Below are 223,736 nucleotides of genomic sequence, written 5' to 3' on the forward strand. Positions count from 1 at the left end.
CGTTGGTGTGGAACGGAGTCAAAACCTTTTTGAAAGCCTTGAGTAAAGGAAGTTGTATGCTTTATTTTGTCAGTTATTCTGTTTGTATGAAAAAATGTAAAATATTGGTTTGGCAGGAATTTCCTTTCTCAAATCCATGCTGGGTGTTCTTTAGAATATTATTTCCATTTATATCATTTTTTAATGTACTTCTTATTATAGTTTCCATAATTTGTGTGGCACAGAAGTATGACTGACTGGTCTATAATTCCTAGGTCCTATTTTGTCTAACTTCTTAAAAGATTGGAGTCACATGTGCAACTTTTCACTCCTGGAGTACTTCTCCTGTCAGAAGTGACTGGACTGCTGCAAAGGGCCTAATAAGGGATTAGAGTGGACAGTACAGCTGGTAAGATCTCACCAGGTCAACAACATTTATTTAAATAGCACATTTTCATACAAAAAAAAAATGTAGCTCAAAGTGCTATACAAAATGGAGAATAGAAAACACAGTAAAAAATAAGTCAACATTAATTAACAATTGAATAAGTAAGGTCCGATGGCCAGGGTGGAGAGAAAAAACAAACAAAAAAAAAATAAAATCTGTAGGGATTCCAGACCCTTAGACCGCCCAGTCCCCTCTGAAATGAAACGGGCCTCTTTGGATTTAGGGTTCTCACGGAAGGACTTGATGATGATGGTCACATAGACTTCTGGCTTTCAGTCCATCAATGTTGGAGTAAAAGTAAAAATAAAATGTCAGGGGAGTCTTAGTAGTCTTCAATGTATTGAGGAGAACTTCTGCAGGAGGCATTCCACTTGTTTCATCCTTTTATAAATACTTGTGTGAGGCTTTTGTTCAGTTCATTTGCGATTTCCTTCTCGTTTTCAGTGATTTCTTCATTCTTGTTCCTAAGGTTTCTTACATTCTGTTTTCTCGTCTTTTTGCTGGAGTAGTACTGAAAAAGTTGCTTACTGTTTGTTTTTTTTTTTTTTTTGCTTCTCAAGCGCTCTTTATTTTGGCTTCTTTCTTGATGAGACGGATGATTTTTTTTTTATATATATATATCTTTTGCTGTACATCAGAATTATCTGCCTTTTTAAGTTTTCATGTACAATGATCTTTTCAGTTTTACTTTTTAAATAATACTTCTATTTATCCATTCTCGACAATTTTTTAGTCTTTTTGTTTTTATTGCTTTTTGGAATAAACTTATTTTTATAAGTTCGTATAAAAATAAGTTTATGTTTTTATAAATTTTTATAACTTCAGAAGATCGCTGAAGTGACACCAACTGGCATTTATAATTGCTGCAGTTTTGCTTTCCCATTTGATATTTTATATACTTCCTCATCCCCACCAACTCTACTTTCCACAAGTTCTAAGTCTTCATTTTGGTGGACATTTGTGTTTTCAAAGATTATCTCATTTAACCGTGTTGTGAGCACTGTTGCTTAAAGTATGTCTTTATTCTTACAAAAGGTAAGATCTAGACAGGTGCCACCAAGTGTTGAGCTTGAGACAAACTGGGTGGGGAAAAAATGCAGGTATTGTAACGACGGAGGTGCACACCAAATGGGAGTCGAGCAATGACCACAGCCGTACTTTCAGAAGAAGGCCTCGGGTAAGATGTCGTAAAGCTGTAACACTGTCACATGGTGTTTTGCTCTGGTAACGTTTGATGTGTTAGTGTAAAGAATTGCAGGCAAGGAAAAACATAAAGGACCCTTTCTCGTGATGTCCTTGCCTCCAGGTTACGTTATCGGAGATGCATTGACAGCTGATCATGAAACAGGAAATGAAGGAGTTGAAGGGAACGAGCAGGAAAATCAAAACCAGAATCTCTCTTCCGAATGCGCACAGCTACTAAACACAACTCTAATCTGACAAAATCATGATCGGCCGCTCACTGTGACCACCATGAAGGCAACACAGAAGCGCTCATATCTGACCGCATTCAGACCGTTCCAGACAGGTGCGAATTAAGTCCTGTCCCCCTCCTTCCCCCATATATGCTGGAAAAGAAGGGCTACGCTGAACCCAGGGCATAGGAGCAAGCCGGCGGCTGATCTTATTGGCTGTAGTATAAAGGAGGCTATGTCACTGCAAATGAGAGTTGTATGCACTTAACTTTAAAATACACTAGAAGAATGAAGCTGCCAAGCAAGACCGGAACTTCATTATTCTAGCCAATGGGAATAGTCCGTGCTCACCAGCCACTCGCGAGCCACACCTCCTTACCCCTCTTCTGAACTGGAACGCGCGTAATTCACTACAATGATTCGAAACTTAATAAAAACATTTTTTTGTTGCATCAAACTCAGAGGAAAAAACGTCAATCAAACCTCCACATTAGTGACGTTTCACGATCAAGACTGACACGGGAATCGATACTAAAGCACGCCCGTCTCTACACATCATTGCAAGGCCAAACACCTCCATTCTCTTAAAAAGATAATATACTCATCCTAGGTAAACTCTGGTATTACACATTTGTTGAGCAAACTGAAAACGATGAAAAAAGGTGATATATATATAATTATGAAAAACAAGAATAATAAAAATTTGTGTTAACTGAAACATTAAATTGTAGGGAGACCAAATCTGATGACGTATCCATTAGTTTGGGTTGTTCTACTCACTAATGAAGGTGCTGGAGAGTGGTGGTGACATGCTGCCCGTTGATTAGTTGATGCAAGTGTTCTCTGTACGTGTGACATTAATGGCCCTATAAACTTATACAGTGGAACCTCGGTTAGAAAGCATAATTCGTTCCGGAAACGTGCTCGCAGTCCAAAGCATTCGTATATCAAAGGGAATATCCTCATAAGAAATAATGGAAACTCCGATGATTCATTCCACAACCCAAAACTATTCATATAAAAATGATTAATACAAAATATAAAGTAAAAATACATAAAACAAATTAACCTGCGCTTTACCTTTGAAAAGAATCATGGCTGGTGTGAGTTTCTAAACTCTTGTGGGATTCCACCCAATGGGACGACACGTGGAAGAGCATCCCAAAGCAATCGCCGTCTCCCTGCGCTTTAGCAGTTTGCTGTAAAAGTGAATCCGAAAAGATCGTGGGCATTATATAAGCACCTGCCGTCGATGGGTGATACAAGGAACATTATAAATGCGCAGGGCAGAGTACTACTTGGCAACGACCTCGCCTGACTGCTGCGTCTGTGTATAGGAGAGTGGCAGATCCCGCTACAATAAATGACCGCGCTTTTGATGTTTCAAGCTGAATAAAGCTGGTGTTGTTAAAGTACTGAGACTTGGCTTCATATTTTGGGGTGCAAGACGGGGACTCGCACATCACAGCACACACACACACAGTAGTAAACAGTATACGCTCGTACGGATGTTGACTATATGAGTGAGGCACGCCAACTTAGATGGAGAATAGGAGACGATTGCCCACGAGAGAGAGAGAGAACCACCATCAGATCAGTTGTGATCACATGACACGCAGCAGACAAAGCGTATCCATACTACTCGTATTGCAAGACCACGCTCGTTTATCAAGCCAAAATTTATTAAAAAGTTTAGCTCGTCTTGCAAAACACTCGTAAACCATGTTACTCGCAAACTGAGGTTCCACTGTATAGCAGTATTCATTTACCCCTCAACCTTCTTAAACGTTCCCAGGCCTGCTACAGAGAAGTATCTCCACACCATGATGCTGCTGCCACCAAGCTTCACCGTGCGGATGGATGGTGTGTTTTTGATAATCTCCAACAGCCAAAACTACTCAATTTCAGTCTCATCCGACTATGGAATCATCTTCCACTTTATCTAGAGTCTCCTATGTGCATTCTGGAAAACTCGGGCTGAGATGTCATGTGTTGTGATTGCTTTGAGCAGTGGCTTTCTCTTTGCTATTCTCCCAGGACGCTGTGGCTGCTGAAGCTCTCCGTAAACAGCTGGTATATACAGAGTCTCTTCAACTTCGGCCGTGAACACTCACAACCGCTTTAGAGTTATCGCAGGTCCCCTGGTGGCCTCTATCACTCATCTCCTCCTTGCACATTAAGTTTCTGAAGACCGCTTGCTCTAAGCCACACTTTCTTAAACTCTGGGTCTCAATGCCAAATCGGTCACAGGTTGCTGTTGGTGGATAGTTTGTGAAATACATGGCTGAGGATTGACTAAGCAAACAACATCTCTCCGCTGAACATTCTCGACCAAATTCCCCCCACAATTGTCCAAAGGGGACACCAACCCCTGAGAGCGCCATGGATCAACCTCAATTCTCCCTGCGTTGGATGATCAGGCAGTTCACAAGGAATGGGGTCTCGCAGACGCTAAAGAGGGCGAGAATGGGCCACGACAGGTAAAAAGTTTAAAAGCCCTGCTCTAAGCAGATTTGTGCCATTTGTTTTCCTTTTTTTAAAATTGCAAATCTTGGAAAAATGGAAAGAATTTCAATTTTCTCAAAATAAAAGACAACAAACATGACCTAGCAAAGTTGTGTATAAAATATAAAAGCCTGAAGCGCACAGCACTGTTACTACACCAAAATGTACATCAAACCACATTACCCGGCTATTGTAAATTAGAATGAAACAGCAAATTAAGCCCAAAAAAAGAATAACTTTATTTCCCATAAATACATATTTGCACTACATTATTAGAGTGTAAATTTACATAATTGTGAAACAAAATATTTACAAAGCCTTTTTATCAGAAAACAGTAAGTTACTCTTTTTTTTTTTTTGTTTGTTTAAAGAAGTCAAACAATTCAAACATTCCTGCAGTAACGTAGTACGGTTGTGGTTCCTAAAGATGGTGCACAACGGCCCACAAGCACGTGATGAATGAAGGGTTTGTCAATTTGAACACAAATGTCATGAGAGTAAAAGGTGGTGGCAACAAAGCAAGGCTGTGTGGTCCGTTAAGTGACGGTCAGCCTTCCGTGTATGAAATGCGAGTGATGGGAAGGAGACAAGTGTGTCCATTTAAGGCTAATAAGCTGAGCAGGGCTGACACCATTTGCTAGCAGAGTTCTTCTGCATCAAACAATCGTGCACTCACATACACACATTATTGTCTATTTTAATGTTGTATATAACATTAAAAGGAAGAGTCTAAACTCTCCCTTTAAATAAATATTCCAAAATGAAACAAAAATACAACAGGCACATTCGGCATTTAAGTATAAGATGGTTCTGTTTCAATTACTAGACTTCTAAAACACAGGCATACAGGCAATTTCTTCCATGTTAGGCTAAGTGGAAGCAACCGAGGTTGGTGGCTTTTGTTTCAAACCCTGCATTTTGTTTGTGATGTTCCTATCTGTAAGTTTAGTTCACCTTGAACTGCCATATCTCCTAATGATTTAGGACCCCCCCCACCCGACCAAATGTGACAAGTTCAGTAAGAAAGAAGACACTCGCCTTGGCTGCCAGGGCTGGCCAACTGAATGCTCCCCTCCTTCACATAATGAGCCAAAAAGCTTTAGTGTTGTCTTTCCAGCACAAAAAGAAACACACAAGGAAACAAGTCAGTTAGTAAAGGATTGTTTGAATGGTGATATACATTAGCATTGGTTCTTGCTTTTAAAAGCAAAATAAAAAAGATTTGTGCTATTTAATATCTTTTACCCAACTGCATAAACCATCAGTGAATCCTCTTGTGATTTGTCTTTGCGATCTTTGGAAGACACCTTCAGATTTGCGCAGCAGACCCAAATCTCACTTCCACAGTGCTGAGCTGAGCTGTCTATTGCTAAGTTGTGATTAACGTTAAATACTGCACATCCAGAATGTTAAGAGCTCTTAGTTCAATAGAAAGAGAAAAAAAAGTCACAATTCAGCAAGACATTTGGAAGTTTATGCATTTCATTTTGGGATGTAACTTAAGGTTACAGGCCCACCTTGCTGCATATGGAATGGCACGCCTTGTCAAGTATCAAAGCAGTACTTTGAATATTTTGATGCCCTATCTTTGAAGTAATATAAAAAAAAAAAAAAACTCATGATAAGTGAACAACGCAGATTCCCATGCTAACCCAAAAACGTACTTCGGCGCCCCTTCCAATTCAACACTGCACACGTACTTGGACTGTTTTTATTGCTGCCAGCAATTTAAGGAGGTAAATGAAAATGGCCAGGATAGAGAAGTCAAGCTGGCTGCACAAAATGAGAAGACGTAATAAAGAACTAAGCAATCCAATGTAAGGCAGTAAAGAGCTACAAAGTTTTTTGGGCTGTTCAGATGCTGACTTTCTCGGCCTAAGAACGCAAAGTTGCTGTTATGGTGAATCAGTGCAATCATTTCTCCTTTTCTGCACTACTCTACAATAGCTCAGAAATAGACTGAAAACCTGCTGTTCATTCAGTCTGTCCAAGTTTACCCAGTAGTCGATCCTTTAGTGTCTTGAAGATTCTGTCTGCAATGTGTTTGAACCTACATATGACAATACATAAAGACATATGCAACAAACTAGCAGAGCTCCGCAGTGCAGTTTTGTCATGGACAGTATTTAGCATCACAGTAAAATTCAAGGACTTAATACGTGAAGTGGGCTACATCCTTCTGAGGTGGAATGGTTTGCTTCATAACAAATCAAAGCCACAGTGCCTTAAGAAGCAACACTTTACCCTAATAAATACTGGAAATCCCATGGGACATTTCCTACATAGCTGGCAACAATTCAGCATAGTAAATTAAAAAATCTTGAATTTTAGTAGTCATTCAAAGGAGGTTGTGTGTGACTTACCACAAACTGAAGACAAAAATAAAAGAAGAAATAAAAACAAAGATATAAAGTTTGTTTCAGAGGTGGGAAGTCTTTTTCTCGTTTTTTTCCCCCCTTAAACTTGGATACACATCAGTTGAGAGTGTTGCTACCACGTCACTTATGGCAAATTTTAGTGATAACTGAAGAGCCAGTTGACTGCTGCAACAAATTGTGGTGCTGGCACAGGAAAATCATTCTCTTTTAAAGGCAACCCCAGGATTCAGGGGTAGGAAATTGGTCCACATCACCCATCTCATCATATGTTTCATCACCCATTGTGAATGTCAGCTTGTATCTTAATCGCACTTTCTCCTAACATAAAGGAAAAAAAAATGAAAACATGTTAAAGATTAAAGAGGACAGGCAAAAAATAGAATGAAAAAAGTTTTCTTCCTTAACATGTCAGAAATACAGGTATTTAATTATAAAAATGAGTTTCATTCCTTGCACAATACTTTCTTTTGTAACAATAGTACAAGTCTCCTCTAAAATTAAATTAACCATAAAAGTATTTATCAACAGCTTCTTGATGCTACTTTTGAGGTCTAGATTAACACATCCAATGCAAATGTCGATACCATGGGGAAGGAGGACGAAAAAACCATGACGTGATGATATATTATAATAATAATAATAATATATATATTGTCACAGATGAGCGGGGACACTGCCCGGCCGGGACGCCTGGACAGTCCCCGATGTGGGCAATATTACTCCTCGGCCACGAGAGGGCAGCCGCCCGGGCCTATTTGGGACACTCGTGAGAGGACGTGGCCACCGCCAGGGGGCGCCCGGACAGTGAGGGAATCCTGGATGGCAGCACTTCCGCCACACCTGGAAGTGCTGCCGGAAATAATTCCAAGACCACCCGGAGTGCTTCCAGGTGCTTTCCTGAGACTTCCGCCACACCAGGAAGTGACGTCAAGGGGAGCACCTGGGGCTCATCCGGGTCAGGATAAAAGGGGCCGCCTCCTTCTAGTAGACGAGCCAGAGTTGGAAGGAAGGAGACGAAGCTTGTGAGGAGGAGGAAGGAGGTCAAAGAGAGAGAAAGAAAGAGAGAAAGAAGAAGAGAAAGAAGGAGAAAGAGGAAGAAAGGAAGAGAGTTGGTGAGAGAAGGCATTGTGGTGCTCAAAAATAAAATAAAGGAGTGTGCTTTGGACATCCTGGTGTCAGTCTGTCTGTGTTTGGGGGTATGTTTTCCACTATATATATATATATATATATATAAATAAACACACACACACACACATATAAACATATATATAAGATTAAGAAGAAAATTAAACCTTTTTAAACTGAGGGAAAATATACCAATAATTATTTGTTAAGGGTCTCTTTGTATACCACATTGTGAGTTCGGCCCTCCGGTTGTAATATGACCAAGCTGTGAGTTGAGCTTACTCTTGAGCATGCAACGTACAGTTGGCCATGTGAACAGTAATCTTGTTTCAAATCTCACAACTTGGATTGCTGCTGTCGGTTTGAGTTTCATGGTTTGTTTCAATTACGACAGTATTTGTAGGACTTGTGTTGAAGAGACATTCGGCATCTGTCAAGCGTTGTAAGTATACAACCGTTTTCATCGATAACATCACATCCAGCTTTTGAGAGTTTAGACATTCATAAACATCAAAGTGTCCATTACTGAAATCGTCACCTGTCAATCTTAGATGTTTAAGAGGCATTGGCGTATGTCGAAAGGTGTAAAATATTTGGCCATTTCGGTACACTTGAAAGCAACAACCGAACAATTCACCGGCAGCCATCAACTCACATGCAGATGCATAGGCGAAGGGCTTAAGCATTTCACTCTTCTAGTGCTCCTGTGTAGAATAATTATCTCTTGTATCGTCATCAGTCCACACCTTGAACCTGTCCCAGTCATTTAATACATAAGACACAATGTTCCTCCGGATATCAAAAGTGAGCCTGATATGGCCATGCAATATGTAACAAAGAGAATGGAAAAGGTAGGTGCCATCTCCGGGCATGGAAACCACTCGGTAAGTGTCAGTTCTTTGATCGATGGTGATCACCTCAATAGACATGTTAATGGGGGTACAGTTGGAATGATAAAGGAAATGGGTACCTGAACAATGTAAAGTAAGTCTAAAATACCTACACAATAACTATAATCGTAATAAATGAACAATAAAACAGTGGAGAAGCCGTGGATTGAATAAAAGGACTGTAGTTATCAGCAGGGAGATGTGAATCCCATGGCGAAGCAAGGAAGGGAATGTAGAGACTGGAGCGACGGACAGCCTTATATAGGCAGGCAGCCAACAACATGGGAGGCGTTGGGATGGGGGACCCAACGCCGCCTCACACGGTGACCGAGCTGCAGGCTATGGACGTATATATGCACGTAAGTAGGACTCAGTTAGCGTTGGGAACCTGCGTACCAAATTTCTTGAAGATGGGCCCATAAGTAACAAAAACCGTTGAAAAGTTCAATATGGCGGCTGACAGTAGCGTCATACCACCGAAATAAGTACGTACATCGGTTTTGGTTAGCGCAGGGAAGCCGCCTACCAAATTTCGTGAAGATGGGGCCATGAATAAGAAAGTTCAACATGGCGGATGTTGTTGACCGTTATGACTGTTACGCGTAGAATTTCAAAATGAAACCTGCTTAACTTCTGTAAGTAAGCTGTAAGGAATGAGCCTGCCAAATTTCAGCCTTCTACCTACACGGGAAGTTGGAGAATTAGTGACGTTGGAAAGTTCAATATGGCGGCCGACAGTGGCGTCATACCATCGAAATAAGTATGTACATTGGTTTTGGTTAGCGCAGGGAAGCCGCCTACCAAATTTCGTGAAGATGGGGCCATCAATAAGAAAGTTTAACGTGGCGGACATTGTTGATCATTATGACCGCTACACATAGAATTTCGAAATGAAACCTGCTTATCTTTTGTAAGTAAGCTGTAAGGAACGAGCCTGCCAAATTTCAGCCTTCTACCTACACGGGAAGTTGGAGAATTAGTGACGTTGGAAAGTTCAATATGGCGGACGTTGTCGATGGGGCCATAAATAAGAAAGTTCAACATGGCGGACGTTGTCGACCGTTATCGACCGTTACGTGTAGAATTTCGAAATGAAACCTGCTTAACTTTTGTAAGTAAGCTGTAAGGAATAAGCCTGCCAAATTTCAGCCTTCTACTTACACGTGAAGCTGGAGAATTATTGATGAGTGAGTGAGTGAGTCAGTGAGGGCTTTGCCTTTTATTAGTATAGATAAACTTATATAGTATGACAGCAGCAAACATCATCAGACCTATCATTCTTCTAAAACTTAAGTCTATATATTGTATGATAAGGAGAATAGGAAGCTATCAATCACAACTTGTAAGCAGGTGAATTTTGTGGGTGTTTTCGAAATAGTGCATTTACGGTTCTTCTTTGAACTTTTCAAAACCGTTTTGTAAAGAAGTCTAAAAGCTATAAAAAACATGTTTACCAAACAACCCTCTAGTCTGTTCACCTAACGGTGCTCTGATTCATCATTGCAGGGTAAACGAATATGTAATGCTCAATTTCAAGCTCTGATAAAGGACATCTAAATTATATACAGTTAGATGTGTATACATGTGCATGTAGAAGTTGGGAATCAGAACAAATGGACTGTATAAACATACTGTAAAAACAACAAAAACATTTTCCAATGTTTTCTTCAGTTAGATTTACAGGACACCTCTTTTTACAATAGAAGACTCTGCCATTAAATATGGGCAGATGTCATTTTCTTGCTTTATTTAAGACAAAATGTTAATGCTACAAACTTAGAAAACAGCTTTAAATCAATTCCATGCTAAAACACAAAAAGAAATTTGGAAACCTAACATTAGCCTGCTAAGTTTACGTCATACTTTCTCACCATATAAGGGATGTACAATCCAAATGTTTTTCAAACTGTCATTGTACTTTCATACCTTTTCTTACAATTGTGATTTAAACTGTAGTGTCTGGATTACCAGTAATATTTGTTAAATTAAATCAGGCTGTAGAGGTTGTAAGCCTACATGGATGATTCTCCAGACACTATTAAATCCATTTTTCCTTCCACATTCCAGAGCTATTTGTGTTACGGTAACTGGTGATTCTAAACTGGCACCATATGAGTGGGAGGGAGTGTGGGTGTAGTGTTGGCTCTAAAGTTTCTTCCTGGCATGAGTCTGATGGTTTTTAGCTATAGGTTCCATCTCCCCTGTGCCCCGAAGTTTGAAAACGGAACAACTTTTTTATTTTGCCATGGGAAATCATTACTAAGAGGCAAGTATAGTATGTCATCTTATAGACTCAAATGTATTAAATACAGTATATACCTTATGTGGATTTGCTAGAAGGAGGACCTGTGTTATTGCTGTAGGAGGTATGATTGGATTAAATGCTGGAAGTTCTGTTCCCGAGGGAGGTTGCAGCTTTACCTTCATCGTCTAAAGAAAGAAATAAAATTAATACAATCATTAAAAGAATCTGTCTTAATGAGAAAACATAGTGACACAAATAACTGCATGGTTAAAAACAAGTAAAACCAGACACCAGAAAACAAAATCCTTATATTTAAGATACTTTAAAGAACAGCATTACCTTGGGTACGGCTGACTGAAAGACAATATTGTGCATAGGAAGGGGGGCAGTGCTAATCATAGAAATGACCACCACCAAGACATCTGGCCGGCCAGGAGGAGGATCTTGAGCAAAATGAAACAGAACTCGAAAGCTGTTACTGTCAAACACTGTCACGGGCAGGATGCTACCTGTCATGAAAAGGTGCATAAATAAAAAAAAATACAATTATTAAGTCAAGTCCAATTATAACAGATTTTAGTTGGCAAAGTGATTTACAACAATAAAAGCCATGTGCTGGATCAACTAAAGACATCAGAAAATAATACATAAAAATAATAATAAACAAACCATATAGGATGATGGCAAAACAAAAGAAGGATAAAATATGCACATGTATAAAATGAAGAATATAGTTACAGACTAAAACAACAAAGGTTCAGAATTAATCCTTTAACATAATCTAAAAATAAAGCAAGTAAAATAATTTTTTTAAATAAGATTTTAAATACTGAAACTTGAGGTCATACAATGGCGCTGACCCATTAAAGGTTTAAAAACAAACTGTAAACTAAACAATAAAATCCACCCTACGTCTTATAGGGAGTCAAATCAATAGTAGCCAACACTAGTGAAACGTAACATCATTTTTTGGTGCCAGTGAGCACTCAGCATTTTGAGGACTGAGTTGAGTGTTAGTGATGGCTCTTAGCTGAATAAACAACTTTGAACCAATAAATTTATCTGTTTATCAAATTTAACTCAGAATAAAAAATAACACCAATACAGTATTTCAAACACAAGACTTAATATGCATGGTAAGCAGATCCACGTTACTGACAATGTTATTAATGGAGGTGGGAGGGCCAAAAAGGATAATCTAGGGCTTATTAGTCATTTAAATGAAGAAAATTGAATGCCAACCCACAGTTAACTAATTACGCAATTAAAAGTGTTATTGGGGTTAAGGGTTAACTTTATCTTCTGGTTTCAAAAAAGGTAACTTTGAGAATTGTCTGCATAATATTTATGGTGGTAACATATACAAAGAAAAAAAAACATTAGGTTTCAGAACAGACCCCTGACGCACCTTACAGGAGAAAATGAGTCACTAAAATTAACAGTGGGGAAAAAACTATTAATTAAATATGAGGTAGGGGTGCGCGATATTGGCAAAAAATTGTATCTCAATATTTTCTGGGACTTTGACGATAACTATAATTAGATAATATATGCATCCTTTAAAAACATGCTTGTAAAAGTCATTGATCTAGCTTGGTCTTGTTAACGGGATATTAACTGCAGCTTACTGATGAAATTAATGGAAACAATAGTTAAGGAAAGCAGGTCTTATTTAGTTACTTGAAGCTGAAATAAAATAACACGAAAACATTAAAATCACCAGTCAAAGTATTACTGAAATCAGACAGTGCAAGTATGTGTAAACGATTTCAAATCACCCCACAGGATTTACATAAAACATTGCACTAAGACCAACAAAACTGTTATAATGACAGCATTTTAAACAGACACGTAACCTTAACATATACAATATATGAATGCAAAGGGAATAAAATACTAATCACAATTGGACTACAGGGCATGAACATTACAGTCTGGATAAACATGAACCGCTCTGCTGTTAAGTCAATTGTGCAGCATATAAGCAAAAACAAAAATCTAACATACTGTACTACCTGTATAGTGTAAAAATCCAAAGTTTTGTCAAATACTGCACAGGAAAAAAACTATAGCATTTGTTATAACATACTGTCATATAATGCGCAAAGATTTTATGAAAAAAAATTACTAACTTCAAGTTCTGTCCAATATCGCAGAAAGAAATCAGAAAAAAATAAAACAATTATAAAATTCCACTGAGGAAATATAAAGGTGTGTGACAGGAATACCAGTCTGTCCACAGCATCTGGCTTCACAGCAGCACAGTTACACGTTACAACATTTCCTCTGGTGTTCAAAGCCCTCTAAGAAGGGCTGTTTGAGGTGGTGATGCAGGTTACTTTTTTTTTTTTTTTAAAGTTTCCCCAATTTGAGGAAAATGTACTTCTTGTGGTTTCCACCACTCAAGTGGATTTACATCACTGTCCACCTCAGATATTATTAAGTAGCTCTTGATCTCTTTTTCAATGCCAGTGTGCAGAGACTCTCCTTTCCTGAATTCCTGTGTTTCTTTGAAATAGCTACCAAGACATGTTGCAAAATAAAATATAGGCATATGTTTCTTACAGAAATAAAAATAATCCTCTCTAACTAATTACATAATTCGTTCAAATGGATTAATAATCTGTCCAAACATATATATATTTTTTTTGTACCTTATTCCTAGGGGGCTCTATACCAGATCAATTTCACTTAAATTGAATTTTATAGAGGTGCCCAAATTACTCACCAATTGCAATATGAAGCCTATGTCCAAAACAAGGAAGCCTTTTGGAGTTAATTCATAGTGCACTGACAACATTAGCCCTTCTGTCTGTGGTCTTCTCGCAGTGACCATGATGGTTTCATCAATGAAATGCACAATCAAGGAGAGGTATAGCTCGGATGTTTGGCTTGATCACAAATACATTGTTGTGGAAAAATGTGAAACCTTCTACAGTTTATGCATCAGAGTTTGGCAACAAGAATCATACAATTTAAACAGAGCTGTTTGATTAAAATATTTTCGGCCAGGCAGTGTGCATCTTGGGTCTAAAGTATTCAAACGTTGTTGGAAACCACCCCTTTCAAACACTTGAACTGGCACCATATCTTTTGTGATATAAGGATTAATCTTTTATGTATTCTTCATATTCTGTGTGGTGGATAGTTTGTAGATGGTGAAACAAGTTAGTTGTCTGTAATGGTAACCGATTTCCAACACAGTTTGCAGACTGATGTCTTTTGAGCATCATCAGTCTTTTCAAAGCCAAACCACTACACTCTGCATGAGTGATGATGGTCTGCATCTTGCAATTAAACCTAACAATGTAGATTATGAGGCTGTTTTATCCCCTGGTGCTGTTTACTCTCTAATTTTTAGGCAGCTATGCTAGCTTAACTTGTGGTTCGCTGACTGTGCACGCCAATGCCCTCGTTTTTTTTTTCACACGCAGTAGTCTATGCAGTTAGGTTACAATGAGACATTGAATGTGTGGACTCTTAAGGCATATTTCTGAGTGTTTTTTTTATTTTTATTTTTTTGCAAAGTGAGTGACATGCTTGATAATTTCAGCTTGCTCATCATTAAAACAACAATTAAGATATTATCTTAGACGATACATATTGGACACTCCTAATATGAGGTTACATATCAAAATGATTATGATAATGTACAGTACTAAAAGTACAAAATATGTTAAAATTGACTCATATGCAAAATAAAGTGGGTATAAAAAGTGATTTTATTGCTACTTTATTTTTTCGCAATATATATTCTTCATACAGGGAGTGCAGAATTATTAGGCAAGTTGTATTTTTGAGGATTAATTTTAATATGGAACAAACACAGTGCTATCAGTCAATCCAAAATGTTAATAAACCTGAAACCTGAATGTTTCACAACGGAAATGTGAGTGTGAACATCATCAGGGGAATACATATGTGCACAATTATTAGGCAACTATTAGTGTGCAGATTTATTATGCAACTAAAGTAAAAATGAAAATTTTCCCATCTCACTTGTTTATTTTCATCTGTTATAGTGAGAATAATAAACAAACACCTCAAAATTTACAAATAAACATCTCTGACATTTCAAAAAAAATAAATCAATCAATCAATGACCAATATAGCCACCCTTCTTTCCAATAACAGTCATAAGCCTTTCCATTCATGGAGTCTGTCAGTTTCTTGATCTGTTGACGATCAGCTTTTTGTGGAGCAGTGACTACAGCCTCCCAGACACTCTTCAGAGAGGTGTATTGTTTTTCTCCCCCGTAAATCTAGCGTTTAAGAAGTGCCCACAAGTTCTCGATAGGGTTTAGGTCAGATGAGGAAGGGGGGCCATGTCATTATTCCTTCATCTTTAAGGCCTTTACTGGCTGGCCACACAGTGGAGAAGTTTGATGCAAGTGATGGAGCATTGGCCTGCATAAAAATCATGGTCTTTTTCCTGTATCACTGTTTGAAGAAAGTGTCTTCGAAAAACTGGCAGTAGGTTTGGGAGTTGATTTTGAGTTCATCTTCAATGCAAAAAGGTCCAACTAGCTCATCTTTAAAAATACCAGCTCATACCAGTACCCCACCTCCACGTTGGAGTGGAGCTCTGTGCCAATTACTTACTGATCCACAGGTCCATCCATCTGGTCCATCAAGAGTCACTCTCATCTCATCGGTCCATAAAACCTTTGAAAAAATCTGTCTTCAGATATTTCTTGGCCCAGTTTTGACGTTTCAACTTATGTTTCTTGTTCAGTGGTGGTTGGGTTTCAGCCCTCCTTACCTTGGCCATGTCTTTGAGCACTGAACACCTTGTACTTCTGGGCACTCCAGGTAGGTTGCAGCTCTGGAATATGAAAGTACTGGAGGATAATGGGTTCCTGGTAGCTTCACGTTTGATTCTTCTCAAATCTTTGGCAGCTAATTTGCATCTTTTGTTCTCAACACGTTTCTTGCAACCCTGTTGACTATTTGCAACAAAATGTTTGATGGTTCTGTGATCACACACCAATATCTTAGCAATTCCAAAAGTGCTGCATCCCTCTGAAAGACTTTTTACAATTTTTGACTTTTCAGAGTCAGTTAAATCTCTTTTTTGGCCCATTTTGCCTGAGGAAAACTAGCTGCCTAATAATTCTGCACACCTTAATATAGGGTGTTGATCTCCTTAGGCCACACCCTCCCTCATTACACAAATACACATCACCTGACGCTTAAATCCAATAAGCATTCAAGTTAATACAGCTTGGAGTTGGAATATACGCATTAAAAATGATGATATGGTCAAAATACTCACTTGCCTAATAATTGTGCACACAGTGTATATTGAAATTGGATTTTATTTTTTTTTTTACATTGATCAGCACACCATATTACAATATGCTAAGAGATGTCTATAGTTCATCTAATTCATCTTAATGATTAAAAAACAATATAATTAGATCCACTAGTATTTAATGCATATTATGATGTCAGCTAGAAAGACTTATGGCATGAACTCCTAAGTTTTTGCCACCTTTTCAAACTGGTAGACATTAATTTCTGTCCTTCCAGTTTCACAAAACTTCGAAGTCTTGATGCTGTAGCATGCAACTACCACAATCTACAGTACATCATCATACAGAATTAAGTGTAATGCTTCACTTGGGCAAATGAAAACATTTAGCGATAAAAGTCAGTTTTTGTTGGCTGTTACATCTTTGGAAATACCACAGCTACCCTGACATATTCCCTGACTAGTAGCCATCATGTCTAAATACTCTAATATTAAGAATCCTCTGTTCTAGGCAGATTGGCCATTAAGACATATCTTTTAAGCTTCTGGTACTTTTAAAGTAACTTTATTCCAGATTTGTTTTGGGTGTTCATTTGTTTCTTAATTATGAAACAATTGTTAAGAGTTTTACTACCAACCTAAGCAATTTCACCTAGATGTATCAATCAATCAATCAATCAACATTTATTTATATAGCACATATTCATACAAAAAAAATGTAGCTCAAAGTGCTTTACAAAATGAATAGAGAAATAGAAGACACAATAAAAGATAAACATAAGTCAACATTAATTAACATAGAATAAGAGTAAGGTCCGATGGCCAGGGTGGACAGAAAAACAAAAACTCCAAAGGCTGGAGAAAAAATAAAATCTGTAGGGGTTCCAGACCAAGAGACCGCCCAGTCCCCTCTGGGCATTCTACCTAACATAAATCATCATATTTTCATGGAAGGACCTGATGATGATGGTCACGTAGACTTCTGGCTTTCAGTCCATCAATGTTGTATGAAGATGTATCAAACCTGATCCCATTTTAAATACTGAAATTGTACAGAGGGTAGCTGAAACTAACTATATGACAACTGTTTGCATCCAAATCTGTTTGAGTGCGTCATACAAAAGGGCATGAACATGAATGATCTTAACAATTCTCCTTTTTTTAATTATAATTAGTTTAGCAAAATCTGTACAATTTTTATATACTTTAACATATCTCATGTTTGTGGGGCTATATGACAAATAAATCAAAATTAAACACATTAGAATTCTTAATCCAAAACAAACTGTAAAAAGGTTTCAGTAAGTGTATCCTTTTTAAACCTACTGTAATACTAAGAATTCAATCTCTCATTGAAAAAACAACTATTAAAAGATTTCATATAAAAAAATTATGGCGACTCTGTTTATGGAAATGACTGAATAATTCAGAGAAACAAAGTAGAGGAAATTAGTTTTATAGAACAAAAGTCACTCACTAGGTTTGATGGACTCGAGTGGGACATTGACATTAGCGAGGCTGAGTTCTTCTTGCTGTGCAGCAGATGCTAGGGAGCCGAGCTGAGAAACAGTCTGCTCTACTGTGCTGGACGTCATACCAGAAAAGGAAGGTTTAGATGGGCTAGTTGAGACTGGAGCGGAGCTATTAGAAACAGCAGGGCCAGCTACAGTACCAAGTGGGTTTGATTTATGCTGCAGGTCCCGAAGGGTTGGCTTTGCATGTTGCTGTTGTTTATCCCTTGAAAACATAACAATAATGAAGAAAATTTTAAAAATAGAAAATACTGCAGTCATTTTTAAAACTAAATGCTTAAAAGATAAAACAAAAAAATGTCAGAAAAAAAGACAGCTACAGAATAAAAAGTCAGCAATTTTGGGACGATGTAGCCTAAAAGGAAAGATTTCTTTAAATGTGTGGTTAGTTATGCACTAAAATAATCTTGTCATATACTACTAAGGACAAGACTGTGTCTACCAAACATAATAAGTGAGAATGCTTTCAGTAATGTTAGAATTTCTTTATTGATGAGGTTACTGTTAATTGTCAAATCAAGTTGCTGCTGATAACACATTTTTGCAGCTATAATGGAAGGATTTCTAGAAACCAGTTTCCCTTTTATATATAGGGAGCTTTTAAGATTTTGCATCTCCTGTATGTGACAGAATGTGGTTATAAATGATCCAAATAACTTGTTTGGTCCACTTCAAAATTGCAGAAAACATATGTTGGTATTATTGTCAAACATAAAAAAATTACTGCACTCCCTTCATTAAAATTCTGTAGTGAAGAAACTATGCTTTATTAAGTCAAAGATTCAGTTGAAAAACAAAACGAGTAAGCACATTTTTTCCACCTAAACTAAAATAAATGACTTGATTAATTGTTAATACTTAAGAGAATAGGGTCACTCTTTCTGAACCTCATACACAATTTTGACAGAATGTTAAATGTTCTATAAAATGTAGAACAAACAACAGTCAGGTACAAAAATAAGCATGAAGGAAATAAAAAATACATTGTAGAAAATGTCCTCTTTTCTAAATCACTACGAAAAAGCATCACCAGACAAAAGCGGTTCTTTTTTATGTTGCCATACAGTAGCCAAGATAAATTCAGTACATTTTATTTTATGTTGTACATAACTTTTGAGATTACCATGCAATGACTGTATGTAACCCAATATTGTCTACATGCCTAATCCAATTCAGGGTCATGGGCAGACTGTTATGGAAGTAGCAAATGAAAGCTAGAAGCTAGCTCTGAACAGACCACCAGTCCATCACAAGGCTCAATCACATGCAAACACATAGTCTTGCATTCAAACGGGGCCAATTTAAAGCTGCCAATTAAAGTAGCATTAAGGGCATAAGGGAGGAAAAGGGACTAATGGAGAATGTGTAAACTATACACAGACAATAACTAGACATATAACTCATGACACTTCATCTATAAATAAGCAACATCATCCAATGCATCACAATATCATCCTTATTTATTGCATATAATTATTTATTTTTGTATATACATATCTTAAACACATGCATACTGCCTTGCAAAAGAATTATGAGCATAGTTGCTTCCTGCCTTGTGACTAATATTGGTATAAGCAAGTACAGAAAATTATGCAATGATCTATTTTAAAATATAATTGTGTGTCACGTTGCTCTGTTAAAGGTGAATCTAACTGCCAGAGATGGTATGATAAAGAAAAAGTAAGGACACTGTAGCAGTCCTGCCTTAAATGACTCCAGTTTTTACACATTATCAACATTAATCAACAAACATACTGTATTATATCTAGGTAATAAAACAGTTTAATGACTTGCAACTATTAAAACATATTGGGTGTCTTCAAAGGCAATCACACTATGGAGGTAATCTCTGAAGTACTTATTAGAGGACTATCACGCACACACTTTAGGAAGAGACTGGAAAAGTAATGTGTGAATGACCATTTATATACTATAGGTATAGTGCACAAACCCCAAACACACAGTGTCCTGGCCACAATATGCCTTCTCTTCGGGCCGACTCCACACTCTCCTCGTGCCTCGTCCTGCTTCCCCCCGACTCCAGCGTTGAATGAATGGAGACGCCCCCTTTTAAACAGTCCCCGGATGAGCCCCAGGTGTTCCCGGCATTCCTCCTCTGGCCACGCCCCAGCGTGGCGGAAGTGCCGACTGTCCACCCGGAAGCTCTCCGGGTGCCGTCCTAAATCTTCCCCCCAGCACTTCCGCCCTTCCGCCTCCTAGCGGTGACCACAGGCCCCTACAGGGTGGAGTTTCCATGCCCTGTACCCGTGGCCTCCAGAGCAATCAGGAAGGCAGCCCCCCACGTGATCCAGGGTGGGTTCTGACCCTCTTCCGGTCCCTCATGGCGTCCCGGTCGGGTCGTTGCCCCTGGCATCTCCGACAATATATTAATATATATATATATATATATATATATATATATATATATATATATATTAATATATATATATACACACACACACGCATACATACACACACAGTGTATGGCTACAATCTCTAATGAACTGGATACAATCACTTCCTCAAGGCTTCCGAAAGCCCCATCTCTTCCATTATTTAAGAAGGTCGACAACTAGAAGCTTACATTCATTCTGGATCCTGCTCTTGAAGAGGACAGATATTGTGTGGAGGAAATTTAATTTTCTGATAGAAAAGAACCGTTTCAATGTGGAATCAATAATATTTCATTATTTTCTTGTTTTTATTGATTGGGTCACGCCCCTTGTGGCACAGAACTGGGTTACACAAGTTTGAGAAGATTGCTGTATATATAAGTGCCGATAAAAAGTATTTACCCCTTGGAAGTTTTCACATTTTATAATTATACAACACTGAGTTACAGTGGATTTTTTTTTTTTTTACTTTAATCAACAGAAAAAAAGAGTCTTTAATGTCAAGGTGCAAAGTTATTCAAATTAATTACAAGAGCAAAACACAAAATAATTGACCACACAGTACTCATTCTCTTCAAATCCGTATTTAGTAGCTGCACCTTTACTGGCAATTCCAGCCTTGAGCCTGTGCGCACAGGTCTTTATCAGCTTTGCACATCTGGACACTACAATTTTCCTTGGAAAACTTCTCAGGCTCAGCTAGGTTGCATAGTGATCATGAGTGAACAGCCTTTTTCAAGCAAAGTGATACATTCTCAGTTGGATAGGCATCTGGATTCTTACTCAGCCACTCCAGGATATCAACATTGTTATTTTGAAGCCATTCCCATGTAGCTTGACTTTGTCTGAAGTCCTTGACTTGATGGAAACAAATCTTCTCCTGAGGTTCAGGATTCTTGTAGACTTTATCAGGTTTTTCCCCCAGGATGTCCCTGTATTTTCATGTATGGCATATTGTCTGATGGGGAAATTTTTTTGCATCCATTCCCAAGACTGTGCTTTTCAGTCACCTTTCTAAAGAGTTATTTAGATTATTCTTTTGTCTTCGTGGTGTAGGTTAGCCATGATACTGACTCATCACAATTTGGACCTTGCAGACACCACAGTTAAAACGTCCAAAGGGTTAAATTACTTTTTATAGGCACTGTATTCATATAGAGAAAGAAGATGTTATGCCATACTGCAAGGGATTTCCAGGTTTGTTCAGGATACTGTAGGCATTAACTGTCCTGTTATTTGCCTGTGGGGTTTAAACTGGGAAACTGGGGTGCAAAGTTGCCACTTTGTTTACTATGTGGCTAGAGAACAGCTTTGAAAAGGCTCCATTTTAAGCAGAGATAAGTGATCAACTTATATATAGCATTGTTTAGAAATTAACTGGGTTTTCTGAATCTTAAAAGTATTATAATATCAATGCAAAATGACAATACTGTCACACCATGCTTGGAAATTCTGTTAATATGGTTTAAAGTAAATTTTGATAAATACCATTTAACCTGCATCGCTTCTGGAGGCAAAGACTGCTGAAGTAATGTCTTCCCTAGAAGATCTAGATCATCAAGGGCCTTGCTGCTTACTGAAGGTCCTTGCGTGGATGGAGGATTACTTGGCACAGCTGGTTTAAGTACCACAGCCGGTGCTGCTGGAGTAGTTGGATCCATACCATCAGAAGACTAAAACAAAGAAAAGACATGAATGATTAAAGATCTTATACAGACTTGGTAGATCTCACTACAATTTCTATTTTTTTTTTAAAAACACAAAAACCTAACATAGAGATTGCAAAGGTAGTCTGTGATATAATCGAGTAGCACCAAAATAAAATGATTTAGAAATGTGTCAAAATCTACGGTTTACATATTGTTGTAATTTCAGAGATTGAAGTAGCATTAATCTGTACCTGCCCATAAATGGACCAAAGAAAATGACTTTGAAATCCTATACCTCAATGAAGAAAGACATTTTGTGCTCCGAGTAAAAAAATAAAATAAGTAGAAAGACTTTGAGAAAGTTTGTAAGATATAATATGTCCAAACATCATCAAAGTCATCAACATTAACAATTAATTGGTGGTCAAACTGTGAGCAGATAGAAGGCAGCACATTTGTAGGGGGGCAAAATTCTTTGTAATCGACAAATTCAAATAACCTTAAATTATGACAAATGGAAACAAACTCACAGCAAGTGACAGTAGTATAATTCAACACAGGTTTGGATTTACCCAGAGTCTATACCGATTTCAGAACTGATCACTACCAAGGTAAATAGTACTTTGTAGAGCCTTGCTTCACATACCAATTGGGCCATTGCTCTAGAAAGAATATACAAAATAAGAAACTGAAAAAAAATACATAAAGGCGTTTTTCTTGTAAGAGTTAAGGTGTTTGTGATCACCAATTCTATTCTTGGCGCCACTCTTTGATTGACTGTGAAAAGCATACTGTACTTTTGTAAATATGTCTCTACATAAATGAAAGAGCATTTCAGAACTGTTTAAAAATAGACTCATACCAAGAGGTTTAAAGAAGCCGAAAAGGAATAAATCCTGCATGTCCTAGTTAAAAAAAATTATGTTCATGATTTAGATTCTCAGTGTGTCTTCCAAGTTGTTGTTATTACTGCTTATTTAATGTACTGTTTGTGCAATATACTGTTATCAGGAGCTTCCAGCTCTGGATAAAGCAGTATGGATTTTCATTTTAAACAAAATAATACAGAACATTTATTAGGTCGAAGTCTTTCTCTTTTTTTTCCCTCAAACATTAACTCTCTACTTATCAGTCATGAGACCTTCCTTTTAACATCATCACCCAACATAAGTTCACTGTCACATATTTGTGGGAACACATGTGCCCCTCCACGTCAGACTGACCACCCAGCTTCAGAAAATATCAGGCCTTATAAAACTGACTCAGCTCTGTGTATGATGAATGATTAGTTCAGGAACTCTGTGCCGCAGTTACTGTGCATAATATAACTCAAGTCTAGATGTTAACATTACTCAAATTATTGTTGTTAAAACATTTTTATGGTGAGCTCAATATGCGGTCTTCTAGTTATGCATAACATTTGCTTAGTTGGCCTCAATGATTTCCCAGCTTTCATGCCAATAGGACACCGCCTGAGAGAATGTGTTTACTAAATGTTACAAAGAAAGAATGAAAACCTTACACATCCTTACATGTGAAAAATTTCACTTTTCATTAGTCATTTTTAACTATATATTTAATATCCAAATAGTTAGCAAAATTAAAACATCTGGAAGACATAAAAAAGATGCCTTAGAAATTAACTGCAGAACTAGCAGGCAGAGAAACGGTTTCAAAAAAGGACATACAATCTCAACCCCCAAGATGCTGAATCCATAAAACACATTGTGCCACTGTGCTGCCATAGTTAGAAAAAGAATTATTGGAAATATTTTAATTTATTAATCCCTTTTTGCACAGCTACTGTATGTATGTATGTATACAGGTTGAATAGTGCCATAGTTTTATTTTATAGTTATGAATCTGTGCATGTACTGAGAATGTTTTCCGAAAATAAAGCTATACAATTGGGCAAATATGTGCAACTGAAGATTGTATGCAGTGTGTACATTTTATGGAGCATCTTGTGAATAGGAGAACTGGTAGTACTTGTATTATATTATTTTAAGTTAGCTGGAAATGGTGAACACAGCTCAGTGATGTGTCACACACTGAAGATACAGCAACTCAGGCAAACAATTTTTAACTACTATTAAGTATATATTCAGAAAAGAAATTTGCAGTTTGCATTTTTGCAATTTAGGTGGTGAAGAAGACTGCTATTCAAGAATAAATTCTGGTCACACCTTACAGTGTATACTATTTACTTGTATAACAGTAAGATGAAGTATATTGACCAGTAAGCACTTATTGCTGTCTTTTGTCCATCATCAAAAAGTCTCCAAATTAATATATGGCATAAACAAATAAACAACCTGTACCTGAAAGGAGTGCCACCCACTGGAGTCTAAGGTTTGGGTAGTTATGCTTGGAGTTGGATTTGTCTCATTAAGCCCTAAAAAAAAAAAAAAAATTATGTAGTCAGAAAAAAAAGCATAAACACAAAAATATATGTAACTACTGAAACCTAGAACATAATAGTAAAAATGTAGTCAGTGGTCTAGAGTCTAAATAACACTCCAAAGCCTTCAAACCTAACTGCAGACAAACCAAATTTTTTTTTTTTATTTTAGGTCCAAGTCAAAAAATGTGCTAAATAAAATAACAGTATATTTGGATAAATTAAAAGTTTTAAATGATATTCATTCATATTTAGGTCTGCATTTCACTGTTAGGAAGGGGGGAAAAAAATCAGACAATAACTTAGTACTTAAAAGGGAAAAAGAAAGACACATGTACAATCTAGCATAGCCAAAAATATCTGCAACCCATGGTGCTACAAAGTGCAACAGACAAATAAGAGTTTAACATCTACTATTTTAGCATTTACTGCAAGTTTAATTTCTTGGAAGAAGATCAACATTGTGTTGTTAATGGCTATACACTTTAGCTAAAAAACTGTAGTTGGACTATCACTCAGAACAACAGTCTGGATTTTACCCAAGTTTAAAACTAACTGTAACTATAATACATGCTTTGTATTTTGAGGAGATCCAGAAACAAAAATGACTAAAGCACTACAGTCCACAAGCAGTAATAGGTATGTAGGGGTTTCAGAAGAGAAAACTTGATTTTGAATTTCACAGCACAGCTCCCTAAATCTAAAAAAAAAACAAAAAAAAAACACACAAATAATGTTTCTCTGGTGAATGGAAATGCTCAGCGACAAAATAATTTGAGCAAACGATAGAATTTAGTTCATAATGATTTAGATCATATTAGTTACCTGCATGGATTGTCATTCTGCCATTCAGCAAGAGATGCAATTCACAGAAGTGTTTCTACAATGAATATAAGGAGTAAAGATTCCGGGGGCAACTCCCCCAATCGGTCTAAATGAATCCCTTCACCAAATTAAACTACAGATTACACTAGAAATTGATGACTATCTGAAAAATAAATTGTTTACTCCAAATAATACAAGACATGTAAATATTAAAGGGCAATATACAATGTTTAAATGGAGCAGTAGACAGACCTTCAGACGCTGTCTGTTTAAATAAGTTATCAATTTTCAGCTATTTACAATAATTCATCTACACATATCAAATATTTACATGCAGTTGATCTGAATTAGTCACTTAAGCAATGTGAAAATATCTTAAAGAAACGTTTCCAGCACTTTGTAGGAATAATGCATCACCTCACCTCATACTATTGAAGCTTTCAATTCAATGTCTTGCAAAACACTGTCAATAAGGCATTCCTCCACCATTAATAGCTTTTTCTGAAATCTTTATTTAGCACTAGGTAACAGAGAACTGAACCTTATTCTGGCAGTATTCATTCCTCCATTTTCTAAACCCACTTATTCAGACCAGGTAAAGTTGGAGTCTATACCAGCAAGCGTTAGGCACAAGGTAGTAACAATTCTTACAAAATATCTTTCACGGAGCACATTACATGGCCCTTTACAATGCATATGATTATACATGACAAAGCAATGGTTTATTTTATTGTTTTTGCCACTAAAAAGATCAAAGTTTTGAAAATGCCTATAAATACAGCCCCTACATAAATAAAATGCTTTTAAAATTTCAAACAAATAAAGTATACTATTCCTCAACTGGATACCTTTTCCGAATATAGTTGATGTTAGCAGTGATTTATATTAAATCGATAAAATTATGTAATGTCATATTATAGCATACATGTAAATCTAAACATTAATACATTTCAGAAGATTAAAGGAAATTTTACACACCTCCTATTGCTCCAATTGTGTTTTTAAAGCAGAGATAACTTTAATGTATTTGTGAAGCACATTATTGGCTTATTTGTTAGTATCATTTCACTTTTCACTATTGTTAGTCTTTTATTAATCAAATATAATGTGATCCTTCAGAGTACTAACCTGTAAATACATTAAATTACAGATATCTAAAACAAATATAAGTGTAAAAGCAATCTGCATTGCAGGAACACTACATTTATTGAATCTCAGTAAAACTGGTCTTTCCTAAAATATAAAGAAATGCAATTTCTGGCTGTTGAACAAAATGCTCTTTGGTTGGAATCATTTTATTTATCTAGGCCTGAGTGATAAGAAATGCTGCTGTGATTAAATAATCCTGTAAAGTGACAGAATGTGTAGACAGCCTGCCCAGGATATAAATACACTGTTGAATCTTACACTAAAACTGAGCATAGGTCTGTAGTTCTGTTCCTCAAATGAGTCCTCCCTCAGTCACCACATTTTTAAGCATATTCTCATCAAAAGAGATAAAGGAACTATTTAAAAGAAATTAAACATGTACTTATTTATTGTGACAAATATTTTCTGAGATTCTTCAGGTTGGGAAAACATGGCTTTCGGGATAAGGTAGGTAGACCAACTAGTGATGGTGCCAGAAGACTAGATATATGTGGGACGTTGCTTAGCAAGTATGAATTTCTTTGAACTCTGTACATGTGACAGTAATGTCCCTAAAAACCTATAAGGAGATGATCCTCCATTTAACAGGCGCTGGGACATTCTGCAGCAAAATTCTATTTTACTGTAAAGCTTAAAATAGACAATCTCAAACGTCTTGACTACAATTCATGCAGTTCTCATTTAGTTCAGCAACATTACATTCATATCAGGAGCTTCCACTTTAGAGAACGAAAAGCAGTGAGTCTTTGCTCTTAGTATGGGGAGTTTCACTACCTTCTAAAACTATTAACCACCTGGCCTTTTATGTGTTTGCAGGAGAGGGATACAATCCTAGCTAGGACATACCATGCAGTACTATTTTGAGATCAAGATAAATGATTAATTTAGTCAAAATTATGAACCCTTTACTTTACATTTGTTCCCAATGGAGCAAATCTCTATCTTATTATACTTTACACACAAATATACCTAGTGAATGAACACTGAAATTAATGTTCAATATCTGTTCATTTATAGTAACAAAACACTATTCACAATGAGCTCAAAAGGTGTTTCAATAGAATTATATGGGGGAATAAAATCAGTAAAAAAAGGATGAAGAATGTTGACATATTAGTAATTTTATTGATACATACTTTTACACTTTAAGGTTCTATTTGTAAAAAAACTGATGTTTTTGTGATGTTAGTTTTCAAGAGAAGATAATACTAATTTCAGAAACATAGACATGTAAACTGTATAAAGAATGTATTACCTAGTGACATGAGCTCATCATCAAGAAAAGACAGACTCATCTCAGTAGGAGGAGCAATATGACCTTGTGAAAGCGTAGGAACTGCTGGGTAAAATGGTGTAGCTGAAGAAACAGATGTGTCAAGCCCAGTCAAATCTAGCAGTGCTGAATTGCTTCCTGTCAGAAAAAAAGAAAAACTGACAATCAAAAAGCACTGCAGCAATATTAAAATATATACAGTAGACACTGAGACACTGTCATGCATTCTTGCATTACTCAGCATTTAGAGAGCAGTAAATGTAATTTATCTGAAGCTTGTCATACTTTTTGATGTGTATAGTAATAAAAAAAGAGAGCCTAGGGGGTTGGGGAATTGGGTGGATTAAAAACACACAAAAGTATTGTGCTTTTTTTTTTTTTTAACTGGGTTGGTGTGTAAGGAAGTCAAACACATAATTTCCAGGTATGATGATAAAATAATTAGGACTAGTTTTCTGAATAATGTGATTAAAATTACAGCCTGATTAGCTTAGAACTGCCTGATAGGAATCAGGTTAACTTTGACCTTTACCTTCAAAGAGAATTTATCTGTTGACAACTTCTAAAAGCACATCATGCCTCAATCATTTCCCAAAAAATAAACACTGTGGACATGTTTCATTCTGGAATAAGCTACAAAGCCATTGCTAAGGATGTGAAGCTCAAAAAACAACAGCCAGAGCCATGCTGCCCAAATGTAAAAAACTTTGGCTGATATTCTATCTTCTCAATAGTGGCTATCACGTCGTACTTTCTCCAAGAACAATGCATAGTATATCATATTCTATTAAATAAAAAAGAACCCTGGGAAAACAATAAGGGTTCTGCTGGCTTCTCTCCCCTTATTTAAAGTTACTGACCATGACTAATGCTCCATCAGAAACTTACTGAACAAAAATGTGTTCTACAACAAAGAAACACAGTGGAAACTTCTGGTGACTATTAAGAGCACCCATGTTAGATATGTATGGAAATAAAAAACAAAGATAAAGTATGATGTGAAATACTGTCACACTGATGTAATGCAAATTTACTTGTACATCAAAAGCCTGTTGCAAAAAAGTATTAATTAGTACAAAAGTCTGTGTGGTTTTTGTAAAATTTTGAAAATACTTTTCAGTCTTTGAAAGATAAGGACATAGATCAATCAACTGACTGAAACTAGTGCAGAATGCAGCTGCCAGAATCTTAACAAGGAAAAAAAAAATCTGAGCACATCTCTCCACTGTTTTGATGTCATTACACTGGTCACCTGTGCCATTTAGAATGGACTTTAAAATACTGCTTATGGTTTACAAAGCCTTCATTTAAATAATCTCGCTCCAGCCTATATTTTGGAATGCCTCTCACCTTACACTCCAAATCGTAACCCTAGATCTTTAAATGTCTGCTTATATTTCCCGGAGCTAAACTTACAAGAAGTGGTGAGGCAGCCTTCTGCTGTTATGCCCCTAAAATATAGAATAGTTTACTGATAGAAATTCACCAGGCTAATATGGTGGAGCATTTAAAAAAACTGCTAAAACACATTATTTTAATAGGGCTTTCTTATAACTTCATTTTAGTTAACTCTGATATTCTTTATATGCATTTAATTATCATTTTTATCATGGCTCCGTGATCCATACTAACCCCTACTTTCTCTGCTGTTCTTTTTCTGGTTGTCTGTGGTGGAGATCTGCACCACCACCATGCAGTCCCTACATTGATGGATGGAAGCCACATGCCTACATGACCATCAACTACTAATTGTTCCATGTGAAGCTGTGAACCAGTGGGGAATGGGTGGTCTTGTGGCCTAGGAACCCCTGCAGATTTTGTTTTTTTTTTTCTCCAGCCCTCTAGAGTTTTGTTATTTCTGTCCTTTCTGGCCACCGTACTTACTTTTTTCTTTTTTACTTTGTATTGCCTAATCTTATTTTTATATTTTTTTCTTTCTTCATCTTGTAAATCACTTTGAGCTACATAATTTGTATGAAAATGTGTTATATAAATAAATGTTGTTATTGGATATGTTTGATAAAATAATAAATGCTTCGACCTCAATATTGTCAAAAAATGTCCTGAATTAAGAGTTTAATCGCACAAGGCAAGCTCCAAAAACACAAGGATTGATGTCTTACACTACTGCTGAATGCACAATCATGAGCAAGCATTTACAATGCTTCATTAACAATGGTGTTATGAATTCAAAGGTTGTAAACCAAATCATGACAGAAGTTTATTGTGCCATCCTTAACCAATATTCGCCTTAAATTTTAAAAATCTGCTTGGATGATCCTAAAATATTTAGGAAAAAATACTGACAGAATGGTCTAAAGTGGAAATATGTTGCATGACACTGATCTTGATGCATTTGGATAAAAACCAATACTGCTTTAGAAGAGTGTTAGACTCCTTTTGACCAGAGGACTAAAGTGGAAATGGGTCATGCAGCAAGAGAATAATCAGAAACATACAAGATACAAGCAGTTGTATATAGGACGTTGAAATACAGTTTGGACTGCTCATGTCAAAGTGTAGTCCTAAAATCCATTGAGATGTCAAAGCGGAACCTGAAACGAGATATTCAGGCTTAAAAATAAAATTAATTACAACTAGGCAGGCAGTGTGATGTAGTAGGTAAAACAATGATCTTTAAACCACATGCCTTATAAAAGGGAAATATACAAAATTAAGGTTGCTTATTGGATTAATTGATAACTATAAAAAGTCTGTTTTTTGCAACGCATTATATGACCTTGTACTGAGGCCAAGGGAACAATTTGCTCTCTCACAGAAATTAAACAGGTTTCCATATTTTTGTTATTGGTTGACACATTTGTTTTACCCAATATTAGACTTTACTTGAAAATCCAAAACCATTCTCAATGAAACAACAAGTAATTAAGCCAAAAATCTGACAGTGGACAAGTACTTGTTCACAGCCTTTTAGCGACTGGCAATCATTAACAATCAAGATCTTCAATTTACAACTTAACTGCTATTCCTTACACTGTAAGCACTTTGAAATAAAAAAAAAAAACAATGAACAGAACAACATAAATGTAAAAAAATGGATTATTTGAGTAATTATAGCAACTATAACTACTAATATTGGGAATTTATATAAAAGAATTACATGTAAAGCATGCCTACCTGACATTCTAGGTGTAGTTGAACTTTCTCCATTCACTTCTTCTCCTTTTACTACTTGTTTGTACATATTAATCACTTGTGTTAAGTTGTCATTTGCTTGCAGAATTTCAGCTAATGAAATAAAAAAAAAGAAATATTTTTTTCACAATCTGAAATAATTTAATTTTGACAGTTACCCATATTATCCCAGCCCCTTTCTGCACTACAGATAATAAAACTGTTTAAAAATGACAACCTATTCAAGCAGCCATGAAAATGTAAAAAAAAAAAAAACTGTAGGTTTTGAAAGATATGTTCCCAAGCCAAAAATCACCCAAGGGCAAAGGTGAAAATACAATTTACAAAAAATTACAGAAATTGAACAAACACAATATAAAGAGGAGGATATAATTAAACATAAACAAGAAATGACAATATGCAATGTATATTTTATTTACAAAAGAGGACTATCAGCTGCCTACATATAAAGATGGAAAAAATCTACAATAAAGACTACAGTTAATATTAATCCATCCATCCATCATCCAACCCGCTATATCCTAACTACAGGGTCATGGGAGTATCCAGTTTTGATGTCACTACACTGGTTACCTGTGTCATTCAGAATTTACTTTAAAATACTGCTTATGGTTTACAAAGCCTTAAACAATCTCGCTCCATCTTATATATCGGACACCTTATATTCCAAATTGTAACCTTAGATCCTCAAATGAGTGTCTGCTTAGAATTCCAAGAGCAAAACTTAAAAGAAGTGGTGAGATGTCCTTCTGCTGTTATGCATGTTATAAAATCTGGAATAGCCTGCCAATAGGAATTCACCAGACTAATACAGTGGAGCACTTTAAAAAACTGCTGAAAACACATTACTTTAACATGGCTTTCTCATAACTTCACCTTACTTTAATCCTGATACTCTGTATATTCAATTCATTATAATAACTATTCATGGTGGCTCTAAAATCCATACTAATCCCTACTCCCTCTTCTGTTTCTTTTCCTGGTTTTCTGTGGTGGCGATCTGCACCACCACCACCTAATCAAAGCACCATGATGTTCCTACATTGATGGATTAAAAGCCAGAAGTCTGCATAACCATCATCCTTCCATGAGAACCCTAAATACAAAGATGACTCTTTCATTTATGTTAGGTAGAATGCCCAGAGGGGGCTGGGCGGTCTTATGGTCTGGAACCCCTGCAGATTTTATTTTTTCTCTCCAGCCGTCTGGAGTATTTTTCTTTGTTTTTTCTGTCCTCCCTGGCCATCGGACCTTACTCTTATTCTATGTTAATTAGTGTTGTCTTATTTTAATTCTTACTTTGTCTTTTATTTATCTTTTCTTCATCATATAAAACACTTTGAGCTACATTATTTGTATGAAAATGTGCTATATAAATAAATGTTGTTGTTGTTGCTGGAACCAAACCCAGCCAACACAGGGCACAAGGCAGGAAACAAACCCCGGGTAGGGTGCCAGTCCTCTGCAGGTTAATATTAATAAGGTAGTCATATTCAAATATAAGTAATTTTGTTTTAATTTTTTCTGGATCAATGACAAAAAACAAATCTGTATTTTAGATGTACAGTCATTCCTTTGCAACCTTTGCTTCAGTATTTAATAAAGTTAACTATATATGTTCAGATCACAGTATTAATAATACTACATGTCTACAAGGATTCTTTTTTGATTAAAACTTTGTATTTTGCTTATTTAAATGTGTAATCCGACAAATATCAACCTCCAAGCACACATTCAAAGAGAGCTCATTAATTAAATTTCCTCATGTTAAACCAACACATTTTTTAAAGCTGCAATGCCCATACCTAAAGCTTCATCATTGTCTTCAGTATCACTGGCTAAACGAAACAGAGTAGGCCTCATCTTATCACAACGTTGATACAGCTCCTGTAAATTAATAACAAAATAGGTCACATTAAAAAAAAGTTCATAGTTCTTTGCCTATAAGACCAAGTCACCATAGGTCTGAAATGATGCTTTTTCAACTATCTAGCACAGAATAAGCATTTCCAAAATGCTCAAAACACAAATAGCACATATCATTTGAATACATTAATTTATTAAAACCAACCAAAGATAATTCTAAAGAAAGCATGGACAAAACAACAACAATAAATGTTTTATTGTCACAAACATGAAAAAAAATCTTAAATAAAATTTGTTTTGATCATACGTTTTGGATGATGACAGAACTTCATGGCTTATTAATGGTATGACACACATACTACTGTAAAATATCAATTAAAATATTAAAAAGTATTTACTAGATTGGTGGAAATTATGTGATGGTGCTGATCTAAACATGTAAAGTGATTCTGCAGAAGCTGACTAGTGTATGTTAGGGTATATATTTCCTCATCCAGAATATTTTCAATACTAATAAAGCATGTACTGTACATATAAGTATATTCCTTATTTTTTGAAACAATGACGACAAATTTGTTGAGTTTGCATATTGAAAATTAAGTGGTGTTTATTACAGACTGAGTTTAAAACAGAATTGCATCTTTTATTTCAAATTTGCTTTAACATTTTAGAAAGTACATTTTTTTCCTTCCATTTCTTGTGAACACTATAGTGTTTGAACAATCTGATTTATTAATAATCCAAATTTACAAAATAGTCTTTGATTTTAAATCATTTACATATGCTAATTACAACAAATCTCAGACCCAGTAATTTCAGAAGAGGAAGTGAAGATTTTGTTGAATTGCTGTTCAGCAAGTCTATATTGCAGCCATTTTCAGAGGACAATTGTTTATAGGGGTTTTTGACCTTAGTCTGGGTTTTTAGCAAATGTAGGGCTTGTTGGACTGGATTTAAATCCACAGGAAGAATTGGCTATTCAAAGATCAACTAAGCCTTCATCCCCACAACCTCCTTTGATCTGTACAGTGTTATTGGGCCACTGCTTTGATACATGATCAAACACCAATAGACTCTGGGGGTACTTTTTTCTTATACATAGACAGAAAAGATGTTTCTGTAGACTTCTAAAATAAATTTACTTCCAACTCTTTCTTTAACTTTTAGAACAGCATCATCAAACTTGCAGAACATAACATCACATTTTATTTAATACTTTCTTTAAGGTTTTAAAATACCAGATTTTGCATTCCTTGTTGTTAAAAACTGAATGTTGTTGTTTACATTATATTCATACCTTTATGACTTCTTCATTGCTCTCTGTTGAAGTCTCCTTATTGTAATTGTTTAACATTTCAGTTAATATCTTAACATTATTATTAACCTCCTTGATAGCAGCAACACGCTTTGATATCTTTTCCATTCTTTTCTGATCCTAAAAAGAGAAAATATACACTTAAAAAACAAACACTTCATTTGAAGTTCCTGAAAAAGTCACACTGAATTCATATCGGAGTGTAGATCATATGTACCTGGAACACCACTAAACTTAACATTTTGCTGAACTACTATTCTTTATCTAGCAAAAAACAACTGAAATGTTGCCAAATCTTAATACTGTTAAATTTTATTTAATACAGTAATTACTCCTAAACTTTCTTTTCCAATAAATAGCAGAATGGTGCAAGTTTGTCACCACAAAGAAGGAAAATCAAAAATCATACCCTTTACATCATACATATATGCAGTATTTTTGTTCAACTTTCAGCCAATGATAGTTCAGAAGTGCGTCAAGAAACACTACCATGACTACTTTACACCTACGACAATAGGTCTTTATAATGCCTCACTGTAACTGTTATTTTTATCTTTAGCCAAGTTTTTCTTTTTTCCCCCATTTAGACATTCTAATTCGCTGTATATTGGGTTTGGGCGTTTGTTATATATATGTCACACACATGCAACTAGGAGTGAGCTGAGTGGACCAAGTGGAGATAATTACCGCAGGGGTCAGGGGGTGGCAAGGTGCACTAAAACTACCTCTTATTTCTACAGGCCAAAAATGGGAAAACCTACCTGATTCAACAACACTTCCAGTTCCGGACCATAGACTGAAGTCACTTCCGGTTCCGCCCCCAGACTGACGTCACTTCCGGCTCCGGCCAGATGACACCACTTCCACCTTTCGGCTTATAAAGCCGCCATCTTTCCTCCACCAGTTAGTTCAGTGGAGAACTCAAAAAGGTGCACATGAGTGCTGTAACAAAACCCTTTTGCAGCCAGGGACAATATATAGGTGGGTGCCCCACATCTTTTTGTGTGTGTGAAGGCTATTCATTTTACAGTGGTGTAGTCGACAGGATGATGGCCTCCATATGGAACCGGAAGTCAGACCAGAAAAAAGCCTTGACACACCCTTGAAATCACCAAGCCAAGAAGCGTCAGGTAGAAGAGTACCATTCCTGCGTCTCTGAGCAAGGGCCGGTCGGTGCATATAGGAGGAAGATGGAGTGGGTTCCGACCCAGAAACCTGTGAAGGGAACCTGGGCTAGTGGACAAGGGACCTACAGAAGAGAGCCAGGTTCAGAAGGGAACACATTGGGGACTTGTTTTGGGCTCTTGAGTAAGGGGACTGCTCAATTATGTTCCACAAAGGTAAAAACCTTTGATAAAGGTGGGAGTGCCTCAGGCTGGCAGGTGAAAAATGTATTGGACTGGGAATTCGACCCAAATGAGTCCATTAAGAGCAGGCATACACGCTTTGGGTGAAAGTCTGGAATTGGCTGAGGCCAAATCAAAGGAATGCCCGACATGTAGTAGAGCAGGTAGCCTGTGCCTTGCTCATAAACGTCCTCCCTATGGAGATCGCCCAGCTAGCCTGGGGACAGATGTGCAAAAATATGGTCTCTTTAATCAGGATCATAGATCATCCGAGAGCGGAAACCTACTTGGGGGACCCAGAACAGAACCCTTGTGGACTCTGACGAATTTGCGTCCCTGCCTCGAAATCCCAGTCTCACATTGCTAGCTAGTTTTGGAAAAACCTGGTGCACAGCAGCGGGCTCCGTGAGGAGATATGGGGGTCTGCGGAGAGACAAGGAGGAGGGCACAGTGTGCTTTTACTAACCCTCTGGCCATTTTACATATAGGAGAAGCGATAGTTAATGGTCACAAGGTTACCTGTTTATTTGACTCTGGCAATAACATTTCCATCGCTGCTCACCATCTAGTGTTGTTGTGACAATGCCTTAAATTTAAGACCCATCTAACCTGCGTTCATGGGGATGTCCGCCAACTGCTACATCTGCTAGAACGGAGTTTTAACAAAAATGGTGGTGGCGGTCCTCGAGGATCCTCCCTTCCCCGTGATCTTAGGTAGAGACTGGGCCGACAAAAACCGCGGTACAACACTCGCTGATCCCCCAAAAAACACTAGGTCTTGTCATGTACGCCGACACTGCACCTTCCGCTACCTCCACACCATGTTCACAGCTGGAGGAGGGTCTGACTTTGATCGCGGACAGTGACATAGAAACGGCCGAGCCGTCGCAGTGTGACACGTTATCTTCAAGCACTGCGCTGGCTCGGGTCAAAACTGATCCTCTCAGCCATGTGCAGTTTCAATTTAGGCAGACCCCAGCTTCATTTAAAAGGGAGCATTGGAACAATGACTCCCTTAAAATTGCAAAAAATGCAGTGGTCTTAATAGATGGATAACACATAGTAAATCCCATGTCTCAAGGTCCCCACTTCGTGTTAAATTTTTTTTGTGTTAAACCTTTTATATCGGGTGGCAAACCATGAGGGAGACCTGCTGTTAGTTCCAAGGACTTACCGGTGACAAGTCTGTGAACTGGCTCATACCCATTTCCTGGGAGCCCACCTTGGCCTCGTAAAAGCTTTAGAGCGGATCAAGCTCCTATTTTTTTGGCCTGGGATTAATGAGGAGGTCCGCCGCTTTTGCATGTCCTGCCCGGAATGTAAATTGCAGCAGATTCCTAGGATGGACCGTGCTCCTTTAATCCCTTTACCCTTAGTAGATGTCCCCTTTGAGCGAATTGGGGCTGACCTGGTGGGACCCCTAGAACCCTCAGCCAGAGGTCATAAATACATAATGGTCCTGGTTGATTACCTCACACTCCAAATTACTGGCACATTGGCAAGGCCTATATGAAGTTAAGGAGAGGAAGGGTCTGGTCGATTATTTGGTTATCCAACTTAATCGTTGACCAGATTTATCATATCAATTTGCTGAAACCGTGGAAGGAAAGGGATGCCGATCCTTTCTCCGGACAGCCCTGCTCCCTCTTTGCTCATAAACTGAATCTTAACTTCCGTGATAATTCTATCCTGTCTGTTCCAGAGGTAATGCACGAAAAGCTCGGACGAACTTCCCTGGTTGTGCATGACATCGTGACGAAACCCGAGGTTATAGTCAGAGAACACCCATATCGGATTCCCAAAGAAAAAAATGCAGAAGTGGAGTTGGAGATCAAACAAATGCTGGATCTAGGTGTAATAGAGGAGAGTTATAGTCCCTGGTCCAGTCCCATCGTGTTGGTCAAAAAGCCAGACAGATGTTGGAGGTTTAGCAATGACTTCCGTCGGCTTAACCAAGTCTCCCAATTCGATGCCTATCAAATGCCAAGAGTGGACGACCTCTTCGAGCGGCTAGGAAATGCCAAATTTATGACTACTCTTGATATGACAAAGGGATACTTGCAGGTTCCTTTAACGGACTCCGCAAAGGAAAAGACAGCGTTCAGCACCCCTAGCGGACATTGGCAGTATTGTGTACTCCTATTCGGATTACATGGTGCTCCCGCTACCTTCTAACGTCTGGTGGACAAAGTGCTCCGACCCCATAGTTTGTATAGTGCTGCCTACTTGGATGACGTTGTCATCTATTCCAGCACCTGGGAGGAACACCTACAACAGGTTGAGGCTGTATTAATCTTCGTCTTCGTATTAATCCAAAGAAATGTTATTTTGGATTGGTGAAAGCCAAATATTTAGGTTACCTAGTGGGCTGGAATATAGTTAAAACACAATGTTCCAAAATAGATGCCATAGTGAATTGGCCCCATCCGATAACCAAGAGGAAGGTACAGGCATTTCTCGAGCTACTATTGCTGGTTTCTACCCCGGTTTTCTGAGAGAGCCATGCCCTTAACAAATCTTACAAGGAAGGGGAAACCTAATCACGTGGTATGGATTGATGTTACAGATGCTGCATTTTGTGACCTTAAGCAGGCCCTTATGTCAGCTCCTATTTTGAAAGCACCTGATTTTTCTTTTCTTTTCATTCTCCAGACGGACGCTTCAGACACAGATCTTGGTACCGTGCTGAGCCAGAGCGTCGATGGAGTAGAACACCCTGCAATGTACCTGAGCCGGAAACTGTTGGACTGGGAGACCAGGTATGCAGAAGTGGAGCGGGAAGCTTTGGCGATTAAATGGGCGATTACTCAGCTGAGGTACTACCTCTTGGAACGTGAGTTCACCCTGGTGACTGACCATGCACCGTTACAGTGGACGGTGTTACACAGGGATTTGAATCCGCGAGTCACAAGGTGGTTTTTAGACCTACAGCCTTACAAGTTTTCAGTTATTTATTGTAGTGGTGTACTGCAGGCCAATGGTGATGCCCTTTCCCAAAGCCACAACCTCACGACCAGGTACGCACAACCCAATGAATCTGTGCCCTTGCGTGGGGCCGTCACACATGTGCAACTAGGAGTGAGCCGAGTGGACCAAGTGGAGGTGATCAGTCAGGTCAGGGGGTGGCGGGGTGCACTAAACCTACCTCTGTTATCTCTACAAATATTTAATAGGGTTCTGTAAAAAGCTAAATTTTCCCCTGACAACAAATAAAGTTCTATCGAATTTACTCAAGTTTAATTGCAATTGTAACATTAAAATATAACACAAAATTACATGACATTTTTGAACACTAATAACAGTTTCTTAAAAGTCCACTATGTAGAGTAAACTTATTCTGCAATCAAACATGGCATCGGCAAACAATTACAGCAGAATTCAAAGGCATTATCACTGGTACACCATTATAAAACATCTATACCAAGGTTCACCATAAGAAATCAGGAGGAGAACGGACCGGCGAGTTCTGAAAAATTTTAATTTTAAAAAGCAATATGAAAATGTAATAGGATCATCTCAATTGTGGGTCAAACAACACAAAAATAATACACATTCATGCTTAATATAAAAGCTGAAACCAAAGGGACCTTCTTAATATTGGTAGGTAGATCATTAAGATTTGAGGACCCAATAGATAAAATGGGGTGGTGGTAATTTAAACAGCATAAAATGTTACTAAAACTTAGGTAGAAGACAGTGTAATGATTTAATAACTGGAGTTGCACAAGCATTCCACTTAGTTCTTGTTACAATCCTACCTAGAATTAAGTATAGTAAGCAAACAATCTGAAAAGCCTGAAAGTAAAGCATTACAGTTATCAATTTGGCTTGATACAAATTAAATTTCAAAGATTCTGCAAATTAAGAACAGATCTGAGTTTCACAAGATCTCCAAGATTGGGAAGACAAGTTTTAGTGCTGAAATGCCCTGACTAAAAGTTGAATCCATATGAAAGATTAATTACTTAATTGCAGATCGGAACTTTTGTCTTCAGCAAATAAAAATGGACCTTGAAGTTCCTCTAAATTCTCAAGATTCCTGTAACAGATGTCTATACTCAATAATATCAAAAGCTTTGGTTTAATTTCTCTTTCCGCACTGGAGGAAAAAAAATGTCACTTACAACATGTAAGTATATGTACAACAGGGGAAAGAGTAAGACTGAAAGTTCATATAGAAATTGTGTTGTTTTAAGATAAGATTAGCACAATGGTGGCACTGCTACTTCACAATAATGAGACTAAGCTTTTGTTCTGTGTGTTCCCTGCTTGGAGTTTTTATGCCCCAACCTCAGCTCACCCCCCATGTCCACAGGAGAGTTCCTACCACAGTCAAAAATGAATGCAGATGAGGTTGACTAGTGTTGCTAAAGAGGCACTAGTGTGTTTGCATGTGAGTGTATGTGTGCTGCCTTGTGCCTGATGCTTGCTGGGACAGACTTCACTTGCTCCACAACTCTCTTCTCCAGTGCAGGTTTAAGAAAATGGTTAGATAATTAGAATTTTCCCTAAAACTTTATAATGAAAATGCATATTTGTTTTTGCTCCATGTTTCCTAAGAGTTTTAAATTTAAACTAAGTACAAGGCATACTGTAGAGGTCAGATGTATTCATTATGAACTACAAGTAAGTTCTTCAATAATTTATTTGTTGTAATTGCAACTAAAAGGTTTCTAATATTTCCCTCATTTAATCCATAGTAGTATTCAGAACGTGAACAAATATAAAGAGCTGTCTTATACTGCTAAACAGTTTCAGTCTGTGCACACCAGTAAACAGGCAACTTTGTTCAAAGATGCATCTTCAGACAAAAAAGAAATAAAGACCATTACCAATACCACTATGTGAATTTCCAGCAAGTATTCAAGCCACACCTTAAAGGATGTATAAAGCAGCTCAGCAGAGGCCGTTCTGCAAGATCTTTCTGTAAAAACTGTCTAATTATTTTATATCACACTTATCCAGGGTCACAGTGAGCCACTGTCTCTGTTACATGCTTCTGTAAAACAAATCAAAGTACTCGGAGACCCGGACACTATGACTAATGAATAGTGTGGCAGCTTCACTAAAGTCCTAAAACCTAGAGCTAACATAACAGTGGTCTTCAGGTATTTGCGGTCCCATTTTCAGAGTCTTTTTAAAGTTATGTGTGTCAGCTCAATATAAGCCACATGGCTGCCCTGTCGACCACCACTACGTGTTTTGTTTCTTATTATTTTTATTTATAGCATTAACAAAACGCGTTTTTATGGCCAAAGAAAGTTTTACCTTATTGGTACTGGGGGAAAAACTTGGACTTCTCACAAATGCGAATATCATGACCGTTGGAGTACAAGGAGTAGTCTAATCATTACTTCCCTATGCTTCTCAAACAACTAGTGCTAAAAGAATGCTTTAACTTTCAACTGCTACTGGAGTCTGCTGTGCAAACTTTGTTTTGTTAGTTTAAAAAGGCAGAATTACCACTTTCGAGAATATGGGAAAAGGCTGTTTTTTCCCCATATTGTTTTTTCTCTGTTAGTTTTTTTTTTTTTTAAGGCTCATAGAATAAACGCACATATCTCTAACTAATGCTAACAAAAATTGCAGGTACACCTCCAGACCGAGGATTCAGTACAGATCCATTCAAACCACATAGGCTACATCTTATACAGTCTAACACTGACAGCAAAATAAAGCAAGCTATGCTTTGCTTGCCAACTACAAACATTCTAGGATGCCTTGGGATCTGTCTCTTAAAATCGTGTAAATATATTATTATTATTTCATTATATTTTGTTTTTTTAAAATCAGAAATATTGTGTGCCTTTCTGAAAAAGCAAGTTTGTATTTAAGACTTTATCCAATACAGTACCTGCAGTACAAATACAAATTTGTGATCCACTCAGAAAAGAATAAAAAGCAGCCATCAAGTTATCTTCAGTAGACTCCTACATCGCCAACCAAATTTTTATTGTTCTCATGGTTAAGACAGTGCTAGGTGCATACAACAGTTTTCAGATAATTTTCTCTGAACATAAGGTAAAAATCAATCAATATAAAAAGTTCAAACTTAATGATCTTAATAACACAATTGTAAATAAATGTAGTCATCCCTTTCTGGTCTGGGATGATCCACAAGTTGTGCTCCTGATTTATACAGAGAAATACCAATAAAACCAAGCAAGTTTTCTTTTTCCTTCCAATATTATCCTCATGAAAATTAACACTTTTGTTATAACATTCCAAAAGCTTTTCTATGAGACTCAAGTAAAACATTTTGTCTTGTTGTGCAACCAATTTTCTATGTACGCTCTGCTGCTGTAGCCCTTTGCACTGGTGAACAGATGGTAGTTGCACTGAGCCACAACTGAAGAACAAGGTGTATGTGAAACATATTTGAATCCACACTTTGTCAAACAGCCTTTGCAACCTGTGCAGTGTGGGCTTCTTCTTGAACTAGAATGGGGGGGATGGGGGTCACTGATGTTTTTCCTTTCCACTTTTCCCTGATTGACTAGAAACATCAAAGCAAATCAGCAAAACTCTGACTGGCTACTTGGGCCTTTTAAAGCACATAATCAATAGAGACGTTGCCCTCAACACCATAAAAATTATACATTAGATCTTGCCCACTTGGACATTGAATTTTTTTGGTGTTGGACAATCACAATGCTTCCATTCTATCAAAATGCTGTTTTGATCCTGGGTCATAGAGATATATTCAAGCTTCAACTGGTATGAAATACCAAATGAAGGTCTCTCGTTCTAAATTCATAAGCTCAATTTGCTTTGGAGGATTGGATGTGGACATGCTTAATTTCAGGAGTTAATATTCTAGAGACTCAATAAGTACAGACCTTGCACATGCTTAAATGATCATAGATTTCATTAAAATAGACTCAGCTGACTAATGACTAATCCCTATACTGTTTGATACCTAACACACCATTACTATTTAATTCTTCATTACAATACACTCAACAGTGGCCATATTTTTTTTCTGGCATCAAGGTGAAAACCATCCAAACCATTACTCATCTTTAAGAGAGGTCCTGCTACTCTGCAGCTCATCCCTTGACTTTGGCTTATGAAAGGGGCTGGTCCTAATACACTTTGCCTAGACCAGAATGAATGTCCAGAGGTGTACTGTTCTCTAGTGTTACATAGTCAATTGCAGTACAATATTCAATTTTGCAGCTTTTGGCATTCATATTTATGGTGCTTGATCAAGAAACATACACTAAAAACCACAAACACCAGAAACTTGCAATTCATGAATTTTAGCAAAAAGAAGCTCATCTTTGATGACTTGCAAAATCAAGACCTTAGTACATTACTTGCAGGTTCAGGCTCAAATAATTTTGACCACACCTCAAACATCAGCTGAACAAAAGTCTGTACAACCAAAGTAGTAATAAAGAGGGGAATAATAAATCTGTCAAAACTTTTTTTCTGTTACCTCCTGCACCATCTCCTTGATTAATCTGTTGGCAGCTCGCAAGTCTTCAGGATGAGTACTGTTCAGAAGACGGGACAGCATCTACAGAGACACAATATCAAATGAGCATTTGATTTGATTTAATAACTGTGTAAAACATTCACAACCAGTATATCAAGAAGTAAGAGAAGAGCCACAGTATTTATACATATAAATTTTCATTGCAGGAAGATATATATGGAGTCTAAAATTAGACTAAGCAGAGAATTAAGGGGAGCCAAGACTCTACAGTACATATATTGTATTAACTTTCATGGAGTCTAATTGAAAGACTGCTCTGGATGTTAGTACGTACATTTGCTGCCTTATGAGGTATGGAGTCACTGCAAATACCTTAAATTACTGCATCATTTTTTCAGCTTAATGTCAGATTTTAGTTTTGCTATGTACTTTGGTTTTAAATACGAGGATAGTCAATAAAAAACTTTACTCAGTTCTTCACCTTGGATTTTTCCTCATCTTCAAAAATTGCATTTTTGGGTCTTGGGGGAGGTGGTGGAAGAGGTTTATCATCTGGCAAGATGGGGTCTTGTTTTACAATACCTTAACAGAAAAAAGAAAAATGGAGAACTTTTTAAATAAATATCAGGAACCAACATAAACTGAACCGAGCTAAAACCTTGGAATAAGGATATTTTTCCACTACAAGCAAGAATACTAAAGGAATGCATTATATCAAATGAAAGCAATGGATATTTGTGTACTCCCACATTTAGAATATGCAGAAAATGACTGTAATGGTATCTTAATTTTCTTCTTTCATTCGCGATCCTAAACTGTCCCTAGTGTGTGCTTGGTGTGTGTGTGTGTGTGTGCGCCCTGTGGTGGGCTGGTGCCCTGCCCAGGGTTTGTTTCCTTCCTTGCGCCCTGTGTTGGCTGGGATTGGCTCCGGTAGACCCCCGTGACCCTGTAGTTAGGATATAGTGGGTTGGATAATGGATGGATGGATGGATTTAACTTTTGATTTTTTTTTTCTCTGCACAAAATAACCACTTCTCTTAAGATTTTATATTCACCTATGCAATTATTTGTTCTATAAAACATTTAACAAATTAATTGTAATTCTATAAATCAACCCAAATCACCATAAATGCTTTTCCTTGTCTGTGGTTCAGCGATTTTGTCATTCAATTTTCTACAAAAAAGAGAGGTATTGGACAAAGCAAAACAAAGACAAATACAGTAGACAATAATTTAAATAAATTCAAGTTATATAAAAGGACAACAATGACTAAAACCAATGCTGAATGGGTTTCCATCTGTACAGAAACCAAATGCAAAACAAAAAATTTAATTTTATGAGTGGGCCCATGAAACCAAAAACAAGTCACTGGAAATAAAACAGCAGTCTGGCTTATCCTGGTTCTGCCTAGCTCTTGGTGTTGATGGAAAATTTGTATTAATGCACCTTTAATATTCTCAACATTCACCCATAATTAAGAATACATGCATTAAAGAGTTATAGTTACCCTGTTTTTTTAGCATCTGATATGCATCAGCAATTTTTGTTTCATCAGGTAACCCAACTGTCCAACTATACATCAGCTCCAAAATTTTCAACTTCACTTTCTCAGGGGCTCGTGTACCCAGGTACTGAAAAGTAAAAAATAATATAATATAATATAATATAAATATATATATATATATATATATATATATATATATATATATATATATATATATATATATATATATATGTATATTTATATATAGATATATATATATTTATATATAGATATATATATATACAAACACACACACACATACACACACAAGTCTAAGTGTAATAATAACATAATATTTGTAAAATTCAACACACACTATATATATATATATATATATATATGTATAGTATGTTATGAAGAAACGAAGCACTGTAGTGCTGTCATTAGCAATTGTCACAGCTGCTAAGTCCTATATTCAAATACCAATATAGGTATTTCCACTGCACAGTTTACATGATCTAAATGTGTCTGCACAGGGTCTTCTCCCGTTTTTCTAGTTTCCTCTTGAACTTCACGTTATGCTGAGGGTCTGAACTAATCTTGCTTGAAACATTATGGGTGTGTGCGTAAGACTGACTTGGTAATAATAAACTTGTACTTCATACAAGGGTGATTCCTGCCTTGCATTGTTGTTTCCAGGACTGGCATCCTATGTGGATTTTAAAAACACACAAAGTTATGTCATAAATAAACTACAGGAAGCAAATATCCTTTCCATTTGCAACAAGACTATTTTTCAGGTGTTCCGAACATTAGTGGTATAGTCGTTACACTAGATTTGTAGCAAAAGACCTAACTTTCAAACATGGGCTGAGATGAAAAAGGATGAACATTTCAAAATATTTGGATTTTATAATAATTTAAAGAGTACTAGAGGTATAGCTGATGTGAGCTGAATGACTTTCAACTTGCTAAAAGACAAATGCAGCCCCTGCTTAACTCAAACTTGACAGGAGAAAAGGCAAAGAAGATCCTATGTTTAATCAATTAATTAATATTGAGATACTTTATCACCTTCTTCAGGCTTTGGGAAAATGTAAGCATTACCTGGCATCTCATAACAAACAGCTATTTGGCACTTGTGTGAAAGGTAACTAGACGCTACAGAAAAAACACTATAAACAGTGCAAACATATCAAACTTCCCTTCCCATATTTTGGTGATGTTCAGACACTGTGTCAAAAACAACTGCAGTTTCACAGTAATGCATTTAAGCTTCAAATGTCATTCAGTATGAGACAGCAGATCATAAAAAAGCTTGCACAAAAAATGAATCATTGTTCATGAAAACAATTTTACTCTTGATAAAAGTCAAAGATAAAAAGCATTATACACCATTTAAAAAAGCCAATTTTGGTTACAAATTTCCTTTAATAGATTTGAAATACCAGCATGTATTGAATGCCAATTTTTAACTGACACTGCAGGAATTACTATAGTTGAGTCAGCAAATGTATCCTGTGATGGACTACTGCACTGTCCTGGGTTGATATCTGTCTTGTGCACAGTAGGCCAGGATAGTTCATTCATTTTTTCCTGTGGAGTTTACACCCTGAATTGTATCTAAATGCTGACAACTGCTGATGAGCATTGTGAACACAGATACACTAATCAAAAAATTTAATAATTTAGAAATAAGACTGAACCATTTATTTGTGAAACTGATTGGACTGAAAACCCGTAGCTACAGCAGTATTTCAGGGCTGAATTTGGGAACCTCTGTTCTAGATGGATTACTGAACCATTGCAATTCAAAATACTATTGATGATTTAGGTGGTGGGCTGTCACCTGGAACCCTGTCTTGGAATAAGTGGGTTCAGAAAATAAATTGCTTTGCTTTGCAAGGATCTGCATTATCATTTAGGTCACTTTGTCATATGGTAGTTTCTCTTCATTCTCAAATTGCAGTACCTTTTTGACAGCATATAGTAAACAATAAACAGTTACTTTACACCTTGAAAGCAAACTAATAGCTTTGTAGTTTCTAGTTTTTCGAAAAAAAGAATAAAAGTTGCAAAATATGATACACAGTTTCAATGAGATTCTATAACTTCACTAGAAAATACAAGACTACTGACAATGTCATTAGATATTCCACACTCTAGAAACAATAGTGAAATACAACTAAAACTATTACTTAACACCTCTTTATTTTGCAAATCATGTATTACCTGTAAGAAATGTCATATCTTACCTTGGGTGAAACTACTTTTATTAGCTCATTAAGAAATCTAAACTTTCCAACTTCATTATGAAATCTCTTTCCACAGTTTTTCATGCAGGTCTCTAAAACCTGGAAATTATAATAATTACAATTAAGAATTGCTGGTGCAACAATTATAAGCAAGTTAAGAGCAGAACATTTTGCAGCAAGGGGCTTCTGATTTTCTAAAAATTATCTTTAATCAACTGTAAAGCTTACTGTTAAAGCTTGCAAAGCTTCCCATTCTTGTGGAGACTGTATCTTGTGAGCAAGGAGTCTAGTTGCAAGCTGAGGACTAATGAGAGAACCAGAAAAAGAAAAATAATTAAGCATGTAGAGTTTTGCTTCGTTCTCAGCTTTTGCTCTGTAAGGACAAAGCAAATGTCTGTAGAGCAGAACTATGACAAACCTGTATGTATTTACATAAAGTTAGCCTGGAATAATAATAGTAATTAGTTGTTGCCAACAAAATTACACATATGGTAACATGTCAATTATGGGTATGTCAAACTGAATTTATAAATTACTTTTAAAAGACAACTGGCTGTTTTGTGCAATGATGGTCATTACAGAACAGTGGATTTTTTTTACCTCAGATTTTTTTCCACTCAAAATTTCAATCTATATATTTTCTCATAAAGGTTTAATTTTTACAAGTAGGAAGCATTATTATAAACATAATCACCCTTCCAGTTCCTTGTTGAGCTGTTCACAAAATACACGAATGCTGTCCCAATCCAGTTCTTTATTAAGTGGATTTGTAGCTCGATCTGTCCATGGACCAAATATATAAGAAAAAAAGAACAATCTTGTGTATTATATAAAATGTTCCACATATCATAAATATGATGTCCAATGCATCTGCTGATAAGATACTGATCCTCAACTATTTATCACTAAACATTAAGGGACAAAAAAAGACAGATGCCTTAAACTACTGGTACATAAAATTATTATTAACATTTTTATTCATCCTTACAATGCATTTTCTAAACTGGATTTGTCTGTTTCAGAGTTTGAGGTCCAATTCAAATAGCAACAGCATCATTAAATGGCACACACTTGCATGTACTCAGAACTCACCGCACATGGGCCAGCAGGTAGTTTAACACGCATGTCTTTGAGACTAGACAGAAAATATAATTATCCATCAAAAGACATGGAGAAAAGGTATAAACATCACATGGACAAGAATCAACTGCACTGTAATCCTTGGAACCATGAGGCTGCACAGTAGCACTAGAAATAGAGCAGCTCTTACAAACATACTATCCATGCTTTGGCTTAGCGTGATGAGTCTAAAATAACACAAGGTGAACGAGAACCTAACCAGGGACTCTAGATGGGACAACAGTGAGCTGCATCGCACACTCTTTCACAGAGGGCCAGCTTTGAAACACTAATTAACCTAGAATTAACATCTTTAGAATGCAAATCAAAGCCACTGTACAATGGACAACATAACAGCAATTTGATAGAACTGAAGTTGGGACTCTGAACCTGTGATATAGCGAAATTTTGATATTCCGTATATTGAATTAATACAGACCAACACCTTTACTAAAAATGATGAAAAATGCTTGTTTAAAAATATGTCCTTTGAAGACTAAAAAAAGTATTTTTAACACTTATCTCAATACAGCCAGAAATGGTCAAATGTAATTTGTCAGGGTAGGGGCAACCTCTGATGTAACCAGTTGATAATACTAGGAAAACTGCAGCAGACAAAAATGAGTATGAAATTAAACACATGGCAGGTTTACTTAAGTAATCCTGTACATGTGATCAATTTAACAAACATGACAAAGTCTATCAAGATGTATTTTTTCCTGGTTGCATTTAATAATGTACATGTTGTGTACATGTAACTACAGAACATCAGTTTTGTTTTGTTTTTTTTAAGCATGAGCAACATCTACACTAATACAACTGTTAGAGGTATCCATGTTAAGTTGTATTTAAACTTACAAAAATAACTGCACCATGAACATAGGTATTGCACTGAAGGAAGGTAGACTGATGTTCACCACACTGAATCAGAATACACTCCAATTCAAAGCATAATGGAGATGAAGAGGAAACAGGTTATAAGAGAAAAATACCAAGTATGAAAATTAATATGGGGGTCAAACAGCACAGAAACAATAGCAGCCATGCTTTGCCTGACAATACAGATCTAGTATTGTGAAAATAATACAGTAAATGATGCTGAAACACTTGACCAAGCAAAGGATAGCATGAAAATGTCTCTATTGCAAAGGCTTTCAAAGATATTACATTCCAAGAGTATAACTGTTATAGGAAAAATGCAGAGCAGGTAAGCTCATATTTTTACATATGTTTGTGATAAATAGGAAAAATAGTTATTTATTTAATTTCTTACTTTAAATACTATTACATCCTTAGGCACTAAAGACAACAATTTAGAAACAGGTGTGAGACAAGATTTCTAAAAACACAGTTTAATATATAAATGGTCCTTTAATGCGTCAGTAAAATTATTTATAATTTATCAAATTCAGTGGCAAACACATATATATTTATATTATATATATATTACAAAATATATAATTAAACAATTTTATAAATATTACTACTAATATGTACTTTTGGGCGGCACAGTGGGTAGCACTGCCGCCTTGCAGTTACGAGACCTGGGTTCACTTCCTGGGTCCTCCCTGCGTGGAGTTTGCATGTTCTCCCCGTGTCTGCGTGGGTTTCCTCTGGGTGCCCTGGTTTCCTCCCACAGTCCACAAGACATGCATAGGTGCATTGGCGATTCTAAATTGTCCCTAGTGTGTGCTTGGTGTGTGTGTGTGTGTCCTGCGGTGGGCTGGCTGCCCTGCCCGGGTTTGTTTCCTGCCTTGCGCCCTGTGTTGGCTGGGATTGGCTCCAGCAGACCCCCGTGACCCTGTAGTTAGGATATAGCAGGTTGGATAATGGATGGATGTACTTTTTTTGAAATGTTTAACTTTGCATCAGTTTAAATATATTTTACTGGCTTTATAAACGAAATTACAATAAATGAATTACAAGTCCATCAGGCATATAATGCTACATTGTATTCAAATCAAATCAGATATTGCTTTTCCTACCATTCTACAGAGCAAGAATTCACACAATTTAATATGAAGTAATCGCACAATGCTATTGGGTATCCCTAAAGATTATCACAGGATCAGCAAACCTAATTAAAACATAAATAAAAGTTTTAAAATGTCTAATGCCTTTTTGGACACTCCTTTAAACGTGAATTTCATTTTTTAAAATATTAAGTAAATAGGGCCTACTTTGCCCACTGTGATATGGTAGGTGGGTGAGGATTCTTCCAGGTGAGTAAAACAAGAAGCTGTACTAGCAATTTATTACCACAACATTTTTATTAAGCATAAAAGTCCATAGAGAGTTATTCCAATGCTCTAGAGCTGACACAGAGCTATGGATTATTTTGATACCAAGACTATATGATAGATATATGAAAATTTTATTGCAATAAAGTATGAACATGGTGTCCTGCAACAGTATTCTGGGTTAAGCTTTTGCACGATGTGCAAATTTAAGCTGAACTAAGTTGCAGCATCCAGTGTCACATGCTGGCCAGCTTCTAGAAAAGCTCAAGAAGGCAAGTCACATCAGCACTGTAGATAAGGCAGCGCTGAATAAAACTGGAGGTATCACACGATAATTTTATCCACTAAACCTTGGCTGTATAAGGGAGTAAGACGACTATTTATACAGTTATCAAATCATCCGAAACCACTATTCTCAAGTTTTGAATGCAATAAATAGTCTCATCTATCATTAATAATGCCAGCCACAGAGACTTTATTTCAAGAGTTTCTTTATCGCTTCTTCCGCTATAACACTGAAGCACAGGCTGAACACTAGTTTTTAGACAATGACACTTGTTTAAATATGTACCTGTAGTTACTCATTCTTGTGCATTTTTCATAGCTTTATGAAATACTGCACAACTGATGTTTGCTGTTACTGTTTTTTATTGCCATATGTACATTAGTTTATTAAATTACATTATTAACACTGCAATATTAATTGTACTGAAATGTTTTATAATAATGCACACTTTCATAGGAGGTATATAATAAAGAATATTTTATTAACGAAGTTAAACTACTAATGAAGAATGAACAAACATGAAAAGTGAGTACAATGTATACATACAGTATTATGAATCCCTGCAGCAGTGCAAGTGCTCAAGGTGTGCCACTTGTTTACAAGAAGGGGCCTTACAAACAGTATTGTCTCCTATAATAAATGTTCTGTCCACATTTTATCTAAGCATTTGAGTTAATTTTGGTCTTCACAGTATTACAATAAAGAAGGGGTTTAATATTAAAATGTGTTTTGCAAGCATTTTACACTAAAATTAGGTACTCTTTCACATTACAAATTAGGAATCTCTCGCCAACTATAGCTGACAAAACCACTTGAGGTTGATTAATGCTGAATTTAAAACTAAACAGATGTAACGGGAAAGAAAGCAGAGAAGCAAGAAGCCCCAAGAATCAATCACTTGTCACATTCCGCTGAACTTTCCACAAGTTGCTCTGATGCTTTGTGCACTCCCATCATGACTGAATAAAACTCATCCCCTTCATTATGTATTAATGGGTCGTAAACTGCAATAAAGCCCCAGGATTTTTTTCATGCCAATTGTAACACGAAAATTAACACTTTTAACAGTTAACATTTGATTTTTAAAATACTCCAAATGTATCTAATGTGTCACTTGAAACCATTGTTAGAAGAGAAAGTCAAGAAAAGTTTTTAATCCCATGTTTTCATGGAGGAAATGTTTCACACAAATTCTGACTTAAGTGGACCCAATAGTGACCAACTCTGGATGAAAGCAAATGATGTGGCAAATGTCCATGGGAAAAAGGAAAGTTCTTACCTATCTCATGTGGCATAATCAATGTCTGCTGTTCATATACTCAAAATCAGCAAAGTGCATGTAGTTTTTACAAAAATATTATGAACACATACTTCTGGAAAACTCAGCACACAAAATTAACAGGAAAAATGTTTTCCCATAATAGTGTGACGGCAGGCCTTCAGTATAAAAGCCATATAAAGTACAGTACACCATTTACTATACACTTTATCTTATTGCTATGTATATTCTGTTAAAACTTTCCAATGCACAGTATGCATTTTTTAAGATATTTTCTAATGTATACTAATTCATTTTCTAAAGTAAATAAACTGCAGTTTTACTTGAGTAATTTCCTCCAAGTCTACATTATCCATGTCACTTTTACTTCAGTTAATTATTATCTATGTAATCATACTTCTATTTGAGTAGATTTCTATTTCTAGTATTTCAGTACTTCTTTCTTTCTTTGATCACTCCAAACTACATACCGTAACATATAAAAAGGGGTTGAGTATTCTTTAAAACATAATTTTTTTTTTAAAAAAAAAAAAACACCCCTGCTGTATTATTTTTTGTTACTTGTACTTTTTTTGAAAAGCCTAACACAATGCAATGGAGATAGGCTTGCAGTTCCTAAAAATGATTTTAAAGTATGATTCAAGTTATTACAATGATAGTGATTAACAATTAAATCTTCAAGACTAATTAAGATTTTGGACAATACTAATGTTTCAAATCCCACACCAAAATTATTTGTTATAGAATAAGTATATGAATAACTAAAATGTGATTTACTCCAAATTACCTGTAATGGAAGCCTTTTTTGTCACTATTTTGAGGATCAGCAACTACTAAACCTGACAATAAGAGCGCAATGAACCATTTGGGGTTCCTTCGCTGACAGTAACTAATTTCCTTACTGAAATCAAGATAAATGACTCGTAGGAGGTGGAATGAATGCCAGTAATACACGGTATAGCATGTTGATGTAATACTTTAGCAGCTTTTTAGAAAGAAATGTATGATTTCCTTGAAGTTAACGCCCCTCTCCAATGATAACCTTTCTATGGATGCCCACACCTGACAGGTTTTGCATTGGAAGGCCATAACACGTGTAAGAAAGTAAAGGTCAAGCCAGAAACATATTATTGTACAGGCAATAAGCGATAACAATTGTTTAAAACGGTAGTCATGAATTATTAGTGCAGAAAAACATTTTGCGTAAAGATAAACACTAAGACGCAAAGCTGTCAAATCACAGGTGAAGCAGGATCATCAACTATCCGATCTTGGTATTAAACTTATGGTTCCGCACGTTTAATACAACAGCATCAGAAATAAAAAACACAAAAGCATACAGAACACTGCAAGGTTTAATATTACAGCTGGAGCGCCGAAATGCACCACGTCTCTTTCTTTTACTCTGCCACCTCCCCCCGTCTTGATCCAATGAATTCCATAATAGCCAAACTAGAAATGCGCCTCTTGTCGCCACTCCCCCACACGTTAGCTGTAGTACCCTTCAAGTACAGCCGGCAACCCCAGAAAGCTATCCTGCCTCCAAACCCCAGGTCGCACTCACTGATACGCGACTCCAAACTCTCATCTTCCGGGGGCGCCGCCATCTTGCGGGAATATGTCACATACGCAGACACACAAACGCACGCGCGCGCACACACACATACACCAGCGATTCCACCGAACTCTCGCGAGAGACGTCACGTCATGGGTGGAGCCTTGTGTACGCTGTTGTTGGAAACTGGTCGGAGAGGCGTCTCCGTCGTGTTCATACATAAAATCGGTCTTACATTAAGGTGCGAAATACAGCGTTGTGACACGTTATGTGAAGAAATCGTTTGCTTTGTGTATAGCTCAAAATATGTACTTTAACCTCATTAAAAAATACATGCAAATTTGAGTGAGGATGATCAATATGACCGCAAATGCCCCCCTTTTTCTTCTTCCTACATCTCATCTCACGTGCGATCCTGCAGTGACCGATTGGTGGAGTTAGTTCTAGGTTGGGAGCAGTTAGTTCCAGGTTTGCACATAATATTGAAGGGTTAACCTCCGGCATCCTACCATGACTGTGAACTCAACTGAACGGGTCTAAAAATCTCAAAAAGTAAAAGAGTTCGTCTGTCCACTAGATGGCACTCATCGTGCGCCTAAAATCGTAGACATACAGTATATAGGTAGACGCCGCATTCGCTGTGTTGCCCAGTCGACACGATACGTCAGTGCGTCCGCCCTATTGCGAGTGGCAAAAGCGCCATTTAAACTAATACAGGTAGACGTGGAAATCGGGTTTTCTGATGAAAAAACAATAACATTTAAAACAGTATCGTTTACATACAACATATTTTGGCGAATCGTTTAGTGCAACATTTGACAGTCAGACATGACATTCTACTGTCCAGAATGGAGAACATGCTGGGTATCTCTGGCACTGCCCTCCAGTGGTTCAAGTCCTATCTGACTGATAGGCAAGAGTTTGTTAGTCTTGACAACAGCAGATCCTGCTCGGCGCCAGTCACACAAGGAGTTCCTCAGGGCTCTGTCCTCGGCCCTCTTCTCTATTTATATGCTTCCCCTTGGCCATATTATTTGTAGCTATGGACTGGGCTATTATTTTTATGCAGATGATACTCAACTCTACTTCAATGTTAAAAGTGGAACTTCATCAGAGCTTTCTCAGCTCACAACCTGCCTTAGTGAAATTAAAACCTGGATGGAGTAGAACTCTTTAAAATTAAATTGCAGCAAAACTGAACTCCTGCAAATTGGGACTAAAATGCAACTTAATAAAATGAGCTCTTTCCCAGTCCATCTTGGTGGTGATCTCATCAGACCTGCCTCTACTGCAAAGAATCTTGGTGTAATTTTTGATTCCTCTCTCTCTTATTCTGCCCACATAAATCAAATTAAGAAACTTTCTTACTTTCACCTCCGTAACATATCCCGTGTTGTCTCCTTCCTCTCCTTTTCTAATGCTGAAAAACTTGTCCATGCTTTTATCACATCCCGCATCGATTATTGTAACTCGCTGCTAGCAGGTGCCCCTTCTAATCTTATATCACAGCTCCAGCTTATTCAAAACTCAGCTGCAACAGTCCTTACTCAAACCAGCAGCAGTGAGCACATCACACCCATCCTGCTCCGTCTTCACTGGCTCCCTGTGTCTTACAGAATCGAATATAAAATCCTACTAATAACTTACAAAGCCTTAAATAACCTCACGCCAAACTACATCAGTGACCTTATCCATCAATATGTGACTTCCCACCCACTAAGGTCCTCTGATTCTGGCAATCTTGTTGTGCTCCACACTAATCTACACTCCATGGGTGACAGGGCCTTCAACTGTATAGCATCCAGACTCTGGAATGGCCTACCGAAATTAATCAGATCAGCTGACTCCATGAATTATTTTAAAAAACAACTCAAAACTCAGGAAGGCTTTTAGCTCTACTTGACTTTATTACCCTTCTCTCAGTTTACCTCTCTGTCAAGATGCTCATGTAACCTGTATGTGTGTGTGCCAGACCATCAATTATGTTGTCTGTTAGGCTTTTTTCTCTGAATTCACTGTCGTAATCTTCTTTATTTATTTATTTGGTTTGTACAATGCTATATACTGTATACCCTGCCATTCTTTCTTATATTCTGTAAGTGCCTTGAGCATGGGAAAGGCACTATATGAATAAAATGTATTATTATTATTAAATGCAATTATTTATATCCATTTATACACTAATAATGGCAATTATTAAATAATAATAATAATTATTATTATTATTAAATAATTCCTCCCATAGAAGTAACATTTCTCGGACTTCCTTCTTCCATCTCCAAAACATTTCTAGGCTTTGTCCTGTTCTTATGCAGCACACTACTAAGGTATTGGTTAATGCCCTAGTCACCTCACATATAGATTACTGTAATGCTAATCTATCTGGCATCCCACAAAAACATATCCATCGCTTACAACTTCTTCAAATTTCTACTGCCAGGAAAATAACCTGTTCTAAATCCACTGAACATATTACACCTATTCTCTCTCAACTTCACTGGTTCCCTGTTAACTACAGAATACAATACAAAATACCGCTCTTAACATTTAAAGCTCTCCACAACCTCACTGATCTCCTCCAGACTGACACTCCTCTCACTCACTCAGATCCTCATCTGCAGCTCTACTTTCTGTACCACACATCAAACTCTGTTCTATGGGAGCTCAAGCATTCTCTCAAAGTGCTCTTCAACTCAGGAATTCTCTTCCCTCTCATATACATCAGCCCGATTCAATAACACATTTTAAAACTGCCCTCAAAACTTATCTTTTCAAACTGGCATGCTAATTGTGAATTTTGCACTGTTACTGCCAGTTATCTTTGTTTGTTTGCTAATTATTGCTTTATCATTCTCTCGTTTTAATTTTACTAATGTTTAATTTTACTGTAAGGTGACCTTTAGTGCTAAGATTATAAAACGGAATTTTCTAATGGCCAAATCTAACCAAAACAATTGTTCAGCCTTACCTATGAAATGTAATCCCCCGGGATCTGGTTTGGAGCATACAGCGTTTGCACAATCCCAAGCAGCACAGGTGTGAGGTATCTTTATCCATTACTTCACTCCAAAGCAGTGCCACTCGCAATATGGCGACGACGTTGACGTACGATGCTGCTGGTCATGCAGCGTCTAGTAATTCTATGTCTCTGCCTAAAATTACCGAAGTTATTTAAGTACTAGGAGTATTAGGCATCTGTTTTACTAACCCACTTTTCTAGGGAAACGTCGCAGAGCAGAATACAAATAACAGTGACTAGCAATTGTTAAATTTACAAAATACTGTGCTACATGCACTACAAATGCATTCACCTTTTCCACTGTTTGCTTGCTGTTGGTACCTTAATGGGAAAAAAGTTAATGGGATCAAGGTGTATTTCCTAACATTATGTGTTTTGCAAAGCACTGGGTTTCCATCACTGTTTCTTGAACTGGCCAATTAAATGCACTGAATGGAGGTGGTGTTAGATATTCTGTGTTTCCATTTTTTTCATATAATGCTTAAATATGCTAATGTGGAACTGTTTCATTACCAACCAACCTGTTAAAAATCATGTTAAAAAATGGTTAAAGGTTATTTTCAAACTGAAAATGAAAGAAGATTAAAGACAACATATCAGCATATAGTCTTCATTATGTGTGCATCTGAAAAGGAAAGAGCAAATAATATATGGAAGAGAAGAGGAAACAAAGCCAGGGTTAATGAAATGAGAAGCTGCCATTGGAAAAGATGAAGGAAAAAGTGAAAAGTTGGTCATTAAGACCTGGAGAAATATCTGAGACTGCACTTAGCTTCTTCTTTTTTTCTTTGAAAAGCATTTTTGAAACCCTTTGAAAGATCAAAAACAGAGAATATCAATATGGCTATGATCAAAGGATGTGGAGTTTTCTATAATAAACTTTGTAAGGCATTTAATTAAAAAGGCTTGAACATGTTCCTTGAAATAGTCTGCTAGTCATCTCTCTCTGTTTCACCTACGTAGATAAATGAACACTTCCTACGAGGAATGCTGTAATTAAGATTTTTTAACATCTATACTGACACTATTTAATGTTCAAGTTACCAGAGGATCTACATAGAAGGGTATTGTTGGTAATATATTTGCAACTGACATAGTGGCTCCAGTTACAGTTCAAAGTGCCTGGTGAGTTAAATGGCTGTCCTCAATGAAGTGAGCTGTGGATGAGAAGTTTGTGTACTGTTAGGTGGTCAGCAACCCCTCCTTGAACCGTCATTTATCGTGGTGGAGGGGTTTGTGTGTCCCAATGATCCTAGGAGCTATGTTGTCCAGGGCTTTATGCCCCTGGTAGGGCCACCCAAGGCAAACTGGTCCTAGGTGAGGGATGAGACAAAGAGTGGTTCAACAAACCTCCAATGATGAGCAAAAACTCTGGACAACATTTTCCCTTGCCCAGACGCGGGTCATTGGGTCCCCCTCTGAAGCCAGGCCTGGAGGTGGGGCTCGATGGCGAGCGCCTGGTGGCCGGGCCTGCACCCATGGGGCTCGGCCGGGCACAGCCCTAAGAGGCAACGTGGGTCCTCCTTCTCATGGGCTCACCACCTATGGGAGGGGCCAAGGAGGTCAGGTGCAGTGTGAGTTGGGTGGTGGCGGAAGGCGGGGACCTTGGCGGTCTGATCCTCGTTCTACAGAAACTGGCTCTTGGGACGTGGAATATCACCTCTCTGAAGGGGAAGGAGCCTGAGCTAGTGCGCAGGTTGAGAGGTTCCAGCTAGATATAGTCGGACTCACCTCGACGCACAGCTTGGACTCTGGAACCAATCTCCTTGAGAGGGGCTGGACTCTCTACCACTCTGGAGTTGCCCCCGGTGAGAGGCGCCGAGCAGGTGTGGGCATACTTATTGCCCCCCGACTTGGAGCCTGTGCATTGAGGTTTACCCCAGTGGACGAGAGGGTGGCCTCCCTCCACCTTCGGGTGGGGTGAAGGGTCCTGACTGTTTTTTGTGCGTATCGCGAACAGCAGTTTGGAGTATCCACCCTTTTTGGAGTCTCTGGAGGGGTTGCTAGAGGGCATACCTTCTGGGATTCCCTCGTTTTGCTGGGAGACTTCAATGCTCATGTGGGCAATGACAGTGAGACCTGGAAGGGGCATGATTGGAAGGAATGGCCCCCCTGATCTCAACCCGAGCAGTGTTTTGTTATTGGACTTCTGTGCTCTTCACGGATTGTCCATAATTAACACCATGTTCAAGCATAAGGGTGTTCATATGTGCACTTGGCACCAGGACACCCTAGGCCTCAGTTCGATGATCGACTTTGTGGTCGTCGTCGGACTTGCGCCATATGTCTTGGACACTCGGGTGAAGAGAGGGGCGGAGCTGTCAACTGATCACCACCTGGTGGTGAGTTGGCTTCGATGGTGGGGGAAGATGCCGGTCAGACCTGGTAGGCCCAAACGTGTTGTGAGGGTCTGCTGGGAACGGCTGGCAGAGTCCCCTGTCAGAAGTAGCTTCAACTCCCACCTCCGCAGAACTTCAACCACGCCCCGAGGGAGGTGGGGACATTGAGTCCGAATGGGCCATGTTCCGTGCCTCTATTATTGAGGCGGCTGACCGGAGTTGTGGCTGTAAGGTGGTCGGTGCCTGACGTGGCAGCAATCCCGAACCCGTTGGTGGATGCTGTCAAGCTGAAGAAGGAGTCCTATAGGACTTTTTTGTCCTGTGGGTCTCTGGAGGCAGCTGATAGGTACAGGCAGGCCAAGCGGAACGCGGCTAAGGTTGTTGCTGAGGCAAAAACTCGGGCATGGGAGGAGTTTGGAGAGGCCATGGAGAACACTTTGGACGGCTTCAAGGAGATTCTGGTCTACCGTCCAGCCTCTCAGGAGGGGGAAGCAGTGCAGTGTCAACACCGTATATGGTGGGGATGGTGCGCTGCTGACCTCGACTGGGCGCTAGGGTCGGTGGGGAGTACTTCGAAGACCTCCTCAATCCCACTAACATGCCTTCCAATGAGGAAGCAGAGCCTGGGGACTCTGAGGTGGGCTCTCCCATCTCTGGGACTGAAGTCACCGAGGTGGTCAAAAACTCCTTGGTGGCAGGGCCCCGGGTGGATGAGATACCGAGTTCCTTAAGGCTCTGGATGTTGTAGGACTGTCTTGGTTGACACGCCTCTGCAACATCGCATGGACATCGGGACAGTGCCTCTGGATTGAGACCGGGTGGTGGTCCCCTCTTTAAAAGGGGACCGGAGGGTGTGTTCCAACTATAGAGGGATCACACTCCTCAGCCTCCCTGGAAAAGTCTATTCGGGGTTCTGGAGAGGAGGGTCCGTCGGATAGTGAACCTCGGATTCAGGAGGAACAGTGTGGTTTTGTCCTGGTCGGAACAGTGGACCAGCTCTTCACCCTTAGCAGAGTCCTGGAGGGTGCATGGGAGTTTGCCCAACCAGTCTACATGTGTTTTGTGGACTTGGAAAAGGCATTCGACCGTGTCCCTCGGGAATCCTGTGGGGGGTGCTCCGGGAGTATGGGGTACCGGACCCCCTGATAAGAGCTGTTCGGTCCCTGTACAACCGGTATCAGAGCTTGGTCCGCATTACAGGCAGTAAGTCAAGCCTATTTCCAGTGAGTGTTGGACTCCGCCAGGGCTGCCCTTTGTCACCGATTCTGTTCATAACTTTTATGGACAGAATTTCTAGGCGCAGCCAGGGCGTTGAAAGGGTCCGGTTTGGTGGACTCAGGATTGGGTCACTGCTTTTTGCAGATGATGTTGTCCTGTTTGCTTAATCAGGCCGTAATCTTCAGCTCTCTCTGGAACGGTTCACAGCTGAGTGTGAAGTGGCTGGGATGAGAATCAGCACCTCCAAATCCGAGACCATGGTCCTCAGCCGGAAAAGGGTGGAGTGCCCTCTCAGGGTTGGGGGAGAGATCCTGCCCCAAGTGGAGGAGTTCAAGTATCTCGGGGTTTTGTTCACGAGTGAGGGAAAAATGGACCATGAGATCGACAGGCGGATCGGAGCGGCATCCGCAGTGATGCGGGCTCTGCATCGGTCTGTCGTGGTGAAAAAAGAGCTGAGCTATAAGGCAAAGCTCTCAATTTACCAGTCGATCTATGTTCCTACCCTCACTTATGGTCATGAGCTATGGGTAGTGACCGAAAGAACGAGATTGCGAATATAAGCGGCTGAAATGAGTTTCCTCCGCAGGGTGTCTGGGCTTTCCCATAAAGATAGGGTGAGAAGCTCAGTCATCCCAGAGGGGCTCAGAGTAGAGCCACTACTCCTCCGCATCGAGAGGAGTCAGATGAGGTGACTCGGGCATCTGATCAGGATGCCTCCTGGACGCCTCCCTGATGAGGTGTTCCGGCACGCCCAACCGGGAGGAGGCCCGGGAAGACCCAGGACACGCTGGAGGGACTATGTCTCCAGGCTGGCCTGGGAACGCCTTGGGATTCTCCCGGAAGAGCTGGAAGAAGTGGCCGGGGAAAGGGAAGTCTTGGCCTCTCTGCTTAAGCTGCTGTCCCCGCGACCCAACCCCAGATAAGCAGAAGAGGATGGATGGATGGATGGAGTTGGTCAGCAGAGTTCAGGGTCAAGAGAGGGTTAGGAAAAAAAAGGATCACGTGACACAATCAGTCTGCAAAATTGAATGCTTTATTTGATGATCTGTAGGTTTAGGGTAGTTTTAGGGTGGAATGAAAGGATGTGGGTTTTATTACTTTGGTTTAATATTGAAACATGACTGAAAAATGTGATAAATAAATAAAAACAGTGTTTCTATCTTAAAATTACTGTTGGGGTAGTTTCTTGTACTGTATATTGTAACATTTTAGTATTGTAACACCAGAGGAAATTCCTAGGAACTACATTGCCTGGCAGTAAATTCAAATCCATTCAGATGTTAGTATCTGATAAATTCTACTGAGTTTAAGGTAGCACGATAGGGTTCTTGTTTATTAATAGGAGGATGGAGGACTATTTTGGTTTTGCTAGTGCTTGAAAATACATGGATGACAGTGGCATTTTAAATGTTTTGTTAATATTCCTCTTGATATTAAGCACACAATTTTAAATATCTCCTTTCTACATTCTACTGAACAAATTAGGTTTTTTTTTTTAATCAAGTTTCATTACTTTCTGTTTTATATTCTGAGGTTTTGGGGTTTTTTTCTATCTCTCTTTTTATTTTGAACTGTTGAATGCTTTTAGATGCCGCATGGTGGCATACCATTTCTGTGCCATTGATCATGTGTGTGTGTTTACCTAGTAAAACACTACATTTGTTATTGCAACATTTTAATTAGCTAAACAGAGTGAAAAATGGCTTCATGATATATTGCAACAATAAAAAGAAAAAACAGGCTATCTATCTATCTATCTATCTATCTATCTATCTATCTATCTATCTATCTATCTATCTATCTATCTATCTATCTATCTATCTATCTTACACTCACTCATAACAATAAAGAGAAAGCACTGTATTTAAAAGTAGTTGACACATCTTTCATTAAGTTAAAAGGACATGACAAGACTTTTCACTTCTAATGGTTATTTCCACTATGTTAGTCTTTATGAAATGTGTGGTGAGAGATAGCATAATAAAAGGTAAATAGTCTTAAACAAGGGTACCCACATAGCTGTTCCTTCCTGATGTTTGTACTGTGATTAAAGTTAGGCTTAATTCTTTGCTACTTAATCATCTTTGTAACGTGTAGAAACCCAGTGGCTGTAGCTTGAGCAATACATGTGTGCTCAGTCATACTTTCATACTTAAGAGCATTTACATTAGGAAGAAAGCCCAGAGGGGGCTGTGCGGTCTTTTGGCATGGAACCCCTACAGATTTTTTTTCCTCCAGCTTAACTGGACTTTTCTAGTTTTTTTTCTTTTTTGGCCAATGTACTTTGTCACTGGACCATCATTTAGAGACTTTAAAAAACATATATTTATGGACTTTTATGGATCTTCATTTTTATATCTATCTTTATGTAAGTGTGCATTATTTATTTTTGTATGTTATGTATGCATTATTTTTCTTATCTAATTTTAATTTGTTATTCTTTGCATGTAATTACTTCTTTGATATCTTGTAAAGCACTTAGAGCTACATCATTTGTAAGAAAATGTGCTATAGAAATAAATGCTGTTGTTCGTGTTTATTTAGTTTGAGTTCTAATAAGGAAAGTTTTAAACTGCATGCCCATGGGAATTTGTAATTGTTAATTTGGTGGAAATATGTATATTTATTAACTATTCCTCAAGAATAATTTGTGATTTGAGAGTGTTAGTATAGGGAATCCTCCTTTTTCTTGTTTCTGTCTAAGGATAGGCTGTGAGTTGCTGATTCTTAAACAACTTGTTTTGTTTTTATAGGCTGCTTTATTTGCCTACATTAATATGTCTCCAAATGTACTGTACTGGATAGGAAAATTAAAAAAATATTTATATAATTTTCCGGCCCTGTCATCTCTAAAAGAAAGAGGTTTCAGTGTTGAAGCAATGTGTAATTTGGCATATGCTCTGTTTAGATCCTGGACTAATCAGTGGTAAACCTACATTATGGGGCCCTGAAACTTGAACTATTATGGGGGCCTATAAGAATACATACTACATGAAGAATGTTTTACAAAAAAACTCTTTTTTCTGTTTTTCCTGACAACACATTCATATATATATATATATATATATATATATATATATATATATATATATATATATATATATATATATATATATATATATATATATATATATATATACAGTTTTGTCAGAGAGCTTCATTGCAATGTCATTTCCTAGAGACATAAAGAATTTAAACACTCTTTAGTCATGATAGACCGAAGTTTGTTCTTTATAAATGATAGCTTTGAAAAATTCCTTTCTGTTTCACAGCTTGTGATAGGCATAAAAGCTTTAATACTTTTCATTTCTGTCATAAATGTTAATAGTGTTTTAAATTATTTATAATTATTTTATACTAAATATATTTAGAAGGAAACATCTTTAATTTGAATATTTCTTTTGGTTTACAGCTAGCCTGCTTGATACTTTAATAACCTTTTTTATTGTAACTGCTTTTTACCTAATTACACTATATTAGTAATACAAATATTTTTGAAAACCTATTCTCATACAGTAGATGCCTACAATTTTTAAGCAACATGGACTAAAGTTGCTTAAGCCTTATTCATTTCATAGTTGATCTGACCCTGAGAATAATTCCAAGTAGAGGAGTCATTCTCTCTCACCTTAAAATTGCTACCTTTATCTGTTACTAGACATGCCTCATCTATCTGTCTGTAGATCATCTAATCCAGGAGTTCTCAAACTCAATCCTGAGTAACACTATGGCTGCAGGTTTTTGTTCCAACCAGCTTCTATTTTTAATTATACTCCTGTGGTAATATAATAATGGAATGAATAAAAGAATGTTTTGCATTTAAACCTATAGCAAAAACTGAAATATTTCTGAATGTCTTATAAATGTAAAAATCATGTTGTTGTGCTTTTCTGAATGTAGAATAAGAGAAAAAAAAACAGCTAATTAAATAAGATTAATGTTATCAGTTGTTGCCACTGATTATGAATCTGGATGAAAGAAATACATGAAGCCACAATGGGCCGGCCTCCAGGACCGAATCCCTGATAATCACATTGATTGTCACCGGGTCCATAAATTTATCAATTATTTATGTTAGACTCTTAACTGTTGAAAATGGAGCTTTGCAGACATGTGAATATTAAATTCAAAAGTAGTATTTGCAAGCCATTAACAACGCTAGTAATGTCTTGGCTGTATTTTAAAATCAGTTTAATGGTAGCATAATTTAAAAAAGTTATCAATCTCTATCAAAAATGAGAAAATCTCTAGGTACGCCCAAAGTTTTAACTGTTGTAACTGTATGTAAAATGTACGTATATGATTAGATTTTGTATTTTTTTAACTCTTTTGCACTGCATATTACAAATCAATTTTGAATAACATTAAAATTATAATATAAACAACATAATAAAATATGAAAATAAACTTAAACTTTAGTATAAACATACACACATGCTGTAAATGTATTACACTTTTTGTTTTATTGATATTAAAGTTATGTAACTATTTTCATGCAATCCGCTGATTCAAGGCAGGATTTTATTTTATTTTTGTTTTGGGAAGGCAAGTTCAAACCTTATTCCTCACCTCCTTTTTGTTTTGACACCCATATTTGGAAACAACGCGACACATGGAGGAATGACAAACCATTTTAAAGGATTTTTTTTCCTTATTATTATTCAGGTCGATACTAAAAATACCCAGCCGCCTCTGCTCCTGTCTGAACCAGTAAGCGTCTGTCTTCAGAGGATTCCAGCCGACAGCTGCGCTGTGATGCGATGTGTGTGTGTTGCGGTCGACGAGGGCACGAAGGAAGGAGCGACAGCACCAGCGGTGAAGGTTTAAAGTGGACATGTATTGTTTTTTGCAGTAACTTTTAAAGGAAGATTTATCATCTTAAGGACTAACACGACTTAAGTGAACACTGAAAAGAAATTCACTTGTCCCTCTTGTGGTGGAAAACTTTGAGTGCGGCGCCCTGCTCTACCTTTTGAGGTGTTACCAACTGAGAAGAGGAGACTGTTTGATTTCACCCCTGCATTCAGTCGATTAAATAAACAAGCGATCTTTTGCATTGTTGCTAATAACAAACAACCGGATATCCAAACAATACACCTCTTGTGTTTTAAGTGTGGTACGAGAAAAGCATAGCTTTGTTTCTCGTTAGTAACTTGGTATCTTTTCCACACCCCGGGTGGTCAGTTGCTTTGGAACATCTGGGTTGCTTTGCAATGCTTATTTTTATTTCGTTGATATTTTGAGAGGCTTTATCCATTGGATAGTTGGCATACATGTTTTCAACAGCGTTCATTTTTAACTTTTTGGCGAGTAGGTGACACACCTCACTACACCAGGACATGTTGTTATAGACGGGTGTGGAGATTTTTCTTTTCTTTTTTTTTATACTTTTTCAATCAGAGAACATTCTTCATAAAAGGATTATTCCTTTTAAAATTCATTCCGGTGTAAAATGGGCTCACTTAAGGCTCTTCAAGACTGGTGTCGGATCCAATGTGAAAATTATCCGGACGTCGAAATTAAAAATATGACCTCTTCATTCAGAGACGGAATGGCTTTCTGTGCTATCATACACAAGCACAGACCGGATTTAATGTGAGTATTACATATTTTGTATGGATGTTTAATACATTTGCCATTCATTGCGTGAATAAATAGTAGAGATTTCTAAATGACTGGCATGTGCAACGTAGGCCGTGCAGCAACGATATTGGAGTTGAAATTTTAGCCGGTAAAACGACACAGTGGAGCGGGCAGGAGGAAGCTCCAAACTACTGGTGTCAAACTGAATAGGTTTACTTTAATCTTTTGACAAGCGTAGTTGATTTAAGCAACTGGTGGATTACACTAAGAAGAGAAAGTTTAACGCAGAGTTTTTTTATTTACTAATATTGAAAAATCTCACCTTCAGCGAGCAAATCGCGTAATTGAAAAATGGCACATTTATTCAAGTTCTTTGGTGACTACAGTCAAGAACCCTTATTTAATCTGTGCAATCGCAAAAGAGTTTGCTACAAATTATTAATGTCGGTTGACAGAAATGTAAATCAGTTTATGCTTCTGCCCTATCACTATAAGCAGGACGCGATTGTTCTTTTAAACTCCTTGCTTCACATTAATTTGTAGGCTCTACGCAAGTTGTCATTTGTATTTCGATCAATTGATCAATAGTGCTAACATAAAAATTACAGGATAGTGTATCTCGGTTTTACTGAGGTTTATTAAAGTTTAACAGCATGTTAATAAAACTGCATCTGTTAGGAATTCTCAAAGTGCCAGTTCATGACAGGGCACCATCTTACATACACCCACACCCACTCATACTGGACTAATGTACAGACAAGTATTCTGAAGTTGACCTTTTCCAGTACACAATAGTATTAGATTTCCATTTTAGTTTCCATTGAAGTTTTTTTCCTTTTTTTATACAGTATAAGTAATGGTGTGTTTACTTATGTATTCCAGTATAATGCTGATTTTTACCCCTTACTTGCATTTACTGTACATTACATACTACAGATTTCATTCAGTTAGAGCAGAATTGTGAACATGCATGATACAGATTAAATGACATTTTTCTAATTTAGAACCGATTCAGACTTATCTCATTTGATTCATTTTAGTGTTGTGAGTGATATACTGTGAGTGCAACTACTGAACAAGTAAGTAATTTAAAACATGCCGTTATTTTGCCCTGTCATCCTTTTTAAAACTTATAACAAGTCCATGGAAAAAAAAAAAAAAACTGTGTACTGATGTAAGCTGCTGAAGTATGTTGGGAATTTGCTGGTCATGCTTGCTTATAGACAAATGCCGTTTTACTGGTATACTGGTTTTAATACAGTAGCATTTGGCATGGATCCTGGTACACAGAAAAAATGTATACATCATGGTGCTGCTGTCTCCTTGCAGTGTAGCTTGTGCTTTCGTAAGAAAAAAAAAATAGGCCTGTTTTAAAATGAACCAACCCTATCAGGTTTGTTATGTTGCATTTACCCTACCTGGTTTCGATCCCCGATGTCTGTACTTTTTGTATTACATGGTCTAGATGTGGCTGGAATATTGACTTACACTTCCTGCTTATGTGAAATGTTTACCCAGCCCATACGCTGTAACATAGTGATGCAGATAAGCCATAAACTTTGATCTCCATATTCATTTTCGTTCTTTTCTATTGGATGATCTTCAGTTTTCTACCTTTTTTGAAGCAGAGTTCATTTAAATATGTTGATTAGCTGCAGGAGGTCAATGGCAATATATGTCTCAGCATTTTCTACCAATTTCTGTACCGTTTTATTAAGAGAAGAATATGGAAACAAAACGGGAGTCGAGCAGTGGAAGTGCATCATTTTCATTACTTCTATGAGTTCAAATTTGTCTTTGTAATATCTGTGCAGTTCAATCTTTCCATGCCTCTCTTTTGCTTTAACCTGTTGCATATTGCACAAATGTGACATATGCATTGTAGAACCACTTTCGCTTTGCAGTTCAGTGTATACTTAGTCTGCAAAAAATTTGAGACAATTCATGTTTACAATTTCACTATACAAAAGCTGCCTGTTTCTGATCACAGAAAATTGGGTACATGTTTAGACCAAATCTAGTCTATGTCGGTATATGAAAAATGGAATCAAGTCACATCAGAGTGATAGGATAGACATGGTATGCACATCCGAAAAGCAAACAGCTGGAAATTAAAGAGGTCTTGGTCACCTCTATTCCAGAACATGATGTATACTTGTGTTTTGAAGGAAGAACAATGCCTACCCACCTAGACCAAAGAAAAGTCTTTTTGCTCAATTAACTATTTGGGACTTTGATGTTGAGTCAGTGCTTTTCTTGCAACAGACTCACTTCACTTTAACTCAGGTTACAACTGGATTATTTTATACATGGCTCGTCACTGTGGAGAGATATAACAATATTTTTTCTTTTTGCATTTGTAGCTATTCTTTCTGTAAATAGGGATTTTTCCAGCCACTGATCATTGACAATACCTATTAATTCTGTCACTAATTGCACAATGCCTACAGAACTCCTTAATGATTCATCACCTCTGTTGTTTTCAGCTCTTTATATTGCATGTAACTGCACCATGTCCTTGGCTTGTTTAAGCAGAATATTAAATAATTAGGGACAGTCTCATCATGCACAAGCTCAAGAAAGAAGTGGATAAAATCTATAATGGACAAATTAAATATAAATGTGAATAATAATTCATGGAGAAAATTAAATAACTCCATAGATGTAATTGGTTCAAAGGGTGTATTTGGCTGTTAAGGGTGAAACAGTATGGGTGTCTAATATTTACATTTTTTTCTTTACTAGCCTGGTGTATTAGGTGACTATTTTTGTACTTTTCGTTAGATTTCATTACCAGTGATTATCATAAAAAAGATCAATTAATTGCATAATATGAGTGCTAAGCCATAAGTTTCAATATTGCAATATGAGTTTGTTTTGAGTTACGTGTAGCTAACAAATTAATGCATACTGCGGAGCCAATTGTGTAAGTCAAGTAGAACAGGTACTGAAATAGAATGGTGCCACTTCTCTTTGTGAAAAGTCTTCAGAAGTGATATTGGACTTTGGTAAACAGAAATATTTTTGGTCACTGCGCTTGGTTATGAAGACAATATTGAAATAATAATAGTTCTGCCTCAAATCATTATTTTGTAAATGATTATTGAACAATTTGTCTCAATAATTCAGACATATGAATGTGTACTGTTTTTGAGTATTTATTGAATACAATGATATAGAATTTGAAAACATCAGTATATGAAAAAACGCAACTAGAATAACTCCAACCAGCAAACAAACGAGAAAACACTGTAAGCACAATAAAATTAAGTCAAAAATGCCTAAAAGTAAAACATTTTTAATTTAATGATGGACTTAACACAACTTGTTGTTAGCAGTCCAACCTGAAACAATACTAGATATGAGTATTTAGGATTATGGGTTCTTTTAGACTTCAGTGTTACAATAGTTCTACTCTGACTCATTTCACAAGTATTTTCAAAAGAATCCATCTGAAATTGAGATATGTTATTCGTAGACATCATGAATTTAGTTGTTAGGCATATTTAGCATAAAGCATCTTTAATCATGTTTTTAAAGTATAAATGATACCAGCTGAAATCATGTTGCAAGAAATTGGGCAACTCGTATCTCTTGAATAAAAGAAGACTGAGGTAAATACCAAAATTACATACTTCTTGTAACTGTAGTTTATAAATTGAATATTTTGTTCTGAAGGGGCAATGACTTCTTTTTTTTTTTTTTGTTTTTTTGTTTAAGAATTCCCTTTGCTTGTTATTGCCATCATCACTCTAAACACTTATTATTTATAAAAACGGTAATGAAGAGGGCTAAAAAAAACTCCTGAATCTAAATTTTTAAATGCTTGGAGCATAGAAAAGGTGCTATATAAATAAAATGCATTATGTTCGTCAGTAATTTTTCACTTTTTCAATGGCAGTCTATTAGATTTCTTAATCAGTAGATTACCATGTAAGTGCATGTTAATAGTCTGTCAAAATCCTGTGCACAGGGTTCTGTGCAGCACATAATTGAATTCACTTCATTTCTGCTTAAAAAAAAAAAAAGTGATTCTGTTTCAAACACAGAATGTCAAGAGAAGAAATGGCAGAAAACCTTTGAACTGTGCAACACTTCATAGACGGCAATCAGTTTAATTCATAAGTTGCACTTCCAGGGCAGTCCTTTCCAACAATTTAAACGTATTAAAAGCCCTGAACCAATTTAGCTAAGACCTGCTTATTTTTATACCTTTTTTGAACATTAAAACCAGGGGTTTGCAAAGCTGATACTCTGCACGTTCGTACGCTACACTGCTTAGAAGCTCTCTTCAAAAAAGCCAACTTCCCAGCAGTAGCTGTCCAAGAGTGGACAGAAGCTGCTAAGCCGCAAACTCTCCTTCAGTTTGAATAAACTGTGCCGAGTTTTTTTTTTAAAAAAATGCATCTTTCTGAATCAGCCTTTTCACTTATTAAACATGATTTATTTGCAATTTAATGATTGGAGAAAATACCTAAACATAACTTTATAAAGTTGACTTATGTTTATACAGTGCCCTCCATAAAGTTTGGGACAAACTACATTTGTCTTTGATCTACTCCTATGGTCCACAGTTTAAATTTACAAATCAAGCTATTCAGATGTGATTAAAGTGCACATTGCAGGCTTTCATATAAAGAGATTTGCATATATTTTGGTCAGACCATGTAGAAATTACAACAATATTTATCCATGGTCCCCCAATTTCAGGGAACCATAGTGTTTGGGACATAGCAATGTTAATTATATTAATGTTGCATATCTCGTGGATGCAATTCATAGACATCACCGGATCTTCTTTGCTCATGCTTTGCCAAGCCTCTAATGCACCCATCTTCTTCTCCTTATTGTTTTGGGTGCTTGTCCCCTTAAGTTTTCTCTTAAACATATAGAAGGCATGCTCAATTTGATTTAAATCCGGTGACTGGCTTGGGCATTCAAGAATTGTCCATTTGTTAGCTCTGAAAAACTGTGTTACTTTTAGCAGATTGTTGGAGATCATTATCTTGTTCACTGGTACTTGAACATATAAGATGTTTCTACAGTGTACACCTCAGAATTTATTGTGCAACTCCATCAGAAGTTCCATCGTCACTGAAGATACGTTTGCCAGTACTTGTAGCATTCATACATACCCAAGACATTACATCCCCAGCCACCATGTTTAATGGATGAGGTGGTATGTTTTTGATCTTGTTTAGTTCCTTTTCATCTGTATACTTTGCTCTTGCCATTACTCTCATACAGGTTCAACTTTATCTCATCTGTCCACAAAACCTTCTTCCATAATTCTGCCGGCTCTATTAAGTACTTTTTCACATACTGTAATATGGCCATCCTAACTTTGTGGCTAACTAGTGGTTTACATCTAGCCATGTGGCCTCTGTATTTCTGTTCATGAAGTCTTCTGCAAATAGTCTTCAGGAGGCAGATGTGCATAAGTCAGAGACTGTTTCTGATTGTCTCACAGGTGTTTGGGGCTTTTTCTTTACCATAGTGGGGATTCTTCTATCGTCAGCAGTATAGATATTCCTTGGGCCTAACAGTGCCTTTGTGATTACCAAACTCGCCCGTACAGTCTTTCTTCTTAATGATATTCCAGACAGTTGATTTAAGTAATTCTAAGGCTTGCTTCTAATGGTTTTGTTCTTGGTTTTCAGCGTCATAAAAGCTTCTTTGACTCTCATTGGCACAGTTCTTGTCCTCGTGTTGACCAATCGCAAACTCCAAAGGTAGTCCGTAGGTAGAAGCAAGCCTATATATCATATTCCTGCACTAATGAATCAGTGAAGCATATCTGAGTAATCACAAATTCCTGTGACGCTAATTGTCCCAAACGTTGTAGTGCCCTGAAATGGGGAAATGTAGAAAAAAAAATTCAAATTTCTACATGGTGAGACATAAATGCATGCAAATACCCTTAAATGAAAGTTTGGAATGTACACTATAATCATGTCTGAATTGTTTGATTTGTAATTATAAATTGTGGTGCAGAGGGGTAAATCAAGGACTAATGTGTCTTTGATCCAAACATTATGGAGGGCACTGTATGGGATGTTATTGCTGTTCAGTTTTGACAACCGCTGATAAGTAGTTTTCTTTCAGATCCATGAAATGTCAGTTAAACAGTTACAAGTTGCCAGATATTTATGCCAGGGCCAGCAAAGGGTGAAAATTAAACTTAATTTAACAGACTACTGTATTGTATGTAGCTAGTCTTTGTTCTGAAATATTACAGTCAATTCCAGTTAATTGGACCACCGGTTAATCAGACCAGCCGCTTATTCGGACCGAATCCTAAAGAACTGAAACAGATCATATTACATAAGCCTAATATTGTTCGTTTAATCGGACCAAAGAACGTGACAGAGAATAAGAAAAAGAAGCCACAAGTCACCCACGGAAAGCGGATGTAAAGTGGGTCAGCAACATCGGGAGGATCCCTGGGCTCCCCAGGAGAATTTATGCTTTTATCAAAGGTCAGGAAGTCGGAAAATTTGTACCAAGTGCAAACCAGTGGGGGTGAACATGCCTGCCCTTTCTTTGCTAAAACGGACCGTCCAGTATTCGGCGACATGAAGTGGAGCCTAAACAAGTGCAGTGCGTAAACAGAATGCGTCAGATCACACTAGACAAGTTCTTCAAACGTTGACTGGAATTTGGTAATGTAACCTTTTTTATTGTGCTTTGCATGCTGAGTGTCGTGTAGATCGTTTCGCAGAATCTGTAGATTTCTTTTTCAATAAACAAAGTTGTAAGCAACCGTACATGTACGTAGTTCTTGTTTTACGTTTGCCATACGAATGTGCAGCACAATGAAAGTCATAATGACATTTTAATATGTTACTTATAGCACGTACTGTCTTGGTTGCACATGTATAGGGTATGTTCGTGTAATCGGACCAGCCGGTTATTAGGACCAAAATGATTGCGTCCCGATGTGGTCCGATTAACAGGAATCAACTGTATTTTTCTTTAGTGCACTCAAGTAGTAGTGGTAACTGACAAGTGCATTTAGCAGGTAATTTATCTGTTCAGTTCAAATAAATACAGTGGGTATAATTTTCATCCTAATGCTGGCCTCTAGCATGAATTTATTAAGATACTCACTTTCACAACACTTAAAGAACTACTGTATTGTCAAAGAGCTAAGTAAGTGTAAGTGGGATACTTGTGTCATTGTTGTCTTATGCTGTATTGTACTCCCAGCCAGCATATTTCCCGTTCAGGTGTTCATGCACTGAGCTAGTGCTATTGTGGAACACTACACAATGAACAACCACTTTCTCAGATTTTATGGGTGAAATACTCCCACACAGAGGATAAATTTACCTGATATTTGGGAGAACCTTCTTCCCCAAAATGGGGTGCAGCTGTATCCATGATTAATGTAATCAGAAAACGTACAGAGCATCATAGCATGCTGATTCACAATGTGGTAGAGGGGCAGGGAGAACTGTTCAGTTAAGAAAATACAATTTTAGAATATTCGATTAAGAAAATACACACATTTTTAGTCAATTTATATTGAATAATTGCAGTCCCAAATAATTCCAGAATTCAAATATCTGGGAGTCCTCATCGATTTAAATTCTCTATCAACTGTTTTCAGGGGACAATATATCGAGAAGTTCTCATTTTCAGTGTCATTGTCTGTTGCATTGACCAGTCTAATCCAAATCGGAAGACACTTAGATGATAGCTGATCCATAAAAGGGGTGTCAATGTATGTGACATATAAAACATAAAAAAATTATCTAGGAATTATCTCAGCTACTACCAGCGTTTACTTTTAGCAGTGATATTTTCACATAGAATTGAGTACCATTATCATTGCAGTGGAGTATCAATTACTTTAATGTAGGCCAGCAGCATCAGCATTTGTGTGCTAAAAAGAAGAGAGACAACGGGTAAAGAGACAAAATGATAGAGCAGTTGTAAGTAGAATCATCCCCAGTTGGTTTTATGATGCAAATATTGATTTGGATTGGATCAGTCAGTCAGTGGAAACCTGGTGATCGTTTGCTGCAAAGGGTGTGTCTATGAAATGGTCCAGTTCTAGATCAGTCTCAGTTGCATTTTGATCTGTTTTGGATTATAATGTAACCATGCAATAAAATGTCCTTCAGATAAACAGCACTCCTTTCAATTCATTCCCTCAGTTTAACTGAACAACAGCTTATGAGGCGCCTTTAATGTGCATCTACTTTTTAAACCTACTAAAATAATATCTGTCAACTTTAGTGAACCATCTGCCGATAGTTGTTGTCTTTACTGTATGTTTTAGTTAACTTTTTAACTGGGCTATCTTGGGTTGTGTTACTGTACACAGCTCACCTTTAGTGATTTCTCTTTGAGAGTCTATACTTAACATGAAATTGCAGGTCAGGACTTTGTTTACATACTTTGTACTAACATGCCCATTGCATCACATTGAAGACCTGTTGCAGATGTGGGTAAATACAGTACATGCATGTTAATTGTAGCCACAAGTAAATTGTTTTAAGGTAAGTTCATGATTCTGTTGTGTGTGTGGGGGAGGTGGGATTGTTAGGCAAACAATTAAATAGAAATATAATACAATAATCATGTAAATTTCAATAAAATGTAACGGTTTCCACTTCACTTCTGTAGTATATTTCAGTACAGTACTAAATTTTCATTTGGATGGGATTAAAATTAAAATTATATCTTTATAGGCAAAAATGTGGCATTATGTTTTATACCTAATAAGAAACTATTTACTTGGTTCATCGTATTTAAATCCATTTGCACAATTAAAATACTTAAATTGTTTTGGCAGTCTCTAAAATAAGACTAGTTGATTATCATACATAGCTTTATCTAAACTTAACACTGCATAAGTACTTATGAGATGAGCTGTACAGTATATAGTAGAGTAGGTAATAAGTAATTGAGATTTAAATGTTTAATATTTGCGGTGGGTTGGCACCCTGCCCAGGATTGGTTCCTGCCTTGAGCCCTGTGTTGGCTGGGATTGGTTCCAGCAGACCCCAGTAACCCTGTGTTCGGATTCAGCGGGTTGGAAAATGGATGGATGGATGTTTAATATTTAAAATGTAGCTTGAGAATATACATATGTGCATATAAAGTTCTTAGTGCTGCATAAATGTACTTTGCCATGAGGTACATGCTGACCATAAATATGCTGTTTTCACAGTAAAACTTTCTACCACATGCAAAATATGTTTGTCACTATTTAGTTCTTAAATACCGTTCAATATTATTACCATGTTAAGTAACCATTAAGAAAAATGTACTTCCTCTGATGGTTCATGACTTCTTTTATTTTTATTTTGGAGCTTTATTACAGCTCAGGCCAGTTTTATATTTGAAGGTGAACTTTGGTCATTTGGAATGATGATAGACAAATTGCTGTCAGAAAATTGCAAACACCACAGCCAAATGTGACACATTTTCAGCTGTGGTTTATTGCTCATCTACTTTCTTTTTGATTACATCACTTTATAGCAAATTTAAAATTTACAAATTAGTCTTCAAGCACCGCTCTTAGCTGAAGTAAGAGAAACTAGTTCTTGATTTTAATTTGACTATGCTTTCAAATTGTGTTTTAAGCTCTTTCTTTGGTGTAACTATATGAAAACCACATGTTTAAAATAAATATGGACAGAGAATTTTATCAGTGCTAACATGCATGTTTTGCTCTTATAAGAATCTTTACATCAATGCTAAAAAAAGTTTGTGGTGTGTCATGTGTTAAAACATAGAAGCAATATGTTTTCTTTGGCAAGTGCTAGTAAAGTACATTGTTTCGGTGTTCTGATATAATGCATCACAAACATTAGCAATACAACATAGATTTTTTTATTGGTGCATATATGAGGCAGAAAGTATACAACAAAAATTGACTGGTACAGATTTTATTATCACAGTAGATGTTTGCTGTTGCATAATGCATGTGACACACTTTGTAAACCTAGGACTTATGGTCTAACAATATGTAACTAAAAATGTTACCTTCAAGTTTATCCAGTCTATTGATCTCATTTGGTTTAACCACATGCAAGTTTTGATATTAATCAGTTGAAGTGTGAAAGTAACACTTTAAATGCAGTAAAATCTGGTCTAGATTTAACCATTTTGTTTAAACACGTAAAAGTAAATGACCCACTAACAAAGAAACAACTTGATTAATACTAGGTGTATGTATTTAACTCTAACTACTTTAACATTTAAATGCTGTAAAGTTAGAATAAATTTCATTTTCACAATTGAAGTATCATAAAACTACTTAAACCGGAAGAATGATATTCTTAACCTTTCTTTTAGTTAATTTTTGGTATTACTGTGTAAACCAGCTTTAAATGTCTTTGCTTCAGTGTAATACCTGATAGTTTTAACAGCTGAAGTGTTTGTTTCAATTTATTTTTGCCCTTCTTTAACTGTCATTGTCTGTTTCCCACTCCAATAATTCAGATTAGCAGCTTTAAAGTTATTTAGAAAATTAAAATCTCCAACCACTGGGACTTTTCAGTGTTAGAAAACCTAGTTCTGTTTACAGTTTCTAATATAGAATTATCAAGCACATGATCAAAATTATACAGCTTGAATGTGCTTGAAGCCTCCATGATAATAACTAGAATTGGTTTATTCATTTCTAACTTAATCAACTAAAATTGTTTTAGTCATTTTCAAAATCAAATGAGCCTAGCTACATTTTGGAATTGTATTAAAACTGTAGGATATAAGCCCCTAATGAAAGTCAATCACATCCAGGCTCTGACGCCAAAAAAGTGAATTAAGTAATAGACACATGGCTAAAACCACCAAAATAAATAAAAAGGATAATTTTATAATTGTTTCAGGCGGTTTTTCCATAGCACTCTATGGCTTTGGGTCCTGTGACCCTGAATTGGACAAGGTCTGTATAGATAATAAAAGAGCGGATGGATGACATCATTGCATACTTGTGAAAGATGTTTGTTTTCTGTTATATCAGGGTTACTTTGATTTTTGTATTTCTTTTGTTCATTTTTTGTTGTGTTGTAGAAGGATTTGAAGTCCTTCAGTAGATATTAAGGAACCTGGTTGGCAAAGAATATAAATGTGTATTCTAAAACTTTATTTTTAAGCATATTTTGTATACTTCTGAAATACACATGTATTTCAAGAATTCATATTTTTTTCAAGTGTTTTAAAATTATTGTTCAATGTATGTTTGTTTATTAAAAAATATTCAAATATATGCAAAATTCCCTCTTAGGACAAAAGTATCTGCCTCTCCCTCTGTATGTCCTTGTCCCTCATCCCCAAGGAACAGGAGGCTATTCTAGTAGAATTTGACAGCTCTGACCTAGGTGCTAGTCGAACTCTGAGCACATTACCCATGTCTACACCCTTGTCATTTACGTATGGTCAGTCTAGAGAGCCAGGCAGACCAACCAGATCAAATTTGCTTTGGTGTTCTAGGAGCACTATGGTTCCTTCCCACATTCTATGCCATGAGCAGTGCTATTTGTCACTGTACTGTCGACAACTAACATTGAAAACTGATTTTTTTTTTTTAATGTATGTAGCAATTCAATTTTCTTATGGAATTCATTTGGTTTTTTGAATTAATGTGGAAGCTTTATTGACAGGCAACAAAATCTTGTTTACTGAGAAATAGTTTATTTAACATCAGGGGGTTCAACGAGATGGACATATGTATTTAAATTGCATGATATGGGATCATTGAAACAGTACACCTTTTGACATGAATAAATTTCTGGTAATTTATCTTACTTTTCCATCAAGTGGATAATGGTAATCATTGAACCTACTATAGATAGATTCTTATTGTTTGTAGTGTGCTAAAACTTAATTTATTAAGCTTTGCTTAAGCCAACCATGTATGTGATGTTATTGTGGACTCAATATGAATTAAGTGTTGACACAATATCATGGGAGTAAACATTGAAAGGTGTCATGAGCAAAATACCTGAGGTCGTGGGTGGATGGCCCTAAAAGGTGACATGAAGCAAGTAGAGGCAGTATTGATGAACTCAAAATTGAACAAGTCTTCAATGAATCACTTCTGAGTGTCTATCCTAGTTATGAAACTCTCCATGAATTATAAATTAGTGAATCCATGAACTGCTCACCCCAGCATCTACATGTATATAAGGCAGCATGATTTTATCGTCAGCTTTGTTTTCGTACAGAGAAAACATTTTTTGGAAATTGTGTTTGTTGCAGCATTTGCCCTTGTTGGTTGTGAGGATTCATTGGGAGTTGATGGTAGAATTGGGATGAAACTCGTCATTGTTTGATTAAACAATTGAACCATAAATGGTCTGTGAATAGTAACTTTTCAATAAATGAAACCAAATGACTTTAAACACTTTTAAATATCAGAATGCACTTCATTGATCAGAAATAACAGATGGGAACACAAAATGCATCTCTGTTTTTTTTTTTAGTAATTTATCATGGAAAGGTACAACCCTGACTAGATGCATTTCCAACACCCCTTATCTTTCTACTTAATCTCTGTAATCTTTAATAGCAAAAAGTGGGACCACATATTTTTTGAAGCAATGACAGATTTGCTGCTATTGCTGGTTGTTCATAGAATTTATACAATCATAAATCATTTCCATTGGTCATTCTTTACCGTATTTATGTTTGGTGGATGTTTGATACCACATTATTTTTAAAGCTTGTAATTCCCATATAATATCTGTATGTATCATTTTAATTTATTAGATCATTTTACAGTACCTCATGAGTATTTCTGATTGTGTGATTTTCCAATTAGACACCATGAGAAAGGAGGTAAGGCATGCAAAAGAGGAAGGATAGCAGCAATCAAGGTAGTGTGTTCTAAATCCAAAATTAGAAAATTTTAAAGATGAAGTTTCCTATATGCAAAATTTTATGTGTTAATGGTATGAAGTTGCCAAGTTGGTTCCCTAAAACTCCTCATATTTATAGACATTGTTACAGGAAGCCCTTGTTATATGTGAGCACACCTTCTATGCAGTGTCCTACATTAAGACATTTTCTGGGCACATCTAAAGGACTGGTCTTCTGACTATAAAGAACTAACCTCCTCTAGACAGCATCAAACTTTGTTCAGTGCTTATCTTTATGAGTGTTTTTGTAAAGACTTTACCTCAAACAATTATCAATCATATGTTGATGTCATTACTAGGTAAACATAGTCCATCAGGTCCTAGATTGAATGCATTTGCATGCACTTTAATAAATAATAATAAAATAATTTAGAGAAATCAGTTTTCTTAAATTTCATATATAACTTTACTCTGTTTAGAGAATCTGGGATATTGGTCTCTGAGAAACTGGGCTAACGCACAGATTTTTCTGTGCAAGTAACCTGGTTATGTGACCATCTAAACACTTAACTGGGTTGCAGTTAAGGATTTCATAGTCTGTGCATGTCCATTTCACTCTGTTAGACTGTGCACTTTGTCTTTGTCTGTAAACTCTTTCAAAACATCTCTATCCCACCAGCCTTTGCCTCTCACATGCATCCCCACAGTCATGGGTAGAAAACACTGGAAGCATCAACAAAGATAAATTTCCTGAGGCAAGTGCTTGAGCTATCACATTATACCTTCTCCAGGTTGAAATAATCTGTCTCAATTTTAATGATTTCTGAAATGTTGAGCTGAACATACATTGCTTAATTTAGTAACGCGAGGTGAAAACAAGACTAGCTGCAATCAGTTAAACTTGGGACTGATCTTTTTCTGCTGTTCAGTGAAAGAGCACTTAGACCTAAAGATTATATCTATTTTAATACCATAATACGTCGTCTGGTCCTGATTCACAGCTAGTGCGGTAACTAATGCACTGGCTTGATTTTTATTTTCTTAGCAGTGCTTAATTATGTCAGAGCGTTTTGCATAAAGAGAACTCTATAAATAAATCCGGCATGTAAACAATTGTTTTTAAGAAACCAGGTTTCTGTCTTAACTTTGCATGTAAACACACTCCTGTAGTGACATGTTCAAGGAAACATTGATTACTTATTGTGCAACCCACTTGCTTTTTTACAATCTTCCATTTTTAGATTTTGGTTTTTTTTGTTTTTTTTAAGTTGAGAACCAGTCCTCTAGTAAAGTGATTTTTGCAGGACATTACGAGTTAAACATAGACTTTATACTGTGTCTGCATGATACTTGCTGTATGTACTTACTTACTGATACTCTGTTTTTCATCTCATTTCCTTTAGGTGTATGTTAGATTAATTGGGGATCCCAAATAGGGCCAGTGTGACTGGACCTTGCAATGGATTGGTGCCAAGTTCAGGGCTGCTTATTGCCTTTGCTATGAGCCCCAATAAATTGGTTTAAAATGTTGTTAACTTAAAAATGTGAATCCTTATATTTAAAGTAAAAACGGAGCTAAATAAATCTTACCAGTCTCTGCACTCAAATACATTAATAAGCTTCCACTAAGGAGTGATTGACAAATTTTGCTACCAAGCAGGATTCCAATTGATTTGCAACAGTTTGTATTTTGTGGGCATCATCTCTCTCTTTTTTTTTTTTTGTCTTGTTAAAGTACAGGCAGTGCTTAGCTGCCTGATTCTTTACAAATTGTGAATGGAAAGGTCATACCCAATGTTGAAAAAAGAAAAGCAAATTATGCACACATTTTCTTCAGAAATCCCTGCACAAAGACACATTGACAATTTATAATGTAGTGAACCTAAAGTCATAATACACATCATATTGTCAAGTGTGTGCAATCTTCACTATTAAATGCCATGTTCAAAATTTGAGGGTATACTTACGTAAGATAATGCTTTTTTTAAAGCCTTTGGCATAATTTAACAAATCTTTAATAAAAATGAAAAGATTATATGTACTAACAGTACTTTTATAACATTTTGACAAATTCTTGCCTTGCAAATTATAGGTGTACAGTATGAATAGGCTCACTTTGCCTTTAACCGGTTAAAGTATGTGAAGGTGCCAAGTGAACAGCATGCGATAACCTTTTTAATCTGGATCAGGACTTTTGACAATATTTGTTCAAAACAAGGTCAAGCCTGTTATTTATTTATTTATTTTTGCGAACTCAGTGGCCTAGAATTTTGGGTGGGTGTCCTGATGATTGTTAAAATAACATTCAAAGTATTCTTTATCAGGCAGAACCTTAAATGCAGTTATCCTAACCACTGTCTCCATGTGTCTCTGAGCTGAATACATTGGTTAAGAAATTAGTGGATCAACATTATTTACTAATGACTCTACATAAGTGTTTCTCATAGTCATGTAGCCAAAGTGAATGGCAACTCTAAAATGATCCCATACGGGTACATTCCTGACCATACTTCGAAACAGTGCAGCCTTCTGACTTAGGCCCATTACTGGCACAATAGTTTTTTTTTTGCTTCTTACGGCCGTCCAGTATATAAAGCAAGTTTTAGTAAATGGAAGATGTTGACTACTGCCAGAAAGTTTGTATTTCATCTGAGAAACAACAAGAGACAAGTCAGAAGGGGAACGGAAAAATGGTCTTGAGTGCTGACTCGGCTATTAAGGTCACGCGCAAGTTTGACTTAATGAAGAGTAACTTTTACTGAGGTAATGACATAATTGGTTGTTTTTCATAAGGTCTGCTTAATTTATGTTTTTTTTCATATTGCTCCATGTTTGACCGACATAATGACACCATTTGAATGTGTAAACATATTTTTAAGAAACATAGCAGTTAGTGTGTGGCTTGGTTTTATTTGCATTGGGGTTTTGGTGAGAAGTCAGTAGTGTGCAAGCCAGACAAAATATTGCTTTACAGAGGAGAAAGCTTTGAATGGTGCTTTTACTCTGATGAATTAGTTAGTTGTAACTAAAATATAACTTAATTTTTATGTGTTAAGTTAAGGATTGTGAGGCAAACATGTAACAATCTGTTTCAGAGGGGAAACTTTATAAAGTACCAGATTATAACCAACATCTGCAATAATTTATATGAAATTTAGGCTATACATTTTGCTTTCTAATTCTTAAATATTTACTCCATGTTGTGCCTAACTTACTAAAAAATTGTAATGAAGTAGAGTTAAGAAATGGCTACAAATCTTTGATTGTAAATGAACCTGTACAGGCTTTTTGTGTTATGTGAGTATGGAAGAACAGTGCATTATCTTCCGTCTCCCCATGATGCACTGCACCACAATAATTATAATCTTTCGCTTCAGCGCTATTACTCCCCAAAGCCTAGTTCTGCCTGATTTGCATTTGTTTTAATCACTTGGCACATCTGAACTTGATTACACTTGATTAAGCTTTAAGACAGTAGCTGAAAACAGGCAACATAACTATGGTTCCTTCTTTTATATATGGCTGGATATTAACCCTTTGACTTCCAAATTTGTTGCTTTGCTATATTTATTTTCTAACTTTTATCAACAATGTTGTGGTTCTTTGCAGAAGACCTGTCAAGGTAATGTTATTAATGGTTAAAGTTCTATATTTTTTTAAAGCTTACTTTTTAAAACAATTTTATATATAATTATATTAACACTTTCAGGGCTGATGTTGACTTTTGTCAAAAGGAGCAGTTGATGATGGTAATCGACTGTAAACTGTGACAAATTCAACCGTTATGTTTTAGTTGGACTCTCGTTGCTAGAAGGAAAGTTAGATACATTGGTTTGATCAAGATTTCCTGCGTTCATGTGAGAAGCAAGGCACAAACAACTGCAAAAATGGCACTGACATCTGGTGAGATGTCAAAGTGAATCCATAAAGCAAAACGCTCCGTGGATGACGTTTTGCGTATCATCTCTGAACTAGACTATGACTTGGCTGAATCAGATTTTGATACAAGTTATTGAAAATTAATGTGAGGTTCCAGCTGATTGGTCCCCAGCTAATCGTTGTACTGACAATGTTCGCCAGGGAGGACTGCCACTTAACAATGATAAGAGGTAGAAACCAGATTGCAATGCACCGCAACGCAAAGACAGCCTGGCAGCAAGCCTGCCTCTCATTCTTGGCAAACTGGCAGCCACATCATGCAGCAACAGATGTTTTATGTTGATTTCTGTGTGAAACCATTGTTTTTCAGAAACAGTTTTTTGGAAAAAATATTCAGCCCTCAAAGAGTTAAGTGTCTTTGAGTCTGATTTTATTTTTAAGGTTTTAATTTGATACAATTGCAGGAGATTCTTTAATATGTACATGTTCTAATCATAACTTTCAGCAAATCTCTTAAAATCTTGTAATATTAAAAGCTTTTTCTCCATATTTCTATAGGCAGACACATGGAAAGATATTTTAGGAAAGGTGTCCTGTTGATAAAGTAAATGTATGTTCTCATCATATATTTTCAATTGTGGCTATATTTTGTAGAAGAATACTTGAGCATTATCTGCATTAATTATGTGTCACACTGAATGCACACAGTATACTTAACAGGAGTAGAACATTAATCCACCGTGTCAAGACACAGAATATGGTGAAAACTTAAGTCTACTACAAGCTCATGTACTGTGCTGTGTAGAGAAATAACTTGATTTTTTTTTTTAATATGTTATGGACTACAGAATTCCATTGTAGCAAAGTTTCTCAAAGAAGATGACCCAAGGTCTGGCCTGCCTTGACATTGAGAGGAGAAAATGACAAACAAGGAGAGAATCACAATTGAGAATGAAAGAGTGATAGCTCTATAGAGATTAGTTGTTGGTCAGCTGAACCCACTATTCATAGTAAATCTGAACAAGATCTGCCAATGTTGATTCCTTGAAATGAAACATCACCATATCCAGTATTTTAAAGAGAGTTTCTACCTAATTATTTTGGACTGGGGAGACTTAAAAATCGGTGCATAACTGGGATTAAGCTTGGATGTATCACTGTGACCAAGAGTCCAAATAACAATCAATATTTGAGATATTCTTGAGCATTAAATTATTTTCATTTCAAAACTAGTGCCATTAAGGTTCATGTGCACAATTGCTTTTCATGTTGAGTGTGTAGTCCATGTTACTTATATACGTCGACAGGCTCGCATAACAGGTCAGGATTACACTGATATTTTGCATTAGTGTTTTTAGCAATCATTTGCAGAAAGGTGGTGAGGAATGCTTTCAACTATCCCCCTTTAACTTCATAACAATGCCTTCCGCACAAACTTCAATGATTACAAAGATGTCCCCGTGAAACTGGATTCATAGTGAATTTTAAGAGCTACATGTGCAGGACTTGTTTTGCTGGCAATGAAAAAAAGATGATTTTAGTTTTACTATTACTTTCCTTAATTGTTAATGCTTAAAATTTTTTAATCTCCATTTGTATAAATTTATCTAGGACTATTTAGAAAAGGGTATGACATTTCCAGTGTAGCTGTTGTCCTATTAAATGGCAGTTTCAGGTAGTGGCTTACATTGTTCTTTTTTGTTCTTCTAGTAGAATTTACTACTGTCCACTGCTTAGAACTGGCTACCAAAGCCTACTTAAAATATTTAATTTCTCCTTTTCAGGAACCCCGAGAAGTGATTTTGCAGACATAGATATTTCTTGTACCTATTGTTCTTTACCATTCAACTAATCATCAAAGCAGATTTTTTTTAGAACTGTGCTCCCCCAAACCCCCCAGATTTGGTGTCATTCAGAAGTTGTATGAACTAGTAACATCTACTGTATGTTTTATGGTATTTTTTTTTGTATTTTCTCCTTTTTTAGAAGTAACAGCTACAATCCAATTATTTCACTGTTGCAAACTGGTCTGTCATCTCTGAGTTTTATCTTATTTATCTTATTTATTTTGCAACCTAATGCTTTACTTTGATTTTGCCAGGACATATTCAGGTTTATTTCTTTAATATCTGTGAAATTGTGTAACTGTATTCATTTTATCTTTTAAGGAGAGCCTTTGGCTTGAGAGAGATAATCAAATGGATATTGTTTAATTGATTTGTTTTATATGTTTCATTTGCAGAGACATTAATTCACTGTCTAAAGAAAATGTGTATGAAAACAACAAACTGGTAAGTGTTTATTAAAGCAACACTTGGGCAATTACTGTTCATGAATGTGAAGAAGAATCCACCCGTTTTTACTTTCATTGGTCATGCCTCTCTTAAAAAGATTTAAAAAAAAAAAAGAATTTTTTCATACTGGTTAATGGCTTAACAGATGTGGCCAATTTCTAATATGCATCCTAAGACTACTGTAACACTGTGTGTTGTTAGGTAGATTTTAAATTTGCCTTTGATTAGTATTATTTATTTGTAAGTGCATTTCCAAACTAAATACATAGTGTGACCATAAGGCAATCCTCAGATTAGATCACGGTTAAACAAGAAAGAACATTCACTCAAACACATCTCCACTCTTTATTATCAAATATTTTTTTATTCTGGGAACATTAAAATCACATCATAACTTATTGAATGACAGGTACTGGGTGGAGTACAAATTACTGTTGTGTCTTACTCTGGTTCTTACCAAACCAGAAAAACCTTTACTTTTTCACTTTGGGTGTGGTAGTATATCCTTTAGGCGTGAATACTGCTACTGTTCAGATCATCTGCTTTTTTTATAATAAATATATGATAGCTAAGTATATGTGTTTATTTATATATTTTTATTTATATTTATATATTATTTACAAACTAGAGAGATTTTTTTATTTTCCTCTGAAGGACTGTGTAACTAGTTAAAGGTGATAAGGAGTAGTTTGTTGTCAAGCTTCAGTCAAAATATCTTTCTCAAGTAGTCATCTTATTTGAACATGAATTGAGAAGTTTTATTTAAGACTAGTTACAGTTTCAGTGGATGACAGGTAAAATGGCAAGTCAAGTTTGAAAGGAGAATTTAAAAACCTTCCTTGACTACACTCTAACCACTTTCTAATTGTATATGATCAGCTTTATAAGTTGGAACATTGCTTTCTTCAAGACATTTACTGAAACCAGTGTATCCTTCTGCGGGTGAGGAGTTAATGTTAGCTTTAATATCAGTAACAATATCTTCACATACTACACCCTGCTTTAGCTTTTGAGTTTAACTTGCTAATCATGTTTTTAGAAGATAGATGAATGATATTATCATGATTAAACCCACAATTTTTTTTTTTATTTCTGCTGAAAGCATTATATGGGTAAGCTCAGGACTAAAAATGAAATTCCAGTTTTTCATTGACTTCACACAGATTAATTGATAATGGTGGCTTAACCTAGAATGATAAGGCATGTGCGCCCTGACCTGGATTATTACCTTGCATTGAGTTTGTTTCTGCCTCTAGGGATAAACACTGGATCCGTATGACTATAGATGGATGAAATAACACTGAAGTGGAATTTAGATCCATATACCAAAGATTCTATTTGGACTGGCAGGAAATATGCAATCTGTGTATATACAAAAAAACATGAAATTTGTTTTGAGCAAACTGATGATGTAAAGCTTTGGGAAGGGCTTGAACAAAAAATATCTGTTTATGCTGATAATAAAAAGGAGTTCTGTGTTTCACACCCAATCTCATCACTACCATTGGTACTGTATCATTTAGGCTACTTTTAAAGCATTATGTTCCCAGTCGCACTTCAGACTAAACTTGATTACTTTTCTCTGATTATGTTAGAATAATTTAAATATTTAGGAGTAAATGTTACAAAGACACTTAAAGATGTTTTTTAAAGTTAATTTTGCAATATGATAGAAAGTACTAAACAAGATGTTAATAAATCATCATCCTTCAATCTCACACTAGCTGAGAAAATTAACATTGTCAAAGCTCCGGTGTGGGTGGGTGGGTGTTTGTGTGTGTGTATATATATATATATATATACAGTATATACACACACGTATACGGTCCTCTTTAATGCTAAAAACAAGAAATCAACAGCAGAAACACGAAACGCAGTGTACATATATTTTATTTATATATATATATATATATATATACACATATATACACATACACAACCGGATTCCAAAAAAGTTGGGACACTATACAAATCGTGAATAAAAACTGAATGCAATGATGTGGAGGTGCCAACTTCTAATATTTTATTCAGAATAGAACGTAAGTCACGGAACAAAAGTTTAAACTGAGAAAATGTATCATTTTAAGGGAAAAATATGTTGATTCAGAATTTCATGGTGTCAACAAATCCCAAAAAAGTTGGGACAAGGCCATTTTCACCACTGTGTGGTATCTCCCCTTCTTACAACACTCAACAGACGTCTGGGGACCGAGGAGACCAGTTTCTCAAGTTTAGAAATAGGAATGCTCTCCCATTCTTGTCTAATACAGGCCTCTAACTGTTCAGTCGTCTTGGGCCTTCTTTGTCCTCTTTATGATGCGCCAAATGTTTTCTATAGGTGAAAGATCTGGACTGCAGACTGGCCATTTCACTACCTGGATCCTTCTCCTACGCAGCCATGATGTTGTGATTGATGCAGAATGTGGACTGGCATTATCTTGTTGAAAAATGCAGGGTCTTCCCTGTAAGAGATGACGTCTGGATGGGAGCATATGTTGTTCTAGAACCTGAATATATTTTTCTGCATTGATGGTGCCTTTCCAGACATGCAAGCTGCCCATGCCACACTCACTCATGCAACCCCATACCATCAGAGATGCAGGCTTCTGAACTGAGCATTGATAACAACTTAGGTTGTCCTTGTCCCCTTTGGTCCGGATGACGTGGCGTCCCAGATTTCCAAAAAGAACTTCGAATCGTGACTCGTCTGACCACAGAACAGTCTTCCATTTTGCCACACTCCATTTTAAATGATCCCTGGCCCAGTGACAATGCCTGAGCTTGTGGATCTTGCTTAGAAATGGCTGCTTCTTTGCACTGTAGAGTTTCAGCTGGCAACGGCGGATGGCACGGTGGATTGTGTTCACTGACAATGGTTTCTGGAAGTATTTCTGAGCCCATTCTGTGATTTCCTTTACAGTAGCATTCCTGGTTGTGGTGCAGTGTCGTTTAAGGGCCCGGAGATCACGGGCATCCAGTATGGTTTTACAGCCTTGACCCTTACGCACAGAGATTGTTCCAGATTCTCTGAATCTTCGGATGATGTTATGCACAGTTGATGATGATATATATACATACATATATATATATATATATATATATATATATATACATATACATACATATATATATATACATATACATACATATATATATATATATATATATATACATACATATATATATATATATATATATATATATATATATATGTATATATATATGTATATATATGTATATATATGTATATTTGTATATATATGTATATATGTATATATATATGTGTATATATATGTATATATATATGTATATATATATATGTATGTATATATATGTACAGTGGTGTGAAAAACTATTTGCCCCCTTCCTGATTTCTTATTCTTTTGCATGTTTGTCACACAAAATGTTTCTGATCATCAAACACATTTAACCATATAACCATATAACACAAGTAAACACAAAATACAGTTTTTAAATGATGGTTTTTATTATTTAGGGATAAAAAAAATCCAAACCTACATGGCCCTGTGTGAAAAAGTAATTGCCCCCTTGTTCAAAAATCACCTAACTGTGGTGTATCACACCTGAGTTCAATTTCCGTAGCCACCCCAGGCCTGATTACTGCCACCCTGTTTCAATCAAGAAATCACTTAAATAGGAGCTGCCTGACACAGAGAAGTAGACCAAAAGCACCTCAAAAGCTAGACATCATGCCAAGATCCAAAGAAATTCAGGAACAAATGAGAACAGAAGTAATTGAGATCTATCAGTCTGGTAAAGGTTATAAAGCCATTTCTAAAGCTTTGGGACTCCAGCGAACCACAGTGAGAGCCATTATCCACAAATGGCAAAAACATGGAACAGTGGTGAACCTTCCCAGGAGTGGCCGGCCGACCAAAATTACCCCCAGAGCGCAGAGGCGACTCATCCGAGAGGTCACAAAGACCCCAGGACAACGTCTAAAGAACTGCAGGCCTCACTTGCCTCAATTAAGGTCAGTGTTCACGACTCCACCATAAGAAAGAGACTGGGCAAAACGGCCTGCATGGCAGATTTCCAAAACGCAAACCACTGTTAAGCAAAAAGAACATTAGGGCTCGTCTCAATTTTGCTAAGAAACATCTCAATGATTGCCAAGACTTTGGGAAAATACCTTGTGGACTGATGAGACAAAAGTTGAACTTTTTGGAAGGCAAATGTCCCGTTACATCTGGTGAAAAGGAACACAGCATTTCAGAAAAAGAACATCATACCAACAGTAAGATATGGTGGTGGTAGTGTGATGGTCTGGGGTTGTTTTGCTGCTTCAGGACCTGGAAAGCTTGCTGTGATAGATGGAACCATGAATTCTACTGTCTACCAAAAACTCCTGAAGGAGAATGTCCGGCCATCTGTTTGTCAACTCAAGCTGAAGCGATCTTGGTGCTGCAACAGGACAATGACCCAAAACACACCAGCAAATCCACCTCTGAATGGCTGAAGAAAAACAAAATGAAGACTTTGGAGTGGCCTAGTCAAAGTCCTGACCTGAATCCAATTGAGATGCTATGGCATGACCTTAAAAAGGCGGTTCATGCTAGAAAACCCTCAAATAAAGCTGAATTACAACAATTCTGCAAAGATGAGTGGGCCAAAATTCCTCCAGAGCGCTGTAAAAGACTCATTGCAAGTTATCGCAAACGCTTGAGTGCAGTTATTGCTGCTAAGGGTGGCCCAACCAGTTATTAGGTTCAGGGGGAATTACTTTTTCACACAGGGCCATGTAGGTTTGAATTTTTTCTCCTAAATAATAAAACCATCATTTAAAACTGCATTTTGTGTTTACTTGTGTTATATTTGACTAATGGTTAAATGTGTTTGATGATCAGAAATATTTTGTGTGACAAACATGCAAAAGAATAAGAAATCAGGAAGGGGGCAAATAGTTTTTCACACCACTATATGTATGTATATATATGTATGTATATATATGTATGTATATATATATATGTATATATATGTATATATATATATATGTATATATGTATATATATATGTATATATGTATATATATATGTATATATGTATATATATGTATATATGTATGTATGTATGTATATATATATGTATATATATGTATGTATATGTATATATATGTATGTATATATGTTCCCTTTTCTTTTTCTAGCTTTATTAACACACCACTTCTCCGCTGCGATACGCGGGTATATATATATATATATATGTATATATATATATATCCCGATCCAAATACTCGAATAATGGATACTTTATTCGCCATCAATGATTGTTTTGGTAAAGCCATACTCAGTGTATTCATTAGATGAACGGTAAAAAAGTAAGAGCGAGGGGAGGATGACTTATTGAGGCATGCAGGCTGTAGTGCGTCAACTCTATCTGAATTGCGCGATCACATTTGAAAAAATATACCTTTTCAAGTTCTATTTAGTCCATATGTGTCAAACTCAAGGGCCGCTGGCCACATCCGGCCCGGCATGTAATTATATCCGCCCCGAGATCATTTTATATACTGTATTATTGTTCTTAAAGCCCGGGTATATGAAGCGCTGGTAACACAGATCCCATAATGCAGCGCTTCAGCTGCCTTGCCGAACACTTACCGCGTTAATCAAGTCTACCTTATGATGCTGCAAGTTATTGCGAAGCTAGCTCACACGATGCTGAAGAGAAAAGTTGATTCTGAAAATAGAGCCTTTAAAACCGATGGGAGGCTGAGTATATGTTTACTGAACCCGTGTGTCTCATTTGTGGAGCTAATGTGGCTGTAATTACAGAATTTAATCTAAGACGGCACTATGAGACAAAACATCAGGGTAACCTGAATGCAATTCAGAAGATACAGAAAACAGCATAATTAAATAAGAATCTGACACTTCAGCGGACGTTTTAACCCGTGCACAATCACAAAGTGATTTCAAGTGAAGCTGCTTTTATGGAAGACACAAATGCACCAGTTCACCTTGCCCCACTTTCCCTGTTGCCAAGTAATGTTAAACCAAGTCGTCACTACGGTGTTCCCAAATACGCACTTTGCTGATAAACTGAGCGCACTGCGCACTGAGTTTGCACGGCGCTTTGGTGACTTTGAAGAACAAAAAAAGTCTGTCTACATGCGGTTCGAACCTTGTGCATGTTTGGTAGCACATATCTGTGTGAGAAGCTCTTCTCAGTGATAAAGACTAACAAAACAGCACACAGGAGTCGCCTCACTGATGAGCACCTGCAATCCATCCTGAGAATCTCCACAACACAGAACCTCACAGCAAACAGAAACGAACCTGTGGCCAAAAAGATGCCAGGCGTCCAGCTCTAAAATGACATATGAGCAAAGACAACTGAATGATTTGATTTGTTATTGCTGAAAGGAACACATTTTATTTATATTTCCAGGTTTTGTTATGCAGCATGTTCATATTTGAATTTGTATAATTTTGACAGGATATATTTTTATGGAGAGCAAAATCTTTTGGGATATTTAAAATCTAAGTTTATTTTTTATATAAAATTACATAAGAGTAAAGAAATTTGAGTGTTTGTTCTTTTAACGTTTACTTTATTTCTAACTTGTATAATTTAGACAGGATATATTTTTATGGAGAGCAAAATATTATAAGTTGTTTAAGGTTTGAGTTGATTTATTCAGGAATAATATTCCTGTCTGTTTTTACCATTCCTACCAAAGATATTTCTGTCGACTAAATAAAAATTCCTTCTATTTAAAATTTAAATAGAACTTGAACAAATACGATAGTTCATAATATCCACGCAGACTTGCACGTAAGAGCGGGAGTCATCCGTTTTAACAAGCAGCGTATTGCACTGATACGAAATAGCTGTGTGTGTATATATGTAGATATGTATGTATATGTATATATATATGTTTATGTATTTATGTGTGTGTATATGTATGTGTATATATGTAGATATATATATGTATGTATATATGTGTATATGTATAGATATGTATATATATATGTGTTTATGTGTGTGTGTGTAAATATATATATATATATATATATATATATATATATACTGTATATATGACAACAACACTCATCACTCACAACAGTGACAAAACAATTACATTGACAATCATGTTACGTTATTTTCAAAATGTTTCCTTTTCTTTTTCATTGCTTCTTCTCCGCTGCGAAGCGCGGGTATTTTGCTAGTCTAATATATAATCGAGTGAATTCTCTGCATTGCTACCTTCCACTCTTTTTCTGATATGTTGAGTAAGAGATCCTTTTCCCACTGTCTTCTTGGATCTTTGAAAGGGAGGAACTGTAAAATAATTTTATATATTACAGAAATTGTGTCTAAGTCCTCAAAAATGAGCAATAATTTTTTCCCAGCATAGTGGGAGGTGCAAGATGAGGGAAAAAATCAAATTCTCAGTTAGAGGATCTGTACAGAACATTTTCAAAACCTGGCAGGATCTAATCAATAATATTTTAGAATACGCTCTTAAAGCACAGAGGAAGTAATTCTCTCCGTATTTCTTTTTCTTCTCCATTCATCTCTATTGCCCTATTAAACTCATCAATTTAGCTTTGTTTACAAGCTATAAGTTTTACTTTGTTGGCCATGCTCTCTTTCTCAGGAGTGGGGGTCGATTTGTTTTCAATCCTATTTTTTGTAAAAATTGATCTTTTTGTATGGAATGATTACAATAAAATTAAAACAAAAAGACTTATGCTTAACTGAACGAATTCTAATCCATGTTTTATAACTCAATGTTAATGTAATGCCTTATGTTAAATTGGAAAAAGTGAAATTCTTTTGCAAATGAATGGTTCAAGAATTTTTTTAGAATGCGGCAAGAATGAATTTGTGTGTTATAAGTTTCTGGATCTCAGTTGCTTTTTTAATGTATCTGAAGGTAAATCTTTAAGAGTAAGTGCTTTAATTACTCTATTGAATTTTGTAAATTAATTTGAAAATGGTGGAGGAGGTTGTACTTTAAATCCTGCTGCTCTTGCCTAAAATATGTATGTGATCTATAGTTACCTGTTCCCAGCTTATTTCCTGCTCAGCTTTTTTCACAAAACAATGTTCATCAGTTCATTTTAGAGGCAGACACCAGAACAGAGTCAACTTAAGCAAATGTTTAGGAGGATTTGGGAACTGCCTTTTTGCTCATTATGGATATTTAGTTTGTTGGTGACCAGTAGGAGAGAGATGAAATATAAATGGGGCATTGTGGTAAAGTTGTTAAGGCTTTGGAGTTTGGACTTCAGACCTATAGTTTGTAAGCTGAAATCCAGCTACTGACACTGTTTTACCATGAGCATGAATGAGCCTGTGCTCCAGTTGTATCTCAAATATTGTAAATCATCTTGGATAAAGGGATCAGCTAAATAAGTAAATGTATCAAAAGGAAAAAAATCAGAATACACCTTGCATAGTACCTTGATGACCATCTAATAAATTCTAAGCACTTAAAATTAATTACATCACTACTGTTAACATCATTTTTTCACTGTTAATAAATATTTAAACATCTTAATTGATTTATTTTATTTATTAGAAACATATTTAACAGTGATGGTTCTGGAGGTGTTTATTAAACCTTGACTATAAGGGCTTTTACTTGCCTGATTTCCATCCATCCATTATCCAACCCACTATATCCTAACTACGGAGTCATGGAGGGTCTGCTGGAGCCAATCCCAGCCAACACAGGGTGCAAGGCAGGAAACAAACCCTGGGCAGGGCACACCCACACACCAAGCACACACTAGGGACAACTTAGAATCACCAGTGCACCTAATCTGCATGCCTTTGGACTGTGGGAGGAAACCCACGCAGACATGGGGAGAACACGCAAACTCCACGTAGGGAGGACCCGGGAAGCAAACCCAGGTCTCCTAACTGCGAGGTGGCAGCGCTGCCCACTGCACTTGCCTGATTTTTTTTTTTTTTAAAATACTTGATTGTAAGTTTGTGTGCATTTGTATAGTTTCTATGTTATATTAGCACTAAGATGTATTGTCATGGCATCTGACATTGCATTTTTATTTTCTGTTCTGTAAATGGTCATTATAAACTGACCCCTTCTGGCTAAAATTCCAATGAAAAGCTTTGTCTCAAACATTGAAGAAAGAACACAGCTCAGCACTAATGGGAATTATTAGGCATCTGCACAAGTATTTACTTGACAAGTGATAATTTTGTTACTTGCCAAGACAGAAAATCAGGAAGGTTAGCTAAATATGGAAGTTGCATTCTGACAACAGACAGTGATCAAATCTCTGGTTGCTGTGATTCCACAGAAGTAAGATGAACCCCTGGTTTAGAAAAAATAGAACATAATACGATAAATGGAACATAGGCAAAATCATTTACATTAAACTGGGTATTCTTTTTAAAATGATTGAAATACACTTCTACCACTTAAAAAAATAATTTTTAGTTCCTCAGATAATTTTTATTATTATTTCTTTATAGTTATTCCTTTTGATAATGGACAGTAACTGAGGCTGCAGAGTTGCTGCAACTCCACAGAAATAAGAGCAAATTCTTTAGGTGGAACATAATCCAAAATCTTTACGTTAAATATATTTTTAATACATTTCAAATGCACATGTCACACAAAAAGAATATACAATCCCCCGATCAACTTGGCGAATTAAATTAGAAGAGTCAGTGTTTGTAGTGTGCCATGTGTAAGAATTTAGAAGCAGTATATTTTGTTAATCATGTAACTATAAAATACTTGCCTTACTTGATGTGAGCAGTGCTACAGTAGTTCCTGTCGTATCTTCCTATGAATAAAGTGGTGAGGTTTTATCATAGTTTTTACATATATCATGAAAGAAGTTTAATATAAAAACATGCAATTAGCAAGATTGACATACAGTATTTAAAATAAGCATTCTGGGACACTACAAACTATGAGTGTCACTACCACCTCAGCTGACAGAAGTGTGTAGCATTCATAAGCTCACAGTATTCCTTCCCCCTCATTTAATTAACATGACGTTTTTATCAGTATTTGAGAAATGAATAGTGTTCAACATATTTTAAAATGTTTTAATGTTTATAAAAGTGTAATAATTCTTGTGAAAAAAGCATATGATTTATATGTACGTCATGCATGAGTATTATTTTTATTGCAACACCATTTTGGAATTTAAAACGGTTGCTAGAGCGGGAGCACTTTTTTTTTCTGATATTGGAATAAATTACAAACCGTCTCTTGGTTCAATTTTGCTGTCTCCCTTGACTTTATTGCTCTAGACTCCTGTAAAGTGTTTATCTCCTGATCTTTTCCTTTGAGCTGTTATTTAAAGGTATGAATTTCTCACCTGTCCTTTTTAAAGACACTGCTTTTAATATCCTCTTTAGCTCAAGTTTGTTTTTCTTTTTAAGGGCATTACACATATATGTAGCCCCAAGAATTTTTAAAATATATTTGTATATGTTCAAATTACCACACAAGGACACTTCTAGAGCTAAATTTAAACACTGCATCTATGGCCTAAATGGTTGGCAACTGCTCCAAACAAGGAAACAACACACACCTCATCCTGTATTATGTTGCTGCTCACAAAACATCCTGAGCCTCAACGTCATGTATTAGATAGTGCAAAGCTACACTCTTATTATTCATTGGTGAGACATCACCCAGGACGGCTTTGTATAGACTGTATTCAGAGGCATCCCTTTGTTTAGTCCTCTACAGATGGCAAAAAAAGAGCCAGCGATTCTCTCAACCCAAGGTAGAAACTACAGTGCAACCAAACACTTTTTATCCTCACATTGTAGAGAAAGATAAATACTAAAAGGCAGAAGCAAACATGCAAAAGTTTAAGTAGAATTCAGCATTGACAACAGGCGGGGACATAGGTGATTCATAAGTCAATTCTAAGACAGATGTTACTTGTCCAGGTGGCTCAGAGCCTTTGTTATGTTAGAGTCTTGATTGTATGTGAAATGGTGTGACAAAGTTTTAAGTACAAAAGCTAGCAGAGAAAATGAGTTCTATGTGACTCACTCTGAGTAAAGCCCACAAGCATGTCACATGAAATGAGATCATGCCTGTTAATATCTGGTTTCAGTATGCTTGGGGGAAAAATGCAAGAGCTACATTATATTTATAAATTTCTGTCAGCATTGTTGCCCTTAATTTATTGGTCTGTGATGAAAGTTCATCAGTTTCTTCATTTGTTGCACTTATTTTAGTTTTTTAGGCAAACATTGTTTTAATATGATACAGAATTTCAAAAAATGTGAGTAGTTGGTAGTAGATATCTGACTTTTAGCATGACTTATTTTAGATAAATATTTAATTATTTTTATTGTGCACTTTAATCCTTCCACTTGAAAGTAATAGTTGCTTTTGTAATTTTGCAAAGGTTTTTTAATTCTTATTATTGTTTAGTTATTTTGCTTGACTTGGTAGTTTTAGGGAACATGGGGTTTAACGCTATTTACAGTGTATTTGTATGTTTCAAAGGAAGCTGGTGACTAATCTGTTTCTCTGTAATCAGCAGTGTTTAACTGAAATATTTCTTTTTGCATTTGCAAATGATGCCATACATTTTTACAAGCTGTTTTATAGATCTATGTGAAGATCCCTTTTTTAATCCACTCAGACCAATTAATTATTTAATCAAATTTTGGAATGAATGTTTAAGGTGGTTGGGGAAAGGGGGCACACAATGGTGCAGTGGTAGCGCTGCTGCTTCAGAGAAAGGAGACCAGGGTGTGTATCCTGTTTCCTTCTTATGTGCATCTTACATTTTCTCCCTGTGTTTTTGTGGGTTTCCTGTTTATTGCTCCGGCTTCCTCCCACCATCCAAAGACATGCAGGTTAGGTGAATTGTCCATGGTAAATTGGTCCTAGTATTTGTTTGGGGTGTGTGTGTTCACCCTTCAGTGGATCTGCATCATGTCCAGGGTTTGTTTCTGCCTTGAGCCTATATATTAGATAGGATAGGCTCCAACAACCCCCTGTATTTGCTGAAGGACGTTACAGAACAATGTATTTTTTTTGTTTGTTTTTAAGGCTTTTGAAGTTGCAGAATCAGAGTTGGGTATCCCGGCTTTACTGGACCCTGAAGATATGGTAGCCATGCGAGTACCTGACAGGCTGAGCATCATTACGTATGTGTCACAGTATTACAACTACTTCTCCAATAAAGCTTATGGTAAGAGGACTTGGAAAATGTTTCCCCAAATATCCCTTATTTTCACTTGCATTTCGGGGGAAAATAATCCCTGTGATATAATTCTAATGTCTCAAAACAACTGCACTGGTCAAGCCATAGGTTATTAAATCTTTTGATTTACATTTTATTCATTAAAGGATGACACAGATACACACAAGGTAGTTTTTTAGATTTTTGTTTTGATTTAGGCAGACCTGGAATGATTTTAGTGTATTTGCATATTGTAAAAAAATGGAATCTGGCTCTTATTGAATTTGAGTAGATTTTTTGGACTTATCTCATTTTAAATCTTTGTTAATAATTTACTTCTGTATTAAGTCAATAACACAGTGAATTGACAGCTTCCTCTGTTATAAGTGATTGGAGCTCATTTCATAATCTTCTTATCAGTGTTTGACCATAATTGACAGCTTCCTCTGTTATAAGTGATTGGAGCTCATTTCATAATCTTCTTCTCAGTGTTTGACCTTTTATGCTCCTTTGATAAAACACAGCTTTTTTAAAAGTTAAGATAAAGTCTGCTGTAATAAAGATATGAAATTTCATTGTTCTTGCGTCTTACAGTTGAGAGTTGATGCATTCATTCAGATCTAAATGAAACCAGAACACAATATGAATTTTAGTTGTTGATGTTTTCTAACAGTAAACCATTTAATTGTTTAAAAAGCATACTTCTTAAATTGGTTTATTGTGCAATGCAGTATTATATTGTTTATCACTGTGCTAAAATGAAATGTATGGAGGATTTGTAGGATTATTAAGGATTTTAACTTTTGTTTTTTTTGGCATGTTTTGTAAATACCTATTCCTACTTACTTTGCTTTCCCATTTATATAGGCAATGCACTCACAACTGCAAAGTTCACTTGTCAAAACGTATGTAAAATACAGCAACTGGCACTGAAGATGTTCAGATTCTTATAAGAAAGTTATACTGGCCATCACTCACTCAAACCATTCCCCATGGCTGCCATATTAGTTTCTTTAAATGTATCTGAACAAGTTACCAGAATCACTGTGATTTGTTATTGTGGAATCTGTATTCTACACAACCAAAATATCCACAACCTATTACTCAAGTTATTTCAAGAAGAAGGGACAAAAACATTTATTTGGCCACACTGAATTTGGCGCTACTCTGTGTGTGTGCACTGTGTGCCTTAATGTGTTCACCATACAATGGACAGGCACCCTGTCCAGGGGATTGTTCCTACCTTGTGCCCTTTGCTTTCCTGGATAGGCTCCAGCCCCCCATGACCCTGCTCAGAACTGATTATGCTTGAAAATGGTATGGATTCGTGGTTGGGTTCCTGCACTGTACCTTATTCTGCATTTGACCTTGCAATGGAATAATGGATTGTCTAGTGGTTAGCACTGTTTCCTCTCTCGCCTCTACAAACACCTGATTTGATTCTTGGCCCATTGAATGATGAAAATTTAAGTAATTGTTTATGAAGTTATTGAGTACATTGATGCAGTGTGTATTTTTATTGGAAAAATAATTTGAAACTATAGATTTGGTAAACGTTGATCCCCTGCATTCACATCATTAATTTCAAAAAAATGTTGCCTAACGTTTGACCAAACAAATGCATGAAAGTCTGTTGATTAGCTGGATTGAAGTTCTTAGGGTCCAATTAAATTCAGTCATTAAGAAATAGGCAATGGCACTGCTGTAAATCTGATTAGACCAGGCTGTCCACAAAAAATGAGTAATTGTGCAAGAAGTCTGGTGATGGAGGCCACCAAAAGACCTGTGAGAACTCTCTAAATATCTTGCAAGCTATAGGCAGAGATTGGAAAGACTGTGCAGACAACCACTGTAACAAGGGTGCTTCACCAGCTGCTCTTTTATGGGAGAGTGCTAAAGAGAAAATCACTGTGAGGTTTTTTTTTTAAAAGACATCCCATCCCAGCAAGAGTTTGCCTTAAGGTGAATGGGAGAACCTGAAGTCAGCTTGAAGAAGGGCCCTATGGTCTAATGAGAGCAAAATTAACATTTGATATTATTATAGATTATACACTGCTTGGTGTAAGCCGAGTAACAAAGCACGCTGGATGGCTTGTGTGGGTAGAGGGTAAAATTAATGCAAGACCATGCTGAGTAGTCCTGGAGGGTAACTTGATACTAACTGCAAAGACCTGTGCCATGGGAGAAGATTTATTTTCCATCATGATGGTAACCCAAAGCTGCACAGGATTGGTTTAGAACAACTGTGTTGATGTTCTAGAGTGGCAGGTCAGACTCCTGATCTCAAATGATTTGAGACTCTGTGACAGAATGTGAAAAATACTGTTCATTTAGGATCACAATGCAAACTGACAGAGCCTGAGTAGATTTTCAAGAACAATGGCGAAACGTTGCAGTGTCCAGATGTCCAAAGCTGATACACACCTGATCACACAGGCTTAATAATTTGATTACTGTAAAAGGAGCTCCCACTAAAAAGGAGCTCCCACTAAATACTGACTTAAAGGGGGGTAAATACTTATGCAATCAATAGTTTTATATTTTAGATTTGTAACCAGTATAGACCACTTTGCAGAGATCTGTTTTCATTTTGACAATTGAGTTTATTTTTTGTTGATCAAAGTCAAAAAGCCAAATTAATATCAGTTATTCAGTACTGTATAACAATAAAATGTGAAAACCTCTAAGAATGATTATATATTTTATATGCAGTGTAATGTGTAGAGAGAGTCCCTTTAATGCAGTGCTTTTTTCCTCTCTCTCTCTCGACAAAATCGTGTGTAATCAACAATTTACATTTGCTTGCATCATAATAAACATTTGTATGGGAAACAATGGCAGTACAGTGTTGTAAGGCTTTGTTTCCCATCCTCCATAGGCAAGTCAGTTGGTATTGTACTCAAAGCTGATTAACATTTTGTTAGGTATCAGTGATTCTTTTTAACCAGAGCCATACTACTTTAGACTTTGTATTTCATATACTAGCAATGCACTCAGAGGAAACATATACAAACATGTGGAGAGCATGCAAACTCCATATAGGGAGCTACTGGACATGAAACCTGATCTCCTTGCTGCAAGGCAGCAGAACTGCCACTGGGCACCTTAATCAGAGAAATCCTTTAGCACTTAATTCTGTCAATTGGTCATGCATTGAAGATGGCTGATAAAACATTTTTAGTACAACACTACACATTAATGTACATCAGCATTGGGTCAATTTTTGCAAAGTGGTCTATTTCATTCTTGCTGTCTTATATCTCTGAAAATAAGTTAAATTTCTGTTTATAGTATTTTAAAGCAATTCTCCTATCCTGCAAATTTTCCTTGCTACTTACAAGAGGTAGCCTGTGTATTTTTGGTTTTATGATTTTTTTTTTTTTAACTACAGTTTTATTTAATTTAGTACTTGATCTCTAGTAATTGACATCTGTGGCCTGGCTGTAATATTTATTTCAACCTGTTTTTGCTAAAATGCTGTTAAAACCATGTTTTTATTTGGTTTCCATGAAAATAGCCTGAAAGGAAGTAGCTTGTGCAAGTTTAGTTCCTTAAAATATTCATAGTAACTGACAAATAAGTCACATTCCTCTACTCATAACAAAACTAGAAGCACTGTCCTAGAATAGGCAGTTTATTACAGTTGTGACAATCGTTCCTCATTGCCTATACAAAATGTTAAGTCACTTTATTTCATATGTTGTGGAGAGGCAGGCCAGTTATCTAATTAAACCTCAGTATTGCTTTTAATGTGCATAGTGTTTAGAAAGAACACAAAATTAAATCCCAGTCTGTGGTAGTTTTGTTAATGTTCTGAATGAGAAAAACTGTATTATTTTAAAATAGTTATTTTGTCAATTCTGTAATTTTACTGCTTTCTTGAAGCAGGGCCGACCTCAATGAAGAGGCCAGGAAGTACAACACACAATGAACCTGCACTGAAGAAGCCAACCTCTGCCTCTAGTGAAAGAAGAGATGAGACAAGGGTAACATACTTATGAAGATTTCTATTTTTTTATATGTATGTGTGTGTATATCAGATTATATTATATATATGTGTATATATATATCCCTACAGCGACTCCTGGTGGTCCCCAAGATATCCAGCAGGGCTGTGTAAAAACACTACATAGTCCATAAGGCCCTGCTGGAACTCGGGGCACGATCCTGCTGTCGGGAGAGCTCCTCCTGGCGGTGCGGACCGGCATGGGAAGCCGGCAGTATATATATACATATATATGTGTATATATATATATATATATATATATGTATATATGTGTGTGTATATATGTGTGTGTATATATGTGTATATATATATATGTATATATGTGTGTGTGTGTATGTGTATATATATATATATTTATATACACACATATATACACACACATATATACATATAATATACTGCTCACAAAAATTAAAGGAAGATTTTTTTTATTGGGCCTGGCATGAAATCAATTAAATCTGTCTGATAATTTTCTGGTTGGTTAAGCAGCTGAGGTGATTGTTAATCACTTTCAGCTGTATTGGTGTTCATGGACTTAACGACAGGTGCACTAAAGTGGCAACAATTAGAAAACCCTCAAAACAGGACTGGTTTTACATGTGGAGGTCATTTCAAGTTTCTCCCTCTTGATCTGTTTTGGCTGGTTTTCCACTCGTGCTAGTTTTGGCTTGAGTAATTATCTCTACTGGCAGTATGAGGCGATTCCTTAACCCTACAGAAGTTGCACAGGTTGTCCAACTTCTTCAGGATGGCACATCCACACGTGCTGCAGCAAGAAGGTTTAATGTGTCTCCCAGCACAATCTCCAGAACATGGAGGAGATTTCAGGAGACTGGCTGTTATTCTCGGAGATTTGGACAGGGCCCGTATAAGGTCCTCAACCCATCAGCAGGACTGATACCTGCTCCTTTGTGCAAGGTGGAACAGGCTGAGCACTGCTCGTGCCCTACAGAATGACCTTCAGAGGGCCACTGGTGTGAATGTCTCTACCAAAAAAATCAGGAACAGACTTCATGAAGATGGCCTGAGGGCCCGACGTCCTGTAGTGGGCCCTGTGCTCACTGCCCAGCACCGTGGAGCTCGACTAATTTGCTCAAGAACACCAGAATTGGCAAGTCCGCCACTGGCCCTGTACTTTTACAGGCGAGCAGGTTCACCCTGAGCAGCTGTGATAGGCGTGAAAGAGTCTGGAGAAGACAAGGAGAACGATATGCTGCCTGCAACGTCGTTCAACATGACAGGTTTGGTGGTGGGTCAGTGATGGTCTGGGGAGGCATATCCATGGAGGGACGCACAGACATCTACTGCGTTGGAAATGGTGCTCTGACTGCCATAAGGTATCGAGATGAAATCCTTGGTTTCCTCCTAATGCACGACAATGCCCGGCCTCATGTGGCAAGAGTATGCAGGCAGTACCTGGAGGATGAAGGAATTGAAACAATTGAATGGCCTTCACGATTCCCTGACTTAAACCCAATAGAACATCTGTGGGACATTATGTTTCGGTCCATTAGGCGCCGCCAGGTTGCTCCTCAGACTGTACAACAGCTCAGGGATGCCCTCATACAGATCTGGGAGGAAATGCCACAAGACACCATCCGTCATCTCATTAGGAGCATGCCCCGACGTTGTCAAGCATGCATACAAGCTCGTAGGGGCCACACAAGATACTGAAAAGCATTTTGAGTAGCAGAAATTAAGTTTTTGAAAAAAAGGACTAGCCTGCCACATCTTCATTTCACTCTGATTTTAGGGTGTCTACATAATTGAGCCCTCTGTAGGAAGAAAACTTTTATTTCCATTAAAAGACTTGGCATCCTTTTGTTCCTAAGACCTGTCTTTATTTGTATAGATATCCAACTTCATATTGAGATCTGATGTATCTAATGTGTTTCTTTAAAGTGTTCCTTTAATTTTTGTGAGCAGTGTATGTGTGTGTGTATATATATATATATATATATATATATATATATATATATGAGAATGTCAGAGAGATATATATAGAGATTGATTGTTTGCTTTTCACACTCTCTCTCTCTCTCTCTGACATTCTCTGCTCCTGACATGCAGGAAGATATGAAGAGGAAGATATGTTTGCATTCTTTAAATTGTGAGAAAGAACTGTCATCTCTGTCTTGTCATGGAGCACAGTTTAAACTTTTGACTAAAGGGTGTTATTTCATGTCTAGAGGGCTCTAATAATGTTAACAGTGTGGGAGAGTTTATAAGGGCTTAAAATATATAAAAATAACCATACAAACATATGGTCTCTACTTGCTGGATTTTCATCTATCGGGGGTTTTGGAGCAAACCCCACGATTGAGGAGGATTACTATATATATATATATATATATAATATATATATATATGTATGTGTGTGTGTGTGTGTGTATATATATATATATATATATATATATATATATATATATATATATATAAAATATATATGTGTGTATATATACTGTATATGTATATGTGTGTGCATATATATATATATATATATATATATCTCAGATTATAATTATTTAAAAAGTTGTTTCTATAGACATGTTTTATCTTTTTCTTAGACATCTGTAATATCCGATAATGAGACACCCAAACGTGAAACACTAAGCAGCACTTGTACAACCTGCAAAAAACATGTTCATCTAGTACAGAGATACCTGGTTGATGGTAAATTGTACCATCGTAACTGTTTCAGGTAAGAAAAGTATTAAACTGTGTTTTACACAATTAACATTGTTCTTCTCAGAATGCTCTGAATACTGTCCACTCTCCTGAATAGTAGTTTTGGCAACTTTATATTAGCTTATAATGTAGCTTATGTTAAATTATTTTAAATGTTTATTTATGAAACACATGAAAAAAAAAATCATAAATTCCCATACTGACAGCTATCAAACTAAATTTGGGAAATACCAGTTATGGAATAAAAATGAACAGTGAAGAAAAGATGTTATTTGTTACTTTTGTTTTTCCAATTTAATTGAATTTGGAAGCTTAGAAGATAAGTTAAATTAACCATGTTGAAAACAATATTTTATTCCTTTAGTTTATGGGTATAGGTAAAAAAACACAGAGATCCCATTAATATAAATTGGCCTATATGTATTACTTTTATATGTAAAAAGTAATTCATAGGTATTTTTTTTGAATGTGAGTACAGTACAGATTCTTATTTTAAAAAAAAATGGTAACTGTTAGTCCAAATATAAGATTTCTTATTTATTACTGACACATTGATGACAATTTTAGCTGTTATAACTTATTTTGATTTAGAGATAGGTATGAAAATTGATTATCAAATTGAAATGAGTGATGTGGAAAGATTGATCAATTTCATTATCAAAATGTTCTTGAATTGAATTACAATTTAACAAAAGTATGCCACAAAAGTTAATTATAAAGAAAAGCTAATAAAGGAGAAAGTAGGGTGAAATGACACCTTTTATTTGCTAACTAAATAGATTACAAATGCAAGCTTTTGAGGCAGCTAAGGCAAAAGAAAAGCTAACTCAGAATACCTTGGTAGAAAGCTACAAGAGTCTCTTAACATACCAAATTGATATGCATAATTGGTTTGAAATCTCATCCTTTTTTTCTTCTTCAAGAAATTGAGTTTCCCTTTAAATTACTTCATTGGGACATTATAATTTATAAATTTTTCAAATAGCCTGTCCTGGTAGATCTAGGAGCAAGAGTAGATGTGTCTATGGCACATTCTTACACATACCTACATCTTTTCACAGCTGGCCAGTTTTTGTTGCCAATAAACCTAAATTGCATGTGTTTGGGAAATAGGAGCAAACCTTGGTGTTTTGATAAAAACCCACTTGAAAATTAACACATTTGTAGTCTCCACATAGCCATCATCCAGACCAGGATTTGAATCCAAGCCTCTGAAGCTATGGCACTAACCAGTACACCAACATCCCACCCTATAAAAAAAAGTTTTGTTTTTTTTTTTCTTTTCAGATGTAAAGAATGCAGCAGTACATTACTTCCAGGTTCGTACAAAGCAGGATCAGAGCTGGGTACATTTCTTTGCACACATCACTTTTTAAAGACAGGAATAAATCAGAATGGGCGGCCTGACCTCAGCAACAGTTTAGGATTAACCAGAGATGCCTCACCCTCCGCTGCGGGAGAAATGGTACCAGAAACTCCCCCATCTGGCAGGGAGACATCTCAGCCATTTTCAGCACGTAGACTTGCTGAACGATTTTCAGTCCCAAGAGATGGTGCACAGTTGGATAGAGTAAAAACAGAAATACATGTTCCTGGAACAGCTGAGGAGGAAAAGCAAGAGAGTGCTAAAACTGAGGTTTCTTCCAACCCCTTTGAAGATGAAGAAGGTGAAGAGAAAGAAAAGCCACAGTTGGGTATAGCCAACGGGGAGACTTTTTTGCCAGAAAAGACTGATGTATCGGAAACCAGACCGGTACCTGCACCTCGAAAGGTCCTTGAACCTAATATGCCGTCTCCAACAGCACGGCCAGTACCAAGACCCAGACAGAGTGGTGTTACAGGAGTAGAAACAAGTTCTAGAGGGGGTCGTCCCCAGGAAATGAATGGTAAGTTAACCCAAAATGACTTGTATGTATGTTAAAATAAATATTTAAAATGTGATTCAAGTTTGATCCTACACTTCTGAGTACTAAATTATAAACAGTACTAGTTCATGGACATATCTTGGATAAAAAGTTAATTTGTGTTCGATTCCTTCTATCTCACAAATAGGAGCCCTTGTAGATCCCAGTAGAGATATTCCTTTACCCCGTGAACGATCCCTGTCTCCCCTCAGGTAAGCTTCTGATAGGTAACCATCATATATAGCAATGGATTCTTGAGCCTAATGATTGTTTTAAAAGTGTGTTATTAAGAAGTTTGTTTTGCTTTATATTGAGGCTTAATTTGTTAATGTTAAAATATTTAAGTAAATACAGTATGTAATAACATTTACAGCATATGAAATATTGTCAAATGGTAATGTTTGTGCTCTTTGCTCTGTTAATGATCTGGTATTTTGTCTTACAGAAATAAGATAGGAATTGAAGGTCATTGCAAGGATCCACCATGGATGGCCTTGGTTCAGTCAGAGAAGAAAAAGCCAGCTCCTCCGCCCCCTCCTCCTGCTGGAGGAAAAGCTGCATGTCCACCTACTGGCCCTGCTTCTAAAGAAAATGTGCAAGTCCCTGAAGTATCTTCCCATTCCCTAAACCCATTTGAAGATGAGGAAGCTGATGATGATTCTGAAAAGGGTGGTGAGGAAGATTTGGGCAAGGCTAAGCCAGTACCAGCTGGGGGATCACTAAAACCATCTCACCCATGGTATGGTATTACTCCCACTAGTAGCCCAAAAATAAAAAAGCGACTTGCACCACAGGTACCACCTACACCATTCTCGGGTGAGTTCTGTCTGAGCAAACACCTATATGATCAATTTCCAGAAACTGTGCCACCTCTCCTACAGCAGGATCCAGTGTATTCTGTATGAGGCATTTGTGATTTACAATTAGGGTTTTTAATTTTGTGAAGAACACAAAATGCCATTTAGCAAGGTTTGTTTTTTTTAAGTTAGCTTGGTTACCTAATTATTTATTTAACAGTTGGTTTCGTACTGCACCTGTAACCTGTATGGAAATCGATTTTAAAGCTTTTTTTAAATTTGTACATTTTGGTGTAAGTTTACTATTTGGCTGTACATGTAATGCTTACAGTATGTATTTTTCTTTATGTCAATGTTTCATTAGTCATTCATTTTTTCAGTTACTATGAAATACATCATATAATCAAGATTTTATTAATACTCTTGTTTAAAAGCTCTGTTAAATCACCACTGAAACTATCATTTTTCCTATATTTTAAGTTTGACTTAAAATTAATATTATTGTTTACAGCTCAATCCCATTCAGAACCACCATCATCCACACCATCTCCTGCTCGAAGTATAGAAAATGTTTCTTCTGAAATGCTGGCAAAGTCTCCACTTGACGGTAGTGGTTCGCCTTCAGCACCTGAATCTCCTGTCACAAAAAGTATCTCTGAACCAACCATTAGTGGGCCAGATATCCAGCATTCAGCAAAAGTTATTTCTGAAGCTGGTGCTCATCAAGTAACCGGAAACAAATCTCCTGCCCAAGCTAATGTTACTGTTCCTTCAATGAATACCAGCTCAGCTCCAGCCACACCACAAGCTACTCGTAGCACAAGTATGAGAGCAGCACGTCCACCTCCACCACGACCTCCCACAACACCTAGCCCAATTTCAGTTTTGTTTCCAGTGGATAATACAGCATCTTCAAAATCAAGCACACTATCATCACAGGCACCCAAACTTGTGCATCAGAAGGTATATTAAAACACATTGAAATTGGTACAATGTATCTCCCTGCTTGATTTTTTTTTTTTTTTACTTTTAAATTTCATAGTTCAGATGGTGTCAGAAGATGTAGAAATGAATTATTGTGTATCTCTCTATGATTTTTAGAGCTCTTGTAAAGAAAACCCTTTTAACAGAAAATCTTCTCCTGTGGTGTCTCCCCAACGCAACACTCCAAAAGGCCCAAAACCGGCCCGGCCACCTGCCCCAGGACATGGATTTCCTCTTATCAAGAGAAAGGTTGGTCTTTTTAATAGAGGAGTAGAAACTGGGTAACATTGAGAACTGAGACTTTAAATATGCACACAGATTTTTAAGGAACCACAGTAAAAAGATACTCCAAGAAATTGAAAGAGTGGGTGAAAAGAACAAGTAAAAAGTCTGAATTTGTACCACAAATGATGTATGTCTTCAAAAGCAGATTATGTCATCAGTCTGTCATTTGGTTAAAATAATGTCTGCATTGTTTTGATATTGGTAGACAATTCCATTGTTCTTGCCTTAAGTACTGCATATGTCTATTCTCTTTACTATTTGTGTTAAGATGTTTTTCTGTGGTATGATGAATGGTAATGGTTTTGACGGTCTAACTTTGCATCACATTCTTATCACTAGCAGAAATACTTTGAGATGTTATATTTTTATATGTTAGCTGAACTTGAGTTTGAATCATGATACATACCTCTCAGAATTATGTGTACGATGTGATTGGCTGCCTGATAGGCAGTGGAATGCCTAGGGAGAAAAGGATTGCACAGGGTAAGGATGGTGCTTAGAAAGGCCCAGGAGACAGATAATTTTTTAAGAAATTAGATTCAATTATAACTTTATTTGTTTGAAATTAAAAATATCCATGCGTCTAAATGGTGACTCTACAACAACCTAAATCAGAAGGTGGCATGACTCTACCCAATTTTCAGTTTTATTACTGGGCAGCAAATATATACAGTACAAGCTATAAAAACCTAGACATTGATATAAATAGATAAAAAAACTCACTAGCTTGCTGCAATGAAATCCTGAAGTACTGCTATATATTCCTTGCTTAGTATACCAAATACAAGGTATCGTCAATATACTAACAAACCAATTGTCCTTCATTCACTCAGAAAATGGAATCAATCTTCGAAGCACCTCAAGTGTGAGAATGTTTTATCTGTGGCATCTCTACATGATAACCACCTTTTTCCACCCTCTGAAACCTTTGCAGTTTTTAATGTTTGGAAAAAGTATGGGATTAAATCATTTAGAGATTTGTATATAAATAATATATGCATCCTACGAGCAATTACACTCCAAATTTAGTTTCCCATTAACAACAGTTTTTCCACTATCTCCAAATTAGAAACTTTGATAATCAAAATCTGTCCAATTTTTCTCACTTCCCACCTATTTCTATTCCAGAAGAAATATTGATCAGTCTTGAAGACTCGGACAGAATTTCTATAATATATAAAACCATTTTAAAATCCCTTCCTTTTAAAGATCCCAGAGTAGAGTGGGAAAAGGATCTCTTACAGAAAAGAGTGGAAGGCAGCTATGTACAGAATTCCCTTGAGCTGTATGTTATACATATATATATATTATTATATTATCTAATATATATATATATACCTGTAGCTATATATACAGTATATTTATTTATTAAAGTTCAATTGTTCAGCTTAAAATCTTTTATCGAGCACACCTGTCTCATTTAAAATTGTCCAAAATGTTTCCAAAGCGAGATCCAACTTGCGGACGTTGAAGTCGAGCTCCTGCCTCACTAGGCCACATGTTTTGGGCATGTACCAAATTAACATCCATCCATCCATTATCCAATCCGCTATATCTTAACTACAGGGTCACGGGGGGTCTGCTGGAGCCAATGCCAGCCAACACAGAGTGCAAGGCAGGAAACAAACCCCGGGCAGGGCGCGCACACACACACCCACACACAAAGCACACACTAGGTACAAATTTTAGAATCACCAATGCACCTAACCTGCATGTCCGTGGACTGTGGAAGGAAACTGGAGCACCCGGAGGAAACCCACGCAGACACGGGGAGAACATGCAAACTCCACGCAGGGAGGCCATCGTGCCGCCCCCAAATTAACATTCTGAACAAAAGTTTTAAATGCTTATCAGACAGCCTTGGTGTCACAATCACTCCTTATTCCATTAATAGTTGTGTTTCGTGTACTCCCAGATGGGCTTAAAGGGAAGGACAAACAAACTGTAATTGCCTTTATTTCACTATTAGCACATAGACATATCTTGCACAACTGGAAGAATCTTAGCCCATCTCTTATAAGTCAGCGGGTAAATGATGGTGTATAGTGTTTGAAATTGGAAAAGATCAAATTCTCACTTAGAGGATATGTTCAAAGCTTTTTTTTTTAAACCTGGCAGGATCCAATCAATAACATTTTAGAATAAGCATTTATATTGGGGCGATGGACTCCTTTTTGTCTTTACTACAGAATTTCAAAAGTTTTACTCTGGCTGTTGGCTTCCCTCTCTTTCTCATGGGTGGAGGCTGAATTGAATTTAGTTTTGTTAAGTTTGACTTGATTGTATACAGTGTTACATGCTTTTAATAAATTTAATAAAAGATTTAAAAAAAAATAAAAGGCCCAGGAGAAAGAAAAGACCCTCAATTGCAGTAGATATTCAAAACGACATGATAGAGTGAAAATAAAGACACTTCCGGCATGCATTAAATCTTATAATTATACTAGGTGCCATAGCAGACTGTCAGGCAGGGATTTTAATATCAGAGAGAAGTGCAACCTAGAAGAAGAAAGCAATTGTTCTTCTTGTCCTTCATGCTGGAAAACAGACCCTCCAATAGGTGCTAGAAGTGCATGACACTCAAAGAAGAGTGAGAGAAAGGACACAGTGTGTTGACTAGAAGTGCCAAATTGCCTCCTAGCTGATAGGGAGCAGCACTTGGTACCAGGTTTAAAGAATTTGAGCTGTGTTGACCTTTTAAAGTGGTGTCCTTTCTGCCAGTTAAATGACATTGCATGTTCCCGAGAAGGATGGAGAAGACTCGCATCACTATTCTAACAGAGCCTGTTTAATTTGGAATAACATTCACGTGCAAAATGTTTTTTTTTTCTATAATTGAAAAAAATAACAATTAGTACATTACCTACATTTATATCTTGGTATCAATGCCAAATGAGCATACTGATGTTGAGATTTTTCAGAATATAAAATAATTTCATTTATAAAATCTTATTTCTAACCATACTTTAAAGCTGGCTAATCAGACTTATCAAACCAGCTTTGTTAACAAAACACATTTTCAGCTATTTGTGATTTGTATGTGTACATTCAGGAAAAAATAGCTGAATAATAACACCTAATTGAAAGTAATATAAAATGAAAATTGTCTTGGGATTCCTAATTTATTATTATAGATTACCTGTAAAAAGAGTGTTTGTTTTGTTTTGTGAGCATCTCACATAGGTGAACAGAAGTGTGCTACCCTTTGTCTGTGGAAACATCCATAATTAGCCCTGTAGCAAGACTAACTTTAATTGCATTGGTTACATCACTCATTGGTTTAACTAAAATTGCAGACTGCATCTTAGTCATTTCTATGCAATATATAAATAAGTGTGTTCCCATCTTTCACGCTTTTTTAGTTTTTCAATTGATGAACACTGCGTCTTTAAAAACCCCAGTGAATACCACATAATTACTATTTGCCATACCGTTTTTAACAATGAACTAGTTTTTAGCAGCCCTTTTAACTCGGCAAACATTTTAGACCCAGCTGCTACCTACACGTTAGATATTGCCTCATTATACCAATCTGTCTCATGTTTCTGTTTCATAGCAGCATCACGAGCTAAGCCAAAGTGTTTGGCTAGTACTAAATATTTGAAACACAGACTTGTTCGCTCCAAAATAAAAAATGTATATGGCATATAGTCTAGCACGGCGCTCTCCAACTCCAGTCCTGGAAAGCTACTGTGGCTGCAGGTTTTCATTCTAACCCTTTTCTTAATTAGTGACCAGATTTTGCTGCTTATTAACTCTTTGTCTTAATTTTAATTAATTTAATTTAAAATTTTAAGAAAAAAAAAAAGTTAAGGCAGTTTAGTAATCCCAAATCAAATTTTAATAATGAGGCCAGTGCAATGCAAGTCCTGTTGGATGTTGGACTTTTTAGATGATGGTTTGGAAGAGCCAGTTGTCTATGAGGGCTACATCTGCAAGAGATGCCAGCTGATCCAGCACCTCGAGCTCAGGGTCGCTGAACTGGAGGAGGAGTTGGCTGACCTGCATTGTAATAGATAATTGGCAGTCTTGGCCCAGGTGTCCTTTAGAGAGAGAGTGTGCACCCCCAAGGTGGCGCAGGAGGAGATTCCAGACCAGATGGGTAGCAATAGGTGGGTCATGGTCACAAGGCGTAAGGTAAAGGGTGCACACTGTCCAGGGGCATCAACCCCAGAATTAGAAGTGTCTAACGTTATCATGTCCTCGGAGCTGGACGGTGACTCTGATAATTCTGAGGTGGTAGGCAGGGATTGAGGAGCCCCAACGGACCACCTCAAAACCAGTTCCCAAAAAGAGAGGTAGTGATAGTTGGGGACTCAATCATTAGGGGGATTGAAGCACAGGTGTGCTCCAGAGAGAGAGAGTCTCGCATGGTGTGTTGCCTTCCGGGAGCACAGGTGGGAGACCTCCCTGGAAGGGTGGATAGGCTCTTGGCCAGAGCGGGGGTGGATCCAGTTGTCATTGTCCACGTTGGAACAAATGACATACATAAGGGTAGTCTGTCAGTTCTGCAATCCAAATTCAAAGAGTTAGGTACCAAGCTGAGGAGCAGAACTGACAAGGTAGTCTTCTCCGGTTCTGCCTGTGCCGCGCCAGTCCAGGTAAGATTGAGGAGATTAGAAGGCTTAACGTGGCTCAAATCTTGGTGCAGGGTAGAAGGGTATAGGTTTATGGGGCATTGGGACTCCTTTTGGAACAGATGGGACCTGTTCCGCCGTGACGGGTTACATCTGAACCGGAGGGGCACCAATGTATTGGGGAGGCGTATGTGTAGGCTAGTCGAGGATTGTTTAAACTAGGGAATGGGGGGGAGTTTAGGACAGGCCAGATTTAGATCTATACATGGAAGAACAAACAATGGTGTAGAAATAAAAATGCATAGTAATGTAAATTTAAGCAAACATAAATGTAGAAGGATTAACACATTAAAAATAGCTTGCCTTAATGCTAGAAGTATCAAAAATAAGGTAAGTGAGTTGGAGTTGTATGTAGCAGAGCATAATTATGATATTATAGCAATAACGGAAACCTGGCTAAATAACAAAGATGGGGATGAGTGTAACATAGAGGGGCATTTTTTAGGAAGGATAGACAGAACAGAAAAGGAGGTGGGGTTGCTGTTTATGCCAAACAGGATTTAAATGTAAGTCATCTTCAGTTGGATGATGAGCCCCATCTTAGTGAGGACATGTGGCTTCGCTTGGAAAATATTAGGGAAAAGGTCTTATTTTAGGAGTGTGTTATAGACCACCCAATTCAGACAGTAATTTCAACACACATCTTTTAGTAATATCAAAAGGCAAGTTTACAGGGGATATTATAGTCATGGGGACTTTAATTATCCAAATATTAACTGGGATAACCTTACAGATGGAGGAGCACAAGAGCAGGAGTTTTAGAAGTAATCAGTGACTGTTTTTAACACAGCATGTTAAAGCACCAACAGGGGTGAAGCCTGTCTGGATTTAGTATTCTGTAATAATCAGGATAGAATTGAGGGTGTAGAGGTGATTGAACCACTAGGGTCAAGTGACCATAATGTAATACAATTCTCAGTATTTTGTAAGAGTACAGATGCAAAGACTAAAATTGTTAAGTTGAACTTTAGTAGGGCTAATTTTGAGCAGATGCGACAAAGTCTAAGTAGGATAGACTGGGATAAGCTTTTAAATGTGGAGACAGTCGAGGAGCAGTGGAACAGGTTTAAAAATGTTTTACATGTAATGCAGGACAGATACATACCTAAATTTGGAAGTAATAGGAAACTAAAAAACTCCGATGGATTAATAAAGATTTAAAAAAGAAGTTGCAAAGGAAAAAACTGCTGTATAAGGCATATAAGACTGATGACTGCAAAGTTAATCGTAGAGCATATGAGAACATGAGGACAACCATTAAGAAGGATATCAGAGAGGCTAAAAGACAGTTGGAGAGGAATATAGCACATAAGGCAAAAAAAGACCCCAAGAGATTCTTTCAGTATTTTAGTAGTAAAAGAACAGTTAAGGAGGAGGTCAAGTGCATCAGGAATAGTAAAGGGAATTAAAAGATACAGACAATGAAATAGCAGATGCCCTAAACTTACATTTTTCTGAGGTGTTTACAAGTGAGCAAGTGGATAACCTCCCAGAGGTAAACGCAACTACTAAGGAGGTACTGAGGGATTTGGAAATTGTAGAGGGAGAAGTGCTGCTCAGATTAAATAAGATGAAATCAAACAAATCACCAGGACCAGATAATATTTATCCTTGTGTTCTTAAGAAGGCTAGTGGGTTTCCAGATAATATTTATCCTTGTGTTCTTAAGGAGGCTAGTGAGTACATATATAAACCCTTGACACACATTTTTAGGAAGTCACTGTGCACTGGATAGATTCTGAAGGACTGGAAAATGGCAAATATCATCCCATTATATAAAAAGGATGACAGGGCAGATCCAAGCAACTATAGGCCAGTAAGCTTAACATGCATCACAGGAAAATTAATGGAAGGAATTATTAAGGATAAGATTGAGCAACACATAGCAAGGACAGGAGTTATTCTGAACAGTTGGCATGAGTTCAGAAGAGGGAGGTCGTGTTTTACTAACATGCTGGAATTCTATGAGGAGGCAACAAAAGGATACGATCAAAGTGGAGCTTATATTTATCTGGACTTTCAGAAAGCATTTAAAAAGGTGCCACATGAGAGGTTGGGCATCAAATTAAAAGAAGTGCGGAGTTCTCGGTGATGATTTTAGATGGGTGCAGAATTGGCTCAGGAAGCAGAGGGTAATGGTGCAAGGGACCTCATCAGAACTGGCCAATGTTAAGAGTGGTGTTCCACAGGGGTCACATCTTAAGACTCAGGCCCCTTATATAAATATAAAAATAAATAAATATATAAATAAATGATAGGAATATTAGTAACAAGCTGGTTAAGATTGCAGATGATACCAAGATAGATGGATTAGCAGATAATTTGGAATCTGTTATATCATTACAGAAGGACTTGGATAGCATACAGAATTGGGCAGATTTGTGGCAGGTGAAATTTAATGTCAGTAAATGTAAAGTATTACACATAGGAAGTAAAAATGTTATGTTTGAATACACAATGGGTGGTTGGAAAATCGAGAGCACACCTTATGAGAAGGATTTAGGAGTCATAGTGGACTCTAAGCTATCGACTTCCCGACAGTGTTCAGAAGCCATTAAGAAGGCTAACAGAATGTTAGGTTATATAGCACGATGTGTGGAATAAAAGTCCAAGGAGGTTATGGTCAGCCTTTATAATGCACTGGTGAGGCCTCATCTGGAGTACTGTGTGCAGTTTTGGTCTCCAGGCTACAAAAAGGACATAGCAGTGCTAGAAAAGGTTCAGAGAAGAGCGACTAGGCTGATTACAGGGCTACAGGGGATGAGTTATGAGGAAAGATTAAAAGAGCTGAGCCTTTACAGTTTAAGCAAAAGAAGATTAAGAGGTGACCTGATTGAAATGTTTAAAGTTATGAAGGGAATTACTACAGTGGATCGAGACTGTTATTTTAAAATGAGTTCATAAAGAACATAGGGACACAGTTGGAAACTTGTTAAGAATAAATTTCGCACAAACATTAGGAAGTTTTTCTTTACACAAAGAACGATAGACACTTGGAATAAGCTACCAAGTAGTGTGGTAGACAGTAAGACGTTAGGGACTTTCAAAACTCGAATTGATGTTTTCTTGGAAGAAATAAGTGGATAGGACTGGCGAGCTTTGTTGGGCAGAATGGCCTGTTCTCGTCTAGAGTGTTCTAATGTTCTAATTATTGCACATCTTAAGACTCAGGCCCCTTAATTATTTATTTTTTAATTAATTAGCAACCAAACAATATTAATACACAAAATGTACCAACACGTAAAAAACAACCTGCATCCATCACACAATAAAGTGAAAATAAAGAAAGATGAAGGCCTCAGTAATGTTGATCTGCTCAGGTCCACATAACATTTTGACAGTGCTCTTAAAAAAGAAAATCAACAGTTTTGGAAATGTCTGCCATGGCAGAATGAACACCATGGAATTAAATAATGGGTTTGATTAACAAGGAGAATTGGCTTCAAATTAAGAATGTGAGTGAAGTGAAGTTGGTTGGAGTTTGAGGCCCCATCTTAGTTGGTCATCTGTTGGCTCACTTCACATGAAATTTATGTTTAGGTGCCTTTTAATGAAAAAAGAATCAATTCATCAGTCAGAGGCTCAAGAAAATTCAATTAAAATAAAGGGAAACGGTTAATTAGCAGCAAAACCTGGTCACTAATTAAGAAAAGAGTTAGAATGAAAACTTGCAGCCACTGTAGCTCTCCAGGACTGGAAATGGAGACCCTGGTCTAACACATTTCATTCACAAAACAAGACTCACTCCAGCACGTTGTTTGAACATTGTTCACCTTATTCTTTCTCTACTTGTGTTGTATGCTTCCTTTGTTTCCATGAAGAACTTACTCCTAAAAAGCAATTACAGTAAGTGTCCAAAATAATCCCTTAAAAGCTAAGAGAGAACTTAAAATGCTATTACAGCAACAGACAAAAAGGTGGATCTTTTGGAAATTGGTAAGTCACTTGCCAAACTGTGCCATACAGTCCGTAAGAATCAATCAAGCATTCACATAATAAGGCATAAATGGCTGAAATTCATGGGAGTGTAGTGTTGCCTGTACAATGACAAAAATGGTCTCTCTAGTTTGTGATGAAATGTTTACAAAGACTGTGTAAAGCATTAAGTGTATGGCTATGGGTGAAAAGCATTTAGCCTTTATAAGCATTAGTTGGATTAGGGAGGAGCTTAAGGCTAGTAACGGATAGCTGGCTAGTTATGAAAATTGCTACAGTCTTAAGAACTTAAAGATCACAGGAGAATCAGAATCGACTGATGTATTATAACTAATCAATGTGTCTGTGTCTGTGTAGTCACTAGCTGAACTAACTGCAGTTAGACTCTCAACTGATCTACATAGGCTACACATCAAATTATGGTGTACAGCATTACATAATTTGTGAAAATGTTGATTTTTGATATATAACAAAATAATTTCAGGTGCAGTCTGACCAATATATTCCTGTGGAAGATATTCATTTCGAAATGGATCAAATAGAGCATCAGCTGGATGAATTAGAGCACAGAGGAGTTGAACTGGAGCAGAAACTGAGATGCTGTGACAATGGTAAGTCTGCATTTAAAACAAGTTTGTTCTTGTGTTTAATGATAAGAATCAAGCTAGATTTAAACTCCCACTACTGTTCAGGTACAGTATATCATTAATGAAACTAGGTTTATGACCATAAAGCAATGGCAACACTTATATATAAGTTCTTGTATAGTAGGCTGCTGTTAATGGCGGACTTTGCTGAATGTTAAATCTGAAAAGTGCAGAGGTACGTTTCATATTGTCAAATGCATTGTAGTAGAAACTATGTATGAAGATAGTAGAGTTTTGCAAAAAAAAAAAAAGGTTTTCATAACTCACTGTGATACTAACCAAATGCTGGTTTTGTTTTTCATTTTAAACACGTAAACCATGAAAAGCTCATATTTCTACTTAGGTTGAGATCTGCATGATTGAAATAATCATAATGCTGTACAGTAACCACATTGTATAAATATTTTTAGCAACAACTGGATATTGCTTGAGGTGAAATCACTACCCATTTCCAGAGACATTTATACAAATTCTGTAAACTTATGCAGATACATTCAAAGCTGTAATGTTGTGTGGAGGAAGAATACACAACAATTATTTCAGTAAACTAAGTTTATATGCAACAAAACATATAAATACTACTTATATGATGTCTTAATGCATTTGGTTTTCCCAGTTTTGAATAGGAATGAGTTGGAGTGATAGATAACTCTAATTTAATGTCTGTCCATTTTTGAATCTGTTTAATCCACTTTCAGCTTGTGAATGCTGAAGCCTATCACAGCAACATCACATAAACACTCACTCATTCAGGATAAACTTAAAGTTAAATTAACCTAGCCATCAGGTTTTGGAGGAAACCTAGAGTAACAGAAAGAAAATTCATTTAAGTACAAGGAGACTGTACAAACTCTGCATAAATGATGTCTAGGCCAAGATTCAAACTTGGGTTACTGGAGTTGTATGGCTACAGTATAACAACTGTGCCCCATTCTAAATTAAAACAGGGCTTTAATTTTTCCAGTAACATACCAGGTGGGGTGTCCAGTGTATGCCTTTCTGGATACATACAGTATAAATATTCACTACCCATTATGCCATTTTAGATACATTTTAACCTGTCATGAGTATTCTAACTTCTAACAATGGTTAAGCAGAGTAGAATGTTAGCTGGTCATCAGAAAGCTAGTTTCCCTCTGTGAGTGTACTGTGTGCACCATGATTCAAAGTATCTGCATGAGATAGCTGGGGGAATGAACAAGTACATTAAAGATAGGTGTTAAAAGTAAATCGAGATGGACTTTGTTGAAGGAAAGTCAGTTGAATGATAGTGACTTGGCAGATATTGTCACAAATTGAATGATGCTGGTGCTTTTTCCTGTTCTATGTGTCCAAATAGCTACAAAGTTAAGGTATGTTTAAGGATCAAATGCACAGAGGTAGCTATTCATGTTTGGAAGTTCACAATAACCTTGCCAGACCGTGTGTGCAATCAAAAAAAATTTTCTTCAGTAACAAGTAGCAGCATCCTACCTTTACAATATCTGTTCAGAAGAAAGAAAAAAAAAATAAATAAATAATTTGAAAAAGACTGGCTTAGGTCAACTGCAGCCCCACTTGGTTACAGGTATAAACAGTGCCTTACTTTGCTGTTGTTTGAATTACTTAATTTAATTATTCTAGATCCGTCTGCTTTTCATGAACATTTCTTCATTTACGCTGCTGCCCTCTCGATTATTTATTTTTGTAGCTGTGAAAGAAAGTAAGCACTTCAAAGCTGTTGATTGATTGTTTATAGATTTATTTAACATGAACATTTTCAGATGAATCACTCACTTATTTTGATCATACAGAATGATACCAATAATTATGAAGCGAGGTTAAGGATATTTTTGGTCTTTCTGAAATAATATTATTGTTCTGACCTCAGGTGAATTGCAGTGAATTCTTAAACATGGACTGGCATTTTTTTCTTCTAAATTAAGCTTATTATGAGTATAGTGTGCAGTATGACTTTATGTGAAGAAACACATACTTTGATTTTACTGTTATGATCATGATTGGTGTGATTTTTTTTAACGTGCTTATTAACTGTAATGTATTTTTATTGATTAATAGAAGAGGAAGAAGAGAGTTTGCTAGTTGACTGGTTTAAACTTATTCATGAAAAGCACTTGCTGGTGAGAAGAGAATCTGAGCTTGTTTACACGTAAGTACAAGTCTTATCTATTAGCTTACTTGTATACGAGGAAAAAGAGCAGTACTGTTGGCTCTCTTGCTAATTTGCTTCTCTGAAGCAGAATCTTATATAATCATAATACTGTAGACTGAGAGTGATATGTATTAAGCAAACATTATGAGATAGAGCCTTAACTGATTTGTATATTTACCACACAAGAACATTAATGGCTGAAAAGAAAACATTGCCAGTTGTAAGCAGGTTTTTGCACTAATGATTAAATGTAAAACGCACATGTTTGTCAAGACTTTTATGAATGCTATTTCTAGATATATTTGTGAATTTATTGACTCTGCTGAGATTGCATTAGATGAGGACTTAATTGTCTCTGGTGCCCCTTCTGTTTTGTTGAATATGTGCGCTCATACTGATTGCAGTTGAAAAATGTACAACTTTTCTGAACAGCGGAAGAACAATGTGGTAAATCAGTTCACTTTTCCTAGTCTGATGCCAGTCACAGTAATGTTGTTTATCTAGCAGTTGAAGTTGATAGTGGGCTGCATTAAGTAACTCTTTCACTCTAACCCTCTTGGTTCTATTAGCAATATGTCTTAGATTACTGTTCTAATGAGTGACAAAAGCACCAGCCAGAGGGTTTGAGGTCATCTTCTTTTGCATACATAACTATACCAAATATTTCTAAACATTGCTGAAAGTATTCTGTTGCTGTAGTCATTATTTACTTTAGTAAGTAGTAACACATTCAAAGATGGTCTTGCATGCCTGCATGCCTTAACTTTGACATTTTCTCAACCCTTATGTCACAGAAGAAGTGCTTTGCTTTAATTTCTTTTGTAACATTTTGTTGTTACCTACTGGCTCATATCAGGGGTTTGGTCCGTTTTTTTTTTGTTTTTTTTTTGTTTTTGTTACTTAAGTCTTCTTTTATTCATCAGCACCCAATTTTTTACTACTGTATTTCCTTCATTAACAATTTTCCAGCCTTTACATAGTTACAGGCATACTCCGAGGTAGACAGCAAAGGTATTAGTTCAGACTAAAGCCAACGGCTCATTTTTGTGTGTGATCAATGAATGCAAAAGAAATCGCCTGGCAAATAGTTTTCCTAGTACATATTCTTACCTGAAACAGGGGAGTGTAGCACAAATGTACTGTATCATTTTTAAATAATACAAATACAATGTTACCTGTTGTTTCAGAGTATTTCTGTATTTAAAAAGATGTTATCTACAGTGCTAAAAACTAAAATATTTTTATCTTAATTTACTTGTTAGTTTAATAAATTGCAAATTTTAATTTTTAAATCAACACTGTTTGTTTTAAGCTTGATAATGCGGTAAAATACAGTAGCAGCTAAATGTAATGGTATTGTTTATAAGTTATTTAATCCCAGGGTTAAAAGAGTACTGTCCCATAATGGTTAATGTACTTTGTTATTTTCTACACAGAGCAAAACAACAGAACTTAGAGGAAAGGCAGGCAGATGTAGAATATGAACTAAGATGTCTCTTGAACAAACCAGGTGAGTCCAGGTAGAAATACAATTAACAAACGCTCAGATCATATCAAGTAATGTTAACTATTTATCATTTGTGCCTTAGGCATCCGAGACTTTGTTCTGCTGTCTTACTGCATTAAATCTAATGGTTTTCAATATGACAGTCTTTCTAAATGATTACTTTATAATACACAAGCTTGCTGATTTGTTTACTAGTAGGTTTATGAAGTACATACATAAATGAACTCTTGTTTAACATCTCATTTTTGTGAACTATTTGTGCTTATACAGCTTTCACTTACCAAATCATTCTTTAATGGTACTCATTCTGCTCTGCCACAGTTAATCAATATAGTGCAGAAGGTTGGAACCAGTTGCTCTTAAAAGTGATAATGCTATATTGAATACATTGTGAGAATTGTGTATGCATTCAGGAACCCAAAAAAACAGACCTACAGTTTTAAATAATATTATAGTGAAGTCCATCACTAGACAAAGTGTATTTCTTTAACGTTGGTAGAGAAAGTACAAGGACAGATTAACTGCTTTCTGTGGCATGGTAGCTCACAATGCAGTGTTCAACATCTATAAAGTTTACAGTTGTTTGTGAAACAATGATTATGTCCATTTGTGTCTGTACAGCTGATGTCATTCAAATTAAACTCTTGAAGTCACACCCCATGGCTTTTCAAGTGTAAATGAATCATTAATATAAATGTAGGCAGACTGTAGGCTAAAAACCAAAAACAAGGAAAAGATTAAATCCCAGATTAAAGCAGGGACTTGGGTGGAGCCATGCTCAGATAACTATCATAAATGAAGACTAATGGCTAAGTTTATGAAAGAATTGTAATTTATGTTTGTTTTGTAACTTGTAGGGCGTGTCCAAAAATTAATAATAGTCCTTAGAGTTAGGTGGAAAAGGAATGAAGATGAAGAAGTTTTAGGTTTCTATCAATCCGAATAAATCAAATTTAAAGAAGTGATTTAATTCATGTACAGCATATTTAGCAAGGAATTACTGCTGAGATATGAAAAATAGGAGTTTTAAAAATTCAGAGCACAATATAGTTAAACAAATTCCTGCAAAAAAAATCAGGATCTTGAGATTAGGGAGTGTATGAAGGAAGGAATTACTTAATCATGTCAAGTAAGGTAACAGTTTTTGTTTTACCCTACAGAGTAGCAGAAACAACACATTTATTAAAGTGAAAACAAAGACTGTGAGTAAATTCTTGGCTCTATTTTCTCTAGAGATGAAACATTTTCTCCTAAATTCCACTGTCCCATTTTCTAACTCACTAGTTTATGGTAACAGTACGCCAGGGGTGATCTCATAAACATTTGACAAAAATCAGCAAAAACCCCTAAACAAGCTACCGGTCCATTATATGGCACACATTTTCACACACACACTCACTGTCTTTAATAATGGGCTGATTTAGAGCCCTCAATAAACATTAAATTAACATCACGGTGATATGAGAATATTACATGTGGCAAAAAAAGCATGTAAACCTGTTTTGCTTTTTCGACTGTGAAAGCTGCTTCATTTTTAGCTGCTGTCCAAACAGTAAAGTCATATCAATATTCAATACACCTACAAGAGGCCCTGTGAACAACCAAAAGAACCTATTTCCTTTTTTTTAAGCCTACAGCTATGTGCCACATAGTCTTTTCGGGCAACATCCGACCGCATATACATCTGTGGTTTTATAAGGACATAGTAGAGTTCAGAAATCCCAATCAAAAACTGGTATGCAATGGACATAACCGGACATAGCGAATGCCACAGCTTCCCACACATAACACATTTATATCATGTCTCTTGTATAATGTACAAAGTAATTGTGCTGCCAGTACTGTGTTGTACTTTCTATCGTCATTGTAATGTGAACTTTTATTTACTTACAAATAAAGAGTTTATCATATAACAGTGTATGCTTTGACTCATAGGCAGCATCACCCAATTGCACATCTCTGGGGTGTCGTAGCGTTATCTTTCTCTATTTAGTCAAAAGGGTACACTACAGTGTCCCATATAGCTTTGTTAAACACTGTAAATAATATGGCGTTCACACAACCCCCAAATCGCATAATGTACTTTTTCACAGAATGTATTGTGGCTGTTAAGTGGTGCTAAGTTAAGTTGCAGCTTCTGCTTACTGGTGCTTCTTCTAATACTCTGTGCCAAGGTTCTGGTGGTGGATGATATTCACCCTGAGATCCTAAAGGCTTTGGATGTTGCTGAGCCATCCTGGCTGACACACATCTTTAGCACTGCATGGAGGTTGGAGACAGTCCCTCTGGATTGGTAAACTTTTGTGGTGGTCCACATCTTTAAGAAAGGCATCTAAAGTGTGTGCTCCAACTTTAGGGTTATCACAGTCCTCGGCCTTCCTGGGATAGCTTATGCCAGTGTTCTGGAAAGGAGAATCCAGCTGTTGTCTTAGCCTTGAATTCATGAGGAACAATTCGAACACTGGACAACCTTTTTTTTTTTTTTTTTCACCCTTACAAGGATTCTGGGAGGTTCATGGGAGTATGCACGAGTAAGTCTACATGTGCTTTGTGGACTTGGAAAGGGCATACGTTGGCACACTTGGGAGAGTGCTTGGGGAGTATGGTGGTTTCAGGCTTGCTATTGAAGGCTTTTCGGTCACTGTATAACTGGAATGACAGCTTAGTTCCCATTGCTGGCAGTAAGTCAGACTCATTCCTGGTCAGGGTGGGACTGTACCAGGGTTTGCCTTTTTTCTTCAATTCTGTTCATAATTTTAACAGACAGCTTTTCTAGGCACATCAAGGAGTGAAGTGGAGGGTGTCCAATTTGGCAACTTCAGGATCACATCTTTGCTGTTTGCGGATGATGATGTCATGCTGGCTTTATCGGGCTGTGACCTTAGACAGTGCTAAGTGAAGTAAATTGAGTAGGCTCCGAGGTGAGGATCAGGTTTTGATTTATCAGTCGATCTACATTCCTACCCTCATCTATGGTCATGAGCTGTGGGTAGTGACCAGAAGAACTAAACTAAATTAGTTTCCTTCGCAGTGTGCCTGGGCCTAGCCTTAGAGATAGGATGAGGAGCATAGACATTCAGAAGGAGCTCAGAGTAGAGCTACTGCTCATTCGCATGAAAAAGAGCAAGTTCAGAAGTGGCTCGAGTATTTGATTAGGATGCCTCCCTGGAGAGGTGTTTTGGGCATATCCAACTGTGTGGAGACCTTGGGGTAGAACCAGGTACACGCTGAAGAGATCATGTCTTGCCTGGCCTGGGAACACTTCAGTTTTCCTCATGGAGGTGTTGGAATAGTTGGTGCGGAAACGATATATTTGAGCATCTTTGCTTAGACTACAACCAACAGCAGAAGCAGCGGATGATGGATGGATGAAAGGGAATTCCATAAATGTGTTGCCTAGCACAAATAGCATTTGTTTTCCTTGTTTCTTAGTGCTGTATAAAGAGGTATTTGAGAGAGAGAGAGGAAAACGTGTTCATGCTGCACTTTGGCATGAAATATAGGATGTAAGATCTCAGGAGATGTGCATTAGAAAAAAGTATTCTATCCTGTGACAAAGCATGCATTTGGTTTGTCTCTTGTTGAAAGAACATTTTGCTTTTGTGTGTGTCAAATTCGTAAATGTACTACTATGGCTCTGAGGCTAGGGATCTGTGCTGGCAATTGGAAGGTTGTCGGTTCGAATCCCATAAACACCAGAAGTGACTCTACTCCGTCGTGCCCTTAAGCAAGGCCCTTAACCTACAATTTTCTCGTCCTGGGTATGATGTTAATCTGCATCCAGCCCTGCAAGCAGGCCTTTTAACTTAACTGGGAAAACTTGGGGGTTGTTGGCAGAATTGGTAGTCCAGCCACCATAAAAAAAACGCACTCTGTTCCAGTGTGGTGCAGAGGTGTCACCCGCTGCATTCAAGTCCCAATCCAGGTGGTTCATCGTGTGGTGGGTGCGGCAATGTGCTAGTCAGTGCATGCTCCCAACCTCTTTGTTTCCAAAGTATATTTATTTTTTGATATGATTTTTGTTTGCTGTGCATGTTTATGTTAATCTTTACTTTTCAGAAGAAGAAGCATTATTTTAATGCGTTTTTGTTGCCTGTACGTTTCTGTATTATTTGCAGTTTAGCTTTATATTTAGTTAAGAAGTATAAGATAAGCCTGTCTAGGAACAAATGTATTTATTGTGATTGATTTTTTTCCCCTTATTAATTAGTTTTCTTTTTGTTGAAACTCTTTCTATAAGCTTGACAGATGTTGGGACTAATATACTAGGAACCTGCTTTCATTTGTTCTGAAAAGGGGTTTTGAGCAATTTGTAGAACCCCCAAAGGAGGGAACCGCATTCAGTAATATTTTAAGTTGATTAAAAGTAATTCAGTAGTGATATAAAAGTAACATCCTTTGATATTGATGAGGGAAGTACAGTTCTTTTAAATAATTATCTGAGATAATATATACCATTGAATAAGAGCTTTGGCATAACAGTGTGAAAATAGTATTGCTGCATCACATACTGCACATGACAAAGAAGATTGTGCTTATACTGGTTGATTTACAAATAATTTTCTGTTTGTGAAACCATTGTTGAACTAACTCAATTTAAGGACCTCAAGTGTCTAATATTTTTCAAGCATCGGGTATAAAACAGTAGTCTACCTTTGTAACAAACAATGTTATTTCTCAAAGGATGACAAAAAAAGTCACAGTGTCAATGCACATATCAAGAGGTTAGCCGCCTTCTAAGGAAACTGACAAACCAAGCATCATGATGTCATTTAAGTTGGAAAATGTGCAGGTAGCATGTCTGTAGCTATCTGGATCCATTTCAAGTTACACATCAGTTTCACTTAATTTTTTACAGCTGCAAAGAATATTATTGCATAATAAATGTCAGACTGTGCAACTTTTTGAATGAGTAATATTTCTCAATCTTATTTTTTATATATACAGGCAGTCCCCAGGTTATGTACGAGATAGGGACTGTAGGTTTGTACTTAAGTTGAATTTGTATGTAAGTCAGAACAGGTACATTATTTTAATAAGTGCTATTGGTGACCGACTGTAACGAAGTGCTCTGCCAATGAATGATGGAGTTTCACCTCTCTCTGACCTTTTTATTATTTCTACTTTATTTTCAATGGTGATGGTTTTTCTCTTCTTTACTATATCACCAGCACTTGCATCAGATTTGTGTTTCAGAGACATTGTTGAAGGGTGAAGACAAAAGATTAGGATGAGGTGTTGAGGCACAGCACTATACACGCTATCACAGAAGGAAGGCACCCATCGTCAACATGTCTGATGTACTGACAAGAGACAACTTCCTGCTATGTGTGTAACAGTACAAGCAGGCTTGCTATTGAGAATGAATGGGACGGCGAGGGGCGGTTCATCACCAGCCCCACCTTACAGTCACCTCCACTACAGTATGCTGCCTGCAGCGTCCGCACACCGAGAACAAACATGGTGCGGTCGAAGGCTGGTAGTGAATTGCCCACCACCACCCCCATTCAACAGGCAGCCATCCGAGGCACACTACAATGCTATCCCCTGCCGCCCCATTCAGCCACAACTGGGTCACCACTTGCAGCATTACCAGCCGCCCACCGAGAACGAATGGGGCAGCCGTGTGTGGTGGGCGGGCAGTGAAACTTCTAGCCGCCCGAGGGACACTACACTGTGTGAGCAGCGAAATTGTCCCCCTCCAGCCTCCGTCCAGCCATCGCTTGCAGCGTTCCCAGGCCAAAGATGACGGAGCAGCAGTTACTGAGGCGCATGCGTCGCAGCTGCGACCCCGTTCGTAAGTCGTAGATCGGATGTCCGTAACCTGGGGACTACCTGTATTTTGGATTCTTCTGTAATATATTTTAATTGAGTTAAGCAATCTAACACAATTCTGGTATATATGCTGGAAAAGTACAAAGTGTTTTTACATTGTTCTTTGTAAAGTCATTCTTAATGTACACATTGTCTGAAAGTTAAGATTGCTACTAGACTCCATACAGGAGCAGGTACCAATGAAAAAGGCTTACATTAAATGTTACTGTTTTGTCTATGGTGCATATATTGTTTGTTTTCTGAAAGCTCCATACTCTGTTTACAGTTGTCTATGCCAGGTTATCTTGATATTGCAAGTCAATGTATTTTGCATGTACAAAAACACTTTTTTTCCTTTTCTTAAAACAGAAAAAGACTGGACAGATGATGACAGAACAAGAGAACAGGAACTTATGCAGGAGCTTGTAACTATAATTGAACAACGCAATGCAATTGTTAATTGCCTTGATGAAGATAGGCAGAGGTAAATACATTGTCTTTTTTTGTCCTCTTCCATACCATTACAAAGCAAATTTGTAATATTTTGTTTATATTTAAATTTTTATTGTTAATTTCACTTTAGATGATAATACTTATATCTGCTTATAAAACAATATAGGAAAACAATGTGGCATGGTGGTTTGCGTAACAATTCCAGAGTGCAATACACATCCTGATCATTTATCTGTACCGAGTTTGCATATTCTCTCTATGCCATTGTGATATTAAGGGAGCCTGTCAATTAGCCCATGCCCTATGCAGAGTTGGTTCCAACCTTACACAAACAACTCAAGGTAGTCTTTAGTAGAGTAATTAAAACAATTTTGATCATCAATAACTCAATTTAAAATACATATTTCTAATTTCTAAATTTATTTAGTAATAAGCATGGTACCTTATTTTGTCTGCAAAGTAATCTAAACTGCTGGTGACCATTAGTATAATTTACAAATTATGTGAAAAAGTCTGAAATGTTTAGAGGTTTCTTCTGCTTCATCCATTCTGTTGCAGATTTCCTTCTTGTTTGGAATTGTTGTCTTGCAGCATGGTTTAATTTCTCTTAAGCTTCATCTCAAGTGATACCCTAACAATTCTTTTTTTTTTTTTTGGTAAATAAAGATTTTTCTGTTGTAGTTCAGAGCTCATTGCTGTCTCACTTATTATCTGTCTGGCCCTGAGGCTAGAAAGCAGCTGCAAACCATTATACTTCCAATGTCATGCTTGACGTTTAGGATAATGCTTTTTGGTCCTTTTTTTTTTTTGTTTGTTTTTCTTCTGTCCTTGTAAATATTGAATGTGTGATATAAGAGACTGTTGACCCTGATAAAAGGAATCTCAATTGTTGTGACTCAAAGGCATTTCCTTCTAATAAAGCTTGCTTTCAAGAACATCATAAGCAGTGTGGTGTTCCTTAATAACATAAAGGGTCTAATGTCATACAATAAATTCCTGGACAAATTTTTGCAAAGCATCTTTATTAATGCAAAAAAATAAAGAGAACATTGAATTAAATTTATGTTTGATGAAAGTAACATATTTGCCATTCAAGCCAGAGTTAAATTTTCTATGAACGGAAATTTGTAGGGTTTTTTTTTTTCCTTTTTTAAATAAACAAATCAAATGTGAAATTGTTTAGCATTCTGTACTTTCTGGGGTTGAATTTCCTCTATTTTTACACTGGGTTCTGGACTATGAACTCATGTAAGACACAGACTTTATAAATATTGCTGTAACCCTTTCTAGTCTCATCAAAATAGGTAAACGATCTTAGGTAAATTCTCAGAAACCTTTCTTCATAGGTACATGATTCTTTCAGAAATATCATGAGATGCCTCAAAATAAGCAGAAAAACAAAACATGCACCAGCAACCCAACTGTTGTGAAAACAGCAGTTATAATAAAAGAGAGACCTATCTTATCCCATATTGCATCTGTATAAATTTATCATGATCAACACTTGTGGATACTGTGGAATTGTGTAAAAAATTAGAGAAAAGTGCTTTTTTTTTCCATTACCACAGTTCCTGTTAAGTTGACACCTGTTATAAAGAACACAGTATGCTTTTGTTTAATCTCTGCACTTTTATTGGAAAAAAGTTTTTTTTTTCTTTTCTTAGGGAAGAAGAAGAGGACAAAATGCTAGAAGACCTTATTAAAAAGAAAGGCAAGTGTTTCATAATCTTTTTTGTTTGTTTGTTTTAATTTTTTTATTGAGACATAGTCAACCCAAATTTAAAACTTCACAGTTAGTTTTCTTGTCATGAACAACAATGTATATTCAAGAAGAGACCATGCTTTTCAATCTGGTTATTTTGTTTATTTTATACATTAGACTAGAAATATAAATGCAGTTCAGTATTGTGTAATTGAATACTGGAATTTTTAGGCTAACTATTCCTTTGGTATTGGTCCACATATGTGTCAATATATGACATTTTTAGACAAAACAAATAATAAAATGCTGAGAAAAATAATCACACACCAGTAGAGCATATGCATAGGGCATTCAAATAATTCTCCTTAATCAAATTTAAATAATGCATGTAACAGGCTTTGGTTAATAACAGAGTTTTCAAATATATTGCTGTGAATATGTTGTTAATAACATCTTCACAGTGAATTGTTAGATATATACTGTATAGTAAATCATAGAATTATACAAAATCGGAGCCCACACATTCAAAGGGGCTGGAAGTAATGGGGCATTTTGCCCCTGTGCAACTGTGTACCAAATTGGGATTGGATTTATGAACTGATTGTGGTGTGGTACATTGTTAAAGGCAGGACAAGGAGTCCTCTTTTTGTGCCAATACAATAGCTGCAGTAAACTCAGCCAAACAGCTGCCTATCGGATCTGCACCATATTTAAGTAATTTTGGCTCATTTCTCTTTATTTTTTATTTTATTTGTATTCCTAGGAAGCCTTTTATGAATGACTTGCTGTAGTCCATGCCATTACATTTGTTTAGGATAGGGAATATGTTTCTGACCTGGCCATTTTGAAATACAAGAATTCTATTCCTGAAGCCATTCTGTTTTTGATTTACTGTACTTTTGGGGTAATTTTTGTGTTGTATGTACCCTCCATTATTCTTTGCAGTCAGGATAAAGCTGTGATGTTGGTCAGTAATGTTTATTTTTCTCCCCAAATATAATGCTGTATGGTATTATCAAACTTGACATGAGCAGTTTTATTTTTATTTGAGAGCGGTAGTTTACGTTTTGGTAATTCTGTAAACACCAACTTTGTATGTTTTTTATCATAGATTTCATGGCCATAAAAGTGAAGTCTTAAGAGATTCCAGCAGATACTTAATTAATCTTTGTTATAGAAAGCAGCAGTCATACTGAATTCTTGCTGTTTGTGTACTGTCTACTTGACTGTGAACTAATGCAGACCCAAGCATTTAAAGTACTGTTCTGTATCAAAATCAGTGTATGTTAATTAATTTACATTTCCATATATTGTACAAATGAAAGGCAGATAAAACACAACTCTTTTCATCTTTGATGTGAAAATTACAATACAGTCTGTGTTTTTAAATCGGCAGACTGAAGAGGGGTTTTGTTAAACTTGCACAACAATTTCCAAGTAAATACTGTTAAATTAAATATAATGTCGTAGTGTGGATTGCACAGGGCTGCATCTACTGAACAGTAGTATCTGTATAGCTACAAATGTATTTTAATATCAGTGTAATTACATAAAGTTTTAAACATTGCAGATTTACTGGCATATTTGTGTTTTGAACTTTCTAACAATGGCTTCAGCTTCTCTGTACATTTTTTGCAAAATTATACCATGATTTTAAGAGTTTTTTTTAATATAATTATTTAGTAATGCTGAAATGTATTTGATGGAGGTTCAATGTACTTGTTGTCTGGTGGTGTACATAATACACTTATCTATATAAACTGTTGTAAAGAGCACATAACATGCTTACATATGTGTGTGTGTGTGTGTGTGTGTGTGTATATATATATATATATATATATATATATATATATATATATATATATATATATATATATATATATATACACACACATACAGTACAGTACAGTACAGTACAGGCCAAAAGTTTGGACTCGCCTCCTAATTCAATATGTTTTCTTTATTTTCATGACCATTTTCATTGGTAGATTCTCACTGAAGGCATCAAAACTATGAATGAACACATGCGGAGTTATGTACTTAACAAAAAAAGGTGAAATAACTGAAAACATGTTTTATATTCTAGTTTCTTCAAAATAGCCACCCTTTGCTTTGATTACTGCTTTGCACACTCACTTTGACATTCTCTCGATGAGCTTCAACAGGTAGTCACCTTTTTTTGTTAAGTACATAACCGCATGTGTTCATTCATAGTTTTGATGCCTTCAGTGAGAATCTACCAATGTAAATGGTCATGAAAATAAAGAAAACACATTGAATGAGGAGGTGTGTCCAAACTTTTGGCCTGTACTGTGTGTGTGTGTATGTATGTGTGTGTGTGTGTGTGTGTGTGTATATATATATATATATATATATATATATATATATATATATATATATATATATATATATATATATATATATATATATATAGTTATATATATATATATATAGTGTTATTAAGAGAAATAAAGAAATGAAGCAGATACAATTAGAGAATTGCATTGCATCAAAATTAAAGGTTGATTTATTTAAACAGTTTATGTAAGATATGAAATGTGCTGAAGATTTGTTTGCATGTCAGCTTCTCCAGCTTTACACACGCTCCTAAACTAGGAAGTTCAATTTTTCCTTCCCTTTTTATTTCATTCTCCTTTTTAATTACATAATAATTATTCTGCTGTTCCATTTTTTTTTTTTGCTTTCTTATATGGCTTGCCTTATTTATATGATGCCTGTAAAACCAAAAACTTTTTAAGAGATGCATTACTTTGGGCTGTAGATTCTAAAAATATGGTATATTGTACAGTTATTCTTAAGTCTAATATGTTTTTTCTTTTATGTTTAAAGACTTCCACAAAGACTCTGACAGTGATCCTAAAAAGAAAGGGAAATTTAAACCCATGAAAGTCTTAAAACTTCTGAGCAGTGGAAACAAGACAGAAAGCAAAATGAAACCACAGAGAGAAAAAAGCAAATCCATGAAAAGCCTATCCCCAGAATGACTTAAGCAATAGTTAAGAAAACAGGAAATCACCATGGCAAAGATGTATTGAGTTTGTGGTGCCTCATGAATTGAAGCTGTCCTTCCTTTTTTGAGTGTCGGAAGGTCACTCTTATCTTACACACACAAAAAAATCCTATTATACTGTATACTAGAAATATGCAATAGGTGTTACCTTTCATTTGCTTGCTGCTGTTTAGAAAACAACACTGAAACATACTGACCATTATTTAGTACTGTGCACAGCACCATATCATTTTTTCAGTTGCTGGCCCTTCACAAGTTGTGAACTTCACGATTTTCTTTGGAGGACTTTTGAAGAAAAGTTTCTAATCAAATATGTGCCTACTCCCATAAACAGTCATCAGTGTAATTGTTTTATGTGTTAACTTGTTGTGATCCATTTTAGAAATGCAGTTACACTTATAAAGTGATAGCCTTTCTAAGACAATGCATTTTTAATTTAAACACATTTCTGTTTGTCTTTTTCATGTAGGTTTTAATATGAAGGCAAATTGGTGTGCAACATTAAAGTACTGGGATAGTATTTAAGCAATAGTTTAAAGGAATTTGTAACAGTGAGGTACGGAAGTTTAACACCAGTGGTGCTTGTTTTGTTTTACACACGGTTAACCCTTGGACAAATAGTAAAGCAATTTAAGGTTTTCTTTGACAACAAGATAATGAATTTAAAAGATATCAAGCTGCGAAATGAAGATATTGATTCAATGTTCTTAAAACTGCAAAGTTCAGAAAGCCAAGCCTTTTTTGTTTTTTGTTTATAAATCATTTCTCATTTTTAATACCAAGAAGCTAATTCTGTGTAAAGTAGACACATTTGGCTTACAAACAGTTTATATATTCTCAAATGTAAATAGCAATACTTTATAAAGAGAAAAGTGAGGAAAACATATTTATATGTTATGTACAGAAAGTTTGAATGTTGGCATTAGTTCATTTTTTGAACTGTTTGGGGAGAACATGCACTTTGTACCTGCTTTATATGCATTTTAAATAATTAATAATAAATCCTATACTGACCTTAAGTGGTCTTGCCTGGAAATTAAATCAAAATGCTGTAACTGAGGTTTGGGTGAGCTTTTCAGTTTTAGAACCACAGATATCAAAGCATACTGTTTGATGCATTTTTTTTTTTAAATTGTGTCTTTAGTTTCCTTGTGCCAAACTATCTCATATTACAGTTGTGTGGGTTGTATTTAGCAGTTGTTACAAATAGGTTTTCAAATAGTGTTATACTCGTAATAGCAGTTGTAACTATACACGTGTAGCACAAGCTAAAGTAATTGTATTCTTTGTAGATTTCAAATAAGCATCTCAAACAGATTCACGAGTCATGATAAAATTTTATTAAAAATCTGAATACAGCTTGTCCAAATGAAAACTTGTAGTTACATTTGTAAATATATACTATTAGAACAAGCTTTTTTTTTTTTTTATACAATTTATATTCTGCCCCAGTTTGGATCAGCATAGTTTTGTTACGAAGAAGAGCATTACTGTACTTACACATGTGAATGTGAATTCATGTGGTAGTTTTTATTTATGTTACACGAGGCTGCTGATCATAGTTATGGGGGCAGAAGTTATTCCTTAAATATTCTGCCTCTTTTTCACTTAATTAGGTAGTGTGTGCCTTCATGGTTATTGAAATATCTTTAGTGACAAATCTGCAGTGTCAACTAAAATCATTTAATGTTAATGACTAATGCCAGTTTGTGTTTCAGGTAAACACTTAAGCATTTCATATTTCTTAACTATCAATCCTACTGTTTAGATACTGAAATATTAGTTACACTGGGATATTTTTATGAGGTCATTGCTGCCCAAACATCTGCAACAATTATATAGAACAAGCCATTCAGCCTTGTGTAATTGAAGTAAGACTTTAAAATCTCAATTAGGACAAAAGAACATTTTTTTTTGTTTGTTTGTTTTTTTGTTTTTTTTTTAATAAATAAGGCAGCATATTGTCTTTGTCATTTGTTTAGAAAGTAGTCCTGACAACATGAAATTAAAAAAATGGAATCTCTATCTCTGCTAGAGCATTTTCTTTTTATGTGCAATGTAAAGTCTGTATATTTTAAAATGATTTCAGGAAAAGGCATGAATCTCCATCTGTCTGATCTATAATAACTAAACAGAAATATCAAGGAACAACTGACATTGCAGGTTTAAAGATGAGATGGAAATACTAAAAAAGGCAGGGATACTTATTTATTTCCTCTGTGATGGAATTACTCTGTGGGGTTATAAGAAAAGCAACAAAGCCACACATGGTGGAATCCTATAAGACTGAATAGTTATTTTAAATGAATTAAATGGTGTTTCTTTTTTGACCTTTACTCTTTTTGTTTATAATAACAAACATTGCCTTAAAATATTTCTGTTACTGTATTACTTTAAAGAACTGTTAAATATGTTTTTTTTTTTAATCATTGACCCAATATTTATTTATGTCTCCAGTGAATGCTAAAACAGTAGATGATGTAACAGTTCTCTAAATGCTTTTTCCTCTCCTGCTGCCTTTTAAATACACATGGGCTTTCTAAGGATGTGTTGATAATATAACAAATGTAAAGTTTTTATAGAGAGAAAGTAAAATAAATGAATAAAACAAAAATGTCCCACTTGTTTTGTTCCTTTTTTGATATTCTGCTAAAGATACAGGGATTTTCCTTTGGCCTCATTTCTAAATTCAAATCCCTACACTACCAAAGAAGGAAACCAAAAATGAATATTTGAACATGCACTTTGAAACCTGATTTCCTTAAGTGTTGCAAACAGTAAAAACAGCTAAATTGTATTGTTTATGTGCTTTAAAAAGCTTGAGATGACACTTACTTGGGCAGTGGAATTTGGTGCTAGGAAAGCATAGCATGAAAACTTTAAAAATAAATGCAGGCTGTATTGATATTTAATCAAATTACTCCACATAGTAGGAAGTTGGAGAATTCAGTATTTTCATATGTAATACAATACTGCGTATAAGATGAATAAACACAAATACAAAGACAGACAAATAATATTGGTGTAATCAATCCCCAACATAGAAAATAATTTGTAGGTTCTATGATAGAAGATTGTGAAGAGATTAATTTTTTTTTATTTATTTATTTTAAAAAAAGGTCCAGACCTATGATTCAGCAACAGATTATTATTTAATTGGCAGTGTGAAACAAAATAAAATATAACAACATTGTTTGGGAAAAAAATGCAAACAAAAGAAGTTATGTCAATACATCAAGAAATGCTTTCTCAGTGGACATGTCTATATTATAGTCAGAATTTTTTAAGAGGTCTATTCAACACAAACCAAGATTTTTCTTAAATGCTTTTCAACAGTTGCTCGCCATCATCCATTGTTAAAAGTTCTGAACTCCGTACTTTGTCAATAACCTCCAATTCTCTGATTTTCTAGAAATATAAATTAAAAAAACAATTGTTATTACAGTATGTATGATTTATTGTAAAATTAAAAACTATGTTACTGTTTTCAACAGTTTGAAGAAGGACACAGTTAAGTTGTTTGTCATGGTGTTTTTACTCTTAGCATATAGTTAGCAGTTGGTAGAAAAAGAACAATGCATTTTTATTGTTATTTTTAAAGTAACTTGTGTCACCCACCATTACTGGGATTAAAAAGCAAACAAACTGATGTTCTGTAGATAATTGTATTTGTCAGGGGCTGGTAATCCTAGAGCATCTGTGGCAGCAGGATTCTATTCAAGTCTTTTTTTTTTTATTATTTAATGTCGGTCTTCTTCTAACCTGAAATCCTCAGTAGCAGTATTGTTCACTCTAGCTGTCTGTCTGAAGTTACCAGAAATAAATAAGCACACAACTTCTTGGTATTCAGAAAAACACTTACTACGGCCATGATGTTAAGTACACAGTAGTCTCTATATGTCCTACCATTATATGCTTCATTTTAATATACTTGTTTGTCAAGAATTTTAAGTGGTTTATTATTCCTTTTTATTAACCAGAAGGCAATTGACTATAAGGCACTAATAAGAAAGTAATCTGCTAAACTGGTGCCATTTTATTTGTTTGTGTTCGTCTTCAAGTATTGGCTTTAATAAAATATTTTGTAGGAAAAAGAGAAAGTAAAATAAAAAGTTAAAGGACTGACAGTTTGTACACCTTCCCAGTCTACTTTGTTTGTTATCTCATGAAAGAAAAAAAAAAGCAGTACAAACAATAGAGTATCTAATTATACAATGTTCTATAAATACAAAATATTTATAATTTTAAAATTGTTTGGGGAAAAATGCCCGCAGCCACTACTGCCCTTCAGGACCCTTTCTCGCCTGTTCAAAATAATGTTTAGTATTTGCACAGGAGCTTGCATTGTGATTTCTAAAAGTATTCTTTCCTTGTGCTTTCACTGAAAACTCTGAAACACAGGCATTCGCCTGCACCAACTGGTCATGTTGATTTAACCTTATCAGCTGGTGAAGTGAAGTTAGCTTTTTCACAGACGGGCAACTGATATTTGTCTCTATAGCTGTACTTTGAGTGCATAACAAAATGCGAAGTGTTACACAAGCTGTACCAAAAGTGTCTTTGAATGAGCTCATTTTAATGAGTGCTGCAGAACATGCATTGGTAATAACCATGAATTTCAAGGACATTTCTAGTTTTGACTATAGTGTAAGTCAAAACAGTGATTAAAAAATGTCTTTTCTGGAATAGAGTTTTGTTTTTTTTTATTAATATGCATGTTTTACTTTTGCAACATCCCAACAAGCAAATGCTCCAGCCTAAAATTAGAAATGGGACACAAGGCTTGTGATGTGATAGTACTGGCTGTTAGCATTTTATATAGCTTGTAATAAGTACTGAAGTCATGTGCATGTATAGTGCAATATACATGTTGATGCGACATTCTACATTGGGTTTCTGCTTACAGTAACCAAATGCTGCCTGTCTAGGAGAGAAGCATTATGTTTTTTTGTTTTTTTTTTAAATTTGAGAGATAAAGAAATTATATTCTGAATACCTTTTACATCTTGAGCAGAGATGCTACACAGACATTCCAAGACCTTCATCTAGATGTCTACTAACTTCACATCATAACAGTGGATTAGTTACATTAAAACTGGGCCCCCAGAGAATACTTGTAAGAAAACATCTTTCTATGTGCTTCATACTCCCAAGACAAACATTGACATAGGTGAGTATGCAATAAAATGCAACATTACTGCTCATCTCAAGAGCTTTTCCTAAATGTTCCCATGCATTTGTCTCTATAAACAATTGTAGAGTGACCAAAAACATACACTCACTGAGACAATTCTTAGGAACACTTGTACACCCGCTTATCCATGCAATTATCTAATCTGTTAAACCCGTGGAAGCAGCACAATGTATACAATTATGTAGACGCAGGTCAAGCACTTCACATAAAACACCAGCATGTGGAAAAAATGTAATTTTGACTGTGGCGTGATTGTTGATGCCAAATGGTCTAGTCTGAGTATTTCTATACATGCTAATCTCGTGGGATTTTCAAACATAACAGTCTCTATAGAGTTTGTTTATAATGGTGTGAAAAGCAGAAAAACGTCAATGAGTGGCAGTTCTGTGAATGGAAATACCTTGTTAATTAGAGAGGTCAGTGGAGAATGCTCAGACTGGTTTGAAGTGACAGAAAGTCTACAGTAACCATTCTGTATAACTGTGGTGAGCATATAAGCATCTCAGAATGCACAAAATGTGGAACATTGAGGTGGCTAGGTTACAACAGCAAAAGATGACGTTGGGTTCCACTCCTGTCAGCCAAAAACAGAAAGGTGAGGCTGCAGCAGGCAAAGGCTCACCAAAACTGGAAAGTAGAAGACCGGAAACATATAACCTGGTCTGATGAATCTTGATTTCTGCTGAGGCACACGGACAGAAGGGTCAGGATTGGGTTCCAACAGCATAAATCCATGCACCCAACCTGCCTTGCGTTAACAGTCCAGTCTGGTGGAAGTGGTGTAATTGTGTGGGGAATGTTTTCTTGGCACACTTTTTTGGCTTGTTGATACCAATTAGTTATCATTTGCATGCCATAGCCTATTTCTGCATTGCTGCTGACCATGTGCATCCCTTCATGGCCAACATTTAACCATCTTATAATGGCTACTTCCAACATGGTAATGCACCATGTCACAAATTAAAAGTCTCAAACTGGCTTCGTGAACATGCCAATGAGTTCTGTGTTGTTCAGTGGTCTTCCCAGTCACAGGATCTGAATCTAGTAAAACGCCGTTAGGATTTGATATTCACAGCATGAATCTGTAACTGACAAATCTGCAGAAACTGTGATTCAATCATGTCAGCATGGACCAGAATCTCAAAGGAAAAATCTTGCGGAATTCATGCCACAAAGAATTAAGGCTGTTTTCAGCGCAAAGGTATTAGCATAGTGTTCCTAACAATGTGCTCAGTGAGTATAATTTATAGGAGACACAATTCACATTTTCTTTTTGGTGCAAACTCAACATACCTGTGAAATCTCGGTAGCAATTATAGCTTGGTACTGTTTCCCCTGACCCAGAAGCTCCATCTCTTTCAAGAATGCGTGACGCTCTCTAATTTCTTCAAGCACTGAGGAAAGAATAAGCTATAGGTAATAAAGACAGCCTACGCATAATCTGGAAATGTTTAAATTGTTATTTTCATAAATATAAGAATTCAGCTACTGCATACGTAAAAAAAATTCTCAAAAGCTAAATGCATGGCGTCATTTTTCGCTCACCTTCATCGAACCGATCCCTCTCGGGTTCACTGTCGAACTCCCTCGAGTCTCTGCATTTTCTGTGTTCAATCTCCGAAGTCTCTTTTCCTGTTGCAAGAATGCTTTGAAGTCTCTGCTTCTCTTTCTCTCTGTCTCCTAGAGGAATACATTTGAGCATTCATTTTCATGTTTGATGGAGAAGTAAAATTATCTCAAACCAGAGGTAAATATTACATCATAAAAACAAGAATGTGCCAAGCATGATATTAAAACTTTAATAGTGACTTTAATGTGACTGAGTCAGCTTGTAACTGCAAGGACACCCTGAGTAGAACAGAATGATGAAAACTATTTTCTTACTCTTTAAGTATAAATCTATGCGTTGTCACTATAGTTTGTGCTGATACCTCACAAATCCAACTCCTACCGTATGAAGTCTGCATGTTCTTCCAGTTTTTTTGTGGATTTTCTTCTGCTACTCTAACTTTCAGTCCCATCCCAATAGTGTGTTGAGCTAATAGTTGGCCCAATGTGAATGTGTGTGTCCAGCAATGAACTGGTCCCCAGCCTCATGTTTGATGCTGCCAGGAGTAGCCATTCCCATCTGGTAACAACTGGGTTCATGAATGAATGCATTAAAACCAAGATTATCTGATGAATACTTAACGTACGATCAAAAAGTCATCTTGATGATTCATCTAGCAAGAGATATTTTTTACTGTCAAATCTGAATCGCCATCTTTTTCAGTGTCTTAACGTTTTTGCTATTTAAATTGAAGGTCTAACTATGTGAAATCCAATTGAAATATGACACATTATTTCAGGGATCCCAGGTATGACCATTGGACGAGACACTATAAAACTATTGTAACCCCTATTAAATATTGTTCTATTTCCCTTATATTGGAAATCTTCAAATGCAGGGTTAACAACTCTGCTAAATATTTGCTTGATGTCTCTCCTGGTTTGGTTCGTTTATTGGAACCTCAGCTTTTTCATACAAATACAACTCTATAAACTGTTTAAGGCACATGATTAGTGATGGTCCTTGAGGCGCTGGGTTTGAATCCTAGCCTGGTAAATATCTTTGTGAGTCTTCTGTTCTCCTTCTGTTTATGTGGGCTTCCCCACACGATACTACAGTTTTCCTGCCACATCCTTAAAGACATTTAAAGTTGACAGATGATTCTGAATCACCATGTGTCAGTGTGTCTGCATGAGTGGGCTCAGAGATGGGCTGACATCCACCCAGTACTGCCAATACAGGCACCCATTTCCCTTGATCTTGAATCACATTATACACATTTGAAAGTGAATGGACAGATGCAGTGTATTCTATTGCAAAATATGGGATCATTTTTAGCTGTTTAAGCCATTTGTAATATTACACTGCATTCAGGAAGTATTCAGACCCCTTTGCTTTTTGCACATTTTGTTACATTGCAGCTTTGTGCTAAAATCATTTACATTAATTTTACCCCTCATCAAGCCACACTCAATACCCCAAAATGACAAAGCGAAAACAAGATTTTAGCAAATTTATTACAAATAAAAAAAATTGTCACAAGTAATCAGACCCTTTACTATGTTCCTTTGGCTGTGGGTCTTCTTGGGTATGAGTAAGACACAGGAGATTGGAGATTTTCTACAGAACTGTCTTTCTCTTTCCTTCTCTCAGGTTGTGTCAGGTTGGATGGAAACCACCAGTGGGCAGCCATTTTTAGGTCACTCCTGAGATGTTTGTTTGGGTTCATGTCTGGGCTCTGGGAGGCCTGTTTGCCCTAAGCTACTCCTGTGTTAACTTTGCTTTGTGCTTAGGGTGATTGTCATGTTGGAAGGTGAACGAACCATTGGCCCAGTCTTAAGTCCAGAGCGCACTAGAGCAGGTTTTCATTAAGGATATCTCTGTTTCACATAGGTGCCTTTTTTGAAAACTCTAAGTGAGCTTTCATGTGTTGTCTGGCCACTCTGCCGTAAAGCCCGGATTGGTGGATTTTTGCAGTGATTATCATCCTTTTGGAAATTTCTTTTATCTCCAAACAGATTCTCTGGAGCTCAGCTAAAGCAACCATTGAGTTCTTGCTCACTTGGCAGGGTGACCAGATCTAGGAATAGTTGCGGTTGCTACAATTTTTTTCCATTTAAGAATTATGGAGACCACGGTGCTCTTGAGAACCTTTAATTCTGCAGAAATTGTTACATAACCTTCTCCCGATCTATGTCTCGACATAATCCCATCTCAAAGCTCTTGGGCAATTCCTTCAACAACATGGCTTAGTTTTTTCTCTGACACATATTGTCAATTGTGGGACCTTATATAGACAAATGTGTACCTTTCGTAATCATGGCCAATCAATTGGATTGACAACAGATGGACTCCAAACAAGGGGCAGAAACATCTCAATGATGACCAAGAGAATAGTCTGCACCAGAACCACATTTCCAGTGTTACAGCAAAGGGTCTAAATGCTTGTGTCAATGGGATATTTCAGTGTTTTATTTTTAATACATCTGCAGACAATCCTAAAATTCTGTTTATGCTTTGTTGTTTTGGGTATTGGATGTTGATTGAAAAAAAGAAAAATAAATTTAAATAATTATAGTGTAAGACTGCAATGTAACAGAACGTGAAAAAAGTAAAGGGGTCTGCATACTTTCTGAAGGCACTGCATACTCATTCATTGTTGATTCCTGAGAATTAATTATGGGATAGAAAAGTACAATTTCTTTAAGAGTGAAATAGAAAGTTTTCTTTAGTCTTGTTAAAGCACCATAGATTCCACCCAATTCTAATCAAGGACCACATTGCGGTCTGGGTTCAAATCCTGCATTTGGTCACAGTCTGGGTTTTTTTCCCTACTTCTGCTCGGTGTCAGGCTTAATGGGGACTCTAAACTGAGTGAGTGTGAGTGTCGGTGTATGTATGAGAGGGCCCTGTCTTGGAATGGCACCCCATCCAGGACTGACTCCTCATGCTAGATGCTACCTTAATAGTCCCAGAGTATCCCTGAACTGGATTAAGTGGGGGGTCAAAAAAATAAATTACACTTTTCTCATAATTATTCAATATTGGACATATATGCTTTAATTCTTCTTTTCTTACAACACATCTCTTAATACACTCAAGTTTGAAAAAATAATTTCAAAATCCATTGAACAATGATTTTCTTTCTCAGGATATTATAGATAAAATAAATTGTAAAGCTTTTCAAGCATTTACTTTTCTACTTACTGGTAGGCTTTGGGTAGAACTTCTCTCTCTCGTAAGCATTTCCCTCCTGGCACCTTTCAGCACTACGTCTCGAGGGTTTTCCATTTAGACTGCCTACTGAATGGGATTTAGAAGATGTGGGAGGTGTAGACTTCTGGAAGGTGCTAGAAGTAGGGTTACATTTAAGTGGAAGAGCTCCCCCTGCTGTGAGACAAAGCAAAAAATGAGGACTTTGCAACGTTTTGTAGGAGTCCAAGCTACATAAGACTTTCTCACTTTTAAAACACAGCCATAACACTGCCAGTCAAAGACGGAAACTTTAATGAAGAAGCCTCAATCCATAATTGGTGTGGTTATGTCAGTACACATTTCCATGATACCTGACAAAGCAATAAATCTTGAGCCCACCAACCCCATCCTTAAAAGATTAATTTTCTACTGCTGGCTAATGTTTGACCACTGACTTCTTTATGTTTTGTTATGACACTATAGTATATTATTTCTTATTTTATTTGTGTAAAGTGTTAACTTGCTCGTCAACATCTGTTTATGAACAGGAGCAGTACATCAGATTTGTAACCAAAATATGGAGGTCTTGTTATAATCAAACAGTTTCCTAGGTGGACTTCTACTTATAGCACATGGCGTTACAGTATGGGTGAGTAAGCCATGGTCCTGGAAGTGGAGCTGCTCACTGTTGTCATACAGTAATGTATACTCGACTGGACAAACTTATTTGTTCTTTCTCGGTGTATCAAGTTAGAACTGGGCAGTCAGCTTTTGTGATTCTTCTGAACAGCCATTTTTATGCATAGATTTAAAAGCCCCCTGCCTCTGTGCTGGGCTGAATTTGTTTTTCTCTGTATGCTGTATAATTGTATGCGTGTGTACATTCTGACATTTACTGATTGATAAATTATACTTTACATTTAGCGGAGACATCAGCACTTTCAGAAGTGCACAAAAAGTGTTATTTTTAAGAGATTTTTGGCAGTACATTACAATTTATTTTCATTGTAGTTCATTTAAATGATTCGTGGAAAAATTTGATGAGGCTTATCAGCCACGATATTCTGTTTCTACCTTATTATTTTTCTCTTTGGACTTTACTGAACTGGACTAAGTATACACAATTATAAATACATAGAACAAAGATTTAATGGATTTGACTACCCTTATGTTTTTTTCTTTTGAAAGCATATGCCAGTCCATTTTTTTCTCTGTTGACTTTCATATGAAGTAATTGTGCTTAAATCCAAGTTTAGTTTAGTGTTCTAAAGCAGACTAAGCTATAAAGAATAGAAAGGTATCTATTGAATACTTACCTTTAAGCTTTTCACCAAGCTGTCGCTGTTGGAAATTGGTAAGCCTTGACTCTTGCATCATAACTAAAATGCAAAAGATAAATTTAGGGTTCAGTCAGAAAGAAACCAGCTAAACAAATAAATGAAGACATTATTTACAAGTTAACTTTCTACATTCAGACAATGGTACACAATTAAACTGGTAAAAAACTGTTCAAGCAGTTCATTAAAATGAGCAAAAATGCGAAACTGTGCCTAAACATGGAATCAAGTATCCGTCATTTCATTTTGTACCTGGGTTATCCAGTTCAGTGTTTCAGGGAGCAGGCGTCTTATTACAGTGCTCAGGACAGGACAGGAAGACAGTGGTACACCTACATTTTTGGGCCCCTAAAGCTTGAACTGTTATGTGAGCCCCTTCACAACCAGCAACGAGGTCTGAGTAACCACTGTTATCTTCTTCAATGGGATCGCTTCATGATAGATCACCACAGGCTTTTCTTAAAATGTAACCACTACATCTCAGATTTTGAATAAAATAGCTCTACTGGATTGATTCATATTCCAAAGGCACTGGTCTGAGATGAGGTTCGATTGGGTTCATGTCTGGGCTCTGGCAGGGCTGTCCAAAAACATTTACAGAGTTGGCCCTAAGCCACTCCGATGTTACCTTGACTTTGTGCTTAGGGTGATTGTCATGTTGGAAGGTGAACCATTGGCCCAGTCTTAAGTCCAAAGCACTCTAGAGCAGGTTTTCATTAAGGATATCTCTGTTTCACATAGGTACCTTTTTTGAAAACTCCAAGTGAGCTTTCATGTGTCGTCTGGCCACTCTGTCATAAACCCCAGATTGGTGGATTTTGCAGTGACTATCATCCTTCTGGAAGTTTCTCCTATCTCTGCACAGGCTCTCTGGAGCTCAGCTGAAGCAACCATTGAGTTCTTGGTCACTTCTCTTGCCAAGATTGCTCAGCTTGGCCAGGTGGCCAGATCTAGGAAGAGTTGTGGTTGGTCCAATTTTCTTCCATTTTGGAATTTTGGAGGCTACTGTGCTCTTGAGAACCTTTAATGCTGCAGAATTTTTTCTGTAACTTTCTCTAGATCTATGTCTTAACATATTCCCATCTCTAAGCTCTTGGGCAATTCATTCAACAACATTGTTTGGTTTTTGCTCTGATACATATTGTCAGCTGTGGGACATTATATAGACCTTATACAGACAAGTGTGTGCCTTTCCTAATCATGGCCAGTCAATTAGACTGACAACAGGTGGACTCCAAATGAGGTGTAGAAACATCTCAATGATATCATAGAGAATGGTTTGCACCTGCACCACATGTCAAGTGTGATAGCAAAGGGTCCAAATGCTTATGTTTTATTTTTAATACATTTGAAGACAATCCTAAAATTATGTTAATGAGTTGTCTTTGTGGATATTGGGTGTTGATCAATGATTCATTTAAATGCACAAAATATAAAACTAAGTGTTGTGCCTATACCTGGACTTAAGTATCCCTTATCCATTTTGCACCTGAGTTATCCAGTTCAGTGTTGCAGGGAGAAGGCGTCAGTGCAGTGCAGTGCCGAGGCCAGGACAGGACAGCAAGGCAGTGGCACACCTATATGTTTGGGCCCCTTCACAACCAGCAATGATGTGTGGGTAACCACTGTTATCTTCTTCAGTGGGATCGCTCCATGACAGATCACCACAGAGGTTTTTAAATATAACCACTACATCTTAGATTTTGATTAAAATAGCTGTAATGGATCATTTCATATGTCAAAGGCACTGGTCTAAATAATGTTTTTCTATGCCTTATACTTTTCGACTTATGGGATGGGGAGGGTTTGGAAATTAGGGAAATGTTATATACATGCACTATGCATCATAGAATAATGAAATAAAACATAGAAAAGGCCACAGACAGTATAATCGTTTATTTTAGATAACTATGTGCATGCTATATTAAGCATTTTGCATAATTATTCTGTCTTTTCTAGGAGCACATTCATGTATAGTCTTGTTAAACCAAGCAAATTTTAATTGTAACTATTATTTTGTATTGATTTACACTGTATTATTAATATTATTTAAAAAAAAAAAACATTCTCATACAGTAGACACCCAAAAGTTTTAAGAAATGTGGATTAAAATTGCTTCTGGAACCACTGTGAGATGAGGGGCCCTGAAGAATAAGCTTCATTGGTTTCATAGTAGATCACCCCTGCAGGAACCAGCTCCTGAGTGGATCCATTCCCTCACTAGACACAACTGTTCAAACACCCACATTCACTCGAACTGGGTCAGTTTAGAATTGACAGTCAAAAGAAAACGTGATAAACAAGCAAACTACACATGGGTAGTGCCAGGGCGAAGACGTGAGCCCAGGACGTTGGAGCTATGTGGTAGAAGTGCTAACCACTGTGCTGCCCTTAACCATTCATTCACTTTCAAAACCTGCTCATTTCTTTACACAATTTCAGGAAGTCAAATTCAGAGCTTTGGCAACAAAGCAGGAACCAGCAGTGAATAACACAGCAATCCAGCTATTAATGCACCAATGTACAGCACTTAATAATAAAGCAATTTAGAGCTGTCAATAAAGCTAAAATATACAGTACATGTTTGCAATGTGGAAGAATACTGGACAACCATGAAAAAGCAACATGAGCATGGGGAGAATGTGTACTAGAAAGGCAAGCAATTAGGCCATGTCTTAAATTTTCCCTCAGTAGAACCAGCATTCTAACCATCCACCTGTGATCAAAGCTGAGTTCAAGAAAATAAAACACATTACAAACTAAGTAAAAAAGTCTAGTCTATTAATCAAGTCTATTGATTTCCTAATCTTCCTATTTTTTTGCTAAAAGGTTAAGGGCTCCTGGCATCTAACCCTGACTGAGATGCCAGTCAGTTACAGGACACATTCCTGCACAACGTCACTTACTCATTCTTGGTCATGCTGGGCCAGTCTGGAGTTGCAAGTTTTCCTTAGACTATGTCTTTGGACTATAGAAGGAAAACAATACAGATGGCACACTGTACATGCTGTACATATCAAATAAACAATGTGTATCCATTATCAAATCCACATAATAAACAAGATAAATACACATAATTACCTTTCAACAGGTCCACTGTTTCTTTGCTGTATGATTGAGGCCGCGCACTATTCCACAGCCCAGTCCTTGCCTCCGGCATCTTCTCATTTTTTTTCTTGTCGGACATCATCTCTCTGTAAATGTATTTCAAAAACACTCATATTGACATTGAATGAAAAAAGACTAAAAATTATTTTGAGGAATAGGGTTGATGCAGTGTACTCATTATTTATTACTGTATTTGTTAAAGATTTTCCTTTTTTTTTAGAAATTGGCTTCTAGCACAGGATTTAAATTCATTTTTAAATTATGGTGAGATACTTAGATATACGTAAAAAATATATATAAATATTGTAAAAAAAAACAAACAAACAAACAAAAAAACATACACACACAAAAGAACTTCTGGCTTGGACAATAGAGAGCTGATCTTATCAATAACAGGCTTGTAGGTGGCAGTAAGATGTCATCAAATCTGCCCAGATGTGCCGCGGGTTTACACTTAAAGGCATTAACATATCAAGATAGCAGGTCCACCATGTTGGGTCTACTAGTGGAACATCCTAACTGAAGTTTATTTGTTCCAATGTTCCGCTAGTTGAAGTCAGCAACATTCTAGTGTCAGACTGATTTATGATTAGACTGTTGATCACAGAATAAATTATTTCTTTTGCTGGGTTAATCAACATTAACCAGGGTGATGTAACTTATCTCACTAGATAGTAACGAGGACGAAGTCAGAATTTCAATGTTTGAATAACACATTTTAGTATTAATTATAACATGCTCACTTTTTTACCATTACTTATCAACATAAATCTCAAGTCCTTCTCCTACTTTATTCCATTCTGTCTGATCGCATCACATGAAACTCGTCCAGCATTAAAATAATGATAAATAAAACGTATGGAAAGTTTAACGTACTTGCTTTTCATCACAAGATGTCTCTATCTATTCATACAGAACAATTAAAAATGCATATATATTTCTTCCTGCTATTGATTTCCCTTGAACGTATTAAATAATAATTGATTTGAGACTATCCTAAAATGAAAACAAAAAAAAATAATAATATGAAAAGTGTAAAAAAGCAGTTCCATGTAAAATTCCCACCTGCACACAAGGGACGCAGACTCTGTTGCCATGACGACGAAACAGGAAACGCATAGGGAGGTGAGCTCGGGTAACAAGAGTATTGCTTCTCAGATAAGCTATATTTATTAATTTCAAGTAATATACTTCAAGTTCTCTGCCAGTGATTTCATATCTTACTGTTATAACAGATCAAATGTTTACATAACTTACAAAGCTGCTGTTTGACCTGCGACGGAACTGTCTCTCCTACGACCGGAAGTAAAAACGTTAGACGGACATATTTTGTTTGGTTCCGGAAGGAAAAGTACGCCACTCTCAAACGTGTCTGTTTGTAGTGGTGTAATTAATCGTGAAGACTATCTCTTCACTTAAAGTTCAGCATGTCTGATAACGAAGACAAGTGAGTAAACCGTTATTCTATTTTTTAAGAAGGGTACGACATTGATTTTCTAAGAACAGTTGTTGTTTGGCGCACTTTGGCCGCCGCTTTCAAAGGAAGGTAATGTGTGTGCGTTTGTTTTCGTTGTTTTGTAACATTTGAAATGATCGATTATCAGTTATGCTGGTCAGGAGAAATGCGTTAGAGTATTTTTAAACTTTAAAGAAAGTGAATAGCATTTTCACGGAGTGCTAGAACACAATTTATTTTAAAACGCTTTAATTTAGAATTTTCAGTTTTCAAATACCATTAGTGCAGGTGTTGGATTCATAAAAGAATCACAATTTCTAAAACGAAAGGTTAAATATAACGAAACCCCCAAGACATCATGTTTAGTGGTGAAGTGTTCACTTATTTATTATTCACTTGTAAAGTAGTAACATAGGGTTGAGTTACTGTTCTACAAATCTGCAAAAAAAGTATATTTTGCATTTTTGTACATATTCTTATTTTACATTGCGTGTGAGTGAAATTTTTAGTCATCTCTACATAATTACTAAAGTTTTGTTGCCCTTTAATTTAGGAATATAAATAAATCGTATTCTATGTGAAATATATATTAGTGTTGCATAACCGATATGTACATACTACTCTTGTTTGCTGTTTTAGGTTTTGTAAACAACGTCAGAACTTTGAGTTTTAAGACTTTTAAGAATCAAACTTTAATTGTATAAAGTTTTAGGCGTTATTATGGTCGACTTGCGTGACAGTGAAATTTCCTATGATTAAATGACTCTCTCTTGTGTTAAAGCTTTGATGATGGGGATTTTGATGATGTCGAAGAAGATGAAGGATTAGATGATTTGGAAAATCCAGAAGATGTAAGTCTACTGCTTGTACTGCTACTGCTGCCCTAAAGATAACTGTCGCTTTTGTTTCATGTGGTTTCATTACATCTATTTTAATGACTTGGCTTTTTTTTCCAAGTGCTTTTTCCACAGCGTTGTCCGTTTTTGAATTTTCATATAGTAACCCTGTGATTCTTAGCATAAAGTTGATTATTAAATGCTGTATGAGTAGTTATAAAACAAAGGGGTGTATACACGGTAAACCCCTTTAAAAAAAATAAATAAATAAATGAAGAATTAATAATGAATTTGCATTTTACTGCCATGTAAATTAAAGTTTGGTGATGGGATCAAAAAATTGCTATTGAGGTTCAGGTTCTTATTGTACAATGTTAAAAATGGCAAGAAAAGTTTATTTTTGCATGGTGTCTGTGCAGGTGTTTTGAGTGTGTGTTTGCGTCTCTGTGTAAAATAAAAAATACGTTTTCACATCTTAAAATTAAACTTGTTTTTTTTGTGTAGTGCACAGTTCCTGGATGACTCCATTCTAGGACAGAGGTTCCCAATCAGGCTGATTGCAAGATGACTAATAATAATTGTTAAATTACAAATAGTAAAATACTCGAATCACTAAAATCAAGCTACATTGGAGTGTCAAATTTATATTTTTAAAGTGGACCTCTTTATTTTTATCCAAATTGTTACATTTGGTGAGCAGTAACTGTCAGTTTTCTCAAAGACCCTCTATAGCATTTATTTCATAGATTGTATCTGTACATAATTGAGCTGGAATTCATTTTAATGACGTGTGAATGTGTCGTCAATGTCCGCTCGCATTAACATACACAGCAAAGTTCACCACAGCTACCAGCCTGTAGTTAGAACGGGAAAGGGTTGCACCTGTGATCCAACAAATAAAAAGTTCTAGCATGTCACAGTGCCATAAAGAAATGTAGTGTTTTCGAATGATACCAAGGATGTGACGGTCTCATGAAGAATATGATTGGTCAACTTTGCACGTGTCACTAATATCACTCTGCTCACTTTTTATTGTTGCAAAGATGCCATAGCTGATCACTAGTCTTCCTGCGGCTTACCTGACTACTGCAACAACCCTACGTAATGCCTTTTTTTATTTTATTTTTTTCTGACATGATTGCTGTTTGCATTTGCATTTCCCCTTGGTAGTTCTGAATCCAGAGGATAATGAAGTAGGTTCTGGAATTAAGTCACAAAATGAAAAAGTCTGTATTTTAAAAGTGACTTTTGATTTTTTCATTTTCAGAAATTTTTAATCATTTTATTTATAATTTGAAAAGTAATGAAGCCAAGGAGCAGCTTTTGTTAGCACAAATATCTGCAGAGAAATTCTGTATTCTGTTAATTACTAGATATTTATCCTTAAAGCCAACTCATTTTAAGTGATGTAGGTAGGCGCTACTCTAAGTTTTTAGTGTTTTTTTTATGCTTAAAAACACAGGTGGTGTACTATAACTAGCTGCAAATATGCTTTTGTTAAAAAATGCCTTTGTTTTAAAAAAAATATTCTTTGTTAATAAATGTAAAAAAAAAAAAACCTTTGTGAAGACTGCAGCAAAGGTACAAGAAGGGAAATATCATGGCTTGTTTAGGGGGCCCTCACTTTTTCTTGCTGTTCTCTGGGGAACCTTGGAGGACTAAAAATTGAGATCAACTGTTTTAGCAAAGAGAGCACTTTTAGAATAAGCAGTTTCCGAGATCCACCCTTCACCCTGCCTGTATAATGACAACTTGTAAATGTTCCTGTCTTGAGAGAAATTGCATCATATTTGCATTGTTACAGGCTTGAATCCTATTGTTTTTAGTTCAGTCCTTATCCCTATATAATTTAAAAAAACTTTCAGCCTATGTTTCAATAATAACTGCCTTAGAAATTAATTAATTTAACCGGGATTATTGCAGTCAATGGATTATAAAAGTTTTGCACAGTTTCTGAGATACATATTTTATTTAAATATACATGTATGTGTACCCATAATCACACATAAACCAGAGCTTATGCTTGATGTTAACGTGAAAGAAATTGACAAACACACGCACACATCAGACCTGTAAAGGTCAATGTGAACAGAGACATTAAGGCACATTTTATCCATGCAGCTTCTTCACTTCATTTGAATTAATGTGTTTAGTTTCAAATTAAATATTAGATTTTTAAATTGATTCACTTGATTTATTGCTCATTTTGCTCTACATTTGTGTTTCTAGTAAATAATATGGAAGTTAATGTACTTGATTCAGTAATATTGTACTGTACATTCAGTTTTATTGTAAACTCTTCTGTTGAGTCATTTCCTAGAGTGTCAGTAAAGTTTAATTTATATGGAAGTACTGTATGATCCATCTCATAGTGTGTTTTTTTTTCCTTTTCACAGTGTTGTTTTATACTGGTTGTTCTTCGTTTGTTGTGTCAAATGTCAAAAGTGGTTTTGGAATAGTTTAATTCATAATAAGCTTTACTTTTTTTTTTTTTGCCTGTGTGATTCATAGGTAATCAATATATTGGTAATAACTTTGCTGTGTGCCATCTGTAGGAGTGTAGAAACAATGCATTTTATTGGTCCTTGCAAAACAAAATATATTACAGCTATTTTCTGACGGATTGCATATAATAAGCAGTGTTGGGATAACACTGAAAAATGCACTGTCCACATTTAAGCGCAGAATTTGTATTTTTTTTTCTTTAGCTTTTTATATAAGTATGCAGTTTGCAAGCATTGTTATAGCAAAAATTGAGTTCTCTGGTACACCACACAGAGCTCTTGCACAAGCTGGCAGGAATTCTTGAATGATGATTATTGCTAAGTCAGTAATTCACAAACTAATTTAAGTGGAGAAACAAGAAGCTATAATCCATAAATGATGATGCAGCAAAACAAAAAATTTTTGTACAAATGAATTGATTAAGGAATAGTTTTCTTTGCTAAATTATTATTGCTCATTTTGGACATTCTGTAAATCCATGTTTTAGGCCATTAAACATATGAACAGAGTTTACCTATTGTCTTTTGCTCAGTTATTTTTTATTTTAAGGTCCACGTCATGTGTTTTATCTTTACTTTAGGATGATCAAGAAAACGTACAGATTCTGCCTGCAGGAGAAGGGCAACAGCCCAACCAGAAACGTATTACTACCTCTTATATGACCAAATATGAAAGAGCCAGAGTGCTAGGGACAAGGGCACTTCAGATAGCGTAAGTTATTCCATCCATTTTTGATTTGACTTTTATAGATATATATTTGCTAGAAATATTTGGTTGATTTCAGGCATTGAGGTTTCATTTTTTTTAATTTTTAGTATGTGTGCTCCAGTGATGGTGGAATTGGAAGGAGAAACTGATCCTCTCCAGATTGCCATGAAGGAGCTCAAGTAAGTAGATATAACATTTATAGTTAAGTGTTTTTTTTCTTTTTTTTGTGACATCTAATCACACTTGAAGGAGCTGCTTAATGCTGGTTAATCTTTCAGGTGATTATGCACGAGCAGCTTACTGATTGCATTTTTTGTTTTATTTGTTAAGTTCTCCCTCTTAATTAGTTGCATTAACAGGACAGTAAAATATAGAATATACATCAACATCACCACTTCAGTGGGAGTGTGTTTGAAGGAGATGATGCATGTGGATGAGTATCTAGTATCCTTCAGCACATTCTCCTTGTAGGGAGAAAAAAAACGCACGTCTTCTGTTATTGAATTGCTTAATTTGCTTGGATATTTCCTCATTTACGTGATTATTGGTGCTTTCATTGCCTCTGTTTTTTTTCTTTTTTTCTCAATAAAAGTCTTAAACTTTTTTTGAGTACAAGATGAATTCTGAGCACTATTACAGTATTGAAAGCATTAGCTAAAGGGTAAAATGAAAGACACTACAGTAATTGCCCTATACATGTCTCCATATCTCCCTCTCGCACATTGTCTGTGCCACAAGGGTTGCCTGCATTTAGTTTGCATTACTCAGTTCTGCTTCTAAATGAATACATAGGTTCTCAAGTCACAAACTCATAGATCAACTTATAGTTTATGGCATTATGCGTGTGTAACATTTTGCAAAGGATATGAGGTTGCACCTTTTCATATACTGTATAAGAGTATTGTTTTATATTCATCTGGATTATCATGTAATAATATTCAGTTTATTTTCTACATTTTATAATTCTGTGCCTTTGGTAGCCAGAGCCTTTCCAGACAGTCACTAGTGATTTGTGGTTCTATATTCTGCTTTAGGGCACATAAAAACACACTGTGGCAGTTTTGAGTGCATGGTGCGTTTGAAGACACACAGGACATCAAGACACATTAGGACAACAGTTTCACTCTAGGTAACCAACCAGAAGAACAGCACCCACATTACACTAAAATTAGATTTAGATAAACTTTATTAATCCCATGGGGAAATTCAAACTAATACAGCAGCAGTAACATAAGACAAGAATACAAACTAACAGGACAGATAATACATCCAGCCAGTCAGTTGACAGATAAATAAAAAAGCATTGTATTGACTGATGATGAACTAAGACCATAGTCTCCTCAGGATTCCAGAGATGGGATGCAGCATCTGGAGGCATTACTCAGGGGTGTTTTCACTGTGTTCATCTTGTCAGAACTCCAAACAGCCAATTATGTGGGTGAATTTTTATAATTAATATATTTTATAAAATATATACACATACATACGCATATATAAATATTTGTAATTCTTGTGTGTGTATAAAGGGGCTGGTCGTTGTTGGTTTTAATTCTGTATTTCCCGAGTTTCTTTAAAAGCTGAATTTCCCCTTGGGATAAATAAAGCACTATCATTCCATGACAGACATGACCAAAGAAGCTTAGCTTTTTTTTCAGTCAAATAGTAGAATGAGAGAGGTACCTAATTCAAGCAGTTTCGTTTGTTTGCACAAGTATCTCGGATATGGCTGTCCTCCAAACATTTCCATGCCCTACAGTCTCCGGAGTTTACAGAGAATGGTGTAATCAATCACAAATACCTACTCAGTGGCAGGTCTGTGGGTGAAAATTTCTTGTCTGAGTAGAATGGCCAAACTAATTTAATTTAACAGAAAAATCAGAAACACCAAATTGACATCTCTTTAAGAATGTGTTATTCAAAGCACTGTATTCAGAAGGTTAACTGCAGAAAATGTCTGTCATTGGAGTGGATATAATAAAGCACCAGAAGACCATGGCGTGTTCTCCAGCTGTCATGTCAAGCTAATGGGCATGTGATCAATAGAATGATGAATAATGTAAGTTAGGAAAAAATTAGATCCATATAAAATATGGCTTGACTTGACCAGTTTACTTAAACTGTTTTACACTGGCTAGCTTCTTACAACCCCAAATCAGAAAAAGTTGGGGCAGTGTGGAAAATGTGAATAAAAAAATAAAAGCAGTAATTTACAAATTTCCCTTAACTTTTATTTAATTGCAGACAGTATGAACACAAGATAATTCATGTTTTTTTTGTTCAATATCATTTGATTTGTCAATAAACATCCATTCTTGCCATTCAGGCTTGCAACACATTCCAAAAAAAGTTGGGATGGGGGCAATTCAGGGGTAGTAATGAGGTATAATAACTAAATAATGATGTGATTTGAAACTGGTGATGTTAACAGGTGATTGCAATCATAATTCGGTACAAAAGCAGCATCGAGGAAAGGCCTACTCCTTTAGGAGCAACGATGAGCAGGGGATCGCCAGTTTGCCACCAAGTGCGGGCAAAAATCTTTGAAATGATGAAGAAAAACGTTTCTCAAAGACAGATAGGAAGAAATTTGGGCATTTCTCCCTCTACAGTGCATACCATAGTGAAAATAATCAGGGAATCTGGAGAAATTACCGTGCGCAAAGGCCAAGGACACAAGCCTAAACTGAATGGCCGTGATCTCCGAGCCCTCAGACGGCACTACATTAAAAACCGTCATTCATCAGTAAATGATATAACTGCGTGGGCTCAGGACTACATCAGGAAGTCACTCTCGAGCACTACAGTACGTAGTTACATTAGGAAATGCCAGCTAAAACTGTACTGTGCCAAAAGGAAGCCCTACATAAATAGTGTCCAGAAGCGCCGTCGACTTCTCTGGGCTCGGAGGCATCTGGGATGGTCCATTGTGCAGTGGAAACGTGTATTGTAGTCAGACGAATCGGTTTTTCACATCTTTTTTGGAAGAAATGGACGCCGTGTGCTGCGGACCAAAGAGGAAAAGGACCATCCAGACTGTTACCAGATACAAGTCCAAAAGCCAGGGTCTGTCATGGTATGGGGTTGTGTCAGTGCCTTTGGCAAAGGTAACTTGCACTTCTGCGATGGCACCATCAATGCTGAGAAGTATATCTCAGTGTTGGAGGAACAAATGCTGCCTTCAAGATGACGTCTTTTCCAGGGACGCCCATGCTTATTTCAGCAAGACAATGCCAAACCACATCCTGCGCGCATAACAAAGGCATGGCTGCGTAAGAAGAGGGTGCGGATGCTTGACTGGCCTGCCTGCAGCCCTGATTTGTCTCCTATAGGGAATGTTTGACACATTTTGAAATGAAAAATGTGTCAACGAAGACCCCGTACTGTTGCGCACCTAAAACGTTGTTTGCAGGAAGAATGGGACAAACTAACACCTGCAACACTTAGTCACTTGATTTCTTCAATGCCTAAACGTCTTTTAAGTGTTGTTAAAAGACAGGGGAACTGTACAAAGTGGTAAATGCTGTACTGTCGTAACTTTTTTTGAAATGTGTTGCAAGCCTGAATGGCAAGAATGGATGTTTATTGACAAATCAAATGATATTGACCAAAAAAAACATGAATTATTTTGTGTTCACACTGTCTGCAATGAAATAAAATTTGTGGAGAATTTATAACTTGCTTTTTTCTTTTTTTTTATTCACATTTTCCACACTGTCCCAACTTTTTCTGATTTGGGGTTGTAGTTTTGTCAGAATTAATCTGTTACAGTAAAAACCACAGAGAATAAACATTAAAAATGAGTCATAATAAGTAACCGTAAACACAAGTAGAAAGAAACCTCGTTAAATGCTTTAGTTGTTGTTCTTCAGTAATCCGAGTTCAAATTCTGTCCTGGTCCTTGTGCAGGTGGCACATTTTCACCTTGTCCATATGAGTTTGCTCAAGTTTTAGGTTAATTGGTGAATCTGAACTGGCCTCTAATGAATAAGTATACATTTTCTTATGCTGGTGTGTATGAATGTGATTGTGAAACTTTTTGGCGGGTGGGTGTTAAGGTGTTTAGCACTGATGCTGCAATCCTTGGTTCAAATTAAAGCCAGGCGTATACATTCTGTTCATGTCTATTTCAGTTTTATGTGGGCATTGTAATTTCTGCTGCCCACAGATCTGTGCAGATTGGATTGATCGTTGGCTCTAATTTGTTCTTATTTCAGCAAGTAAAGGTGAACATTTCTGTGTGCTTTGCTGTGGATTGGCATTTCATCTAAGTTTGGTTTGTGTCTTTCATGCCTTTTACCTCTGGGAAAGTTCTTTCTTTTGTCACTCTTTATTACACTGAATGAGTTTGTAAAATTATAAATATAATATTGTATTTTATGTGTTTTTTTTTTTCCCATCCCAAAAAATGAGGCTATTGCGTCTTCTAATACCAATCGCTTGTATGATGTAATTAATGTATAAAACAGTGCATAACTTTTTTTTCTTTAAACCAGGTCCAGAAAGATTCCAATTATTATAAGACGCTACCTTCCAGATGGAAGCTACGAGGACTGGGGCTGTGATGAGTTGATAATTACGGACTGAACATCAGAAAAACTGTTCCTCCTTAATAATTTTAGTGCTGTTATGTGTTGTATTCTTTTATATTTCGGTGGGATGTTTTCTCCACTAGAGGGAGATCTAATGCCACAAGCACTGAATCTGACAAAGCTCAACGGACATTCAGCTCTCGCTAGCCTTCTCTTTTTGTGTTTGTTTTTTTGTCAAACGAATCTGGTAGCATATAATGCGTATGACTTTTTGTGTTAATATTCTAAGATGACAGTGAAACTAATAAATATTTTAAAAGCTGACAGCAATGATTGCAGTGTATAATTTGAATAGTGACAGTTATCAGTGCTTTTTCTGTGAGGTTTACCGATAACTAAGTGGGATGGTTTCAGTAACGTACATGACCGTGCAAATGTTGAATGGAATGATCTTGGTTGTTTTGTTATTTTATGTTGTTTTTACAGCATGTTAAAAGCTGACATAGGAAAATGTTGGATTTCTTTTGTAAAAGTTTGTGTTAGACATGTAGTGTAAACAATTTAAGGAAAGATTTTTCAGTACAGGTAATGTCACACAGCTTCTTTTCAGTGCTTCAGCACTTTCATTGAATAACTATTTTTAATTGCCAATTTGGGAGATGTCATTAACAGTATCTTAAGTTATACTGTCACCTTTTCAGTTTAAGCATTGACAAAGTTATATGATCTATGTTGTGAGTTGGAATTTACATGTGCTGTAGTTGGGCTACATAAATACTTTTACAAATACCTCCTCTATATAAAATCGGCAATGCTTAATGAGGCACTTGCTCTTTTATGCTTGGTACTGGTCTTATGGATTTAGTTAAAGTAATTGGTGCATACTGAAAAGCAGCAAGTCCATTTTTAATCCTTTTTGTTGAGTATTACCTTTATAACTTGTTTTTGTGTTTCACAGAGAAACAGATTGATTCTGCTTTGAAGAAAATGAGAAATAATGCCTATGGAGTGAATGCAGCTTTATATAAGTGTGGATGCTAAAATGTGTGTGAATAAAAAATTATAAACTAATCACTTCAAGTAGTAATAGCCATTTGCAACATTAGCGATGTCATGGCTGTGTTGTTAATCAGTTTAATAGTACCTTGATTTAAAAAAAAAAAATCAATTTCTTTGAAAAATGGGAATGTTTCTGGGTTATTCCAAACTTTTGTTTGAACGCGAGTGTGTGTGTGTTTGTGTACGTACTTGTGTTTTGTGTAAATTTTTATGTGTATAAAAAAATTCAAATGTCCTGTCAATCTGTTTTCTGAGTGTTCCTGTGTTTAGTCACGTTCAGAGTTGCGGTGGAGCTTGTCCTGACAATGTTGAGCACAACCTGGTGACCAGCAGTGGATGATGGAATTCTAGTTCATAGCAGGGTACACTTGTGATCGTGACAGGACTAGAATTTTAATAAAGACTCCCTGGAGGTGTAAGAAAGCAGTACTAACCACTGGGTCACCATGCCACCTATTGTGTATAAAGCTGGAGAATAAAAATAGCCTCCTGTCGTCTTGTAGGAATTGCCATGTAGCAATGGATATAAAGTCTTGAGACTTGAAATTTCAGATTATTCCATCAGCTGATTTCAGTGTCTTGGTTGCATAAGTGCTCCCTGTTTATAATTGGGTTTGTAGTTTGTTGGTTTATAAACGATCCCATTCCAGATGATTATGCCTTTACCTAACATCAGCTGAAGTTATTCTAATTAGCTCTAAATAAATCCACTGTTTACACATGGTTTCCCTGTAGATGTGATCCTTCATAGTGCACAAATAATGATGGGCCACAAAGGAGCTAACACGGGACAGATAGGCTTTTATTGTTGAAAAGCACAAATCAAGAGAGAGCAGCTCTTGCACAATATTAAAAACTTTTTCTGTTGACTTCTTTGAAGATTGTGTCTTTTGAGCTTTGAATGGTGAAATTCTATGCACTAAAGAGAAACTCTTGTAATATGTTGTATAAAGGTGTATGATTTAAATCTTATTCCAATATTTTTGGTTCTCTATGCTACCTTGGCAGGAGTTCAGTATTAACATGATGAATTTAAGTCATGTGAATGTCTGCATAAACATGTCATGTGGTAGACTTTATAAACTACTTTCAGTGATTTGAATTTGCAATGACAAAGTTAAAACTACAAACCTGCCCCACTTATGAGTGCTGATTGTGGTAGGTATTGTTTTGAATTGCCACAAGTTTTTATGCTTTTAGTTAACATAAATGCACACACACTTGAGCAGCAGTTCTCTGCAGTCACAGGAGGAATAAAAAGCCATGATAATGTACTCCAAGGGAACTTTACGAAATTTTCTTTGGCAGGTGCTACCATATGGTAAGTGGTGCACTGTAACTTGTAATGGAATAAATTACACTCAGAAATTATGATTAAATAACTATTGATCCATGTACTCATCCATTTTTATACCCTCTTAATCCAGTTGTGGTTTGCAAAGGCTGAAGAGTCTCCCAGAAGGATATGGTGAAAAGGGAAAGTACCGAGTGAATAAGATATTTCAATTCCAGAAATTGGATGGATGAATCATTCCTTTATAGTTGGTTTTTAATTCCTATCATCCATTTGTTAAATATTTGTGAGGATAGTAAAATACATTCTTTCCAAAACATAGTAGCCTGGCCTTCAGATTTAGACATCTGGATAACGAACAGTACAATTGTTTCAATCTAGTCATTGAAACATTCTGTAACTCACTTTATGAGTCATCTTTGGTATGGGAAGAACTGCTACTTTTTTCTTTTTTTTTTTTCGTTATAAATTTGAAAATTTCAGTTACACATTTTCTAAGATGTTGCTTAAAGTGTGTGAAACTTCTGTGGATTTAAAACCACACAGGACCATTGTAACCTCCAAAATTATCATCATTAGTAAGTTTTGAAAATTCTGTTTCATGTTTCTTCTGGTACCTTGTTGACCACAATAGTAAAGTGCTGGGGTAGATGTGCTTTTTTATTTTTGTGTTTTAATTGGGTTTATATATTGATAAATGGTTTCATTTAGCAACACAACATGTATGTCATAACTATGTTCAAATACATGTCAAGATCAAAAATGTCAGACTTTAAGCTCCTGGTGATACAGAGGTTACTAGTTTCAATGAGTAAAGTGAGAGCGTTCTGAATAAGCCACTTCATCACACTTAATAAACATGTTTCCTTTCGTAAAGATGGTACACCATTAAGTTATCTAATGCTTATTTTGATTCACCACTTACATGGACCGCATCATCACAGCACTTTCAAGTTTATTAAAAGCTTGAATTCTAACAGTCAAATAAAGTTGGGGACCGTGCACTGGTGCAGCACGTCGCCGCACCCACTACACGGCAAAACAACTCGGGATCCCAGTTGGCAACCCCCCAGACAGACACTCGGTCCAGTCCTACCTTCCAGATATGACCCTCCATCTGCCGCAGTCAGGTGTTATGTGGGTGACCCCTTGGCCTGGTCCAGCCACTTGGGTCCCCAACAATGAGGATCTTATGAGCAGGATCACCCTCGGGGGAAACATGACACATGGCCGTAGTGCCGTAACTGACGCTCCCTCACAAAGCAGGTAATGTGCCTCATTTGGGACTCCATGAGCAACTGCTAATTTGACACAAAGTCAAACCAACAGTACCAAAGGAGTCCAGTGTGTCTCAGGTCACTGAATAGCGTCCATGTATCACAACCATATAGCAAGACAGTAAGCACCAGGACTCCAAAGACTTGGATCTTCATCCTTTTGCATAGATATCGGGAGCGCAACACACTCCTTTCCAGCGACCTCATGACCCCCCCCATGCTTTCCCAATCCGTCTACTGACTTCACAGGAAGAGTCACCAGAGACATGAATGTCACTGCCAACGTAAGTAAACCTCTCGACGAGGTCGACACTCTCACACACAGACACACTGCTGATGGCCGTGCCCAAGAGGTCATTAAAGGCCTGGATCTTGGTTTTTATCCAGGACACTCGCAAGCACAGACACTTAGACTCCTCACTCAGTCTCTCGAGCGCCCCTAATTCTAACAGGATATAATTTATAAGTGTGGTGTACCGTAGTAGTAGTGCACACTATTAAACAGTAATTTGAGGATGTCCTCTAGCAAACTACTTCCTGCATACAGTAGATCTCCATGCAGTGTGTTTTGCTGCCCTATTAGCAATTGATCCTTAATCCTGATGTATGAGGAGTCTGTCCTTTCACAATTGTAGAGGATGCTACGTACCTAGGGCGGCTTTTTGGGGTGGCAAGTAGGGTGACCGCCCCAGGCCCCACACCTAAGGGGGCCCCCACTTTTGAGGTCCACGTGTCCCGTTCAAGTGGACTTGTCAAGTTCTATTCTCCAGTATACTGTATATATATTTGAGATGCTTCTAAGAGGAACCCTTTTAAAATCCCTCTTCAAGGTCAAATTCCATACATGTACATCTTTAAAAAGATTGCACAGTCCACCTTCATCGCCCGAAAAGGGTCGCCAGTATAATCCCTTCCTAAAATAGGTATAGCCCATTAGTCGTTGGGTTGGCTTCTGTTTTGACTTGGGAACAACTGATGGCTCTTCGCTTATGACTCATTTGTGTCCGGAGAGCCTACCATGATTTCTTTGTCGAGTCTTTGGTTCAGTTTGCTACATTAGGCCTAGTTGAAGCAGTGCGGGAAGTGTTTGGTAGAGGAATGTGCAGCAGCGTTTTATTACTGGTTTAGCCATATCACTGTCAATGCCACGAGCGGACGAGATCGTGGTGCACTTTTTTAATAGATTATATCATTATAATTTGATAAGGTCCGCGTGTTCTCTTGCAAAAATTTAGCTGAATACTTTAATGAGAAAATCTGGTGTATGTTAACATTATTTTTATTAAATTTGCACACACGTTATAACAGCGTTTGACGTAACTGGCCCTGCGTGGGGTTGGTCATCCCTAGGCCCCACTCACCCCTAAGGCTGTCTCTGGTACGTTCTGTATGTGCTGAATGCAGAAAAACATATTTGCCTCAGTCTGTCCTATGGAATGGGCCTAATTGTGGTAATAATAATAATAAAGTGTAAAGTCTGGCATGTGAGAGAACTGTCTTTCTACAGACCCTTATCAGATATTGTCTCTGTCTGCATTACACAGAAGTTTCATTCCGTGTTGAATTGTGTCTTACTGCAATTTAATGAAATGCGTGCAAAGCCCATCCTGTGAGAACTCCATCTCTTCAGGACCGTTCAGATTGCTATGTTTGTCTTGAATTTAAAATGAGAGAATACCTCCACCTTTTCCATGACATTTCTCATTGGAACGCACCAAGCCACACCCTTAGTAGTAGTGTGTAGGCATTAGTTCTCAACTTTGTAAAAATGGAGTCATGGATTGACCTAATGCCAATGAAGCTAGATGTGTGGATGCACTTGGTGTCATCTGTTCCAAGATTTTTATGAGCGACTTGAGGTTGCTGATATATTCATTTAAATTTAAATTAAACAAAAAGTGAGCTCCAAAATGACAATTTAACAAATGATAAGAATCTGCGGAGCTACTTCAGATACTCCCACTGGATGTACAAGTCTCTGTCTCCTTCATTCTTGCTGTCAAGGAGGTTTTACTTAATTATACTCTTTGGCTTACTAGCGTTTCTTTCAACATGGATGGATATCTTCTAACTTAGTGTACTAATTGAAGCATTGTCTTCAATGTTTTATATATTTCGTGCTGGTGCTCATTTGATTCTCCTATTGAAAGTGTTATTTTTACTGTCTTTGTCTTATCGTGACCACAGAGTCCGCTTTTTCCTTTGTGTTCTTTTCAATTAACCTCACAAGTACACAGAAAGGAGGAGAAGTGCAGTCTTTTCATCACAAATGTAATACTGAAGTGCCCTAACTCCTTTTCTGTTAAAAGTTTGATATTTTATACACTTACACACTATTCCTAACATTGGTTCCTCATTCTTTTGGGATTTTGTAGTGGAAAATAACGAATGGAGTTTCATGTGTTGTGAAGCCTGGCATGTGAGAAGATTGTGTCCCCACAGGACCATAAGCAATGCTGCATATTCCTCCACTGCAAAACAACAAATTGTGCCTCACCCTGCCCTGCGGGATGAGCTACTCTGTGAATAAATGTGCACAAAGCCTGGCATGTGAGAAGATTGTGTTCCTACAGGACCATTCAAAATGGTGCGTATACCCTGAGTGCAGAGTGTGAGATGTTCTGGGCCTGTTCTGTGACATTCTTTCTTGCAATGATTCTAGCCACAGTATTAATAACAGTTTAAAACCTATTATGTGAGAAGACTGTCTCGGCAGGACCAATCGAAATGGTGTATAATCCTCAAGTGCAGAGTAAGGGATTGCCCTCCACTTGCCATGTCGCAGCTCACAAACACCCGATCCCAAATAATACGTCTATGATTACAGTCTTTCAGGAATTGCCTTAATGTTCTTTGTTCTTCTGTTCTCTCCACCAAGTGATCCTATTGCATGTCTCCACTTCCTCTCTGCCCACGGTCATGGAAATCACTGACTCCTCATTTGCCTAGCGAAGCGGCACAGTCCTTGTCATCCTTATTTCAACATCCGCCTGGTTAGAATGTCCAAAGACTTTCATGTTTTGGACTCTGAAAAGCTGCTTCTCCAGTTTTCCCGGTAGTGGCAGAGCAGAGTAGGCTGCCTTTGCCTCATACACTCCACGCTTGTGAGTAAGATACAGTTACAAATGCAGGCTTTCCGTGACACAGTAGACATATTGTGCAACAAGCACCGCAAAGCTAATTGCTGCGTTTCCTCTTTCTGGCTGCCGTGGTGTCGAAGTGCTATACTTAGGTTAGTGTGTCTATTAATAAGGCGAGTTTGGAATTTCAACTGTTTCTGTATGGAAATGTAAGACTAGCATTGTCATCAAAAAATGCCACGTTTACCTGCCCTGTAGCTAGAGAACCGGAACCACTTACCTTGTTTTTCTTGTCTGTTTTTTTTATTTTTAATCCCTCTCTCTGTAATCAAAGCAGCTCCTTTTTCTGGAGACTTCTTAACATTTAATGCTTGGGCCCACATCTCTAAATCTGTAGTTTCTAGTGGCCAGACACATCCTCCTGCTTTAAAGAGGGCACAACATGTCTTTGTGGAAAAAAGGAATCTGATCAGTCCATCTGCTTGTTATCAGTTTGTTACAATGGATTCCGAGAGTAGGATCACTCGATTACCATTAAGTTCACGTGTTGCTCCCATTTCTGGTTTTGCAATCAAGTCAAAAATGACTTTTCAGTTCCTGTTTCCAAAATCGTGTAAGGCCACGATTAAAATTTTATAATCGCGATTAATTGTAGACACATCGTTATGTGCAAAATTCAATAATGAACTCAAAAGTAGTTTATTGTGTGTATTTGGTTTGCAAACACTTTAAACAAATCAAACACATTTTTAACAGCAGTATTACCTTTACATAGTAGCAGTTAAAATATTTCTTGTAAATCTCAATTTAAACATTAATGTAATCAAATCAAATATAAAACCAAAGCTATGTTCCACTGCCAGAGCATTAATGTTTTCTCTAGTTTGTTACAGAAAAACAAGTTACTTTCAGAGTCCAGAGCCACGATCACAACATAACAGGCTCCTTCCGAGTAACAGCAAGTTAACATTTCTAAATCTGTTTCCTTTTTTATCTGAACAGATACCAGCAGAAACATTTTCTTTTATCAGGGAGCAGCACAAACAGTCGATGTTCAGTAGTGTAATGGACTTGTTTTTTAAGATTTGTTTCTTCATTGTTTCTCTGAATTTCTTCATTTCTTTCCTTAAACGGCACCCAAACAGAAATGAAATGTGAAATGAGGGAGCCAATAGAAGACCAACTAAGTCAAAGCCTCAGACCCCAACCAATTTCACTCCAAACAGTGGCTTAATTAGGCACCGATTCTTGTTGTTAATTAAACTCGTTCTTTAATTCCATGGCTTGTTGCTGCTCTCATTGTGCAATAGCAGACATTTCTGAAATTGTTGATTTTCTCTTTCCTAAGAGCACTGATAAAATGTTTTGGGAACCTGAGCAGACCACCATTCCTGAGACGTTCATCTTTCTGTATTTTCAGATATAGTGTCTGATGGACACAGTTTGCTGGTCATGTTTTGGCTCATTTTGTATCTCATTTTTGTTTGGCAGCTAATTATAGAAAAAGAAACAATTAAGGGGTCTGATTCTTCAAGAGAGAGTCTATTAAAATTAATTCAAAAGTACTTAATTAGCAGAAAAAAATGGGACACTAATTAAGAAAAGGGTTAGAATGAAAATCACAGCCAATAGGGCACTCCAGGACTGGAGTTGGGGAACACTGGTTTAGGTACTATTTTCCTTTTAAAGACTGTCATGCACACGGAAGACCTGGATTCTGATATCATAAGACCAGCACACCAGAATTCACTTTGAGCATGGCACATCTTAATCCTCACAACATCTCTGAGTACTGACTCAATGCTATGTCTTTCTGGTCCTTTTGACACAATTCTTGCACCCTCTTTTAAGTGTCAGATCTTTCACCCCAAACTTATTTTATATGGATTGACCATCTTAACCTATAGTACCAATGGTCTTGGGTTTTAGAACGTTTGGCCGTTAGAAAAAGTTTGACTAGAAAAGGCCATTCAACCAAACAAAGTTCATCAATCCTATCCACTTAATACCTCCAAAGTAAGATCAAGTTTAGATTTGGAGATTCTTGAAGTCTTACTGTCTGCTACCCTACTTCAATGGAAGAAGTCTGGAACAACAATGACCCTTCCTAGAGCTGACCACCTTTCTAAACTTAGCAACCATGGGAGAAGGACCTTAGTAAGAAAGATGACTGAGAACCTGCTGCTACCTCTGGCTGAGCTGTAGAGAACCTGTGTGGAGATGGGAGAAACATTTGAAGGCCAACCATCGTTGCAACGCTCCACTAATCTGAGCATTACAACAAAGTGGCCTCTCTTCAGTTAAAGACCTGCTTGGAGTTTGCAAAAGTACACCTAACAGACTCTCAGAATTTGAGTAAGCAAAATTGTCATGACACATTAGTGTCATGTCTTGAAGGAAACCAGACACTGCTCATCACCTGTGCAGTACCAGTCCACTGGTGAAACATGCTGGTGGCAGCATCATGCTGTGAGGATGGGGATTTGGAGACTAGACAGGCCTTTACGACACAATTCTTGTATCCTTTTTTAGGTGTTCTGGATATCACATTTTTACCCTAATCCTATTTTGTATTGATTGACCATCCTAAACTATAGTACTAATGGTTTGAAGTTTTAGAACGTTAGACCATATGAAAAATTTGGATGAGAAAAAGCCATTCAGACCAACACATTTCACTAATCCTATCCATGAAATTCCTCCAAAGTAACATCAAGTTGAGAGCTGGAAGTTCCTAAAGTTTTAACTGCCTAACAAACTTCTTTAAAACTAATCCAGTGTATCTGTGAAGTAAAGCTTCTTAATTCTTGTGCGAAATTTACTCTTAGCAAGTTTCCATGCCCCATGTTCTTGCAGTCTTGATCCACTGTAGATAGATAGATAGATAGATACTTTATTCATCCCAAGGGGAAATTCACTATACTAATTTCTTTAAAAACCTCAATCATATCACTTCTTAATCTCCGTTTGCTTAAATTGAAAAGGTTCAGCTCCTTCAGTCTTTCCTCATAGCTCATACTTGTCAGTCTTAGAATCAGTCGCTCTTCTCTAGACTTTCTCTAGTGCTGTTATGTAGACTGGAGACCAAAACTGTACACAGTACTCCAGATGAGGCCTCACCAGTGTGATATAAAGCTTGAGCATGACCTCCTTGGACTTGTACTCTACACGTCAGGGCACTATATAACCTAACATTTTGTTAGCCTTCTTAATGACCTTCTGAACACTGTCTGGAAGTTGATATTGACGAGACCATTATGACTGCTAAATCCCTGTTATAAGCAGTTCTTTCAACTTTCAGACCTCCCGTTGTGTACACAGTGCTGTGAAAAAGTGTTTGCTCCATTCATGATAAGGAATCAGAGTCAACATATAGCACTTTTTCTAGATTAGATTAGATTCAGATAAACTTTATTAATCACAAAGGGAAATGTAGATGCATACGGCTGTAGCAACATAAAAAACAACTCAAGGGACAAATAATACCAGTCAATAAACAAATGTTTCAAAATGAACTTTATGAGTATATAAGGTAGAGTCATTGAATTGCCTGACAGCAGTGGGAAGAAAAGACCCCCAGAGACACTTCTTAGCAAAGTGTGGTGGAATGAGCCTGTAGCTAAATGTGCTTAACCTCCTATAAGGGATGGGGTGATTTTTTCATAATGGCATCCAATTTTCTCATCATCCTCTTTCTCAAGGCAGTTTTCAGTGTGTCCAGGGTCTGCCCTGTGATGGAGCAGGCTGTCCTGATAAGTTTGTTCAGGCATTGTGCTTCCCCAGGAGTCTGCACCACACTGGCTACTATGGACTGGACATTTCCAGCAACTTGTTGCACACATCAAAAGATCTGACTCTCTTTAGCAAGTCCAGTCTGCTCAGGTCCTTCTTGTACAGCACCGCTATATTTTCAGACCAGTCCAGTTTGTTTTTTATGTGATCTCCCAGGTACTTGTAGTTCTGCACCACTTCTACCCCCTGCATGTTGACTGGTCTCAGAGGTTCCTTAGCATGCTGGAAGTTCACCACCATCAATTCAATCTTGCTGATGTTGAGTTACAGGTGCTTCTGCCTGCAAAACAAGACACAGTCCTCCACAACCTTCCTGTACTCTGACTTGTCTTCATTATTAATGCAGCCTATGATGGAGGACTCATCTGAGAATTTCTGTAGATGGTAAGTGCTGGTATTGTGCTGGAAGTTGGTTGTGTAGAAGGTAAACAGGAAAGGAGACAGGACAATTCCCTGAGATGCTCTAGCATTACACACCACCATCTCTAACACAAGGTCACTCAGCCTCACACACTGCTCTCTCTTGGTTAGGTAATCCATAGTCCAGGAGGTTGTGGAGGTGTCAAGATGGAAAGCCTAGAACTTTTTCTCCAGTTGACGAGGCAGAATGGTGGTAAAGGAGCTGGAAAAATCAAAGAATAATATCCTGACTCTGATACCAGCTCTGTCCAAGTTGAAGTAGGCTCGGTGGACCATGGAGATCACAAAATCCTTCAGACCTATCTGTGTCTAATAGGCAAACTGCCTAGGATGCAGATGTTCTGAAACCAGGGATTGTAACCTGTTTCAGGAGCAGCCTCTCAGAGGTCTTTATAATGTATGAAGTAAGAGCAAGTGTTCTGAAGTTCTTGGGATCACTAGAATGCCCTATTCTTTGGCACTGGGACCATACAGAATGTTTTCTACACCTGTACAACCTTGAGCAAATTTAGATAAAGGGAGAACAGGTACTGAAGGATTTCTATTTCTTGCCACCTAATACATTTAAGTAAAAAGTTATCAAGCATCTGCAATACCCATGTGAAACGGTGACCAAATTTAACTGACTCAGATGACTGAACAAAGGCAGATCTAATGGCTGCCAGCCCAGTGAAATCTAAACCTCATCATACATTGACCTTGATAAAAGTGAAGTTATCACCACCAGGCTTCTAGAAGTACTCTATGCCTTAATCAAAGTAAATTTCAGAAGAGATGAGGGGAAAAGTTGTTGAAATTTACAAGTCAGGGAAACATTACAAAACCATTTCTATGACACTGGAAATCCACCGCACCTCGGTGAGTGCCATTATCTCCACAAAGAGAACATTTGGAACAGTGGGGTACCTCCCCAGGCACTTTAGCCTACCAAACGTATCCCAAGAGCACTACATCATCTTATTCAAGAAGTCACTGAGGATCCTAAATTAACGATACAAAGAGCTGTAAGTTTCTGTAGCTCAGCTATGCTCAATATTCTTGACTCCATGATATGAAAGAGATGGACTAAAATGTGATTCATGAGAGAGCAGCAAGGCAGATACATGCTATCCAAGAGTAACATCGGTTCTCTTCACACATTTACAAAGAAACACATTAATGACCCCCAAAACTGTTTGGAAAATGTTCTATGGACAGAAAAGTCAAAATTAGAACTTTCTGGACTTTGTCTGGCATAAATCTAGCATAGCGTTCAACGCTAAGAACATCATAACTTCAATAAAGCGTGGGGAAGGTAGAGTGATGGTGTTAAGCTGCTTGGCTGCTTCAAGACCTCAAAGCTTTGTCAGTTTTGAGGGAGACATGAATTCTTCACTTTAGCAGAATTTTCTGAAGGAGAATGTTCAATCATCTGTCTTTGACCTGACGATGAAGCGTCATTGGGATATGCAAGAGGACAACGACCCAAAGCACAAAAGAAAATCTATAACTCAGTGGCTCAGGAGCCATAAGATTAAAGTTTTGAAGTGGCCTCGTTAGAGTCCTGACTTGAACCCAGCAGAGATCCTGAAAGGAACATTTCGTGTTCACAAACCTACCAAAGCGTCTGAAATAAACCTGGGCTAAAATTCCTCAACTGCAATGTGAAAGACCGACATAAAATTATAGGAAATGTTTAGCAGAAATAGTCACAGCTAAAGGTGCTGTAACAAAGAAATAAAATTATGGGGACAATTACATTTTCTCATGGGTGACAGAGGTTATTTGATAACTTTGTTCCCTAAAAAGGTGAAAGTAATAATTTAAAAACGGTATTGCTTGTTCGCTCAGATTCCTTTTATCTAAATTTGCATTTTGTCTAAAGTCCTTTCATTGTGTAAAATACCGTATATACTCGTGTATAAATTGGGTTTTGAAACCCGAAAAATCAATCATAAAATCTGACCCTGACTTATCTGCCCGTTCAAAAATATGACACCTAATTTTTTTTTTACATCTTCTTGCTTCCTCCAATCTCACATCAGTTTCTCAGGCGCATTGAATTTTGTTGCAGCAACGCAGTTACCAATTTCTTTCGCCACTTCAAAGACGTTTAATTTAAAACCAGCTTCATATTTTCTTCTGATCGAATGCTCTATCGTAGATAAGGGATGCTCTTACGATAAAGGTGTATGAAGGGTGTGAGATACAAAAAACACAAATCAGTGCAAACGTCGCTTTGGAATATTTCGGGTATTACCGTGTGGTCATGTAAGCACAATACACAGAAAAAAAAGGCAGTGTGCTCCGTGGTTACTCTCTCAGGTGGGCGTTAGGATATCATAATCTCTTGGATTAATAACATTCAATTTATATGACCGACATTATAAAATACCGGTAATCAAGCCCCGAATTATACACGGGAGAACTTAAACGTGAGTATATATACGGTAAGTAAAAACAGGATATTAGGAAGGGGTCAAATATTTTTTTCATAGCACTTTAGAACAGATGACATTTAGGGTTTTATTTGTTTGTTATCGGATGTGAACAAACCAGGAAAGTAAAATATGATGGGTCAGAATTGACCCAAAGGGCATGGCAGTGTTCAAATTGCAAAGCAGCTGCAAAAAAATCTGAGATTTGGAAAATTTTTTTGGTTCTTTTTAAAAGTTAGGGAATTTTACTAAAAGCTTACATATTTCTGTGCTGAAAAGGTAGCATTTAGGATGGTTTTAAGGATTTTGAACAAATATACTAACCTAAATGCAATGGAAAATCTATTAAGGTCAATGATGGGTCGAAAGTGAAAATGTTAGGTAAAATTTTTAAAAGCTGTATAAATTATATTATGTTTAAGTTATTGTATTGTTTGTTAATTAGAGAAATGAAAGAAAAGTCACAAGGTTTCATTCTGAACAGGTGAAGGTGTTCCTACTGATTTCAAATACACAACCGGGTCAAAATTGACCCATAAATGATGTATGGGTTGTTATTTGTGTTGAATATAGGTTTCCACTCAGTATCTTTGGGAGTTTCCCCCTGATGAAAATAGTTTTTTTTTTCCTTTAACCCAATAATATAGACGCTCTGAAATGGTTGTGTGCGGCCTTCCATCCACATTTGGTTCTAGCCATTCAGAAAATGCACAGAAAGGTAGAATAGACACCTGCATTAGGGTCATTTCAGATTCTTGCTGCTATCATTTCTTCATTCCGCTTCATGCTATCAGCTCTCACCACTGGCATACACTTTCTTACTCATTCAAAAGAGTATTTCAGTTTCATGTCTCTGTGTGTGCTTTGCATGCCTGTGTGTCTCTGTGGGCATCATTCCACATTGCTAGCCAGAAGTTCACGTCTGCTGGCAGGCAGTCAGGTAGCTGGACAGACAGGTAAGCAGGTAGGCAGTCGGAGAGATACGCCTTTGGGAAACAGACAAGCCTTTGTGTCAGACGCAAAGCTCTCCCTGGTAACCCGTTGCCTTAGCAACCCCAGCCTAGGGGCCTTCCCAGGACTATCAGAGAGCAGGTCCCATCAACAGCGCCTTTGTGTGGTTGTCAGTGATACCCCAGGCCCTGGATTTTATCGAAGCCTGATCACGTTCCACCTGGGAACTCTGTGCTACACAAAGTGGGAAGAACAAGAGGAATGGAGACATTTGTAGAGTTCTCCCTCAGAATCAGAATGGATTTTTGTTTTTAAGGGATTACCCTTTTTGCAGGTACACGGCACTGAATGGTATTGAAAATGAGACCGGAAAGAAAGTCGAGATTACCAGGCAAGGTGAGACAATACTTCTCAAATGGGGCTGAGGTCACCATGTGGCTCCATGCCACCCTTGATGTACTTAGGTGGGCATAATCAATTTCACTGCGATCCTGCTGGTGAAACATCTCTGGAGCCGACACAACCAATAGTGGAAAATGGCTGGGGACAGCAGCAGCATCCTGATTCCTCCAATCGATAGCAACCTTGGAAGGATGGGCAACTGCCTCTGGCAATTTGAGAGACAAGAGTAGGAGGGAGAGGGCGGAATGTATTTAGAAGGGTTAATATCAGGAGGCAACCCCCCACCCATCAAATACTGTGGAATCTCTTAATCACGTTACTGCTGTGAAATTTCAGAAATGAAGCTGTCCTTTGTCTTGCTAAGCTCAAGCTGCAGCTTCAACCCTGCCCTGGGTAATTTTCCCTGCTTGTGGCTGAATGCGCTCTTTGTTGCTACTTGTGTATCAGATACGATTAGAGGAATTAGGAGCCCAGTACCCTCCACAGATGGGAAGGAATTTAACTACTTCATTCTTGCACATTGATTAATGCAGAAGCCCTGAGCTCTCGGGTGTTGTGCTCCAGAGCCACAGGGCTGCATTGGTTATCCTCTGTAATGAAAGACTGGCAGTGGCATCCAGCTCCTCTGAACAAGGGAACATCTCCTCCTTTTTGGTATGAGCCTTTCAGCTCGAGGAACTGTGACAGGTTGCATTATAGTCAGATACTGCATAAACAATTGCCTATAACCAGGCAATAATCTGTCCCATATCCGATTATGATATGTACAATATCATATGAAGAATCGAGTCTGCTATATTACAGTTAATAATGACTGGTGTTGACATCAAGGCAGCAGACAAATTCCTATCATGTGACAGGCCACTGCCTCACTTACTCAGCCACTCACTCACTCACTCATTTTATTATCATTGTGTGCCCGCCATGAAACATCCTGCAGCATTTTATAAGAGCCTATGAATGAAACTGAACACAATCTAGGCAGGCAGTGTGGCACAGTGGCTAAGCCAATGGAAATTAAACAAGGAGGCTACTGATTCAAGTCCTGCCTCTGCATCTCCATGAGACTCACTTACCCTGCCTGGGCTCCAAGTGTAAAATAATATCTGTGAACAGTTATAATGGTCAAAGTCTGATGCTGTACGTACAGTAAGTCAGCTTGGAAATAGGCCTCTGCCAAATACATGATGCCTGTAAGTATTTACCCCTTAATGTTTTCACATTTTATTGTTAAGCAACATTGACTCGCTGTGGATTTATTTTTTTGACACTGATCAACAGATAAAGACTCTTTAATATCAAAGTGGAAATGAATCGTTTCAAAGTGGTCTAAACAAATTACAAATATTAAAAACAAAATAAATAATGTAACACCCCTAAATCATAACTGACACAGCCCATTAATTATAATAATAATAATAATGCATTTATATAGCACTTTTTTCACTACTCAAAGCATTTCAGTGAGTGGGTAGCCACTAGTTGCACCAGGATGATGCAGCGGTAGCCATTTTCCACCAGTGCGCTTGGCACACATTAACTATTAGGTTTTGAAGTGATGAGAGAGAGACAGACAATTAGAGACAGAGGATGATTAGGGGGCCAGAATGTCCAGGCCATAGTGGGCAAATTAGCCTGGACATCAGATCACATCCTATTCTTTACAAAGGATGCCCAGGGAGCTTTTATGACCACAGAGAGTCAGGACCTCAATTTCACGTCTCATCCAAAGGACAGCACCATTTTTACAACACAGTGTCCCCATCACTGCGCTGGGGAATTGGGACTCACAGTCAGACCACAGGGTATGCGTCCCCTCTGGCCTCACCAACACCTCCTCCAGCAGCGACCCAAGCTTTTCCTAGATGGTCTCCCATCCAAGGACTGGCTGGGGTGGAACCTGCTTAGCTTCAAGCGGATGGCCTCTTCTGAAGTGCAGGTGGTATGGCTGATGGTTATGGTTTTAGAAGTCCCATAACACCAGTCTGCAAAATTACATTCATAAAGTGTTTTAGTTGTGATTATTTTTATTTACATTCATAAACACAGCAAAAAGTATAATTAGAATATTTCTATCACGTCAAATTTAAGTGCAAAATTTGAAAGATACTGGATTCAAATTAAACAAATTATCCAGTTTATTTAGTTCTGAAGTATTGTTTTAAATCAATGTAACATGAAAATATTATGTCAGGCTAACATTTTTAAGCATATATGTAAAGAAAACAACAATACATATTCATTAATTTCTAAATAAATTCTCTCATTTTTGTCATTTTTTAGTTTTTTCATTCCAGAACATTTTTTTGGTGGGCTATTGTCTATCCTTTTTCTGGTGCGTTCCTATGACTCATCCAGCAGTAGTCCGCCATCATACTAACATCCCAACATCCATCCCTGGTTCCTTCTTTCCATGCCTTTGATATCCTGATGGAATCTTTGCCCTGCTACTTGCTCACCGCTCTTTGATTTTCAGGGAAAACTTCCAAATGCGAATCCAAAAAGTGAACTTTGAGACTCATGTTGCAAACCCAATTTTTAAACTTAACTAAAATTCTTTGCCATTTTTTTTTTAAATTTGGATTTTTATTGTTACCTAAAAACTTACTCCTAAATTTCTTTTAGATGAATATAATAATAGCATAAAACAAGATGTAGACACGAAAAAGGGTTTGGGGCCCGTAAAATAAATTAAGTCAAAAAAGAAAATAATCTTTTTACAAAGATTGATGTCTTTTCAGACGGGAGTCCAATATTGAACTGACTCAGAAATGGCAGAATTGCTGGTCAAATGGGTTATGGGCAGGAAGGGGCGGGTCCAAGAGGGCAGACAATGGAAGGGGCATCATAGGTGCCATCAATCTCGCGTTCTGAAGAGAGAGGAAGAGACGAAGCAGTTGCACACAGTGCCAGTCCCTGGTCCCTTAAGCTGACTCCCAAGCGCATCCACGTGACAATAGTCTCCATCCTTCTGCATTGTGAATCTCTGCCGAATTTCTGCACTAGGCCACTTACATCAGTGCAGTAAATCAAGGATCCATTTTTCTTGAAAATGTTGCAAACTCTTATTCTCTTTTTCGGTACCAAGAGAAAGTTATGTCTGGGTGTAATTTGTTTTTATCTTTTATTCAGGACCACAGGAGCTCTGCTGCATCTTTGATCTCTTACTACATCATTAAGTTCATCCTAAGTGAATGGCTGTGGCTCATTGCTTGAATATTCTTCATCATCATTGATAATCAATTAATTATAGTGTGAAAACATTTATGAAAACAACTGTAATTGACAGATGAAAATGCATTTTATAAAAAATGTTAGGTAGTTTTCACTTTTGAATTCAATATCCAAAAACATATAAAGAATCACATGAAATAAAACAATTTATTTCAATCTATACCTGTTATTTTTGCAACAATTAAAGAAAGTAATTACATGTGTCTGTGGTGGGCTGGCGCCCTGCCCAGGGTTTGTTTCCTGCCTTGCACCCTGTGTTAGCTGGGATTGGCTCCAGCAGACCCCCGTGACCCTGTGTCTGCAACCAGGGGGGCCGTCCTCTAATGTTCCGGGGGAGGTAATGCTCTGGCCACACTTGCTCCCCCAGTGGCATCCAGGCTGGGCAAGGGTCCCAGCTGTCAACCACAGCACATATTGATATATTTATATACACATATTTATATTCACCTGCGGTGGGCTGGCACCCTGCCCAGGGTTTGTTTCCTGCCTTGCACCCTGTGTCGGCTGGGATTGGCTCCAGCAGACCCCGTGACCCTGTAGTTAAGACATAGCGGGTTGGATAATGGATGGATGGATGAATTACATGTGTTTGTAGACTGTACACCCTTTTTACAATGTCGTATCGTTAAAAACGGAGCCCAAATCGGCTTATGCTGGCTCAATATGCTACGGTACAGCCAGGCTTCTGTGTCTTTTCCTTTGTATTGTTCTTTATGTCATTTCTACAGTAATTTTGCTTTTTGCCCTCCCCCGCCATAACCTATCATCTATGGGGGAGGAGCCAAAGCTTTAGATTTGTCAAAAATTTTGATCTCCAGTTTTTGACAGATTTCGATATTTTAGGCTCCCTGATACCGAAAACATCTACATCTCGATGACGAGTGTGTGTTTGTGTGTGTCTGTGTGTCACAGTTTCTTGAGGATGGTCTGGAGCTAAAACAGTAGGATGGAAAAATAGCAAACTCGAAACTTAAGCCTGTTATGAGATGACAATGTGTTGATTAGTTTTTGAGCCAAATCATGCAAGGGAAAGAGGCACTCTTAAGGAACCCTCAAATACCGTAATTCTGCAATTAATTATGAATTGCTCTTGTCAATTGCTATCGTAATGGCTTATTTTATAATCAGGAATATCAGATCAGAGTGGTAAATAATTACTGAAATGCTGTCGAATAGCTCGGGTAACTTGGTTCCTAGGGTGCAAAGCCTACTGACTGCTCACATCCAAAGTTTTTTCATTTGTTTATTGTAATTATGTCATTTTTGTTTATAATATGTTTGCTTCTTATTTATTTTTTATATATTATTTATTACCAGTAACGGCATACTGCACGCAGTGCAGTGAATACACTTGACTTGAGCATTCATAGTTTCTTTTGTCTCTGTTTAGCATTCGTTTACTCATTCGTTTACTTACTGCGCTTGCTGCTTCCTGAGCAGCTCTTCTTTTCTTCACCTTAGTGGCCTGCTGCTTCTCTTCTTTCGTCTGCATTTTTTTGTGTTAAAACTGATTAAGTTAGTTTTTGTGTTGCGATTACTTAGTACGTGGGCGGCACGGTGGTGCAGTGGTAGCGCTGCTGCCTCGCAGTTAGGAGACCCGGGTTCGCTTCCCGGGTCCTCCCTGCGTGGAGTTTGCATGTTCTCCCCGTGTCTATGTGGGTTTCCTCCGGGCGCTCCGGTTTCCTCCCACAATCCAAAGACATGCAGGTTAGGTGGATTTGCGATTCTAAGTTGGCCCTAGTGTGTGTTTGTGTGTGACCTGCGGTGGGTTGGCTCCCTGCCCAGGATTGGTTCCTGCCTTGTGCCCTGTGTTGGCTGGGATTGGCTCCAGCAGACCCTCGTGACCCTGTATTCGGATTCAGCGGGTTAGAAAATGGATGGATTACTTAGTACGTTTTCTTTTATTTTTTAAAGGAAGCTGGCACTCTTCAATCTGCCTCAAGAATGATTAGTGAAGGTGATAGGGAATGAGAACGGTGCCCATACGCATACGCCACACGGACGCCCTGCTGTGCGTTGTCGAGAGTTGATTCTACAATAAAATAAAATAAAAATAAAAAGAATAATCAAAATCATCACCCCAAAAGTGGATAGTAGACATCATGTAGTATATTTGTACCAAATATCAGGTGAATAGGTCAAACGGTTTGCGAGCTACAGGTGATTTAAAATCCTGGACAGACAAACGAACAGCCACGGTAGCGTATTATATAGAAAGATTCTATGTATATATGTTTGTATTTAGCATTGAAGGTATGTTTTTAGCATTTATGCATTGTATTGTCTGTGCTAACATTCCTTGTACTTGTGGGTAGAACCCTAAGAGGCGGGGCCCCTTAATGATATTAATTAGTTTTGAAAATGTTGTGTATGTTATGTCTAATGCTACTTATAGTAGTTTAGAGCTGTGCTGAGGTGCTAGTGATTGTCAAAATATCTTTTCCATTTTTATATATGATTCTATAGCAATAGGCCAATAGAAGGCACTCATTTTTCCGTCTCTCTCTCCATATCTTAAATTCTTTCTAGTGGCCTATCAGGGTACAATGCGGAGAACATTTCCTTACCCGATTGGTATTTTTTTCATCTTCTGATCTTCTTATGCTCTTCACGTCTTCACAAATGTTGCTCGTTGCCTGCTTGTCTTTGGTAATCGTTGCTCTGCTTTGCCCTTCTCTTTCCAGCTTTCCCAAGAAACTTGAAAACACTCATCCCATTGTTACTCTGTTATGCTTTAATTTAATTTTGCACACAAGTCTGTGGTTATCATAAATCTTAAATCTTGCCCCTGGCTTAAAGGCACTATATGTATTTAGAGAGAGAGATGAACCCAGTGTCAGCTTGAGAGAACATTTCTTTTTCAATCACAAGACCTTTTCTAAAATAAGATTAATGATATGTGACTGCAATTTTACATTATCCAAATAAGATGGTAACCTAGCTGATTTAACTTGATGTTTTTAAAGACTTGCAAACAGAGTTACAGTGGATTCAGAAAGTATTCAGCCCCCTCACTTTCTGCACACTTTATTGTGTTGAAGACTTCATTTTTAAATGGACAGATTTACCATTTTTACCCATCAATGTACACTCAGTAAATCCTCATAATGACAAAGCGAAAACATTTTTTTCAGAAAGATGTGCAAATTTATTAAAAATCCAAAACTGTAATCTCAGACCTTTAATTCAGTTCTTTGTAGAAGCCCCTTTGACAGCAATTTGAGTCTTCTCAGGTACAGTGGTGTGAAAAACTATTTGCCCCCTTCCTGATTTCTTATTCTTTTGCATGTTTGTCACACAAAATCTTTCTGATCATCAAACACATTTAACCATTAGTCAAATATAACACAAGTAAACACAAAATGCAGTTTTTAAATGATGGTTTTTATTATTTAGGGAGAAAAAAAAATCCAAACCTACATGGCCTTGTGTGAAAAAGTAATTGCCCCCTTGTTAAAAAATAACCTAATTGTGGTGTATCACACCTGAGTTCAATTTCCGTAGCCACCCCCAGGCCTGATTACTGCCACACCTGTTTCAATCAAGAAATCCCTTAAATAGGAGCTCCCTGACACAGAGAAGTAGACCAAAAGCACCTCAAAAGCTAGACATCATGCCAAGATCCAAAGAAATTCAGGAACAAATGAGAACAGAAGTAATTGAGATCTATCAGTCTGATAAAGGTTATAAAGCCATTTCTAAAGCTTTGGGACTCCAGCGAACCACAGTGAGGGCCATTATCCACAAAAGGCAAAAACATGGAACAGTGGTGAACCTTCCCAGGAGTGGCCGGCCGACCAAAATTACCCCAAGAGCGCAGAGACGACTCATCCGAGAGGTCACAAAAGACCCCAGGACAACGTCTAAAGAACTGCAGGCCTCACTTGCCTCAATTAAGGTCAGTGTTCACAACTCCACCTTAAGAAAGAGACTGGGCAAAAACGGCCTGCATGGCAGATTTCCAAGACGCAAACCACTGTTAAACAAAAAGAACATCAGGACTCGTCTCAATTTTGCTAAGAAACATCTCAATAATTGCGAAGACTTTTGGGAAAATACCTTGTGGACTGATGAGACAAAAGTTGAACTTTTTGAAAGGCAAATGTCCCGTTACATCTGGCGTAAAAGGAACACAGCATTTCAGAAAAAAAACATCATACCAGCAGTAAAATATGGTGGTGGTAGTGTGATGGTCTGGGGTTGTTTTGCTGCTTCAGGACCTGGAAGGCTTGCTGTGATAGATGGAACCATGAATTCTACTGTCTACCAAAAAATCCTGAAGGAGAATGTCCGGCTATCTGTTCGTCAACTCAAGCTGAAGCGATCTTGGGTGCTGCAAAAGGACAATGACCCAAAACACACCAGCAAATCCACCTCTGAATGGCTGAAGAAAAACAAAATGAAGACTTTGGAGTGGCCTAGTCAAAGTCCTGACCTGAATCCAATTGAGATGCTATGGCATGACCTTAAAAAGGCGGTTCATGCTAGAAAACCCTCAAATAAAGCTGAATTACAACAATTCTGCAAAGATGAGTGGGCCAAAATTCCTCCAGAGCGCTGTAAAAGACTCATTGCAATTTATCGCAAACGCTTGATTGCAGTTATTGCTGCTAAGGGTGGCCCAACCAGTTGTTAGGTTCAGGGGGTAATTACTTTTTCACACAGGGCCATGTAGGTTTGGATTTTCTTTCTCCCTAAATAATAAAAACCATCATTTAAAAACTGCATTTTGTGTTTACTTGTGTTATATTTGACTAATGGTTAAATGTGTTTGATGATCAGAAACATTTTGTGTGACAAACATGAAAAAGAATAAGAAATCAGGAAGGGGGCAAATAGTTTTTCACACCACTGTAAGTCCGTACAAGTTTTGCACACCTGGATTAGTGCGGTTTATCCCATTCTTCCTGACAGACCCTCTCAAGCTCCATTAGATTGGATGGGAAGCATCTGTAAACTGCCACATATTGTCTATGGGGTTAAAGTCTGGGCTTTGGCTGGACAACTCAAGGACATTCAGAGTGTTGCCCTGAAGCCACCCCAGTGTTGTCTTAGCTGTATGCTGCAGGTCATTGTCGTGTTAGAAGGTGAACCATCACCCCAGTCTGAGGTCACACGCACTTTGGATCGGGTTTTCTTCAATGACCCCTCTGTATTCATCTGCATTCATCCTTTCCTAAGTTCTGAGCAGACATCCTGTCCCTGCCACTGAAAAGTGCCCTAATAGCACGATGATGCAGCCACCAGGCTTCACTGTAATGATGGTATTAGGCAGTTGATGAGCAGTGTTCCTGTATGTTGAGCCAAAGCATGCTGGGACACTTGATGAGGTGCCTGCCCAGGCTAGTACTGAACTGGAGCTTCTGCATTGCTTTTGATTCCTGTTTGTTTTCTTGCTTCATTAAAAGTTCTGTCTCTAGATTGTGATTCCTGGATTTGTTCACCTTAAGCCAATCACCCGTTACATGACTTCTACTCAGAGGGGATGTCAACCTTGATGACTGGCGTTACTCATCTCATTACCTGAGGATGTCATATTACTTGACTAGTTATTGCAGGGCATGACAAATTAGATGACTCCATGACGACTTTCCAACACATTTCACGTTATCATTTGATCACCTCTCTATGCGACAGCTAATAACGTGCCTGACGCTGTTATGAAGGCTGTATAGGTATGGCGAGTTCATCTGCAATCTTTGTCCTTTCTTTTCTTTTATACATCCAGCTGTGGCATTTTAAATCTGAGACATCAGGCGGATGAGCCTCAAGGTTCAAAACATCCTTATTCCTTATTCCTCATTATTGCATTTTATGAATTGTAATTCTTTCTGGGTAAACCCTCATTGGTTCTCAACTCTTGAACATACAGAGCCCTTACAACTTAAGACACAATCAAACCTGTTCTGAGCTGGACATTTCAAACTACACCGCCTGTGGTCATGGGAGTGAGTCGCGGATGCCGCTGACTTCATCTGATGTGCTGAGATTATGTCTTAATAAAGTCTGAAAATGACAACTGAAATATCACTGGAAGAGTCATTTATCCCTCATCCATGAATGACATTTTTATAACGTTTCCATGAATGGGGGGTCTTGCAGACCATTTTAAACTGCTTAAATCTGCCTAAAAAGCAATACAATAACTTCAGAAAATTTTATTACCTCTGAAATGAAGGAAATATGATGTAAATTTTCAATAGTTTACATGTTACTTTTGTAATAGTAATGCGTGTTCAGTGTTCACCAAATCATATAAAATACAGTCATAGCAGCACTAAAACAAGACGTCAGTTACTCATCTGATTCGCTTACAGAACAGTCACTCAGAATCTGCCTCAACTTCAACTTGTTTGCAGGCCAGACAAACCAAGGAACGCTCTGAACGTTCCTGGCAAACCGGAAGTTTGCACTGGGAGCAAGCGGCCTTCATCTTTCTCTCCTTTGCCCTTAGGCACATGTGACAGCGTTGCTTCTTAGCTACATTTGCTGCATCTCCAAAGGACTTCAAAGAGCCTGCAGGATTCTGGAAAAAAGTCTTGTGGGCAGGTAAGACAAAGATGAACCTGCATGAGAGTGATGGTGAGAGCAGAGTGTGGAGATGAATAGGAACTGCGCAAAATCCAAAGTAGAGCACACTCCTCATCTGTTAATCATGGTGCTGGAGGTGTTATGGCTTGGGCATGTATGGCTGCCACAGGTCCTGGCACACTTCTCTTCATTGATGATGGAATTGCTGATGGCATGAATTCTGCGGTCTAGAGAAACATCTCATCTGTTCAAGTTCCAGTAAATGGCTCCAAACTCAAGGATGACACTTAATCCTTCAGCAAGCTAATGATCCCAAACATACTGCTAAGGCACCAAAGCTAAAAAATGGAATGGCCAGTCATTCGATTTAAATCCAATTGAGCAGGCCTTCCATATACCGATGAGAAAACTTAAGGGGACAAGCCCCCGAAACAAACAGGAGCTGAAGATGGCTGTATTAGAGGCTTGGTAGAGCATCACCAGAGAAGATCCTCAGCACCTGGTGATGTCTACGAATTGCAGACTTCAAGTAGTCATTGCTTTACAGACTGTCTGCTTTTATAGACCTGCCATTGCTATGTCCAAAACATTTTGGTGCCTTGAAATGGGGGGACCATGTAGAAAAAGTGTTGTCATTTCTGCATGCTCTGACCGAAATGTATGCAAATACCCTTAAATGAAAGTCTGCAATGTGAACTTTAATCACATCTGAATTGTTTAATTTATAATTTTAAATTTTGGAGCAAAGGAGTAAATCAAGGAGAAATATATTTTAGTTCCAAACATTATGGAGGGCACAATATTGCCCAAAAATAGTTTTAAACACAATGTGCTCCGGAAAGTCATATTATTTTATGGATGACTCTTCTTTTTTATGTCCAATTTAGCTTGATTTAGAAAGAAAAATTGCAAAAAAAAAAATCACATAAAATAAGAATAAAAAAGTGAGAAAGAAAAAACTCAAAGATGCAAAGAAAATCTCAAAAACCACTGCAAGACAGCAACAATGCATGACAAAATAGGCATGATGAGTGGCACAGAGGATCACGCTGTTCCATTTAAGAAGAAAGGATACATACTGCGCCAATATGAACTTTTGTCATTTTCTTTTCTTTTTTAAGCTCATCCACCATCAGTCTACATAAAGCTGAAGTTGGGTAAGATGTATTGTATGGATTTTGAAGTTTACAAATTGCTTTGGGAAAAGGCTTCTGATAAATACTGAATCATAATAATATAACAGGTGCCAGCACATTCTGTCATTTCTGCCTTCTTTGCAATAACTGCTGCATTAGCATAGCTCTGATATTAAAAGAGTTTTATTTTAATAATGAATTTAATTTAAAAAGCAGAATGTGTATACAATTGCTGCAGACCTTTCAAAATCATGCTTTGGCACCACACCCACCACTTTCTGTCTAATGTTCTTATAATGGCCTACACTACAAACCAAATAATACTGACTGAAGCGTAATGGTGAATATGAGGTATGATGGAAAGCAGGGTGTCAGCGAGACCCAAACCCCAACATGAACACACTAAGAGTCCTGGGTTCAGATAACAGTGCGTTTATTACACACGCTCCTCAAGAAAATCAACAAAAATGGAACTCAAGCACAGGTTTATCTCTCTTTTCACAATAATCTGTCCTCCTTCCAACTCTTCTCACCACCGCACTGCCTTCCTCCAGCTGAGTGTTGCTCTCTGTCCTCCCAGCTCAGACTCACCTGAACAAGGGAGTGCAGTCTCTTTTATTGACGACCCAGGAGTGCTTCCGGTGCCAGGGTGACTGCCTGATGGAAGTACTTCCAGGTTATATGGAAGCCCTATTGTAGGGAGCACATCTCCCTGCAGCACCCCTTGCAGCACCCATAGAATCCAGCAGGGCTGTGTTGTGGGACTACACTTCCCAGCATGCCCTACTGGTTCCATACTGGGCACTGATATCCAGGGCAGCTGCCATCTAGAGTCCTGGGGGAATAAAGAGTCCCCAGTGACGTCTTCTTCTGGTGGGCTGTCTGTCCATCTTCTCTGGCCAACACTTCTGGGTTTGGCTCCTTCCTCTCTCCTGGTTGGGATGTCCATTTGTCTGTTTGGACTGTCCCATCCGGGTAAGGAGCCATCCCCTTATCTGGTCAGGATGCCCTCCAACCCCTGTGGCATTTACAGTGGACTTGTGGCTGTTCCACAAAATATGGATGACTGAGGAGATGCTGAAAGATTGGAAATGTGGTAACATCCATCATCAAACTGCCTTTGAAAGGAAACTTGAGAAATTGTAAGAACTGGAGGGGCATCTCTCTAATATCAATTCCTGGAAAGCTATTTAACAGAATCCTGCTTGGGAAAATGAAGGTAGAATTTGATAGACATCTTAGAGATGAACAAACAAGATTTAGAAGAGGGAGATTGTGTGCAGACCATATAGCAGCACTACGAATGATCGTTGAATAATCATTGGAAAAGAACTTGCAATTCCAATGTACCTGTACTTGTACCTAGGTTTTATTATAGATGGAAAAAGCATTTAACAATATAGATATACCATCACTCTAGAAATTATTATAACATCTTTGAATTGCAGAGTAAATCATTAAATTAATACAATAAGCAGCCCTCAACATATCTAGCAATCCATAACAGTACTGTCACAGAATCCTTAAGCATACAGATGGGGGTAAGATGGGGATGTTCGGTATCACCATTTCTATTTCTTATTGCAATAGACATGACAAGAGCAAGAGTAAGCCACGAAACAGGTGTTCAATGGTCGCTCATTCACCCGTTACAAGGCATTGACTTTGCTGATGACATTGACCTCTTATCGCATGGAAAAAAATATGGAGACACTAGACCAGTTAGCAGAAAAACTTTGACATATCAATACTGACAATATTAAACTGAGAGGAGATGATCTAGAAGATGTTCAACAGTTAACACTCTTAGTCAACAAAGTCAACAACCAGGGAGGTATAGACCAAGATATTAGCACCATAACTTGAAAGGGCCGCAGCAGTTTTTTAAATTATTCAACCACTATGGAGATCACAGGCGGCCTCACTGAAGACCAAACTATGAATATTTAACACCAAAGTGAAATTTGTTCTGTAGTTTGCCAACAAGACCTGCCGCACCGCCAAGACGTCTGCACACAAACTGCTTGTGTTTATGGAACCGGTGTCTGTGGTAGATGCTCAACATCAAATGGTGTGATAAAACAAAAAATGATAAAATATGGAGAAAAAACAGACAAGAAACAGTTGACAACCAGATCAAGAGGTGAAGGTGGAGATAGGTCGGCCATGCTATGTGAAAATCGATAAGAAACATCACATGCCAAGCTCTGAGATTGGAAGCTTCAGGTAAAATGGAAAAGGAGTCAATCAAGAACCACAGGGAAACGAGAAACACTTGCAACAAGCAGGGTACACATACAACCAGCTAGAAGTGTGTCCCGGGACAAGGACAAGTGTCAATCCTTTATTGCCAACCTATTCTTCGTATGAGGTGTAAAGGAATAAGAACAAGCTAATGAGCTGGGGGCCTCATATATCACAGCTTGTAGGGATGTGAGCTTGAGAATAAGCATCCACCAGAAATAAAGAAAAATATGTACACCAACAAAAAAATTAGAATTATAAAACATGGCGTAAGCAACATTTCTCTGCAATTTACCCTTTATAAATCGCAATCACCTTTTAAACATGTGTATGTGAATGCGCCTCGAACATTGCCCTGAAACATCCAATATAGAGCATCATAATATGAATGCAGTTGCACTGCTGGTGATCTTCATTGGCTGGAAGAGCAGCCTCGTTCCTGATGCATAAAGACCCCGCCACCTGCATTCAGGAGTGTCTGGCTGTATTCTGCAACCGAGGGTGCAAGATCATGCTGGCCATTATACTTCCTCTCATCTGTGTTATGCAGGGTCCGGGAAAGGCGTATGATGTTAACATCTGAGCAGGTAGCTGCTATCACCTGGCACATGTAGTGACATGATTGTTGTTAAAATGAATAGTACAGGCCATAAGAAGCACTGAGGGTTCAGCTAGTTACCTTACCAAAAAGTCATTCACCACGTACAGCACTGTCACATCTGCCAAAGCTACTTTGTCTCAAAATAGATGAATCACACGTTGACGAAGATCACTGAGACAGCCACATTACAGATGACTTGTGCGTTATGGAATGTCACTACTTACAGCTAATAAAAGCAGCTTCATTCTTGAAGAATGCCCTTATTACAATATGAGCGCAGTAAATTGCTCCGATTACACTGGGAGAACAGGACTCTGCTGCAAATTGCCTTTTTATTTTGGCAAAAATATGCTTTGTTTTATGTATACCAGCACCATACAAAAATGGGATGTAGTGCCTCTCTGGTCTTTCCATGGCTTCCAGCATAGCGACATTATGGAGTGAAGCTTGACTGAGATATTTCTGACCTGTCAGCCAGTTCCCTGAGAAGTGACACCAAGTAGTCGATATAAACTGACAAAAAAATCAAAAACCGCTCTTCTGCACAAATGTACAACATTGGCCCTCTTAAAAGAGAACTGAAATACGGTCTGTACATCATACTCATCACTTCTGGTGTGAAATACCAGTACAGTACGTCTGTCACATCATCATAATAATGGCACAGTGATAAGAAGTATTATGCATGTGAGGCAGCATTTAGTTGGTTTAGTGGCACTTCTCTGCTTGATCAAGAGCGTCATCATTTCCCAGCTTCTCTGAAATGTTGCACACTCAAGAGTCAGAGTTGTAGTAATTATATCCGCACATCTTCTTGTTTAAATCCTGACATTGGACGGGAAGTGCAAATTTTGAGCTTCTTTTTGTGCATACGCAAGCTGTATAAATGAGGCGCCAGGACAGGAAACATTAAAGGTACAGAACCCAACACCACTACTGATTTGGTGTATGAGCCTCACTAACACTGTCACTCAGATAGCTGCAATGAAACTTTCAAATGTGCATTTTTATAATTTAGCAAATAATGTAAAGCACTATAGAATATTGTTCATCAAACAAGGTACTAAATAGAGCAAGATACCGACATATTTATGAATTGATTAAAAAAAAACAATCCCTATGGAGTGCAAAAAAAAAAAATGGACAGGCAAGCCTTATTTGGAGATGCCATGAAGTGTGGTTAGGTTTAGGTTTAGGTTTAGGCAGACATTATTATCTCTGAGGTAAAGCACTTTTATTGTGTTATATCACTGAGTTGTTTTCAGGTCCAAAGCTTGCATTTTTATTTCACATGTTACACAATATATTAAACAGGCACATTTATCTGTAAAAAAGAATATAACTTTTTATTTAGTGTCAGAAGAGTTAATAGAGTATGCTACAGTTCTATTTTTTTCAGTAAGACTAATATTTACAGATGTCAAAGTCATAGAAGAAATAAGTTTGAAAAGGCTAAGAAATTAACAAAACAGTTCCCAATTTTTTTTTTTTTTTTAAGATACAAGCTGGTTGATAAGCAGAACTTGTTAAAAGTAATATTGTTTTTTCTTTCCAAGAAAAATATAAATAATATTTCTTCAATATATTTATAATTATCATAACAATAATAGTCATAAAAGCAGGGTGTTGACAACTTGTAAGACAAGTAAAAGAACAAAGAGAGAGACAGCATTCAATGTATTTACTGGAGTATCCCAGAAAACAGATTGTGCTGTGTGTACTTGTTGATTTTAGCCTCCAGGTGGTGCTACACAATGACTTACGTGTTAAAAAACATGATGCTCAAAACAGATTAGGAATAACAGCAATAAAAGAAGAAAATCACATTTTTGGTAATATTTCTTTTGTTCAGAGTTGAAGAGTCTACAGCTCTTCGAACCAATTCCATTAAATAATCAATGTATTGTTTGCTTTTTATAGATTTTTTGATCCCTATAATTCAGGCAATTTAAAAATAATTCTGTCTGTTTCATATAATAAATGTCTGAATATTCAAAGAAAAACCTTCTGACCCCACTAAAGCAGATCCCATACAAGCCTCTTCCTTAAATGCCTTGTTAACTGGACCATAATGCTACGTACAATTAATGAGATGCTAATCACATTGTCATAGCACATTAAAATTAGACTTCTGCGCTCTTTTGTTATTTTGAATTTTACTTTGTTGTACTCATAGTAGGATTTTTTTTTTAAATCTTCTTTATTTTTACAGTGGAAAAAAGTATACTTGCCTTTCCTCATAGAAGTGTTCTAAAGGATTGCAGCTTAGCAGTACAATATATGTATATGATAATTATATACAGTATATATATATATATATATATATATATATATATATATATATAAAAAGAAGGATCAAAGTTTTGATGCTTAACCTGAAAGGATTATTCCACAGAGCCAATTTTATAAGTGCACAAAGATGACCTCCTTCATAATAAAATATGTGCGACTACACAATTAAAATTTCTACTATCATTCAGTCATTCAGTTCATGACTCCATTCATTCATTGCTTTGTTAATTTGTACCAGGACCAGTTCCCTTTACATGCCATAATCAAGAGGTTTCAGAAGGTCTCTCAAGAAGGTCTCTGGCCTGGGTCTGGCCATGGCTTTCATATGGATGACTGTTGAGAATGTTGGCTCTATTGAGCTGAATTGCAATTGAGAAATGATGGTGCTTGAGATAGCAGGCACTACAGGGATTAGTTATGGATCAAGTAAATTTACTCTTCATGAATAATTCAACTTCAGAATGGTCTGTATACCTTGGTGACCCAGAATGTTGACTGCTTCCTATATGTTAAGGAGACTCTAAAGCTAATGAAAGTGGGCTGGAGGAAATTTAAGTAAGAGTTTCACAAATGTGAATGAAACGCTGTGTCTATGAGACTAAATTAGATCTGAGCAAATAACGACCGTGAAATCAACCCATCTGGAATGCTTCCACATAGGCACCAATGCGATCAGAAAGCACGTTGGTTGCTCTCAGAAAAAGGAACAATCTCACTATATTTTGGAAATATGAAAAAGTGTTGGAAAGTCATCATGGAGTTTATTCATTTGTCATGCCCTGCGATGTCCAGTTATGTAATCTGACATATTCAGATGAGAAAATCAGCACCTGTACTCATCAAGTTTGTCTTTCAATCTGACTAGAAGTTGTGTAATGTGCCACCAGCTTTAAGAAACCATAAATTCATAGAGATGTCGCACCCACTGTTCCTGGTCCTGGGTCTGTGCTACCTCCCTGCGATGAGACGTCAAGTTAATTAGTGAAGAACGGTTGCATAAGCAAGACAAAATATTTTATGTGAGTGGATAAAACATCTTTGTGAACGTTACAACAAATGTATTAGTTGTCGCAGGGATTAAATTGAATAAAATGTAAGCTTTTTTGGTTTTACAGGTATTTTTCTACATAGGTCTGGCTCAAAAGTAATTGATCACATCTCATGTATATAGACGAGCATACATACACAAATATATATATATATATATACTGTATATGCGTTCATGTACAGAATATATACAAAATAATATATATGTAGTTATGTGTGCATGTGTGTCTATATATATACTGTATATATATATATATATATATACATATACTGTATATATATATATATATATATATATATATACACAGACACACATATAATTACATATGTAACCTAAATATGTGTAAATATAGCATTTACAGTCACCGTGGTAAACTTGTTAAATCTAATTATCTTTTGTAATCTTGATATCAAAATTTACAGCATATTTGTGGGTCTAAAATATGTTTAGACAAGTAGTACTTTGAACTTGTTTTTTAAGCAATTTTTTTAATATACTGTATATTCTTTTTAATTAAAAAAACCATTGTTGCCACCTGCAGCTGTTTTATAGCGCTGTGCGTGAATTCCAGCTTCCGCACCTGTCTGTTCATGGAATCTTGCTTAGACTTCATAACTGTAGACTGGGATGAGTGTCTAAACTATTACTCTATATAAATATTATTCCCCATATACACCTCTTAGCACACATGTCACAAAATAAAAAATAACGCACACACACACACACACCAAGAAGATAAAACTCAACTTTTTCATGATATGGCAACACTAAGTAAAAGGAGAAAAAAAAAATATCCATATTTACAAGAGGAAAACACACAAAAGGAAGTGGTGTAGACTTTCAGTGTCAAGCAGAAATATATATAGGCTGTACTCTCATTTACATTAAACAACTCCTTCATTTTGGTTAATTAAAATATGCAATAGTTACATTTATTGTTATTATTATTAATTAGATTTAAATTGCTGAGTTGATTTTAAGAAATTGAATATGATGCATGTCCAGAATATATAAACTTAGACTCTTTTTTTCCCCAGTTAAAGATTGTGAGCTTGAACTTTTTAGTCGGAGCCCCCTACTCCAAGGCTTCATAACTTGGGAACTGCATGGACGTCTGGGGCTCCTGCTGTCCTATCGGTGGACTGGAATTGCATACATCACTTAAAAACTTAATATCATTGAAAGAAACAAAAAGGACAATGTTGTGGCCCTTTCTTGAGTTTAAAAAACGAAACTGACCACCTTTGCCAATAATTGCTGACAAGGACGCGTAAATAAAAACACAAGTGTTCTCTTGACTGACATCGTTTTTTCTGCAGTGGCATCATTGCACAGTATTGCTTCCCGGCGCTTTCTCTCTCTCCTCAACTGTGATCTTTTTTTTTGTCTGTCTTACTTTTTTACTTTGATCAGCTTTCATTCACCTCTGCGACATCTGGACCCATTTTATTTCAACAAATATCCAATCTGTCCGAGGCACCTGCGTCCACTGCTTTCTGCTAGTCCCACTTATTGATCCAGGCAAACCACTAATTAGAAGAGCATTTCCATGGATTTGGCAAAAATATCATATGGCAGTTTTGGGCACCTCTCTTGTTAGGACTGGTCCACAGCAAATAATCATTCAGGGCAAACATCTTTCTGCCTTCTTCCATTCTGCCTCCTCCTCTTCACTGTTGACATATTCCTCTTTGGACATTTGGAATTAACTATTAAAATGAGGAAATGACAGTCTTTTCAATTTCCAATTAAACACTGAAATCCTTTATTGGGAGCAAATTCATATTTCCAGTCTTTCGTCGATGCTTGGATAATCGCATCTTCAGATGGTTATCTGCCTTGTCATTCAGCTAGCCTTTCTCAGAAAACCGCTTCGAGATCAGGATGAAACCAATAAGACTACAGCAGCACCCAGACATTGTTTGCCAAAGGGAACAGGCTAGATCTGGCTCAACTGGCTCTTCTGTCTAGCACAACATGTTTACTGTAAGATTAAATTCCCATTTGAATCCGAGTTTAACAGGTTCATCGACATTAACCTGCAGTGAAGTGTTTAGTCATTTATTTTTCTTCTTTAACATGCAGGCCTACCTTGAGTCCAATAAACTTTATGTGAAATATCTGGGATGTAGCAACACTATTGGTTAGTAATGATGCCTTGTTTTGCTTTGAAAATATGGGAAAATAACAGAACAAATACTCAGTAGCCACATTGTTGGTGGCTTATTGCAAAATGTCATCAAATAGTTCCTTACACAATGCCCACCATGAAGAGCTACAACGGCTATTTCTTCTCTCATGGCCTGGACAGGGTAGTGTAGACTGGCTGTTCCCAATGAGTTGGGCTATGAGACTGTGGGACGGTGGATGGGTCAGTGATTGCAGTGTACAAAGGCCGCTGAGAGGGACCCATGTAAGAAAAGGCTGAGTAGATGCTGGACGGTTGACTTGAATGACCGTAGTAGGAGCCAGACGGCTGATGGTCAGAGTATTCAAACTGAGGTCGGGAAGTGAGAGCAGGAAAGGCAGAGCTGTAGTGTGGCAGGCTCAAGGAGGTATAAGTGAGCTGAGATCCTGCTGCCTGCTCTGAAAAGTGCCCACCTGCTGCAACTCCTTCACTTTTCACCTGTGCTTTGGTGCCTTCACTTGATGCCCCTGCACTCGCTTGCACCACAGCTTGTGCTACGTGATGATGTTGTTTGGAGAGCCAGGTTGCTGAGTGTCCACTTGCAGCTGCCAGGGCACTGCTAATGCCATACCCTGCTGCCACTGCATATGATGAACCCCCTGCTTGTCCAGCAGGATGGCCATTGGGAGGCAAATACTGGTCAAATTCATTTACATCAAAAGGCTCCATGTTGGATATGACTTCATGGCTGATGTCCCCAATATCCATGTTGCCAAAATCAATATGTGGCTTTCCACTGCTGTTTGTGCTGCCACCTTCATTGCCAACTGCCAGACTGCGTCCACCCTCTCTCTTGCTCTCTGAAGATTTGCCCGACTGGAGCTCAGTTTTTGGTGTTGTGGGAGGTGTTGGAGGTCCATGACTCTGGCCTAAGAGAAAAAAAAAATACACACATGATCTAAGCATGTAGACATTGTTTTGTTGTTGTAGGATCCAAGGGTGACCCCATTATCCTGTTTATCATGTAGACCTTAACAGAAGATCTCAAATCCCATTCTCCTCGCCATGTGTATTGCTGTGGGCTCACACCATGATGCATCTCATTTCACAGAATTGCACTGTGATAACCTACTGGTAGTCAACCACAAACACACAATGTCTGGTGCAGAAGTGGTTACTTTGTAGCACAGCATTATCTAAATGGAGAGCTCATCTAGTCAGCTGTGCATAGACAGACTCTGAACACTGTGAATGGAACATTTCCTAGGAATACCAGCTAATCTCTCTCTCAGTCAGCTCCCACCTTTTCTGCACCACACTGCCACTACACTCCACTCATTCGCAGTACAATTGATTCACCCCAGAAAGCATCTCAATTTATGATTCATGCTGTGGTAACTTCTGGTGACCAGCCATGAATCCACACCATCAAGCTCAGAAGAATTCTCCTTGCAGTGAAATGGAGAGCTCATTTAGTCAGCCTCACAGAGACCAATGTGAGCGGAGTGCTTCCTGGTGATTTCACCTGATCTATCTCTTCTTTAGCTCCCTACCTTTTCTGTACCTTGTCACCACTACAATCCACCAGTAGTTCACCACAGTGCAAATCTAGGAGCTGAGAAGCTTTGTGGTGTGAGTACACCGCGATTGACTTGACGACTAGGGTGGGATTTGCACTATGGACGGGTGGAGTGTAGTGGTGACTCTGTACAGAAAAGGTGGGGAGTGACTGAGAATTCGACTGCTAACACCAGGAAGCGCTTTGCTCAAAGTGTTCAGAGATGGTCCCTGTGTGGCTAAATTAAGGAGCACTCCATTTAACTCACCCTGCAAGGAGAACACTTCTGAACCAGGTGATATGGGTTCACAGCTGGCTACTGGCAGCTACCATAGTGCAAATCTTTCAACTGAGATGACTTGTGGTGCGATTAGATGACAATTCACTCATGGTGTGAGTCCATGGCAATCCAAACACTTTCACTTACTTATCTATGCCAGCAAGTGAACATGAAGGCCCTTTAGGAAAAGAGGAAAGAGCAACCAAGGACAATATTGTGCCGTCTTAGGGGTGTATCAGCACCCCCAAACCCCAGACACAATTGTAGCACAACAGTCCAAGTTCAATTAAAGTGTTTTAATGGCAACAATACTTTCTGTACAAAACTTTTTTTCTCTGATCCACTCCCTCATCCACATCCGACTCCAACTCTGACTGCTGAGTCGAGTTTAAGGCTAGCTTTTAAGTTCAGATCTGGGAGTAGTTCTAGGGCTCAATCTGTTACCCCTAGGAAGCACCTCCAGATCTGGCAGGACCCCATCGGTCCTTGTGTCATCAATATTCCACAGCGCCCCCTTGTTGCCCCCACAGAACCCAGCAAGACCATCCCCTCGGACTACAACTCCCATGCTGCTATGTGGGTGTCCATGCTGGGGCCTTCCAGACAGGTGCTGCCACCTGGTGTATTGGGAAACACATTGCCCATAGCAGGCAGTCATCAACTGTCTTGCTGTTCCCGGTACACAAGCCTAATCGGTGTGTCCTTCCTGGGTTGCTGGAAAGCCAACCCTGGTGTAACTGTTGCTGCAGAATCTTTCTGTGCTTCTTTCCTGGTATAGCAGGGCAATATCACTGCTCTCCAACTGCTCTTTTTTTCCCATGGTCTCATGGCCAGTTAAGGGAGCTGGATACCTGTTGGTCCCTCACAATGTGTATTTTAAAGCAACAACAGATGATCATATCCTAACCCCAGTCCTACCACCTGAAACCATTTTATAGTGCATGAAGTTCACATGGTAGGCCATACCTCATCCACCCGTTCTCCAAGGAAAAAGCAAATAGCGTATGTATGTACTGATACTCGAAATAATTCATTGAAAGATATAGGCATCATTTCACATTAAGTGCATTGATGAAATCATACTTATTTTTTAATTACCGCCACAGTGAAACTTTTTATTGTGTTCTTTGTGAAATAGTTGAGATGGAGCTTTAGTCAATTGGGTGCTTCAGCCCCTTTTGGTGTCAGTTTTTCATTAAAAGCTGTACACTATGGGCTCCAGCAGCTCTGAGGTTTCTAACTGGGAATATTTGAAGATTTGTAATTAGAACATTAGAAAAAGTTTGATGAGAACAGACTGTTTACACCAACAAAGCTTGTTAATCAGGTCCACCTAATGTCTCTAAAATGACATCAAGCCAATTTTTACACATCATTAAATCGCCACTGTCTATCACATTACTTGGTAATTTATAATTTAGGAAAATAAGATTAATATCAATAATGTAAAAATTGGTGCTCATATGGTATACGGGCATAAGCATTTTCTTAGGCTAATTTAAAGGTAGCAACACTGTTGCAAATACTATAAGAGTAGAAGTAGAGTTGCTCCTGTCAGCATGAAAGCAGCAGAGTAGTGACATCATATGGAAACTAACACAATATTGGATTCTAGTGCTGGCTCAGTGGAAAACAAAAAGGGGTCCTCTGTGAGTTAAATGTATCATGGTGCTGTGTTGGAATATTTTCAATGCTTAATTTCTTTGAAAATACATGCATTAATGTTTATGTTCATTTGCTGTTGCTATCTTGATGGCTTCATACTCTTTCACATTTCTTTCTCATTGCAGTGTGTCACTGTGTACATATCACTTGTATAGGGTGGTCGAGATCTAATTATGCAATTTTCATTACGTTATAACTTATTAAGTTTATTACATAGGAAATCACCCGAAAAATCCCAGACTATCGAGAAGTGTGTGAACTGACAACATGAAGAATCATCTTCGCGCCGAACTGGAGTCGTCCCCACATAAATCAATGTCATCCAGACGATCTGGATCTTCATAATTAGATCTGGACCACCCTGCATTAGATGCAGCCTATTTAAGAGCCAACAATTGCCACAACTCTCTGTACTTCACTTAAAACTTATTGAACAATGGCTTTTTCTGAGAATGTCATGTTGCTGACCAAACATTTGTAAGTGTCATGAAGGAAGGAGAGGTATCTTGACCGGGATGGAGGATAAAATTTTGCCCGGCTAGGAGTCTATAATGGATGGATTGAGCAGACATTTTTTCTCCAGCTGTCTGGAGTTTTTTTGTTTTTTCTGTCCCCCCTGGCCATTGAACCTTACTCTTATTCGATGTTAATGTTGATTTATTTTGTTTTATAATTGTGTCTTTCATTTTTCTATTCTTTAATATGTAAAGCACTTTGAGCTACTGTTTGTATGAAAATGTGCTATATAAATAAATGTTGTTGTTGTTGTTGTTGACATGGTTGCTGAGAGCATTTAGTTCCCCTACACGGCAGATGGCAGTGCTGTTCAGGACTGAACCCATTTAGGACACCTGCAAGGCATTCTGGGAATTGGAGTTCAGAAACATAGCCCTGTCAGGGTGCTAGGGTGTACTGTCGATTGTCCTGGTTTCCAAATAACCTGGAAGTGCACCAGATAACTTGTGCGTGACACCAGAAAATGTTCCAGGGTCTAGTTCAAAACAAGCTTGAGGACCTGCCTTGGAGAGTCAGAGATGGAGGCAGTGGACAACACTCATGGAGGAAGGAAGAAGGGAGAAAATCAATCTCATATTGTATTCTGGTATTGGTCTTTTGGCTGGTGATTATTGGAAATGTGTTGTTCATAAATAAATATTCTTTATTCGAACCTGGAATTGTGTTGGGTAATATTGTGTCTGTGGTTTGGGGCCCAGTGGTGCCACCTTGTTCTTACATATTCAAGACAATAATTTCAGCTTCCAACTTTAAATGAAAGTTTGCTTTATGGTTTGACTGTCACTTGTTCCTCAATTTTTGCCATTTGAGAAAAGATTTCTTTTTTTCATGTAATAGGCGCTCTTGTCGTTCACAGGCAGTTGTTGCATTAGTGATATCTCTTAGAAAAAGTTATACACAGTTCAATGTGCTGTTAATCACCGGTCTGGTCCAAAAGGAATAACAGAGTTTCATGATCTGGATTTCTTTTTAATTTTTTTATCTTTTCTTGGCCTCTAAAATATTTAATACATTCCTTTCTGGGTGATTTAAAGGTCAAAGATTCAAGATGTTACATTTACTTTTGGAATAGATGTGTTTTCCATTATGTTAAAAATTAACATCATTCTCCCAAGATGCCATTCTGTTTTTGTTATGGCGCCACAATGCAGGGGAAGATCTAGTATGAAACTAATGAAGCTTTAGCTTTGGGGTCTTTAGTCCACATTGCTAAAAAATGTTGGCTGTCTACTGTATGAGAAGGGATTTTTAAAAAAATAATAACACTAATAATATAGTGTAATTCAATACAAAATAATAGTTAAAATGAAAATGGAAAGGTTATTAAAGTATTGAAAAAATAAAATTTGTGGTGATCTGTTGTGGAACAACATCATCGGAGAAGGTAACAGTGGCTACGCAGACCTCGTTGCTGGTTGCAAAGGGACCCCCCCGTAACAGTTCAAGTTCCAGGGCCACAATAATATAAGCCCACCTGTGTCATTTTGTGGCCATTTTTGTGTTTGTTGCCAGGTGGTGTTTGGGTAAGTATAATTGGTATTTTTGTTTAGATATTTTCTGAATATATATGCACATAGTTAGGGGTTTTTGTGGTGCGATTGCTGCCGTGTTTCTAGTTAACTGAAGGTGTGCGGAGGGTGATGTCATAGTGCTGTAGGTATAATGGTCACGACATATGCTTCCTATCTATCCAAGGTTTACAGACAAATACTTAAAAGATTAGAGTGAGCTAATTTAGTTACAGTTGTTGGTAAACAGCTTTCGCTCTACGTATTTTGAACAATGATTTATGGGTTTGATTTTTGGTTTGACAATAGTGTATTTTTGTCTTCTTGGTTATGGATTTTTGCTTGTCTTTTGGCTTACATTTCTTCTTCTGGTCCCCTTATTTAAAAATATTCTGTCACTCCTTCCATGACAGAATACTAAGTAAAGCCAACCGTAAAGGTTTGGGGTGTGACATCTTGGGATTCAAGGGTATGAAAGGTCAGCGTCGGACATTTCCTGGATTGTCCAAGCTTGTGCAAATTCAAAGAAATACTTACTGCTCTATTTGTGTGATTTATTTAAAAGCTATTGGGTTACAAGCCCTTTTCTGTTTCTGATTACAATTTATTCCATTTGTTTTTTCTCCCTAGCTTTTGACCCTTTTACTGCTTTACAATTCCTATTACACGTCCATGGTACTCTTATCTAAATTCCTAAGCTTGCCCTTTCAAACTCAATTACACTCTTCTGATGCTAATTTCTGATTAAAGCTGCTGCCATCCTGTGTGGTCAGTACACACAGGAAACAAAATTGCGAAGGGTGAAAAAAATTAAACAAGATACACTGCTCAGTTGTTTCAGAAAGCTTGGATCCACAGCAGAGTAATTCTCGTAGAATGAAAGAAGATTTCTAGACAATAGAATAAATAGCATTTTCTCAAAGAAAGGGCAGATTGACCACCACGTTTTTGTGGCTGAACCCACTTTGGAACTTGCAACATTGACCATTAGAAGAATAAACTGATCTGATATTTATCCTTCAACATGGGAAAGGGATGGATTGTTAGTCAAAGACTTTTAACGACTTTCCTGCACTGCTAGCTGTATTGTTTACATTTATTTCCCACTTTTTCTTTTTTTAACGGCTCTCTATTAATTTCCTAGGTAAAGGATAACCTGACATAATCATGTCATGGAGGTATGACAACATGACCCAATGTGTAAGGCAAGGCACCTGATGACACACATAGCAATCCTCCCCATATAAAAGCACTCCCTAAAGCATGATTGTCAGATTGCTGACTACTTTGGTTTAATTAAAGAAGGTTGATTCTATTATTTTTATGTTTTTCCTAGCAGCTTCTAGCAATGAATTCCTTGCTGACAATGTTTTTGATTGTGTCTTTGCATGAGTTGTGTGCTTTTTCAGCTTTTTCTTTTTTTCAGGACTAGAATTTTTAGTCTTTGCTCATTGGGAGCTAGTTGGCTAGGCAGCTACTCATGTTTTACCATAGAGTGCCAGCTGAGTGAAGCAAGCTCTTTTAAACCTGACCATAATTCATTTCTTTTTCATTCTGAGAAATTGGGCCTACTAGGGATTTGAACACCACCTGATATTCTTGCTTTACTTCCCTGCTACTGTAAATGTCCTTGGAGACACAGTAGCATGTTGGAACTTTGTAATTATTTTTATGTTTTACAATTTTGTTCCAGCTGAGTACTAATAGTAAATCAAAAGGCATTTCACCATAACAGGTGTTCTGGGACGTCATATACAAGGTTATCTGCATTTACTGTGACAAGAAAAAAAACAATGTAACAAAATTTCAGGCGAAGGATTGATTTAGATGCTTTGTAACTGAATTGACATGGCACATATCCTGGTTTTCTGTCACTGACGTCAAGCACAGAGGTACTCGTTTGGTATCTTGGTTGCGTAGGATATTGTAAGGGGGTGGAGGTCATAATAGCTGTAGCCGGGTCCTTTGTCTTTAGAAGCAATTGAGGATACATTTTGCAGTATTGTTTGGAGCAAACCATAAGGTCTAAGAGTGTTAATATTTGTTATACTTGTTACCACTGTTTTTATATTGTTAGTTGTTGTTATTATTTATTTATTTATTACTATCTAATTTAAATTATTACTATCTATTCACTTACATATTTAATTATTTTTTTATTTAAAGTACAGTATAGTTCTTTACATGTATATGTAACACATTAATTTGTGCCAGTGTTTGCTGCAATATGATGTATGGATGATATGACAATAAAGACACTTGACTGGCCCTAGAAAAGTTTTAATGTTTTCATAAACCAGCGTTTATCAACCTTTAAGTATTTGCGACCCGAGTTTTCATAAGTTTTAACCGCGTCCCCCTAAGGTTTTTTTGAAAGGAGCCCACTAATACCAATTTGTTCTTTTTGAATTAATATCATAGATGCATATTTTATTATACCTACTTAACTTTTATCGACACTTATCTAACTCTATATTTATTTTTCTAGTATCAGAATGTAGTTTAAGTTAATTTGTGTTGGTTTCAATATATTCATTTTTCATATTTTTGATTCTTGTTTTCTTTTTTTCACATCTTTGCGCCCCCCTACTTTTTACTTCGCGCCACCCTAGGGGGGCCCACCTCACAATTTGAGAACCACTGCAATAAACAGTGGATAAAACGCAAGGAAGAAAAGCAGCCCTAGCAGACGAGACGTTTTGTAGATAGTTTTGGCATGCTTAGTTAAATGTAATGTCACCCCATATGCTAGCTTGTTCAACAATGAATTGCCGTAATCCTCTGTCTTAATTTTTTCCCACATCAAGCAGTAAATGCTACTGTTGTGAAGTAAACATCGTTAATATGTAACCCCTCAATCCACTCAACTACTCTGGTTTCCTATAACATATTGCTTTAAAATTCTAACTTCTACTGCTAACTTACAAAATAGTTAATTTCAAAACTCCACACTAGCTGTGATCATTTCATGCCTCATGCAGATCAATCAAACAACCGAGATCTTCTGATGCCAACCTTCTTAACGTTCCAAAAGCTCCATAACCTTTGATGAATGCTCCTTTAGGTTTGTGGCTACTGCTCTCTGACATTTTCTCATTAGGTTTGCTCCATGAATGGTTATTTATATCACAAAAATCCTGTAGCAATATTCACTCATGTGACTCTTCTATGCCACGGCACTAATTCTGATTCTACTTGAATGTCTTTTCTTGTCAATCTACTCCTGTTGATGTAGTTCATTACTGAAGTTTCTATCCTTGAAATGTGTATTGAACAACTTTATACTTTTGACTTGTATATTCTTATTTAACTGATAAAGCACTTTATGATGGTGTTCCTATGACAGAATGATTATAAATTGATTGTGGCTGGTGAGGTATCGACAGTTCTTCAGTGGATCACCTTAAGATGTCCAGTCACTTACATCTACACTGGTGCACATATCAGAATATGACGTGTGCATTGTGGTTCTTTTCAGAGTGGTCTCAAGCTTGATTTGATACAGCATTCCCAGTAAGTATTTTGTTGGAGACAAATCATTATGATATGTAGCCAATGGTACTCACCATTTTCAATTTGTTATCAAAGACTGGAGATTTGACCCATTTCAAAAATGATAAAAGTAATTTTCACTTGTTGGACAACAAGGATAAATAGGATGGATATTGTATCCTTTCCCTCAGTGTTACATTTGTGCTGTCATATTTTTTATAAAAGGATTTAAAGGAAAAGCTTATTTGCTAAACAATGAAAAAACAATCTTGGAAATGAGAGGTTATTAACAGTTTTTGGCATATTTAGTGTGTGGCACAGTGACTCAGTGGTAGTGCTGCTGTGTTACAACCAAGAGACCAGGATCCAAGTCCCCAGTGTTCCCTATGTGGAGTTTGCATGTTCTTTCCATGTCCATGTGGCTGTTCTCTCACTGTCTTGGAAGCTGGGCAGATTGGCACCTGATATGTATGTATTCACCCTATAATGGGTGGGCACCCTGTGTATGTATTGTTTCTGCATTGTTCCTGATGGTTAGTGGGATAGGCTCTAACTTCCCCATGACCCTGATCTAGATACGTGAGTTAAGAAGATGGATGGTATATTTAGTTTTTGGTATATACTATAACTTTATTACTAATTGAAGTCAGGCACAGCAGGAAAAAGCAGAGTGAACACATCAAAGATGTCCTCATGGCCAACATAAAGTAACGAAATATTGATATCTGTTCCTGGAGTGTCATACTTTTGGGTTGTGTTAGATGGAAAGTCTGTGAGAAAGAATTTGAGGCCAAATGTTCCAAATATGAAGTTTCACAAACTGAGCACATCATGACCTATTCAATAATCTTTCTCCATTCACTTCACTGAAATATATCAACTCAATAAAGTCTCTCAATAAAGTGTGTGGATCCCAAATTTGTCCCATCAGCCCTGCTCAGTAAATAATAACAGATTATGTTAATGATTTATAAATTATTCTTTCGAGTTAGTATCTCTTTACATTCATTACTTAACATAAAATAAGAAAGACAAAAAATTGTTTGGTTGATTGAACATTTAGTTGAAGGTTGTGCTAAAATTTATATTGATTATTTGTGGGAAAAAGCACTGAAATGGAGTGGCAATTCAGGAAACACTGCAGAACATAATGAAACATCTGCTAGTGGGATGCTTTACCAAGGGAGCTGTATCCTATGTTTACTGGGTACCGTAGATATCTATATTGCACTGCACCCACATAAGTCAATGGAAGGAAAGATCTGATTGGAATTGTGTTATGATTCTTTAAGGACAGCTTACTCTGAAGTCATCATGATGAGTTCACTCACCAATGGATAAGAGCAAGATGTGGTGGAAGGATCAAGAATAATTACAGGCCCAGATTATCTTACTTGGGATCATTCTGTCTCTCAGATGTAGGGCAGCTAAAAGATACAATGGTGTCTTTAAGGCCAGTTGTAGGCCTAGGGGTACTGTGACACTAGCAGTCGCAAAGTCAAGTTTTGTGCTGGCATCTCTGTCTAAAGTACATGTTTTTTCCTAATCCAGATGTAGTTCTAGGTGGGACCAGAACTGATCTATAGCCAGGAACGCTGTGGTTTTGGTTTTTAGAGAACATGGGTTAGCAGTATCAGGATTTAAGTATTTTTGTTTCTGTTTATTTTTATCACTTAGATGTCTAAAAACAAAATTCTCAAATTTATTGGTCGATATACATCCCTGTCCTCACCTATGGTCATGAGTTGTGCAAAATGACCGAAAGAATGAGATTGTGAGTACAAGTAGCAAAAATTAGTTTTATTTGCCAGATGACTTGGCTGACACTCTATGACAGGGTGAGAAGCTATAGCAATTTGTAAGAGCCTCAGTGTAGAGTAGCTGCTCTTCTAGGTTAAGAGGAGCAAGTTGAGGTGGTTTGGGTGGATCCCCTGGTGCTGCTGTCGGCATTCCCTGTTGGACCCTGTGACAGACACAGCACATGCTGGAGGGATTATGTCTCTTGGCTGGGTTGGGAAGGGCTGGGAATTCCTCAGGAAGTGCTGAAATCTGTAGTTGGATGCAGGGAATTCTGTGTTGACCTGATTGACTGGCCATTGCCCCTATTCTCCCCAGGAAAAGTGGTTTCAGAAAATGAAATAAGAAGAGATGTCTCTTAACATTCTCACAATGTAAGTCAGCTGAGGAGGTTCAGGAGCAGGAGATCATTTTTTCAGAGTTCTGTGAGTAGTGCTATTTCTATTTGAATCTACTGGTTTTTGTGACATTCTTCCCTGATTTTCTTGGAGTCTGCCTTGGATTATGTAGAATGACTTGTTTGCTTTGGATTGTCTACTCTGTTGAGCATTCTTGCCTAATTTTCTTGCCTATTGTTTCCAATTTATCTTTGATTTTTAAAGAGCCTTTGTTACCCTTTTTGTTCACAAGCTGGGGTTTGATGATCCTCCCTTTCTATGGGGCTTAGATTTTGAATGTTTTATGTTGTTTTAGTAGTATTTTTTTGCGGCCTGCTTCGGAAGAAGACAGCAGGTAGTATTTGGGACCTGGCTGAGTTATGGTGAGCCTCTTCTGGGCAGGTTAGTGAAGGTCCTGGCCTGCTTCTTGGTATATTGTTGGAGGCCTCACAACCCTTTTTGCCTTATTCAATTCTCCATTTCAAGTCAGGCATGGCTATTGTTCTACCAAAAGTATAAAGGCCCTAACTGTTTGATTTCTCTTTGGATTTGCTGTTAATTAACTTCTCGACACTTTACTGAAAATGCTTTTCCACTCTGTTCGATTGTTCTACCAACAATTGCATATCCAAGACAAGCAAGAGCGCAACAGCTGGATGGAAGAGAGACCACAACTTTAGTGAGTTTAATACAGAAGATTTTAGTGAGGAGATTTGGAGAAATATTGTGGTCAGTAGTGGACTAGCCATCCCATCTTATAGGGCAAGGGAACCAAACTGCCCAGATTGGCACTAGTGTCTCTTATTTTGTCTTAATTCATTCATTGTGTTCTCTTCTTGAACTTTGTAAGACCTTGGTCTTTTTCTTGCTTTGAGGTTTGTGCAAAAACTCCCTTCAATCACATACTTCTGTTTATCACAAATGTAGCAGAAAACTGTACATGTGATAAACTTATATACAAGAATCAAGCTTTGCAAATCTCTGTGCCTCTCTTTTAATTCGATGATGATTTAAAAATAAAAAATAAAACACTACTCTGAAAAATTAAATTAAAGAGCTACAACATTTACACAAGTACTCTCAGAGACTTACATGGTGAGTTTGACGGAGACACAACACTTCCAGACGTGTCAGGTAAATGAGGGTTTACTATCTTCTGTTTAAGACAACTTGTCCTCATTGTGTGATGTAGTAAGAATAAGAAGGGACTGGGGAGACTCTTGTGTTACGTCAAGGAGCATATCATGATAAATAAAGCTAGATGTAAAATGATAGCTTGTCTACATTGATGCCCACCCACTCAAATCTAGCAGGCAGTAAGCAGCCAATGGAAGGGCTCGACAGAGCTTTGCTCACCAGTTGGATGTGAATGGTGTCCATCAGAGATAGGAGACCCTGCCCCCGTGGAGTGGGCGTGCTCCAGGTGCATGTTCTTATAGTGTGATTGGCCAGCAGCGTTGGTCTCACCTTCGGAATGGGCATCACCCTCTGAGCTGGACCCCAGCTTGCCATTCTTGCGGCGCCGTGGCTGATATTTATATTCTGGGTGGTCCTTCTTGTGCTGCATACGCAACCTCTCAGCCTCCTCGATGAATGGACGCTTGTCGTTCTCGTTCAGAAGCCTGCCAAGACACATACAAAAACAAGCCAAGTTGGTTCCTGACAGTATGAGGCAAATTAAAGTGAAAGAAAACCGAAGAGAAGAAAAAACAAAAAATGAAGCTACTGAGATGAAGGTAAGGAGACCACTAATGTATAGGAAGTGAGGTATACAAGGCAGAATTTATTCAAGCGTAGTTGTCAAAAATCATTATGAGAAGACCAAAAACTTCCAAAAAGTTAATAAAATAACATTTTCACTGAAATTTGAATAAGAAAACTAAATCATTGTATAGCAGAGTATTTTATAAATGATGGTCATGCATTAGTCTGGTGAGACTGCTTACTTCTAGTATATATGATTCTAATAACACAATATCTGATGTTAATTTAGGTATAACAGTAACACTTAATGATTTTGCACTGTGGGAAACATAGCTGCTTCCACACAGGTCCGGGGACATGGATTTGGTTCTCTGTCTTCATTGCAATGACCTGCATATTAGAATTCTAGAGACTTTAAAAAAGCACAATGTGAGTTACAACGGGTGAATGATAGTGTGCCCAATCATGAACTGATGCCCTTTCACCTCTGGATCCTGTTTCTGGGATCAACTCTGGCTTCCCAGGATTATATAACTGAGTAAGTGGGCTCATTAAATCAATAGCTGGTTGGACACAATTTTTTCAGCTGCAGCATATGGTGGTGTGGATCAGACCTGTAAAAAGTAAGCTTCCGGTTAGTCTTACATTGACCTCCCAGTTCTTATCTGAGACCTGATCAGTCATGATTAATGTCTAGCCTAATGTTTTTAATGTAAAAAACAAAAACAGTAGGATCTTTCTATGACATCTTATGTCTGGGTTTTTATCAGATATTCATATTTACAGTAAACATGCATCCTCTTACCTCCACAGTTTGCCCAAAGTCTTGCTCAGTTCGGCGTTGTGTAAATGAGGATACTGATCTGCCAACTTCCTTCTGGCAGCCTGTGCCCACACCATGAATGCATTCATTGGCCTTTTCACATGTGGCTTACTTTTATTCCCGGAGCTGACCCGCACTGGCATTGGAACGAGGGTCCAGTCGTAACCATTTAGCACCTGACTGACAGCTTCACGAATCCCAATAGGAAAGCGATCATCTTCCTCCTCGTGCTTCCTTTTTGAAGCATCTGCTGAAGAACTTGAAAGTGAGCCAGAAATAGGTGAGTCCTTGCCCACTCCGCCTGTTGATGGACCTGGGGATAAGGAATGGCCATCGTCAGATCCCCCAGGGCTCATTTCAACCTCGGACAAGCTCTGATCCTCTCCAGACATTTTGATTTACTCTGGTTATTCTCTCCTTTCCTGCTGGGGACAAGCAATGGTGTCCCAGTGCTGGAGTTAGTTCAGTATTTGGTTGTTGAGCTCTTTCAATCCTTTTTTCCTTTCTACAAGTCACGTTCAATATGATGTGATGAAGCTGATGAACTATGTATCTTTTTGAAATTCTTGCACCTCTCTTCTTTGAATGTATTCACGTTTCCCCCAACTTTCTGAAAATATCTGGAAATCAGAAGAAATTCAAACTCTAATCCACTTCTTGTGCATTTAGAAGAAACTCATTAAAGTGTGAACCTGGAAATGAAGAAGAAAACAAATGTAAATGATTCCACATATGCAAATAAATGAATGCAAATGAATAAAGAGAGCTTAGAGACAAACAGAAACCCAAAAAGAGGCTAATGAGAAAATGATTAAAACGGTCAGTCTTGATTATAGTGCCCTACAATGCATTGGCATTCCATTCAGGGTTGGCTCCTGCCTAGTGCAGCTATGTTGGTTTCAATAAAAGACAGATGAGAGAATGTCACAGGTCTCTTTACTAAACATGTCATAATACATTTGAAAATAATGAAGAGAAATATGGCAGGGATACCCTACTAGATATTCCGGAGTAGGGAGGATTTTTTAAGATGGGTAACTTTATGCCAAATGTCATCCATGCGTTATCCATAACAAGTCATTCTAATGCTGATGCTGATTTCAAGATTGAAAGGACTGCAAGGTTAAATAATGCCTTGCATATGACATGACTCGAATCAAGTTCTGAACAAAAACATTTATGTGGACGTTTTGGAGTTGTGTGTCCATAAAGTGTAGGAGCAAAATGGAACTTTTGCAAAAGATATAAAAACATGGAAGGTTGCCTAGAGAATGTTTTATCATATTTTATCAAACATCCTAGCTGTGGCTTAAATTTCCATTTAAATTACATTATCAAGACAGTTGTAGCAGCTGCCCTATCACCAACTGGTACTTTCTCGTATATGAAGTATAAAAAAAGTATTGGAATCCTTCAAAGATTGAATGTTGAGATTTTGATGGACCTCGATGTTTTAGACCTCCCTGAGTCCTCATATATGAAGTATTGGTAAAGTATTGTATCATCCAAAGATTGGATGTTGAGATTTTGATGGACCTCGATGTTTTAGACCTCCCTGAGTCCTCATATATGAAGTATTGGTAAAGTATTGTAATCATCCATAGATTCGATGTTGAGATTTTGATGAATCTCGCCATTTTAGACCTCCCTGACTCTGGAAATACCATTTTTGGAATTATGTCAGTGTATCTGTCTCTCTCTCTGTGTGTGTAAACATGATAACTTGAGTACGCTTTTGCTTAGCTCAACCAAATTTTGCATACAAGTAGTAGGTACAAAACATTGATTTCTATTAACTTTTGGGCTATTTCCGCTAACCTTTTTATTCATGCACCTGCAGAGTCCGATTCATTTAACTTTACTTTTATAATAATTGTTCAATATATTATTAATTTAATTTGATTTGATGTTGATGGTTCCTTAATGTACATAATATAAAAATATAATCATTGCCTTGCTGTTTACTCCTCAAATATCCATCCCCATATCTGAGTATACGAGAAAGTTGAGGGGAGACCACTCCTGGTTTTGTTGTTTTCTGTTCATACAAACTGGTAAGTAAACCTTGTTCAATTACCAATATATGACTTTGCACTTCAACATCCTATTGAATTTTGGTTTTTTATATGATCAGGTTTGTGGGACTCCATGCACACCACCAAATGATCAGGGGTAAAATACTTCAGATGTCACAGCTTATTTTACACTTTCTTTGTTTATTCACAATCTGATATTTAAACTACATTTTGAATAAGCTACTTCTCTGGTTATATTCAAGTATTTTCTTAAAATGTATAGAAACTGTTATATTTTGGGAAAGGTGGGTGGTTATATAACAGAGAAATGTATTATGATCCGGTGCCTGTCTTAATTACATCATGAAGGAGTCAAACAGGAGTATGTGCAGTGCACAGGTAACTTATCCAGGATTTGATCCTGTTGGAAATGCTGTGATGGCATCTTGAGAAAAGGGATTAATGGTGGATAAGACTGAAGTAGACAGTGGGATGTCTCTAAACATGAGAGCATGTGTTATTAAAATGGCCTCCTGTTCAGCGTCTGCATGGTGTACTCACATCACTGAGGCCTGATTTTATGAAATGGCAGACACAGTATATCCTGTAGACACACAGCAATTCAAAACCATCACTCTGAACCTGCTATGTTCAATTCAGGGTCTTGAGCAGCCATGTGATTAATTCTGGATAAGATGCCAGGCTATTGCAGGACACATTTGTTCACACACTTCACTAACTGACTTAGTCATGGAGACTTTGCTTAAGAGTCAAAAGTCAGATTAAACTGCAAAGGTTTATGATATGGGCAGAAATATGGCAGAAAACACACAAAGACACACAGAGGACATGCAAAGTGAGCACCCACTGCTTCAGGATTCCCAATTAGGTTTTCTGGAGTCATGAGGTGGCAGCTGTGGTGTAAGGAGGGTCTCCTGAATGAAGATTACTTAAGAATTAATCTTCCATTTAATGTGAGCATTTTTTGTTCAAGGATATCAATTATGTAAACACGATAAAGTAGTTTGAAAGCCTGCATATAATGAAATATTTTGTTTCCATGTAGTAATTGTAATAAACCCCTTGTAAAAAAAATAAAATAAATGATATTTATTGGTGAATAAATAAAGAGAGTCACTGCACAAACTCCAGAAATGTGGAATTGCTCATTACACAAATGCCTTTATAAAGAACTTTATTCAAACAGGGTTACATTTCTGATCAACTATTTCATTTCTTTAACCACATAAAATGTTACCTTCACAAAACATGTGATATGGTTCCCTTTCATTTTATTTCTTAGTTTTTTCTATTAAGTTGTGATAAACTGGTAAGGAAATGATCAAGTTCAATGCAATAGACTCATTTCTCAGCAACTATTTCATTTTTGTAACCACATAAAATTTTACGTTTGCAAAATATTTTGTGCAATTTCTCTTTATTTTAGTTCTCTTTTATTTATTAAGTTATAATAAACTAAATTGCTAAGGAAATGATCAAGCTCAATCTAATATACAAGTTGCTTTTCTCCATGCACACATGGCTTTCTAAAAATAGACGTATAAAGTAATCGATTTCATTTTCTGCTGCAACTCTTGATGACTTTTTATGGAAATGTGGTGACTTTGTAAATAGGTATACTTTACATATGAGAATATAAATATCCATCCATTATCCAACCCGCTATATCCTAACTACAGGGTCACGGGGGTCTGTTGGAGCCAATCCCAGCCAACACAGGGCACAAGGCAGGAAACAAACCCTGGGCAGGGTGCCAGCCCACCGCAGGTGAATATAAATATGTGTATATAAATATATCAATATGTGCTGTGGTTGACAGCTGGGACCCTTGCCCGGCCTGGATGCCACTGGGGGAGTAAGTGTGGCCAAAGCATTACCTCCCCTGGAACATTAGAGGGCGGCCCCCCTGGTTGCAGACAGTGCCTTGGACTCCTGCAGGGCTTCATGGGAGTTGGAGTTTGTTATAGCCCTGTTGGGATCCGCGGGCGCCACCAGGGGGTGCTACAATTACTACTGAACCCTGGAGGGCAGCTCTTCTGTCACACCTGGAAGTGCTGTCGGAAAGACATCATCAGACACCTGGAGTGCTTTCGGGTGCCCAACATAAGGGGCCAGCAGACACTACTTTGGGAGCCAGAGTTGGGAGGAGGAGGGCGACAAAGCTTGCTGAGAAGGAGTGGAGGCGAAAAATGGACTGAGAGATAAAGAAAGAAAAGAGAGTGAGAGACAAAGATAAAGAGTTAAGAAAGTGTGTGTTTGGGATGTTGGGGACACTGTAAATAAAAATCACATGTGCTTTAGTACTATTTGTGTCTGTCTATGACCCGGGCTAGAATGTTCACAGTGCACATACAGTATTAGACTTTTAGAAATATACTTGGAAAACGATATGCCAATATGAATCAAATTTCCATTGTTTTGAATGTGATTCAGTAGACATGTGAGAACAATTCCATTACAATTTATCTTATTAGGAACTAAACATAGCCATCAACAGCATCATGGGGAGACAATATCATTATTGTTTATTAGAGAGATTCCTTTACTCAAAGTGATTTACACAACTGGAATATATCACAGATGTTTCTAGGTGTATTAGACAATTACAGAACATGCTGGCTAAGACATGGATTTGTCAAACAGATTCAGAGATGCAATTTAAATGGAGAGATGTCTGATTCAATACTGATACCCATAACATAAATAGTCTTCCAGGAACGGGCTAATGTCTGAAATAATGACAAGAATGAACCCAAGTTCAATCGAAATACTATACTATGATAACAACCAAATCATACTCACTTACCTAATTTGGGGTCGGCAGCAGCCAGTGCCTATCACAACTTATCATAATAATAATAAAAATCATCATCATCATTTCACTGACTTTACATTCCAGCCGCCATAAAGAAACCTCCCACTGCTCCATTCCACCTGAACTAGTGTGGTGCTGAGGTGTCACCCGTCGCATGGCTGCACTCGGGTCCTAATCTGGGGTCTTGAGTTGGTTTGTCATGTGGTGGGTGCGGCCTCCCGCAATATCAGCGCCTGCTCCTGACCGCCTCTCCTCTCCTACACGAGAAAATAACGACCCTTTAAACCTTTAAACATATTCTAATAATCAGGAACTCCAAATCTTTCCAGCAGTTCAGATGCATAGTTTCAGTTTTGGCTGAATTGACCTGATCTGCGTGTGAGTGGGACCCGTGTTAACATGGTGGTGGTCTGTGCACAGTTAGCCTTACGCTTGTTGCTGCTGCCGTGTAAGCCAAAGAGTTCAATAAATGAATTCATTGATTGACGAATCTGCAGTGAGAAAACAGCAGCTCACAATAAGCGTGGAAAATCAGCATGTAGATACCAGAAATGATCTCCGAACTCCAAATGTTTACTTTCTTTCTTTTTCTTTTTTTTTTTTTGTCGGTCGGCGTGCCTTATTTGAGTAACATAAAGCAAGTATTAATTTCACTCTCTGCCGTTTGACATTCTTGAAAGAGCCGCCCAGTCATCTTTGGAGTCAGACAATAACTTGATGTTTACGTCGTGTGTGTTCCATGTTCAGCTGGGATTAGATTACCTGCACAGATCACGGAAACAGACATCTATTATGAAGTTTTCGAAGAGGCTAGACGCGATGCCAGTCTAACCGCGTGCGTCCCGACCGCAGAGGGCAATTCCGCTTCTGTGACGAGCTCAGGGACCCATTGTCAAATGCAGACAGCAGCAGCAGCAGCAAACGTCAACGCTGCCAGTCCCGGCTCATGTAACACTTCACTTCCTATAACCTAAATGGACACGGCAGACACTTGAAGAATAGTTGAGCATTCAGACAGGACGTCCACAGCTTTAGAATGACCTACACCCAAATCCTATGATCACGGCATCTCCAATGATGTAGTCAAAACAGGTAACATATTTTGCCAACAATATAAAGTAAATAAACACTAAAATTACCGAGAAAGGCAGAAGCCTTGCAGAATTAGTGCTACATTCAGACAAAGGCTGGCATTTTATTATTTCGGTGATCCTGGGGATCCACGCGCGCTGACACACGTTAAAACCACAATAACCGACCTATATTAATTATTCATGTGTACATATAATTCTCCACTCTTTTATAAATTGGAGGCGTCGACAAAGAAAATACAACGTCTGAGCGTTATGAAAAAAAGTACTTCACCACACACATCAGGAGTTACTTTCTTTTATTTTATTTCTTTCCGACGTTCATGGTAATAAACTGAAATATTTCGGCAAACGACCTGACACCTCAGTGCAGTTTGTGTTTAATCACAAAACTACGAAAACCCGGGAGTGTGTTGCGCAGTAGAACAAAGGGTTCCAAGTAGATGTGCCCCGAAAAATCGTTTTTATCATCGCGAGCTCAACCTGTACAGCAAAGTGTCGATAACTGTCCAGAATTATTCACAAGGCTGCACGCAACTATATAAAAAAATGAATGTGTTTTTAATGAGTATTATTGCTTTTTCAGAGTTTAAAGCACTGCAATTCGTATCGTATATTCGCCCAAAAAAGTTTAGGGATTTAACATTAGCCTATTTTCAGAAGCCTTACAGCGATGCAAACATATCATTACATACCACGAGACAGTTATGACAAGAGAACAGATCTGGCACCTAAATTATTTCAAAACACGGCCCCTGTTAACATCTGGGACGGTGTCGTGTTCGATCCGCTTATCAGTCCAAAGAACACACATGATCAGTTTCCATCAGAATTTATACAAACGGGCCAATACGTGATTAGGCTACTGAGCTTTACTGTCAGCGTCTGAGTGAGTCGGGAGAGAACTTCACGAGCGCAGGCAGCAAGTGCTTCGTCACGACGTGCGCGTTCACCGAATGCAAAGGACTACGATGACGAATATTCAACAAATAAAAAGTTGTTATCTTCAGAAATAACGTTAAATTTCATCATTTAAAGGATAATTAGAGACACTATATAACACAGCAGCGACATGTATTTTTTCATTGAAATCTAACGAGGAACGACGCGACATTTTAACTGACTGTCAGACTTAAAATACAGCAGTTCAGCCTCAGAGGAACTGAGTAGAGAAAACGCATTTCTGATAACAAGACACTAATTATATGGTAGATAGATAGATAGAGAGTGAGATAGATAGATAGAGAGTGAGATAGAGTGAGAAATAAAGACAAAGAGATAGATAGATAGATAGATAGATAGATAGATAGATAGATAGATAGATAGAGTGAGAAATAAAGACAAAGAGAAAGATAGATAGATAGAGGCACTATGTAATAGATAGATAGATAGATAGATAGATAGATAGATAGATAGATAGATAGATAGAGGCACTATGTAATAGATAGATAGATAGATAGATAGATAAAATTAAGGGTTTTAGAGATAATTGTACAGATTATGTACAGTTAAAAAAAATCAAATATATTGTAGGCGTTAAATTGAAAATAGATTTTTTTCTTTATTTCAGATATTTATTCATTGCTTATGCATTGTAAACCTTTTTGCTGTATTCCAAGAATATAAAAAATATACATTACCAACATAACCTATACCCTTGAAATATTGGTAAATAAAAGAAAACCTGAACTGGTTACTTATTGTTTCATCTTGCATTTCCTGGCAAAAACTGTTTTGTTTTTGTTCATCCGTATAGTTTTAAGTGGATGGTCCAAACGGAACTTAATTGTAAAAATGACAAAGAAAATAATAATAAAAAAAAAAAAAATAGCAAACAGACAAAAATTTTAAAAAGCTGCAAAACAACTTTTACAAAAATCTGCCATTTACTACAAATTGTGAGATACGATATCTAACAAGCTCGCTTTGTACAAATTTCTGTCTCTTTATTTATATCAAAAGACGAAATGAACTTCAAAAGTATAGAGAAGAATGTGGTGCTTTGGAAGGAATATTTTCAGATGAAATTAAACAAAATTCAGTTTTTGCAGGGTGAACTTTTTACAAAATTACGCTTTTATTTAAAGTCAATTGCCTAACTTTAGCACTAAATATAAAGAGTCTGAAAAGGGCAATTGCAAAATTGTAAGGCGCATACAATGTATAATAAATTATGTCTAATCATAATAAACAGTAACGTTACACTATTCTTTATTGTATTAATAATTTCATTTATATAATAATTATGTCAATATCAAAATTAAAAGTCTAATTATAACAAATTAAACATACTGATCTTTATTAAATTAATATAAATATTAATAGAATAATTACATCCGAAAATATAATAATAATACAATTAGGTGATAAAATAATTATTATTCATAGAGAATATGTCATTTAAATCTAACCATTATTTTGATTATTATTAAGATGATGATGATTATTATTATTATTACTATTACTACTAATAATCATTTTTCTCTCTCTCTATATATATATATATATATGTGTGTAAATGTATATATGCATGTATTTTTTCACTTTTTTCACCTTTTCGTTTAATTCTGGCATGAATGAAAAATTAATATTATTAAAGAATCATTGCATATTTTCCTCTTTTACAAATCGGTAAATAAAGTGTTAGCCCAGTACCTTGCTCTTCCTTAAATCCCAAAATCCCAAAATGCAAAATGCTTTGAGGCAATGATGCTACATGTTAAATATAAATAAAACTAATAAAAGAATTCGGTAGGTTTAGTTTTCAATGTAGCGTTCATTTGCTTTTTAAACATGCCCGTTTCTTTAGTTTTTACAGAGAAAAAAGTGCTAACCACACGAAAACAACGAATGTCACACTCCTGCAAACACACTTTATTTATAGTATTTCGAATAAAATATAAATCTACTAGTAAATTAAAAAACATAACATGTATGTAGTTTTTGAATCAAACAATGTAACGAAATGCATAATTTACAAAACGGTTAAAAAAGTAAACAAATCAGGGTGTTTCATCCATCCAGCTATTCATTTTCTGTGCAGGTTTAGTCCACTGCAGGATCGCGCAGAGCATTTACCTGCTTACGAGATTAAAGTACAAACACTAAATTACGAACATATCAAAGTATGGAACATTTTTCTTTCACATTGGGATAAGAAGACTATTGGAGGCGTAACAAAGGCACATTTATGAACGTTAAGTAGCGGAGCTTTTAATAAATTATACACTATATTGCTCGGTTCCGGCATTGCCTGCAACTGCAGAATGGAGACAATGAATTAAAACAATGCCACGTCCGTTTCCTCTTCTACTCTAAAATCGGCTCCGATCGAATGACACTTAATTACCGGTCCTGTTTATACGCATCGGTTAAACGCTTTGGAATAAAATGGATCCTGTAATTCAGCCCGAGTCATTTAACTTTTAATTAAGAATACACAAGGGAAGGGATGCTTTCCCAATAGTGTTTTCTCAACCATAAATGTACAATGATTATTATGAAATTGTATAAAGTCTTTGCCAAATTTCGGGTGAAACTAAGGTTTGTTTCGGTAAGCATTACCAGGTGGTTCCCTTTTAAATTTTATTTACAATAAAACTGAATGGTCTGGAAAACAACTGAAAGATTCAAACACAACCACTCGCTAAAGCGAACCTACAATTCAGACGTTTTTGAAAGAGCCACATCTTCTAAATTATGAGCAATAGTTAGCCAAAAATTGCTTTTCCTTCTTTCAATCGTGTGTGTATTTAAAAACTGTTAATGGCAATGAGCTTTGCATCTTTATTTTTAGCCGCACATGTATCTTAAAACTGAATAATATTTACTTGTGCCTTTGAGTTTTTAGAATGTTTAGTTAATGAAAGTCATATCGGCCAAAACTTGGGTAAACTATCTATCTATCTATCTATCTATCTATCTATTTTATTTTATTTTATAAATTTTTATTTTAAAATAAAAAAAATATCTATCTATCTATCTATCTATCTATCTATCTATCTATCTATCTATCTATCTATCTATCTATCTATCTATCTATCTATCTATGTGTCATTTTTGTTTATTTAGAACTTTACATGTTTCATCTAAAAAATGAAAAGATCAAAAATAGCAAAGTTAAGTAAAATGAAACAAGATGAAAATCATACAGAAAATATGATAAAACTGTTGAATAATTTAAAAATGATTTTCTGTTTGATTGAGGATTTGATAACAACTTAAAATGATGTTACTTAGGAGATCTGAAATTTTTATAAATATTTGTAAGTAGATTGTCATGTCTTATATGCAGAATAGATCAGACTTGTCCCAATATCTCCCGTACTTGACTTGTTAACATTGCTAGACACAACTGCACTTAGTTCTTTGCATATTATTTAATTTAGCATATCTTAAAAGATGAAATATTGGTGGTCTTGGCATTTATAAACTGAAATGCAAAACAGCCACATTAGTTAACATTCCCTTAGATAACACTGTGTACTGTACATGGTGAAAGCACAATGCTAAATGAACAAAAGCAAGCACGAACACAACCACTTTCCAACCTGCTGTTATTAAACTCGTCCATCCATCCATTTTTGTATCTGCTTACCCATTTCAGGGGACTAAGGTCTAGAGCTGACAAAACAACCAAAATGGACCAAATGGGTTCGTCAGAAGGTGTAAGGGCTCACTTCTCAAAGACGCACTGATTGTGTAACTGAACACTAACACCGTAAGTAAGGCACTAACAAAAAAATTCAATCAAGGCAAAACTGTAATCTTTTATTTGTGCAATCCTGAAATACAAGATTAACCTTTTAAAAATTACATCGAATGGAGCGATTGGTGGATTAGAGAATTCAGGACCCCATTAAAGCCATGAACTTTTTTTCATCAGGAGTCTTGCACTTTTGCTTGGTGTTTCCTTTAGAATGAATGTTTTCCACTCTGCTCTTATGACACTCCGTATTTCCTTTATTTTTATTTTTTTTATGTGTATATTGATTCACAACATGTGCCAGCCGCTGTACTATTTTTGGTCATCCCAGATGTTTTTGTGTTAAAGAATGAACGTCCACAGATAAAACAGCAACATCTCAGGACTCTGAGGGTGTGCTGCGCTGGCTGCTTTTCTGCAAGCATAGCTCAAGGGTGCAGTATGATGGATAGTAAATCTGGGGCCAGGCATATGATCTGTGTGGTGGTCACCACATCCTGCTTATCAATGGATTTTGGGGCGTAAGTCACACATCACCAAAGAACATCTGGTTTTCCTTGATTTGAAGCAGTGAGGTATGTGTCATGGGATAGCTCAGCCACTAGTGTAGGGTTTAGGGACTTTGACTTAGCAGCAATGTCACTGAATTCTAAAGCTCAACGCTTATAATGCAGTTGGATGGACGATGTGAAGTATGTGTGAGTGCTTCACGGGGAGGTGGGTTTTCACTATGTGACGTACCCCACAAAACAAAGCTTATCAGCTTATGCAGATAACACTCCTAAACATAAAGATGCTGGAGCGGGTCTTCAGAGCGATGCCATAGAGGAACCATTTTAGGTTCCCATAAGACACATCCGCATTAAGATTCCAGAAAGAACTTTTGTGTATTGAGATCTGTAATGGCTCCATTCAGTGAATAGGCCTGAATCGAGGCCTACAGATTTGTGAACTACCAATGGCTCCTAATTTTACATGGACTTGTGCTGCATACAATAATACAGGCCAAGTTCAGGTTTTCTCAATCTGTTGGTGTTCTGCCAGGTAGCCTAAGTAAGATACATTAGGGATTTTATTTTTCTTTCTTCACATTAGGAAGATTTTCAAAACACACTTCGTATACTAAGAATGAAATGGCTCTTGGTCAAGCATTTGCTGTACGAGGAACCACACAACCCAGGACAGATCCATAAAGTGTCATTAAAGAACCAGTAGAGTGTGTGTGAATATGCATATTAACATTTGAATTCCCTTTCCAATATATAATATAATCATTCAAATGGGTTGAAACCAACCCTAAGACACAGTTAACCCCTTAATGAGCATTTCAACAATCAATGCATTCGCTCTTCTCGACTTGGCCAGTCAAATTCAAGGCACAAGGCAGGAATCTGACTACACTCCGAGCGATGCCAGAGGGGAATCATTTTTGGTTTGCAGAAGTTCCATCCACATGAACGTTTCCAGAAAGATCCACGACAGGCTCCATGCAGTGAATAACCATGAATAAGAGATTTGTGAGACACCAGTGGGCCACAATTTTAAAAGGAGTCTTGCTGTATACAGTAACACAGGCCACAAGCCCAGGTTTTTCTGAAGCTGTTAGTGTCCTGCTAGGTAGCCCACCATACACTAAAGATTTCAAGGTTCATTTTTTTCCCCCCTACATATTAGGAGGTTTTTCAAAGCACAAAGAGCGGGCTTAATATGCAAACAACCCTTCGCAGAATGAAATGGAGCTTTGTCAAGCAATGGTTCTAAGAGGAACCACACAACCCAGTAAAGAACCACAAAATGCCTTTAAAGAAGCAGCAGTTGTCTGAAAGAGTATATGAAGAAGGTGCCAATTCATTGCAGAGTACACTCAGATAAATATCCAGCCATCAATTTAGAGCTGCTGCAGTTAATGGACCGTACATATCCTTTGGAGAAAAACATGACACAGACACGAGCAGAATGTGCAAACTCCACAAAGAAGAAGATGTTCAGACTGTGATGAGGGATTGGGAATTCATGGCTGGGAAACAGAAGCACTAACCACTGTGCGGCATCGTGAAGGGATATTTAAAGGATAAAGATACAACCAGCTCAACCAAGTATTTAGTGATCAATAACAGAACATCTCATGAAACGATCAGAATGAATCGACGAGCATTCAGTACATTCCTAGCAATTCTGTCTCACTTAACTAATGAATGGTTATCATGTTCTTGTCAGAAATCTCATCACAAAGAAAATGACGGAATAACGTCGGAGAGATTTCTATTCTCTTGACCCAAGCATAAGCATCCCTTTATTAGATTTTTTTTGTCCCCCCAGGGCAAGAGTGGGCACACTCAAAACTGCATGGCAGGAGTGGCAATCAACTTGACTGAGCATCACTGATAACTCAAAATGAATGCCCTGCCTAGCCTGATATTTGTTTTGTATTTCTTCTGCTTTAATTGCCACATTTCCTTTTTGTTGCCATGCTTTACTTCTTTTTCTTTTTTTTTCCAGATCTTTCTGAAGGATTCCTATAGAGCTGTGACTTTTTCGATGTGTGGACACCCGATTAATTGGTATTTGACACTGACACTGAGGACCATTCATTATGGCGGCTCACCTTTTAGCTGCTATAAGTGATTAGGTGACGATGTCGTGAAAACAAATACAGTCATTTCATCTCAGATGCAATTAAATTGTGTTATTATTTTTTCCAGGTGACAAAATTCAACTTATCAGACTTTTTTTTTTTAAAGTATAAGGAAATGTAAATATGGGGTAGAAGAAGGCAAGAAATTCCATCACAAGTTCCAAGTAGCTTATGCTTACCAAACAACCACAGCAAAAATGTGCAGCCGTCCACGACTGGTGGCTTTAATCAAATCTGACAGCTTATTCAAGATCCCCGTAAGGTTAAGAATTTTAAACCAGAGGGGAAACATTCCTACTACCTTGCTTGCGGTAAACAAAGTGGAATATTTAGCAATGTGCTGAAGAAAACATTTGCTATTTCTATCAAAAGATGGCACCCGGGACCTTTTGGGCATGTTTTCCTTTTTCATTTTGAGTATTTTGTGGTGTTGTTTTTCACTGTTTTTCTTTACAAGTGACCTAGTAAATAAAAAAATGGCACATATAAAGAAATTCAGTTAAAAGTATTCCTAGTCACTCGTGATTATGTCTGTTCAGATTGATTTGTATTAAAATGTGTGTCATCCTACCTTACGATTTTAAGAATGCGGATGCCTGATTCAGGTCGGAAATGGGCATACAAGTTTTAAATTTCAGGCTCTCTGTCTTCACAAGTGTAATAACAATACAATGACACCTTATATGTAATTTATCTAAACAGTTTATACTTTTTTTTTAAAGTTTCAGGAGATGGATGTTTTTCTTGAAACTTTGCCGGGTAATTTGTTCAACTTCCAGAATGCTTCCAGTGCAAAAGCAAGGAATTTGATCAGTTTGTTTAATTATGGCTCAAAACTGTGTACAGTACTCCTAAAAATAAAGGTTCTAAAATGGCACTTCACTGGGTTGTGTGGTCCCTTATACAATCCTCGCTTGATAAACAACCATTTTATTCTGGAAAGGTTTTCGTGGACTTTGAAAACATTCCTAAGATGTGAATGAAACAGAAATCTTTAATGTACAGTTGACTATTTAGCAGAGTACTAAAGGATCTGAGTTATTGAGTACAACGAGCAACAAGCAACCCATTGGCACGTTACAAATGTGTTATTTATGGAGAATATAAATCAATCTAAGTAAATACTGATTCTTTTTGAAGCCTTCAAATGGATTGTTCTTTAAGGAGACAAAAATAGTCCCCCAAGGAATTGCTCAGAGTACCCATTTTGGAGTCTTGATTTTTAAGACTGTACACTTCTTTTTAACAGATGGGCTCTCTTTGGGCACTTCAGTGTGCTCCCATATTGTAAAAATGTTCATATCAGTTTAACTGGGAATGCTATAACGTCCCAGTATGAACGTGGGTTGGGTTGGACTGGCATTCCATCTAAAACTCTGGATTTTGCTTTATTCCCCCAATATTTGCTAAGGGTACACCAGGACTCCCCATGTCTTTATAATGGAAAAAGTGTGTTTAGAACATGAAACAATTGATAAAATGCTATTTTAGGTATAGAAAAAAATATTACACCATTTCATATGTTTGTTTAGAAGTTTTCACCCAGTTTCTTGTTTGCCTTTAAATTGGAATAAACTTTGTTTTAAACTAACCACTACATGGTAGCAATAGTTATGTTAGTTGAAACATATACACGAGAGTCGGCTTTAACAGATCGAAGTAACACACAAATCTGCAACTTAATACACTCTTTATATTATACCATACAGTAAATAGACTGAGTTGACTTATTAAATCTGATGCATTAAGATAGTAATACTTTATTAAGGATACAAACATTAAATAAATAAACAATACACAAAGCATTCACAGAATGTGATTAATACAGGATAGCATTTCTTTCTTAATTAATCAAAGCCCCAGTATTATGATTTTTTGATAGATAGATAGATAGATAGATAGATAGATAGATAAATAGATAGATAGATAGATTTTAGTATAGTAGGCAGGATAAGATAGATAGATAGATAGATAGATAGATAGATAGATAGATAGATAGATAGATAGATAGACAGATTTTAGTATAGTAGGCAGGATAAGATAGATAGATAGATAGATAGATAGATAGATAGATAGATAGATAGATAGATACTGTAGAATTACACCCTATTGTCATTAACATTCCAATTAAATTTTAAAATGACACTTAACGAAACTTTGAACTGTGGGTTAACCAAAAATGCCCAATGCAGTGTTGAAGTGCTATTCTAATTCATGTTGTAATTACATTTTAAAATAACATATATTCATAACTCAGTATTACTTATGCCATGCAGGATTTTTTTTACTTTTAACTAAATATGACAACATCTATATTGGGTTTGAAAATGATAAAGCATTTCCATTTTTTAAAATTTAAAATATGTTCATTTCAAAGCAGTAACACTAGAATCTCACTGCATACTTACTTGGTAGACTTAATTTACCACTTGAAAAGGTGGCTGAGCACCTGCTATTCTGTTGTGAAAAATAACAGATGGCACTCCCACCAAAACTGGATCATTTACTGAACATTTTCATTGTAACCATACATGTGAATTCTAGTTTACTGATAAAAGTATTTAAAATTTTGAAGGAAATGCTGCACAAAAAATATTTGTATATTGTTCATTGTGAATAACACTACGCTATGTGTAACTACATTCTAAAGTATTACTTAATACAAGCGTCAGATCCACATTAAAATTTATAATAATATATATAATAAAGTCTTCATTTTAAAATTTTGTTAAAATTCGGAATCGCACTCATCTTAGCATGTAAATTCCGGAAATGTTCACATTGCAGGGTCTGAAAAAAAGTCCTAGAGCTTAAAAAAGTATGTTCTTGCTCTCATTAGACACTGTTTAAAACAGTTACAGCGTTCTTCAAATAAAGTGTATAGATTGATAAAAATACATATTTCACAAATAAACGAATACTTTAATCACCAACAAAACCAATGATATATGATAAAACTACTCTTATTACGTGTATTTTTAAAATAAATTCATAGTCAACCTAAATACAACAGCCTGTATTCAAATGTCATCTACGCCACACAATATGTAAAATGGAGATTATGTCCGTTAGTAGATAGATAGATAGATAGATAGATAGATAGATAGATAGATAGATAGATAGATAGATAGATAGACGAGTTTCTAGTAATACAGAAATTTAAACGGTACAAAGTAATAAACAACTGTGACTGTTATTAAGTTTGATTCATTTCAGACTAAAAAAGTTTTTTGGATTTACTGTGATTTTTGAAAACTGTTTAGTTCATTTCAATTTTAAATGATCCTATTCCACTCACCTAAAGCCATATATTAAATGCCAGCAGTACTGTACACTAACGTCGAGAGAAATCTAATGATTGTATTTCAATTATTTGCGCAGTCTATCCTTTTCTATCTCTTTCTCTCTCTCCCTCTCACTTTTCAAGGTTGAAGCCAAATTCTTGCGCTGCAGACCAAAGCACACAAATTCCACATAACGTGTGTTTGACGAACTTAATTATAAGTAATAAAATTATATCAGTAAGTAATGAAAGAGCCGTGAAGGACGAGTGAGATTTGAAAGCTTACTTTGTAAACTGCTCCAGTCTCACGGGCGCTGCGTTAGAGATTTCCCATCAGTTCACATCCCAGCCCCCCGATGCCGTCTCGCTTTACTCCAATGAATGCAGGCTCTGTGTTGCGCTCGGGCTTAAAGAAGCTCTTGTTGTATTGAGTTTAGCAGAAAAAAAGGAAGAAAAGACGCGAAAACTCTTAAAGCGGCAGGGACCTAGTGAAACACTCCCCTTTAGTTGTTTTCTGATTGGTTAAGATTGGAGAAATGGGCGTGGTTAGTGATGAAGTCCATAAAAATGATGGTCTAGACGTGCGTGGTAATGAAAGAAGAACTACAAAAGTGTAAAATATCTATCTATCTATCTATCTATCTATCTATCTATCTATCTATCTATCTATCTATCTATCTATCTATCTATCTATCTATGACATGTTTACAGAAATAATATGTAAGATGGCAACTGGACACTAGTTTGGTTCATTCTGTGTTCTCTGTGACACAGATAAAGGTGGTCAATGCAGTCCAATGCAATGCATGCATGCATACAAGCTTTTTAATATTGTTAACCTTTTTTGTCTTTTGTTTTAATTAGAAACAGCAGCATATCCACTGAGACATTAGATTAAATTCAATTCCTGTACTATGTCATTGGAATTCTGTAGTTTGACTTCAGTTGATAAATAGTTATTTTGCAATACTAGCTCTAGTCTATCATAATGAATGGTTAGTTACTATAGCTATACTACAGATTTGCTATATAATAAATGATGATAAGTTAATTTAGAAGATTATGCATATCACCTCTGATGACTAATTACTTTGGACTACTACTTTTGGGATTCGTTATAACACTTTAGAAAATGTGAGTACTGTATATACTTTGGAAATTTAGCTTAGGTATTCTATAGTGGTTGACCAGTTATTTTGGAAAACTTTTCATACTTTATGAAGAATATTTTTCAAACAGTATCAGTACAGTTCAAACAATAGCTAATTTATTTGTAGCAGTAGATAGATAGATAAATAGATAGATAGATAGATAGATAGAAAGGCACTATATAATAGATAGATAGATAGATAGATAGATAGATAGATAGATAGATAGATAGATAGATAGATAGATAGATAGTATGTTAGCTTTACTACATTACAACTGATGACTAATTACTTTGGAATAGCAGCCAGTGTCCATGGTGTTGACAACCAGCTTTGCAGTATCACAAATGATGAGCAGTTAGTTTGGAAGTCTGACTTTAGTGATTTCTTATTTGGGAAAGCTAGCAATACTTTTATCGAAAATACTGAGTGATAAGTATGAAATAATATAGCTGTGTCCTAATATAACTAATGACAAACTTTTATTACAATATATTACACATGTTGACTAAGTGCATCTGAATAATATCTTGAAAATATGACAGGTGATGAAAATGTTTTGAGCTTTATCAATAAGAAAAAAAAAAACCAAACCATGCAAACCCTGATATTTTTCATCTAATCTTCACAAGCCCATTTTGTACAAGTAAAATAAAGTGTTTTGTCTTGTCTGTGAAACAGCTCTTCTGTAGCTGACTTCTCAACTCATGGAAGTAGCCATTTCAGACCGAGGAGCAGGTCACAACACAATATCAGGTCTGGAGAATCAAGTTGGTGTGGCATCTTTTCAAATCCAGTTTTGCAGATGAGCCTTCCAACCCATGGACTTAACTGGCAGCATTATTGAAGCAGAAGGTGGACAGTTGACAGCCTCCCTCACTGCATTTCCATGATTCACTGCTGAAAGCACATTAAGCAAATCAGTATGGCTGACACCCTCAAACCTGTAAAAAATAATCTCATGATCTTGCTGGCACTGGCATGGATCTTAAATTTCTTAAGTGTTGGAGAATCACCATGCTTCCTTCCATCATTTCATTGTTATTAGGATTCTGGGACATAGTGATGTATGAATTAAGATTCTTCTTCAGACGTTAGATGTGATGATGCTTCATTTCAAGGGTCAGTATTCTTAGCACCCAGTGTGCAGGATATGGGAGGTGGATACACTGATACAGCGCATTGCTGCACCCACTACATGAAGAAACACCAATGGATCCCAAATTAGGACCCAAGCTCAGCCGTGCAATGGGTGACACCTCAGCACCACACTAATTTGAATGGAATAGAACAGTATGAGGTTTTATATAGTGGTTGGAGTGCCAATCCTGTTTGCAGGTTACCGTCATACCCAAGATGGAACAATTACAGGAAGCCTTGGTCAAAATTAATTGTTCATGAAGAATGGATTCAACTGACTCATAGCCAATGCTCATAGTGTTTACTGTCTTATGCACCATCACCTTTTCATTCTCCATTACAATGCATTTCAAAGTGGAAACATTTTCTTCTGTTGTTAATGTCAAATGTATTCTAGGTCGTGGGGCAGCTTCAAGAGGTGTCCTGCAAAGAAAGAACTTGGTAGCTCATTTCTTGACTGTGTCATGTGACATGGACTGATCCTGGAACACATTGATTAGATGTGAATGAATCTAACAAAATATATCGAGTGAAAAATTCAATGACAACACGATACGTGATTATGGCATCCATACTGAGTTGGACCTAAAACAAAAATCACACACTTATACATCACAAATTCTAGAAACTTGTAATTGCAATATTTTACTACTTGAGACATAATTTTTCTCCATCTGCACGAAATGCACTGCACATTACCCCTTTCCTATTCAAACTACAAACGTACCCTTTGAGTCATAATAATCGATTTGTTAATTTTTAAATATTTGGACTTTACATGTCAGAACTAGGGACATTTTATTGAATGATTATGTACTTTGGAATTCTCATTTGAAGTATCATCATAGATGACTTGGATACCTGGCTTGAGTGTATCATAATGGTAAATATATTACTTTGGAATGACAGTTTTACTTTATTAAAATGATTATTAGTCACTATAGAAATATGTATAATACTAGATGATGAGTTTTTTTGGAATAGTAGCTTTACTATTTCGTAAATTATGCCAGTATGAGTATATCATAAGGGATGTTTACTTTCTTTGTAAAAAGTTATTACATTATAAGCAATGAGTAATTACTTTACTGTGTAATTCTTCCTCTTGGTTTTTGGCCAATACATAACTGAACTGTAATAAATAATCATTCTTGCTAATTTTTCCATTATGAATTCTTACTGAAGGCTGAAAATGCATAATTCAAACTGTTGATCACAACGGAAGACATGATTTTGGAAAAACAGAACATGGAAATGTTTAATGTGAGTGTCAGTCGTGGACCATGATGAGAGTACTTGAAAAAACAGACTGGAGAACAATGTAAGGAAGTCGAGAGTGGTCTCCTCAACATTTTCTTGTATAGTCAGAATTGGGGATGCATAATCGAGGAGTAAACGACAAGACAATGATTATATTTTTATTTTATGTAGTTTAAAGAACCATCAACAATAAATCAAATCAAATTAATAATATATTGAACATTTTTTATAAAAGTAAAGTTGAATAAATTGGACTGTAGCTGCATGGATAAAAAAAAATCAAGTTTGTGTTCAGGTAAAATAACACTCCTGGTTGATGGATTTGGCCCAAAAGTTAAAACAGATCAAAAATTTTTGTGTAACAACCAAATGCCAAATTTCATCCATTGATCTCATTGCGTTTTTGAATTATCGTGTTTACACACACAGACATAATTCCAAAAAACGGTATTTTCAGAGTCAGGGAGGTCTAAAACGTCAAGATTCATCTAAATCTCGAGGTCAAATTTTTTCATGATTACTATACTTTCTCTAACTGAGAAAGTAAAAAGCAGATCAGATTCTTCTGATGGCATACGTGTGATTGGACTGGGGTCACATTATGAACGGAAGCCCAGTATTAAGCAGATGAGACTTTGATAACAGTATATCAGTGACATAGACAAAATAGCAAATCTTTGAAAAAGTGATAAATTTTGCTGATGACATTTAAGTAAGTAGACATTACGTGACTGAATGGACTAGACTGGGTGAATGAGAACGATCGCAGTAAACTCACCATGGTTTGGTAAGGAAACCACATTCAGAGGTCAATAGACAACATTTGGACCAGGTAAGACCTGGCTAGATTAGGTTAAAGTTGAACGTGTTCATGTTCTTCAGAGAACCACACTTTTCAAAGATGTACTTCAACAAGA

At 37.0% G+C, this 223,736-nt stretch overlaps 5 protein-coding genes across 10 annotated transcripts; 2 read left to right on the forward strand and 3 right to left on the reverse strand.

The window, feature by feature from the left end:
• Positions 1 to 4,568: 4,568 nt before the first annotated feature.
• gga1 (golgi-associated, gamma adaptin ear containing, ARF binding protein 1) lies at positions 4,569 to 52,913 on the reverse strand. 2 transcript variants are annotated; one of them, XM_039765598.1, is made up of 17 exons: positions 52,813 to 52,913; positions 47,019 to 47,103; positions 46,553 to 46,628; positions 46,325 to 46,423; positions 44,094 to 44,217; positions 43,067 to 43,167; positions 42,586 to 42,666; positions 33,781 to 33,918; positions 32,423 to 32,504; positions 30,600 to 30,710; positions 27,444 to 27,599; positions 24,135 to 24,208; positions 21,653 to 21,837; positions 17,717 to 17,976; positions 11,325 to 11,494; positions 11,060 to 11,170; positions 4,569 to 7,043 (listed from the first exon to the last, which is right to left on the reverse strand). In XM_039765598.1, the coding sequence occupies exons 1-17, from the start codon at positions 52,853 to 52,855 to the stop codon at positions 6,933 to 6,935; spliced, it is 2,007 nt and encodes a 668-aa protein (XP_039621532.1). In that variant the 5' UTR covers positions 52,856 to 52,913; the 3' UTR covers positions 4,569 to 6,932. The 2 variants fall into 2 exon arrangements, with proteins under 2 accessions (XP_039621532.1, XP_039621531.1); XM_039765597.1 differs by having other exon boundaries at positions 47,019 to 47,115; positions 52,813 to 52,870.
• Positions 52,914 to 64,066: 11,153 nt separating this feature from the next.
• Positions 64,067 to 133,279, forward strand: micall1a (MICAL-like 1a). Of its 3 annotated transcripts, none has more exons than XM_039765599.1 (16): positions 64,067 to 64,974; positions 83,902 to 83,950; positions 95,988 to 96,129; positions 100,006 to 100,106; positions 102,694 to 102,827; positions 104,102 to 104,700; positions 104,867 to 104,930; positions 105,164 to 105,534; positions 106,027 to 106,478; positions 106,617 to 106,748; positions 115,842 to 115,968; positions 118,063 to 118,153; positions 119,593 to 119,666; positions 125,847 to 125,961; positions 127,595 to 127,641; positions 130,483 to 133,279. In XM_039765599.1, exons 1-16 carry the CDS (start codon positions 64,832 to 64,834, stop codon positions 130,635 to 130,637), a joined length of 2,796 nt encoding a protein of 931 aa, XP_039621533.1. In that variant the 5' UTR covers positions 64,067 to 64,831; the 3' UTR covers positions 130,638 to 133,279. The 3 variants fall into 3 exon arrangements, with proteins under 3 accessions (XP_039621533.1, XP_039621534.1, XP_039621535.1); XM_039765600.1 differs by having other exon boundaries at positions 100,009 to 100,106; XM_039765601.1 differs by lacking the exons at positions 64,067 to 64,974; positions 95,988 to 96,129 and having other exon boundaries at positions 83,932 to 83,950; positions 100,009 to 100,106.
• Positions 133,280 to 133,796: 517 nt separating this feature from the next.
• c10h22orf23 (chromosome 10 C22orf23 homolog) lies at positions 133,797 to 146,313 on the reverse strand. Of its 2 annotated transcripts, none has more exons than XM_039765602.1 (7): positions 146,112 to 146,313; positions 145,020 to 145,132; positions 141,918 to 141,980; positions 140,614 to 140,796; positions 137,403 to 137,537; positions 137,151 to 137,251; positions 133,797 to 134,071 (listed from the first exon to the last, which is right to left on the reverse strand). In XM_039765602.1, the coding sequence occupies exons 1-7, from the start codon at positions 146,141 to 146,143 to the stop codon at positions 133,982 to 133,984; spliced, it is 717 nt and encodes a 238-aa protein (XP_039621536.1). In that variant the 5' UTR covers positions 146,144 to 146,313; the 3' UTR covers positions 133,797 to 133,981. The 2 variants fall into 2 exon arrangements, with proteins under 2 accessions (XP_039621536.1, XP_039621537.1); XM_039765603.1 differs by lacking the exon at positions 146,112 to 146,313 and adding an exon at positions 145,923 to 146,023.
• Positions 146,314 to 146,370: 57 nt separating this feature from the next.
• polr2f (RNA polymerase II, I and III subunit F) lies at positions 146,371 to 155,406 on the forward strand. The gene is made up of 5 exons (XM_039765604.1): positions 146,371 to 146,493; positions 147,284 to 147,353; positions 150,424 to 150,554; positions 150,659 to 150,730; positions 155,045 to 155,406. Exons 1-5 carry the CDS (start codon positions 146,474 to 146,476, stop codon positions 155,133 to 155,135), a joined length of 384 nt encoding a protein of 127 aa, XP_039621538.1. The 5' UTR covers positions 146,371 to 146,473; the 3' UTR covers positions 155,136 to 155,406.
• Positions 155,407 to 187,379: 31,973 nt separating this feature from the next.
• Positions 187,380 to 219,712, reverse strand: sox10 (SRY-box transcription factor 10). Of its 2 annotated transcripts, none has more exons than XM_039765607.1 (4): positions 219,558 to 219,712; positions 202,689 to 203,398; positions 201,647 to 201,801; positions 187,380 to 189,915 (listed from the first exon to the last, which is right to left on the reverse strand). In XM_039765607.1, the coding sequence occupies exons 2-4, from the start codon at positions 203,096 to 203,098 to the stop codon at positions 189,155 to 189,157; spliced, it is 1,326 nt and encodes a 441-aa protein (XP_039621541.1). In that variant the 5' UTR covers positions 203,099 to 203,398; positions 219,558 to 219,712; the 3' UTR covers positions 187,380 to 189,154. The 2 variants fall into 2 exon arrangements, with proteins under 2 accessions (XP_039621541.1, XP_039621540.1); XM_039765606.1 differs by having other exon boundaries at positions 201,536 to 201,801.
• Positions 219,713 to 223,736: the final 4,024 nt, after the last annotated feature.

Source organism: Polypterus senegalus, chromosome 10 (genome assembly GCF_016835505.1).
Source record: "Polypterus senegalus isolate Bchr_013 chromosome 10, ASM1683550v1, whole genome shotgun sequence".
In the NCBI taxonomy this organism is placed as follows: Eukaryota; Metazoa; Chordata; class Cladistia; order Polypteriformes; family Polypteridae; genus Polypterus; species Polypterus senegalus.

Excerpts from the sequence above, each read along its gene's own strand:
- c10h22orf23 (XM_039765602.1), bottom strand. The coding sequence starts at position 146,143 with ATGGCAACAGAGTCTGCGTCCCTTGTGTGCAG. Across the intron at positions 145,133-146,111 it reads TCTGCGTCCCTTGTGTGCAG|AGAGATGATGTCCGACAAGA; the intron begins GTGGGAATTTTA and ends ATACATTTACAG. Across the intron at positions 140,797-141,917 it reads GCTTGGTGAAAAGCTTAAAG|CAGGGGGAGCTCTTCCACTT; the intron begins GTAAGTATTCAA and ends TTTGTCTCACAG.
- micall1a (XM_039765599.1), top strand. The coding sequence starts at position 64,832 with ATGGGCTCACTTAAGGCTCTTCAAGACTGGTGTCGGATCCAATGTGAA. Across the intron at positions 104,701-104,866 it reads TCGTCCCCAGGAAATGAATG|GAGCCCTTGTAGATCCCAGT; the intron begins GTAAGTTAACCC and ends TCTCACAAATAG. Across the intron at positions 118,154-119,592 it reads GAATCTGAGCTTGTTTACAC|AGCAAAACAACAGAACTTAG; the intron begins GTAAGTACAAGT and ends TTTTCTACACAG.
- gga1 (XM_039765597.1), bottom strand. The coding sequence starts at position 52,855 with ATGGCGGCGCCCCCGGAAGATGAGAGTTTGGAGTCGCGTATCA. Across the intron at positions 24,209-27,443 it reads TGATGAGCTCATGTCACTAG|GGCTTAATGAGACAAATCCA; the intron begins GTAATACATTCT and ends TTTTTTTTTTAG. Across the intron at positions 11,495-17,716 it reads ACTCGAGTCCATCAAACCTA|GTAGCATCCTGCCCGTGACA; the intron begins GTGAGTGACTTT and ends TTTTCATGACAG.
- sox10 (XM_039765606.1), bottom strand. The coding sequence starts at position 203,098 with ATGTCTGGAGAGGATCAGAGCTTGTCCGAGGTTGAAATGAGCCCTGGG. Across the intron at positions 201,802-202,688 it reads ACTTTGGGCAAACTGTGGAG|GCTTCTGAACGAGAACGACA; the intron begins GTAAGAGGATGC and ends GTGTCTTGGCAG. Across the intron at positions 189,916-201,535 it reads ACACCATTCACATCCAACTG|GCCAGAGTCATGGACCTCCA; the intron begins GTGAGCAAAGCT and ends TTTTTCTCTTAG.
- polr2f (XM_039765604.1), top strand. The coding sequence starts at position 146,474 with ATGTCTGATAACGAAGACAA. Across the intron at positions 146,494-147,283 it reads ATGTCTGATAACGAAGACAA|CTTTGATGATGGGGATTTTG; the intron begins GTGAGTAAACCG and ends CTTGTGTTAAAG. Across the intron at positions 147,354-150,423 it reads ATTTGGAAAATCCAGAAGAT|GATGATCAAGAAAACGTACA; the intron begins GTAAGTCTACTG and ends TCTTTACTTTAG.